General features: G+C 56.6%; 8 protein-coding genes and 1 pseudogene across 17 annotated transcripts; 4 read left to right on the top strand and 5 right to left on the bottom strand.

Moving 5' to 3' along the window:
* Window positions 1–937: 937 nt before the first annotated feature.
* Window positions 938–5,357, bottom strand: LOC125628691 (protein mono-ADP-ribosyltransferase TIPARP-like; annotated as a pseudogene).
* Window positions 5,358–32,467: 27,110 nt separating this feature from the next.
* LOC125628544 (histone H2A.J-like) lies at window positions 32,468–33,312 on the top strand. The gene has a single exon (XM_048833578.2). It carries the CDS (start codon window positions 32,507–32,509, stop codon window positions 33,062–33,064), a length of 558 nt encoding a protein of 185 aa, XP_048689535.2. The 5' UTR covers window positions 32,468–32,506; the 3' UTR covers window positions 33,065–33,312.
* A 2,610-nt stretch (window positions 33,313–35,922) lies between these two features.
* Window positions 35,923–38,347, bottom strand: RNF227 (ring finger protein 227). Its single transcript, XM_048833953.2, has 2 exons — window positions 37,778–38,347; window positions 35,923–36,996 (listed from the first exon to the last, which is right to left on the bottom strand). The coding sequence occupies exons 1-2, from the start codon at window positions 38,274–38,276 to the stop codon at window positions 36,944–36,946; spliced, it is 552 nt and encodes a 183-aa protein (XP_048689910.2). The 5' UTR covers window positions 38,277–38,347; the 3' UTR covers window positions 35,923–36,943.
* Window positions 38,348–44,958: 6,611 nt separating this feature from the next.
* Window positions 44,959–53,918, bottom strand: KCNAB3 (potassium voltage-gated channel subfamily A regulatory beta subunit 3). 3 transcript variants are annotated; one of them, XM_048833888.2, is made up of 15 exons: window positions 53,429–53,912; window positions 52,055–52,098; window positions 51,846–51,883; window positions 51,644–51,723; window positions 51,314–51,358; window positions 51,130–51,174; window positions 50,574–50,617; window positions 50,142–50,228; window positions 49,906–49,941; window positions 48,442–48,527; window positions 48,101–48,221; window positions 47,765–47,859; window positions 47,412–47,532; window positions 47,112–47,200; window positions 44,959–46,635 (listed from the first exon to the last, which is right to left on the bottom strand). In XM_048833888.2, exons 1-15 carry the CDS (start codon window positions 53,668–53,670, stop codon window positions 46,546–46,548), a joined length of 1,263 nt encoding a protein of 420 aa, XP_048689845.2. In that variant the 5' UTR covers window positions 53,671–53,912; the 3' UTR covers window positions 44,959–46,545. The 3 variants fall into 3 exon arrangements, with proteins under 3 accessions (XP_048689845.2, XP_074980182.1, XP_074980181.1); XM_075124081.1 differs by lacking the exon at window positions 47,112–47,200 and having other exon boundaries at window positions 53,429–53,918; XM_075124080.1 differs by lacking the exon at window positions 49,906–49,941 and having other exon boundaries at window positions 44,960–46,635; window positions 53,429–53,909.
* Window positions 53,919–65,095: 11,177 nt separating this feature from the next.
* Window positions 65,096–68,808, bottom strand: TRAPPC1 (trafficking protein particle complex subunit 1). Its single transcript, XM_048833959.2, has 5 exons — window positions 68,724–68,808; window positions 67,213–67,311; window positions 66,927–66,997; window positions 66,464–66,602; window positions 65,096–65,977 (listed from the first exon to the last, which is right to left on the bottom strand). Exons 2-5 carry the CDS (start codon window positions 67,309–67,311, stop codon window positions 65,849–65,851), a joined length of 438 nt encoding a protein of 145 aa, XP_048689916.2. The 5' UTR covers window positions 68,724–68,808; the 3' UTR covers window positions 65,096–65,848.
* CNTROB (centrobin, centriole duplication and spindle assembly protein) lies at window positions 68,761–83,513 on the top strand. Of its 7 annotated transcripts, none has more exons than XM_075124075.1 (21): window positions 68,761–68,846; window positions 69,890–69,977; window positions 70,565–70,915; window positions 70,998–71,088; window positions 71,921–72,005; window positions 72,258–72,423; window positions 73,771–73,887; window positions 74,014–74,130; window positions 74,216–74,314; window positions 74,782–74,997; window positions 77,788–77,934; window positions 78,637–78,770; window positions 78,882–79,007; window positions 79,160–79,337; window positions 79,655–79,991; window positions 80,440–80,597; window positions 80,738–80,837; window positions 81,143–81,307; window positions 82,174–82,309; window positions 82,777–82,864; window positions 83,138–83,513. In XM_075124075.1, the coding sequence occupies exons 3-21, from the start codon at window positions 70,643–70,645 to the stop codon at window positions 83,264–83,266; spliced, it is 2,862 nt and encodes a 953-aa protein (XP_074980176.1). In that variant the 5' UTR covers window positions 68,761–68,846; window positions 69,890–69,977; window positions 70,565–70,642; the 3' UTR covers window positions 83,267–83,513. The 7 variants fall into 7 exon arrangements, with proteins under 7 accessions (XP_074980176.1, XP_074980175.1, XP_074980178.1 ...); XM_075124074.1 differs by having other exon boundaries at window positions 70,578–70,915; XM_075124077.1 differs by having other exon boundaries at window positions 70,578–70,915; window positions 71,924–72,005.
* A 3,655-nt stretch (window positions 83,514–87,168) lies between these two features.
* On the top strand, window positions 87,169–161,761 carry GUCY2D (guanylate cyclase 2D, retinal). 2 transcript variants are annotated; one of them, XM_048833694.2, is made up of 21 exons: window positions 87,169–87,469; window positions 128,351–129,228; window positions 130,476–130,777; window positions 130,993–131,347; window positions 136,551–136,635; window positions 137,786–137,882; window positions 138,415–138,522; window positions 139,343–139,426; window positions 147,778–147,858; window positions 150,106–150,282; window positions 155,563–155,719; window positions 155,830–155,979; window positions 156,317–156,465; window positions 156,689–156,852; window positions 157,722–157,914; window positions 158,240–158,414; window positions 158,895–158,993; window positions 159,163–159,257; window positions 159,475–159,560; window positions 159,998–160,118; window positions 160,968–161,761. In XM_048833694.2, exons 2-20 carry the CDS (start codon window positions 128,520–128,522, stop codon window positions 160,077–160,079), a joined length of 3,348 nt encoding a protein of 1,115 aa, XP_048689651.2. In that variant the 5' UTR covers window positions 87,169–87,469; window positions 128,351–128,519; the 3' UTR covers window positions 160,080–160,118; window positions 160,968–161,761. The 2 variants fall into 2 exon arrangements, with proteins under 2 accessions (XP_048689651.2, XP_048689653.2); XM_048833696.2 differs by lacking the exon at window positions 139,343–139,426.
* Window positions 161,762–167,614: 5,853 nt separating this feature from the next.
* Window positions 167,615–188,740, bottom strand: LOC125628546 (hydroperoxide isomerase ALOXE3). Its single transcript, XM_048833579.2, has 14 exons — window positions 188,594–188,740; window positions 180,802–181,006; window positions 178,563–178,647; window positions 178,263–178,385; window positions 177,673–177,776; window positions 176,923–177,095; window positions 176,516–176,659; window positions 175,799–176,002; window positions 174,220–174,306; window positions 172,383–172,552; window positions 170,303–170,424; window positions 169,186–169,286; window positions 168,572–168,742; window positions 167,615–167,874 (listed from the first exon to the last, which is right to left on the bottom strand). The coding sequence occupies exons 1-14, from the start codon at window positions 188,738–188,740 to the stop codon at window positions 167,695–167,697; spliced, it is 2,016 nt and encodes a 671-aa protein (XP_048689536.1). The 3' UTR covers window positions 167,615–167,694.
* Window positions 188,741–230,940: 42,200 nt separating this feature from the next.
* Window positions 230,941–233,196, top strand: LOC125628698 (hydroperoxide isomerase ALOXE3). The gene is made up of 3 exons (XM_048833962.2): window positions 230,941–231,001; window positions 231,538–231,708; window positions 232,919–233,196. The coding sequence occupies exons 1-3, from the start codon at window positions 230,951–230,953 to the stop codon at window positions 233,096–233,098; spliced, it is 402 nt and encodes a 133-aa protein (XP_048689919.1). The 5' UTR covers window positions 230,941–230,950; the 3' UTR covers window positions 233,099–233,196.
* The last annotated feature ends 1,440 nt before the right edge of the window (window positions 233,197–234,636 follow it).

The following is a 234,636-nucleotide window of genomic DNA, read 5'->3' on the forward strand; positions in this document are numbered from 1 at the left end:
CCGTCTACCTGTTGTCTATCAGTCCCCACAGAACCCTCACACGGCCCCGTCTCTCCCTGCACCCCCCCCCAATCTGTCCAGCCCCCCCCCCGCCACTCCTCCACACCCATTTCTCTCCCCTGCCCCACATCACCGGTCTCTCTGTGGCACCCAGTGACCATTTCCTGCTGCGGCCTGTCCTGGCAAACCCGGCTGGTCCGAACTGATCCCACAGTAGCCAAGAAGGGCCAGTGACGGGGCAGCAGCCGCAGTCCCCAACGTGGCAAACCGGGCAGGACTCAAAGCGGTCACAGGGGGAGTCCGGGACTACGGGGCTGCTCTCACCCAGCATGCCTGAGGCCCCCAAGTCGAGGGGGGCGTTGCAGGGGTCTCAGTGAGGCACCGGTATAAAGTCTGCAGCAGGGGCGAGCCCCAGACCGGGCCCTGCCGCCAGCCCTGAGGAAACGGGGCAGCCACGAGCCCCCCCAGCCCGGCGGTGAGGGGACGGGGGTACAGGTGTGAGGGTCTTACTGGAGAGGAAACCCTGGGTGTAAACTGGAGCAGAAAGGCAGGACCACCTCGCCAAAAGCAGGGGGTCCTGGGAGCCAGGACCCCTGGGTTCTCTCCCTGGCTCTGGGAGGGGAGTGGGGGGCGGGCTGGTGGGTTAGAGCACGGGGGCTGGCTGTGGCCCCATGCCAGGCAGACCTGGGGGAAATGAAGGGAAGCAGCCCCCTGGGTGCTGGATTTGGGGGGGGCCTCATTCCCTTGGGGAAGGGGGGCCCCTGCTAGGAACCTGAGTTGCTAGCGGGGTGGGAAGAACCCCCCCAGCCCCACATCTCTGCTCCAGGGGGGCTCGGCTGGAAAGAAAGAGCCAGGTGGGGAAACTGAGGCAAGGTTCGTTCCGGCCCATTCCCGGGGGAGCGACCCCCGCCCCACAGAGAACACGGACGTCATGGCCTCGGCTCCGCGCCTGGTTTATTGCTGGGGGGCAATGGGGCCAGGTCCCAGCCTGGGCCCTACAACAGCCCCACCCCCCCCTTATTAAAGCAACAGCAGGAGATGCCCGCAGGCAGGCCCCGGGTTCGAGCCCAGCGCCGCTGCCCTCTCTGCCAATTGGGAGCTGGTTTGGCAAAGTGGGAGGGGCTCCTGCTGGCCATGCTTTGTTGACTCAGTTTACGCCCAATCAGAATCCGGTTTGTAAGAGTGGGCGGGGCCTCCCAGGGTCAAACGAGGCAACTCCCAGTCGCTGTGCCCCATTGGTTGGCTCTGTAATGACATCATGGCCAGGTGTAGCCTTCATACATGATGTCAAGGCCTGCAAGCCCATTGGTGGACGTCACTTCCTGCTGGGGCCCGTAGCATGACATCACTTCCTGCTTGGCCCTGCATGGCTAGGTTGGGTCCAGTGACATCACTGCCTGCTGTAGAATGACATCACTTCCTGCTGGACCCAGCCCAGACCAATCACACCTGAGCTGGCCCCTTCCACGGGACGTCCCTGTGTCCACCCCCACCCTCCCCTCCTGGGGGGCACAGTCCCGTCCCCCCTTGAGCACAGAGCCAGAAAATCTAGGGGGCAGTTGCAGGACTCCTGGGTTCTTTCCCCCTCACTCTGCAGCCAGGAGAATCCGGGGGGGGGGGGGGGGAGCAGGGTTCTTTCTCCCTCACTCCACAGCCGGGCTGGGGGGCAGCCGCAGGACTCCTGGGTTCTTTCCCCCTCACTCCGCAGCCAGGAGAATCTGGGGGGGGGGGGCCCACAGCTGGACGCCTGGGTTCCTCCCCCGGCTCAGCCCACCTTCACCACCTCCTCCAGCTGGCGGTACTGGAGCAGGAAGTAGGGGTAGCACGGGTCGCCGTCGAAGACCACGTAGATCTGGGGGTCGCTCAGGCTGTCCACGCACGAGTCGTACAGGTCGCTGGCCGGGTCGCCGGCGTCCAGGGGCGGGGGCCGGCTGCCCCAGGCCCGAGCGCCCCACCAGCACCTTGCAGAGGGAGCCGTGGCGCAGGCCGGCCTCGGCGGGGGGCGCGTAGCGGTGGGAGTAGCTGGCGCGGCGGGCAAAGTAGCTGCCCTGCCCGTAGAGGGCGGCGTGTTCCCCCGGCAGCCGGGGGTCCAGGTTGTGTTTGCAGAAGGCCGGCACCGCGCCCGCCGACGTGCCGTGGAAGAGATGGCGCTCGTTCCGCAGCCGCTGCTCCGGGGATGTCTGCCGGCTCATGTGGCTCTGCTTCCTGCAGGGGGACACACCGGACTCCTGGGTTCTCGCCCCGGCGCCGGGAGGGGAGCGGGGACTGGTGGGTCAGAGCAGGGTGGGGCTGGAAGCCAGGACTCCTGGGTTCTCGCCCCGGCGCCAGGAGGGGAGCGGGGACTGGTGGGTCAGAGCAGGGTGGGGCTGGGAGTCAGGACTCCTGGGTTCTTGCCCCGGCGCTGGGAGGGGAGCGGGCGGGGCTGGGAGCCAGGACTCCTGGGTTCTCGCCCCGGCACCGGGAGGGGAGCGGGGGCTGGTGGGTCAGAGCACGGGGGGCTGGGAGCCAGGACTCCTGGACTCTCGCCCCGGCGCCAGGAGGGGAGCGGGGACTGGTGGGTCAGAGCAGGGTGGGGCTGGGAGCCAGGACTCCTGGGTTCTCGCCCCGGCGCCGGGAGGAGAGCGGGGGCTGGTGGGTCAGAGCAGGGTGGGGCTGGAAGCCAGGACTCCTGGGTTCTCGCCCCGGCGCCAGGAGGGGAGCGGGGACTGGTGGGTCAGAGCAGGGTGGGGCTGGGAGTCAGGACTCCTGGGTTCTCGCCCCGGCACTGGGAGGGGAGCGGGCGGGGCTGGGAGTCAGGACTCCTGGGTTCTCGCCCCGGCTCCGGGAGGGGAGTGGTGGTTAGAGCCGGGCACCCTTCCATTTGTCCCTGTCGCACAGGAAGGGGCTCTGCACCCAGGAAATGCCCAGGGGGAGGGGTTAGGGGGTGCTGGGGGGCTGTGGAGGGGCAGGTGCTGGGGTGTGTGGCCGGGGATGCAGGGTGAGAGGGACAGGGCAAGGAAAGAGGGGGGGGCAGGGTTTGGGGGGCGTGGCCAGGGGGGCAGGGCTGGGAGGAGTGGGGGGGCAGGGCTGGAGGGGCACAGGGTGTGGGTGGGCGCAGGGTGGGTGGGACGCGGGGGACAGGGGTAAGGGGAATGGGGGGCGCAGGGCTAGGGGGGAGCATGGCAGGGGGCACAGTGCAGACAGGGCTAGGAGAGAGGGTGGGCGCAGGCCTTGTGGGGGCTCAGCGGGGGCAGGGCAAGGGGGCGCGGCAGGGAGCAGAGGGTGCGGGGGGGCGCGACAGGGGAAAGGCTGGGGGTTGCGACGGGCGCAGGGCATGGGGGGCAGGGCTGGGGGGCGCGGGGGGGGCACTCACCGCTTGTACTTGTCCCACAGGAAGGGGCTCTGCACCCGCCGTGCCCGCTCCAGGCGGCACCGGGCCTCGGGCAGGCTCTTGTGGAGGAGCCCGTAGATGAGCCGGAAGCCGCGCTCCTCCACCGCCACGGGCACCTGCTGCCAGTCCTGCCCGGGGGCCAGCGGTGCCCAGGTCTCGGGGGGGGCCCCGGGGCCGGCGGGGGGCCCGGGTGCAGGTTGCCGGAGAGCGTCCTGCGGGGGCGAGGCAGGGGGTGAGGGGGCCGTGAGCCCGGCTCGGGGGGGGCGCGGCGGGGGGGCGGTTACCGTAGCTCCGGCAGCAGCAGGGCGGGGGCGCGGAAGGCAGGCGGGAGGCTGGTGCTCCGCCAGAGCTGCCAGAGGTAGGGCAGCAGGGTGCGGTGCGGGGGGCAGCGGGCCCCGGAGAAGCAGCAGCCCAGGAGGAAGTGGGGGCAGATGCGGACCCCGTCCTCGGGGCGGGTGTGGTACTCCAGCTGGGCCACGATCTCCAGCAGGTGGTCCAAGGTCAGCTCCTCGCACCCGGGCCCGGCCTCGGGGCTCGGCTCCGGAGCCGCCTCCCGCAGGGCCAGTTCCACCCTCTCCCCGTAGGGGTCGCCGGCGGGGGCCGCGGAGGGGGGGCGGGGGGCCTGGGGCGGCCCCGCCCGGTTCCAGGGGCCGGCGGGGGAGCAGCCGTGCCTGGGCCTTGAGCCGCAGTGCGACGGGGGGGCGGAACGGCGGGCGGCGGGGCTACGGGGGCATCACTGCCGGCCGCCATGGGGCGCCTGGACACGGCCCGATCCTCCCGGGGAGAGCTGGAAAAAGGGAGACAGAGAATGAGCAAGGGTTAGTGTTGGGGGACAGAACCCAACCCCCCCACTCTAATTCACCAGCCCCCATTCCCCTCCCAGAGCCGGGGATGGAACCCAGGAGTCCTGGCTCCCAGGCCCCCTGCTCTGACCCATCAGCCCCCATTCCCCTCCCAGAGACGGGGATGGAACCCAGGAGTCCTGGCTCCCAGGCCCCCTGCTCTGACCCACCAGCCCCCGTTCCCCTCCCAGAGACGGGGATGGAACCCAGGAGTCCTGGCTCCCAGGCCCCCTGCTCTGACCCACCAGCCCCCATTCCCCTCCCAGAGACGGGGATGGAACCCAGGAGTCCTGGCTCCCAGCCCCCCCCTGCTCTGACCCATCAGCCCCCATTCCCCTCCCAGAGACGGGGATGGAACCCAGGAGTCCTGGCTCCCAGCCCCCCTTGCTCTAACCCACCAGCCCCCGCTCCCCTCCCAGAGCTGGGGAGAGAACCCAGGAGTCCTGGCTCCTAGCTACAATTCAGTCAGTGCCGGTCGGCGGCAGAGCCGGGACGCCAAGCAAGGTGGGCCTGATCCGGTGTGACGACTCCCCCCCCCCCCCCCCCCACCAGCTCCAGGGCTAATGAGGGTCTGTCTGGGGTGCTTGAGGGGGTGGGATTCGGGACTGATGTCTAGAGCAGGGGTAAATCCCGTGTTTTAGGAAGAGATCTGAGAGACCCCGAGCAAAGATTTCCAAGATCTCTTCATGCAAAATTCTCCATCTGAAACCTCCCACACCCTGGAAGAAAAAGGGGACAGCGAAATGGGTTGCAAATTTGTGGCAGTTTCACCCCATTGTTTGTCTTGGGGGGGGGGGTTGTTTTGACATTTTCCCAAACAAAACCGTCCCGGCTTGAAGCCAGTTTGGGTCGGCTTCTCGAAAAGGCCGGCGCGGTGGAAATCCCAAAAAAGCCGAGCCGTCCCGTGTGTCCGATCCACGGTGATCCCGTCACCTGCCGGCGTCTGCTCGCTCCGTTAAAGAGGGCGGATCAGTTTTGCCGCGATCTTTTGAAACCCTCGACGCTCTTCCCACATATCTGGCTGACTCGATGGGCACTTCAAGCCTGGCCGTGTCGGTCAAGCGTACGAAAACCGACAGCAACACGGCTCTGCCGAGCAAAACCCCAGCGTAGACGCGGCGAAGCCGAGAGAAGAGAAACGGCATCTGTGCGTCGGCCTGGGCTGGGCCCTCTCTACCGGACCGAGAGCGGTGGGTTTTGCAGCTCACAGGCAGGGGACAAAATGGTTTTTGACGGCGTTTGGAGCGAAACAAAACTTTTGCGGGGACTTTTTGGAGAAACACAGAGCCGTAAAAAGGCCAAACTGCGGCGCGAGTGAAAACTGTTTCAATTTTGACGGGTTACAACCAAACGTTTCGGCAAAATTTCCAAAAATTCCGTGCCCGGAAACGCCCAAAACCCAGAGCAGTTTCGAATAGATCTTCATGTTGTCTTTAACGTCTGGGCAATTTTTCAGCCGACGCAAACCAAAAGTCGGGCGGGATAAATTTCAACGCAACAAAAGGCCAAGGCGAACCGAACGCCGGGTTTCAACGGTTCTTCGAAGGCTTTGGTGATTTTTAAAACCCCGTCCCGTGGAAGGAAATTTGAAGTGTCCTTTCGATCCTTTCCACCTCCCCCGAAAAAAAAATATCAAGCCACTTTTGACTTTTTTGAGAAGCTTTTTGCCCCCAGCGGGACAGTTTGGCAAAACCACCGCCAACCAGCGAGACGCGTAGCCGTGTTTTTGCGCTGCAGGGGGGAGCTGGGAGTTTCGCCCCAGAACGGAGACACGGTTTCCCCGACACATCAGGGCCAAATCCAGAGGTAAAAAATCACCTCTCTGTTCCTCCTCCAGACGTATCGTTTTCCTTCATTGAGAACCGAGCCCTGGCAGTTTGTTCCCCCGGCCCGGCCCAGAATCAGTAACCCTGAGGGCCACAGGACGGGGGTCACTGATCCATCGCATCTCCCGGCCCCCCATGCGGAGGGAGGAGCTGGGATATGAACTACGGCCCCGGGTCAGCCCCGAGAGAACAGGCCCCGTCCCCCAACACCTCCAGGCCAGGAGCTGGAAGTGTCCCAGCAAACGGGTCTTGTGATTCGGCACTTGCCAGCTATTGCCCGGCAGGGCTGGGAATGGCTGGAATGGAACCCAGGAGTCCTGGCTCCAAGCCTCCACCCTCTACTCTAACCTCTAGCCCCCCTCCTCTCCTTGAGCCAGGGATAGAACCCAGGAGTCCTGGCTCTCAGTTCCCCCTGCTCTAACGCACCAGACCCCACTCCCCTCCCAGAGCTGGGAAAGAACCCAGGAGTCCTGGCTCCCAGCCCCCCCTGCTCTAACGCACCAGACCCCACTCCCCTCCCAGTGCTGCAGAGAGAACCCAGGAGTCCTGGCTCTCAGTTCCCCCTGCTCTAACGCACCAGACCCCACTCCCCTCCCAGCGCTGGGGAGAGAACCCAGGAGTCCTGGCTCCCAGCCCCCCTGCTCTAACTCCCCAGCCCCCATTCCCCTCCCAGAGCCGGGGAGAGAACCCAGGAGTCCTGGCTCCCAGCCTCCCCTGCTCTAACCCACCAGACTCTGCTCCTCTCCTCCACCCAGGGCATTTCTTATTGTAGGGTCTCCCCCTGGCTCCCATGGGCCACCCCCAGAGCAGGCCAATGGGCCCAGGACTGACATCAGACACACCCCGCCCCTCCCCCCTCCAACAAGACGATATGGGGTGTGTGTGTGTACAGATATCACCCCCCCAAGGCCATTCCACTACTTAGGGAGATGGCTCCGTAGTGGGGGTATTTTAGGGGGCTGGGGAAAGCAATATAGGACCTGTTGGGCGGGGCACTGGGAGCCAGGACTCCTGGGTTCTCTCCCCGGCTCTGGGAGGGGAGTGGGGGCTAGTGGTTAGAGCAGGGTGGCTGGGAGCCAGGACTCCTGGGTTCTCTCCCTGGCTCTGGGAGGGGAGTGGGGGCTAGTGGTTAGAGCGGGGGGTGGGGCTGGGAGCCAGGATTCCTGGGTTCTCTCCCCGGCTCTGGGAGGGGAGTGGGGGCTAGTGGTTAGAGCGGGGGGTGGGGCTGGGAGCCAGGACTCCTGGGTTCTCTCCCCGGCTCTGGGAGGGGAGTGGGGGCTACTGGTTAGAGCGGGGGGGTGGGGCTGGGAGCCAGGACTCCTGGGTTCTCTCCCCGGCTCTGGGAGGGGAGTGGGGGCTGGTGGTCAGAGCGGGGGGGCTGGGAACACAGGCTACTGATTCAAACAGTCTGGAAGCTGCCAATACCTCCCATCTCTGGACAGAGGGGAAACGAATCACCTCCCGGGGCCTGGTCCCGTGAACACGCCTCGGTTCCGCTCGCAAGAAGCGGGGGGGGGGGGGGCTGGGGGGTTTAAAGGGTCAAAACCGGAAACCAATCTCTGTACCGGAGCGTTCTTCCGAGATGTGAGCCCCCCTGCCCTGATGCAAGTCTCTCCTCTGCCCTCCCCCCCGCTGTGCCTCAGTTTCCTCCCCCAGCCAGGAGAGGCCAGCCTCACCCCCTCCCCGAGCTCTGCGGATGAAAAGCGGGGCTCCAGCTAGGGTTTCGCGACACGGGGGGCGGATCAAATGGGGGAAAGGTGGAGCGGGTAATTCAGTGACCCCCCCCCCTTTTCTTCTGGGTTTGCACAGCTGCAGGGAGAGGGAGGGGCTCAGCCAGCAGGAGACACCTAATTTTGGCAAGGTCTGGAAAGATCACCCCACCCACGGCTTGATCAGCAACCCAGCCGGGGGGGATGGGCGAGGGGGGGGAGCAGATCTCGGAAGAAAGCAGCTGGGTTTTTACAGAAAGACAGACGGACGGTAGGGAAGAGGAAACAGTGGTGAAGAGAGGTCAGAGTGCATGGGGAGGGGAAAGAACCCAGGAGTCCTAGTACCTAACCCCCCCCCCTTCCCTCCGCTCCAACCAACCAGCCCCCCCTCCCCTCCCCTCCCAGAGCTGGGGAGAGAACCCAGGAGTCCTGGCTCCCCGCCCCCCCGCTCTGACCCACCAGCCCCCGCTCTCCTCCCAGAGCCAGGGAGAGAACCCAGGCGTCCTGGCTGCCAGCGCCCCCTGCTCTAACCTACCAGCCCCCACTCCCCTCCCGGAGCCGGGGAGAGAACCCAGGCGTCCTGGCTGCCAGCCCCCCCTGCTCCAACCCACCAGCCCCCACTCCCCTCCCGGGGCATTGGGAGAGAACCCAGGAGTCCTGGCTCCCAGCTTTCCGATGCAACCATCCACTCACCTCATCGCATCCGTTCTCAGCCCAGACCCGCCCCAATACCTCAGCTCCCGGCAGCCAAGGAGAGCAGGGAACCGCCCCCCCACCCCAGCCACTGGGGGTGCCCCCCACTCACCCCCTCTGCAGCCAGCTCCGCCTTCAGAGCAGCCGGGTCTCCGCACCCCACCTGCCTGCGATCCGCTTCCAACAGCAAGGGGGGGGGCTGTTGCTTGTATTTCCCCCCCTCTTCTCTTCTTTTTTTTTTGGGAGGGGGGGCCGCTGCCCAGCCTGGCCCCGCGTGGGTGGGGGGGCTCGGGCGTTGGGAGAAGCCCAGGGCAGCCGCGATCCCACCCCAAACCCAGCGACCCAAACAACAACAAGGTCTAGTCAAAGTTTCACTTCTTCCCAGTCCCCCCCGGAGCCAACTCCCCCCCCCCCGGCCCTTCCCGGTCTCCTCCCCCGGCGCTGGGCCCGAGTCACGGTGAGGAACCCGCCCTGGCGCCTCCCCCGGGAGGCTATGGGACCCGGGGGGGCCGGCTCCGGTTTCGCTTTCCTTTTCTCAGCCCCTGGGGAGGAGACGGGAGAAGAGGCCTGGCTTTAAATGAAAAAGAAATGGAGACAATGGCTGTTTTTTTGGGGGGGTGGGGGGGTGTCAATTTCACCGATTTTGGGGACAGAGGGTCAATTTAACTTCAAATGGAGTTTTCCTGGGAAGAGTGTTATTTGGTAATTTTTTTGCAGTTTTGATTGGGGGGGGAAATCTATTTTTACAGTGAAATAATTTTTAAAATGTGAGTTCATCCCAACCCCTTTCCTGGGGGACCGCGGAGCAATTTGGGACAAAATAGGTTGTCTGTAACTAGATCCCAGCAGCAGGCCTGGGAATAGGACCCAGGAGTCTGGGCCCAGTCCAGCTGCTGGGTCAGGCTTCATAGGAAACCGCTCCAAAATATTTTCTCCCCGGCTCTGATAATATTTCAAGCGCAGTCCCCCCAGTGATACTGATTACAGGAAGGATGAATGAGAGAGGAGTGGGTTTTGAATGATCCATGTTCTTAAACTATTTGTATTGACATCTCCGTACATGGCTAGCAGCCCCCATCATGGCCCCCCTGTGCTAGGGGCTGTACAAACAGAACGAGACTTACGACCTCTGTGATATTCATCTCAGACGAAGATAAGACACTTTCCACTTCTTCGGTGCCGATCTTGCCACCACGGTTTAGACTTCACAGAAACATAACAGCACCTCGCTCTCATCAACAGCTCTCCAGGTGCTTTCCCACATTCTCTCTCTGTAGCAGATGGGGAAACTGAGGCAGAGATCAGTGGAGCAGCTTTACCCAAGGTCACCCAGTGGCCAAGCCAGGAATAGAACCCAGGTTGGTCCTGACTCACCTCAACAGGCCTCCATAAGTATGTAACACATCAAAATCCCAGTGGCTTCAAATACTCCGCCGACTGATCTTCCTGTCTGGTGTCCTGCTGTGGCCATCCTCTGAGGCTGCAGAGGAAGATAAAAAAAAATCCCAGCTATATCTGGCCAATTGTGCGTTGGGGAAACATTCCTTCCTGACCACTGCTGGTGTCCAGCTGAAGGCCTGAAGCATGACATTGGATTGGAGTTATTTTCTTAATGCACCAGTTTAACCGTATAAAACGGATGGCACAACCCAACTGCCTAAAGTCAAGCACTTGTGTGAAGATTCGGGGCATTTTTTGGAGGCCCAGCACAAACTGAAACGAATCAGTGTCCCTTTCTCCGCGGCATTGGCAGGGGGAATGGATGTTGCCATCCTGCAAATATTTTCAAGAGGCTGAAATTTCCCCTCAGCTTGAATACGGACAAAATAGTCAAGAGCACAAAAAATATTTGCAGACCAAAAAAGATTTCTTTTTTTCCATTTCAGACCAGCTGGAGTGTTTTGTTCCAAAACTTTTAAAAGGGTCAATTTGGATTTTAAAGTTCTTCTCGTCTTTATGCTTTTGTCATTCGCGTAGCTCATGTAAATTGGGTAATGAAAAACTCACTTCAAATGGGAAACCATCTGGATTTTTTTTGCTTGTTCTGAAAAAAATGTCGAAACAAAACATTTGGACAATTCTTCCTCTACACTTTTTTGGAGCAGGAAATTCTTTGAACCTGTCCCCGTTGTGTGAACAGTTTGGAAATCGAGAAATCAGTATTTTTGGACCCCCCAAACCCCCTGATGCGTTGAACAATTCCTAAGCAGATCTATCTACCCCTCGTAGACTTCAGCCTTGTTCCCAAAGTGTCGAAGGATAAGTGTTGAAGGACGAGCAACAGATCTCCACAATGTTCTTCAGTCACTGTGTGATTTCGTTTTTGCGTCTTGATAACCAGTGTGTGGGACCAGGAAAAAAAAAAATCAGGTCTCCAGATGTTATAGTTATTGTGACAAAGTGGGGTTTTAGTCACCTTGTTATGTTGCATGTGAGTCTTATGGTCCTGTATTAATATGGTGTGTGCCTCAGTTTCCCTGTGTATTACACCAATGCCTAGGTGGTGGGAATTGGGTGTGATTTAGACTGAGGCCCTCGGGGGCAGGTGAGACTGCTTAGCTGTCTGCACATATGTAACCTGAGACCCAGGAGGGGGATGTGACCAGGTGACACCTTTTGCCCAGGAAACAGGACAAAGACCAGGAGGAGGAGCAATGGGGCTGTTGGGGGTTGGGTCGCTGGAAGCTGGGCAGTCTGCGGCTTGGGGCTGGAAGAGAGGGAGGCCAGGGCAGTCTGGGCCAGGACTCCCCAAGATGGATGTGGCTGAAAGTCACTGATTTCTGTGCTAACAAGTTCTGTTCTACACTGTGTTCCTGTCGCCTAATAAACCTTCTGTTTTCCTGGCTGGCTGAGAGTCACATCTGACTGTGGAATTGGGGGTCAGGACCCACTGGCTTCCCCAGGACCCCGCCTGGGCAGACTCGTGGGAAGCGCATGGAGGGGCAGAGGATGCTGAATGCTCCGAGGTCAGACCCAGGAAGGTGGAAGCTGGGTGAGCTTCTTGCCCTGGTGACAGTCTGCTCAGAGAGGAGGCTCCCCCAGAGTCCTGCCTGGCTTCGTAGGGAGCAGTTCCAGAGCCCCGGTGACTCTGTGACCGTTACAGAGAAAACCTTTAAATTCTGCCCTGAGCATCAGCAACGCTGCCTGAGTCTGCTCAGAGCCTGAGCCCATTGCTGTGACAGTGTGGAGCTGCCTCAAATGTAACCCGTGCAGAGACCGTGACGCTGTACGACGGAATCTGGGGGACGCTTGAGGATATTATGAATATTAATATTGTAAAATTGCAATGAGTTGTGCCAGATATGCCATATAGGGCATCTGCAAATATGTTATGATTTGCCAAATATGATCATCTCATTTATGTGTTTGTATCACCTCTGTATTATGACAGGTTGCAGAGTAGCAGCCGTGTTAGTCTGTATCCGCAAAAAGAAAAGGAGGACTTGTGGCACCTTAGAGACTAACAAATTTATTTGAGCATAAGCTTTCGTGGGCTACAGCTCACTTCATCGGATGCATAAAGTGGAAAATACAGTGAGGAGATTTATATACACAGAGAACATGAAACAATGGGTGTTACCATACACACTGTAACCAGAGTGATCAGGAAAGGTGAGTGATTACCAGCAGGAGAGCGGGGAGAAAAACCCTTTTGTAGTGATAATCAAGGTGGGACATTTCCAGCAGTTGACAAGAACGTCTGAGGAACAGTGGGGGGGGATAAACATGGGGAAATAGTTTTACTTTGTGTAATGACCCATCCACTCCCAGTCTCTATTCAAGCTGAAGTTAATTGTATCCAGTTTGCAAATTAATTCCAATTCAGCAGTCTCTCGTCGGAGTCTGTTTCTGAAGTTTTTTTGTTGGAGAATTGCCACTTTTAGGTCTGTAATCGAGTGACCAGGGAGATCGAAGTGTTCTCCGACTGGTTTTTGAATGTTATGATTCTTGACGTCTGATTTGTGTCCATTTATCCTTTTGCGTAGAGACTGTCCAGTTTGCCCAATGCACATGGCAGAGGGGCATTGCTGGCACATGATGGCATAGATCACATTGGTAGATGTGCAGGTGAACGAGCCCCTGATGGTGTGGCTGATGTGATTAGGCCCGATGACGGTGTCCCCTGAATAGATATGCGGACACAGTTGGCAACGGGCTTTGTTGCAAGGATTATGAGTTATAGATATGTCTGTATTTCAAAACATGTGCTATACTTCTGGGTGACACCCCCAGACAGTTTGGCCCACTAAGGACCATCAGCGATACAATTGTCCCATTGAGAGAAGGCAAGGGATACACCTTATGACATGCCTATGGAGAGAAAAGGCTTCCAAGCCATGTGCCGGGCAGCTTGTGCTGGAAACAAAGGAAACACAGGCCGCGTGGCAACAGACTATAAAAGGCAACTGCATCTTCTCCATTTTGTCTTCAGTCCTGCTTCTTAGCTCTGGACGAATCTTTCTACAAACTCTCTCCAATGTGTCCACATCCCTTCTGTAGTGGGGGGCCCAAAACTGGACGCAATACTCCAGGTGTGGCCTAACCAGTGATGAGTAGAGGGGAATAATTACGTCCCTCCATCTGCTGGCCATGCTCCTACTCATGCAGCCCAAGATGCCATTGGCCTTCTTGGCAACAAGGGCACACTGCTGACTCCTAGCCAGCTTCTCCTCCACGGTAATCCCCAGGTCCCTTTCTGCAGAACTGCTGCATGACCCATCCAAGCTGTGGATATGCTCCAGAGGGACTTTCAAGCCAGCAAACTCACCAATACTGCTAGGAACCTGATCTGTGGACTTTAAGTCTTGTTTGTATGTGACTGTTTTACCATTTGACATCTCTCTGCTTATCTTTTCTTGTTTCTTTATAATAAACTTTTCGTTTTAGACACTAAAGGATTGGCTGACAGCTTGGTATTTTGGGTAAGATCCCAACCTCTACTGACCTGGCGACGTGGCTGGCCCTTTGGGGTGAGAAGAACATTTTGTATACGTGAGCAGAGTTTTTTTTAATAACTTCTCACTGTACTGGACCTAGGTGCTGACTGGGAGCCAGAGAACTGGAATGCAATAAGATCACTGTGTGATTTCGTTTTTGCGTCTTGATAACCAGCGTGGGGGACCAGGAGCACACTCTGTGACTGGTTGGGAAATTTAACTTCAGTGTTACCCAGCTGTCGTGGGAGTATCTGCGCTCCATTTTGCAGCCTGCCCTGACGGTGGCTTTTCCAGTGAGAGCTGCCCTGGGCACCCCGGATCACACAGACCTGGATCCCACCAGGCAGGGGGGTAGGGGCCAGGAGTGTGAATACCAGTGCCCCTCACCCGCAGCCCCCTGCTAGCCCAGGCCTGAGCTCCCTCCCCAGCTCTGCCGGTGCCCCTCACTCGTGACCCACAACCCCCTGCTAGCCCTGCCCTGGCCCTTGATGCCAGATTGGGACCGGTCCCCCATAGAGGGGAAAGGCCCCATCTCCCATTCCCCACTTCCCCAGGCTGGCTGGTCTCTGTTCTTCCTGTCGAGGAAAATCCACTGGGAAATTCCTGAGTTTTATTTCAGGAGAAAAGGAAGCAGGAAAGGGGAAATTCCTCTCCGGCTGGGCTTTGGCTCCGCTCCGCAGCATGATCGGCCATCCCCAGCTCTGAGAGAGGCGATTTCCCAGCAACAGGAAGAAAAAGAAGCGTGCAGACCTGGAACCGGCCTGAAGGAAGAGGCTGTACCCGCCCCCAATCCCATCTCCTCCGTAAGTTGCAGTCATCACAGCTGTGATACAGAGAGGGGAATGGAACCCAGGTGTCCTGGCTCCCAGCCCTCCCTGCTCTATCCACTAGACCCCTTTTCCCTCCCTGAGCTGGGGAGAGAACCCAGGCATCCTGGCTCCCAGCCCTCCCCCCCGCTCTATCCACTAGACCCCACTCCCTTCCCAGAGCCGGGGAGAGAACCCAGGAGCCCTGGCCCGGCCTGCATAGCACTGCCTGGGAACCAGTCCCTGGGGCTACAGACCCGTGCCCTGTCCGGCCCCAGGCCCTGGCTCAGCAATTGAAAACGAAAACTCGCCTCTGGAGGAGGTTGTGGGGTCTGGGGGGATTAGAGTGAGGGGGAGGGGCAGCAGGCAAGGGGATGGAGTGACTGGCCCCACACAGAGACCCACAGTCACAAACACACAGAGATGTCACACACACCGACACACAGACCCACAAACACACACAGACAGTGCAGACATCCCCCCACCCCCCCAACACACCCCACACCCGGAGACTCACAAACACAACACAAATTGCACACACCAACACAGACACATAAAGACCCACAAACACACAGCTCTTTCTCACACAGACACACACCCACAGGGCTCAGAGGACCCACAGATCTCACACACACGATTGCACCCCCCTTCCCGCTTGGAGTTATCCGCAGATTTTCTAAGTCTATGCCCCACTCTATTATCCAAGTCAGTCATGAAAATAGTCACCCTGGATCCAGGACTGACCCCTGCAAGATCCCACTAGATTTGCCCTCCCAGTCCGACAGCGATCAATTGATAACTGCTTTTCAAGTCTGGTCTTTCAGCCGGTCATGCACCCACCTTGTATTGATTTCATCCCTCTTGTGTTCCCCGGGTTTGCTTCTGACAATATCCCATGGGACTGCGTTGACAGCCCACCTAAAATCAAAATCTCTCACGTCTACTGCTCCCCATCTACTACGCTGGTGGCCCTGTCAAAGGATCACCCGCGGATCTCAGTCAACCTCTTGCCCACAGCGTCCTCACAGTCAGCTAATTATCCCCCCGTGCTCCCCCAAATCCTTTTCCGAGTACCTGCTTCTCTGGAGAGAGTCCACCCGGCAAGTCTGGCCTGCATTCGTCTTGAGGACGGCTGGGCTGGGTTGAGACAAGACCACGACCAATTGCGCTGACCACTATCGATTCATTTGTTGTCTGGTACTTCGATCGGAAGCGGTCTGGGGCAGGTTTATACAGCCAAGCGCAGGGGCCCCACAGTAACAGAAATAATCCAGAATAATCCATTATCCAGAGTGGTTTGATGCTTCTTCAAGAACTGCACATGGGAAGCGTCCTGCTAGATTATAACACCCACGCAGGTGCTGTAAATGGGTTACCTTTGTAATGCCAGTGTTGAGGGAGGGAATGGGGTAACGCTATGGGCTAGTGGCTAGGGACCCAGGAGTCCGGGTTTAGAATCATAGAAGATCAGGGTTGGATAGTCCAACCCCCTGCTCAAAGCAGGACCAGCCACAACTAAATTATCCTAGCCAGGAGTCAAGCTGGGCCTTAAAAGCCTCTAAGGAGGAGATTCCACCACCTCCCTAGGGAACCCATTCCAGTGCTTCACCCCCGTCCTCGTGAAATAGTGTTTCCTAATATCCAACCTAGACCTTCCCCACGGCAACGTGAGACCACTGCTCCTTGTTCTGTCATCTGCCACCGCTGAGACCAGCCGAGCTCCATCCTCTTTGGGACCCCCCTTCAGGTAGTTGAAGGCTCCTATCAAATCCCCCCTCCCTCTTCTCTTCTGCAGACTAAATAACCCCAGTTCCCTCAGCCTCTCCTCATAAGTCATGTGCCCCAGCCCCCTAATTATTTTTGTTGCCCTCCGCTGGACTCTCTCCAATTTGTCCACATCCCTTCTGTAGTGGGGGGCCCAAAACTGGACGCAATGCTCCAGATGTGGCCTAACCAGTGCCGAGTAGAGGGGAATAATCACTTCCCTCCATCTGCTGGCCATGCTCCTACTAATACAGCCCAATATGCCGTTGGCCTTCTTGGCAACAAGGGCACGCTGGTGACTCATAGCCAGCTTCTCCTCCACTGTAATCCCCAGGTCCTTTTCTGCAGAACTGCCGCCTAGCCAGTCGGTCCCCAGCCCTAATTCCAGCCCTGCCCCGAGCCTGCTGTGAGATCCCAGGCTAATCTCTGCCTCACTGTTCACTCTGGTGTAGCGCACGTCACTCCTGGGAAACTGGAATGAGAAGAGCAGGAAATTCTCCCGCTACTGATATTCAGTTGCTCTTTCCTCTCGGCCCGGATTCACCTCTCACACCGCTTCAGCGGAGTCCTGACTCCAGATTTAGATTGGGTTTACTGGCCTGGTTGGCACCCGACTAAAAGCGGGGGGCCCTCTGGCAGCTGTGGTTCAGTTACTAAAATATGGACCTCCTTCCTTTCTTCCTCCTCGACCAGTAATTCAAAAGCACTGGTTGCAAAGTCGAATGGCTTAGAGCAGGGTTTTTGACATTTTCCCATCAAAGTGTGGCATTTGCAAAACATGCCTTTTGGATTCTGACCTCTTTATCCCATGGGGAAGAGCTGGATTTTCTTCTCGGCAACGCCGTTATAAAATCGGATATTTCCAACCTTCCGAGTATTGAACCCCAGAGTTACGAACTGACCAGTCAAGCACACACCTCATTTGGAACCGGAATCGGGCAGCAGAAGAGACCAAAAAAAAAAAAAAAAAAGAGCAAATACAGGACTAAAAAATCCAAGGAAAGCCGCATTTTTCTTCTGCATAGCAAAGTTTCAAAGCTGTATTAAGTCACTGTTCGGCTGTCAACTTTTGAAAGAACCGTCGTAAGGTTTCGTTCAGAGTTACTCACATTTCGGTTATGAACAACCTCCATTCCGGAGGGGTTTGTAACTCTGAGGTTCCCTTGTATTAAAAAGAAAAGGAGTACTTGTGGCACCTTAGAGACTAACCAATTTATTTGAGCATGAGCTTTCGTGAGCTACAGCTCACTTCATCAGATGTTTAGGCTTAAATAGAGACTGGGAGTGGCTAAGTCATTATGCAAGGTAGCCTGTTTCCTCTTGTTTTTTCCTACCCCCCCCCCCCAGATGTTCTGGTTTAACTTGGATTTAAACTTGGAGAGTGGTCAGTTTAGATGAGCTATTAGCAGCAGGAGAGTGAGTTTGTGTGTGTATGGGGGTGGGGGGGATGTGAGAAAACCTGGATCTATGCAGGAAATAGCCCACTTGACTATGTAAAGAGTTGTCACTTTGGATGGGCTAGCACCAGCAGGAGAGTGAATTTGTGTGGGGGGGTGGAGGGTGAGAAAACCTGGATTTGTGCTGGAAATGGCCCACCTGTTGATCACTTTAGATAAGCTATTACCAGCAGGACAGTGGGGTGGGAGGAGGTATTGTTTCATATTCTCTGTGTGTATATAAAGTCTGCTGCAGTTTCCACGGTAAACATCTGATGAAGTGAGCTGTAGCTCACGAAAGCTCATGCTCAAATAAATTGGTTAGTCTCTAAGGTGCCACAAGTACTCCTTTTCTTTTTGCGAATACAGACTAACACGGCTGTTCCTCTGAAACCTGTCATTATGCAAGGCACTGCATTTAGCCGTATGGAGTGGAAATCTATCAACTGCATGAAAAAACTTGTACAGATACAGACAGACATCATCTTCCTTTCCAAATGCAAACAGATGGACATCGTACCAAAAGGACTGAAGGTCAAAAATCCATTACAATCTACATACCACACAGACTATGCTGACAGCTTGTGCCTCACGCTCTCAAAGAAACTGCGGAATCACCTGATCAAGATCCTCTACAGCAAACAGGGAAAGATTAAGAATGAGCTCTCAAAAATGGATACTCTCATAAAGAACCAACCTTCCACACAAACTTCCTCGTGGCTGGATTTTACTAAAACTAGACAAGCCATTTACAACGCACACTTTGCTTCTCTACAAAAGAAAAAAGACACTAAACTTTCTAAACTACTACATGCTACAAGGGGCCACAGCAATGGTTCCCTCACCCCACCTAGCAATATTGTTAACCTATCCAACTATACTCTCAGCCCAGCAGAAGCAGCTGTTCTATCTTGGGGCCTCTCCTTCTGCCCCTCCACCCCCACGAACATGATACAGTTCTGTGGTGACCTAGAATCCTATTTTCGACGTCTCCGTCTCAAGGAATATTTCCAAAATACCTCTGAACAACATACTAATCCACAGAGGTCTCCCTGCCAACACTACAGAAAGAGGGATTCTAGATGGACTCCTCCTGAAGGTCGAAACAGCAGACTGGACTTCTACATAGAGTGCTTCCGCCGACGTGCACGGGCTGAAATTGTGGAAAAGCAGCATCACTTGCCCCATAACCTCAGCCATGCGGAACGCAATGCCATCCACAGCCTCAGAAACAACTCTGACATCATAATCAAAAAGGCTGACAAAGGAGGTGCTGTTGTCATCATGAATAGGTCGGAATATGAACAAGAGGCTGCTCGGCAGCTCTCCAACACGAGTTTCTACAAGCCATTACGCTATGATCCCACTGAGAGTTACCAAAAGCAACTACAGCATTTGCTCAAGAAACTTCCTGAAAAAGCACAAGATCAAATCCGCACAGACACACCCCTGGAACCCCGACCTGGGATATTCTATCTACTACCCAAGATCCATAAACCTGGAAATCCTGGGCGCCCCATCATCTCAGGCATTGGCACCCTGACAGCAGGATTGTCTGGCTATGTAGACTCCCTCCTCAGGCCCTACGCTACCAGCACTCCCAGCTACCTTCGAGACACCACTGACTTCCTGAGGAAACTTCAATCCATCGGTGATCTTCCTGATAACACCATCCTGGCCACTATGGATGTAGAAGCCCTCTACACCAACATTCCACACAAAGATGGACTACAAGCCGTCAAGAACACTATCCCCGATAATGTCACGGCTAACCTGGTGGCTGAACTTTGTGACTTTGTCCTTACCCATAACTATTTCACATTTGGGGACAATGTATACCTTCAAATCAGCGGCACTGCTATGGGTACCCGCATGGCCCCACAGTATGCCAACATTTTTATGGCTGATTTAGAACAACGCTTCCTCAGCTCTCGTCCCCTAAAGCCCCTACTCTACTTGCGCTATATTGATGACATCTTCATCATCTGGACCCATGGAAAAGAAGCCCTTGAGGAATTCCACCATGATTTCAACAATTTCCATCCCACCACCAACCTCAGCCTGGTCCAGTCCACACAAGAGATCCACTTCCTGGACACTACAGTGCTAATAAACGATGGCCACATAAACACCACCCTATACCGGAAACCTACTGACCGCTATTCCTACCTACATGCCTCCAGCTTTCACCCTGACCACACCACACGATCCATCGTCTACAGCCAAGCTCTGCGATACAACCGCATTTGCTCCAACCCCTCAGACAGAGACAAACACCTACAAGATCTCTGTCAAGCTTTCTTACAACTACAATACCCACCTGCAGAAGTAAAGAAACAGATTGATAGAGCCAGAAGAGTTCCCAGAAGTTACCTACTACAGGACAGGCCTAACAAAGAAAATAACAGAACGCCACTAGCCGTCACCTTCAGCCCCCAACTAAAACCCCTCCAACGCATTATTAAGGATCTACAACCTATCCTAAAGGATGACCCAACACTCTCACAAGTCTTGGGAGACAGGCCAGTCCTTGCCTACAGACAGCCCCGCAATCTGAAGCAAATACTCACCAACAACCACATACCACACAACAGAACCACTAACCCAGGAACTTATCCTTGCAACAAAGCCCGTTGCCAATTGTGCCCACATATCTATTCAGGGGACACCATCACAGGGCCTAATAACATCAGCCACACTATCAGAGGCTCGTTCACCTGCACATCCACCAATGTGATATATGCCATCATGTGCCAGCAATGCCCCTCTGCCATGTACATTGGTCAAACTGGACAGTCTCTACGTAAAAGAATAAATGGACACAAATCAGATGTCAAGAATTATAACATTCATAAACCAGTCGGAGAACACTTCAATCTCTCTGGTCACACAATCACAGACATGAAGGTCGCTATCTTAAAACAAAAAAACTTCAAATCCAGACTCCAGCGAGAAACTGCTGAATTGGAATTCATTTGCAAATTGGATACTATTAATTTAGGCTTAAATAGAGACTGGGAGTGGCTAAGTCATTATGCAAGGTAGCCTGTTTCCTCTTGTTTTTTCCTACCCCCCCCCCCAGATGTTCTGGTTTAACTTGGATTTAAACTTGGAGAGTGGTCAGTTTAGATGAGCTATTAGCAGCAGGAGAGTGAGTTTGTGTGGGGGGGTGGAGGGTGAGAAAACCTGGATTTGTGCTGGAAATGGCCCAACTTGATGATCACTTTAGATAAGATATTACCAGCAGGAGAGTGGGGTGGGAGGAGGTATTGTTTCATGGTCTCTGTGTATATAATGTCTTCTGCAGTTTCCACAGTATGCATCTGATGAAGTGAGCTGTAGCTCACGAAAGCTCATGCTCAAATAAATTGGTTAGTCTCTAAGGTGCCACAAGTACTCCTTTTCTTTTTGCGAATACAGACTAACACGGCTGTTCCTCTGAAACCTTGTATTAAAAATATGCTTATCTGTCCACTAGATGGCAACAAACCCCAACAGATATAACCTGTAGTAGCATTATCGGCTGCGGGGCCCGGACTCCTGGGTTCTATCCTGGCTCTGGGAAGGGAGTGGGGTCTGGTGGGTCAGAGCAGGGGGGCTGGGAGCCAGGACTCCTGGGTTCTATCCTGGCTCTGGGAAGGGAGTGGGGTCTAATGCCTTAGCGCAGGGGTTTCAACATTTTTTCCATCAAAAGTTGGCAAAGCAAAACGTTTCGCTCTGAAAATGAGTCAAAACAGGATTTAAAAAAAAATTTTTTTTTACATATTTGTTGTTGTTGTTGCAAAGAAGAAATTATCGTGTCTGCCCCCTTGTGGTGGAAGTTTGGGTATTGGCCAACTGGCATTTTCTGAGGAAAATAAAGTTCCATGCCAAAAATTCCTGACCAAATCAAGTCAAAAACACTTTGCTAGTGGTAGCCGTGGGATTTTGAAGGAGATCCCCTGTCACGGATCCTCAGGATCTATGCTTAAGCAGACACTTGGGAAGATCTCTTTAGTGTGCCAGACCCACAAGGGGTTCCAGTCCTTCCAAGACCATCCACACAGCCTCAACACCTCCGAGACGAAGCCTCTGGGCGCCCTCACTTCTGCTTGGCCCCGTGAGCTCTGCCCAGCGAGTCCAAGGCTTTTACGCTCCTCGGGGACACGCACCTCCGCAAGCATTTGCGGTGACACCCGACAGACTTTCAGAACAGGGTCGGATTTGTCAGTCAGCTGGCACATGGCATCAGGAAGTCCTTAGGTTCACACAAAAGAGCAGAAGATAAGACCAAGTCCGTCCTGCCCAGTGCCAGGGCTCTGTTGATCTGTGCTGCTGTGGAATGATCTTTGCATCCTTCCTCTGTTTCTGGTCCTGCGTCTCAGTCTGGGGACAGAGCTGTGGCTACTTCATGTGCCTTTCCCAGAGCTCTGTGGAGCTCGAAAGCTTGTCTCTTGCACCCACATAAATGACATGACCTTCCCCACCTTGTCTTTCTCTTATCCTGGGACCAACAGGGCTACAACAGTGCTGCAAACATCCGAAAACCAATGGAAATTAGACGCCTATTACCACTGGCCTTAGAATCTGAGCTCTCTCCTAGGTCACGGGGCAGGAGGCTGCGTTCGGAGCAGTGGATAAGAGTGGACATGCTAGAGCTTTTTACCTAGCTTAAACGGCCGTAATATTGCCTGGATTGAGGGCGCGTCGCGCGCTTCGAGCTACTTGATGCGGTGTTCAGGACTTCAGACATCAGAGGCTTGAGCAGCTGAAATCATGGTCAAAACCTTCTGTCAGGGTTCCCTCCCCACTCTGGGGTACAGCTGTGGGGACCAACATGAAAGACCCCCCTACGCTTATTTCTACTAGCTTAGGTTAAAATTTCCCCAAGGCACAAATCCTTTCCTTGTCCTTGGATGGTACTGCTGCCACCACCAAGTGAGTTAGACCAAGATTCAGGAAAAGGACCACTTGGAGTTCCTGTTTCCCCAAAATATCCCTCCAAACCCCTTCACCCCCCTTCCTGGGGAGGCTTGAGAATAATATACCAATCAATAGGTTAACCAGGTGAGCACAGACCAGACCCTTGGGTTTTTAGGACACTAAAAACCAATCAGGTTCTTAAAAGAAGAACTTTATTATAAAGAAAAAAGTAAAAACAGCACCTCTGTAAAATTAGGATGGAAAGTAATTTTACAGGGTAATGAAAAGATTTAAAACACAGAGGATTTCCCTCTAGGCTCAAATTCAAAGTTACAAAAAACAGGAATAAACCTCCCTCTTAGCATAGGGAAAATTCACAAGCTAAAACAAAAGATAATCTAACGCATTTCCTTGCTTTACTTACAATTTTTGTAACCTTAGATGCTTATTTCAGGTAGGGTTTTAGGAGATTTTTTTTCCTGCCCTGGTCCCTCTCTGTCAGAGAGAACAACAAAGAGAGCACAAACAAAACCTCCCCCCAAGATTTGAAAGTATCTTCTTCCCTTATTGGTCCTTTTGGTCAGGTGCCAACCAGGTTATTTGAGCTTCTTAACCCCTTACAGGTAAAAGAGAGATTTTATGCTACCCTGAGCTGTATGTTTATGACACCGACCATCAGATGGACGAAGGTGTTCTAGACCTTGGAAGTGCTGGAAGAAGGAGATCTGGGATGGACCTAAGAAAGGAGGGGGCCCCTGGTGTGTTACTCTGGATGTAAACCCTCCATCTCCAGCAGAGATCAGAATCAGCCCCATGAACTCCAGGAGTAACTCCACTGGTCGACATCGACGTGAGAGGGGAATGGGCCCCAATCGACTCCGGTGGAGTTACTCCTGATCAACACTGGTGTGTGAGTGCATGAGGAATCCGCCCCAGTGACCCAGCCGGAGGAAGACACCGAAGGGACTGACAAAGAATGCCTCCATCAAACGGTAGAGAAAATGCCCGGGGCTTAACGAGAGAGAGAGGATACGCAAAGAGGATAGACAGGGCTGACGAAGTCCTAAGCGAGGTCCAATGGTGCAGGAAGAATTCAGATAAGAATGTCTACATGGGGAATTATCTCAGCATAGCTATGCTCGTCAGCTTCCTCTGGTGGACATGATCCAAGGCTCAGACCAGCTGATCGCTCCAGGCGCAGACTACGGAGAACGTGGGAAGGCCATTTGTCCAATAAAAGATATTCCCTCCCCCACCTTGCCTCTCTGCCATGTTTGTGAACAGAACGGACCAGCTAAGCATTTCCTGGAAGGCCAACGGAGGAGCCTTGGAGCGCAAGAGCAAAGAATTCTTAGCGGGAACCACCATCAACGGGAAAAATATGTTCTTGGAAGACAAAGGTTCAGGCAACTTGGGAGAGCAGCTGAGAAACTCTATGGCACGGTGTATTGAAATCTGTGGTATATCACTTCAAATTCTCAGGTGTTTTCCTGGTCCTGCAGGCTGGCTGGCGGGAAGCATGCACGCTAGGTCTAGCAGCAGGCAGTCTGCAGCCGGCCAGCCTAGAAAGGTGAGATGAGTTTTCTCTATTTTGGCAGGGGGAGCAACCTGTTTTGTCCCTCTCTGGTTTCGGTTCTTGTGTTCGGGTTCTGCATTGTAAGCAACAAAGTCATGGTGTGTTGTGGTCTCCAGCAAGTCTCCAGAATGTTATTGTTTTTTTTTCCTCTCTAACTTCTCTGCTTGTATGCCCTGAACATATTGTCCATAGACCAGCGAGAAGGAGTAATAATATTTTTATGAGAAAGATATGTGACTCAGTTTCCCCCATCTCACTTAGTACTGCTAGCCACGGGTGGGAAGGGGTTAGTTTCTTCCTTGGGGTGGGGGAATGGGGTCAGAGTCCCATGAGGCAGGGCTGCGTCGGTACGAATGACGTGTTCACAACTGTCGAAGCAGAAAGGCAGCAAGAGGTGAAACCCAGAAGGCTGCAGGCAGGGGATTCCATCAGCAAGGACTCAGAGTGAAGACTAACCAAAGGCTTCTTAGATCCTGGATTTCAGGAGACTAATAAATGCCAGCTTCTTTTGGAAGCCTGCCCTGAGTCTCTGCAAATCCCTAAAGGATGAAGTCATAGAATCACAGAATATCAGGGTTGGAAGGGACCTCAGGAGGTATCTAGTCCAACCCCCTGCTCAAAGCAGGACCAACACCAACTAAATCATCCCAGCCAGGGCTTTGTCAAGCCTGACCTTAAAAATATCTAAGGAAGGAGATTCCACCACCTCCCTAGGTAACGCATTCCAGTCTTTCACCACCCTCCTAGTGAAAAAGTTTTTCTTAATATCCAACCTAAACCTCCCCCTCTGCAACGTGAGACCATTACTCCTTGTTCTGCCATCTGCTACCACTGAGAAAAGTCTAGATCCATCCTCTTTGGAACCCCCTTTCAGGTAGTTGAAAGCAGCTATCAAATCCCCCCTCATTCTTCTCTTCTGCAGGCTAAACAATCCCAGTTTCCTCAGCCTCTCCTCATAAGTCGTGTTCCAGTCCCCTAATCATTTTTGTTGCCCTCTGCTGGACATTTTCCAATTTTTCCACATCCTTCTTGTAGTGTGAGGCCCAAAACTGGACACAGTACTCCAGATGAGGCCTCACCAATGTCGAATAGAGGGGAACGATCACGTCCCTCGATCTGCTGGCAGTGCCCCTACTTATACATCCCAAAATGCCATTGGTCTTCTTCATAGAATCATAGAATATCAGGGTTGGAAGGGAGCTCAGGAGGTCATCTAGCCCAACCCCCTGTTCAAAGCAGGACCAATCCCCAATTTTTGCCCCAGATCCCTCAATGGTCCCCTCAAGGACTGAACTCACAACCCTGGGTTTAGCAGGCCAATGCTCAAACCACTAAGCTATCCCTCCCCCACCCTTCTTGGCAACAAGGGCACACTGTTGACTCATATCTAGTTTCTCGTCCACCGTAACCCCTAGGTCCTTTTCTGCAGCACTGCTGCCGAGCCATTCGGTCCCTAGTCTGTAGCAGTGCATGGGATTCTTCCGTCCTAAGTGCAGGACTCTGCACTTGTCCTTGCTGAACCTCATCACATTTCTTTTGGCCCAATCCTCCAATTTGTCTAGGTCCCTCTGTATCCTATCCCTACCCTCCAGTGTATCTACCACTCCTCCCAGTTTAGTGTCATCTGCAAACTTGCTGAGGGTGCAATCCACACCATCCTCCAGATCATTAATGAAGATATTGAACAAAACTGGCCCCAGGACCGACCCTTGGGGCAGTCTGCTTAATACCAGCTGCCAACTAGACATGAAGCCATTGATCACTACCTGTAGTCCATTCATCCAGCCCATACTTCTTTAACTTGCTGGCAAGAATACTGTGGGAGACCGTGTCAAAAGCTTTGCTAAAGTCAAGGAACAATAAGTCCACTGCTTTCTCTCATCCACAGAGCCAGTTATCTCATCATAGAAGGCGATTAGATTCGTCAGGCATGACTTGCCCTTGGTGAATCCATGCTGACTGTTCCTGATCACTTTCCTCTCCTCTAAGTCCTTCAGAATTGATTCCTTGAGGACTTGCTCCATGATTTTTCCAGGGACTGAGGTGAGGCTGACTGGCCTGTAGTTCCCAGGATCCTCCTCCTTCCCTTTTTTAAAGATGGGCACTACATTAGCCTTTTTCCAGTCGTCCGGAACTTCCCCCGATCGCCATGAGTTTTCAAAGATAATGGCCAATGGCTCTGCAATCACATCCGCCAACTCCTTTAGCACTCTCGGATGCAGCGCATCCGGCCCCATGGACTTGTGCTCATCCAGCTTTTCTAAATAGTCCCGAACCACTTCTTTCTTCACAGAGGGCTGGTCACCTCCTCCCCATGCTGTGCTGCCCAGTGCAGTAGTCGGGGAGCTGACCTTGTTCGTGAAGACAGAGGCAAAAAAAGCATTGAGTACATTAGGTTTTTTCACATCCTCTGTCACTCGATTGCCTCCCTCATTCAGTAAGGGCCCACACTTTCCTTGACTTTCTTCTTATTGCTAACATACCTGAAGAAACCCTTCTTGTTACTCTTAACATCTCTTGCTAGCTGCAACTCCAAGTGTGATTTGGCCCTCCTGATTTCATTCCTGGATGCCCGAGCAATATTTTTATACTTCTCCTGGTCATTTGTCCAATCTTTCACTTCTTGTAAGCTTCTTTTTTGTGTTTAAGATCAGCAAGGATTTCACTGTTAAGCCAAGCTGCTCGCCTGCCATATTTACTATTCTTTCTACACATCGGGATGGTTTGTCCCTGTAACCTCAATAAGGATTCTTTCAAATACAGCCAGCTCTCCTGGACTCCTTTCCCCCTCATGTTATTCTCCCAGGGGATCCTGCCCATCAGTTCCTGGAGGGAGTCAAAGTCTGCTTTTCTGAAGTCCAGGTCCGTATTCTGCTGCTCTCCTTTCTTCCCTGTGTCAGGATCCTGAACTCAACCATCTCATGGTCACTGCCTCCCAGGTTCCCATCCACTTTTGCTTCCTCTACTAATTCTTCCCGGTTTGTAAGCAGCAGGTCAAGAAGAGCTCTGCCCCTAGTCGGTTCCTCCAGCACTTGCACCAGGAAATTGTCCCCTACCCTTTCCAAAAACTTCCTGGATTGTCTGTGCACTGCTGTATTGCTCTCCCAGCAGATATCAGGGTGATTGAAGTCTCCCATGAGAACCAGGGCCTGTGATCTAATAACTTCCGTTAGTTGCCGGAAGAAAGCCTCGTCCACCTCATCCCCCTGGTCCGGTGGTCGACAGCAGACTCCCATCACGACATCACCCTTGTTCCTCAGACTTCTAAACTAAATCCAGAGACTCTCAGGTTTTTCTGCAGTTTCATACCGGAGCTCTGAGCAGTCATACTGCTCCCTTACATACAATGCAACTCCCCCACCTTTTCTGCCCTGCCTGTCCTTCCTGAACAGTTTATATCCATCCATGACAGTGCTCCAGTCATGTGAGTTATCCCATCCAGTTTCTGTTATTCCAATCACATCATAATTCCTTGGCTGTGCCAGGACTTCCAGTTCTCCCTGCTTGTTTCCCAGGCTTCCTGCATTTGTGTATAGTCACTTGAGATAACTTGCTGATCGTCCCTCTTTCTCAGTATGAGGCAGGAGCCCTCCCCTTTCGTGCTCTCCTGCTTGTGCTTCCTCCCGGTATCCCACGTCCCCACTTACCTCAGGGCTTTGGTCTCCTTCCCCTGGTGAACCTAGTTTAAAGCCCTCCTCACTATGTTAGCCAGCCTGCTTGCGAAGATGCTCTTCCCTTTCTTTGTTAGATCGAGCCCGTCTCTGCCCAGCACTCCTTCTTGGAACACCATAGAATCATAGAATATCAGAGTTGGAAGGGACCTCAGGAAGTCATCTAGTCCAACCCCCTGCTCAAAGCAGGACCAATCCCCAACTAAATCATTCCAGCCAGGGCTTTGTCAAGCCTGACCTTAAAAACTTCTAAGGAAGGAGATCATCAGTCTAGATCCATCCTCTTTGGAACCCCCTTTCAGGTAGTTGAAAGCAGCTATCAAATCCCCCCTCATTCTTCTCTTCCATAGACTAAACAATCCCAGTTCCCTCAGCCTCTCCTCAGAAGTCATGTGTTCCAGACCCCTAATCATTTTTGTTGCCCTTCGCTGGACTCTCTCCAATTTTTCCACATCCTTCTTGTAGTGTGGGGCTCAAAACTGGACACAGTACTCCAGATGAGGTCTCACCAATGTCGAATAGAGGGGAACGAGCACGTCCCTCCATCTGCTGGCAATGCCCCTACATATACATCCCAAAATGCCATTGGCCTTCTTGGCAACAAGGGCACACTGTTGACTCATATCCAGCTTCTCGTCCACTGTCACCCCTAGGTCCTTTTCTGCAGAACTGCTGCCGAGCCATTCGGTCCCTAGTCTGTAGCAATGCATGGGATTCTTCTGTTCTAAGTGCAGGACTCTGCACTTGTCCTTGTTGAACCTCCTCAAATTTCTTTTGGCCCAATCCTCCAATTTGTCTAGGTCCCTCTGTATCCTATCCCTACCCTCCAGCATGTCTACCTCTCCTCCCAGTTTAGTGTCAGATTGGATGTTTCTCTGAAAGATCTGCTCTAGTTCAGCCAGGAAACAATTCAGGGCAGCTTTATGTCTGTGTTATAGGAGGTCAGACTGGATGATCTGGCTTAGGATCTATGAAATACAAAAATAATAAAGCAAATAAAAAAACACTCAAAATAAATCTTCTTAACAATTAACGTGTCCACTTACCCACTAGGTGGCAGAGATGAACTGAGGGAAGAGATATACTGATTTGATTCTGTTGCTCAGTACGTTGAAATAGAATGAGGTAAGTGCCAAGATCCCTTAAAATACTCCAGTGTTTACCCATATAGATACATCAAATGTTTAGACACATGCCCAACTCTGCTAAGCCACCGATTTCGCCCGATCCATCGCTAACACAGATTTTATTATATAATTCTGAGCTTGCTAGTCTTCAAATACGTCTAATGAAGTAAGCTCGAAACAGTGAAGGAATCCGTTCTATTGCACAAAAGTAAAACTTTAAGCAAATATTTGGGGTGCTTATATAGACAGCGAAATAAGATTCAAAATAGAAATGTGTGCGTATTCCAAAAAATACACACATACATAAGAACGGTCAGACTGGGTCAGATCAATTGTCCATCTAGCTCAGTATCCTGTCTTCCAACAGTGACCAACAGCAGATGCTTCAGAGGGATTGCTACTGGGAAATCATCATGCTTGAGAAATATGACTGGTATGGCTTAAAGGAGTTTATTTTTGAGTTTGAGATTCACTGAGTTTTGAGGAAACTCAGCCAAAGTTATCAAGTTACAAGTCGTTTAAGAGCTGGGTGGGAAATGGCTTTTTTGTCCTGTGAACATCTGGGAAAGTTTGGAAATTTTTCCAGTCCCAAATCAGGAGGAAAACACAAAAATTTGAATATTTTCACAAACTGAAAATTCCCCCCCATCCCCCAAATTTAGTTAAGGTCAATCAAAACATTTTGTGTCAGTCATTTTCAAATGTTTCATGTCTATTCAACCATACTGGGTGTTTTAAATATTTGCTTTCTAATTAGCTAAACATTTCAAAATAAAAAAAAATCATTTCAAAGTGGAAAAAACACAATTTTTGGTTTTGAAACATTCAGAATTTTTCAAAAATGTTTCACATCGAGAAATGTGTCCAAACCGAGCCTTTCCCACAAAATTTTGGTTCTGACATTTTTCAACAAAGAAACATCACGTGGAAACATTTCTCACTGGCTCTCATGGTTTTGCTTGGAAACCATGCAAAAAACCCTGAGTGTTGTAGTTTCCACCCTAAATTGTAAGTATCCCCAAACTCTGGGGGTAATTGATATGAATGGGAAAGTTCCCCCATCTCAGAGCAATTGGCTCAGGCTCTCTGCAGACTCAGGAAGCATTGCTGCATCGATTACACTCAGGGCCGCTCCCCCCTTCTAAAACTTTAGCACTAAACTCCCTGAAATCTTGGCTCTGATACTAACTGAGCCCAGAAACACAGCACGATTCAAGAAAGGATTGGACATTCATATAGATATGAATATCCAGAGTTCCAAAGTTGATTAGCATTCACTATTGTAAGGGATCTTACTCCTCATGCTTCCAGATTTAAACCAATCTCTCCCTAAAGGGATCAGAAGGGGACGTGAGGGACAGATTATGTCACTTCTGTCTACGCTGGGGTTCTTCCACCTTCCTCACAAGAACCTGAGGTGACATGCTGGTCTAGATCCAGTATGGCATAGTCTATGCTTTCCTAGTTAACCCTTGCATTGCAGCTCCCAGGTACCTCCATATTACAGATGGGGAAATCTGAAACCGAGGCAAAAGGTCAACATTTTGGGTGCCCAAAACCAGGCACACATGTGCACAACTAGCCCCATAGACAACTGGTCTGGTGTTCAGAGGCCGGTAGCTTCCATAGACTTCTGCTTACCGGGCCTAAATATGGATTTGAGGGTCTATCTTTAGACACGAAAATTTGGGCCTAAAGGCTACAGAGAGATAGCAAGAGCTGGGAGTTGCTGTGTTGATGGAAAGAGGCCATAAAGACGACCCTTACCAAAATACCTTCCACTTACCATAGAATCATAGAATATCAGGCTTGGAAGGGATCTCAGGAGGTATCTAGTCCAACTCCCTGCTCAAAGCAGGACCTAATCCCCAGCTAAATCATCCCAGCCAGGGCTTTGTCAAGCCTGACCGTAAAAACCTCAAAGGAAGGAGATTCCACCACCTCCCTAGGTAACGCATTCCAGTGCTTCACCACCCTCCTAGTGAAAAAGTTTTTCTAATATCCAACCTAAACCTCCCAGCTACATGCTACCCTCCAGGCAGCCCCTGATGAAAGGGGTAGGAGCGGGCACACCTGGCTATTCTTAGATACTAGGCAGGTGGGAGAAGTTTGTTAAATCTGTCATTCCTCTCCCTTTGAAACATCCTTCACACTCATTAACACACAGCGTTTCTATTTATCTGCCTGTGCTCAAATACTTATTTACTCCTGGTTCAAAGGCTGCCCAAGATGATCTGAAATAGCCCAAATAACGCGACTCTCCGGGTATGCTGAAAACGACCTTTGTTGGACAGGCTCTCTAGAGATGGCTTCCTAGACGAAGGGTAGCTGGCCAGCCGAGATCCTGTGAAGCAATGATTTTAACACCGCTCAGATTTAATTTAATTATATGATTAATGATGCTAGGGTGCATCAGAGCGTCAGAAAGGCATCTTTCTGATTTGAAATCTAAAAAAATAAATATAGCCCAGAAACTGGGCTGGGGGCTTCCCACCCAGCGTGTTATACAAGATAGGACTACAAGGGTCCCTCTTGGTGTTATAATCTATGCATCCATGTTAGAACGACAAGGGACCCGAGAGATGGAATTATTGTGGCTGGCTCGCAGCTCCGTTTCCCTCTGCTTAGCCTCGGAGAGCTGAAATCCAACCACATCTGACCTAGTTACACTGCTCTTTTATGCACGTACCTCTTTTATGCCTGTCACACAGCACTGCACGGGAGGATTTTAATAGCTTCGCTGAGGCTGTTCTTTCTGCTCAACTCCCATCCCTTCTAACACCTCTCTCTCAACCAGGGACAGCTGGCCAAACTTTGAGCACAAGGCACTTTTGAACACCTTAGAAGCGACTTTTCAGAAACCTAAGTCTCACTGAAAGTCAGTGAAATGTAGGCTCAAATCTTTAAAGCGATTTAAATTCCTAACTCATCAGTGGAAGTTAGAACACCGAATCTTGATTTAAAAAATGGTCAGTGAGAGAATCCTCCACGGCCCCTGGTAAGTTGCTCCTATGGTTAACTGCTCTGTTAAAATGTTATGCCTTATTTCCACTCTGAATTTGTCTAGCTTCAATTTCCAGTCATAGGAACATGTTGTTCGACCTTTCTCTACTAGATTGAAGAACCCATTATTAAATATTGGTTCCCCAACTGATCAAGTCACCCCTAGTCCTTCTCTTTCTTAAATTACCTCGATTGAGCTCCTTGAATCTCTCACTCTAAGGCAGGTTTTTGAATCCTGTAATCATTCTCATGGGTCTTCTCTGAACTTCTCCAATTTATCAACATCCCTTCCTGAATTGTGGACACCAGACCTGGACTCAGCATTCCAGCAGCAGTCACACCCATGCCAAATGCAGAGGTAAAACCATCTCTCTGCTCCTACTCATGCTTCTCCTGTTTATGCATCCAAGCACTGCATTAGCCCTTCTGGTCACAGAGTTGCATTGGGAACTCATGGTTCACCTGATTATATACCACACGCCCCATATATATATATTTTTTCTCCTCAGTCATTGCTTTCCAAAATAGTCCCCCCCCTCATGTAAATATATAGCCTCCATACTTTGTTCAGAAAACAGCCTCCTCTGTTAGGAACATGGGCGAAATGCAGCCAACCGGCCTGAGGCCCTTCTGTAGGAGACGTCACCTTACGAAGCAAGCAGGTCCAGGCATGAAAAATCTCCAAGAGAAGCTAGAGAAGCAGTGGTTTCTTCCCTTGAGCTGGAAGGCAAAGGCCAGAGAGGGTGACATTTCAAGGGACTCTCCCTGGTTTGGAGCCTTTATGACAAGATAGCTTTGTGTGCTGTTTGGATGGTTTTTGTGGTCCCAGCTGGTCTTGGAGTCTATGAATCTAACCTCATGCTTCAGGGCTTTAGCCTGTCACCTGCAAGGGCCAAGAAGGGACTTTTTCCCCCACCCAATGTGTGTTTCCAATCTCCCCTGCCCACCAAGTAGTGTTATTGTGCATTTGATCACTGCAGTGCCAGTAGTCAGGTGCTCGGGAATCCCTGTCATATCTGACCATGGAAAGCAAGGAGTGACAGTGCGGGCCAAGGCCAAGTCTCACTCTTCTCGTGTCGGACTGCAGTTCCCAGTCGGGTGGGTGCACCGGCTGCTGCGCAAGGGGAACTATGAGGAGCGAGTGGGAGCTGGAGCCCCGGTGTACCTGGCCGCTGTGATGGAGTATCTGACCGCTGAGATCTTGCAGCTGGCTGGCAACGCTGCCTGGGATAACAAGAAAACCCGCATCATCCCTCGGCACTTGCACTTGGCCGTGCAGAACGACAAGGAGCTGAACAAGTTGCTGAGGGGAGTCACCATTGCACAGGGTGAGGTCCTGCCCAACATCCAGGCAGTGCTGCTGCCCAAGAAAACCAAGAGCCACAAAGCGAAGGGCAAGTGAGAGCGGATGCCACCCCCCCCCCCCAAGACCACCACCTTCCTCTGAAAGATCAACAATTGGCCACAGCAGGAGACGGGACAGTGCTCTGAGCTTGTCCGTAGAATCCTCTCTCTGGATGCCTGGCTGCTGTGTCTTGCTCACATGTGGGTCCGATTAATAAACAGATTTGGGGATGGGAAGGCATTTCCTTACAGATCAAATAGGCAGGGACTTTGTATGTGTGTGGGGGGGTTGGGGGGACACAGGGAATTTATCTTCCTCTGCAGCATGGGGCATGCATCACCTACTCAATTCCCTGCCATTGCAGGGGACCTAGGCGTGGCACCTGGCTTTCTCCTGTTCTCTGCCAGTTTAGCATCCTGAGGGCGGATGTGCTTTGGTCTAACTGAAATCATCGGGCTCAACATAGCACTATCTGGGTGAAACTGACTAGCCCGTGCTTCACAGAAGGTCAGACGAGATGATCTGACAGCCCCTTATAACATTCATAAACCAGTTGGAGAACACTTCAATCTCTCTGGTCACGCAATCACAGACATGAAGGTCGCTATCTTAAAACAAAAAAACTTCAAATCCAGACTCCAGCGAGAAACTGCTGAATTGGAATTCATTTGCAAATTGGACACTATTAATTTAGGCTTAAATAGAGACTGGGAGTGGCTAAGTCATTATGCAAGGTAGCCTATGTCCCCTTGTTTTTTCCTACCCCCCCCCCCCCCCCAGACATTCTGGTTAAACTTGGATTTAAACTTGGAGAGTGGTCAGTTTGGATGAGCTATTGCCAGCAGGAGAGTGAGTTTGTGTGTGTGTGTGTGTGTGTGTCCTCGGGGGCAGGGGGGGGGAAGGGTGAGAGAGCCTGGATTTGTGCTGGACATGGCCCACCTTGATTACCATGCACATTGTAGGGAGAGTGGTCACTTTGGATGAGCTATTACCAGCAGGAGAGTGAGTTTGTGTGTGTATGGGGGTGGGGGGGATGTGAGAAAACCTGGATTTGTGCTGGAAATGGCCCACCTTGATTATCATGCACATTGTAGGGAGAGTGGTCACTTTGGATGAGCTATTACCAGCAGGATAGTGAGTTTATGTGTGTGGTTTTTGGGAGGGGGGTGAGGGGGTGAGAACCTGGATTTGTGCAGGAAATGGCCCAACTTGATTATCATGCACATTGTGTAAAGAGTTGTCACTTTGGATGGGCTATCACCAGCAGGAGAGTGAGTTTGTGGGGCGGGGCGGAGGGTGAGAAAACCTGGATTTCTGCTGGAAATGGCCCAACCTGATGATCACTTTAGATAAGCTATTACCAGCAGGACAGTGGGGTGGGAGGAGGTATTGTTTCATATTCTCTGTGTGTATATAAAGTCTGCTGCAGTTTCCACGGCATGCATCCGATGAAGTGAGCTGTAGCTCACGAAAGCTCATGCTCAAATAAATTGGTTAGTCTCTAAGGTGCCACAAGTACTCCTTTTCTTTTTGCGAATACAGACTAACACAGCTGTTACTCTGAAACCTTCTTTGGAGAAGAGCACAGATGGAAAAAATCCACTTCACTAGCTCCCCAAACTGGGTCATTCTTAAAAAAAGGAAATTCCACCCACCTCTGTTTATTTTTACTCTAGATTTGTTTCCTTTCAGGCACAAAGCGCAAACAATCACAGTCAATTAAGAGCCACAGAGTCCCATTAGCCAGACAGGGAGTCTCCAGGGACTGGCCATGTTCCAATCTGCCTGGCTGGTGTGCCTCATTTTCTCCTTATTTACTGCCACCAAAGAAACTCTACTCAAGGCTCAGTGTCACACCCTAGGTGACAAAGGACAAGAGCACGTCTGGGAGGGTGTAGGTGAGTGAGGCAAGGGCTTCTTCGTGATCTGAAAGTCACATGCCATGAGATCATTTTAAGATCAGAGTAAGCACGAGTCAGCAGAGCTGCTAGGTAGGAAGGAGGTCAAGATGAACTGGGTTTGCCCGGGATTATGTATGGCTAGTTACTGTAGATGCCAAACAAATCAAGGTTGGATGTTTTTCTAAGAGATTCTTCTCTAGTTTAAACAGGAGATAATTCAGGGAAGTTCTCTGGCCTGTGTTATGCAGATCAGACTAGATGATCACAGGGAGCTTAGAATCTATTAAATTTTAAATAATAAACAGCTGGTGCTTAATGAGAATTGTTAGTCACCAAAGTCTTAGTCATATCCTCTCCCCTAGGCCAGGCACAGATACGTAGTTCCAGCGTGTGGCTCTAATCTCAGGTGATGGTGCAGCCAAATCCACGTGGAGTTTACAGGGCCCATTTTAAAGAGCTGTCAGTGGTGGGAAATGAAAACCTGAAGTCCTGAGTAGGGGATAAAATTGAGACACACCGTCAGAACATGGGTGCAGAGAACAATCAGATGGGCTCAAGGAGTGGGGAAGAAAGAGCAGAGGCAGCTGTGAGTGCTAAAGACAGTTTCTGAGCCACCTAGATAAGAGTGTTGGGTCTATGGAGTGAAGAGAAGCTGCACACAGTGTCTTAAGACTACACAGAAATAGGAGCAGGCCACATGGTAACTAGAATGACTCTTCTAGGAGGTTGTTTTAACAGGGGCTAGTGGCAGAGACATGCCACAAACCAGTGACAGCATCCTTCACATTTGAGGTTATGCACTATTCAGGATAAGGAAGGACCCTCGCTCTGCAACAGGGCTTAAAAAATAACCCCCTCGTGCTCTAAGCATTAGAGACCGTTCTCTAAGCCAGTCCTGACTCCCTGTCCTGATTATTGGACCTCCCTCCCTCCCAAGTAACAGCAATGGGTCTTACTGATGATACTGTCCCCAGGCACCACCTTCCTGTTGGAAAGGAGATCAAGGCAACCAAATAAGCGTTGACATTTCAGGTTTTATTAAAATTAAATATAAGTTACAATAGTTAAATATTAAAGACAACAGATACACACATTCCCTATTTCAAACTCTTCAATATTTAAATTCATTTCACAGAAATGCTACAATAGCAGAGAGCACCAAGAAGCCAGCCTCTTCAGCGAGAAATGCATGGGGACGTCTGAAACCTTCGCCTCATGCAACAGTTTCACATGCAGCGCTCCGAAACTGGGGCCAGACAGGAATTCTGCCTCCAGATTGGGCTGCTAACTTGCCCAATGGTAAAGGATAAGGGTTGGCAGATAATTTGGCAACACCACCACAGCAATAGGCTTTTCATTGGGATTCGCAGAGAAAGAGGTCATGGGTTTGAGGGGTATTTTTAACTAGTTCGTTAGCACACAGACTTAATCTTGCGGTCTGAATCAGTTAATACTCGAGGCTCAGAGTTTGCCCATATGGGACTTTCCACCAGATATTTACCGTATCTGCTGGTAGGTGGGTCAGTGGCATCGCTGGCATTTTATACGGCAGAGAGGGGTGGAGAGTGGGAGAGCCGGACACACAAGGCATTTCAGGGGCTGTAGATGTCAGGACCAGACAAGTTGTTGGGATGCCAGCCTCCAAACTGATCAGCCGCCAGGCCTCATGGCGACAGACAGTCAGATTTCTGCGGCTGATTTGACCCAACAGCCCCCGTCAAGTCTCCCTGCTTGCAACAGAGATGAGCAGTGACAGGTCAATGCCGCAAGCAATCGCGCCAGTCGCTGGTGCCTCGGGAATCTCTCTCCGCAGGTTAATGAGAACCAGGAACTCTAGCTCCAGTGCTATGGTTGAGTCCCATAGAGCTGATGGAGTCTAATGAGATCAGACAGTTTGTCAGTAACTACCTGCCTGGAGGAGAAGCTAGCCAGCACTGCTGGGGGAGGGGGAGAGAAAGAGCTGGTTTCTCCCAAGAGTCTTCTAAGCCTTTTGACGAGCAGCCAGCCCCAACTCTTGTGGCTAGCCCTTGGAGCCTCACATGATGTAGCAGTTCATGAGGGCGAGATCCTTCATCTCTGGACAATAGGCTGCGGGAGAGAGTCACAGAGCCGTGAGTGCAGGCAGAGACCTAACCACACAAGTGATAACGCTCCCCGGCCCACGCAACCCAGCCTGGCAAATATTTACCACTGAAACGCCTCTGCTCGAGGATTTCCTGCCCCCATGTTAGAGAGCGGGAACTGAGCAGAAAGGCGGGACGGGTACTGATGATGCCCGACCTCCTGCCCCACCTACCTCCCAGAGCGTGCCGCCGCCCCCCCCCACTCTAACCTACCAGACCCCAGTTCCCCCCCAGAGTGAGAGATGGAACCCAGGAGTCCCGGCTCCCAGCCCCCACCCCATTCTAATCACTAGACCCTACTCTCCCCATGGCCAGGGGGTGACGTCACCCCCCATAAGAGATGACATCACCAAGGAGGGGGATGACATCACCCACCCACCTAGGGGTGAGGGGGCACGTGCCACGGTGGGGGTGAGTTTACATCACCCCCCCCCATGGTGGGCACGCTAAGGGGGGAGGGAGGGAGTGACTTGACAGCACCCCCCCCAGACCCCTAGGGGTGGAGCGCTAGCTGAAGGGGGGAGTTGACTTGACCTCCTCCCCCCCTCCCATTGGCCACGTTGAGGCCAGGCTCCGACCCCTCAGAGCCAAAGTGGGAAGGACCCGGATGTACGTGGCCCTGGCTCTGCGCCCTCCTCAGGCACGTGCGGCCCCGCCCTTCGGGCGGGCAGCGCGCGCCCGAACCGTTGACGGGGAACGGGGAGGGGTGCGGGGGGGAAGGAGCGGGCGCGAGGGCAGATACTTACGGTTGATTGGCTGCCGCTCCCGCGCGCTACTGCGGCTGCCGCCCCCTCGCAGGAGCTTCATCAGCGCCCGCCACAGCCGCGATTGGCCCGCCTCCTCCGGCACGTCATTGCCAGGCACCGCCTCCTCCTCCTCCCCCGCCTCCTCTTCCCGCCGGCCAATCCGCTTCCAGAGCTCGGGGTCGACGGGGGGCAGGGCCAGGCGGCGCCGGCTGCTGCTGCTGCTCCTGCTCCGCCTCCTCGTCCCCGCCTCCCAGCCCCTGCCGCGCACGCGCAGCGAGGTGGGGGTGCGGCAGAAGGGGCACGTGACCGCCTCCCAGCTCTGGTCGCGCGCCAGGCGGCAGAGGCAAGCGGTGCAGAGCGCGTGGTGGCAGGGGGCGGGGCGGCGCCAAGCGCCGTGCGCGGGCCCGAGGCGGCGCGGGGCGCGCGCCCGGCGGTCGTAGGGCAGGTAGCAGATGCCGCACTCCAGCTCGGCGGCGCCGCTCTCCGCGTTCGCGTCCATGGCTCGCGTGTCCGCTGGCGGCCGCCGTACCCGAGGGCGGAAGGGGCCGCGCGCACGCGCACAAACTTGTTCTCTCGCCTAACGGCTTCCTCCCCCGCGGGCCGGCGGCGGATATATAGCCGGCCTGGCCACGCCCCCGGCCTGGGGGGCGGGGCGCGCCCGCGGCCAAACCCCGCCCCTTCCCGGACCCGCAGCGCGGGGGAGCCCCGGACTCCTGGGTTCTCGGGCGGGGGGGGAATGGGAGCCCCGGACTCCTGGGTTCTCTGCGTGGGGGGATGGGAGCCCCGGACTCCTGGGTTCTCGGGCGGGGGGGGATGGGAGCCCCGGACTCCTGGGTTCTCGGGGGGGGGGGAATGAGAGCCCCGGACTCCTGGGTTCTCTGCGTGGGGGGATGGGAGCCCCGGACTCCTGGGTTCTCGGGGGAGCCTGGATTCCTGGGTTCTCTGTGTGGGGAGGAGCAGGTGGAAGCCCCGGACTCCTGGGTTCTCTATGGGACCCCCCCCGGACTCCTGGGTTCTCTATGGGACCCCCCCCCCGCCCCCGGAGTTCTGTGCATTGGGGGATAGGAGCTTCGGACTCCTGGGTTCTCGGGGAGCCCCGGACTCCTGGGTTCTCTGCGTGGGGGGGATGGGAGCCCCGGACTCCTGGGTTCTCTGCGTGGGGGGATGGGAGCCCCGGACTCCTGGGTTCTCTGCGTAGGGGGATGGGAGCCCCGGATTCCTGGGTTCTGTCCCCATCACTGCGTCATTTTCTCCCGCTGTAAAAGGAGGTTCCGACCAGGGCCCCCGGCCGAGGGGTTTCCCTAACCCTGGTTCCCTGGCTGAGCCCCGACCGCTCTGTGCCCCCCATCCCCCTGCCTATCGGCCTGTTTCCGTCCGTCCAAAACCCGTCGCTTCCCCTCACGCCTCTGCCGGCCTCCTGTGCGCGCCTGGCGCAGCCCTGAACCAGGCTTGGGTGCCTGGGCGCCCGCCAGGGAGAAATCAGAAATAATCCCCCTCCGAGGGGACCGGCTCTCCGGCGGGTCTCGGGGTCTCCGCGCCGGCTAGTTAACACCGCCACGCCTGTCTGTCTAGAGGGGGAAACTGAGGCACAGACAGGGTGGAGGTGATCGCCCAAGGTGGGGATAGCCTCGGGTGTCCACGCCCAGAGCCCCAGCCACTAGACTGCACTCTCCCCTCAGCCTCCAGTCCCGCTGAGGGCCTGTCCTGGGCCCATTTGGCCGTGCCCTGACCCTCCGTGTTTTACAGGGCTGGGCATGTGGGTGACAGGATCCCGTGGCTTACGGCCTCCCCCTGCCCCGGCCACCTGTTCCAGCTTCCTAACATGGTTCTTGCGCATCCTCTCCTAAACGATCGTGTCGTGGTGCTCTGCAGCTGTTAAACCTCGGCTGTGCTTTGCTCCAGAGGTGGCTGCATTCCGGTCCCGGGCCAGCGATCCCTATGCAGCATCGCTCAGGGATTGTTACCCAGCTGCTGCGTCCCACCCCAGAGGTGGCTGCATTGCAGTGCTAGGTGAGTGATCCCTGTGCACTGTTTCTCCGGGGCTGTTACCCAGCTGCCGCGTCCCACCCCAGAGGTGGCTGCATTCCTCGACGGGCCCTTGGTGTGCTGCACCGGAAAGGGGCTGAGGAGAAGCCGTGGCAGGATACCCCCGGGGGTAGGATGAGGTCACCGCCAGCTGCTGGTCCAAACGTGCGTCATTCGCTCTTCCTGCAGGTGATGAGCCCGGGCCTGGATCCAAGCGGAGTTGGCTTTGGAGATGACGGGCCCAGCCCTGGGGCAGCTGGAGCCGCAGGGGCTGGAGTCATTAGCAAATAGCTGGGCTCCCTGGCTCCCTTGTCAGCAGCAGGCTGGGGGGGGGGGCACTGGGAGCCAGGACTCCTGGGTTCTTTCCCCCACTCTAGCTGGGGAGTGGGGTCTGGGAGCCAGGACTCCTGGGTTCTCTCCCCAGCTGTGGAAGGAGAGTGGGACTAAATCCATTAGTGTCAGGCACTCGTTGCCCTACCCAGAGGAGGACGCCCATGGGTGCCGGGACTGTGCCCACTCCAGGCAGGTTGGGGTAGTTGGGGGGCTGGGGAAGCCCATTCCTCTAGTGTCCAGTTTGCCTGAGGGCTGGATCCTACCCCATCCCCACCCCCAAAGGCCCAGGGCTCCCTACCGGGGCCAGGTCTCCCCATGGCCGAACACCCCCCAGTCTGGCTGGGGGCTTGCAATTGGCCACGGGGTCAGCACATTGTGCGGGCCACGGGGTCAGCGCATTCTCCGTCGTGTTGCCTGCGGGTGGGGGTACGGTCGTACCCATGACCGCGGTTGCCTATGGCGGTGCGGCCGTCTCCGGGCCGACCGCCCTGGTGGTGGTACATTTGTGGTGTCCCCCGCGGGTTGTGTGCGAGCGATTGATAGATCATGTGTGTTTATGTCCCAAACACCCCCTCACCCGCTTTCCTCTCCAGCACCCATATGCCCCAAATCTATCCCCTGTCTGCCTGTCTTCCCTCCATCCTACAACCAGCCTGATTTCCCGTCCCCAGACCACAGCTGGTGCAGGGGCGTTTCCTGGTGTCTGCCTGGCTCGGGGTGCAACAGCTTTCGGACAGCCCCAGACCGGCAGGGACCTCGGCGTGTCCTGTTCGCTGCCGGCAGACCTTGGTGTAACTGGACGCTCTGGGCTGGGCCTGGGGGTGTCGGGGGGAATCGGGGGGCCTGGGAGCTACAGAGAGGATCTAGGGACCCATGTGACCCCCCCAGGCAAATAGCTTCTGGGAAGGGGGAGATGACCCGGCGGCCTGTGCCCTGCCACATGGCCGATTTCCCAACCTCTGACTCACGCCCGCCAGCCACAAAGCGTGAGTCAGTCCCAGCGGGTAAATAAATACACCAGGTGCCTACATGCCACACGGCCAGAAAGCTGCGGGCGTGTCCCCGCGCCCCTCCTCTCTGGGACTGGGTACGGACATGGGGCCTTTCCCCCCCAGGCTCCCAGATGGCCCCGGGCGGGGACTGGCTGGCTCAGGGGGGCAGGGGATGGGATTCGGGGACGCTGGCTCTGCAGGGCTGGGAGTGGGGGTGGGCAGAGAGGTGCGTTCGGGGGGTTGGGTCCTAGCCTGGTTTCCCTGCTGCGGGCACCGTGCCAGCTTCCACTGGGATTTGCTTAATCCCAGGAGCCGGTTTTCCCAGGATTGCTCAACCCAGCGAACCCGGAAAGGGGGCTGAGGCACCCTGCCCTACAGCAAACTGACTCCCAGCCCTGAGCTCCCCCCACCTGCCCCAGCCCTGCCAGTGCCCCTCACCCCCGACCCGCAGCCCCCTGCTATCCCCGCCACCCCCCTCCCAGCCCTGTGAAATAATCACACAGTCTTAAGGAAGCTGTAAGACCATTCAAACCAGATCTGGGCCCCTCATTGTGCCAGGTGCTGCACAGACCCATGGGGAGCAACGGGCTCTGCCCCAAAGACTAGCCAAAGAGGTGGGGAAACTGAGGCACACCTGCCTGTCTCTGGTAATTGAAGCTGCCATGTGCCTGGCCAGCCTCCCTTGGTCACGGGAGGCGCATTATCCCCACGCGCCTGGCTCAGGGAGCATGAAATTTGTTGGCTAATTACTGTGGGCCTGGCGGCTGGCTGGGCCTGTCCAGCCACCTTCCCGGCAGGGCTGTAACTGGGGTGTCACCTCCCCAACGGGCAGTGCCCGGGGGGTGAAGAGGAAGAGGCAAATTAGCGAAAAGGATGTGATCAGGTGGGTTTGGGACGTGGCACATGGGGCCGCCCAGCCGGGCGCAAGATGGTGGAACGGCAGGGACGGCCCATGGGAGTTGGGTGCCGATATGCAGCATGGCACAATGTGCCAGCCCCTCCCTGTTCTTGCGCTGGGTGGCCCAGCGGCACGTAGAGAAAGGGGGTTACAGCCAAGATGTGGAATGACTCCTGATTGACTCCGGAATGAGTGTGTGTGCGGGGGGAGGGTGATTGTCCCAGTGACTCCAGTGGAGTGACTCCTGATTGACTCTGGAGTGAGGGAGGGGAGAGATCGGTCCATTGACTCCCGTGGAGTGACTCCGGATTGACTCCGGAGCAAATAACAGGCTAACTGGGTTTATGGTCAAATATTTTGTCCCCTCCGTTATTCTCCGCCGGGATTAGCGAGATGTTGGCCCAAGCCAAACTCAATTATGTAGCAGACAAACGGCCGGCGCGTCGGATGGACATGGGCGTGCTGGGGTTTGTTTCGGGGGGCTAGCCCCCACTCCCCTCCCAGAGCTGGGAGAGAACCCAGGAGTCCTGGCTCCCAGCCACTCACTCTTTGCCCCCGGAGCCGGGAAGCCTGTGGAAACGCACGGCCCGTGTGCTCTGGCCCGTTGCCACTGCCCCGTGTGACTCTAGTACTGATGAGTCAGCAGCTCTCCGGGGACTCTCCCAGCTGCCGAAGCCCCTGCCAGCACCCGCCCTGGCCACACGTCGGCCCCGTCCAACCCCGCGCGCGCCAGGCTCCCCCCTTGTGCCCGGCTGGGCACCGTGGCTGATTCAGGCCCCCTGTGTGGGGGGACGTGCCATCTAGGCCCCATCTCAGCCACGCTCCCCCCTCCCCGGACTCAGCCCCGTTCTCTACACGCCGAGGGGTCCAGGGGACGAGGTGGGACCGGCCAGTCTCTGTGGGGGGGTGGGGGGGCTACGCTCAGCTGGGGGATCGGGCTGAAACAAGCCTGAGGAAGGGGAAAAATTAGCAGCCACTAAGTCGGGACGCACGGGCCCAGGCAGCAGGATGGTGGGAAAGGATCCAGGGGGGTTACACCAGAGCCCCACTTCAGGATGATGCTGTGGGGGGAAGAGGTGGGGCGGCTGGTGACCCAGGGACTCCGTGGCCGGCGCCGAGATGCAGCCACCTCTGGAGCGGGGCGACTGGTGACCCAGGGACTCCATGCCCGGCGCTGAGATACAGCCACCTCTGGAGCAGGGCGGCTGGTTACCCGGGGACCCCTCGCCCGGCGCTGAGATGCGGCCACCTCTGGGGCGGGGCGGCTGGTGACCCAGCGACCCCTTGCCCGGTGCCAAGATGCGGCCACCTCTGGGGTGGGGCAGCTGGTGACCCAGCGACCCCTTGCCCGGCGCCAAGATGCGGCCACCTCTGGGGCGGGGCGGCTGGTTACCCGGGGACCCCTCTCCTGGCTGTGTGGCCCAGTCCCCTCAGCGTCGCTGCCCCCTGCTGGTGCTCAGGAAGAAGGCAGGCACCACCAGGTTGGTTACTGGTTTATTATTTTCTTTTTTACATTTCAACCTTCTGAAAAGAGAGCGAAGCGTCCACACCCAAACCCCAGAGATCTCGGGGGGCGGGGGGTCCGTGTGGGGTGAGGCTACAGGGCAGGGGGGCCCCAACTGGAGGGCACAACAGAACGACCTGCAATGCACCACATCAGGTGGGTGGGGAGGCGTAACCCTGAGATAGACCCACACCTGCGCCCCCCACACCCCAGCCCTGCCGGTGCCCCTCACTCCTGACCCGCAGCCCCCTGCTAGCCCGGCCCTGGGCTCCCCCCAGCCCTGCTGGTGCCCCCCACTCCCGCCCCGCAGCCCCCTGCTAGCCCGGCCCTGGGCTCCCCCCAGCCCTGCTGGTGCCCCCCACTCCCGCCCCGCAGCCTCCTGCCAGCCCAGCCCTGCTGGTGCCCCCCACTCCTGCCCCGCAGCCCCTGCCAGCCCAGCCCTGCCGGTGCCCCTCACTTCCGACCCACAGCCTCTGCCCCCCCAGCCCTGCCAGTACCCCCCACTCCTACCCTGCAGCCCCCTGCCAGCCCAGCCCTGGCCCCCCAGCCCTGCTGGTGCCCGTCACTCCCGCCCCGCAGCACGGCAGCTATTTCAGGCCTTGGGCTATTCTCCTTTCACGCCCTACTGCGGAGAAAGGGGACAAACATCCCGTCCGCCGCAGAACCGCTCATTGAAGCGGCTCATTATGAACAGTGGAGAAGGTCACAGACTGCGTCAGCTCGGCATAGAACCCAGGAGTCCTGGCTCCCAGCTCCCCCCCACCGCTCTAACCCACCAGCCCCCACTCCCCTCCCAGAGCCGGGGAGAGAACCCAGGAGTCCTGGCTCCGAGCCCCCCCTGCTCTAAATCACCAGCCCCCACTCCCCTCCCAGAGCCGGGGAGAGAACCCAGGCGTCCTGGCTGCCAGCACCCCCTGCTCTAACTCACCAGGCCCCACTCCCCTCCCAGAGCTGGGGAGAGAACCCAGGCGTCCTGGCTGCCAGCCCCCCCTGCTCTAACTCACCAGGCCCCACTCCCCTCCCAGAGCTGGGGAGAGAACCCAGGAGTCCTGGCTCCGAGCCCCCCCTGCTCTAAATCACCAGCCCCCACTCCCCTCCCAGAGCCAGGGAGAGAACCCAGGAGTCCAGGCTCCCACCCCCCTGCTCTAACCACTAGCCCCCACTCCCCTCCCAGAGCTGGGGTGAGAACCCAGGAGTCCTGGCTCCCAGTCCCCCCCTGCTCTAACCCACCAGCCCCCACTCCCCTCCCAGAGCCAGGGAGAGGACCCAGGAGTCCTGGCTCCCAGTCCCCCCCTGCTCTAACCCACCAGCCCCCACTCCCCTCCCAGAGCCAAGGAGAGGACCCAGGAGTCCAGGCTCCCACCCCCCCCCCCGCTCTAACCACTAGCCCCCACTCCCCTCCCAGAGCTGGGGTGAGAACCCAGGAGTCCTGGCTCTCAGCCCCCCCCCCCCCGGCTCTAACGCACCCCGGCATTTAATTCCCCTCCCAAGTCTGAAACCCATCTGGTGGGATCTAAGAAAAACGCGCCCCCTACTGGCTCTTGAGGTGCAGTGCAGGTTCACACAGGGTCTGCGGGAAAGAGCCCAGTTCAGGGTGGGGGGGGGGGGGCCTGCTCTAACCCACCAGCCCCCACTCCCCGCCCCAGAGCCCGGCTCAGAGCGGGGGCCACCTGCCTGCCTGCCAGCCCAGCTGGAGCAGCCCCGCGGGAGCCAGTGCCAGGCCACTCAGGGACCCCTGGCCCGATGAGGAGATGCGGCCACCTCTGGGGCAAGTCATGGCAGCCGCATGCCACGTAGGCCAGGAAGCAAAGGAAAAGGATGGTTCAGGGGAGCGGAGACTTTGTCCCGGACGCCTGGGTCCTGCCCCCATCGCTTTCCTCTGGGTTTCTGTCAGCAGCAGGGCCTGTCGCCCCCTCCTGGGGAGAATGGGAAGCGCCGCTCTCGTGTTGGTACAGAGTCCACCTTCCCCCGAGAGGACGGGGCCCGTCTGTCCAGCCCCCGTCTGTCCGACCGGAAGCCAGGATTGTGCGAAAGCAGGAGGGGGAGGGGCGGTCCTGGATGGGGAGGCTCGTAGGCCCCCCCCGCGCCCCCCCTCGCTGGAGCATTATTGCTATAGGAACAGCTGGCTCTGGATGATCCATGGGTTTTGTTTTGTTTTTTCCATTTAAAGCAGAGAAAGAAACTCAAGTGGACAGAAAAATGCCCTGGGGTGGGTGGATTGGATCAATATCCTTCCGCCACCGGGGGGGGGGGCAGGGAGAGGAAAAATAGGCCCCTAGAGGGAATTCCCCAAGGCCCCAGCAGGGGGCAGCCAGCTGGGGAGGGGGGGGAAGAGTCCCAGAGCCACACAGGAGCCAACGGGGGGGGGGGGCCGCAAGGAAAGTGCCCCCATGTTCCCCCCCCCCCGTTCTCCACGTCAGCTGCCGGGCTGCGCACTTGGGATCCATCCCTGATTTCCCCCCACCTCTGTCCGATTACTGGGGTTCCCCCCGGCCCGTGCAGCCCACGCTCCTGGCTCCCCCGGGGGTCCTCACGGCCCCTCCCCAAATCTCTCGGACAGATGGACCAAAAAAAATAAAAATAAAAATCGGGAAACCGGCTCAACTAGCAGAGGCCGCCAGCAAATTAACGAGGGTTCGTTCGATCGATCAATGAATCCCTCGCCTGTCCCCCAGGACGAGGCGGGGGCCCGTCCCTTTAAAAACGGGAGCATGGATCTGGCGGGAGGTGAAGCGGCCGGCGAGATCTGGCGCGAAAGCTGGCGGGGAGGGCGGGGCCTCTCGCCCACCAATCCCCTGGCTCATGCCGGCAGTGGGGATAGGTCGAAGCAGCGGCCAGGAGGGACGGGGGGGGGGGGGGGCGGAGGGATCCGGCTCTGCCCCCGCCACGGAAAGATACGGGGGGGGGGTCTGGGGTCATGCGCGAAGCGGCTCCTCCTCTCCACCAGAGAGCCAGGCGGAGGGATACACAGTCCGATGGGACACGGTCGTGCATAGGCCCGGGCGCCGACGTGTCCCTAAGCCCGGGACTCTTTTTTTGTATTGGGCTTGTTGCCCAGGAGGGCGTCAATTTCCTGAATGACGGGCGGGGTCAGCTGGGCCAGCACCTGCCGAGAGACGGGGGATGGAGGGGGGGGGGGTGAGATTCTCCCATGCCCATGCCCCTCCCCCTGCCAGGAGAGAACCCAGGAATCCTGGCTCCCAGCCCCCCCTGCTCTAACCACCAGCCCCCACTCCCCACCCAGAGCCAGGGAAAGAACCCAGGAGTCCTGGCTCCCAGCCCCCCCTGCTCTAACCCACCAGCCCCAACTCCCCTCCCAGAGCCAGGGAGAGAACCCAGGAGTCCTGGCTGCCAGCACCCCCTGCTCTAACCCCTCAGCCCCCACTCCCCTCCCAGAGCCAGGGAGAGAACCCAGGAGTCCTGGCTGCCAGCACCCCCTGCTCTAACCACCAGCCCCCACTCCTTTCCCAGAGCCAGGGAGAGAACCCAGGAGTCCTGGCTCCCAGCCCCCCCTGCTCGAACCCACCAGCCCCTGTCCCCTCCAGTGCCGGGGGGGGAGCACAGCAGGGGCGGGGCGCTCACCTGGATGGCTCCGAGGTTCTCAATCAGCTGTTCTGCGCTCGACACCCCGAGCAGGACGGAGCTGACGCCCTCCGAGCGCAGGCACCAGGCTGTGGGGCAGAGATGGGGAGGTGGGAAGGGTCCGGGGGGGTGGGTCAGTCCCCACTGCCCCCCAGGGGAGAGTGCCCACCGCTGAGCCCCCTGCCCTGCTCCCTGCCCCACAGCACCACTGAGCCAGCCCGGCCCCCCAGGGGAGAGCGCCACCTGCTGAGCCCCCACAGCGCCCCCTAGCCCCACCCTGGGGCGGGGCCTGTCCCTCACCAATCGCCAGCTGAGCAACGGTGCAGCCCAGACGCTCGGCGATGGGCTGCAGCTCCTTGATCTTGGCCTGTTGCTTCCGTCCATCGTCGCTCTGGAGCTTGTCCTTCAGCCACTGGTAGCCCTGGGGGGGATGGGGACAGGGCATCAGGGGGGCCGGGGAGCAGGTTAGGGGACACGAGGCAGAGGGAGCCCAGATGGGGGTGCAGGGCCACCAGGGGCACCGCAGGCGTAGAGGCAGGACAAGGGTGAGGGGGTCATGGCAGGGTGTGTGTGTGGGCGTCCGGGCAAGGCATGGGGGGTGGACAGGGAGGGGGGACATGGGGGAAATGGGGGGGGGTTGGGGGCCCCCGTACCTTGATGGCGGCTCGGCAGTTCTCAGGGACCCGCTCCTCATACTTGCCGGTGATGAGGCCGCAGGCCAGGGGGGACCAGGTCATGGCGCCCACACCTGGGGCGGGGGGGGGGGGGGGGAACAGAGGGATTAGCGCCCCCTAGCGACTCCCCCCGCCCCTCCCCATTTGCCCCACAGATCCTCCTGTCCTCATCCCCTCCCCCTCTGCACCCTGCCCCATGGACCCTCCTCCACCCACCCCACAGATCCCCTCCAACCCCAGCTCCCGATTCCACCCCCCAACGCCCTGCCCCATGGACCCCCCTCCCCTCCCCTCCCGCCCAGCGCGGGCACCCACCGATCTTGTGGTAGATCTCGGGGAGCTGCGACTCCACCTTGTCACGCTGGAACATGTGGTACTCAGCCTGGTCGCACACCGGCGGCACCAGGTTGAACTGTCGCGCCACCGAATATGCCTCCTGCGGGCACGGGGGGGGGGGGGGGAGGTCAGACTGGCGTGGCCGGGGGGGCGCCCCCCAAAGTCCCTCCCACCTCCTGGCATCGTCCTCCCAGGCATGGGGCCCTGAAAGTCTCTCCCTGCCTGGAGGCCACGTCCCCTCCCCTCTGCCCCGCTCCCCCCCCAGAAACCGGGGGTGCCCTCCGCAGCCCCCCCATTCCCGATGCGGGCGGGTCACTCACCATGATCTCCATGGCGCTCCAGCGCGAGGTGCCCCAGTACATGGCCATGCCCTGGTTGATGACGTAAGTCATGGCCCGCACGATCTCTGGGCCCGGGGGGTTGGTGGGGAGAAAGAGGGAAGACAGGTCAGCCGAGGACCCCCGCTTCCCTCCCCCCCCCCCGAGGGAGCCCCGCTTTCTACCCCCAGCCGCTCAAAGCTGCGGGACCTGTGCCCCACTTGGGTGCCGTGTTCACTCTGAACCCTACCAACAGCACATTTTAGCCTGAGCTGTGGAACAATGGCTCTGTCAGAGCTACAAGCTGCTGGCAGACACCAATGGGGGTGTTAATCCTGGCCCCTACTGATGGGCAAGTATATAGCCCTGACGGATATGGGGGCCGCTATAATTTAGCTCAATGGACCATTGACTCTGAAACCGACTGATGGCAGGGTTTCCGGCCCACTCTGCGGACAGATGTGTGACCTGACCCAATTTACCTCAGTGACTGGGTTATTTCTGGAGACCTAAGGGTGATGAATTCACTCCTGGCTGGCCACAGGGGAGACATGACCCGGCCCCATTTAGCTCAATGGGGTGTTGTCTCTGAAACCTACTGAGGGCAGTTTTTCACACCCAGACTACAGAGCCAGAGCAGACAGAGGTGGGACCTGGGCCGAGCCATGGGCCTGTTAGGATCTGTGTCGGTCTGTCCACAGGCAGGGCTCACCCCATCTCCACCCCCCTGCCCAAACATTACAGTACGAGCAGACACCCCTCTGCATTGACACGTACGCATAGAGCCTGACCTATAGGGTAGAGTCCCGTGAACCCCACAGCAACCCAGCATGGGGTCTCTATCCTACACTGCTGGGTCAATGAGGGTCGGGGTGCTATAGGGTTCTAGGGGGCTTTGGGGCAGGTCTCTATGGGGCTGGGTCTATGAGGGATTGGGGGGGTCCACCCTATGGGAGAGGTCTATGGGGTTTGGAGAGCAAGGGGGATTAATGGGGTTCCAGGCGGTTCAGGGATCTCTGCCCTACAGGGCCGGGTCCATCGGGGCGGGGGGGGCGAGGAGGTTTCTGGGGCATTCAGGTTCTATTAGTTTTAAGGGGCAACTATGGGGTTTCGGGGATCTCTATCCTACAGGGCCAGTTCTATGGAGTTTGGGGGGTCAATGGGCATTCCAGGGGATCTCTGCCCTATGGGGCCAGATCTATGGAGTTTGGGGGGGGATCTATGGAGGTTCAGGAGGGTCTCTGCCCTATGGGGTCAGGTGTATGGGGTAGTACAGGGATTCAGGGGTCTATGGGGTTTGGGGGTATCAATGCGAGTTCAGGGGGCTCTTTAGCTCACAAGCCTGGGCCTATTGGGTTCGATAGGTTCTGGGGGGTTCTATAGGAGTTTGGGGGGTCTATGGGGCTGTAGAGGTTTCCATGGGGTGGGGGTCTACGGGGAGGTCGGGGGGGGGTGTCTCTCCAGTACCTTCCAGTAGCAGTAGGCGGAAGTTGGGGTCATACTCTGCGGGGGGAAGCAGACAGAGGTGAGGGGGGGATATGGGGGGCCCATCCCCCCACAGCCCCCCCATGAGATCTCCCGGGGGACACACACATGCGAGGGCTCTCGGTGCCGGGGTGGGGGCTCCCCGGAGGGGCAATGCTGAAGGGACGGGGGGAGGGGAGACGGAGCCAGCGGGGGCGGTGTGAGGGGGCAGGACCCACCTTCCATGGGGCTGTTGGCATCCATGCGGTTGGCGAAGACGATATCGACATAGTCCAGCTGCAGCCGCTCCAGTGACCCCCTCAGCCCTGGGGGGGGGGGGGGAAGGAGCATGGCGGGGTCAGTTGGGGGGCACAGGGACCCCCCCACCTTGCCTTGGCTCCTGAATCCTGCCACCCCCCCAACTCCTCCCCCCTGGGATGGACACTCCCATGCTGCTCCCTCCCCACAGCCCCCCAATCCTGCTAGCCCCCACCCCATCCCCTACTCCATCTCCCCTGAGGCTCCCCAAATCCTGCCCCACCCCCTCCTGCTGCCCCCCTTCCTTCAGCTCCACCCCCATAAGCCCAAAGCCTGTCCCACCGCTCCCCCTGCCCTTCCCCCAGTTCCACCCCACCCCTGTGCTGACCCCCATCTGCCCCCACACATCTCACCCTCAATGATGTGCTTCCGGGAGAGGCCCCGCTCCGTCTCCGCCCTGGAGGGGGAGAGATTAAGAGATGGGGGTGGGGGAATCCCCTAAGCCACCCCATAGGGACCTGCCCCCAGGGGGCACTGGGGGCCTCAGGGCCAGCTCAGCCTTAGCACACACCCCACACCCCCTGCTGGGCTGAGACCCGGCAAATTCCTTTCATTGATAAACGTGGGCTGGATGGGAGCCGGCGCCCCCTAGAGGGGACAGGCCCCTACCCCATTCCCCTGCCCCCCTCAGCCAGCCAGTCCCTGCTGTGGGGCTGGATGGGAGTCGGCGCCCCCTAGAGGGGACAGGCCCCGTGCCCCATTCCCTGCACCCCTGAGCCAGCCAGTCCCCGCTCTGGGGCCGGAGGGCAGCCGGCGCACCCTGGAGGAGACAGGCCCTGTGCCCCATTCCCCGCCCCCCTGAGCCAGCCAGTCCCCCCCTGGGGCCTGATGGGAGCCAGCGCCCCTAGAGGGGACTGGCCTCTGCCCCATTCCCCGCCCCCCCAGCCCCATGGCATTCTGGGTACTCACTGGCCACCCCAGTAGATCTTGGTGGTGACAACATAGCTGGATCGCCTGGGGGAAGAAAGGGAGGCAGGTTAGACAGGCAATGGGGGGGGACCCCCAGCCCAGCCCTACTGGCTCGGCCCCCTAGTAGGGGCTGAGCCCCCTCCCGGTCCCTGCTCCACAGAAGGGAGGTTGGGGGGTGGGTTACCTCCAGCCTTTGCTCTGCAGGATGTTGCCCAGAGTTTTTTCTGCCCTGAAGAAGGGGAAAAAAACAGATGAAAGAAAAATCGAGAAATGAAGGAGTCCCCCCAGCCGAACAGCACAGCGCTTCCTAGCCAGGACTCCTGGGTTCTCTCCCCGGCTCTGGGAGGGGAGCGGGGGCTGGTGGGTGAGAGCAGGGGGGGCTGGCAGCCAGGACTCCTGGGTTCTCTCTCCAGCTGTGGGAGAGGAGTGGTGTAGAATGGTTAGAGCAGGGTGGGGGCGGGGAACTGGGAGCCCGAACTCCTGGGTTCCCCCCTGCCCGGGGAGGGACACCTACTTGCCGGAAGCGTAGACCTCGGCAGTGTCGAAGAGATTGACCCCGTTCTCGTAGGCGATGGTCATCACCTTCTCCGCCGTCTGGGGGTGCAGAGAGCGGAGTCAGGTGAGGGACCCACGGCTCCATGTCCCCCCCACCCCCATGCTGGGCCCCCTCAGGATCTCACAGGGACCCACAGCTCCCCGGCTGACCCAGGACTCACCTCGTCTGAGATCTGGGAGCCAAACGTCACCCAGGTGCCTGTGGGGAGAGAATCGGTGATATGAGCCAGAGCCAGGAGAGGGGGAAGATGTGGGGAGGTCTTGGGGGGGGGGCAGATACCCTTCTACCCCCCCATCTGTGCCCTCCCAGCGAGCCCCAAGCCCCGCCGGGATCCCCCCAGCCTGCGCTCCCCACGCCACGAGAACTCACCAAGCCCAAGGCAGGACACACGGAGCCCGGATTTACCCAGATTTCTGCGGGAGAAAAAGCAGAATTGGGGGGGGTTTACAGAGGCCACCCCCCAAGGACAGAGAGTCCTGGTGCCCCTCATTCCTGACCCACAGCCCCCTGCCAACCCTGTCCAGGGCACCCTCCACCCCACTTTGCTAATGCTCTTGGATTACCTTGAGCCCCACCAGGCTCAGCGCCGGGCGAGGGGTCCCTGTGTAACCAGCCGCCCCACCCCAGAGGTGGCTGCATCTCAGCGCCGGGCGAGGGGTCCCTGTGTCACCAGCCGCCCCACCCCAGAGGTGGCTGATTTACGAGGGGCCCCGTATACGAGGCAGATACCCTCCGATGTCCCATCTCCCCCCCGGCGGTGCAGAGGCCTGGGGTCAGCCCCGATCTTGGAGCTATTTATAGTAACTTCTCGCTCACTGCGGCTGCTCCGGCTGGCACAGGAGCTGGGCATCTCCGTCCGGAGCAGAGAGGGGAAACCGAGGCACCAACCACAGGCCATGCCAGAGATCACACAGCTACAACAAACCCAGGACTCCTGAGTCCCAGCCCCCCCCCCACTCTGACCACTAGCCCCCACTCCCCTCCCGGAGCGGGGGAGAGAACCCAGGAGTCCTGCAGCCACAGGACTGCCCCCACCTTAAGAGGGATTCGCACCCACGGCAGGAGGGAGAGGGGCATTATTTTAAAGCAATTTAAAGGGTCAAATAGGACAGAGAATTAATTGGCCCCTGCCAGGGGTGGGAAGGGGGTACAGAGCCCAGCTACCCCATCACAGCTCCCTGTACCGCCAGAGACCCTACAAAAACACCCTCAGAGACCCTACAATAACACACCCACACATGGAGGTCCCTCTGCCCCCAGAGACCCCACAATAACACACCAGTGGAAACTAAACTGGTAGGACTTGGAGTATCTGATTGGAAGTTGAATGATGTGTGCCCAATTGTCTCCAGTCCCTGCCCCCTCCCAACCCACCAGACCCCCCACTCCAATCCCAGAGCCAGGGAGAGAACCCAGGAGTCCTGGCTGCCAGCTCCCCCTGCTCTAACCCACCAGCCCCAACTCCCATCCCAGAGCCGGGGCGAGAATCCAGGAGTCCTGGCTGTCAGCCCCCCACCCCGCGGCTCTAACCCACCAGCCCCCACTCCCTTCCCAGAGCCAGGGAGAGAACCCAGGAGTCCTGGCTCCCAGCCCCCTCTCTTCTAACCACTGAGGCAGGAGCTCTTATCTTTCTCGATGTTCCCGTCAGCAGACCCCTACGCCCCATGGGTGCCCCCAACTCCCCCTCTCTGTCCCCGGCCCCCCCTCCAGAGCCCCCCCAACTCCCCGTCCCTGCCCCCCTACCTGTATTTCATGCCGGTGGCCAGCCCGGTGGACTCCCGCAGCAGGAACGCGATGTGGGGCAGGTGCTGGCCGGGAGCCCGCAGCCCCGCCACCGCCGCCAGCCCCCGAGCGCCCCTGGGGGGCTGGTGCCCCCCATTCCCCGTGCTCCCCGGGGCCGGCGCCCCGCGCCCCCCCGTGCAGAGCCGCTCCTCGGTGCTGCGGCTCCGCAAGTTCTGCTCGGTGCAGGCGATCGAGACCTGCATGGCTCAGGTGCGGGGGGCCAGGACCCCCCCGGGGTGTTCGCTCTTAACCTTACGGTGACTGCAGCCCCCCCCCCCCGTCCTCTCCCCCGGATGGGGGCTGCCGGTAATCTGGGGTGGCCGTGGGGGAGGGGCCGAGGCCGTGCTGGGGATGGGGGCGTGCGGGGTCCGGGGAGTGGGGTTGGGCGGGGGGGAAGTGGGGGAGGGGCAGAGAGAGTCCCCCCGCTCCCGGAGGGATCGCTGCACAATGCAGAGCAGCCTCGGCCTCATTAGCATAACAGGCTCCACCCACTGGTCCAGGGCAAGGGATGGCGGGAGGGAAGCAGATGGGAGGGGAGTGCGGGCTGGTGGTTAGAGCGGGGGGGGGGGCTGGGAGCCAGGACTCCTGGGTTCTCTCCCTGGCTCTAGGAGGGGAGTGGGGGCTGATGGTTAGAGCAGGGGGTGCTGGGAGCCAGGACTCCTGGGTTCTCTCCCCGGCTCTGGGAGGGGAGTGGGGGCTGGGAGCCAGGACTCCTGGGTTCTCTCCCCACCCCAGTCCCGGGGCCTCTCCCTCCTGCAGTCTGAACCCCCCCCCCCAAGCTGGAGGGGGAGGGGCGCTGCGCTCATCGCCGCAGTGACTCTTAAAGGGCCCCCACCCCTGGGGTGCCCCCCCCGTTAATCTCCGAGCGCTAGGAGTGTGAGGCTCTGCTGGGGGGGGGTGCGGCTGTTGCTATGTAGGACAGTTTCCCCCCCTCCCCCGTCCCGCTCCAGTGTGTATAGGGGAGTTGTGGACTGGACCCCTCGCAGCCGGACGCCTGGGTCCGGCCAAGAGTTTCTGAGATAAAGTATAAGAATTGGGGGGGGGTGATTAATGGGGGGAGCGCGGGAAGAGCTGGGGAGGGGGACCGAAGCCCAGGCCCGCCCCGCCCCCCCAGAAAAAAGGCAAGGGTCCGGGAGAAGCGAGCTCAGCGCTCCCCCTGCTGGGAGTGGTCGGCAGCGCAGCTGGGAGGTACCGACACAGACCAGACCAGACCCCCCCATCAGACCCCCTCCCTTGGCGCTGCACAGACACCCTCCCCCCCCCCCCGATATCTGGGGAGCGGAGGGGATGGGATGTACGGGGTGAGGTCCAGTGGGGGAGGGGCTGGGAGCCAGGACTCCTGGGTTCTCTCCCTAGCTCTAGGAGGGGAGTGAGGGCTGGTGGGTGAGAGCCTGGGGGGGGGGAGGGGGGCTGGACTCCTGGGTTCTCTCCCGAGCTCTTGGAGGGGAGTGGATGCTGGTGGGTTAGAGCAGTGGGGGTGGGGGCCAGGACTCCTGGGTTCTCTCCCCAGCTCTGGGAGGGGGGCTGGTGGTCAGAGCAGGGGGGGCTGTTGCAGGGGGTCCCTGTTGGATACAAGGGTTGGGGGAGGGGCGGGAGTTCGAACTCAGGGCCCTGCACGGACAGCGCGTGGCCTGGGGGGGCTGAAATCCCAGCCCCGGGGCTGCCTTCTCCCCGCAGCACCCAGGCTGCAGCTGCTCCTACAGCCACATGGTGGCGTCATTTCCCAATCAGTGGGAAAAGGCTGGAAGCCCCCCAGCCCCCACTCCCCTCCCAGAGCCAGGAGAGAACCCAGGCGTCCTGGCTCCCAGCTCCCTCTGCTCTAACCACCAGCCCACATTCCCCTCCCAGAGCCGAGAGAGAACCCAGGCGTCCTGGCTCCCAGCTCCCTCTGCTCTAACCACCAGCCCCCACTCCCCTCCCAGAGCCGAGAGAGAGCGGAGGGAGGCAGCCTGCCCTGGTGTGTTATTGTAGGGTCTCTCAGGGTAAGCGGGGCAGAGGCCCCGATGCGGGTCTGGCCTCACTGAAGCATCTGCCTCACCCCCACTCCCTATACCAGGGCTGTGCCAGACCCCCATTGCCCCTTATCCCCCGCTCTCCTGGTAGTGGGGGGGGAGGGGCAGAGGGAGCCCAGGGCACCTGTCTACACCCATCTGTGCCCAGCCATGGCACAGACCTGGCCTGGGCGCCACCTGCACTGTTTGGGGGGGCTGGGCAGGCTACCAGGGAGAGGAGGGGGAGCTGAAAACGGGGGAGGGGATAACGGGGGGAGGGGAAGGCAGCACCCAGCGTTAGCTCTGGACAAGTGTTTGTGTTACTGTAGGGTCTCTGGGGGATCTGGGGCTGTGTGTGCAGGTGTGTTATTGTCAGTTGCCTGGGGTCGCCGGGGCTGTGTGTACGGGTGTGTTATCGTAGGGTCTCTGGGGGATCTGGGGCTGTGTGTGCAGGTGTGTTATTGTCAGTTGCCTGGGGTCGCCGGGGCTGTGTGTACGGGTGTGTTATCATAGGGTCTCTGGGGGTTCTGGGGCTGTGAGTGCGGGTGTGTTATTGGAGGGTCTCTGGGGGTGCTGGGCCTACGCGTCTGGGTGTGTTATTGTAGGGTGTCTGGGGTGCATGTGTCCTGTCTCCAGGGGATGCTGGGGCTGTGTGTACAGGTGTGTTATCGTAGGGTCTGTGGGGGTACTGGGGCTGTGTGTGCAGGTGTGTTATTGTCAGTTGTCTGGGGTCGCCGGGGCTGTGTGTGCGGGTGTGTTATCGTCAGTTGTCTGGGGCGCCGGGGCTGTGTGTACGGGTGTGTTATCGTAGGGTCTCTGGGGGTTCTGGGGCTGCGTGTGCGGGTGTGTTGTTGTCAGTTGTCTGGGGTCGCCGGGGCTGTGTGTGCGGGTGTGTTATCGTAGGGTCTCTGGGGGTTCTGGGGCTGTGTGTACGGGTGTGTTATCGTAGGGTCTCTGGGGGTTCTGGGGCTGTGTGTACAGGTGTGTTATTGTCAGTTGTCTGGGGGCGCTGGGGCTGTGTGTGCGGGTGTGTTATTGTTGGGTCTCTGGGGGTTCTGGGGCTGTGTGTACAGGTGTGTTATTGTCAGTTGTCTGGGGGCGCAGGGGCTGTGTGTACGGGTGTGTTATTGTTGGGTCTCTGGGGGTTCTGGGGCTGTGTGTGCGGATGTGTTATCGTAGGGTCTCCGGGGGTTCTGGGGCTGTGTGTGCGGGTGTGTTATTGTCAGTTGTCTGGGGTCGCCGGGGCTGTGTGTACGGGTGTGTTATCGTAGGGTCTCTGGGGGTTCTGGGGCTGTGTGTGCGGGTGTGTTGTTGTCAGTTGTCTGGGGTCGCCGGGGCTGTGTGTGCGGGTGTGTTATCGTAGGGTCTCTGGGGGTTCTGGGGCTGTGTGTGCGGGTGTGTTATTGTCAGTTGTCTGGGGGCGCCGGGGCTGTGTGTACGGGTGTGTTATCATAGGGTCTCTGGGGGTGCTGAGGCTGTGTGTGCAGGTGTGTTATTGTCAGTTGTCTGGGGGCGCTGGGGCTGTGTGTACGGGTGTGTTATTGTTGGGTCTCCGGGGGTTCTGGGGCTGTGTGTGCGGGTGTGTTATCGTAGGGTCTCTGGGGGTTCTGGGGCTGTGTGTGCGGGTGTGTTATTGTTGGGTCTCTGGGGGTTCTGGGGCTGTGTGTACAGGTGTGTTATTGTCAGTTGTCTGGGGGCGCTGGGGCTGTGTGTACGGGTGTGTTATCGTAGGGTCTCTGGGGGTTCTGGGGCTGTGTGTACGGGTGTGTTATTGTCAGTTGTCTGGGGGCGCCGGGGCTGTGTGTACGGGTGTGTTATCATAGGGTCTCTGGGGGTGCTGAGGCTGTGTGTGCAGGTGTGTTATTGTCAGTTGTCTGGGGGCGCTGGGGCTGTGTGTACGGGTGTGTTATTGTTGGGTCTCCGGGGGTTCTGGGGCTGTGTGTATAGATGTGTTATCGTAGGGTCTCTGGGGGTTCTGGGGCTGTGTGTACGGGTGTGTTATTGTCAGTTGTCTGGGGGCGCCGGGGCTGTGTGTACGGGTGTGTTATCGTAGGGTCTCCGGGGGTTCTGGGGCTGTGTGTGCAGGTGTGTTATTGTCAGTTGTCTGGGGTCGCCGGGGCTGTGTGTACGGGTGTGTTATCGTAGGGTCTCTGGGGGTTCTGGGGCTGTGTGTGCAGGTGTGTTATTGTCAGTTGTCTGGGGGCGCCGGGGCTGTGTGTATGGGTGTGTTATCGTAGGGTCTCTGGGGGTTCTGGGGCTGTGTGTACGGGTGTGTTATTGTCAGTTGTCTGGGGGCGCCGGGGCTGTGTGTACGGGTGTGTTATCATAGGGTCTCTGGGGGTGCTGAGGCTGTGTGTGCAGGTGTGTTATTGTCAGTTGTCTGGGGGCGCTGGGGCTGTGTGTACGGGTGTGTTATTGTTGGGTCTCCGGGGGTTCTGGGGCTGTGTGTATAGATGTGTTATCGTAGGGTCTCTGGGGGTTCTGGGGCTGTGTGTACGGGTGTGTTATTGTCAGTTGTCTGGGGGCGCCGGGGCTGTGTGTACGGGTGTGTTATCGTAGGGTCTCTGGGGGTTCTGGGGCTGTGTGTGCGGGTGTGTTGTTGTCAGTTGTCTGGGGCGCTGGGGCTGTGTGTATGGGTGTGTTATCGTAGGGTCTCTGGGGGTTCTGGGGCTGTGTGTGCGGGTGTGTTGTTGTCAGTTGTCTGGGGTCGCCGGGGCTGTGTGTGCGGGTGTGTTATCGTAGGGTCTCTGGGGGTTCTGGGGCTGTGTGTGCGGGTGTGTTATTGTTGGGTCTCTGGGGGTTCTGGGGCTGTGTGTACAGGTGTGTTATTGTCAGTTGTCTGGGGGCGCTGGGGCTGTGTGTACGGGTGTGTTATTGTTGGGTCTCTGGGGGTTCTGGGGCTGTGTGTATAGATGTGTTATCGTAGGGTCTCTGGGGGTTCTGGGGCTGTGTGTACGGGTGTGTTATTGTCAGTTGTCTGGGGGCGCCGGGGCTGTGTGTACGGGTGTGTTATCATAGGGTCTCTGGGGGTGCTGAGGCTGTGTGTGCAGGTGTGTTATTGTCAGTTGTCTGGGGGCGCTGGGGCTGTGTGTACGGGTGTGTTATTGTTGGGTCTCCGGGGGTTCTGGGGCTGTGTGTATAGATGTGTTATCGTAGGGTCTCTGGGGGTTCTGGGGCTGTGTGTACGGGTGTGTTATTGTCAGTTGTCTGGGGGCGCCGGGGCTGTGTGTACGGGTGTGTTATCGTAGGGTCTCCGGGGGTTCTGGGGCTGTGTGTGCAGGTGTGTTATTGTCAGTTGTCTGGGGTCGCCGGGGCTGTGTGTACGGGTGTGTTATCGTAGGGTCTCTGGGGGTTCTGGGGCTGTGTGTACGGGTGTGTTATTGTCAGTTGTCTGGGGTCGCCGGGGCTGTGTGTACGGGTGTGTTATCATAGGGTCTCTGGGGGTGCTGAGGCTGTGTGTGCAGGTGTGTTATTGTCAGTTGTCTGGGGTCGCCGGGGCTGTGTGTACGGGTGTGTTATCGTAGGGTCTCTGGGGGTTCTGGGGCTGTGTGTGCAGGTGTGTTACTGTCAGTTGTCTGGGGCGCCGGGGCTGTGTGTATAGATGTGTTACTGTAGGGTCTCTGGGGGTTCTGGGGCTGTGTGTGCAGGTGTGTTATTGTCAGTTGTCTGGGGGCGCCGGGGCTGTGTGTACGGGTGTGTTATCGTAGGGTCTCTGGGGGTTCTGGGGCTGTGTGTGCAGGTGTGTTATTGTTAGTTGTCTGGGGTCGCCGGGGCTGTGTGTACGGGTGTGTTATCGTAGGGTCTCTGGGGGTTCTGGGGCTGTGTGTGCAGGTGTGTTATTGTCAGTTGTCTGGGGCGCCGGGGCTGTGTGTACGGGTGTGTTATTGTCGGGTCTCCGGGGGTTCTGGGGCTGTGTGTGCGGATGTGTTACTGTAGGGTCTCTGGGGGTTCTGGGGCTGTGTGTGCGGGTGGGATCCTGTTGGCTGCCAGGAGGTGGGGGGAAGGCAGGAGGGCAGAATGGGCCCCAGCGCCCCCCCACTTCCACCTGATGCAGCCTGGGCACATGTCTGCACCCCCATCCCCCTCACAGGGAGCCTGGGGCTGCGAGTCAGGAGTGGGGGGAACCGGCACCAGCAGAGCTGGGGGGAGCTGAGGCTGGGGCTAAGCGGGGGCTGGAGGTTGGGAGTGAGGGGCTCCGGCAGACCTGGGGGGCTCAGGGCTGGGCTAGCTGGGGGCTCTAGGTCAGGTGGCCACAGGGGTCCCCCAGCCCTGACTCCCAGTGGTAGGGATCAGAGACCCGGCACTCCCCAGCTCAGCCAGGTCTCCTGTGACACTCTGGGCCCGTGGGACACGGGGCCGCTCACACGCTTTGCGGAACCCTAGGAATCTTGCACACGCTTGCACGTTGGCTGCGGGTGCTGACGTGCGAAGGCTGCAGGAGGGGCTGGGTGAGGTGGGGGGAAGAGACCCCAATACGGGGCATGTGCCTAGGGTGGATACAATAAACCTGTGTCTATTTGTGGGGTGCGGGTGTCCAGCTGCGTCTGAACTAAATGCGTTATGGTCTCCCCACAATCCCTTTCCCCCAAATCTCTTTCCGAGCCCCCAGCCCAGCACCCCGGTCTGCGTTCCGTGTTCCCCGATGTCTGTGCTCGCATTGGGCCGTGTGTGGGCACCCAGCTCCCCGAGTGATCCCGCCCGCCCCGAAGCAGCCACCTGGCCTCAGCCTTTCCCTGCCCCCCTCCCGGTTTTCTCTGCGTTTGCCCCGCATGCTGCCTGGAGACTTTGTCCCAGGGCAGCCAGCTCGGTGGCTTGGGAAATGCAGGGTTCAAACCGAGACGGGGGATGGTGACGTCCTGCCCTGAGGCCTGCAGGCTTGGTGGCGATGTCCGCAGCCAAGGGTAGGGAGGCAGAGAACAGGTCAAGCGTGTGTGTGTGTCAGTCCCCCGCCCCAGCTCTAACCACTAGCCTCCAGAACCCAGGAGTCCTGACTCCCAGCCTCCCCGAACCCCAGCCCATTTGGAACTATTTTGGTGGGTGGTCACAGCTGGGAGGCGGGGGTGGGGGAGGGGGCCCTGCCAGCTGTGGGGGCTGGTGCCAGCATCTGTCTCCCCTGATTAGGCTCCGTGGCAGAAAGCAGAGGACACCAGCTGGCGGGGCCACGCTCATCTCGGCTCAGCCCAGGGACAGATTGCGAGGGATTAGCATGAGGGGTATGTGTGTGTGGGGATGTTGGGGGCACATGGGGTCTCACACAGCAGTGACCAGGAAGGGTGCTTCCCCTGACTCCCAGCCCCCGTTCTGTACACCCACTAGGCCTCACTCCCCTCCCTAAGCTGGTGATGGAATCCAGGAGTCCTGGCTAAATGCACCCTGCTCCTCTAAGCACCAGCCCCCACACCTCTTCTAGAGCCAGGAAGAGAACCCAGGAGTCCTGGCTCCCAGCCCCCCCTGCTCTCACCACTAGACCCCACTCCCCTCCCAGAGCGGAGGCTGAGAACCCAGTCGTCCAGATTCCTGACATTCCAGGGCCGACTCACAAACACATGCTGCCCCGGGGTGTCTGCCGCAGGGCTGGGGTCTGCGTAGGGGATAATAACCTACTATTGTGACCCACCCCCTTGCAAGCTCATGAGACATGAGTCTGTGCTGGGATTCTAGAGGCTCAAACCTAGGCGACAAGCGTCTGTAGCCAAATGCATAGGAGGGGGCAGAGTTAAGGTGAAATAGACATCCTTAACGCCCGAACTTTGCCCCCCTTCGGGGTGTATGCAGGAGAAAGAGCTGGAGGTCCCTCATCGATTCACTGGTGGCCCCTGGGAATGTGCTGGTCACTGCCCCTCAACCCCCCGAATCTGGTTGCCAGGTCAAGGGAGCACAGGTCAGAGGCCTGTGGACATTTTGCTCCTTCCCCGGTGGTGCTGTCTTATGCAAATCACCCCAGCTCCTTTGCATAGGGGAACCACCCAGCGTGGTTTTTGCGAGGGCCCCGACGGGGACATGGATCATGGCTGCCCCCGGGGGGCGCTACTGAACCCTCGCAGCCTGAAGAATGGGGGTCCAGGTATGGTGGGAGAGGGAATGGGGGGTGCACAGAGCCCCTGGCATGGAGGGAGGGGGTGGGGGAGCTGCAGGGTGCCCCCCTGTAGCCTGCTTGGGTACCTGCCCCCGATGCCCCCTGTACCCTGTGCTGGCACCTCCCCCAGGTACCCCGTGTCTGCAGCCTGCTCTGGGGGTCCCCTACCAGGACCCCCCTCCCCATGCCCGTCTCCGCTGCCCCCACCCCGGTGGCGCCCCCTACCTGTAACCCATGGCGGTGCGGTTGCTCTGCAGCTCCTCGGCCGGCAGCCCGGCCTCCAGCAGGTAGCTCTCCAGCCGCCTGCCCTCCAGCAGCCGCCGCGCCGCCTCCAGCAGCTGGCCCGGGGTGAGAGCCGGGTCCCGGCCCGCCGCGCTCCCGCCCTGGCTGCGCCGCCGCCCGCCCTCGCCCCGCCCGCCTTTGCCCTTCTTGGCGGTCGGCAGCCCGTACAGCTCGTCCACGCTCAGCTTGGCCCCCGCCGCGCCGCGCCCCGCCGGGCCCGGGGCCCCCCGCGAGGAGCTGGCGAACATGGCCCGGCGCGCCCTGGTCTCGGTGCGTCCTGCGCCTTCTCCTCCGTGCGCCCGGTCTCCCTGTGCCTTGGTCTCGCTGCGCCCTGCGCCTTCTCCTCCGTGCGCCCTGCCCCTGCGCCGACCCCCGTGCGCCTTCTCCTCGGTGCGCCCCGGTCTCCGTGCTCCCTCTCCTCCGCGCGCCCTACGCCGACCCCTGTGCTCCCTGGCCTCGGTGCGTCCTGCGCCGACCCCTGTGCGCCTTCTCCTCGGTGCGCCCTGGGTGCGCTGCGCTCCCGACGCCGGGACACTCTCCCCTCTACTCCCCTCCCCGGGGAGCCACGTGGAGCCGGCTTAGCCGGGCAGCTGCCATGCTGTGCCCCTCTGCCCCCTCCCCATCCCGCCTGTGACCCGTCTCCAGTCCCCTCTCCTTGCGCCCCCTTCCCCACCCCGTGTCTGCAGCTCATTAACCGCAGCTCCCCTCCCCACGGGGCACTTACCCCCCGCCCTACACCCCCCTGGAGAGCTACTCCCTTGGTGAACCCCCACAGCAGGGGGACCCCCGTAAAGTGATCTCCTCTCCCTACCTACTCCACAGGCATTTCCCCTCCCCAACCCGTGCCCCCATCTCCTGCCCCCACCCCACCCTGGGCTATAGGGACCATGCCATGTGAACTTGTCTGCCCAATGCCCCTCTCCCAGCCTGGGCATGTCTCTAACCCACCCACCCTGCCCCCAATGTAGGGGGCATGGACAGACAGGGACCACAGCACCCTTCCCCCAGGCAGTGGATTCTCACCAGCCGTGTTCTCACAAGGACTGGTTCTCACAAGAGCCTGGAGATTTTCCCAAGAGGCCCGTGGTTTTCACAAGCAGTCCCCCATTCTCACAAGAGGCCTGTGATTTTCACGAGTGGTCCCTGATTCTCCCCAGAGACCTGTGATTCTCACAAGAGCCCAGGGATTTTCACAACGATTTTTCACAAGCAGTCCCTGCAGCTCACAAGAGGCCTAAGATTTTCACGAGACCAATGATTTTTCACGAAGGGTCCCTAATTTTCCACAGGAGGCTGGTGATTTTTTTGGACTGTCTGAGGCACCCAGTTGTAGACACCCTAAGGGGCCGCCCCTTTCAGCCAGCACGGGGCAAGCCCCCAAGCCCCTCCCCCCAAAGATGAGTCACCTGCATCACAAGCCTATTGTGAACCTCACCTGTGTGACCCAGTGCTGGGAGCGGGGCTCCATCCCAGGGACCCTAGGAAGAAGGAGACCCCCCCTTCTGCAAGCCCAGCCCCCCTGTATCACCATGACTGCAGCTTCCTGGAGTGACCAGATTAGCTAAGCTGCTTAAGGGAACAGGAGGCCAGCAGCCTGGGTTGGCTCAGAGCTGGGGGAAGGGGGCGGGAGGGGCAGGGGCATCTGCCAGGGGGGCGGGGAAGGGCCCTTACACAGTGGGGCTGGGGGGCGAGATCATCCTGCGGTGTCCAGGCATCCCCCACGCGGTGGGTTCACCGAAGGAATCACTCTCCAGGAGCCTGACAAGCAGGGGGCCAGCTGGGAGCCAGGACTCCTGGGTTCTTTCCCTGCTCTGGGAGGGGAGTGGGGTCGGGTGGTTAGAGCAGGGGGGCTGGGAGCCAGGACGCCTGGGTTCTCTCCCCGGCGCTGGGAGGTAAGTGGGGGCTAGCACGCGGGGAAGTCAGTGACAGGGCACCTGCTTTCTATCCCCACACAGGGCCTGTGAGGGCATTTATGGGGGAGCAGGGTACCCAGGACTCATCCCTTGCTTGCCAGCTGCATGCCCACGGAGTGCCAGCCTGGCCGGGTCCAGCTCCGGGAGCGGGTGCCATGCCAGGCTGAACCACGGTCTCCGAAGGGTTAATGCAGCCGCCCCAGCTGCTGACGGCGCTGCTCAGATCCCGGTATTTGGGGCTGTCAGGGAATTAAAGCACCGGCATCGTGCAAAAAACGAATGCCCAACGTGCCACCTGGCACCGGATTACCCCCCCCCCCACGGCAGCACAGCTCCGCTCCCACTGGGTGCCCTCTGGAGACCAGCAATGCAGCCCACAGAGCCAGGCAGGGGACCCAGGAGTCCTGGCTCCCAGCCCCCCTACTCTAACCCCTAGACCCCCACTCAGACTCAATTTCCTTCTGTGTTTTGCATTGCTACCCCATGGAAGGGGGGGGAAGGGTTACACCTGTTTCGGGGCAGGTGTGGCTGTCACCTTGGGGTCTGGGCCACGGCTCATTCAGGGAGGGCTTGTGAGCCCCCCCCGTCAAGGCAGCCTGCAGCCAGCCGGTGGGCTAACTCCGACAACTCAGCACTCCGCTCCGGCCCGCAGCGGCAGCCCTGGGGAGCCGTGAGGGGGCCCCACGCACAACCATGGCCGCCCTCCCAGCCTGTCACATGCCGAGTACAGGGACACCCCCCCCTCCAATTCTGCCCCCTCCTCTGTCCAGGACTCCTGGGTTCCGCACAGGCGGGAACCAGCTGCAGCCCTTCCCCGGTGCTGGTACCTGAGCGCCCTGGCAGGGGATTAGAGGAATTATCTCCGGCAGACACTTCCCCGACCGGGCAGCATGCGCTGCCTTTTAGCACCGGGTGCCGCATGGCGCCCCCAGCATGGCGCCCCCTAGAGGGGACAGACCCCCATCCCCCGGAGCCAGCCAGTCCCTGCCCTGGGGCCGGATGCGAGCCGGCGCCCCCTAGAGGGGACAGACCCCCATCCCCCGGAGCCAGCCAGTCCCTGCCCTGGGGCCGGATGCGAGCCGGCGCCCCCTAGAGGGGACAGACCCCCATCCCCCGGAGCCAGCCAGTCCCTGCCCTGGGGCCGGATGCGAGCCGGCGCCCCCTAGAGGGGAAAGGGCCCAAGGCAAGACACTTGCTGGCTGTGCCACCCCCCCTCTGTCCAGCAGCAGCGGGTGCCCCCCGCCCCCAATTGCTGGACAAGAGCCGGCGCCCCAGGGCGTTCGGCCTGCCTGTGGCTGCGCCCTTTGACCCCGGCCAGCTCCCCGGAGGGCCAGAGGCGCCGGCAGGGAAGGGAAGGCTGCTGGAATGGGAGAGCAACATTTTAATTCACCAAGGAGCCTCCACCATAGAACTGGGATCGGCCCAGTGCCACCGGGACAACCCCGGTGCCCGCCCAGCTCAGGGAAGGTCCGAACACGCCCACTAATGCCGCACTGAACAGGAGACGCACATCCCGCTTGGCAAAGGGCTGGGAGCCAGGACTCCTGGGTTCTCTCCCCAGCACTGGGAGGGGAGTAGGGGCTAGCGGTTAAAGTAGGGGGGTGCTGGGACCCAGGACTCCTGGGCTCTGTCCCCACCGCTGGGGTGTGGTCTAGGGGGGCTAAAGCGGGGAGGGGGGCTGGTAGCAAGGACTCTGGGGTTCTATTCCTATGGCTGGATGGGGATTGGGGTCTAGAGCAGAGGAGGATGCAAGTCAGGAAGCCTCACTCCTGACCTCCTGCTCTAACCCACTAGATCCCCTCTCAGAGGCAGAACCCAGGAGTCCTGGCTCCCAGCCCACACATCCCTGCTCTATTCACTAGACCTCACTCCCCTCCCAGACCGAGCGAGCCCCCCCAGCTAGTCCCCTGGGTGGGGAAGGGGTGCACCAGCCTGCAGGGAATTGTGGGATGCGGGCTCACCCAGAGGGCCAGGCCATCTGATCTGTGAAGGGGGTGGGAGGGTGGGGCTGAGCCGGGGGCAGCCCCCGTGTCTTGGGCTGGATGTTGCGCAGGCTGCGGGGAGGTGGTTTGCCTGGTAGAGAGGCGCGGCGGGGGCCAGCCGCAGGGGGGCGGGGGGCTCAGCCGGCCCGGGCCGAAAAGAAGGGCAGGCCACGGATGAAGCCGTCCAGCTTGGCGCGGAAGAGCTCGCTCTGGATGGGTTCGCTCATGCTGCACAGCGGGTTCTTCACCACGAACTCCACGTAGATCTGCGGGGGGGGGGGGGGGGGAGAGCGAGCATGTGGGGCGGGAAGAGAACCCAGGAGTCCTGGTTCCAGCTCTAACCCACCAGCCCCTAATCCTCTCCCAGAGCTGGGGAGAGAACCCAGGAATCCTGGCTCCCAGCCCCCCTGCTCTAACCCACCAACCTCCACTCCCCTCCCAGAGCTGGGGAGAGAACCTAGGAGTCCTGGATCCAACGCCCCCCCCCCCACTCTAACCCAGCAATCCCCACTCCCCTCCCAGAGCTGGGGGGAGAACCCAGGAGTCCTGGTTCTGGCTCTAACCCACCAGCCTCCACTCCTCTCCTAGAACTGGGGAGAGAACCCAGGAGTCCTGGCTCCGAGTCCGCCCTCCTCTAACCCATCAGCCCCCGCTCCCCTCCCGGAGCTGGGGAGAGAACCCAGGAGTCCTGGCTCCCAGCCCCCCACTCCCTGTGCAGGGCCTAGGTGCCGTGGGGTCGGGCCCAGACTCACGTTGCTGTAGATCTGGTGGAGCACGTCTCGGATGTTGCCCACGCCCAGGTCCGTGTTCATGACGACCTTCAGCCCGCTGGGGGTCTCGTAGTAATGCAGCTTGTACTTGCTGGTCTGAAAGGCCAGGAACCCGTCCTTCCTGCGCCCGCGCGGCTAAGGAGTGTGATGGGGCCTGGCCCCCCCCAGAGAGACACCCCCCAAAACTCCCCACCCCCAGCTCGGTCCACAGGCTGATAATGTGGACTGGGAACCTCCCCCACTCCACACAGCCCATCACATGGGCAGAGCCCCCCCAGTCTCTACACAGCCCCCAGCAGGGGCCCCTGCCCATCCCATGGATTGAGAGCGCCCCCCAGCCCCTACACAGTCCCCTGCTGGGCCTCCCAGCCCATCCCATGGCTACGGACCCCCCTCTGGCCCTGCACAGCCCCTGCCCCCCAGTGGAGCCGGGGCGGAAGGATACATGTCGACGGGGCTCATCTTGCCCACGAAGGAGCGCATGGAGAAGAGCATGCCGTACATGAGTTTGAACTCCTGGGGGGGCAGTGAGAGAGAGAGGGCAGCGTGAGACTCCCCCCCACGCCACAGCGGGGCTGGGGTGGGTAGGAAGACGTGCGCCCTCGCCCCACCGGGGTGGCTGCCGCCATGGCTAACTAAGGGCCCCCGTGTCTCTCCTGGCGCCCCATGGGCTCAGCCCCCCGGGAAGCAAGGGCCTGGGCCCGGCCGGCTGAGGTGCGGGGGGGTCTCACCTCCTCCTTGGAGATGCCGGCCTGTTTCTTGCGGTGCCACTCGCTGTAGTGCAGGCAGACCCCGTTGCGGTCGAAGAGATACAGGTTGTGCACCGTCATCTGTGGGGAGGGACGGGCAAGGGGGCAGGGCACGGGGGGGAGGGCAAACAAGGGGGCAGGGGGGAGAGACCTTAGTTACTGGCCTCATTAATTTCCTTCTGCTTTTCTCCCTCTCCCCTACCTAGGGTGCCCAGATGTCCCGATTTTTGCAGGGACAGTCCCGATTTTGGGGGCTTTGTCTTATACAGGCGCCTATTGCCCCCCCGTCCCGACGTTTTACACTTGCTGTCTGGTCACCCTACCCCTTCCCTGCAGCCCTGCCCAAGCCCCCCACATTGAGCCCCACGTCCCTCCCAGCCCCACCCCACAACCCACCCCAGCCCTGGCCTTTTCACCCTGAACCAGCCCCAGCCCCAGCCCCCAAACTGCCCTCTGCCCCAGCCCCGCCCCAACCTTGCCCCCAAACCATCCCCAGCCCAGCCCAGCCCAGCGTTCTGCCCCTGCCCCCAAACTGCCCCCAGCACAGCCCCCAAACCGCCCCCAGCCCCAACTTTGCCCTCAAACCACCCCAGCCCTGCCTCCTGCCCCAGCCCGGCCCGGCCCCCAAACCATCCCCCAGCCCTGCCCCAACCTTGCCCCCAAACCACCCCCAGCCCTGTCTCCTGCCCCAGCACCGCCCCAAACCACCTCCAGCCCCGCCCCCTAACCCAGCCCTGCCCCCTAACCACCCCTAGCCCAGCCCCGCCCCCTGCCCCAGCCCCGCCCCATAACCCAGCTCAGCCCGCCCCCTGCCCCAGCCCCCAAACCACCCACAGCCCCGCTCCCAACCCCCAAACCGCCACCGGCCCCAGCCCCGCCCCCTAACCACCCCCCCAAACCACCTCCAGCCCCGTCCCCAGTCCCCTAACCATCCCCAGCCCTGCCCCTAACCCAGCCCTGCCCCCTAACCACCCCCAGCCCAGCCCCGCCCCGCCCCCTGCCCCAGCCCCCAAACCACCCACAGCCCCGCTCCCAACCCCCAAACCGCCACCGGCCCCAGCCCCGCCCCCTAACCACCCCCCCAAACCACCTCCAGCCCCGCCCCCAGTCCCCAAACCATCCCCAGCCCCGCCCCTAACCCAGCCCTGCCCCCTAACCACCCCCAGCCCAGAAACCACCCCCAGCCCCGCTCCCAACCCCCAAACCGCCACCGGCCCCAGCCCCGCCCCCTAACCACCCCCAGCCCCCAAACCGCCCCCCAGCCCCGCCTCCTGCGCCAGCCCTGCCCCCTAACCACCTCCAGCCCCGCCCCCTAACCCAGCCCTGCCCCCTAACCACCTCCAGCTCAGCCCGCCCCCTGCCCCAGCCCCCAAACCACCCCCAGCCCCAGCCCCAGCCCCAGCCCCGCACCTTCCAGTCCAGCCCCGCCCGCCCGCCCCCGCGGCTTTTTCCCCCGAACCGGCCCCGCCCTCTCAGACCCCCCAGTCCCGCACCTCGGCCCGGCCGCTCCGCCGCTGCTGGCCCCGCCCCCGCCGGAGGCTTCTTCCGCTTCCGCCCCGCCCCGCCTGCCGGCCCCTTGCCCCGCACCAAGATGGCGGCGGCCGCCTCGCGCCCAGGTGCCCGGTGGGCGGGGGGCAAGGGAGGGGCGCGCGGGGATGGTGGCGGGGCGTCGGTTGGGGGGGCTGGGGCGGGGGATGTGGCGGGGCGGGGCTGGCGCGCCGCGAGGCAGGGGGCGGGGCTGGCGCGCTGGGGGCGGGGCTGGCGGAGCAGTTGAGGGGGGTGAGGTTGGGCAGCCCTGTGGGGGGAGGGGGGATCTGGGGAGGGTTTTTCCCCAAGGGGGAGAAATAGAAGCCCTGTGGGGAGTCCTGTGGGGCTGGGTTGGGGGGTGATCCCTGTGGGGCTGGGGGGTGATCCCTGTGGGGGTGGAGGGGGGGCTGGGCTGGGGGGTGACCCCTGTGGGTTGGGGGGTGACCCCTGTGGGGAGTCCTGTGGGGCTGGGCTGGCGGGTGACCCCTGTGGGTTGGGGGGTGACCCCTGTGGGGGTGGAGGGGGGGCTGGGCTGGGGGGTGACCCCTGTGGGGGTGGAGGGGGGGCTGGGCTGGGGGTGACCCCTTTGGGTTGGGGGGTGACCCCTGTGGGGGTGGAGGGGGGGCTGGGCTGGGGGGTGACCCCTGTGGGGTTGGGGGGTGATCCCTGCGGGGTTGGGGGGTGACCCCTGTTGGCTGGGGGGTGACCCCTGTGGGTTGGGGGGTGACCCCTGTGGGGGTGGAGGGGGGGCTGGGTTGGGGGGTGACCCCTGTGGGGGTGGAGGGGGGGCTGGGCTGGGGGGTGACCCCTGTGGGTTGGGGGGTGACCCCTGTGGGGGTGGAGGGGGGGCTGGGCTGGGGGGTGACCCCTGTGGGGTTGGGGGGTGATCCCTGTGGGGGTGGAGGGGGGGCTGGGCTGGGGGGTGACCCCTGTGGGTTGGGGGGTGATCCCTGTGGGGGTGGAGGGGGGGCTGGTTTGGGGGGTGACCCCTGTGGGGGTGGAGGGGGGGCTGGGCTGGGCTGGGGGTGACCCCTTTGGGAGGAGGGGATAAGGGAAACCTGGGGGGATGGGGGAGACCCTGGTGGTGCTGGGGGGCCCCCCCCGACTGCTCTGTTCCCCCACCTCCCTACAGGGTCCGTGCGGAGCCAGAGCCTGGAGCGCCCCCCGGCGGCAGCTGCCCTGGCGTGAGGGGCCCAGCACCTTCCCCCCACCTCGGGCAGGTGAGAGCCGCTGGGCTGCCCCATAGCAGGGTCCCCCCTTCCCTGGGAATTGCCCCACTGCTTGACACCCCCCGGGGGGGGCTGGAGCAGTCTCTACTCCAGCTCCTGCCCCCTGGCTGGGCCTGAGCCACAGGGCCAAGGGAGCCTGGGGTGTGGGGGTGACCTCCAGCTGCCCAGGGTGATAAAACATTGGGGGGTCCAATATGGTCAGGACTCCTGGGTTCTCTCCCCAGCTCTGGGTGGGGGTGGGGGCTAGCGGTTAGAGAAGAGGGGGCTGGGAGCCAGGACTCCTGGGTTCTCTCCCCGGCTCTGGCAGGGGAATGGGGGGGCTAGTCATTAGAATGTGGGGGGGTTAGAAGCCAGGACTCCTGGCTTCTATCCTGGCTCTGTGTGTGTGTGTGTGTCAGAGCCCCTCTACTGCTCTGAGCTGGGGGGATTCCTGTCCGTGTATGGGTCTATGGCTGTCTGTGTGTGTCAAAGCTTCTCTACCGCTCTCAGCTGGGGGGATTCCTCGCAGTGAATATGTGTGTGTGTGGCTATAGTGTGTGTGTGTGTGTGTCAGAGCCCCTCTACTGCTCACAACCAAGGGGGATTCCCCAGGCGACAAGCCGGCAGTTCCCAGTCCTTTTGGCCGTGCTCTTCCCCAGCGAGGGCGTGGCCGCCCCATGGCGGAGAAGGGCCCCTGCCCTGGGCTGGATGCCTCCCTGCGCAGCGAGGACCTGCTCAGCGACATGGAGCCGCTGCCCCTCTCGGCCCCGGCCACTCCAGCCCAGCCCTTCGGCTCTGAGGTGACGGCCCAGCTCTACGCCTCCCTGCACCGCAGCCGTCAGGCCGAGCTGGACGCCTGCTCCCAGCTGCAGCCGCCCGACCTGGAGGCCCTGGCCGAGGAGCTGAGCCGCACGCTCTCAGCCGGGGTGGAGGCTAGCGCCCGCAGGAAGGTGAGGAGGAGGGATGTGGGGCGGGGTGGCGGGGCCGGCCATGGGGCCGGGCGGCGTTGACGGCGGTGTCTGACTCCTCCAGCAGGGCGGGGAGTCGCGGCATGTGGCCGAGATGGAGACCGTGAGGTCGCGCCTGCGGACCATGCTGCAGGATTCCCGCGAGCTGCCCCCTGGTGAGTGGGGTGGGGGGCACTCTCCCCTGGCAGTCAGGGCTGGAGTCAGAACAGCCGCCCCGCCCCAGAGGTGGCCGCATCTCAGCGAGGGGTCCCCGTGTCACCAGCCGCCCCGCCCCAGAGGTGGCTGCATCTCGGCGCCGGGCGAGGGGTCCCCGTGTCACCAGCCGTCCTGCCCCAGAGGTGGCTGCATCTCGGTGCCGGGCGAGGGGTCCCCGTGTCACCAGCCGCCCCGCCCCAGAGGTGGCCGCATCTCAGCGCCGGGCGAGGGGTCCCTGCACGTGCAGTAGGTTGGGGGTGGCTTATGGTTACAAGACTCACTAGGTTACCTTGGGCCATCACAGGTTCCCTTTCATTCCCCTTCCGCTCCACAGCTTGGGGGGTTCTCCCCAAGAATCCCTTGTGCCCTCTCCAGCCCCCCCACTCTTTTTCTCTCCGCTTGCAAAGTGCGGCAGGGCCTGCAGGGGGCCGCTGGGCCTGCTCCCTGTGTGTGACAGGGAACAGTGCTGCCCTGCCTGGGCCCTTGGCTAGGCCACCAGCCCCCACTCCCCTCCCAGAGCCAGGGAGAGAACCCAGGAGTCCTGGCTCCCAGCCCCCCTGCTCTAACCACCAGGCCCCACTCCCCTCCCAGAGCCAGGGAGAGAACCCAGGAGTCCTGGCTCCCAGCTTCCCCCTGCTCTAACCACTAGACCCCACTCCCCTCCCAGAGCCAGGGAGAGAACCCAGGAGTCCTGGCTCCCAGCCCCCCTGCTCTAACCCACCAGCCCCCACCCCCCTCCCAGAGCCCATCCTGCAGAGAGGGTGTCACTGAGCAGAGGGCCCCTTTCTCCAGCAGGGGGCACCCTTGGCCTGGGGATGGTGGAGCGGAAGGATGATGACGACTCCTTTGAGAGTGACAGCACCACCGCTCTCCTCGCGTGAGTGCCGTGCCGGGGCAGGTTAAAGTCAGGCTGTGATTGAGCTGCCCCGCCCCAAAGGTGGCCGCATCTCGGCGCTGGGCGAGGGGTCCCTGGGTCACCAGTCGCCCCGCCCCAGAGGTGGCCGCATCTCTGCTCCGGGCGAGGGGTCCTGTATAAGCAGCCGCCCTGTAGGGAGCTGAGGAGGGGGCGGTGGGTGCCGAGCTGTGCCGGCATCTCTGGGAGCCCCCCAACCCCTTTGCCCTGTTTCAGCGCCAGGCCCCTGCAGGAGCTGTCCCCGCCCGGCTCGGCGTGTGGCCTGGAGGAGCTGTTTCCCCGCTACGCCAGCCTGCGCCTTGGCACACCCCGGGAGCCCGTGCCCGCCACGGAGCCCCTGCTGCTGAAGGAGGCGCTGGCCAAGGAACGGGCCCGCAGGAAGGTGAGGGGCCGGGGGCCGGGCTGGTCTCCCAGGATCCTTTGTGCCCAGCTCCCACGGTGAATGTATTTCCGGGGAGCGGTGTACCCAGTCTGTGTGTGTACCAGCGGTGTGCACACATGGAGTGGAGGGTGTGTGTTGATGTGTACCTGGGGGAGGGTGTGCCCTGTGTGTGCTGACCTGGTGTGTGCTGACCTGTGAAGGGGTGTACACCTGGGGAGGGACGTACCCAGAGCGTGTGTATGGGTGTGTAAACGCGTGCCGGAGGGGTTGTGGGTGTGTACCCGGGGTGGTGGTGGGTGTTTACCCGTACCGGGGCTGGTTGGGCGGGTGTACCTGTGAGGGGTGTATCCGGGGTGCTGTGTGTGTTTACGCGTGCTGGGTCTACCCAGGCTGTGTACCTGCTGTGTGTGTTTGTGTGTGTGTACGTTTGTGTGTGTTTGTGTTTGTGTGCGTGGGGCTGGCTAAGGAGATGGGGTGGGATGCTGGGCTAGAAGGGCACATTGGTCTGATCTGGGGTGGGGCTAGGGTGAGAGGGACCCCCAGCTGGACGGGCCCATTGCTCTGCCCGTGGGGGGCTCAGGATCAGGACTCCTGGGTTCTCCCCCCAGCTCTGGGAGGGGAGTGTGGGGGCTAGTGGTTAGAGCAGGGCGGGGTGAGAGAGTGGCTTGGAGCCAGGACTCCTGGGTTCTCTCCATGGCTCTGGGAGAAGACTGGGGTCTGGTGGGTCAGAGTGGTTTGTCTGGGAGCCAGGACTCCTGGGTTCTCTCCCCGGCTCCTGGGTTCTCTCTCCCGGCTCTAGGAGGGGAGTGGGGGCTAGTGGTTAGAGTGGGGGGGCTGGGAGCCAGGACTCCTGGGTTCTCTCCCGGCTCTAGGAGGGGAGTGGGGGCTAGTGGTTAGAGTGGGGCTGGGGCAGTGGCAGGCTGGGAACCAGGACTCCTGGGTTCTCTCTCAGATCCTCCAGGGGTCCGTGGCTTTTCCATGTGTTTCTTTGCTACTCTATGAATCCAGACGGGATGGATTTAAAGATCTCCTCGTTAATTTTAAAAGCTGTGATTAGATCTCAGGAGTCCTGGCTCTCACCCTTCCCCACCATGGGGGCGGGGAGAGAGGGGTGCTTTATGGCCCTCGCTACCCTGAAGTGCTGTCTCTGGGGAATGCTCGGCTGCATTTTGGGCGCGTGTCACATGCCCCATACTGCTAGTGGCTTGGGGGATTCCCCGGGCACTGGTGGGTTTGGTGCGGTGGGTCTCGGCTGAGCCGACAGCTCTGGCTGAACCTGTGGCATGGCCCGCAGGGAGCTGGGGGGTGATCCCCCCCCCCCGATACTGACCCCTACTTTCCTTGCAGCACTGTGAGCGGCACGTGCAGGGCCTGCAGAGCCGAGCCCTGGACCTGCAGCAGCAGCTGGCCGCAGCCATCTCCGCTGACATGAAGAAGGACAGTATGATCGAGCAGCTGGACAAGGTGAGCAGGGGCTGAGGGTCGGGAGTGAGGGGCACTGGCCGGGCTGGCGGGGGGCAGCGGGTCGGGAGTGAGGGGCACCGGCAGGGCTGCCCCCAATGGCGCACTCCTTTGCCCTCTCCCTGGCAGACGCTGGCCAAGGTGGTGGAGGGCTGGAACCGGCAGGAGGCGGAGCGGACGGAGCTGCTGCGGGGGCTGCAGGGGGAGAAGGAGGCGGCGCAGCGGGCGCTGAGCGAGCAGCGGGAGGTGAGTGGCGGGCGGCGCTGGGGAGCGGTGGGGGCCGAGCTGCCCGCCCGGCGCCACCCTGAGCCCCGGTGCGTCTCCCCCGCAGAGGGTGTCGCAGCTGGAGGCGCGGCTGGAGCAGGCGCTGGAGGACCTGAGCCGGGAGCAGCAGGCGGCGAGCCAGCAACGCGAGGAGGCAGCAGCGCTGGTAAGGGTCACCTGCCCGAGCTGGAGACCCGCGGCCGGGGGCGCGGAAAGGGGCCCCTGGAGCTGGTGCCGGAGCCCATGGTGACCGCAGCTCCCGGCGTGCCCTGCTCCCCCTAGAGCCGGGCGCCGGAGCCCCCGGGGACCGCAGCTCCCGGCGTGCCCTGCTCCCCCTAGAGCCGGGCGCCGGAGCCCCCGGGGACCGCAGCTCCCGGCGTGCCCTGCTCCCCCTAGAGCCGGGCGCCGGAGCCCCCGGGGACCGCAGCTCCCGGCGTGCCCTGCTCCCCCTAGAGCCGGGCGCCGGAGCCCCCGGGGACCGCAGCTCCCGGCGTGCCCTGCTCCCCCTAGAGCCGGGCGCCGGAGCCCCCGGGGACCGCAGCTCCCGGCGTGCCCTGCTCCCCCTAGAGCCGGGCGCCGGAGCATGCTGGGCCAGGTGGCCCCTCTCACCCTTGCGTCCCCCCCACCCCGCAGGAGGAGGAGAAGGCGGGGCTGCTGCGGAGCCTGGAGGCGGAGCACCAGCGGGGGCGGGGGCTGCAGGCGGAGCGGGAGCAGGGGCAGCACCAGCTGGAGGCGCTGCGGGCCACGCTGGAGGAGCAGCAGGCGGGCTGGGCGCAGCGGGAGCGCCAGCTGGAGCAGCGGTGCCAGGCCCTGCGGGACGAGAGCGCCGGGCAGCTGGAGCGAGAGAAGGTGAGACCCCCCCCCGGGAACTGGGAGCCGTGCCCTCTGCCCCCCTCCGCTCTGCCCCTGCCTGCTGGGTGCCCTGCCGCTCTGCCCTCCCGCCCCCGGCGCCCTCTGTCCTCGCCCGGCGCCCCTTCTCCTCTGCCCCCCTGCTGCCCAGGGAACTCCCCTGATGCCCCTCACCAGGCCCTCCCTCTGTGCCCCCTGCCCTGGGTGACCCCGTCTTCTAGATGCCCGGTTCCGTTGCCGTGACCCCCCACCCGTGCCCTCTGGCTCCTCCGTCCTGCCCCCACTGCCTTCTGTGCCACAAACCCCACCTGTCTCCCCCACACATCTGGAGTCCAGCTCTTCCTCCACCCCACCACTCCCTCAGCCCCCTCTGGGGGAGTGGGGGCTGGGGGGTTAGAGCAAGGGGCGCTGGGATCTGGGTGTCACGGAGTCCCTGGGCGATGCTCTGGAACTGCTCCCTACGAAGCCAGGCAGGACTCTGGGGAAGTCGCCTTTCTGTGAGCAGCCTGTCTGCAGGACACACAGCTCACACAGCTTCCACCTTCTTGGGTCTGACCTCGGAGCATTCAGCATCCTCTGCCCCTCCGTGCGCTTCCCCCAGCGAGTCCGCCCAGGCGGGGTCCTGGGGAAGCCAGAGGGTCCTGCACCCCAACTTCGCAGTCAGACGTGACTCTCAGCCAGCCAGTAAAACAGAAGGTTTATTAGACGACAGGAACATGGTCTAAAACAGAGCTTGCAGGTGCAGAGAATGGGACCTCTCGGCTGGGTCCATTTTGGGGGGCAGTGAGTCAGACAACCACGTCTGCCCTTCACTCCATGTCCCAGCCAGCCCCAAACTGAAACTCCCCCCAGCCCCTCCTCCTCTGGGCTTTGTTCCTTTCCCGGGCCAGGTGGTCACCTGATTCCTTTGTTCTCCAACCCTTCAGCTCTCACCTTGCAGGGGGGATGGGCCCAGGCCATCAGTTGCCAGGAAACAGGGTGTCGGCCATTGTCTGTGTCCAGACCCCTGCGCACACCTGCCCTGTAGGGCTCTGCAATGATCATACACCCTTACCCCACCCCCTAGATACTTAAGAACTGCATAGGGGAAACTGAGGCACCCCACAATATTCGGAGGAAACATTAAGAACAGTCCCACTTCGTCACACTGGGACTCCTGGATTCTCTCCCCTGGCGCTAGGAGGGGAGTGGGGTCTATTGGTTAGAGCAGGGTTTGGGAGCCAGGACTCCTGGGTTCTCTCCCTGGCTCTGGGAGGGGAGTGGGGGCTGGTGGGTTAGTCGGGGGGGCTGGGAGCCAGGACTCTTGGGTTCTCTCCCTGCTGGAGCTGGACAGCATGGGGCAGTGGTTACGGGGGTGTCAAGATTCCTTCCCCACTCTGAACTCTAGGGTACAGATGTGGGAACAGGCATGAAAACCCCCCTACGCTTATTTTTACCAGCTTAGGTTAAAACTTCCCCAAGGTACAAACTATTTTACCTCTTGCCCTTGGACCTTATCTCTGCCACCACCAAGCCTCTGACAAATATATAACCAGGAAAGAGGCCGCTTGGAGACGTCTTTCCCCCCAAATCCTCCCCAAACCCTACCCCCCCTTTCCTGGGGAAGGCCTGATAAAAATCCTCACACATTGGCATAGGCGACCACAGACCCAAACCCTTGGATCTTAAGAACAATGAAAAAGCAATCAGGTCCTTAAACGAAGACTTTTCATTGAAGAAAAAGTAAAAGAATCACCTCTGTAAAATCCGGGTGGTAAATACCTTACAGGGTAATCCGATTCAGAACAGAGAGAATCCCTCGAGGCAAAACCTTACGTTACAAAAACAGGAATCTCCATTCCCTCCGGCACAACTTACTTTCTCAACCATTTAAAGAAACAATTGAATGCGTCTCTAGCTAGATTATTTCCTAAGTTCTCAGACTCCATTCCTGGTCTGTCCCCGGCAAAAGCATCCCACAGACTGACCCAGACCCTTTGTTTCTCCCCCCTCCAGCTTTGAAAGTATCTTGTCCCCTCATGGGTCATTTGGGTCAGGTGCCAGCCAGGTTACCTGAGCTTCTCAACCCTTTACAGGTGAAAGGGTTTTTCCTCTGGCCAGGAGGGATTTTTAAGGGGTTTAGCCTTCCCTTGATATTTATGACAGGGGGGGCTGGGAGCCAGGACTCCTGGGTTCTCTCCCTGCTGCAGCCGGGCCGCGCAGGGCAGTGGTTACGGGGGGAACTGCGGGTGAGGACTCCTGGGTTCGCTCCCTGCTGGAGCCGGGCCGCACGGGGCAGTGGTTACAGGGGAACTGGGGGCCAGGACTCCTGGGTTCGCTCCCTGCTGGAGCCGGGCCGCACGGGGCAGTGGTTATGGGGGGCTGGGAGCCAGGATTCCTGGGTTTTCCCCCTGCTGGAGCCGGGCAGCGCAGGGCAGTGGTTACGGAGGGGGGCTGGGAGCCAGGACTCCTGGGTTTTCCCTGCTGGAGCCGGGCAGCGCAGGGCAGTGGTTACAGGGGGGCTGGGAGCCAGGACTCCTGGGTTCGCTGCCTGCTGGAGGCGGGCCGCCCGGGGCAGTGGTTACGGGGGGCTGGGAACCAGGACTCCTGGGTTCGCTGCCTGCTGGAGGCGGGCCGCCCGGGGCAGTGGTTACAGGGGGGCTGGGAGCCAGGATTCCTGGGTTTTCCCCCTGCTGGAGCGGGCAGCGCAGGGCAGTGGTTACAGGGGGGCTGGGAGCCAGGACTCCTGGGTTTTCCCCCTGCTGGAGCGGGCAGCGCGGGGCAGTGGTTATGGGGGTGTCCTGTTGCCAGGCGGCCGTGCAGCGGGAGGCCCAGCGCGCTGCAGACGCCCAGCAGGTCCTGGCCTCAGCGCAGGCCGACTCCCAGCGCCTGGAGAGCGAGCTGGAGGTGGTGCGGAGCGAGCGGGACGGGCTGCAGATGGAGATCAGCCTGGTGAAGGTACTGGGGGTCTGTCCCCTCTAGGGGGCGCCCGCTCCCCTCTGGCCCCAGGGCGGGCACTGGCTGGCTCAGGGGGGTGGGGAATGGGGCAGGGGCCTGTCCCCTCTAGGGGGCGCCGGCTCCCCTCCGGCCCCAGGGCGGGGACTGGCTGGCTCGGGGGGGCGGGGAATGGGGCAGGGGCCTGTCCCCTCTAGGGGGCGCCGGCTCCCCTCCGGCCCCAAGGCGGGCACTGGCTGGCTCGGGGGGGTGGGGAATGGGGCAGGGGCCTCTCCCCTCTAGGGGGCGCCCGCTCCCCTCCGGCCCCAGGGCGGGCACTGGCTGGCTCAGGGGGGTGGGGAATGGGGCAGGGGCCTGTCCCCTCTAGGGGGCGCCGGCTCCCCTCCGGCCCCAAGGCGGGCACTGGCTGGCTCAGGGGGGCGGGGAATGGGCACGGGGCCTGTCCCCTCTAGGGGGCGCCGGCTCCCACCCGGCCCCAAGGCGGGCACTGGTTGGCTCGGGGGGGTGGGGAATGGGGCAGGGGCCTGTCCCCTCTAGGGGGCGCCGGCTCCCCTCCGGCCCCAAGGCGGGCACTGGTTGGCTCGGGGGGGTGGGGAATGGGCACGGGGCCTGTCCCCTCTAGGGGGCGCTGGCTCCCCTCTGGCCCCAGGGGGGGACTGGCTGGCTCGGGGGGCTCCCTGGCTGCCAGCCCCCCTGTGCCCCCAGGCGCGGTGCGAGGCCCAGAAGGCGAAGCTGGAGGCGGAGCTGAAGGTGGCCCTGGAGCAGCAGGTGACGGAGCGGCTGGCGCGGGTGCATGAAGACAGCCTGCGCCAGACTGGCGCCATGCGGGAGCAGCACAGGTACCCGCCCAATTCCTTGCCCCACGGCCGCCCCCCCTTGGTCCCAGCTCCCCTGTGGGTGGGGGGGGGCCGTGCCCGCTGCTAAGCCCGGCTCCTCCTCCCCCCCCGCAGGAAGCAGCTCCTGGAGCTCAGCGGGCACCACGAGCGGGAGCTGGGCAGTCAGCTGGCACAGTTCCGGGCCGAGCTGGCCGAGCGCGAGGAGCGTCAGCGGCGCCTGGTCGAGGACTACGAGCTGAGGTACCGGGTGGGCACGGGGGGCTGGTGACCCAGGGACCCCTCGCCCGGTGCCGAGATGCGGCCACCTCTGGGGCGGGGCGGCTGCTTACCCAGGCCAGGCTGGGCCCATGGGGTGCCCCGCAGTAGAGCCCCGACGGCCCCATTCTCTGCAGGCTGGCCCGGCAAGAGGAGGCGGCGCGGGAGCTGCAGGCCGGGAAGTGGCGGCTGGAAGCCCAGCGAGCTGACATGGTGGCCCGGCTCCAGGCCATGATGCAGTCGCACTGGAACGAGGCCCTGCGCGTGCTGACCGGAGATCCCTCCTCGCAGTCCCCCGCCAAGGGCCCCCGCCAGGTGAGTGCCGGGGGACCCAGGAGTCCTCCTCTGCTCTAACCAATAGACCCCACTCCCCTCCCAGAGCCAGGGAGAGAACCCAGGAGTCCTGGCTCCCTGCCCCCCCTGCTCTAACCACTAGCCCCCACCCCACTCCCAGATTCAGGGAGAGAACCCAGGAGTCCTGACTTTCAGCCTGCCCTGCTCAAACTCTTCAGCCCCCACTCCCCTCCCAGAGCCAGGGAGAGAACCCAGGAGTCCTGCTCTGATCCCCAACCCTTAGCCTGTGGCCCTCTGGCTGGTCTCTAACCCCCCCCATCTCTTTGCCCCCCCAACAGCCTCCTGTCTCCGATGCCGCCTCCCTGTCGGAGCCGGAGCGCCTGGGCCAGCCCCCCAGTCCCGCCCTGCCCGGGAAGCTGGAGAGCTGGCAGGGGGACCCTTGCGGCGGTGCCGGGGACGGCGAAGCGGGGGGCTGGGCCTTCGCCCAAGCGGTGCCCCTGCAGCCCGTCTCCCAGCGCAGCTCCCTGCCGGCGGCGCAGGGCCCCGAGCGCTTCCTGCCCCTGGCGCCCAGCGGGTGCGTCTCCGCCGAGCTGGCACAGCTCCTGAACCAGAGCCTCCGGAGCCAGCCGGGCTTCCAGCCACTGGAGCCGCAGCTCGACGACTCCGCAGGGCCAGGTACGGAGCCGGAGGGCGCCCCCCAGCCCGCCGCCAGCTCCTGGGAAGCACCACCAGCGCCCCAGCCGGGCCGGGGGGGCTGGGAGCGGCTCCCCTTGGCCTCCCTCGCCCGGCCGCTGGCTGAGATGCAGCTGGCTCTGGGGTGGAGCGCTGGGCTGTTGGTACAGGGATCCCCTGCCCAGCATGAGAGGGGTCCTCCCACCCTGCGCCACAGCGCCCCCTAGTGCCACCGTGGGGCCAGCCCTGCCTGCCAGGGGAGAGCGCCCCCTGCTCCGCTCCCTGCCCCCTAGCACCGCCCTGAGGCCAGCCCTGCCTGCCAGGGGAGAGCGCCCCCTGCTGAGCCCCCTGCCCCACAGCACCCCCTAGCGCCGCCCTGGGGCCTTGGGACTGGCATCTGAGGTTGGGTGGCCACTGGGTTGTGCTGCTGTGACCCCTTCTTCCCGCCCAGGGCTAAGCTTGCACCCCCCTCACCTGGCGGAGCACCCCTACCTTGAGGACGAGGGGGGGCCCAGCGATGGCGAGACCCCCCCGAACAGCAGCCTGGAGAGCGGGGGGCAGGTGCCCCCCGGCCAGCTGCACCCGGAGCTGCAGTACTATATGGCACTGGTAGGAGGCTGGCCATGGGGGGTTCTGGCCAGGGAGGGGTGGGCAGAGCCGGGGGGTGGGGCTGGGGGCTGGCTGGGTGTGTGGGTCAGGTGGGAGTACCCAGCTGCTCACTTCTTCCCTCACCCCCATCTTTCTCTCAGCTGCTGGAGCAGATGCCGAGTGACCCCCACAGTCAGGAGAGGCCGGGGGGTAAGAGCCCCCCCCGCCCCACAGGCCAGGCCCAGCCCCAAGGCCAGCCAGGTAAGGGTGAGGGAGGGAAGGGGGTGGGACATGCTGCTCCTCTAGGGCTGCGGGGGAGTGGAGATCCTGGCTCAGCCTGCCCCACGTGGGAGCCTGCCCCCCAGCAGCCCCAGGCCTGCCCCACCCAGTTCCTGCCCCATGCAGGTCCCGCCCCTCCAGCGGCTTGGGTCCCGTCCCACGAGGGTCCAGCAGCCCAGGGCCGGCCCGGGTCCTGCCCCCTGTCCCAGCAGCCCAGGGCCTGCCCCACGCAGAGGCATGGCTCAGCCCCCATGTGACCCCCCCGCCCCCATCTCCTCTGCCTGCAGGCTTGGCCCGGGAGGACCATCCCTCTCTGTGGGAGACACTCCGGCCCCACGGCCCCCAGCGCGCCCCCCCCACCGCCGCCGTGCAGAAGACCAAGGTGCCGCTCGCCAAAGCCAGCTACGGGCAGCGGAACCTGGAGCCGCCGAGCCCCCCGCAGCGCCCAGCTGGTGAGCCCCCTGCCCCGATCCTCCCCCATGGTGCCCGGCTGGGGAGTCCTCCCTCCCCAAGGCAGTCTGCCCCACCGCGTCCCCTGGGGCCACCCTGGTGCCAGCCCTGCCTATCAGGGGAGAGCGCCCCCTGCTGAGCCCCCACCCCGCTCCCTGCCCCACAGCACCCTCTAGCACTGCCCTGGGGCCAGTCCTGCCTGCCCAGGGAGAGCGCCCCCTGCTGAGCCCCCTGCCCTACAGCGCCCCCTGGCGCTGCCCTGGAGCCAGCCCTGCCTGCCTGGGGAGAGCGCCCCCTGCTGATCCCCCTGCCCCACAGTGCCCCCTAGCCCTGCCCTGGGGCCAGCCCTGCCTGCCCGGGGAGAGCGCCCCCTGCTGATCCCCCTGCCCCACAGTGCCCCCTAGCCCTGCCCTGGGGCCAGCCCTGCCTGCCCGGGGAGAGCGCCCCCTGCTGATCCCCCTGCCCCACAGTGCCCCCTAGCCCTGCCCTGGGGCCAGCCCTGCCTGCCCGGGGAGAGTGCCCCCTGCTGATCCCCCTGCCCCACAGTGCCCCCTAGCCCTGCCCTGGGGCCAGCCCTGCCTGCCTGGGGAGAGTGCCCCCTGCTGATCCCCCTGCCCCACAGGGCCCCCTAGCCCTGCCCTGAGGCCAGCCCTGCCTATCGGGGAGAGCGCCCCCTGCTGATCCCCCTGCCCCACAGCGTCCCCTAGCGCCTCCCTGGAGTCAGCTCTGCCTGCCTGGGGAGAGCGCCCCTTGCTCTAGACCCCCGCCCCGCTCCCTGCCCCACAGCGCCCTCTAGCCCCGCCCTGAGGCCAGCCCTGCCTGCCAGGGGAGAGCACCCAGCCCTGGCTCACCCCGTCTCTCTCGGCAGGGGGCGAGGGGGGCGTCCTGTCTCCCCGGCAGGTGGCCGAGGTCTCCCGCCTGCTGCGGCTGTACCAGGCCAAGGGCCGCGTGGCCCCCTCCTCCGAGGAGCTGTTCGCGTACCTACGCTCCGGCGACAGCAGCGGGTAAGGCTGGCGCCGTGCCCGCCCCAGGGCTTCCGGGCTCCACCCTGCTCCGAGGGACCCATGGGGGTGGGACATACGCCCCCAAGGGCGGCCAGAGGGAACTACAACTCCCAGCGTGCACTGGGAGGTGTAGTCGTTCACCCGCCCATTGACACAAGGATACGAACCTTGGGATATGGGTCCAGGCGTGGGAGGATCCCCCCATCTACTCCCCTGTCAGCTGGGTTTAGGGCTTGGCTGGGGGAGGGCTGGGAGCCAGGACTCCTGGGTTCGATTCCTGGCTCTCGGAGAGGTGTGGGGTCTAGTGGTTAGAGCAGGGGCGGGGGCTGGGAGCCAGGACTCCTGGGTTCGATTCCTGGCTTTCGGAGAGGTGTGGGGTCTAGTGGTTAGAGCAGGGGCGGGGGCTGGGAGCCAGGACTCCTGGGTTCTCCTGGCCCAGAGTTCCATTCCTGTCTGTTGCTCCCAAGGCCCGACGTGAAGGGCGACGGGGGCCATGTGAACCTGGCTGCCCGCAGGAACCTTGACCCCAGGCTGCCTGAGGCCGGCAGGAGGGAGGTGAGTGCCGGGGGAGGTGGGGGGGTTAGGGGGCAGGGTGCTGTCACTGTTGGATGCCATGGGGGGCTCTGTGGGTGCTGGGCACAGTGTCGGGGCTGTGAGACTGGGCTCTGTGGGTGATGGGCTCTGGGTGCCGTGGAGATTCCTATGGGGCAGGGTGCTGACGGGGACGGGCGCTGGGCACCCCGAGGAGTCGCGCCCTTCCCCCACCCCCTGGGGCTCTGCTGCCGAGGCCCCGTTCCCGGCCGCTCACTCTCCCCCCCTCTCCCGCAGGTGGGTCCCCACCGGCGCCCGTCCAGCGGCCGGCCCGGCCCCGAGAAGACGCACGGTCCCGGCAAGGGCGGGCGGAAGGCGGCCCAGCTTGGCCCCCGCGCTGGCAGGGGGGGTGGTGTGTGGAGATGAAGCAGGGTCCCCGTGGGTGTCCTGATGCCTTCACACCCTGCACCCCTGGGTAAAGCACCCCCTGGGCCCAGGGGTCTCCCCATTCTCACCCCCAGTTCACAGGTTATGTTGGTACCAGGCTGGCACATGGGGCAGCGGGGCGGGGCTGCCCCCCATCCGCACTGTGTTGCGTTGCTCTAAGTTATTGCCCCCCTGTTAGGGCGCAGTTGGTTATTTTTCTAAATAAAGAAGAGTTGGTTTTGCAGCACATCCGGTGCCGTGACTGAGGGGCCCTGCCCGCCAACCCTTCGCTGCTGCGCCGCCCTCTGGGCGGGGCAGGAGCATGGGCCCAACTACCCCAGCATTTCGCCTCCTCCCTGCCGCCTGGCTCAGACCACAGGCCCATCGAACCCAGGCCTCCTCCCTGCCACCCGGCTCAGACCGCGGGCCCATCTACCCTGGCATCCTGCCTCCTCCCTGCCGCCTGGCTCAGACCATGGGCCCATCTACCCTGGCATCCTGCCTCCTCCCTGCTGCTCCACATCAGCTACATGGGGCCCATCTACCCTGGCATCCTGCCTCCTGCCTGCCACCCGGCTCAGACCACGGTCCCATCTATCCCAGCCTCCTGCCTCCTCCCTGCTGCCTGGCTCAGACCATGGGTCCATCCACCCCAGCATCCCGCCTCCTCCCTGCTGCCCGGCTCAGACCACGGGCCCATGTACCCTGGCCTCCCGCCTCCTCCGTGCTGCTCCGCATCGGCCCTAAGGACCCATCTACCCCAGCCTCCCGCCTCCTCCCTGCTGCCTGACTTAGACCATGGGCCCATCTACCCCGGCATCCCGCCTCCTCCCTGCCCAGGCCCGAGTAGCGGAGCCTGTGCAGCGAGCGGCAGAGCTGGCTTTGTCGGGGAGAGGGCGTCCCCCCACACCCAGCCCATCCCCCAGGCTGGGCACTGCCATCTGCTGCCCCCGGGCAGCGCAGGGCGATCAGGCCGCCGTGATTAGCTCTAATCTGCTTTTGTGCGAACGCGGCTTACACAGCCCTGCGGGGCCCCCCTGGGGGCACGTCCACACAGGGAGAAAAGACCCGCAGCCGGCCCGGGTCAAGGGCTCCGTCTCCCGGGGCTCGGCCGGTGGGGCTAAAAAACTGGCGATTTTTCGGCCCCACGGCCTGGGTCAGGTGCAGGTTTCTGTTGTCCCGGTGCGGACGCCTGGGGCCGGACGCGGGGCCTTTGCAACCGCCCGACCTGTCCCCCAAGTCGCTCCCGGCGCAGACCTGGCCGAAATCCCGCCCCTCGCGGCGTACCGGTTCACGCCTCTGATCGGGGAAAACGCCGGCGTCTTTCCGGTGCGAGCGCGTCTTCAGCCCCCAGCCGCCGGGTTGCGTCGGCCCGTTTGTCTGCTGAGCCGCCAACAACACCGATTTCAGGGTCCTGGCTTCCCGGAGACCCCCCCAGCCCCGGCCTGGAGCACCAATCCGCCGCCTTTGCTCCCGGATGGCTGTGTTTACACGGAGCCGGGTTAAAATGAATTGTTGCTCGGTCAACCGGATGGGCGACCCGGCTTCTTTTATTTCCCACTCCCGCCCGCTGCCAACTTTCTCGGGACCAAATGAGCTGGGGTGGGGGCGTCCACCCAGATAATGCCCGTGCCCACCCCGGCGTTCCTTTGCCTTGTGCCGCTGGAGTGGCTGCCAGCAGTAGTAGCTTGTTATCCCCTTGGTGGAGGGGGATGGCTGGTGCCAGTCACTCCCCTTCTGCTCCCCGGGCTCCTCCACCAGTCTCTGCTCTCCTGTCCCCTCGGTTCCCAGTCCCGCTCCCCTGCCCCCCAGGCTGTGTTCCTCCTGCATCCACTCTGCCCCACAGCCCCCCCCCCCCCCCCGCTCACCTGGGCACCCTTGCCCAGTGGGAACCCGCGCCTGCCTCGCCTCACGGCCTCGTGTGGGGCTAGTGCCAGGGGCTCCTCCCTGGGGCTGCTCAGCCCGCACCCGGGGTCCTCCGAGCTCCCTCCCAGCCAGCTGGGGTCAACATGCCCCCCCCACTTTCCCTGTCAACGGGGCTGGGTGGTGGAAGGGAACAGCCAATCCATGGAGACACCCCTCTCTCCCTCCCTGACACCCCCCCAAACACACAACCCCCCCACCTCACACAACCTCTCACACCTCCTTGCAACCCAATGCACAGACCGCACCCCCCCCACACCCTGTCCCACGCATGCCTACCCCCCCATCCCTGCTTGTCTCCCCATACAGCAGGTATCTGCATAGCCCCCCCCGACCACAGACAGCCCCCCCAGCACAGGTACACCCCCCCCATTGTACTCCCTCCGCGCACAACTCCACAGGTGCACGCACCCTCCCCCTTGCAACACCCCCGAGCTCTGGACCCTGCCCCCCCCCCCCGACGTGCGCATGGACACTAGGCCTCTACGCATGCTAACAACTGCCCTCCTACCCACCACTCAGCCTCTCCACACAATCTCTACACGCAACACCCCCCCATACAACCTCCACACACACAACTTCCACGCACAAATCCCGACACACAACCGCTACACCCCCATACAACCCCAACCTACACACACACCCCTTCACCTCCCCAACACCCCCCCACACACACACAAATCCCGACACACAACCTCTACATACACCCTATACCCACACACCTTCCACAGACACCCCCACACAACCAATACATAACCTCCACACACGCATCCCAACATACAACCCACACACACATTCCCTCCTACAGCCCCCATGGCCTCTGTGCACCGCCATTGCCCCATAGATGCTGGCACCTCCAACACAAAACCTCTGCACACACCCCCTCTACACACACACACAACCTCCACATACAAATCCCAACACACAACCTCTACATGCGTCCCTACACACGCCCTCCACAGACACACACATTCACCCTCCGTGCACATCCCAACATACAACCTCTCCACAACCGCCACACACAAATCCCAACACACACACCCCCTCCACCCCCAGACACACACACAACCTCTGCACAAAACACACACCCCGTACAACCTCCGTGCACACCCACACCGAACCTCCACCCCCCCCACAGCCTCCACGTACAGATCCCAGCGCGCAATCTCTACACATAATCTACATGCACACACCATCCAGACACCCCAACATACAACCTCCATGCACAAATCCCAACACACACGCCCCCACGCCTCCCACGTGCCTTACGCACACGCCCTCCATGCACAAATCCCAACACACACCCTCTACACCCCTCACCCCCTCAACACACGACCTCTACGCACACACCACACAATCTTCACGCATGCCCCCACACAAAACACACACAACCTCTACACCCACCCGCACATCCACCCACCGCCTGCTCTCCACCCCCCCCGCCATGCACAGCTTGCTCTAACACACACCAACACACAACCTGGTCTCCCCACACACAGACCCACACCCAACCTGCCCAGTGCGTGCACCCCCACGTCCCCCACAGCCTGCAAGTGCGGCCAGCTGCACGGCTCCCGGCTAGCACCCTCTGCGTGTGCCCCCGTGATCCCCCATCACCCCGTGCGCTGCCATTGCCCCATAGTCACCGGCACCCCCACATACCCTCGGCACCCCATCTCCCTCCTGCAACCCCTCTGCCCCCCCATCTCACCCCCACGGCCCCTGGCAACCCATTAGTCACCATCTTCCCCCTAGCACTCCCCCCCCCCCCCGGCACTCCCATCTGCTTGCGCTGCTTCCCCGGCACCGTCTGCCTGGCTCAGCCGGGAACCGGCCACCCCCGTGCTCCTGCCCCCCCCCCCAGCCCGTCCCAGCTCCCCCCACCCCCAGGACCCATAAGCTGATTAGCTCGGCAAAGACACAGGGTGAGGATTATGGGTGTTAACCGCCCCCCCTGGCCCCATCCCCAGGTGCTGGCAGCCCCGTCCACACAAGCCGCACAGACCTGCCGCTCTCGGGGGGCCCAGCCGGTGCAGGGGGACCCCACGGCCAGAGACCAGCTCTGCAGGACCTGGGGCTCTGTGGCGTGGGCACCCCCTTTAACCCGGGGACCTCCCAAGGACAAGCAGTGCCCCCCAGGATTGGACGGGGATTTCCACCCCCACCCCCACGCTGCTATTTCTTTGCTCACCCCCATTTTGGGATTCTCCCCCAACAGCCCCGTCCGGGGCCTGGAATATTTCGGACAGCGTCCGTGAGTCGCCCGGACCACAGAGCCAGGTAAGGGACTGGGGTGAGGACTCTGGGGTGTGTTGGGTTGGAGTGGGGTGGGGCTGGGAGCCAGGACTCCTGGGTTCTCTCCCTGGCTCTGGGAGGGCATTGGGGTCTAGTGGTAAGAGCGGGGCAGGGGGCTGGGAGCCAGGACTCCTGGGTCCTTTTCAGTAACTTGCTGGGTGAATTCTGGTTATTCGCTGGTTTTGCCAGTTTCCCCCGGTAGAAAACAAGATTTGGAGAGGGGGGCATCCCTGCTTCTTGTGCCTGTCGAGTGCTCTGGGTGCCAGCCTGGGCGGAGAGCCCCCCAACACACTTCAAGGGGGGGGCACAGTCTAACTTCCCAGAGGGGGGGCAGCAGAGAAGGGGCTTGGAGCTAGGAGACACAGGGGGTGCAGTGGGGAGCTGTCTGCCCCAGGGGGAGGGCACAGAGTTTGTGGGGGGGCGGGGGATAGAGGACAGGGGCCGATCCTGCCCTGCCAGTGGGTGGAGGGAGCTGGCTGCCAGCGGTGGGGGGATTAGGCCGGCTCACACCTGTCCGTCTCGATAAGCGGCTCTGCTGGGCCCCTGGGGGGTGTGGGTGAGTGTGGCCTGGGAAGCGCAGGGTTAAATGTTAAAGCCAATTAATAACACAGCCGGCCTGCCCACTGGTGGAGAGAGCTGGGGGCCTGCCCCGGCCTGGGCAGGATGGAGTGTATGGGGGGGATGCAGATAGGGGTGAAAGAGGAGGGATGGGGTATATGGGGGGGATGGCTGGAGGGATGGGGGGATGGGATGTATGGGGGGTGTTATTGTAGGGTCTCTGGGGTTGCTGGGGCTGTGTGAGCTGGTGTGTGTGTTGTGGGGTCTCCGGGGGCGTGGTGGCTGCGTCTGCGGGTGTGTTATTGTAGGGTCTCTGGGGGTCCTGGGCCTGCGTGTGCGGCTGTGTTACTGTAGGGTCTCTGGGCCTGCGTGTGCGGCTGTGTTATTGTAGGGTCTCTGGGCCTGCGTGTGTGTGTGTGTGTGTGTTGTTGTTGTTGTTGTTGTTTTTGTAGGGTCTCTGGTGGCGCTGGTCCCCTCAGTATGTTATTGTAGGGTCTCTGGGCCTGCCCCACAAGCCTGCATTGCTCCGGCCCTTGGGGTGGGGGGAGGGTATGCTAGCCATGGGCCCCAGACCAGAGATACCCCCTATGTATCCCACTCTCCCATTTGCTTTCAGAGTAACGTTGTGTGTGTGTGTGTGTGTGTGTGTGTGTGTGTGTGTGGAGGAGCAGCATCAGCCAATCGGCTACCGGAGCACTGGGGGGATTGTACGCCGGGGGAAGGGGGGATGGTCCCCTGCATGGGATGTAGGCTGCTCTGTGTGTGTGCGTGTGTATCTCTAGGCCAGTCTGGTACCGGTCCCTAATCCTGTGAACTGGAACTGGGTGGATTTTTTTTTTTTTTTTGCGGGCGAACACCACTATTTACCTCTCTCCATTCAGAAAACTGACCATTTATTCCCACCCTTTGTTTCCTGTCTTTTAACCAGTTACCGATCCATGAGAGGACCTTCCCTCTTATCGCACGACAGCTTACTTTGCGTAAGAGCCTTTGGTGAGGCACCTTGTTGACGGCTTTCTGAAAATCTAAACACACTATAACCACTGGGTCCCCCCCGACATGCGTGTCGACCCCCTCAAAGAATTCTAGTAGATTGGCGAGGTGTGATTTTCCTTTACAAAAACCACGTTGACTCTTCCCCCGCAACAAATCGTGTTCATTTCTGCATCTGATCATTCGGCTCTTTACTAGAGTTTTACCAATTTCCCTGGTACTGAAATTAGGCTGAAATCCCTGCTTGTAATTGCCAGGCGCCATCCTGGCTGACCTCTTTGATCTATTTCTGGGCGGATCATGTCCGGTAGACATCACAGCCCTTCAAATACGTGGGGGTGATCTTTTAGCCGCTTTGCGGCAGGAGGCCACGGTGCCTCGTCGGCTCTGGAGGCGTCTTTTGGTCTTGCTTGTGGGTCTGTTGTGTGAATTGTTTGGCCCGGGTGTTGTGCCAGGAGCTGTGAGCGGTGGCGTCTGTACTATTGGCAGTTTCCGCCAGGAAACGTTTCCGTGCAATCCGCACTGTCGCAGCGGCGTTCGGGTCATGCCAGCGTTCGGTTTTCGTTTAGCTTTGGCTGCGATTTTGCTTTCTCCCCTTGCGTAAAGCCGAGGGAGTCCTTGCAACCTCGTGTCATGGCTGGGGCAGATAGAGGGGGCCGGGATCAATCAGGGGCTGCGAGGAAAGCTGTCAGTCTGGACTTCCGAGGCGGGACTTCCTGTGGCTCCACAAGAACTATGCGGTGATGCGTTTGGCCCTACTGTGGCTGCCTGGTCCCATGCCCTGAATGCCCAATAGATAGCGGCGCATCAGCCAGTTGGGTTCTGTGCGTCTGTCTCATCTCGGTCCCCGGCGTTCGCCTGAGCGTTTCTTTTTGCTGCATTGGTATCACGCGTCCGCCCTTTGGGCAGGATTGACAGGGGCTTGGGCGCTAATTTTGCGTTCATCTGCAGCCAGGCTTCCTGAGCGTGCTCGCCTCTTTCCTCTCCATTATTCACCCAGCGCGAGTTAGTTCCTCTCTGGGAGAAGAGTCGTTCAGGAGGGCCAGGCGGAGCCGAGCTGGGGGGTGAATTGGTGCTGGGAGACGTTAATGGCGGCCATCGACCGGTGCTTTGGGCTGTAGACAACTGTAGAGGTGTCGGAAGTCGGGGCTGCCCTAACCGGCTTTCAGTGGCTTGGCATGTCCCCCGTTTTCCCACCATTCCCCCTTCCAATTTTCCCCCCAAATGAATAGGATTAAGAACATAAGAACAGCCATACTGGGTCAGACCAAGGTCCATCTAGCCCAATGTCCTGTCTACCAACAGTGGCCAATGTGAGGTGCTTCAGATGGAATGAACAGAACAGGTCATCATCAAGTGATCCATCCCCTATCATCCATTCCCAGCTTCTGGCAAACAGAGCTAGGGTCACCATCCCTGCCCAGCCCGGCTAATAGCCACTGATGGACCCATCCTCCATGAAAGTATCTAGTTCTTTTTTGAACCCTGTTATAGTCTTGGCCTTCACAACATCCTCTGGCAAGGAGTTCCACAGGTTGACTGTGTGTTGTGTGAAGAAATACTTCCTTTTGCTTGTTTTAAACCTGCTGCCCATTAATTTCATTGGGTGACCCCTAGTTCTTGTGTTATGAGAAGGAATAAATAACACTTCCTTATTTACTTTCTCCACACCAGTCATGACTTTATAGATTTCTGTCATATCTCCCTCCCCCCCCCCCGTAGTCACCTCTTTTCCAAGATGGAAAGTTCTAGTCTTATTCATCTCTCCTCATACAGAAGAGGACCCCTAATCATTTTTGTTGCACTTCTCTGAACCTTTTCCAATTCCAATATATCTTTTTTTGAGATGGGGTGACCACATCTGCACGCAGTATTCAAGGTGTGGACGTACCATGGATTTACATAGAGGCAACATGATATTTTCTGCCTTATTATCTATCCCTTTCCTAATGATTCCCAACGTTCGGCTGGCTTCTTTGACTGCTGCTGCACATTGAGTGGATGATCTCAGAGAACTATCCACAATGACTCCAAGATCTCTTCCTTGAGTGTTATCAGCTAATTTAGACCCCATCATTTTATCAGTATAGTTGGGATTATGTTTTCCAATTTGCATTGATCAACATTAATTCTGCCCAGGGAAGCCTGGAAGAGTCCCTGAAATTTTGGAGGAGGTTGGGTGCGGCGTTCAAAAGCGGTCGCATCCCACCCCTAATGGAGAAATGCCGTCCCGTTGAGCGCAAGGCCTGTGGTTGACCAAGATGCTTGAGTCAGATGCCTCGGCAGCCTGGCAACACGCTGGTCTGTCACTTCTCCGGATATTTCGCCTCACTGGCAGAAGAGTGACCCGTTGCTCGTCGACTTCAACCCTTGAATCATTCTCGTGGAACTTCTTTGATCCCCTCCGCAAATTAGCCACTTCGTCCTTGAATTGGGGCCACCAGATCCGGACACAGGATCCCGGCGGTGGCCGCACCAGGGCCAAATCCAGATGTAAAGTCACCTCTCTGCTCCTACTCCAGATTCCCCAGTTTATACACCCCAGGGTCACGTTAGCTCTTTGGGCCGCAGCGTCGCACCGGGAGCTCGCATTCAGCCGATTCTCCGCCACCAACCCCTGAATGTTTTCCCGAGTCCCTGCTCCCCAGGAGGGAGTCCCCCAGCCTGGAGATCTGGCCAGCATTCTCTGTTCCTAGCTATAGTTACACTAAGCTCCTTTCATGTAGGGCATTTTTTTTGGGGGGGTGGGTTGAGACAGTCTTCTCCCGCTCGGCTTATGACCTGGCTGATGCTGTCGGAACAGCTGGGCGCCTGTACCCAGAACAGCTCGCCATTCGGCCCGCTCCTTTCCCTGTCAACTGAGAGCCTCCGGGTGGGCTAATCGCTTCGATGGGTTAAGGGTTGACTCGCATGGCGTATTAGTACCGGGGGCTGTACAGAGCCACAGTCAGTGTGTTGCTGGCCGAGGTCCGAGCTGCCACGGGACGAGAACACCTCGCTGTTGGCAATCTCCCTCCCCTTAACCCCTGGGGGTGCCTCTGGACCTCCCCTGGCCCCACTGCAGGGTGGGGGCAGCCCAGCCCCTATGCGCTCCACGGTAATTTCGGGCAGCCCCCCCCGCACACACTGCCTGGACCCACGGGACCCTGCTGGGGGGCAGCCAGTGGGAGTGAGGGGGCCTGCGATCAGTGCTGCCCAAGGCTGGGGATGGGCATGGCAGCTGAACGGGGCAGTGGGGGAGGGAGGCAGCTGGGGAAGGGGCTCTCCTCTTTGTCTGTGGCAGGGAGCACCCCGGGGGCTGGTTCTGCACAGGCCCAGCTGTGAGCAGGGGTCAGATAGAAGGAGCTGGGGGTGACTCGGGGGGTGGGGGGTGGGCTGCGTGCCCCAGTGGGTCCCGTCCATCCCCATCCATCACCCTGTAGCTGTACAGCTGTCTTTTCTCCATCTGTATGTCTGTCCATCCATCCATTCATTCATCCCCTTCACGCCCCTTTCTCCGTCCATCAGTCCATCCATTCATCCCCCTCATGTCCCTTTCTCCATCCATCCATCCATTCCCCTCACTCATCTTTCTCCATCCGTCCATCCATCCCCCTCACTCCCCCTTCTCCTTCTGTCTGTCCATCCGCCCGACCCCCTTACTCCCCCTTTTCCATCCGCCCGTCCCCCTCATGCCCCTTTCTCCCTCTGTCCACAGTGGGGTGAAGCATGATATTTAAAAGAGCTGTTTCTCTGGGGCCCCACCCAAGCAAAGTCTCCCCCAAGGAGTGGTGGCCCATGTTTTTAACTGTAGCTGCCAACCTAGAGATCTCCCAGTTGTGGTGTTGAATCTCGAGTTTGCCTTTTCTCTCCCAAAGTTCTGAGCCTTTGCAGCTCAGCTTGTAAAGAGGGATGAGTTAATCATCCGTGAATGGCTGTGAGACCCATTCCCAGTGAAATGGGGGAACCCCCTTGGGGAGCTCAGGATAGGCTTTCAAATGTTGAACAGTCCATGTAGGCACAGGAAATTTAACATCACAACTAACAATGGTGTTACAGAAACAGTGATTAACGTACGGCCCCGTGGGTTGATTACAGTGTCCGTTAATTGATCCAATATTGCGTCTCGTTCTTACTCACACACAAGCTTTACCCACTAGACAATAACAGACCCCTCTTCCTGGATACCATCGAAGGAGCCGTGAGACTTATTCCCAGGTTGTGGGAAGAAGCATTTGTCCTGTTCCTCCAATGCTTGGTTTTCACAGATAGAGCCCAAACCTTCTTTTCTCCACCACCCCTTTACATTTACTGTGTTCCACACATTATTCTGTCTGCCAGGCCCACGTGCTAGGATCTCTGGAGTCCATTGCTGAGTTATCATTCATCTGTAATCCCAGTGGGCCTACTGGGTGGATTACTCTAATTTCTTTGCCTGCCCCAGTTATCAGGAATAACTGCAAGCTTTGCTGGTGGTGATTGTACGAAGCGTTAACTAGTCTTCCCCCCGGGCCGGAGGACTAATTCTTCCTCCGTCACATGGGGCCGAATCAAGTTGATTGCCTCCAAGGGAATTTGTCCTGCTATGGCTTGCCGAATCATTCCCATGACTACGTTTTGGGTGAAAACCTGAGCTTGTCCCATGCTGAGGTCAATGAGACATTATTCTGGAGGGACTGTACACCAGACATCATTAACTCTTCATCTTTTTCTATGCGTCTTTCCCACCCGGGAAATACCTTACTGATTAACTGCTCTTCCTTACTTAACTGTTTCAAAGATGCTGTTAATGGAGTTCCCATCTTCTCTATATTTTCGGTGGCATATGATAGTTTATTAGCCAGAACTTCTATGTGGCATCAACCAAAGAGATTCCTGTTCCTACAGGTGCAATCCAATCACTTGATTCCCTTTTTTACTCTGTTTACATGGTCGGCCCCTTGCCACATTCTTACCCATTCATCCCAACCCTTATGGCTAGTTCCAGTCAAGGGAGCGCATACAGGTGCTATGTGAGAGATATTCATGCCTTCAAAGTGGATTTGAACCTCCTTCAGAGAAGTCTGAGGTTGAAGAACCAAATCTTCTTGTTGATCCAGTTTCAACACACGGGGTCCTGAAATTGGGGCTCTTAAACATCGGAGGGGAGCGAGGTTTGTGATCAGAGAATCAAAATTTAAAACTGTTTTTTGTTGCTGGCCCAGTTCCATTCTGTACAATCTGGGCTCATGGAATCCCTCCGAAATGGCAACGTGCCCATAGAATTTAAACCAAATTGTTAGCTTGAGCTTGTCGCAATGTATGCCCTTTAATGGAACTACCCAGTCTGGGGGACCTTGCTGAATCAAGTCCTGTCCAGCTAAAGTCCAGTTCGGCGGCTCCCAGTTTACGAAGAACCGTGTGATATTCTTGCCTGCTGGCGTGATCAGAGACAGCTACAGTTCATCTCCGGGTAACGGAGGTGTCTGGGTTCCGACGCTAATGACGACACGTAGGGACATGGTTGCTCTTGTGACGTTGCACTCCATAATGTTTTATGGAAATATGCTTATGAGTGTGAATATGATGTAACTGGAATATGCTTTAAGCAAAAGGTCTCTTGTAAGGTATCATTGCAAAGTTTATCTACTGAGCGTGTTCATCCTGTTTGTATGAATGTATCACTCTTGTATTTGAAACTAGGAATATGAAGTATTACTCTGCGGTCCTATTGTAATTATGCAAAGTGTGGGCCATTAATGGTGGTGTGGAATCTTGATGGCTCCCACTGACTAGGACAATTGGTTGTAAATAGCTCTGTTTACTTGCAAACCTTCCTGGGTAGGAAGAATGAGGTGTTAGTGACATGTCCAGCACTTGCATGAGAGGAAAGTGATCAGGAACAGCCAGCATGGATTCACCAAGGGAAGGTCATGCCTGACTAATCTAATCGCCTTCTATGATGAGATTACTGGTTCTGTGGATGAAGGGAAAGCAGTGGATGTATTGTTTCTTGACTTTAGCAAAGCTTTTGACAGGGTCTCCCACAGTATTCTTGTCAGCAAGTTAAGGAAGTATGGGCTGGATGAATGCACTATAAGGTGGGTAGAAAGCTGGCTAGATTGTCGGGCTCAACGGGTAGGGATCAATGGCTCCATGTCTAGTTGGCAGCCGGTATCAAGTGGAGTGCCCCAAGGGTCGGTCCTGGGGCCGGTTTTGTTCAATATCTTCATAAATGATCTGGAGGATGGCGTGGATTGCACTCTCAGCAAATTTGCGGATGATAGTAAACTGGGAGGAGTGGTAGATACGCTGGAGGGGAGGGATAGGATACAGAAGGACCTAGACAAATTGGAGGATTGGGCCAAAAGAAATCTGATGAGGTTCAATAAGGATAAGTGCAGGGTCCTGCACTTAGGACGGAAGAACCCAATGCACAGCTACAGACTGGGGACCGAATGGCTAGGCAGCAGTTCTGTGGAAAAGGACCTAGGGGTGACAGTGGACGAGAAGCTGGATATGAGTCAGCAGTGTGCCCTTGTTGCCAAGAAGGCCAATGGCATTTTGGGACGTATAAGTAGGGGCATAGCGAGCAGATCGAGGGACGTGATCGTTCCCCTCTATTCGACATTGGTGAGGCCTCATCTGGAGTACTGTGTCCAGTTTTGGGCCCCACACTTCAAGAAGGATGTGGATAAATTGGAGAGAGTCCAGCGAAGGGCAACAAAAATGATTAGGGGTCTGGAACACATGAGTTATGAGGAGAGGCTGAGGGAGCTGGGATTGTTTAGGCTGCAGAAGAGAAGAATGAGGGGGGATTTGATAGCTGCTTTCAACTACCTGAAAGGGGGTTCCAAAGAGGATGGCTCTAGACTGTTCTCAATGGTAGCAGATGACAGAACGAGGAGTAATGGTCTCAAGCTGCAGTGGGGGAGGTTTAGATTGGATACTAGGAAAAACTTTTTCACTAAGAGGGTGGTGAAACACTGGAATGCGTTACCTAGGGAGGTGGTAGAATCTCCTTCCTTAGAGGTTTTTAAGGTCAGGCTTGACAAAGCCCTGGCTGGGATGATTTAACTGGGAATTGGTCCTGCTTCGAGCAGGGGGTTGGACTAGATGATCTTCTGGGGTCCCTTCCAACCCTTATATTCTATGATTCTATGTGACCATGTCATGTGATACTGCAATCCATCTTAAACCTGGTGCTTTTCCATTTAGAAGTAGGGGGTGGGAACCTAGAGAGAGATAAAAAATTCCCACCTTGTGCCAAAGATACTAAAGGGGGTGGAAAAATACGGGCGGGGTCCCAGTCATGAGAACACCCCTGCTTTCCACCTAAGATACCTGCTGGAACTAACAAGGACGGTACCAGGGGAAAGGATTGGGTCCAGACTCGGAAGGAGTCTAGTCTGTGAAAGAAGCTTATTGGAAGATCTCTGAGGGTGAGATTTTACCTGTAAACAGTTTCTTAACGTATTAGGCTTAGACTTGCATGTTTTTGCTTTATTTTGCTTGGTGACTGACTTTGTTCTGTTAGTACTTGAAACCACTTAAATCCTACTTTTTATGCTTAATAAAATCGCTTTTGTTTATTAATGAACCCAGAGTAAGTGATTAATACCTGGGGGAGCAAACAGCTGTGCAGATCTCTCTCTCTCTCTCTCTCTCTCTCTCTCTCTGTGTGTTATAGAGGGCGAACAGTTTGAGTTTACCCTGTATACGCTTTGTACTGAGTAAAACAGATTTATTTGGGGTTTGGATCCCATTGGGAACTGGGTGTCTGGGTGCTGGAGACAGGTGACCTGCTGAGCTGTTTTTAGGTAAAGTCTGCAGCTCTGGAGGTGTGGACCAAACCCTGGGTCTGGGTTGCAGCAGGCTGGCGTGTCTGGCTCAACAAGGCAGGGTTCTGGAGTCCTGAGCTGGCAGGGAAAACGGGCTCTGAGGTAATTCCAGTATGTCAGGTGACAGTCCCAAGCGGGTCTCTGTGACCGAACCCATCACAGCTGCCCAAACAGTGGAGGAAACCAGGACTATCCTGCACCTTCTGTCACCCGGGAGGCTGTCACTGGTTGCGTTTAATGGTGACCACACCGGCTTAGAGAAGAATGGGATGGAGTCTGGCGTGGTCTTGGTTTCCTAACAAAACTTGAGCGATTCTGCGTGCAATTGGCAACGCTTTCCCGGGGACAACCCGAGGAGTTGCCGACAGCTTAGAACTGGTAGCGATGCTGCAGGGCCAGGGGGTTGTTCCCATTTCCACAGAATCCATGAATGTGGCCCAGCAATTCTACATCCTGGGCTCCAGTTGGCAAGCACCTCCGGAGGTTCAGCGGGATCACAGGCTCAGCAGAGAGCCGGGACAACGTTTCCCCCGGGTAGTTACTGCCTCTGGTTTAGACCTGGTCTGTGGCTCTGGTGTGGTTTTTAGCTGGGTGCTGGAGACAGGTGACCTGCTGAGCTGTTTTTAGGTAAAGTCTGCAGCTCTGGAGGCGTGGACCAAACCCTGGGTCTGGGTTGCAGCAGGCTGGCGTGTCTGGCTCAACAAGGCAGGGTTCTGGAGTCCCGAGCTGGCAGGGAAAACGGGCTCTGAGGTAATTCCAGTATGTCAGGTGACAGTCCCAAGCGGGTCTCTGTGACCGAACCCATCACAGCTGCCCAAACAGTGGAGGAAACCAGGACTATCCTGCACCTTCTGTCACCCGGGAGGCTGTCACTGGTTGCGTTTAATGGTGACCACACCGGCTTAGAGAAGAATGGGATGGAGTCTGGCGTGGTCTTGGTTTCCTAACAAAACTTGAGCGATTCTGCGTGCAATTGGCAACGCTTTCCCGGGGACAACCCGAGGAGTTGCCGACAGCTTAGAACTGGTAGCGATGCTGCAGGGCCAGGGGGTTGTTCCCATTTCCACAGAATCCATGAATGTGGCCCAGCAATTCTACATCCTGGGCTCCAGTTGGCAAGCACCTCCGGAGGTTCAGCGGGATCACAGGCTCAGCAGAGAGCCGGGACAACGTTTCCCCCGGGTAGTTACTGCCTCTGGTTTAGACCTGGTCTGTGGCTCTGGTGTGGTTTTTAGCAGCAGCAGCGGCTTTGGCTAAAGCCATCAGCTTGGTTGTTCCATTTGCTTCCTCTGAGTGATTTTTCTGATGCCCCTTTGTGTGAGTCACCCAGGTGTCCCCGGTTTTTTCCTTTATCCGGGGTCTCCCTCTGGAGAGCCACCAAGGACTTCGAATGTTTACGGATGCTCCGGTGTCCACTAGCACTTGGGCAAATATCCCCGTAGCCCTCACCGTGGGTCTGCCCCGCACGTCGCAGTGAAGTCTTGCGAACAGCTGAGGAGGCTCGCAGGGACCTGGGCACCCCTCCTGCTCCGCCGACTCCCTCGAGAGTCTCCACTCAGAAGAGGGGGCAGGGATGTGGCTTTAGACAGGGAGTGGGCGTGGGGGATGCACTCCGTACTGGGGCAGTGGGTCGAATGGCAGAGTGAGGACCATCATTCGCAAATGTGATAGCCTGTACTGGCTCTGAGGTAGTCTTTTTGCTGATTTATCTTTTTAAGACGCCCGCCTCTCCCCTGTCTGTTTGATTTGCTGATGGGGAAAGAGGACAGTCCTCTGTGGAGATAGAGGTGGTTAGGGACTATTTAGAAAAGCTGGACGTGCACAAGTCCATGGGGCCGGACGAGTTGCATCCGAGAGTGCTGAAGGAACTGGCGGCTGTGTTTGCAGAGCCATTGGCCATTATCTTTGAAAACTCGTGGTGAACCGGGGAAGTCCCGGATGACTGGAAAAAGGCTAATGTAGTGCCAATCTTTAAAAAAGGGAAGAAGGAGGATCCTGGGAACTACAGGCCAGTCAGCCTCACTTCAGTCCCCGGAAAAATCATGGAGCAGGTCCTCAAAGAATCAATCCTGAAGCACTTGCATGAGAGGAAAGTGATCAGGAACAGCCAGCATGGATTCACCAAGGGAAGGTCATGCCTGACTAATCTAATCGCCTTCTATGATGAGATTACTGGTTCTGTGGATGAAGGGAAAGCAGTGGATGTATTGTTTCTTGACTTTAGCAAAGCTTTTGACACGGTCTCCCACAGTATTCTTGTCAGCAAGTTAAGGAAGTATGGGCTGGATGAATGCACTACAAGGTGGGTAGAAAGCTGGCTAGATTGTCGGGCTCAACGGGTAGTTATCAATGGCTCCATGTCTAGTTGGCAGCCGGTATCAAGTGGAGTGCCCCAAGGGTCGGTCCTGGGGCCGGTTTTGTTCAATATCTTCATAAATGATCTGGAGGATGGTGTGGATTGCACTCTCAGCAAATTTGCGGATGATACTAAACTGGGAGGAGTGGTAGATACGCTGGAGGGGAGGGATAGGATACAGAAGGACCTAGACAAATTGGAGGATTGGGCCAAAAGAAATCTGATGAGGTTCAATAAGGATAAGTGCAGGGTCCTGCACTTAGGACGGAAGAACCCAATGCACAGCTACAGACTAGGGACCGAATGGCTCGGCAGCAGTTCTGCGGAAAAGGACCTAGGGGTGACAGTGGACGAGAAGCTGGATATGAGTCAGCAGTGTGCCCTTGTTGCCAAGAAGGCCAATGGCATTTTGGGATGTATAAGTAGGGGCATAGCGAGCAGATCGAGGGACGTGATCGTTCCCCTCTATTCGACATTAGTGAGGCCTCATCTGGAGTACTGTGTCCAGTTTTGGGCCCCACACTTCAAGAAGGATGTGGATAAATTGGAGAGAGTCCAGCGAAGGGCAACAAAAATGATTAGGGGTCTGGAACAGATGAGTTATGAGGAGAGGCTGAGGGAACTGGGCTTGTTTAGCCTGCAGAAGAGAAGAATGAGGGGGGGATTTGATAGCTGCTTTCAACTACCTGAAAGGGGGTTCCAAAGAGGATGGCTCTAGACTGTTCTCAATGGTAGCAGATGACAGAACGAGGAGTAATGGTCTCAAGCTGCAGTCGGGGAGGTTTAGATTGGATATTAGGAAAAACTTTTTCACTAAGAGGGTGGTGAAACACTGGAATGCGTTACCTAGGGAGGTGGTAGAATCTCCTTCCTTAGAGGTTTTTAAGGTCAGGCTTGACAAAGCCCTGGCTGGGATGATTTAACTGGGAATTGGTCCTGCTTCGAGCAGGGGGTTGGACTAGATGACCTTCTGGGGTCCCTTCCAACCCTTATATTCTATGATTCTATGATTTTTGCCACTAGTTCATTCCAGGTTAAGTGTTCTAGACCCACAGCCCCCATGGTCCTTTTTGTCTCAGAATTTAGTCCTGAGTAAGTGCTCTGTACTAGTTTGGGTCCCTGATAATGGGAAGTGATAATCCCATTCTCTTCTGGCTGGGATAATGAATTCGAGAGAGCTGCCAGCATCTTCTTTCAAATTAGGTAAGCTGCAGGGGCCTCTCCTGGCTTCTGCTCTTTATAGAATATCAGGGTCGGAAGGGACCTCAGGAGGTGTCTAGTCCAACCCCCTGCTCAAAGCGGGACCAACCCCAACTAAATCATCCCAGCCAGGGCTTTGTCTAAGGATGGAGATTCCACCACCTCCCTGGAGAACCCATTCCAGTGCTTCACCACCCTCCTAGTGAAATAGTGTTTCCTAATATCCAACCTAGACCTCCCCCACTGCAACTTGAGACCATTGCTCCTTGTTCTGTCATCTGCCACCACTGAGAACAGCCGAGCTCCATCCTCTTTGGGACCCCCCTTCAGGTAGCTGAAGGCTGCTATCAAATCCCCCCTCCCTCTTCTCTTCTGCAAACTAAACAAGCCCAGTTCCCTCAGCCTCTCCTCGTAAGTCATGTGCCCCGGCCCCCTAATCATTTTTGTTGCCCTCCACTGGACTCTTTCCAATTTATCCACATCCCTTCTGTAGTGGGGGGACCAAAACTGGACGCAATACTCCAGGTGTGGCCTCACCAGTGCCGAATAGAGGGGAATAATCACTTCCCTCAATCTGCTGGCAATGGTCCTGCTAATACAGCCCAATATGCCGTTGGGTCTTCTTGGCAACAAGGGCATATTGCTGACTCCTAGCCAGCTTCTCGTCTGGTGTAACCCCCAGGTCCTCTTCTGCAGAACTGCCGCTTATCCAGTCGGTCCCCAGCCTGTAGCGGTGCCTGGGATTCTTCCGTCCTAAGTGCAGGACTCTGCACTTGTCCTTGTTGAACCTCATCACATTTCTTTTGGCCCAATCCTCTAATTTGTCTAGGTCCCTCAGGACCCTATCCCTACCCTCCAGAATATCTACCTCTCCTCCCAGCTTAGTGTCGTCTGTGAATTTGTTGAGGGTGCAATCCACACCATGTCCAGATCATTTTTGAAGATATTGAACGAAACCGGCCCCAGGACCGACCCCTGGGGCACTCGGCTTGATACTGGCTGCCAACTAGACGTTGAGCCCGACGATCTAGCCAGCTTTCTATCCACCTTGTAGTCCATTCATCCAGCCCATACTTCTTTAACTTGCTGGCAAGAATACTGTGGGAGACTGTATCAAAAGCTTTGCTAAAGTCAAGGTATATCACGTCCACCCCTTTCCCCATATCCACAGAGCCAGTTATCTCATAGAATCATAGAATATCAGGGTTGGAAGGGACCTCAGGAGGTCATCTAGTCCAACCCCCTGCTCAAAGCAGGACCAATCCCCAATTAAATCATCCCAGCCAGGACTTTGTCAAGCCTCATCATAGAAGGCAATCAGGTTGGTGAGGCATGACTTGCCCTTGGTGAATCCATGTTGACTGTTCCTGATCACCTTCCTCTCCTCCAAGTGCTTCAGAATGGATTCCTTGAGGACCTGCTCCATGGTTTCGCCGGGGACTGAGTTGCGGCTGACCAGTCTGTAGTTCCCCAGATTCTCTTTCTTCCCTTTTTTAAAGATGGACACTACATTTGCCTTTTTCCAGTCATCCGGGACCTCCCTCAATTGCCACAAATTTTCAAAGATAATAGCCAGTGGCTCTGCAATTAAATCAGCCAACTCCCTCAGCACCCTCGGATGCATTAGATCTGGACCCATGAACTTGTGCACGTCCAGCTTTTCTAAATAGTCCTTAACTTATTCTTTCTCCACTGAGGACTGCTCACCCCTCCCCATACTGCGCTGCCCAGTGCCGCAGTCTGGGAGCTGACCATAAACTGAATTTATGGCCACTAAATTGGGCACGCAATTTACTAATCTCTGCCTCACATTCCTGATGGCCTGCTGCTGCCTTATTCTCATCTACAAGGAAGCAAGCTGCTGCTCTCGCCTCTTCTAACAAAATTTTTGTGTGTGTGTTAACTCTTTCCTATACTTTTCTGCGTTCCTGTTCACCTTGTCTCCCTCGTCTTGCATATTTCTAACTACAGTCACCATTTTAAGCTTTTCTGTTATAAATTCACACCCGTCTGTCTCACATTTGTTCAAACACTGTTGTAACTGCTTGTTCTCCAGCTCCAGTTCCTGCCTTCCCTTTACCATTTCCACCCTGTCCAGACATGCGTAAAATAATGCCCATGCAGACACTGCATCCTTTGCACTACCCCATCGCTTAAAGGTTGTTCAAAGCTCAGAAGCACTTTGGTCAGGGGATTCTCACCCTTAAAGCACCCCCTTTCCCAGGGGCATTTCCCCTTCTTCATTACCCATCTCTCCAACCTGTTTCTCCTGACTCAAACGAGGAGCCAAGCGGTTTTTTTTCCAGCCATCTCTACTTCCCTTATCTTAATGATCCCTACCAAAAGCCCTGTCATGCAGTCAGAGTATTGCTCTAAAATCTTTACTTTTAAGGCACAACTCTTTAACTCCTTATTGCACGGTCCTCCAGTTATTCTAAGCATGATTCTTAACTTAAAAGTTACAGGACGTTACAGAATATTCTATGAGAGAGAAAGAGAGACCTCGCTAAAGGAGCGTAGTCTGAAAAAGGAAGAGAGAGTTTGCGCAGGTCTGTGCCTCGGTTTCCCCACTCTACAGCAATTACTCAACAAGTAACACGTGATTAGGGTCATGGCCTGCCCGCATTCTCCACCAATTTATTACCAGTTTTGCCTGTTACTTTGGGGTATGCTCATTTATTAGGGTTACTCTTCTGGGGGGTGGGGGGCATTTCTGTACTTCTATCAATGTCCTGCTTGTGTCACTTATGTTCTCATAGGGAGCTCTACTTCTCCCTGCTGAAAATACCCTCCCAATGGAGCTATCCTGCAGGACCTAGGTTTCCCAGGACTGGGTTCTTCCAGCCCCAGAATTAGATGAACACACATTAACAGAGTGCCTCTGAGAGGACCGGGTTAATCAGCACTCCCAAGCTGACCCCTGGACTCAGCCGGCTGGCTTGAACAGTACCGCCAAGCTGTCACCCTCATAGGCCCCTGGCTCAGCATGTCCTTATCCCCATTTTCGCGTTCTGGAACCCACTTGATGAGCAAACTCCACAGGATTTTTGGGCGCTGCAGGGACCTTTTAGCTTAGGTATGAGGAGTGTTGCTGCAGAGCGAATGAGGAAACCGAAAAACACCCATGGCGGGGGGGGGGGAAGAGAGAGAGAGAGATGGATTCTCACCACTCTGTGAAGCTTGAATTGATGGAGGGTCCCAGGTGGTGGAGGGTAGCTGAGGGTCTGGACTGCTGGAGTCAGGCAGAGCCCCCAGCACGATCAGTCAGCAGAAGATGAAGTCCCAATGGAACGGCCACAGATTTTGGATCCAGGCATCAGAGCACTTACTGGAGTGTGGGTCGGGGTTTTTGTAGGGAAACAACAATGGTTCGAGGGAGAACACTAGATTTGTTCGTGGGTAAACTGATGGCTCAAGGGAGGATCCCAAAGTTGTTTTGTTCAGGCTAGACCGCGGGAGCTGATCGTTCCTGGCTGTGGGCAGTGTTCCTTGGAGGGAGCGCACAATGCAGTTAGGGAGCTTCACTATTTTGGATATCTATAAAGGATTTATTACTAGAATTGGTCTGATAACTACTGAGCTGGGGGTGTGAAGGCATGGGCTTATTCGCATCTGGAGCAGAGATCCCCCATCCTGCAGTGCTTCCCTGCTTTTCTGGTCCCAGAGTTCCCTGCGGTTCTTGCCTTGGAATCTCTGTTCTCCATTCTGTAAGCTAATGGGGATGCCTCCTTGTCCCATCTTCCATGCAAATGAGGCGAGGGGAGTTGCCTTAATCCTGTCACCCTTATCCCAGCGCTTTAGGTAGGTCTCCCACCGCCTTTTCGTTGCTTTTTGTATGTCTTTCTTCTGATTGGTTTTGGTTTAAGCAGAGGCTGGTGGGAGATAGTGGGGGAAAGGTCTTTGGTGAGTCAGACAGGCTGGGTACTGCTCCCTGGTTCCCCAAGAACACAGAGCTGATAGGTAACAATCCCCCTCACTCCCCTTTTTCCATCTGTCCATCCAACCCTCCCACCCCTTTCTCCGTCCATCTGTCCATCCATCCCTCCGTCCATCCAACCCCCTCAGTCCTCTTTGTCTGTCCATCCCCCTCGCTCCCCTTTCTGTGTCCATCCATCAGTTCCCCTGTGACGTTCCCCTTTGGTGTTATCTGGACCCGTGATCTGCTGGGCCTCTCCAAACCTTGACTCTGGGAGCCAGCCTGACCCTGCTCTGCTGTGAGAACCCCCACTCCTGGTCACACACGGCCTCTGGCATGTCAGCTGCTCCTTGGACTGTGCAACCAAATGACATTAGCCAATCTCTCCAGTCCCAGACACAACCCTGGGAACCTCCGTCTTGCAGCGTCCAGTTATGCCCACTGGACTCTGCAAGCTTATATGAGTTCATTAATTTAACAAAGAAATTGATATGTACCTAGCTTGTTATCCCAAGGGGAGTCTCTGACATGCTTCAAACCAAACACACTGCTTCAGGTAGAATAAACAAACAGATTTATTAACTCCAAAAAAATAGATTTTAAGTGATTATAAGTCAAAGCATAAGAAGTCAGATCTGGTCAAATGAAATAAAAGCAAAACACCTTCTAAGCTGATCTTACAACTTTCAGCGCCCTTACAAACTTAGAAGCTTCTCACCACAAGCTGGCTGGTTGCTCTTCAGCCAGGCTCTCCCCTTTGATCAGCGCTTCAGTCACTTGGTGGTGATGTCTGTAGATGTAGGTCGAAGACAGAGAGCATGGCAAACATCTCTCCCTTTTCTCATTTTCTTTCTTCCCTCTTGGTTTTGCTGCCCCCCTGCCCCCTTCAGAGTCAGGTGAGCATTACCTCATCGCAGTCTCAAACTGCCCAAAGGAAGGGGGGTAACTCACTTGAGAGTCCAAGAGATCCTTTGTTGTTGCCTAGGCCAGTGTCCTTTGTTCCTGTGAGGCTGGGCTGGGTTTGTCCCATACCTGCCCTGATGAGGTGTGAACTTCCCCTCTGCTCTTGGTGAGTTTTTGCCTGGGTTTATTTTAAGCCACAAAGACACACTTTCAGCCTCATAATTATATACATGAAATTATAACCTATAACATTAGTTTAACATTACTGTAACAACAATTACTGTAACATCACTATGACCACAGTGCTCAGTGCATCCTGAGCCTTCTGAAGACACCTGCCATGACCAACTTTGCAGTGGATACCACACAATCATTTTACAAGGATGAACATGGGTTTGCTGGGTGTTCCCCCAAAGTACAGAGCATCACACCTCCCCTCCTGGTTTACTGCAAGAGGGTTAGTCACTGACTATCTCAAAGTCAGTTTGTTATAGTTCTCTTGGCATCCAGCCATTAAGGCCATGAGGCAGTGTGCCTCAGTTTCCCCATTCTCACACAGCAAACCAGGTTTTTTATGGTTCCTCTCCTGTGATAAGCTTTAAACCTGTTTACAGGTATTCATTGAAAAGTAGCATTATCATAAGGTTTATCATCTGTGTCAAAATTCTTATCCCCAAAACTTAACATTAATACCAAAATTTTTATCACAGATGGGCATTTACAAGTATCTTTATGATACCACGCCCTGTGTTCAGATAGTATAGTTTGAGCTTAGTTTGTTCATTACCCACGGTGTCCTTTGACTCTCTCCCATGTAATCAGTCACTGGCTTGTCAGTGTTCCCCTCTCTGTGGGCTCTTAATTTAATCATGTTTCAGGCATTTTGATGCCTCAGGGTCTGGCAAGATAGGTGTTCAGGGGGATCCTGCACATTGGCTGGCCCTTTGGGGAGCGATTTCCCAACCCCAGGACTGTACATATACAGAAGATCCAGCTCCCTTTTTGGGGTTACCCTGTGTTTCCCACTCCCAGCACTGAGTCCTCCCCTGCCCCCTAGAGGGCTGTGATCGGTGCTCTCTGGGCTAGGTGTATTTGCTCTTTGATCAGATGCACCTTTTCCCAGAAGCTCTCCCATAACTGCTCCCTGTCTCTCACCAGCCTGGGGGAAAACACCCCCTTCTCTGTCAGTTGGGCTATTTGCATTCTCACAAACTACCACCTGACAATTTGCAGCTGTCACAGGCGTTGGAGCTGCACGTAGATGTAAAGAGACAGTTACTTTCCAAAAACTTATCAGAAATAACATCCCGAAAAACTGGGACCTGGATTGGGGTACCCTCCGCCACCCCTTTCTCTGTCCCTGAGAAGTCAGCGGTGTGACTGCTCCCCTCCAGGAGGTCAGTGACACAGTTCCCTCTCCAACCCTAGGTCACAGGCTGAGTGCCTGGGTGCACAGACGCTGACCCAGCCTCCTCCTAGTGTCCTGGGCATCCTGCCCTAAGTGACTAGTGAGGAGACATTCCTGTACCCCCACTATTCCTTCCCCCATTTCCTCCTCTGGGCCCCCTCCTAGGATGCATTTCTCTGTGCTCCGTAAGAAGAGATCTATCTCTTGTTCAGCTGCAATACTCTGCCAGCTAGCAACTGGGACAGTTTCCTTAATTACAGACCACGCCTCTCCTGCCCCTGCGCCTGAGGGCATGTCGCCTTCTGCTGAAAAGGAGCTCGTCTCAGCCCCTCCCATACTTGGAAGCACCCTGCTTCCCTGTGTTACAGAGTCACAGGAATCCTCACCCATCTTGGTGGTTTCTGAGATCCCCTGCTCCTTCTCTGGGCTCTCCTCTGGCAGGCATTACACCCCCATCCCTTCCTGATGTGGTGCAGGAGTTGGTCTCAACCGCCCTCCCACCTGGAAGCATGTGGCTTCCCCCGGTTGCAGAAGAATCAAGGAGACTCTCTCCCATTCTCTCTGAGACCTTCCCCTTTCCCTCGGGGGTCCCACTCCCTCCTGCTGCAGGCAAATAATTTATCCTGAGCTACATGGAAAAAATCATTACCAAGGAGCAGGTTGACTAGAAGGTGTTCTATTACCCCCACAGTCAAAACACTTTCCAAACCTTCCCACACCACATGGATTTTAGCTAGTGGTACAAGAAATCTGCTTTCGCCCACCCCCACAATCTCTGCCATTTGGCCAGGCAACGTACTGGCCTTTGGGACCACACTCTGCTTAACCAGAGAGATCTGGGACCGTGTATCCCTGTGCCCAAGTATTCCCTGCCATCAATTTGGACAGCCGTAACATGCTCCATATCTGGTTCTGCAGAGGCTAACCTCCCAGAGCCAATACGGTCGGTTTCAATTGCTTGGGGGGGTTTCTGTGCTGAGGACAACAGAACTAACATGAGCTATTGGTTGCCTGCTTCCCCCTAACCCAGGGCGTTTATTCCCCAGGGGATCAGTGGAATTACACTGATCGCACCTCCTGGGCTCGTCTGCTTTTTGGGATGAGGGTTAGAGGAATGTTTAGGCTCCCAACCCCCTTCTCTTTTCCCAGGGGCAAAATGGGATCCTCCCTCCCCACCAGTTTTAAACCCCTCTTTCTGTGGCCTGCCCTCAATAGATGCTGGAGTCTGTTCCAAGGCATGAGATAAAAAAGCCAAATCCTCCACAGACTCGACACCTTTGTCCCACAGACACTGCTTCGCATCAGGCTGACGCGTGCCTAGGAAATGCTCTTGAGCAACAAGATCCAACGTTCCCTCAAAACTTGCCACCTCTTTACCCCTCACCCATTTTCCCAACAAATCTTTCGTTTTGTTCACATATTCCTCATTACTCATCCCAATGTCTCTCTTAAGATTCCTAGATTTAACTCTATATGTGTCAGGGGTGATCTGAAAACTTCCTAAAACAGTATCTTTAAATTTACAATAGTCTAAAGCATCTTCAACAGACACTCCATTGAACACACTTCGAGCTTTATCAGTTAATTTCACAGTCAGGGTAGGAACTCTCTTATCAGGGATTTCACAGCCTTTCGAAGGTAGTCAGATATTCAGCAATATCATCCTCTTCACAGTACGTAGGACATAAGTGTTCCCACTTGTGGATTTTTGGAGTGATGGGAGTTGTTGGGGTCGGGGGGGTTCTGGTTCTGCAGGTCCAGCGGGTGTTTTCTCTCTCTTTCTCTTTCCTCTCTCTCTCTCTCTCTCTTTTATCTCTAGTTCTTTCAGTTGCAATAATCTCTGGTGCTCCCTCTCCTTTTCTGCGGCCTGCAGCCGAAAAAGCTCCAACTTCGCAATTGCTTCACTGCTTTCACTCATTTTCCTGCTTTTCTGTTCTTACTTCCCTTTCCTGAAATCAGCAAACAGGAAATAACAAAACTGTGACCTCCTCCTGGCTGCTTTTAGCCACTGCACTTAAGACTCACTTAAAATCACAAATATCAGTGCTTAAAGTGTGAACTTCACTTGGAGTAACAAACTGCACATACAGCCTGCTCGATGCGCCACTGTGACACTCCCCTCTGGTGTTATCCGGACTGGTGATCTGCTAGGTCACGCCAATCCTTGACTCTGGGAGCCGGCCTGACCCTGCTGTGCTGTGAGAACCCTCCCCACTCCTGGGCTGTTCACGCACAGCCTCTGGCATGTAAGCTGCTCCTTGGATTGTGCAACCGAATGACACTAGCCAATATCTCCAGTCCCAGACACAACCCTGGGAATCTCCGTCTTGCAGTGTCCAGTTATGTCCGCTGGACGCTGCAAATTTGAGTTCATAATTTAACAAAGAAATTTATATGCACCAGGCTTGTTATCCTAAGGGGAGTCTCTGACACGCTTCAAACCAAACACACTGCTTCAGGTAGAATAAACAAACAGATTTTAAATGATTATAAGCCAAAGTGGAACAAGTCAGATTTGGTCAAATGAAATAAAACCAAAACGCCTTCTAAGCGTATCTTAACACTTTCAGTGCCCTTACAAACTTCGATGCTTCTCATCACAGGCTGGCTGGTTGCCCTTCAGCCAGGCTCTCCCCTTTGATCAGCGCTTCAGTCACTTGGTGGTGATGTCTGCAGATGTAGGTGGAAGAGAGAGGAAGGGTATGGCAAACATCTCTCCCTTTTATCATGTCATTTCTTCCCTTTTGGCTTTGCCCCCCACCTTCAGGGTCAGGTGAACATTACCTCATCGCAGTCCCAAACTGACCATGGCTCCCTCGAGAGTCCAACAGATCCTTTTGCTGCTGCCTAGGCCAGCGTCCTGTGTTCCTGTGAGGCTGGAGTGGGTTTGTTTCATACATGCCCTGGTGATCTAGGGATGGGATGAATTAGTTGGGGATTGGTCCTGCTTTGAGCAGGGGGTTGGACTAGATGACCTCCTGAGGTCCCTTCCAACCCTGATATTCTATGATTCTACGAGTTGTGAACTGCTCCTCTGTTCCCAGAGAGTTTTTTCCTGGGCTTATTTTAAGCCATGAGGACACACTTTCAGCCTCATAATTATATACATGAAATTACAACCTATAACATCACTAAAACAACAATGCTCAGTGCATCATGAGCCTTTCGAAGACACCCGACATGACCAACTTTGCATTGGATACCACACAATCATATTATAAGGATGAATATGGGGGTGCAGGGTGTTCCCCCGAGGTACAGAGTGTCACACCCTCACTCCACTTTCTCCGTCCGTCCATCCCCCTCACTCCCTGTTCTTCATCCGTCCATCATAGAATCATAGAAGACTAGGGTTGGAAGGGACCTCAGGAGGTATCTAGTCCAACCCCCTGCTCAAAGCAGGACCAATCCTCAACTAAACCATCCCAGCCAGGGCTTTGTCAAGCTGGACCTTAAAAACCTCTAAGGATGGAGATTCCACCACCTCTCTAGGGAACCCATTCCAGTGCTTTACCACCCTCCTAGTGAAGTAGTGTTTCCTAATATCCAACCTAAACCTCCCCCACTGCAACTTGAGACCATTGCTCCTTGTTCTGTCATCTGCCACCACTGAGAACAGCCGAGCTCCATCCTCTTTGGAACCCCCTTCAGGTAGTTGAAGGCTGCTACCAAATCCCCCCTCAGTCTTCTCTTCTGCAGACTAAACAAGCCCAGTTCCCTCAGCCTCTCCTTGTAAGTCATGTGCCCCAGCCCCCTAATAATTTTCGTTGCCCTCCACTGGACTCTCTCCAATTTATCCACATCCCTTCTGTAGCGTGGGGCCCAAAACTGGACGCAATGCTCCAGATGTGGCCTCACCAGTGCCGAATAGAAGGGAATAACCACTTTCCTCGATCTGCTGGCCATGCTCCTACTAATACAGCCCAATATGCCATTGGTCTTCTTGGCAACAAGGGCACACTGCTGACTCATAGCCAGCTTCTCATCTACTGTAACCCCAGGTCCTTTTCTGCAGAACTGCTGCTTAGCCAGTCGGTCCCCAGCCTGTAGCGGTGCATTGGATTCTTCCGTCCTAAGTGCAGGACTCTGCACTTGTCCTTGTTGAACCTCATCACATTTCTTTTGGCTCAATCCTCCAATTTGTCTAGGTCCTTCTGGACCCTATCCCTACCCTCCAGCATATCTACCTCTCCTCCCAACTTAGTGTCATCTGCAAACTTGCTGAGGGTGCAATCCATCCCATCATCCACATCATTAATAAATATGTTGAAAAAAACTGGCCCCAGGACCGACCCCTGGGGCACTCCACTTGATACCAGCTGCCAACTAGACATTGAGCTGTTGATCACTCCCCGTTGAGCCTGATGATCTATCCAGATTTTGACAATCACATCAGTCAACTCCCTCAGCACCCTTGGATGCAGCGCATCCAGCCGCATGGACTTGTGCACGTCCAGCTTTTCTAAATAGCCCTTAACCTGTTCTTTCACCACTGAGGGCTGCTCACCCCCTCCCCATACTGTGCTGCCCAGTGCAGCAGTCTGGGAGCTGACCTTCACAGGAAGACCGAGACAAAAAAACCATTGAGTACTTCAGCTTTTTCTACATCCTCTGTCACTAGGTTGCCTCCCCCATTCAGTAAGGGGCCCACACTTTCCCTGACCACCTTGTTGCTAACATACCTGTAGAAACCCTTCTTGTTACCCTTCACATCCCTTGCTAGCTGTTGGCCTTCCTGATCACATCCCTGCATGCTCGAGCAAGATTTTTATACTCCTCCCTAGTCATCTGTCCAAGTTTCCACTTCTTGTAAGCTTCCTTTTTGTGTTTAAGCTCACTGAAGATTTAGCTGTTAAGCCAAGCTGGTTGCCTGCCATATTTATTATTCTTTCTCCACATTGGGATGGTTTGTTCCTGCGCCCTCAATGACGCTTCTTTAAAATACAGCCAGCTCTCCTGGACTCCTTTTCCCCTCATATTAGCCTCCCAGGGGATCCTGCCCTTCAGTCCCCATGTTGTACCAATAAAATAAAAACCAGCAGGATCTTATTAAAGGGAAAAAGGCAAAATACCACATTTATTGTGAATACAGAAAGAATCATAGAAAGCAGTTCTAGTTATAACATTCCATTCAATCTCATATTTATTCACACATTCATTCATACACACACACACACACACACACACACACAGGTTCTGCAAGGTTGTTATCATAGTTACCAGCCTTAGAGTTGCTCATGCCAAGCCACTGGCCAGGTGGCCTGGACATGAGGAGGGAGCAGGGCCTTGTCAGATGCTCATCTGATGCTCCTGGAAGTTGGTTTGCAGAATCAGACCCCCCCATAGTTCTCACTTTTTAGAGTCTATTTTTATAGGAATTTCTTCCTATGCCAGTCTATGGGAATTGCTTCATCATGCTGTTGCTGAATCAATCAGCAGATAGCACATTCCTGACGGCTCCAAGATGTTATCTTGTTCTTTGGTTCTCCCATTCTTGAGGCTGTTGGGTGGATTCCAGTCTGCCCTCCGGGGGGTCCTCTGGTTATTTCCACTTGACGCCTTCTTCAGCCGATGGACACTGGATTCTTAGGCTGGCACCTCCCTGATCATTCAGTTATTATCCACACCAAGCATCCATCCACATACATCCTCTATCTCTATTTTAATCACAATTGTTAATACAACAAAAGGGTGGGGAGTCTCTGGGTGTTGTTTCTGTTGTTAGAGTATTGCTTTGAGTCTCTCTCTCTGTGAATTGCTTTGAGAACAGACTCTGTCTTAGAATGTACTAACACAATTAGCAGCTTGCAAGTTTCACACATAGAGGGAGAGAAACAGTACCAAAAACCAAGAGACTTCTTAATTAGTAATACCCTGGAATTTAAACTATGGGGAATCAAACTCATTTGTGATTTTAATACAGAACTTCTTTAATATGATCCAACACCCAGAGGGAGTCCAAATCTGCTTTCTAAAGTCCAGGGTCCGTATTTTGCTACTCTCCTTTCTTCCTTTTGTCAGGATCCTGAACTCGACCATCTCATGGTCACTGTTTCCTGGGTTGCCACCCACTTCTACTTCCCCCACCAATTCTTCCCTGTTTGTGAGCAGCCCATCAAGAGGAGCAGGGCCCCTAGTTGGTTCCTCCAGCACTTGCCCCAGGAAGTTGTCCCCAACACTCCCCAAAAACTTCCTGGATTGTCCGTGCACCGCTGTATTGCTCTCCCAGCAGATGTCAGGGGGATTGAAGTCCCCCATGAGAACCAGGGCCTGTGATCTGGAAACTTCTGTTAGTTGTCCGAAGAAAGCCTCGTCCACCTCATCCTCCTGGTCCGGTGGTCTATAGCAGTCGCCCACCATGACATCGCCCTGGTTGCTCTCGCCTCTAAACTTAACCCAAAGACTCTCAACGGGCTTTTCTCCAGTTTCATACTGGAGCTCTGAGCAATCCTACAGTGCAACTCCTCCACCTTTCCTCCCCTGCCTGTTCTTCCTGAACAGTTTCTACCCGTCCATGACAGTGCTCCAGTCATGTGAGCTACCCCACGAATTCTGTTATTCCAATCACATCAGAGTTCCTTGACTCTGCCAGGTCTTCCAATTCTTCCCGCTTGTTTCCCAGGCTCCTTGCAGTCGTGTACAGGCACCAAAGATAACTATCCGATTGCCCTGCTTCCTCAGTATGAATCAGGAGGCCTCCCGTCTTGTACCCTGCTCCCCCCACTCCCCTCTCTCTGTCCATCCGTCTGCCCCCTCACTCTCCTTTCTTTCCATCCGTCCATCCCCCTGTCACGGACTCCCAGGTTGTGCCCACTCTTGGCCCCGTGCGGTCCCTGGGGGGAACCCTCTTCAGTGCGACAGCCCTTCTCGGGGGCCTCTCTCAGGCGTTCAGCCCCTCTGCTTCCTAGAACCGCATCTCTCTGAGTCTTAGCACACCTGTCTCTCGCTGTGGGCCCCTTCAGGGAGTCCACTTGCTCTGGACCCCTGGGGCCTGCACTCCCAAAGGGAATAATGCCCCCCTGATCTCTAGCCCGGAGCGACTCTCAGCCAGTGTAAAACAGGAGGGTTTATTGAGCGTCTGAACCCAGCACAGGAAACTCTCCAGGCCCTCAGGCCTGGCCTCCCTCAGCACTGCACATCCCAGTCTCCTGCATCCAGGTGGGCTCTGTCTGCTTCCTCTCTCCAGTCCCGCGACCCCCTGCTTCCTAGCTGGGCATCGGGTATCACTGGACCCAACAGCTCCTCCACGTCCTTTGTCTTCCGTCCCAGGTAAACAGGTCACCGGGGTCCTTTCTCCTCAGTCCATTGTCCTCTCACTGGCCAGAACCGGCTGACGGCCAAGCTGACGTGGGCATCCTAGTCACCAGTTGTTTGGGTTCCCCATCTCTAGGCTGTTGTCCGGGGGTCCCGGCTGCCAGACGAGGTCACGCCTGGTTCTCTGCACCAACAAACCCTCTCCCACCACCTTGCAGCACACAGGGAAACTGAGGCGCTCACACACTAATCATGTAAAACACTACAAAAATCCCCAACTTCCTCACATCTCTCCCCCGTTTGAGTCTGAACTGAGTGGGGTCACTTCAGGCGGTGACCTGGGGAAGTTCAGGTCCCCGCTGTCCGGAACACAGCATCAGCTATAACATCTGCACTCCTCTTAACATGGACCACCCCCAGAGGATCATCTGGTGGATCAGGCTCCACCCTAGGAGTTTGGCATTGGCCCCTTTCATCTGGTGCAGCCACGTCAGGGGCGAGTGGTCAGTGTACACCGTAAAGCGCCCCTCAAATAGGCAGCTTTTTAAGAGCCCATCCCAGGGCCAGGCACTCCTCTATGGCTGCATAGTTCTGCTTCAAGAAGAGCAGCTTCTTGCTCAGGTACGCGATGGGGTGTATCTTCCCCTTCGGATTGGCCTGCGTCAGCACCGTGCCCAGCCCTGTGTCTGAGGCGTGTCAGTGAACACCCTAAAGGGTTTGTCCAAGTCTGGGTTTACCAGCCCCAGCCCCTGGGTTACAGCCTCCTTCAGCACACAGAGTGCCACCCTGGCATTGCTCGATCCAGACCCCCTTGCTAGTCCAATGTACCAATCTTTGTAATGGGAGCTAAAGTGGGGTACAAACCTTCAATGGTACCCTGCCATCCCATTAGAGTCCTGGGCCTGTCTCTTGGTTTGAGGAACTGGCCAATCTCTTATTACCTTCCCCTTGGCTTGCTCTGGCTTTAGGCAGCTGCTTCCCACCTTGTGGCCCAGGTACGACACCTCTGCCACCCTCATCTTACCCTTTCCAGCCTCTATCATCCTATCCTGCATCCTGGAGGTGTCCCAGCTCCCTCTTCACTGGGACACACGGTTCTCCCAGCTCGGGCCGAAGACACAGATATCATAATGTAGCCAGGCACAGTCCTCCACCCCCCTCAGTAACTGATCCCCCCCGGCCCTGTAGGGTGGCAGGCACCCCTTTGAGACCAAAAGGTAGGACCAGGTGTGATGTTTCCCTCTGGTGTTATCTGGACCGGTGATCTGCTAGGTCACTCCAATCCTTGACTCTGGGAGCCAGCCTGACCCTGCTCTGCTGTGAGAACCCCCACTCCTGGGCTGGTCACGCACAGCCTCTGGCATGTAAGTTGCTTGGATTGTGCAACCGAATGACACTCGCCAACTTTTTCACTAGGAGGGTAGTGAAGCACTGGAATGGGTTCCCTATGGAGGTGATGGAATCTCCTTCCTTAGAGGTTTTCAAGGCCCAGCTTGACAAAGCCCTGGCTGGGATGATTTAGTTGGGATTGGTCCTGCTTTGAGCAGGGGATTGGACTAGATACCTCCTGAGGTCCCTTCCAACCCTGATATTCTAATATCTGCGGTCCCAGACACAGCCCTAGGAACCTCCTTCTTGCAGTGTCCAGTTATGCCTGCTGGATGCTGCAAACTTATATGAGTTTGTCAATCTAACAAAGAAATTGATATGCACCAGGCTCGTTATCCCAAGGGGAGACTCTGACATGCTTCAAACCAAACACGCTTCTTCAGGTAGAACAAACAAACAGATTTATTTACTATAAAGATAGATTTTAAGTGATTGTAAGTCAAAGCATAACAAGTCAGATCTGGGCAAATGAAATAAAAGCAAAACGCCTTCTAAGCTGATCTTAGCACTTTCAGTGTCCTTACAAACTTAGATGCTTCTCACCATGGGCTGGCTGGTTGCCCTTCAGCCAGACTCTCTCCTTTGATCAGCGTTTCAGTCGCTTGCTGGTGGTGTCTGTAGATGGAGGCAGAAGAGAGAGGAAGAGCATGGCAAACATCTCTCCCTTTTATCATGTCATTTCCTCCCTCTTGACTTTGCCCCCCCTGTTCAGAGTCAGGTGAGCATTACCTCATCGCAGTCCCAGACTGACCAAAGGAAGGGGGGTGACTCCTTCGAGAGTCCAACAGATTCTTTTGTTGTTGCCTAGGCCAGCGTCCTTTGTTCCTGAAAGGCTGGGGTGGGTTTGTCCCATACCTGCCCTGATGAGGTGAGAACTGCCTTTCTGCTCTTTGGGAGTTTTTTCCTGGGCTTGCTTTAAGCCATGAGGACACATTTTCAGCCTCATAACTACATACATGAAATTACAACCTATAACATTAGTATAACCTCACTATAACAACCATGCTCAGTGCATCATGAGAACTTCCGAAGACACTTGACATGACCAACTTTGCATTGGATACCACACAATCATAAGGATGAACATGGGGGGTAGGGTGTTCCCATGAGGTACAGAATGTCACACCAGGATCTCAGAGCCCTATACGGGTGGTGGGAGCAGATTTCAACCCAGAAACTGGGTCCAAAGGCATGTGCCAGTAGCCCCTGGTGAGATTCACAGTAGTGAGATAACACCCCCACCCCCTGCCCCCCGTCTAGGATTTTGTTATTCCTAAGCCTGGGGCAGGTATCAAACATGGTGACGGCCTTGAGCTTCCAACTGTGCACCCCGGGTCTGATTGACCTGTCTTGCTTGGGGTCCAGCCCCATGGGTGAGTCCCGGCGGCTGGTGGGCAGCTGGATCACCCCTAATGCCAGCACGTCACTGACCTCTCTTTCCAGATCCTGGGCTGCTTTCCCGGTGACTGTGAATGGGGAACACCTCCCCTCCCCCCAGGCACAGCTAGATAGTGAGCCCAGGCCAGCTGGTGCCCGGCTGTGGGTACAAATGCAGCCCCTCTGATCTCAGCCGGCGGGCAGGGGTTAGCTGGCCAGAGAGGGGAAGTTATTCCAGAAGGGAGGTCGGCTCCTGGTTTAGGAGAGAGATTCCCTTTCCCCTCTTCTGGTCCCTGATCAGGCACATTGTCGTACCAGCCCTTTCGCCGTTCCTGGGGCCCGGCTAGGTTCTTCCTGGCCAAACCCATGAGCTCAGTGAGCTTTCCCCAGAATCCACCACCCATTCCCCATTTGTTTCTCATCAAGTCCAGGGGTCCCCTCTTTCTCCTTCCATACCCCAACTCAAAAGGGGGGGACCCCTGTGAATTCCCGGGGCAGTAAACGTTCTGCAGCAGCTCTCGCTGGGTGCACTGAACTGCCTGATGTTTAGAAAGGAGGGACATCCTCCTGGTGGTACTTCTGGGGGACCACCAGACACCCTCTGACCCCCCACATTCAGTTTTCCCTCAGGGAGCCCTTTTTGGTCCCGGGTCGCTTCTCTCACCTGGATTCTTCCCCAGGATCTCGCAACACCCCACAAGGCCCCCGCTTCTTCCAGGAAGGATCCTTCTGCGGCTAGGTCTTGAATTCAGCTGCTGGGTTTGGGGCCAGCCCACAAGGGCTGTGCCTCAGTTTCCCCACCTTGGGACAAGGCCTTGGTCTCAGCCCTGTCCCTGGCAACTCACTTCCCCCCATTGGTGGTTCCACGTCCCCCTGCTGGGTAGATTGCCAGTGCCAGGCCAAGTGGCTCTTCTTGACCTTAGCCACAGGCAAGGACCGGGGCACCGTCTGGCCAGTTCTTCAGTCCATCCCCCATCAGTACCTCTGCAGGCAGCTGATCATGCACCCCAACCTCTTTGGGGCCCCCATTCAGATGCGTCCTCGCTACAGGACCTTAACTGGGGGTCCGACCACCCCCAGCACCTGTGTCCCAGTGAGGGTAGGGAGTGGGCCCACTGCTTTGGTTGCCAGTGGGAGCCACCTCTCCCCTGTGCAGGGCTGTTGTCCCACTCAGCTCCAGGGGCTGGCTACAGATGGGCAGGAAACCGGAGCTCCGCAGTTCTTCCCCTGTGCTACTAGCCAGGGGGGAAAGGACCCCCGTCCCTGCCAGCCCCATTTACGGGTTATTCACATGCTCACTGGCTCCTGCCCTGTCCGCCTGACAATCTCTGGGTTCAGCTCTTTGGCCGTTCCTGGCATGGGGTTTGGATCCTGTCTTAAAGAGACGTAGTCACTTCCCATGAGTACATCAAGGCTGACGTGCTGAAGGACCCCAGCTAAGAGCCCTGTGTCTGCACAGGAACCCCGGGTGGATGGCAGCTGGCCGGGAGCCTCCCCCCAACTTACACGCCCCCCCCCCCCGCAGCTGGTGAGGTTGCATCACACCCACAAGAGTCTCGGTCCCAGAAGCGCGTCGCTCTGTGAATGTCTCCCCACCTGCCGCTCCCCCTCGGGATCAGAGGGGCCTGAGCCCAGGACTCACAAGCAGGCCTATCTGCTGGGCTTGGAGGGGAAGCCTGTCTGCCTTCCCCCTTCCCCTGGCCAGCTCTGCCCCAGGAGCTGGCTGGGTGACCCGTTCCCAGCTCGCTCTCTCAGTCTGGGTTACAGGCTGTCTTCCCTTCACCTGTTAACCCTTCGACGGTTCTCTTGGGCGAAAATGTCCTGTCTCTTTGGGCGTGACACCACCTTGAGTCCTTTTGGGCCACAGTAATTACAGTTCAGGTCCCTCAAGTCCCACGAGGTGGGTCGGCCCTCCCCAGCCTTCACGGGCACCCCTGAGTTGGGCTTCCTGGAGTCCCACCTTTGAGAGGTCTCTGGGGGACTCCCCTTCTGAGTCCCCGATGTGGGTCTCCCTCCTGCCCCCGATCTGCTGTCCACAAGCTCATCCACTACAATGCAGATCTATGGGCTTCTGGTCCACTAACTAGACTGACCAGACATCGCAATAAGATTGGGACTGTCCCGATATTTAGTTGTTTGTCCTGTGTCCCGACCGATGTACGGTCGGGATGGCATTTGTCCCCATATTTTGCTTCGACAGCACTTCGGCTTTTTTGTTGTTGCTTGGAGCGGCAAAAAACCTAGAGCTGGCCCTGGTCGTGGGGTGAGTCTATGGCTGCCCCGCCATGTGTCCCGATATTTTGTTCTGGTCACCCTACCACTAACCACACCTTAAGGTCTGGAGGGCAGATGTCATACAGCTGCTCCAACCCCACCAGGTTATACAAGTCCTCTGCGGTAGTGGCCCCCACTTACGAAGATATTCCCCCAGCAGGTTGGCGACCTTCTTGTAAATGACCCCTGAGGTCTTGCGTACACTCTGGAATTGTTTCCTATACGCCTCGGTGGTCCGTTCAAACTTCAGCAGCAAAGCCTGTTTGACCAGGTCATAGTCCTCCGTCTCAATACCATCCCTTTGGCTGAACGCCTCTATGGCCTTGGGACCCAGCACTGGGGTCACACAGCGAAGCCTGTCTGCGGGGTCAATCTAGTTCAGCTCACAAGCCTTCTCAAAGTCTGTGAGATAGCATCAATATCCCCCCCACTCCTTAAACCGGGGCAGCAGTTTGGTGTCTAGATTCCCCACAACACTGGTGTCTCGGGGCCCTTCCCCACTTACCCCCTTGGAGGACCTCTTGGCCCCCTGCTCCTCCAACTCTGACTTGTGCTTCCGCTGTTCTGCACGGTCCACCAGCCTCCGCTCCTCCATCTCCATCTCCTTCGCTTCCAGCTCCAGTCTCCACAGCTCCTCCAGGGAGAAACCTGACTGGGGTCCCCCTGGGCTGACTGGAGAGTTGGGTCTGAGAGACTCCCGGTTGTTACTCCGACCTCCCCCACGACTCCTTCCCAGCTCTCCGGGCACCCTGGGCTCTGGAGCCTGTTCCTCAGACTGGTTGTTCTCCACAAGCTGAGCCATCAGCTGCTCCTTCGTGAGCTTCCCCATGCTCAGCCCTCTCTCCTTGCCCAGACGTGCCAGGTTCCTCTTACGGAGCTGGTTCTAGGCCATTTCCGCCCTGGTTCCTTCAATTCCCTCGTTTTATCGCTGGCAGCCACTCACTGCAAAGCCACTCACACAGGGTGCAGGCACCAACCATCCTCTGCTACCACGTTGTCACGGACCCACAGGTCAGGCCCACTCCTGGCCCCGTGCGGTCCCTGGGGGGAACCCCCTTCAGTGCAACAGCCCTTCTTGGGGGTCCACTCTCTCTCGGAGGTTAAGCCTCTCTGCCTCCTGGAGCTGCACCTCTCTGAGTCTTAGCACGTCTGTTTCTTGCCATGGGCCCCCTCAGGGAGTCCACTGGCTCTGGACCCCCGGAGCCTCCACGCCCAGAGGGAATAATGCCCCCCTGTTCTCCAGATTGGAGCAACTCTCCACCTGCATAAAACAGGAGGGTTTATTGAGCGTCTGAGCCCAGCACAGGAAACTCTCCGGGCCCTCAAGCCTGGCCTCCCTCAGCACTGCACATCCCAGTCTCCCCTGCATCCAGGTGGGCTCTGCCTGCTCCCTCTCTCCAGTTCCAAGACCCCCTGCTTCCCACCCGGGCATCTGATCTCACCGGCCCCAAATCCCGCCTCTGTCCTTTGTCTTCTGTCCAGGTAAACAGGGTCGCCTGGGCCTCCTCTCCTCTCAGCCATCCTTTGTTTCTCCTCTGGCTGGAACCTGCTGGTCAGGTCACTGGGGTCCTCTCTTCGCAGCCCATTGTCCTCCTACTGGCTGGAACTGGCTTGTGAGTGCCGAGCTGGGCCTCCCGGTCACCAGGTCACCAGTCACTGGGGTCTCCATTCTCCAGGCCATTCACTGACCCTCTGTAACAACAAACTCCCTCTCCCATCACCTTGTTCAACCAGTAACACCCAGGGAAGCTGAGTCCAACGCCCTCTGCGTGCAAACCATTGGAAACAACAAGAAAACCCTTTGCTTCATCACAACTGCTAAAATAGACCCCATCTCTTTGCATGCACTGTTGGGATTGTGGTTTCCCATGTGCATTACTTTGCATTTATTGATGAGCCAACAAAAAATACTCATATCCCCGAAGAAGGATCCGGAATTTTTATTCTCACACCTAACTCCCAATTCCTTGGTTGTGGATGGCGTTAATGACCTTGGGAGGTGGCACCATGCCAAGGTTACTCCCTATACCAAAGATCAGAAGTGTCTTGATCTTGTTGGTTGCCAAAGGTCTCAAGTTGGTCCCAAGCAATGGTCTCACGTTGCAGTGGGGAAGGTCTAGTTTGGATATTAGGAAACACTATTTCACTAGGAGGGTGGTGAAGCACTGGAATGGGCTCCCTAGGGAGGTGGTGGAATCTCCTTCCTTAGAGGTTTTTAAGGCCTGGCTTGACAAAGCCCTGGCTGGGATGATTTAGTTGGGGATTGGTCCTGCTTTGAGCAGGGGGTTGGACTAGATACCTCCTGAGGTCCCTTCCAATCCTGATCTTCGATGAGTCTATGGAAAGCTACTCCTCTGTGACATTATCATCCCGGAGAGCGAATCAGGCGCTTGTGTCAAAATGCAACTCTGAATTTAATACCTTTACTAATGATTTGCCACCAAAGCACCAGGCCCGATTTTAAGGCCCATCCCGGGTGAAGGTCAACTCTTGGCACAGACGTCTTCGCAGGGCTTCGTAGATGCTGCCTGAACTCCAGCCTGGTCCATTTTCACCATGATTGTGATGGAATGAGCATCTTGGCTCCGGCTCTCTGGCTTTGCTAGAGATCGCAAATGATCTTCAGACTCTACGGACGATTCCCTTCACCCGCCGAAGGAGTCGCAGGCAAAGACCTCGCCCACCTCACTCGGCTACTTTCTGTGGCCGACTGGAGCCTCCGACCCAGAGATGCCAAAAAGAAGCTGGCTTACTGCCACATCTACTTCATCCCAGCTGTCCACATCCCCTCAGTGCCCGTGCTGATGGCTTGGTTGGGAGTCTGAACCTGCTGCCGTAGTCTCAAAGCCTTTGGATGTCACCTTTTCCAGTTCCAGCCTCATTCACCAAGTAGGTTTTGGAAGTCATAATCTCTCGGTTATGCCATCCATTTCACCCCCATCCCTCCCAACCGCCTTCCTTCCCCATCCCTTCCCAGGGACCCATCTCATGACCAATTCATAGAATCATAGAATCCTAGAAGATCAGGGTTGGAAGGGACCTCAGGAGGTATCTCGTCCAACCCCCTGCTCAAAGCAGGACCAATCCCCAACTAAATCATCCCAGCCAGGGCTTTGTCAAGCCTGACCGTAAAAATATCTAAGAAAGGAGATTCCACCACTTCCCTAGGTAACGCATTCCAGTGTTTTACCACCCTCCTCGTGAAAAAGTTTTTCCTACTATCCAACCTAAATCTCCCCCACTGCAACTTGAGACCATTACTCCTCGTTCTGTCATCTGCTACCTCTGAGAACAGTCTAGATCCATCCTCTTTGGAACCCCCTTTCAGGTAGTTGAAAGCAGCTATCAAATCCCCCCTCAGTCTTCTCTTCTGCAGACTAAACAATCCCAGTTCCCTCAGCCTCTCCTCATAAGTCATGTGTTCCAGTCCCCTAATCATTTTTGTTGCCCTCCGCTGGACTCTTTCCAATTTTTCCGCATCCTTTTTGTAGTGTGGGGCCCAAAACTGGACACAGTACTCCAGATGAGGTCTCACCAATGTCGAATAGAGGGGAACGATCAAGTGCCTCGATCTGCTGGCAGTGCCCCTACTTATACATCCCAAAATGCCATTGGCCTTCTTGGCAACAAGGGCACACTGTTGACTCATCTCCAGCTTCTCGTCCACTGTCACCCCTAGGTCCTTTTCTGCAGAACTGCTGCCGAGCCATTCGGTTCATAGTCTGTAGCGGTGCATGGGATTCTTCCGTCCTAAGTGCAGGACTCTGCACTTGTCCTTGTTGAACCTCATCCGATTTCTTTTGGCCCAATCCTCCAATTTGTCTAGGTCCCTCTGTATCCTATACCTACCCTCCAACTTATCTACCTCTCCTCCCAGTTTAGTGTCATCTGCAAACTTGCTGAGGGTGCAATCCACACCATCCTCCAGATCATTTATGAAGATATTGAACAAAACCGGCCCCAGGACCGACCCTTGGGGCACTCCACTTGATACTAGCTGCCAACTAGACATGGAGCCATTGATCAGTTACTTCATGAACTAACCCGCCCCCCTCGTGGCTCTTCCCAGACTCCATCTCCAATTGACTCGCCTCCTCCTGGAACCGTGGGCACCAGAACTGGGCACAGGATTCCAGCAGCGATCGCGCTGGGAATGGAAGCACGGTGGACCCTTGGCGATTTGTCAACATCTGTCTTGAATGGGCAGATGCTCGGAAACGTGGAGCCTTGAGGGAGATTTGAACCCCTGTCCCCAAAGACAGAAGTGACGCGTGTGGGGGGCACATGTGGGGGCCTTCCCCCTCCCCCAGATTTCTGCCAGATTTTTGCTGGCTGGGCCCTCACTTTGTGCGGCAGCTTCAGGAGCTGGCGAGATGCAAGCTGCGGCCATGGGGACAGGCAGCAGGAAACAGCTGTGTGACGTAACGCGTGTAATAAGGGGACAGGGCCAGAAAGAGTTAATTAACTCTCAGACTGACCTGACCCATGGCCGAACTTTAAAGCCTGGTTAGGAAGAGATGTAAATAAATAGAGCTTTGCAATGCAGCCGGCATTGTTAGAGATAGAAGGGGAGATGTTCGCTCAGGTCTTGTAATGTCAGCAAACAAGTCTTGTCTATTGCTAAGCTTTGGTTCAAAGATCAAAAAAGGAATATTAACATTTAGGAAGACACTTGAGTGAAATAGGTTTATTGTCTATATGTCTCTTTGAAGGTTGTGGTAACCTGTATCTGAACTGTTGAATGGATAAATTACCCTGTGCTAATTGCCATGATGTTTGGGAGAAGGAAAGTTAAGCCGATTGTTTTCTCAGGCCAAAAGGCTGCAGAAAATGTCTAAAAACCTTGGGACCAGGATCCTCCTTCATCTCAGATCTGCTTTGGGTTTCAAGAGGGGGAAACCTTAATCCATAAGGATGGAGATCCCCAGTCACTGACTGGAGTCACCCTGAACATGGACATTGGACTATAACCTCTGGACTATTTCTAAAAGGTCTTTTGGCAACTACAAGCTCATCTCTGCTCTGTGTCTGAACCTCAAGAATTGAACTCAAGTCTGTCTGTACATTGATCTTTCAACCAACTCTCTCTCTTTTCCTTTTTAATAAATTTTAGCTTAGATAACAATTGACTAAAAGCGCGTATTTTGGGTAAGATCTGAGTTACCATTTGACCTGGGTCTGGGGCTTGGTCCTTTGGGGTCAGGAGAACCTTCTCTTCTATATGATGAGACAAGATTTTCAGAATTTATCATCCTATGTTTGACGTGTGTGTCTGGATGGAGGCCGGAGGCTGGATCACTTTAAGGGAACTGCATTGTTTGGACATCTGAGTAACCCAGGAGGTGCTACAGAAGCTGTTTTGGGCTGGCTGGGTAAATCTAAGTCCTGGAATATCCACCAGCATTCGGGGTTGGTCTGCCCCGTTTTGTTTGCATTTCACCCTGATTGAGTGACCTCAGCTGGCTCCCACGGGCAGCACCCTCACAAGCCAGGAGTGGCAGAGGGGGGCCGCTGAGGGTAAGAGGGGGGCACCTGCCTGGCGGGGAGAGACTCAAGCTGTTCAGGGGCAACCTTTAAATTGTGCTCCTCCCCGCCCCCCCCCCCCGCACTCTTAGCAGGTACCAGCCGTCTCTGCCCCGAGAGACTGAACCAGTCGGCAATGCTACGAGCTGCTTTGAGGTTGGGAGACAGGGCCAATGGCTGGATTTAAAAAAAAAATGTATTTGTTTTATAACCAGGCTGAATTGGATGCAACTGTGTCACCAGGAGAGGGACTCCGAACGCCTGGACTCTGCTGGCTGCCCGTGGGAAGCTGCTTCCCCCTGCGCTGTGCCTCGGTTTCACCCCCAAAGTACCGGGAGAGCTGCGGCTGAGCAGTGGTTTAGGGATTAGTAAAACAAGGCCCTTTTTGTTTTATTAGATGAAAAGATGAGTGAAAGAGATGCAAGGGACAAGAGGGAACAAAAATGGCGGAGGGAAAAGTTCAAGAAAAGAGACTTTTTAGGTGAAAAACATTTATGACAAGCGCAGCTCTCGCTGAGCAATGCATGCTGGGAAATCTGGTGAATTCTCCCAAAATGCATCAGCCGGTATGAAGCCCACAGTGAGCAATGCATGCTGGGAAAATCCAGGCAATTCTCCCAGAATACATCAGCCGGCATGTAACCCACAGTGAGCAATGCATGCTGGGAAAATCCAGGTGGGTCTCCCAGAGCAGAGCAATGCATTGTGAGATGCACAGAGAGCCGAGAGGGCTGCATGCAGAACGTCTCCGGCTGTGGCAAAAACCACAGCTGGCCTCCTGGCGAGGACTGGCTGTGTGGCCATGGGGCTGGGGGCTCGCCAGCTGGGAATGACTTGGGGCAGGGGGGAGGGTGAAAGACGCATGAGCATACCCAGGGGACCAGAGAGCCTGTCTCGCTGAGCATGCCTTGTCAGCCAGAGATGCAGTCAGTGAGGGGGGCGTGGTGGCTGTACCTAAATCCATCGGTGGGAGTCCAGCCCCAGGGCAATGTTGGCACCAGAACGAATGGGGATCAGTGGGCCAGGGATCAGTGGATGCCGGAGAACAGAAGTTTCTACCCACTGGAGATGGGTGGGCATGGGACAGCCTCCCATGAGGTGCTGTGGGGGCCAAATGGCTTAATTCGTTTTGCGAAAGAGCTGGAGAAATATCTGAAGGGGGTTGAGCGAGGGTGTTGCTCATGAGGATCGGGGGCAGGGCTGGCCAGGCTCTGGGTCCCCCCTTTTCCCCCCGGTTTAGATCTCACATTCCTAATAGTCATGCTTCAGGGCCCCAGTTGGTCCCCTGCAAGGGTCAGGAAGGGTACTTGCCCCGGTGGCTCCTGGCCCTGTTCATGCATTGGCGTGCCTGCTTCCTCTGAGGCAGCCGCACTTGGGCACAGCTGGGACATGGGGCGGGGTTCGGAGCATCCTCTCGCCAGCAGCCTGGCTGGTGGGTCTCGCTCACGGGTTCAGGATCCAGCCAATCGCTTGATTTGGGCCGGGAAGGAATTTGCCCCCCTGGGTCAGAGTGGCAGGGACCATGGCGGGGGGGGGGTTATGGCTTCCTCTGTAGCATAGGGCGCAGCTCCCCCGTGGGGCTCATCTGGGCCCGTCTCATGTAGTCAGTTCCCTGCGGGCACGGGGGGCACCTTGCTCCCGCCTGTTCTCGGCCAGTTGAGTCACCTGTGGGCTGGGATCCCGCGGTTTAATGTCGGGGGGTTGGGTGCGCTGGGTAGTTAGCGCTATGGAGGAGGTCACCCTAGACGATCGTGTGGTCTCCTCCAGCCTCAAACTCTCAGTGCCGGGGAGAGCGCCCCCTGCCGAGCCCCCTGCCCCGCTCCCTGTCCCCCTAGCGCCGCCTTGGGGCCAGCCCTGCCAGCCAGGGGAGAGCACCCCCTGCCGAGCCCCCACCCCGCTCCCTGCCTGCCCCAGCGCCCCCTAGCGCCGCCCTGGGGCCAGCCCTGCCAGCCAGGGGAGAGCACCCCCTGCCGAGCCCCCCACCCCGCTCCCTGCCCGCCCTGGGGCCAGCCCTGCCAGCCAGGGGAGAGCGCCCCCTGCCGAGCCCCCTGCCCCGCTCCCTGTCCCCCTAGCGCCGCCTTGGGGCCAGCCCTGCCAGCCAGGGGAGAGCGCCCCCTGCCGAGCCCCCTGCCCCGCTCCCTGGCTCTCTTCCCTGCTTAGCCCGAGAACCGTCTGAGGACCAAGGTCACCACTGACTTCCCCTGGCCACCCATCCATTCCCTCCATCCTGCCCCACCTTGCCCATGGCCTCTTCTAGCCCCCCCCCGCCCCGCTCCGGCCCATCCACGTGGGGCAGGCGACATGTAGGCTGGGGCCGCCGGAGCTGCGCTCACACGTGGCTGCCCTGGGCCATTGGGCTGCTTCACACCTAATGCGACGGGGCAGCTGGGGCCAAAGGGTTAATCCCCGTTTAGCTCAGCTGGGGGATTAGGATTGGGGTTGGGGAGGGGAGCGGGCAGGTTTATGGACGTGCCAGGCGCCACGTGTCGCCGTGATTTGGCTAATACCAGCCGAGGCTGATGAGATCAGGTGGATTTAGGCCAGGACAGCTGTCCTCGCCCGCCGCGACCCCTCCCGCTTGGCCTGCCGTGGAAATGGGCCATGCAAGGCCCCATGCGTGTGGGGCGGGAGGGACGAGGGGCCAGGGGTTGCCTGCTGTCAAGGCAAGGGTCATGGCGGGCTGGTACAGGCTGTGGGGTCATGCCCTGGAAAGATGGTTGCCATTGTTAGCATTATAGTCACCGCTGGTGGCCATGTATGGCCGCTGTTATTCACAAATATGGCTGCCGTTAACAGTAGGTCTACAGTTCACAATATGGCCACCGTTGTTAGCAATACGGCCACTGTTAGTGACCATGTGGCTGGCATATTGGCAATATGGCTGTTGTTAACAATTTGTCTACTGTTATTCGCCATATGGCCGCCACTGTTCGCAATATGGCCGCCACTGTTTGCAATATGGCTGCCATTCGCAATATGGCTGCCTCTGTTTGCAGTATGGCTGCCCTTCGCAATATGGCCACCACTGTTTGCAACATGGCCACCACTGTTCGCAACATGGCCGCTGCAGTTAACAGTTTGGCGGCCGTTGTTGGTGACAGGGTCACCATTAGCGAACATATTGCTGGCATGGTGACCATATGGCCACCATTGCGGGGGGGAGGGCAGGGCTGGCCCTAATTGACGCAACACGCTTTCCTGGTGATTTTCAAGAGCCGCCCGCCCCTTGTAACGCTTTGCGATGCCGAAACAAACCTGCGCAAGTCAGGACCCACCCACTAAATATTGTGTAATTTATGCACAGTCCCTTGGCAATTGGCCACCGCCATAGTTAGCATTATGACTGCCGTTTGTGACAATACGGCTGGTGGCCACCGTCGTTAAGAATATGGCTGCCGTTGTGGGCAATACAGCCACCGTAGTTGGCGTTGTGGTCACTGTTGACATCGAGATGGTTTCCATCAGCCGTGAGATGGATGGTCCTAGCCGCAAGACGTCCACCCTTGGAAGTAGGGTGGTTGCCGCTGGCAACAAGAGGGCTGCCCCTGGCAGTAAGATGGCTGCCGTTGGGTAGCAAGACAGTACAGTACACCTCACTCCCCTCCCCAGAGCCAGGGGGAGAATTCTGGCTCCCAGCCTCCCTGCGCGAACCACTAGCCCCCACTCCACCACCCCCCAAGCTGGGGAGAGAACCCAGGAGTTCTGGCTCCCAGCCCCCCCTGCTCTAACCCACCAGCCCCCACTCCCCTCCCAGAGCCGGGGAGAGAACCCAGGAGTTCTGGCTCCCAGCCCCCCCTGCTCTAACCCACCAGCCCCCACTCCCCTCCCAGAGCTGGGGAGAGAACCCAGGAGTCCTGGCTCCCATCTCCCCCACTCTCTGCCTCCCATTCTGACACCTGTCTCCTCTCTCTTCCAGGTGCACCGTTCCCCGTAGCTCCGGCGGCAGTGACCTCCCCTCCCATGATGTCGGGCGTGGCGGCCAGACCTCTTTACACCCGAGCCTCCGGGGCCTGGCCCCCACAGGGCTAAAGAGCCCGGCGACCTCTCCTCCCCTTGCACCCGTCCCCTCCAGGCTCCCTTGAACCATGCCTCCCGCCTGGTTCGGTGTCCACAGCTTTCTGCTGCGCCTCTCCAACCACCCCAGGTGGGGACGCCGGCGGCCCCAGGCCCCCCTGCTCTGGCTCCTGCTCCTGGGCTGGCCCGCCTGGGTCCAGCCTGCCACCTTCAAGGTGGGGGTGATGGGGCCCTGGACCTGCGACCCCATCTTCGCCCAGGCCTTGCCCGAGTTGGCCGCCAAGCTGGCCGTGGGGCGGCTCAACAAGGACCCCACCATGAACCAGGGCTACTGGTTCGACTACGTGTTGCTGAACGAGGAGTGCCAGACCAGCCAGGCGCTGGTGGCCTTGGTCAAGGCCGAGCGCTATGCCTCGGGCTTCGTGGGGCCGCTCAACCCGGGGTCCTGCGGGGCGGCCGGACCGCTGGGCCGGGCCTGGAACAAGCCCGTCTTCTCCTGGGCCTGCCTGAACGGGGACGCCGAGGTCGAGCGGTGGGGCACCTTCGCCCGGCCCCTGCCCCGGGCCTCGGCCGTCCTCTACGCTGTCCTCCAGTTCTTCCGCTGGGCCCACGTGGCTGTGGTCACCTCCCGGCAGGACCTGTGGGTGGAGGTGGGGCAGGGCCTGGCCAGCTCCCTGCGCGAGTTCGGCTTGCCCGTGGGCGTGGTGACCACCATGGAGCCCGGGGCCGACGGGGCCCGGAATGCCCTGCGGAGGGTGCAGAGAGCCGACAACGTCAGAGGTACGCCAGTGGGAGAGGGGCAGGACTCCTGGGTTCTCTCCCCACCTCTGGGAGGTTAGGGGAAGAGGGGTCTAGTGGGTTAGAGCAGGGGGGGCTGGGAGCCAGGACTCCTGGGTTCTCTCCTGTTTCCAGGAAGGGAGTGGGGTCTAGTGGTTAGAGCAGAGGAGCCAGGATTTCTGAGTCAGGAATATCTGGGAGCTGAAACCGGACAAATTCAGACAGGAAATAAGGGGTCCATGTTGCCCCGGGAGGGGGATCAGCCGCCAAAGGAGGGAGAATGCCCCATCACTGGGAGACTTTCACAGCCAAGGGGGCACGCTGGTTGAGCTGGAAGCTGCGGGTTCGATGGTGGGAGGGCTCAGCGAGGTCCCCTGGGCTCTGGCCAGCCCTGCTGGCCTGGAGACGTGTGCATTTACCAGGGGCTGGGTGCCTAGATAGAGAAGATGGGTGTGGGTATAGGGGGATGGATGGGCAGAGAGATGTAGGGGGAATGGGTAGATAAATAAAGGCATAAGAATGTTTGTATGGGGGTGGATGGACAGAGAGGTGTGGGGGATGGATGGATGGACAGACAGAGAGGTGTGGGGGGTGGTTGAATGGACAGACGGACAGAGAGAGGTGTGGGGGGTGGATGGATGATTGGGCCTGTGGGGGATGGATGGACACATGGAGACGTGTGTGTGTGGGGGGTAGATGGATGGATGGAGAGCTGTGTGTGAGGGATGGATGGATGGATAGAGAGGTGTGCGGGGGATGGATGGATGGACAGACAGAGAGGTGTGCGGATGGATGGGCAGATGGAGGGGTGTGTGGGATAGATGGATGAATGGACAGATGGAAAGGTATGTGTGGGGGATGGATGGATTGAGGATGGAGAGGTGTGTGGGATGGATGGGCGGACAGACGGAGAGGTGTGTGGGGTGGATTAATGGACAGACGGAGAGGTGTGTGGGGGATGGATGGATGGACAGACAGAAGTGCTTGAGGATGGATGGAGAGACAGAGGCGTGGGGGGAATAGAGGGTGTGCGGGGATGGGAAGTCAGAGGACTCTTGGGGTGATGGGTGGAACACCGAAGTCCTGGTGCAAGGGGGAAGCCCGATCCCAAGCCGTGGGGGGCTGGGGGACAGAGGGGGGGCCAGCTCTGCCCACCGCTCTAACTTGTCGGGCACTTTTCAGCCTTCTGGTGCGTCTTCCTCCCCTCCCCCCTTATGTCCCCTTGCCCCCCATGTCCCCGCCCCCCGCAGTGGTGGTGATGTGCATGCACTCGGTGCTGCTGGGCGGGGAGGAGCAGCGTCTCCTGCTGGAGAAGGCCGAGGACCTGCGCATGACGGACGGCACCTTCATCTTCATCCCCTACGATGCGCTGACATACAGCCTGCCCTACCGCCGGACCCCCTACCCCGTGCTGGGCAATAACACCAAGCTGCGGCTGGCCTACGACGCCGTGCTCACCGTCACCATCGATGCCCCCGAGCGCGGCTTCCGTGAGGCTTTCCAGGACGCCCAGCGGGCGCAAGAGTTGCCGGCTCACCTGGACCCCGCACAGGTGGGCACCAGACACGGAGGGCACAGGCCGTAGGATGCTGGTCTTGACCCTGGGACGGGCAGAGAGGTAGGGGTGTTGGGACCAGGGCCAAGGGGGAGGCAGGTTGGAGGTGCACAGATGTGACCAGTGAGGAGACAGCACCCTTGGGCAGCTGGAGGGGGTGTGCCAGAACCCACCACCCGCTGCCCCTGACCCCGTCCCCCCGCTGCCCCCAGGTGCACCCGCTCTTCGGCACCATCTACAACTCCATCTACTACCTGGCCAAGGCGGTGGAGCGCACGCAGCAGGCCGGCCGCTGGGTGATGGGCTCCAGCGTCGCCGAGCATGCCCGGGACTTCCAACTGGACGGCTTCTGCCAGCCGCTGGCAGCCGACGAGGATGGCGACCCCATTGTGAGCTACATCATCCTTGACACGGACGGCAAAGGGAACCACCTCTGGCCCACCTACAGTGTGGCCACGGGGCCCGAGGGGCTGCGCTACGTGGGGCACGCCATCCACTGGCCCCACAGTGCCAGCCCCGGCACCGACTCGAGCTGCTGGTTCGACCCAACATCTGTCTGTTCTGGGGGTGAGCGCTCGCTGTCTGTCCGTCTGTCCTCTGGCCTCCCAATGTGTCCCTCCCTGCACACGTCTGGTCTGTCGGTCTAGCTGGACATTCACCCCTGTGCATGCCCACCCGTCTGTCTCTCTGTTCAGCCATCTGTCCCCAAGCGCAGCCATCCACCCGTCCGTCCATCTCTACAAGCACCCATCCACTCGTCCATCCAGCGATCCGTCCCAACATGTATCCATCTACCTGTCCATCTATTTATCCGTCCCCGTGCTCACCCACCCTCCTGTCTGTCCATCTAACTGTCCCCATGCATACACATCTGCCTGTCCGTCTAGCCATCTGTCCACACACGCACCCATCTGCCCGGCCACCCATCCATCCCCATGTGCACCCATTCGCTCATTCATCCATTCATTCCCAAGCACACCCATCTGCCCATCCATCTATCCATGCATCCCCACGTGCACCTGCCCGTCCATCTCTCTGTTCCTATGTGCACCACCCCCTCGTCCGTCCAGCCATCTGTCCCCATGCGCACCCGTCCGCCCGTCTGTCCGTCCATCCATCCCCACATAAACCCATCCGCCTATTTGTCCAACTGTCCATCCCCATGAGCACCCATCCAAGCATCCATTTATCTATCTGTCTGCAAGAGCACCCATCCACCTGTTGATCTATCCATCCATCCCCATGAGCACCCATCAGGCCATCCATCCAGCCATCCATCCCCACGAGCACCCCTCTGGTCAACCATCCATCCCTATGCACCCATCCACCCGTCCATCTTTCCGTCTGTCCCCACACGCACCAGTCTGCCCGTCCATCCAGCCATCCATTCCCACGTGCACCAACCCACCTATCTGTCCAGCCAGTCTTCCCTACGTGCGCCCGTCTGCCCGTCCAGCCATCTGTCCCCACATGCACGCATCTGCCTGTCTGTCCAGCCATGCATTCCCAAGTGCACCAACCACCTGTCCGTCCAGCCAATGTTCCCTACACGCACCCTTCCGCCGTCCCTCCAGCCGTCTGTCCACATGGGCACCCATCCGCTCGTCCATCCAGCCATCTGTTCCTACGCACACCCATTTGTCCGTTCGTTCAGCCATCCGTTCCCACGCGCATCCATCCGCCTGTCCGTCCATCCAGCCATTCATTCCCACGCATGCCCGCTTGTCCAGCCATCCGTCCCCATGCGCACTCATCCCCCTGTCCGTTTATCCATCTGCCCCACACACACCCACCCACCCATCTGTCTATCCATCCGTCCCCATGTGCACTCATCCGCCTATCTGTCCAGCCATCCGTCCCCATGTGCACCCATCCACCTGTCCATCTATCCATCCGTCCCCATGTGCACCTGCCTGTCCATCTATCTATCTGTTCCTATGCCCGCCACCCCCTCATCCATTCAGCCATCCGTTCCCATGTGTACCAACCCATCTGTCCCCACTCACCCCCTTCCACCCGTTCATCCAGCCATCCGTCCCCATGCGCCCTGTAATGATGCTGGCTTTGGTGGGACCCAACTGAGAATACCAATTCAGGACAAATTGCTTAAAGCAGGGCAGTTACAGCCCAAGGCTGGGGTCTCTGTGCACACCAAGGCAAACCAAACCAGCCAAACAGAGCAGACTTTGGTTTTGTCCCACTGGCTAACCACAAGTCACACAAGCAATTCCCTTAGACACGCCGGTTTCCCAGTATCCCCACCAGTGCCACTCATTATGGGGATAGATGGTCATGAAAACCAATACCCCAGTAAAAGAAAAAAGGTTCCCTCGATCTCAAAGGACCAAGCCCCAGACCCAGGTCAATATACAAATCAGATCTTACCCACAAATCACGCCATTGCCAACCCTTTAGAATCTAAAGGTTTATTCGTAAAAGGAAAAAGAGAGAGATGAGAGCTAGAGCTGGTTAAATGGAATCAATTTAATATGGATATGAGTTAACAGTGTGCCCTTGTTGCCAAGAAGGCCAATGGCGTTTTGGGATGTATATGCCAGCAGATCGAGGGACGTGACCGTTCCCCTCTATTCAACATTGGTGAGGCCTCATCTGGAGTACTGTGTCCAGTTTTGGGCCCCACACTACAAGAAGGATGTGGAAAAATTGGAAAGAGTCCAGCGAAGGGCAACAAAAATTATTAGGGGTCTGGAACACATGACTTATGAGGAGAGGCTGAGGGAACTGGGATTGTTTAGTCTGCGGAAGAGAAGAATGAGGGGGGATTTGATAGCTGCTTTCAACTACCTGAAAGGGGGTTCCAAAGAGCATGGATCTACATTATTCTCCGTGATAGCAGATGACAGGACAAGGAGTAATGGTCTCAAGTTGCAGTGAGGGAGGTTTAGGTTGGATATTAGGAAAAACTTTTTCACTAGGAGGGTGGTGAAACACTGGAATGCGTTACCTAGGGAGGTGGTGGAATCTCCTTCCTTAGATACTTTTAAGGTCAGGCTTGACAAAGCCCTGGCTGGGATGATTTAGTTGGGGATTGGTCCTGCTTTGAGAAGGGGGTTGGACTAGATGACCTCCTGAGGTCCCTTCCAACCCTGATATTCTATGATTCTATGATTCTAATTCCATAGAGTAATGGCCAAGTTCTTGGTTCAGGCTTGTAGCAGGGATGGAATAAACTGCAGGTTCAAATCCAATCTCTAGAGAACATCCCCAGCTGGGATGGGGCTTTCAGTCCCTGGTTCAGACCTTCAGTTTGTAGCCAAGTCCCTCCAGAGGCAAGAAGCAGGACTGAAGACAAGATGGAGGAGCTGCAGCTGTTTTTTATATCCTCTGCCCTGTGGACGATCACAGCAGCAAGATGGAGTCTGGCATCAGTATAAGTATAAGTATAAGTAGACTGTTCTCAGTGGTATCTGATGACAGAACAAGGAGTAATGGTCTCAAGTTGCAGTGGGGGAGGTTTAGGTTGGATATTAGGAAAAACTTTTTCACTAGGAGGGTGGTGAAACACTGGAATGTGTTACCTAGGGAGGTGGTGGAATCTCCTTCCTTAGATACTTTTAAGGTCAGGCTTGACAAAGCCCTGGCTGGGATGATTTAACTGGGAATTGGTCCTGCTTCGAGCAGGGGGTTGGACTAGATGACCTTCTGGGGTCCCTTCCAACCCTTATATTCTATGATTCTATGATTCTCTGATCACATGGGCAAGTCACATGTGCCCTCATGACTCAGTCTGCTAGGCCGACGCCATTGTTTACATGTTAGTTTGAATGTTCCCAGGAAAGCTCAGATATGGATTGGCATCTCCCAAAGTCCATTGTCCGTTAAGCGTTTCTTGACTGGGCACTTACTGAAAATAGTCCCTTCTCAAGAAGCTGAACAAATGCTTCGCTGAGGCTACTTAGAATCAAAACACACTGAGATACAAGTCCATAGCCAATATTCATAACTTCAAGTACAAGAATGATACACACCCAGAGACAGCATAACTATAATCAGCAAATCATAAACTTCCCATAGACACCTTACACGACCACCTTTGTACAATATTTGCTGCAAATATATAACAGTGGTTGCAACAATGATCTACATGATCACAGGTTATGTCAATAATGTCACACGCCCCTGTCCGCCTGTCCGTCCAACTGTCTGTCCCCTCATGCACCCATATGCCCATTCATCTGTCCATCTGTTCCCACATGCACCCATACGCCCATCTGTCCGTCCATCTGTCCCCACACGCCCCCACCCACCTATCTGTCCACCCATCTGTCTGTCCCCATATGCACCCATCTGTCTGTCCATCCAGCCATCTGTCCCCATGTGTGTCCATCCCTCATCTGTCCAGCCATCTGTCCCCACACACACCTTCCCAACCATCTCTGCACCCACCTGTCCTTTTATCCATTGATTCTCGAGTGCGTCCACCCATCCGTCTGTCCATCTATCTCTCTGCATGCACATCCATCCACTCATCCATCCATCTTCACACACATCCAACTGTCCATCCACCCATCCCCATGCCCAGCCACCCATCCGTCCTCACGTATACCCACCCACCCGTCTGTCCGTCCATCCACCTGTCTATCCATCTATCCCCAAGTGCACCCTCCCAACAACCTCCCATCCATCTCCCGCGCACCCACCCATCCACCCACCTCCCTCCCCACATAAACCCACCTGTCTGTCTGTCCATCCATCCCTCCCTCCACCCCTTTGCATGCAAACGCATCCATCCATCCATCCATCCTTCTGTCCACCCATCCCACCCCATGCACAACCCCCCATCTGTCCATCCATCCATCCGTCCCATGCACATCTACCCATCTGTCTGTCTATGCGCCCACCTATCTGTCCATCCATTCACCCACCCACCCACCCATCCATCTGTCTGTCCATCCATCCATTTGTCTGTCCCACCCTCCTCACACCCACCCATCTGTCCGTCCATCCACTCACCTCTCCGTCCAATCATGCATCCCCTTGCACATCCATCCATTTCCATACATGCCTCAGACTGTCTGTCTCTGTCCAGTTCCTGTTCATGGTGAAGGACTTTAGTGGTGGCCATGTTGGATCCTGGCACTTCCCGCTGTGCGCTAAGAATGCACTGGGCTGGCTATTTTATTTTGAGCTGACCTTTATTGGCTGGGCCCAGAGCCTCTCCCCTGTGTGTCATAGACCCCATACTGCTCCTATTCCTGGAGAATTTCCTTTGGCTGGAGCCTGTGTTTTCGGAGCAGGCGACTCATGACTCTGCACCGGCCGGGAATTCCTCAGCTGGCCACGGATTTGCCCAGTTTGATGCTTGACGGTTGCCCTGGGACCTCCTGGCTTGGTTCTGGAGCCTTCATTATCCCATGACCACTTGAGCTGTGGCCAATAGTCAGAGAATCCCCTTCCCCTGCCCTCTTTCCATCCGTGGGGTGGCAGGGAGTGAGGGGGGGGGTCCTTTTGGGATGGAGGATGGGAAAGAGGAGGAGTTCTGCTGAGCAGAAATGGGGAAAGAGGAGGGGTCCATATGGGTGAGATTGGGGGAGACGAGGGGAGTCCTTTTTGGGGTATTGGAACGGGGAGAAGAAGAGGGTCGGACCCCGGAAACCCCTTGTAAGGGATAGCGGAGGGCAGAGGAAATGGGGGCATTCCTGTGTGAGTTTCAAGGGGAGAGGGAGGGCTGAACCTGAGTGGGGCTGGGGGACCTGGAGGTCTTCCCCACCCTCCATCGCTAACCCCCCCTGCTGTCCCTCCCCTGTAGGGGTGGACCCCAGCTTCATCCTGCTGCTCTTCATCCTGGTTTCCAGCTTGATGGTTGGGGGAACGGTTCTTGCTTATTACATCAGGTGAGAGCTGTGGTGGGCAACTTCCTGCTATGGGCTCATGGCGTCATTGGCGGCTAAATTGGATCCCAGCCCATTCCGTTGTGGGCTCATGGTGTCATTGGCGGCCATGTTGGGTCCTGGCCCATCTCGTTGTGGGCTCATGGCGTCATTGGCGGCCACGTGGGGTCCCGGGCCATCCCGTTGTGGGCTCATGGCGTCATTGGCGGCCATGTGGGGTCCCAGCCCATCCCGTTGTGGGCTCGTGGCGTCATTGGCAGCCACGTGGGGTCCCGGCCCATCTCGTTGTGTGCTCATGGTGTCATTGGCGACCATGTGGAGTCCCGGCCCATCCCGTTGTGGGCTCGTGGTGTCATTGGCAGCCACGTGGGGTCCCGGCCCATCTCGTTGTGTGCTCATGGTGTCATTGGCGACCATGTGGAGTCCCGGCCCATCCCGTTGTGGGCTCGTGGCGTCATTGGCGGCCACGTGGGGTCCCGGCCCATCCCGTTGTGGGCTCATGGCGTCATTGGCGGACACGTGGGGTCCCGGCCCATCTTGTTGTGGGCTCGTGGCGTCATTGGCGGACACATGGGGTCCTGGCCCATCCCGTTGTGGGCTTGTGGCATCATTGGCGGCCACGTGGGGTCCCGGCCCATCCCGTTGTGGGCTCGTGGCATCATTGGCGGCCACGTGGGGTCCCGGCCCATCTCGTTGTGTGCTCATGGTGTCATTGGCAGCCATGTGGGGTCCCAGCACATCTCGTTGTGGGCTCATGGCGTCATTGGCGGCCATGTGGGGTCCCAGCCCGTCCATATTGGATCCTTGTTCCTTATCGCTAGCTGTGGGCTAACAATTGTATTGACAACCATGCCGTCTCCTGGCTTTTCCTGGGACTGGCAGGCAGAGGTTGCCAGGGGAGGCCCCACATGCATGCCTGCTGCCCTACTATCTCCATAGACTCCCCCTTTTAATTAATCCTGGGGGGCAGGGGGTCATCTGGTGTTTCCATGTTCCAGTGCCCAGCAGGGGAGGTAGCCCAAGCAAGGTTCCCCCCTCCCATTTCCCAAGCTGGGCTCCCCACATCCTTTCCCAGCAGTCAGGGGGGAGGTGCAATGCCCCACACACACTTCGGGGCTTGCACCCCATGCATCTGTGTTTCCACACCCTGCAGGCGCCGGATCCTGCACGCCCAGCTGATGAAGGGGCCCAACAAGATCATTCTGACCATGGACGACTTGACCTTCATCCACACCCAGAGCAGCAACAAAGTAAGAAGCAGAGTGTGGGGGGCAAAGGACGGCGGGGGGGGACCCCACTGGGGCCAAGGGGCGGGGGCTGTCCAGGGTGATGGGTGGGGTGGAGCTGGGGAAGTGGGTCTTCGGAAGGGGTAGGGAGTCCTTGGGGTCAGGGGTTCGGGACGGTGGGGTGAAGCGGGAGGAGGGTCGGAGGTCAGGTAGGACGGCCATGGTGATGGCATTAGGGGGAGAGGGGCCAGAGGGATCAGACGTGTTTCCTGGGGTCACAGACATGCCTCAGGGTCAGGGACATTGGGCAGTTGCGCCCCCGGGGTCAGAGGGAGAGACACCCCCAGGGCCGGGGGATTGGGGTCAGAGATGCCAACTGGGGGTCATGCTCCCTGGGGGGGGGCAGAGGGGCCCACCCTAGAGGTCAGGGGTCAGAGATGCCCACCCTAGAGGTCGGGGTCAGAGATGCCAAAGGGAGTTCAGTGGGTGGAAGGGATCTGGGGGTCAGAGGCCCCCTCCCAGAGCCAGGCTGATGCTCTGCCCTTGGCCCCGGCAGAAGATGGACGAGAGCCGCACCAGCCTGGCGGGGAAGAGTGTCTCTGACATGAGGAGCTTCAAGAGCCTGGCAGCTGCCCCTGACAACACCAACATGGCTGTCGCCGAGGTAACCTTCCCCCGGCCCCCCCCCCGGTGCCCCCCCGGTACCCCCTCCCTCTGCACCGGCTCCAGGGCACAGAGCCCCCCACCGGGTAAATACCCCCTGGGCACAGCCCCCAGGGCACAGACCCCCCTCTCACTGGCTAAATACCCCCTGGGCACAGCCCCCAGGGCACAGACCCCCCTCTCACTGGCTAAATACCCCCTGGGCACTGCCCCCAGGGTACAGACCCCCCCTCACTGGGTAAATACCCCCTGGGCACTGCCCTCAGGGCACAGGCCCCCCACTGGGTAAATACCCCCTGGGCACTGCCCCTAGGTGCCCCCTCCAGGTTAATACCCCTGGGCACTGCCCCCATGTGCCCCCACCAGATAATTGCCCCTTGTGCACAGTCCCTGAGTGCTCCCACCAGGTAAATACCCCCGGGGCAGTGTCCTGCAGGTGCACCCATGAGGTAAATACCCCCTGGGCATTGTCCCACACTGGGTATTTACCCCAGGACACCCTCTGCCAGGTAAATATCCCTTGCTGGGAAAATACCCCCTGCGTAAGTATCCACCTGGGTTTCACTCCCTCCGTGTCTCCCTGGGATGGCTCTTCCCACCACCCCTGGCCGTGCCATCCCTCCTGGGACACCTGTGCTTCCCACCCTGCCCGCCAGCACCATCCATCCCCTCCTCCGTCTGAACAGGATCCCCCCTTGCTCCTCCACCTCCATCCCCTTTCCCGACCCCGCCGGCATTCGGGGTGTCCCCCCTCGCCCCCGCTTCTCTCTCCCCCACCCCGCCAGGCCACATGATTGACAGCTGCTTCCTGCCATCCTTAGGGAGATGAGAAGCAAAAATGCAACAGCCACGTCCCCTTCCTCCTCCTTTTGTTTAACAACCAAGGGCTAGTGGCAGCCGTGCAGGTAAGCGGCCAAAGGCTCCAGGCACTGCCTTTGGGCTCCCGCATCCTCCCCCTCAGCTTCTTCCCTTCCTGCCCCCCGGGTTTCGCTCCTCTCCCAAGGACAGGAGGGAAAGCAGCGGCTATGGCACCTGGTAGCCGCCCCCCACTTCCCTGTCACCTGGCATTCAGTCAGTAAGACCACTGCTGGGCCTGGGTCCAATCTCCTCATCAGCCGCATCACCCGCCTGTCGGATCTGCCTGTCCCTGGAGGGAGAGGGGGATCCCTCTTGCCGGGGGAGGGTATTTTGATTTTTTTTTAATGGTGCGAGAAGTGAGAATTTCTCCCCGCGATGCACACGGCACGCAGTAGGGGGCACCCCGGGGAAGGGGGAGTGGTTCTTACTATTGGTGTTACGGGGCCAGCTACTGCTCACCGGGGCCCCATTGTGCCGGGCGCTGCCCAGACCCCGATCGAGGGCCGGGCTCTCTCATGCCGGGCGCTGCCTGGACTCAGACCCAGATCTGGGCCTTGTTGGGCCAGGTGCTGCCCAGACTCCGACCCAGATCTGGGCTGTGTTCCTCTTGTAATGATCCCCAACTCCAGGAGCTGCGTGCCACCAACATCGCAATCCTCCTGAGCCCACGTTCAGCAGCTGACCCATCGGCCAGTGGGGTCTCCTCGAGGCTGAGACTCAATTTCCTCTCGCCTGGCAGCGGGGTTCGGGCGGGGATGTGTGACAATGTGAAGTCCCACTGGGGACTCTCCCAACACCAGGGGTGACTCTTTGTTGCCACTAGTGGCCAGTCCGGGTATGGCAATGGGTGAATTTTTGACGGCCGCTGTCCGAATTGCCCTGTTCTTTCTGTGCCAAGCGGGACAGCCTGGAATTTTATCTCTGTTCTTTGACACGAGGCCTCAGATCAACCCCAGCTGGCATCCTTGGCAGAATAACCCTGCGTGTGGAGGACACCCCATCCCGCTTTGCAGCTCCAGGCGAAAGTTCAGGGGGTTGGAAGCCAGATGCGTTCAAACTCTTGCGTGGGACACAATTTCTCCCTGTGCTAAACCGAATGGCATGTTTCTTAGCCATAAAGAAAGGGAGGGTTTTGTAACCCTGCCATGAGTCCCCCCCCCGTGACCCTTGAACCCTGGCTCTAAAATTTTGGGCTTTGTTACCAAAAATACCCCAGGTTTTTTTGTTTCTCCTGCTTTGTTTGAGTTGTGTCAAGCAGAATCTGTTAGCAAAGAGGCAGGACGCCTGGGTTCTATTCTTGGTTCGGTGGTGAGCCCTTGGGGAAAGGGCTGAGTTACTCCATGCCTCAGTTTCCCCCGACTCACACACCCCTGGAAAATTGGGTAAATGGTGCCCACTGCCTCTCTGAAGTGCTGGAAAATGGGGTTTGAATCCATCAGGTTGACCACAGTAGTATACAGTTCGATAGCATTCATCACCATATATTTTTGGACAGGTTTCCAAGCCCCATTTAGGGTTTATATCCCACCCTCCATCCCCGTTTCCGTTGGCGTTGAAGTTCGGCGCCATTGGCCATTTTGAAAAAAAACATAATCAACAGGGTTTTATGTTTGAATGGGGGGGGGTGTTGCATGCTTCTGCTTTGATACATTTGATTGTTTGTTTAGAGAAATAGGTTGAAAGAATAGCGTGAGAGAGCTTAAAGATTAAATAATCAATTTTTTTTTTCCAAATGGCCGATGGCGCCGAACTTCGACACCAACGGAAACGGGGACGGAGGGTGGGATATAAGCCCTGAATGGGGCATGGAAACCTGTCAAAAAAGACATGGTGATGAATGCTATTCAGCTGTATACTACTGACCACCCTTCCCCCCGCCGAAAACAGCTCTGGTCTTTCGGGTCCCGAGGCCCCGATCCTATCAATGAATCTGTCCCACGCAGGATTGGTGTTTTCCACTCCGATTTTGGCTACGCGTCCATCTGAGTGGGACTCTCGGAACTCAATCTGTGCGGAAGTGCGCTGATGAATCGGGGAGTTTTGAATCGCGTTGGTCAGAAATGGATTTTCTATCTTGCAATTTTTTAATTTTTTTTTTAGATTTTTTTTGGGGGGGGGGGAATCAAACACAATTTTTTTGAGGGAGGTACATTTTCCACCTTCAAAATTTCAGAATTTGAAGGGCAAAACCCAATTTGAAATAGATTTCGTTTCAGCTGGAAGTCTCTTGTCTCGAGGAATTCCAATGTTTCCTTCAGCTCAGTCCGAACTTTTTCCATGGTTGGTTTGAATTCTCTTTGACGATCGAGTAATGAAAAGTCATTTCACAATGGGAAAAAACCCACCCAAATGTTTCGCCCCCAAATCAGATGTTTTTCACCCTTTTGAAATTGCCCTCTCCCCGCTTGCTCCTTCCCCGATTTTTTGAACAAAATTGATGCCAAAAATTTTGGCGTGGCCCAAACAGCATCTGCCAATGGGAAACTGTTTTGCTGAAAATTTTCCTACTGCCTCTACTGGGGAGAGATTGACAAAGACCTGTGAAATGGGGTTTTGAGAAGGAAACCTTAGCCTGGCGCAAACCTTGCTCCCCTCCCCCCCCCCGAATCATAGTCCCCATAGCGACTGGTGGGACGGTGCCATAGCTGGCTGAGCGGCTGCCTGCTCACGCCGGGTTTGTTCTTTTTCTGGCTGGGGTGGGTGATCGTGGGCCTGGCTTTCCCCAGCTGAGGACGAAGGCATGAGGCCAAAGCTGCAGGATGCAACAATTTTGATGGTGGGTCTTAGCCAGCTGGGAGGGGCAACTAACAACTCAACCCCCCTCTGCCATCCCCAGACCCACCCCCACACACACCCAGGCCAGATGCCAACTCTGTTCAGGGCATGGGGGGGTGGAGCTGGGGGGGTGGAAAAGGAGGGTTGCATTTTTTAAAGCTCTAGCACTAAACACTGAGCAGCCCTGTGCCTGGTGGTTAGAAGGGGAAGGGCTGGGAGCCAGGACTCCTGGGTTCTCTCTCTGGCTCTGGGATGGGAGTGGGGTCTAGTGGTCAGAGTAGGGGGGAGGGCTGGACATCAGGGACTGGCCCCAGAGCCTGGTGCAGTGAGGGATAAAGAACCGAAGCACCTGGTGCTGAAAATGCAGGGGGCAGCCTATCACAGAGTGTGGGGGAGTCTGGGCCCTGCACCCCCCTCTTCCTGGGATTCACTGTGACTCTCAACCAGCCAGTAAAATGGAAGGTTTATTGGACAATAGGAACACAGTCTAAAACAGAGCTTGTGGGTAGAACCAGGACCCCTCGGTAAAGTCCTTCTCGGGGGCAGGGAGCTTGGACCCCAGCCTTGGGGTTCCCTGCGTTCGACCACCCAGCCCAAAACTGAAACCAAAAAATCCCCCTCTGCCAGTCTCACTCCTCCTCCCCCCGGCTCCTCCTCCAGCCTTTGTCCAGTTTCCGGGGCCAAGGTGTCACCTGGGTCCAACCCCCTCCCGGCTCAGGTGACAGGCTCAGGTCTCCTCACTCCAGTGGAGTCACCTCCGGCTCTCCCATCCACCGTGCAGACAATCCCAGCAGATGTAGATGACATTCCCCAGTCAGTCCACCCCACTCCCTGCTCCCTCACATCTCTCCCCCCTTCGAGACTGAACTGAGGTGGGGTCACTCTGACCAGTGACCTGGGGAAGTTTGGGGCCCCCTCTCCGGGACAGCGCATCTGCTATCAGGTTGGCACTTCCCTTCACGTGGACCATGTCCATGTCCTAATCCTGCAGGGGCAGGCTCCACCTCAGGAGTTGGGCGTTGGCTCCTTTCATCTGGTGCAGCCAGGTCAGGGGAGAGTGGTCGGTGTATACAGTGAAGTGTCACCCAAATAGATAGGGCTCTAGTTTCTTGAGGGCCCACACCATAGCCAGGCACTCCTTCTCAATGGCCGCGTAGTGTTGCTCCCGGGGTAGCAGCTTCTTGCTCAGGTACATGATGGGGTGTCTCTTCCCCTTTTCATCCTCCTGCATTAACACCACCCCCAGTCCCGTGTCTGAGGCATCGGTGAACACCACAAAGGGCTCGTCAAAGTCTGGGTTTGCCAGAACTGGGCCACTGACCTGAGCCTCCTTCAGCGACCGGAAAGCCTCCTGGCACTGCTCGGTCCAGACCACCTTGTCTGGCTTCCCCTTCTTGCATAGCTCAGTGATGGGGGTGGCTATGGCGCTAAAGTGGGGCACAAATCTTCGGTAGTATCCTGCCATCCCAATAAAGGCTTGGACCTGCTTTTTGGTGTGGGGAGCGGGTCAGTCTCTGATCACCTCCACCTTGGCTGATTGGCCGCTCCCCACCTGATGGCCCAGGTAAGATACTTCAGCCATCCCCACCTTGCACTTCTCTGCTTTTACAGTCAGCCCAGCCCCCAGGAGTCGGTCCAGCACTTGTCTGACCTGGGACACGTGGTCCTCCCAGGTCTGGCTACAGACACAGCTGTCATCAATATACGCCACGGCAAAACTCTCCATCCCCCTCAGGAGCTGGTCCACCAGGCGCTGGAAGGTGGCCGGCGCTCCCTTGAGGCCGAAAGGCAGGGTCAGGAACTCATAGAGCCCCAGAGGGGTGATAAAGGCCGATTTCAGTCGGGCATCTGCATCCAGCGGCACTTGCCAGTAGCCCTTTGTAAGGTCCATGGTGGTAAGGTACCGAGCTCCTCCCAGCTTGTCTAGGAGCTCGTCAGGCCTGGGCATGGGGTAGGCATCAGATACAGTGATGGCATTGAGCTTCCGATAGTCCACACAGAACCGGACCGACCCGTCCTTTTTGGGGACCAGCACCACCGGCGAGGCCCAAGGGCTGGCCGATGGCTGGATCACCCCCAAAGCCAGCATGTCCCTGACCTCTCTTTCCAGGTCCTGAGCAGTTTTCCCTGTGACTCGGAAGGGGGAGCATCTTATCGGCGGGTGCGACCCTGTCTGCACCTGGTGGACAGTCAGATTAGTGCGTCCAGGCTGGTTGGAAAATAGCTGTCGGGACGTATGCAGCACGCCCCTGACCTCAGCTTGCTGGGCAGGGGTTAGCCGATCGGAGAGGGGAATTGTTTCCAGGGGGGAACCAGCTCTCGTCCCAGGGCATAGACCTACTAAAGGGTCATCTCCTTGCTCCTCCCAATGTCCACACACGGCCACCACCACATTCCCCCTGGCATAATATGGCTTCATCATATTCACAGGGTACACCCGGCGGTGGTGCGCCCAGTTCGACAGCTCCACCACATAGTTTACCTTATTTAGCTGCTTGACAGCCTTTGAAGGGACCTTCCCAGGCGGCCTGTAGTTTGTTCTTTCTCACGGGGATGAGGACCATCACCTGATCCCTGGTGGCGTAAGCACGGGCCCGCGCCGTGCGATCATACCAGACCTTCTGTTTCCTCTGGGCTCTGGCCAGATTCTCCCTGGCCAGGCCCATGAACTCAGCAAGTCTCTCTCGGAAGATCAGGACATACTCCACCACTGACTCTCCATTGGGAGTGGCCTTCCCCTCCCACTCGTCTCTCATCAGGTCTAGGGGCCCCCTTACCCTCCTGCCATATAACAGTTCAAAAGGCGAAAATCCGGTAGACTCCTGGGGTACCTCCCTGTACACGAACAACAGGTGAGGTAAGTACTTGTCCCAATCCTGCGGGTGCTGGTTCATAACGGTTTTCAGCATCATCTTTAGTGTCCCATTGAACCTCTCCCCCAGCCCAGTGGACTGGGGGTGATAACCTGAGGCCCAGTTGTGCCAGACACCACATTTCTCCCACAAGCACCAGAGCAGGGCCGACATGAAGTTGGATCCCTGGGCCTTCCTCCCATCCACCTCCAGGGGAACAAGGCATTCGCTCCACAGGGACAGCCCCTACCCACCCTGTAAATGGAGACCCTTGAGTCTGGGGCATCCAACCCCCCAGAGGAGTTGGCCTGGGGCCCTCCCCCTCCTGAGCAGTTGATAAGCTGCCAGCCCCCCTTGCCTGGGAAGCCTGCCCCTCATCCAGCTGGGTCCCTACCCAGTTAACCCTGGGTGAGTTTGGTCTGCTCAGTCTGTCATTGAGCTTTGGGCATTGGGTCCGTAGGTGGCCTCTCTGGCCACAGTAATAGCAGCCCATGTCCCATTGGTCCCCTTGAGCCAGTTGGTTGGCCCTGATGCTGGATGTTCCCCTTGGGAAGAGGTTCTCCATATTTCCACGCTGGGAGGTCCCATGGTGACTCTCTCTCTGCATTGTGCGGGGCCTGTTCCTTTGGGGCTCCTCCCTGCCAGCCCCTGTCCGGCTTTTCACAAACTTATCGGCCAGCCACCCTGCATGTTGCAGGTTCTCTGGCTTTTTGTCCACCAACCATAGCCTCAGGTCAGATAGGCACTGCTCATACAGTTGCTCTAGTATGATCAGTTTAACCAGGTCCTCCTTCATCTGGGCCCCTTCTGCCCACTTGGTGGCATATCCCTCCATGTGGGCAGCTAGTTGCAGATATGAGGCCTCGGGTTTTTACGCTGACTCTGGAACCCTTCCCGATACATCTCAGGAGTCCGCCCAAACTCGCGGAGCAGGGCCTTTTTGAATAGTTCGTAGTCCCCTTTCTCCACCTCTTCCAGTCAGCGTACAATGCCATGGCCTTGGGGTCCAGTAAGGGGGTGAGAAACGGGAGCCTGTCCACAGGATCAACCTGGTGCAGCTTGCAGGCCATCTCAGAGGCATCCAGGAAGTCATCCATGTCCTCCCCCTCCTTACGCTGGGCCAGGATGCACTTATCAAAGCTCCGTGCCATCCAGGGTCCCGCATCACTCACCACAGCTAGGGGCTCACTGCTCCTCAGCTTGGCCAACTCCAGCTCATGCTGTCTCTGCTTCTCTTCCTGCTGTCTTTGTTTCTCCTTCTCCTCCAGCTCATGCTGTCGCTGCTTTTCCTGCTCTTCCCACTCGTCCTGCAGTTCCCACTGTCTGAGCTTCAACTCTCTCAGTTTTAGCTCCTTCTCCCAGTGCAGCCACCTCAGCTTCAGGGATGGGGAGCTCTGCCGGGAGGATCACAGTGCCCTCAGTATTTGCTGGGCTCCTCCCGGCCCTTCCCCTAGGCATAGGTAGAAGGGGTCTTGGGAAGCCCTCAGCAGCCTCCTGTTCACTCCCCACTGGGACAGACACCGGTGCCTGCACTGCATTTGCCAGGCTGCTTCCCTCCGAGACAGGGATCAGTTCAGCGATCTCCCTCCTCCAGCTGGGCAATCAGCTGTTCTTTGGTGGGCCTCCCAATGTGCAGCCCCCTCTGCCTGCACAGCTCCACCAGGTCGCTCTTAAGGTGTTTGCTGTACATCTCCTTGCTGGCCACTCGCAGGCCTGTGCGCTCGCCGCTTCCCACGGTTTCCAGGGAGAACCCCTAGGGTGCCAGCCTTTCTTGAGGTCACCACCTCTTTGCCAGGGTCGAGATGCAGAGTCCTCCGCCCCTGGGACTGCTCGCTGCAATCCCCAGTGGGACTCTGTTACTGCAAAAGTCCTTCTCGCTGGTCACACACTCCCAGGGGTAACCGCCGCCCCTGAAACTGCTCCTCTCTGAGCCTTCAGCATGCCTGGTCCTCGTCAATCCCCCTTCATCTTACTGCTCCCCAGTCACTTACTGCAGGAAGTGCCATCCACGGGGTGCAGTACATCCCACCGCTGCCACCAGTTGTCACGGAGCGTGGGGGAGTCCGGGCTCTGCACCCCCCTCTTCCTGGGATTCACCTTGACTCTCAGCCAGCCAGTAAAGCAGAAGGTTTATTGGACAACAGGAACACAGTCTAAAACAGAGCTAGTGGGTACAACCAGGACCCCTCAGTCAAGTCCTTCTGGGGGGCAGGGAGCTTAGACCCCAGCCTTGGGGTTCCCTGCATTCGACTACCCAAACTGAAACCAAAAAACCACCCTCCCCCAGTCTCACACCTCCTCCCCCTGGCTCCTCCTCCAGCCTTTGTCCAGTTTCCGGGGCCAAGGTGTCACCTGGATCCAACCCCCTCCCGGCTCAGGTGACAGGCTCAGGTCTCCTCACTCCAGTGGAGTCACCCCCTGCTCTCCCATCCCCCGTGCAGACAGTCCCAGAAGATGTAGACGACATTCCCCAGTCAGTCCTCCCCACTCCCTGCTCCGTCACACAGCCCCCATCCCTCCTCATGTTTGCAGCATCTCTGCTGCCCTCTCCTCACTGTTGGGAAGACCAGCTTCTGCTGCTCTTCCCACTGGATACCTCCGGAGGGCGTGCTGGGGCCAGGTTGGCCGCATGAGATGGGGCAGGGTGTCTCTGGCTTGGTTTGTTGCAAACCTGGCTGGTTCTGATTCCTGCCCTGGTGTGACTGGCTGTGGGAATCCGCCGCTCTCCCAGCTCTGGGGTTACCGGGCTGCCCTTCTGTCTCCTCCCCTAGGGTGACTGGGTTTGGCTCAAGAAGTTCCCAGGGGAAAAGCACACGGAGATCAAGCCAGCCACCAAAACCAGCTTCTGCAAGGTGAGTGTGAACAGCAGTGGGGGTCTCAGTGTAATGGCCATGCTGAGACACAGGGAGCATTCCCCTCCCTGGCCACTGGGTGTCACCGCTGCTCCGGGGGGGCTGGATACACCCTGTGCATTCCCCTCCCTGGCCACTGGGTGTCACCGCTGCTCCGGGGGGGCTGGATACACCCTGTGCATTCCCCTCCCTGGCCACTGGGTGTCACCGCTGCTCTGGGGGGGGGGCTGGATACACCCTGTGCATTCCCCTCCCTGGCCACTGGGTGTCACCGCTGCTCGGGGGGGGGGCTGGATACACCCTGTGCATTCCCCTCCCTGGCCACTGGGTGTCACCGCTGCTCTGGGGGGGGGGGGCTGGATACATCCTGTGCATTCCCCTCCCTGGCCACTGGGTGTCACCGCTGCTCTGGGGGGGGGGGGCTGGATACACCCTGTGCATTCCCCTCCCTGGCCACTGGGTGTAACCGCTGCTCTGGGGGGGGGGGGGGGCTGGATACACCCTGTGCATTCCCCTCCCTGGCCACTGGGTGTAACCGCTGCTCTGGGGGGGGGGGGGGGCTGGATACACCCTGTGCATTCCCCTCCCTGGCCACTGGGTGTCACCGCTGCTCTGGGGGGGGGGGCTGGATACACCCTGTGCATTCCCCTCCCTGGCCACTGGGTGTCACCGCTGCTCTGGGGGGGGGGGCTGGATACACCCTGTGCATTCCCCTCCCTGGCCACTGGGTGTCACCACTGCTCGGGGGGGGGGGGCTGGATACACCCTGTGCATTCCCCTCCCTGGCCACTGGGTGTCACCGCTGCTCTGGGGGGGGGGGCTGGATACACCCTGTGCATTCCCCTCCCTGGCCACTGGGTGTCACCGCTGCTCTGGGGGGGGGGGGGCTGGATACACCCTGTGCATTCCCCTCCCTGGCCACTGGGTGTCACCGCTGCTCGGGGGGGGGGGCTGGATACACCCTGTGCATTCCCCTCCCTGGCCACTGGGTGTCACCGCTGCTCTGGGGGGGGGGGCTGGATACACCCTGTGCATTCCCCTCCCTGGCCACTGGGTGTCACCGCTGCTCGGGGGGGGGCATGATACACCCTATGCATTCCCCTCCCTGGCCACTGGGTGTCACCGCTGCTCGGGGGGGGGGGCTGGATACACCCTGTGCATTCCCCTCCCTGGCCACTGGGTGTCACCGCTGCTCGGGGGGGGGGGCTGGATACATCCTGTGCATTCCCCTCCCTGGCCACTGGGTGTCACCGCTGCTCTGGGGGGGGGGGGGGGGCTGGATACACCCTGTGCATTCCCCTCCCTGGCCACTGGGTGTCACCGCTGCTCTGGGGGGGGGGCTGGATACACCCTGTGCATTCCCCTGCCTGGCCACTGGGTGTCACCGCTGCTCGGGGGGGGGGGGCTGGATACACCCTGTCCATTCCCCTCCCTGGCCACTGGGTGTCACCGCTGCTCTGGGGGGGGCTGGATACACCCTGTGCATTCCCCTCCCTGGCCACTGGGTGTCACCGCTGCTCGGGGGGGGGGGCTGGATACACCCTGTGCATTCCCCTCCCTGGCCACTGGGTGTCACCGCTGCTCTGGGAGGGGGGCTGGATACACCCTGTGCATTCCCCTCCCTGGCCACTGGGTGTCACCGCTGCTCTGGGGGGGGGGGGGGCTGGATACACCCTGTGCATTCCCCTGCCTGGCCACTGGGTGTCACCGCTGCTCGGGGGGGGGGCGGCTGGATACATCCTGTGCATTCCCCTCCCTGGCCACTGGGTGTCACCGCTGCTCTGGGAGGGGGGCTGGATACACCCTGTGCATTCCCCTCCCTGGCCACTGGGTGTCACCGCTGCTCTGGGGGGGGGGGGGGGGGGCTGGATACACCCTGTGCATTCCCCTCCCTGGCCACTGGGTGTCACCGCTGCTCGGGGGGGGGGGCTGGATACATCCTGTGCATTCCCCTCCCTGGCCACTGGGTGTCACCGCTGCTCTGGGAGGGGGGCTGGATACACCCTGTGCATTCCCCTCCCTGGCCACTGGGTGTCACCGCTGCTCTGGGGGGGGGGGGCTGGATACACCCTGTGCATTCCCCTCCCTGGCCACTGGGTGTCACCGCTGCTCGGGGGGGGGCTGGATACACCCTGTGCATTCCCCTCCCTGGCCACTGGGTGTCACCGCTGCTCTGGGGGGGGCTGGATACACCCTATGCATTCCCCTGCCTGGCCACTGGGATTCCCCCGTTTCCCCCGTCTCCAGCTCCGGGACCTCCGGCACGAGAACGTGAACCTGTTCCTGGGGTTCTTCTACGACTGTGGGGTGTTCGCCATCGTCTCGGAGCACTGCTCCCGCGGCAGCCTGGAGGACCTCATCCGCAACCAGGACATGAAGCTCGACTGGATGTTCAAGTCCTCCCTGCTCATCGACCTCATCAAGGTACAGCCGGGAAGACGGGGGCAGGACAGGGCAGGGATCCTGCCTTGGGGGCTGGGGCTGGGGCGGGAATCGCACCTGGTGGGGGAGGATCCCCGGGGATCCACTGGTGAGTGAATTTAAGGACATGGGGCATCAGCTAGGAGCAGAAGTGTGCGTGTGCAGGGGGGAAGGGATCCACTTTGAAATCACCACACAGAGGGGATCCCGTTCAGATGACCGATCTGCGGAGAGGCCCAGGATATCCACTTGCAGGGATTGCAAAGCCATCCGGGATCCACGGATACATGGCAGATCTGATGGGGGTGGGCAGGGGAATCCAGCTGTCTGAATTGCCAGCCAGGATCTACTGTTCGCTGGGCATGGGGGGATCCACTTGCTGGATGGCTAGCCAATGGGGATCCCATGACAGCAAGTATCTGCTGGGAGCTCAGGGATCCACTGCCAGAAATCAGCTAAGTGGATCTGTTCACACAGGGAAGGTCTGCTGGCAGGGCGGGGATCCAGCTCTGTTTGGAGGGGATCGATTTCCAGGTGATGCTGCCTTGAAGGTTGCTGGAAGATCCATTTGAGGAGTGAGCCTGCTGTCACTTCAGGAAGGGATCCCTCTCACACAGAGCGCTAAGCAGAGGGGATCTGCTGGGATGCTGCAGGATCCTGGCAGGGGGATCCATTCACCTGCAGCCCCGGCTTCAGGAAGGGATCCTGATGCCCAAAGCACTAGGTGGAGGAGATCTTCTGGAAGGGGAATCCACTCACAGCAGGGGAAGGGGATCTACTCCAGGGGCTGGGAGGCTGGATAGGATCCACTCCTAGATTGTGCTCCTTGGTAGGACTGGGGGATCCACTGGGCTAACCAACCACTGGCCAGAGTGGTCTACTCAGTGAGAGGATAGAAGGGATCCAGTGGATCGATCTGCTGGCTGGGGATCCACTGGTACTGTGACGGAGCAGGGAGCGGGGCGGACTGACTGGGGAATGTCGTCTACATCTGCTGGGACTGTCTGCACGGGGGATGGGAGAGCCGGGGGTGACTCCACTGGAGTGAGGAGACCTGAGCCTGTCACCTGAGCCGGGAGGGGGTTGGACCCAGGTGACACCTTGGCCCCGGAAACTGGACAAAGGCTGGAGGAGGAGCTGGGGGGAGGAGGAGTGAGACTGGGGGAGGGGGGTTTTTTGATTTCAGTTTTGGGCTGGTCGAACGCAGGGAACCCCAGGCCTGGGGTCTAAGTTCCCTGACCCCCAGAAGGACTCGACTGAGGGGTCCTGGCTATACCCACAAGCTGAGCTTTAGACTGTGTTCCTATTGTCCAATAAACCTTCCATTTTACTGGCTGGCTGAGAGTCACGGTGAATCCCAGGAAGAGGGGGGTGCAGGACCCGTACGCCCCCACGCTCCGTGACAACTGGTGGCAGCGGTGGGATGTACTGCACCCCGTGGATGGCGCTTCCTGCAGTAAGTGACTGGGGAGCAGTAAGATGAAGGGGGATTGACGAGGACCCGGCGTGCTGAAGGCTCAGAGAGGAGCGGTTTCGGGGGGCACGGTTACCCCTGGGAGTGTGTGACCAGCGAGAAGGACTTTTGCAGTAACAGCGTCCCCCGGGGGATTGCAGCGAGTGGTCCCAGGGGCGGAGGAGTCTGCAGCTCGACCCTGGCAAAGAGGTGGTGACCTCGAGAAAGGCTGGCACCCTAGGGGTTCTCCCTGGAAACCGTGGGGAGCGGCGAGCGCACAGGCTGCGAGCGGCCAGCAGGGAGATGTACAGCAAACACCTTAAGAGCGACCTGGTGGAGCTGTGCAGGCAGCGGGGGCTGCGCATTGGGAGGCCCACCAAAGAACAGCTGATTGCCCAGCTGGAGGAGGGAGATCGCTGGAACGAACCGATCCCTGTCTCGGAGGGAAGCAGCCTGGCAGATGCAGTGCAAACACCGGTGTCTGTCCCAGCGGGGAGTGACAGGCGGCTGCTTATGGCTTCCCGAGACCCCTTCCACCTATGCCTAGGGGAAGGGCCGGGAGGAGCCCAGCGAATACTGAGGGCACCGTGACCCCTGCGGCCAGCGGGGGATCCTCCCGGCAGAGCTCCCCATTGCTGGATCTGAGGTGGCCGCAATGGGAGAAGGAGCTAAAAGTGCGAGAGTTGGAGCTCAGGGAGTGGGAACTGCAGCAGGAGCGGGAAGAGTATGTCCTGATCTTCCAAGAGAGACTGGCTGAGTTCATGGGCCTGGCCAGGGAGAATCTGGCCAGAGCCCAGAGGAAGCAGAAGGTCTGGTATGACCGCACGGCGCGGGCCCGCACCTACGCCACCGGGGATCCGGTGATGGTTCTCATCCCTGTGAGAAAGAACAAACTACAGACCGCCTGGGAGGGCCCTTTCAAGGTCGTCAAGCAGCTCAATGAGGTAAACTATGTGGTGGAGCTGTCGAACCGGGCGCACCACCGCCGGGTGTACCATGTGAATATGATGAAGCCATATTATGCCAGGGGGAATGTGGTGTTGGCCGTGTGTGGACAGTGGGAGGAGCAGGGAGATGACCCTTTAGTAGATCTATTCCCTGGGACCAGAGCTGGTTCCTCCCTGGAAACAATTCCCCTCTCGAATCAGCCCACCCCTGTCCAGCAAGCTGAGGTCAGGGGGGTGCTGCATCCGTCCCGACAGCTGTTTTCCAACCAGCCTGGACGCACTAATCTGACTGTCCACCGGGTGCAGACCGGGTCGCACCCGCCGATAAGATGCTCCCCCTTCCGAGTCACAGGGAAAACTGCTCAGGACCTGGAAAGAGAGGTCAGGGACATGCTGGCTTTGGGGGTGATCCAGCCATCGGCCAGCCCTTGGGCCTCGCCGGTGGTGCTGGTCCCCAAAAAGGATGGGTCGGCCCGGTTCTGTGTGGACTATCGGAAGCACAGTGCCATCCCTGTATCTGATGCCTACCCCATGCCCAGGCCTGACGAGCTCCTAGACAAGCTGGGAGGAGCTCGGTACCTTACCACCATGGACCTTACAAAGGGCTACTGGCAAGTGCCGCTGGATGCAGATGCCCGGCTGAAATCGGCCTTTATCACCCCTCTGGGGCTCTATGAGTTCCTGACCCTGCCTTTCGGCCTCAAGGGAGCGCCGGCCACCTTCCAGCGCCTGGTGGACCAGCTCCTGAGGGGGATGGAGAGTTTTGCCGTGGCGTATATTGATGACAGCTGTGTCTGTAGCCAGACCTGGGAGGACCACGTGTCCCAGGTCAGACAAGTGCTGGACCGACTCCTGGGGGCTGGGCTGACTGTAAAAGCAGAGAAGTGCAAGGTGGGGATGGCTGAAGTATCTTACCTGGGCCATCAGGTGGGGAGCGGCCAATCAGCCAAGGTGGAGGTGATCAGAGACTGACCCGCTCCCCACACCAAAAAGCAGGTCCAAGCCTTTATTGGGATGGCAGGATACTACCGAAGATTTGTGCCCCACTTTAGCGCCATAGCCACCCCCATCACTGAGCTATGCAAGAAGGGGAAGCCAGACAAGGTGGTCTGGACCGAGCAGTGCCAGGAGGCTTTCCGGGCGCTGAAGGAGGCTCAGGTCAGTGGCCCAGTTCTGGCAAACCCAGACTTTTGATGAGCCCTTTATGGTGTTAACCGATGCCTCAGACACGGGACTGGGGGCGGTGTTAATGCAGGAGGATGAAAAGGGGGAGAGACACCCCATCGTGTACCTGAGCAAGAAGCTGCTACCCCGGGAGCAACACTACACGGCCATTGAGAAGGAGTGCCTGGCCATGGTGTGGGCCCTCAAGAAACTAGAGCCCTATCTCTTCGGGCGGCACTTCACCGTGTACACCGACCACTCTCCCCTGACCTGGCTGCACCAGATGAAAGGAGCCAACGCCAAACTCCTGAGATGGAGCCTGCTCCTGCAGGATTACGACATGGACGTGGTCCACATGAAGGGAAGTGCCAACCTGATAGCGGATGCGCTGTCCCGGAGAGGGGGCCCCGAACTTCCTCAGGTCACTGGTCAGAGTGACCCCACCTCAGTTCACTCTCGAAGGGGGGAGAGAAATTGAGGGAGCAGGGAGGGGAGCGGATTGACCGGGGAATGCCGTCTACATCTGCTGGGACTGTCTGCACGGGGGATGGCAGAGCCGGGGGTGACTCCACTGGAGTGAGGAGACCTGAGCCTGTCACCTGAGCTGGGAGGGGGTTGGACCAAGGTGACACCTTGGCCCGGGAAACTGGACGGGAAACTGGAGGAGGAGCCGGGGGGAGGAGGAGTGAGACTGGGGGAGGGGGGGTTTTGGTTTCAGTTTGGGGCTGGGTGGTGGAACGCAGGGAACCCCAGGGCTGGGGTCTGAGCTCCCTGCCCCCCAGAAGGACTTGACTGAGGGGTCCTGGTTGTACCCACAAGCTCTGTTTTAGACTGTGTTCCTGTTGTCCAATAAACCTTCTGCTTTACTGGCTGGCTGAGAGTCACGGCTAATCCCAGGAAGAGTGGGGTGCAGGCCTCGGACTCCCCCACACTCTGTAACAGGTACAACACACTAACTGGACAGGGATCCCCATGAATAGTTGAACTGTCTGCAATGGAGGAATCCACTGGATCAAAACGGGGTCAATCTTTGATCCACTGGCACAACACACCAGGCAAGATGCCAACTGGATAGATCAACTAGCATGGTTAGAGCGATCCACTGGATCATTCAGACAGCAGGGTTGGGAATCCATTGGGATCTATTAATTAGACACCCCAGGGAAGCTAGTCAGTAGGTCTAGTGACAACAAGGATCTACTGGATCAGCCTGGTGCTGGTCAGGGACCCACTGGGATACACTGGCCAAAAAATCTGGTCAGAAGATCCACTGGATAGATCAACTGGCTGGGGCAGATGGATTTATTGAACCAATCAGGAGGCAGTTGGACCTACTGATTCAATGCATCGATCAGAGAGCAAACTCACCGTATCAATTAATCGATCAAGCTGATGGATCCACTGGATCGATTAGGCACCGGAGCCCGACCATCCTCAAAGAACATAAGATCCACTCAATCCTGGGTCAGCCAGAGGGATCCACTCGCTCGACCAGGCTTCAGGACCAGAGATCCCCTGGGACCTATTGATGCAAATAAACCAAGGAGCAAACTCCCCGGCTGAGTTGGAGGGATCCACTGGATCCCCCACACGGCCAATTGGGGCTGTCGCAAAGTCAGAGTAGATCCCAGTGCTGCCGGCGGCCCTGGGGACCAGCCGGGGATGGGGGAGGTTGATCTCACCCCCCGTCTCTCTCCCCCCGCCCCGCCCCCCCTGCAGGGGATGAAGTATCTCCATCACCGGGAGGTGGTCCACGGGCGGCTGAAGTCACGGAACTGCGTGGTGGATGGGCGCTTCGTGCTGAAGGTGACGGACCACGGCTACAACGAGCTGCTGGAGGCCCAGAAGGTCCCGCACGACCCGCCCAGGCCCGAAGGTGACGCCCCGGGGGAGTGTCCGGGGGGGGCGGCTGGAGGGGTCGCGGTGTCTGGGGGCGGGGAGGGGGCTACAGGCGACTGAGCCGGCCCTGCTTGTTGTTGGCCCCAGATCGGTTCTGGACGGCGCCGGAGCTGCTGCGGGACCCGTCGCTGGAGCGCAAGGGCACCTTCCGCGGGGACGTCTACAGCATCTCCATCATCATGCAGGAGGTGATCTGCCGCAGCGCCCCCTACTGCATGCTGGACATGCCGGCCGACGGTACGGGGGGGAGGGACTGTGCCCCCATCTCCTCCGGCTCCCGCCTCCCCACCCTGCCAGGGGCCCTCACTCCCGACCTGCAGCCCCCTGTCCCCCCAGCCCTGCCGGTGCCCCTCACTCCTGGCCCGTAGCCCCCTGCTAGCCCAGCCCTGCCCCTCCCCGCCCTGCCGGTGCCCCTCACTCCCGTCCCGCAGCCCCGCCGGTGCCCCTCACTCCCGACCCACAGCCCCCCGCTAGCCTAGCTCCGGGCTGCCCCCCAGCTCCGGCGGGGCAGTAGGTGGGGGCAGAGCGGGGCGGCAGGCGCCCGCGGTGACCGTGGGTCTCCTCTCGTGGGCAGAGATCATCCGGAAGGTGGAGAAGCCCCCCCCGCTCTGCCGGCCCTCGGTCTCGGTGGACCAGGCCCCGCTGGAGTGCATCCAGCTGATGAAACAATGCTGGAGCGAGCAGCCCGAGCGGCGGCCCACCGTCGACCAGATCTTCGACCAGGTAGCGGGGGGGCCCATGGGGGATGGGGCACAGGGGGGCGCCGGAGCCGGTGGGGATGTTGGAGCCAGTGCCCAGGAGGGGCCGGGATGTCGGAGCCAGAGTCAATAGGGAGCGGGGATGCCGAGGCAGGGAGCAGAGACGCCGGAGCCATTGGGGGGGGGGGGGCGCCGGAGCCAGGCGGGAGCCGTCTCTCTCACGCCTCCCCCCCCACCCCCCGCCACAGTTCAAGAGCATCAACAAGGGCCGGAAGACCAACATCATCGACTCCATGCTGCGCATGCTGGAGCAGTACTCCAGCAACCTGGAGGACCTGATCCGGGAGCGGACGGAGGAGCTGGAGATCGAGAAGCAGAAGACGGACAAGCTGCTCACCCAGATGCTGCCGCCGTGAGTCCCAGCCGGGGGCGGGAGCCCGGAGCCATACAGGGCAGACTCACGAGGCCGGCATAGCCGTGCCACTGGGGGGGCCTGTACACCAGCCAGCCCCCCAAGTCCTCGCAGGGGCCGGGCTGCACCTGACCAGACACTCCCCGCATCCCCAAGCCGGCGGTACCCAGAGAAACAACGTGCGGCCCGGCTGCCAGGTCCCACCTGAGACTGGGGCCTGGGGTAGAGGCTCCGGGGAGGCCGGGGGGTCGGGGTCCGTCCCAGCCCCACTGACACCCCCCGGTGGTGCAGGTCGGTGAGGCTCCGGGGAGGACCGGGGAGGGGCCGTCCCAGCCCCACTGACGCCCCCCGGTGGCGCAGGTTGGTGGCACAGGCTCTGGGGAGGCGGTGGGGGGCCGGGGAGGGGTCGTCCCAGCCCCACTGATGCCCCCCGGTGGCGCAGGCTCCGGGGAGGCGGTGGGGGGCCGGGGAGGAGTCGTCCCAGCCCCACTGATGCCCCCCGGTGGCGCAGGCTCCGGGGAGGCGGTGGGGGGCCGGGGAGGGGCCGTCCCAGCCCCACTGATGCCCCCCAGTGGCGCAGGCTCCGGGGAGGCAGTGGGGGGCCGGGGAGGGGCCGTCCCAGCCCCACTGACGCCCCCTGGTGGCGCAGGTCGGTGGTGCAGGCTCTGGGGAGGCGGTGGGGGGCCGGGGAGGGGTCGTCCCAGCCCCACTGATGCCCCCCGGTGGCGCAAGCTCCGGGGAGGCGGTGGGGGGCCGGGGAGGGGCCGTCCCAGCCCCACTGATGCCCCCCGGTGGTGCAGGCTCCGGGGAGGCGGTGGGGGGCCGGGGAGGGGCCGTCCCAGCCCCACTGATGCCCCCTGGTGGCGCAGGTCAGTGGCACAGGCTCTGAAGATGGGGACTCCGGTGGAGCCCGAGTACTTCGAGGAGGTGACGCTCTACTTCAGCGACATCGTGGGCTTCACCACCATCTCGGCCATGAGCGAGCCCATCGAGGTGGTCGACCTGCTCAACGACCTCTACACCCTCTTCGATGCCATCATTGGCTCCCACGATGTCTACAAGGTGCTGCCCCAATCCCCGGTCCTGTGGGGTGGGGCCAGGCCTGGGGGATGGGGCCTGGCCTGGGCGGGAGGCAGGGCATTGATACGGGGGAAGATCTTGACACAGGGGAATTGGGGACCCCGGAGATGGGGGGCAGTGCCTGGTGGCACAGGGGAGCAGGATTGTAGGGGCAAGGTTGGGGGGCCCAGCCAGGGGCAGGTGGAGGTTGGGGGGCGGAGGAGCAGAGATTTGGGTGGCAGGGACTGGGGAGTTGGGGGTCTCTGGGTGGGGCACCCCGGAGGGTGAGGACAGAGCTCCCCCTCTGACCCCCACCCCTCCCCGGCAGGTGGAGACCATCGGAGATGCCTACATGGTGGCCTCGGGGCTGCCCCATCGGAATGGGAACCGGCACGCGGGCGAAATCGCCAACATGTCGCTGGACATCCTGAGCGCCGTCGGCTCCTTCCGCATGCGCCACATGCCCGACGTGCCGATCCGCATCCGCATTGGCCTGCACTCCGGTATGGCGCGGGCACAATGCCATCGCCTCTGTGGGCCTCCGCTCATTCATGATGGCCGTGCCCCTTTTCCTCTGCCCTCCCCAGCTTACCGGATCCCCTTCTGGAGTGGTACCATAATGGGGTTCTTCATTGCCCTTCACCGGGGAACTCTTTCCACCCCTACCCCTGGAGAGGTTTTGGTGTCAGCAGTGGGATCCCGGTATTTTCCCTGGGGTTTACTTCACCGAGTGGTGGTGGGGAATGAGGGCTGCTCCCTCCCCCCAACATCCCTGTTGCCTTGGGGCTGGCTGGGCCCCCCCAGAGCAGTGTGGTTTGGAGATAACTCCCCACTGAGATTCAGGGGGCACCTCCCCCTGTCAGAACAATGGGTTCAGGCTCTCTGCAATCTCAGGCCATTGCTGTGTCGGTCCCGCCCAGGCCAGCGCCCTGTCACCCTGTCCGTCCCCACTGTAACCCGTCTCCTCTCCTGTCTCCCCACAGGGCCCTGCGTGGCTGGCGTGGTGGGGCTCACCATGCCCCGGTACTGCCTCTTCGGGGACACCGTCAACACCGCCTCCCGCATGGAGTCCACCGGCCTGCGTGAGTCCCCCCTCGTCCCCGGGGCAGCGCTGGGGTGGGCGGGAGAGACTCTCCTGGGCTGGTGCCCAGGGGTGTTTGTATGTGGGGGGTGAGGGGGGTGGACAGAGCAGAGGGTGGCGATTTTATTATGCTCACCCCCCATGTTCTTGGTGCCCCCCGCCCCCCACAGCTTACCGGATCCACGTGAACATCCGCACGGTCACCATCCTGCACTCGCTAAAGGAGGGATTCAAATTGGACGTTCGGGGCAAGACGGAGCTCAAGGTAACGGCGCCCCTCACTCCCAACCCACAGCTCCTGCTGGCCCAGCCCTGCCCCCCCCCCAGCTCTGCCGGTGCCCCTCACTCCTGACCCGCAGCCCCTGCTAGCTCAGCACTCCCACCGCCCCAGCCCTGCTGGTGCCCCCCACTCCTGACCCGCAGCCCCCCCCGCCACTCCAGCCCTGGGCTCACAATCTCTCTCTCTCTCTGCCTTGCCATAGGGCAAAGGTGTAGAAGACACATACTGGCTGGTGGGACGAGACGGATTCAACAAACCCATCCCTACGCCCCCCGACCTGCAGCCGGGGTAAGAGCATCATGGGCCTGGAGCCCCCTCTGACCTCCATGGGGGGATGGGAGGGGCAGGACGGGAGGGGGTGGGTGGCCACTGTCTGTGCCCAGGCCCTGAGGCCACCCTGAGAGGGGAGAGGGCCTTGAGGGAGATGGGAGGGGACGCCTGGAAAGAAGCAAAGTGGGATGGGGCTGGGAGCCAGGACTCCTGGGTTCTCTCCCTGGCTCTGGGAGGGGAGTGGGCTGGTGGTTAGAGCAGGGGGGGCTGGGAGCCCGGACTCCTGGGTTCTCTCCCTGGCTCTGGGAGGGGAGTGGGGCCTGGTGGTTAGAGCAGGGGGGCTGGGAGCCAGGATTCCTGGGTTCTCTCCCTGGCTCTGGGAGGGGAGTGGGGGCTAGTGGTTTGAGCAGGGGAGCGGCCTGGGCACCAGGCTTCACTCTGCCCCCCTCCTTCAGGGCGAGTAACCACGGCATCAGCCTGGACGAGATCCCCGAGGACCGGCGGAAGAAGCTGGAGAAAGCCCGGCAGAACAAGTAGTGAGGGAGACCAGCGAGCGGAAGGCCAGGCTGGGCCGAGGTGAGGCCAGGGCTGGGGGACAGGGGAGCTGCGATAACCGCCCCCCTGTGGATAAAGGAGCCCCCAGGAGCAACTCGGCAAGGCCAAGCCATGCTGGGAGACAGAGGCACCTGCCACGCCCCTCCTGGCCCCACTTCCTGGAAGGTGGGGCTACCCTGGGCTCCTCCCCCTTAGACACTCCATCAGCGGCCACCGGCAGCTCTTAGCTTCTCCTCTTTCCCTGGGAACAAATCCCTAATCCGCCCCCAACCAGAGCCAGGTCCAGAAACCACAGGTCTATGCAAATGAGCACTGCTCTCATTTACATATTTGATTAATAGGTACCGGATCATTTGCATAACTCCACCATATCGTTCCCCTTCACCCTCCCTCCGAATTTCCCCTCCAACAACCTCCCACCCCGCCCTGATCACAGAGCGCCCTCCAGGAGCCTGGTTCCATCCCCACTCCTATGGACTGACCCATAACCATAGAGACGGGGCTAGAATGCCTGGGACGGTAGGACCGCTCTAGCCATGAGCTCTATGGTCATGGGTGGCCTACGGGTTGCCCCCACTGAGGTCACCCCAATGCTCCATTCCATTTGGAGTCCTCCAACTCTCCTGAACCATAGAGGTGGGGCCCGGAGCAGCCACCTACATAGAGCCACTCTGCCCACTCTATTGCCCTGGCCCACACCCTATGGTCATGGACAGGCCCAACTCTATTGCATTTAGAGTCCTCCAGCTCTCCCTAGCCATAGAGATGTGGCCTAGAGTGCCTCCCCAATAAAAGCGGGAGCGGGGGGGGAACTGGGGGAGACCGAGTGGCTCTGACGTGACTAATTCTGCCTCCACCCCCCTTATCCAGATCTGCGGCCAAGACCACCTGACACTTTCCGGCCAGTCTCTGTGGGCCTTTCTGCCGCAGGGCAGACTCAGATTGCTCCCCCGCCTCGACCCCATCACACCCTGCGGAAGGAGAATGGGCCGGGGCAGGCGGGCAACTGGTGCCGGTCACCAGAAATGGACTCGTCTTTGTGTGCGCTGGTCCCGCCTCCCCAGGTGCATTGTGGGACTGTGGCCCTGACCTAGGAATCGCTGTTTGCTTTGCAGCCGAAGAGCCAGGTGCATTATGGGACTTTGGCCAACCTGGGAAATTCCATGCACCTCCTACTACAAAGCCAGATGCATTATGGGACTTCGGCCAACCTGGAATTTGCCGTTCACCTCCAATCAAGGTCCCCAGGTGCATTATGGGACTTCAGCCAACCTGAGAATTCATATTCATTCCTGTAATGGGCAGTGTCCCCTGGGACCAGCCGTTCTCCCCCCTTTCTTCAGGGGTTCAGACTGTACCACTGTGAGGAGATGGGGGTGGCTGGGTGGTTTGTTCAGACCCTAATTGCTTTCTGCAGAGAACCCCGGACAGACACGATGGGGGAATGGAGCGACGCCCCCATGGGGTTACTGTAGTTTGCCGGCTGAGTGCCGGGGGATTAGCTCCCTCTAGGGGCAGCAAAGGGAACAAAGTTTTGCTCCCTCTCTGCTAACAGATGTTTTGTGGGGCTGGAGGTCCTGGGTTCAGTTCCCGCCCATGGCCATGCTGGCTGTATGCACGAGGCTTCCCTATCCAGCACTGTAGTATCTGGGCTCTCATATGACTCCAGGGGGCAGGGACTGGAGCATGGGGGCGGGGGGGAATGGGGCACTGGGCTTTTCTCCTCTAGGGGGCGCCAGCTCCCATCTGGCCCAGGGTGGGGACTGGGGCATGGGGTGGATGGGAATGTGGCACGGGGCCTTTCCCCTCTAGAGGGCATTGGCTCCCGTCCGGCCTCAGAGCCAAGACTGCCCGGCTCAGGGGGCAGGGAATGGGACACAGGCCTTTTCCCCTCTAGGGGGCACCAGCTCCCATCCGGACCAAGGGCCGGGACTGGGACATTGGGGGGTGGGAATGGGGCACGGGGCTTGTCCCCTCTAGGGGGCGCCAGCTCCCATCCGGCCCCAGAGCAGGGACTGGCTGGCTCAGGGGGGCAGGGAATGGGACAAGTGGGCTTTTCCACATCTTCAGGATGGGAGAAGGCGATTGACTCAAGTGGGCTGAGAGTGAATCCGTCGGGGGCCAGGGCTGGATCCACCTGGTAACAATGAAATCTACCGTCTCCTCGCGGATTGCGTTTCCGTCACCGGCCGAGGTCTGGGCTGCGCTCTTTCTCCCGCGGGGGGTTAAAACCACAGACCTTGCCCCCGGACATGCCCATCGGACCCACCCAGGATTGTCTCCTCATGCACCACGCGAACGGTGCCCAAGAGGAATGTGGGGGGGGCACGGCAGAGCGGCTGACCTGGGGGATGTGGGCCGACCCCCAACTGGACTTTTCTTTACCCACCTGGCGTTTCAGGGGTTAAAAAAAGGAAAAAAAAAAATCTCACGCACATGCAGTACACACAGCTGGCCGCTAGATGGCAGTCAGACCCCCCCCATCATCATAGAATCATCGAAGATCAGGGTTGGAAGGGACCCCAGGGGGTATCTAGTCCCACCCCCTGCTCAAAGCAGGACCTAATCCCCAGCTAAATCATCCCAGCCAGGGGTCAAGCCGGGCCTTAAAAACCTCTAAGGAAGGAGATTCCACCACCTCCCTGGGGAACCACCCTCCTCGTGAAATAGTGTTTCCTAATATCCAACCTAAACCTCCCCCACTGCAACGTGAGACCATTGCTCCTCGTTCTGTCATCTGCCACCACTGAGAACAGCCGAGCTCCATCTTCTTTGGGACCCCCCTTCAGGCAATTGAAGGCTGCGATCAAATCCCCCCTCATTCTTCTCTTCAGGAGACTAAACAACCCCAGTTCCCTCAGCCTCTCCTCGTAAATCATGTGCCCCAACCCTTGATCATTTTCGTTGCCCTCCGCTGGACTCTCTCCAATGTGTCCACATCCCTTCTGTAGTGGGGGCCCCAAAACTGGACGCAATACTCCAGCTGTGGCCTCACCAGTGATGAGTAGAGGGGAATAATCACGTCCCTTGATCTGCTGGCCATGCTCCTACTCACACAGCCCAATAGGCCGTTGGCCTTCTTGGCAACAAGGCCACGCTGCTGATTCCTAGCCAGCTTCTCCTTCATGGTAATTCCCAGGTCCTTACTATCCCATTGCTCTTAAAGGTGGCGGTGTGACTTTAAAGGGCACAATCTGTTGGGACAAGTTACCGAGTGGCGTGGGGTGAATACTCCATCCTGGGCAAGATTTCAGTCAAGATGGGGTGTGTTTTTTTGTTTTTAAAGAGCTTCTCTAGCACAAAAAGGGATTATTTTGGGGCAGGTCTTTGGCCTGTGGTCTCCAGAAGGTCAAACTACCTGAGCAAAATGTCCTGGCTGGCCTTGGAAGCCACGAACAAATATTTTTTTGCTCGTTTTTTGCTTCTTTGGGATGGGTAAAGAGGGCCTTCAAGGTTTGTTTTCTAATATATATATATATATGAGTCTGGGTGCTGGGGGATTAGCTCCCTCTTGTGGGAGTGATGGGAACAACGTTCTGCTCACTCCCTGCCAACAGAAAAGGAGGACTTGTGGCACCTTAGAGACTAACCAATTTATTTGAGCATGAGCTTTCGTGAGCTACAGCTCACTTCATCAGATGTATACCGTGGAAACTGCAGCAGACTTTATATATACACAGAGAATATGAAACAATACCTCCTCCCACCCCACTGTCCTGCTGGTAATAGCTTATCTAAAGTGATCATCAGGTGGGCCATTTCCAGCACAAATCCAGGTTTTCTCACCCTCCACCCCCCCACACAAATTCACTCTCCTGCTGGTGCTAGCCCATCCAAAGTGACAACTCTTTACATAATCAAGTCGGGCTATTTCCTGCACAAATCCAGGTTTTCTCACATCCCCCCCCCCCACCCCCATACACACACAAACTCACTCTCCTGCTGGTAATAGCTCATCTAACTGACCACTCTCCAAGTTTAACAAGAGGAAACAGGCTACCTTGCATAATGACTTAGCCATTATTATTTTTATTATTATTATTAGCCAAGAATAAATGGACACAAATCAGATGTCAAGAATTATAACATTCATAAACCAGTCGGAGAACACTTCAATCTCTGTGGTCACGCAATCACAGACATGAAGGTCGCTATCTTAAAACAAAAAAACTTCAAATCCAGACTCCAGTGAGAAACTGCTGAATTGGAATTCATTTGCAAATTGGATACTATTAATTTAGGCTTAAATAGAGACTGGGAGTGGCTAAGTCATTATGCAAGGTAGCCTGTTTCCTCTTGTTTTTTCCTACCCCCCCCCCCCAGATGTTCTGGTTTAACTTGGATTTAAACTTGGAGAGTGGTCAGTTAGATGAGCTATTACCAGCAGGAGAGTGAGTTTGTGTGTGTATGGGGGTGGGGGGGGGGGGATGTGAGAAAACCTGGATTTGTGCAGGAAATAGCCCGACTTGATTATGTAAAGAGTTGTCACTTTGGATGGGCTAGCACCAGCAGGAGAGTGAATTTGTGTGGGGGGGTGGAGGGTGAGAAAACCTGGATTTGTGCTGGAAATGGCCCACCTGATGATCACTTTAGATAAGCTATTACCAGCAGGACAGTGGGGTGGGAGGAGGTATTGTTTCATATTCTCTGTGTGTATATAAAGTCTGCTGCAGTTTCCACGGCATGCATCTGATGAAGTGAGCTGTAGCTCACGAAAGCTCATGCTCAAATAAATTGGTTAGTCTCTAAGGTGCCACAAGTCCTCCTTTTCTTTTTGCAAATACAGACTAACACGGCTGTTACTCTGATCCCTGCCAACAGCTGCTTTGTGGGGCTGGAGGTCCTGCAATTGGTTCCTGCCTCCAGCCGTGGGGGGCTGAACGAATGTGGCTCCGTGCCCCCCCCCCACTTGTTTTTTGCCTGGAATGGCTTGGAATAGTAGATACGCTGGAGGGCAGGGATAGGATACAGAGGGCCCTAGACAAATTGGAGGATTGGGCCAAAAGAAATCGGATGAGGTTCAACAAGGACAAGTGCAGAGTCCTGCACTTAGGACGGAAGAATCCCATGCACTGCTACAGACTAGGGACCGAATGGCTCGGCAGCAGCTCTACAGAGAAGGACCTAGGGGTGACAGTGGACGAGAAGCGGGATATGAGTCAGCAGTGTGCCCTTGTTGCCAAGAAGGCCAATGGCATTTTGGGATGTATAAGTAGGGGCATTGCCAGCAGATCGAGGGACGTGATCGTTCCCCTCTATTTGACATTGGTGAGGCCTCATCTGGAGTACTGTGTCCAGTTTTGGGCCCCACACTACAAGAAGGATGTGGAAAAATTGGAAAGAGTCCAGCGAAGGGCAACAAAAATGATTAGGGGTCTGGAACACATGAGTTATGAGGAGAGGCTGAGGGAACTGGGATTGTTTAGTCTGCGGAAGAGAAGAATGAGGGGGGATTTGATAGCTGCTTTCAACTACCTGAGAGGGGGTTCCAAAGAGGATGGATCTACATTATTCTCCGTGATAGCAGATGACAGGACAAGGAGTAATGGTCTCAAGTTGCAGTGGGGGAGGTTTAGGTTGGATATTAGGAAAAACTTTTTCACTGGGAGGGTGGTGAAACACTGGAATGTGTTACCTAGGGAGGTGGTGGAATCTCCTTCCTTAGAGGTTTTTAAGGTCAGGCTTGACAAAGCCCTGGCTGGGATGATTTAGTTGGGGTTGGTCCTGCTTTGAGCAGGGGGTTGGACTAGATACCTCCTGAGGTCCCTTCCAACCCTGATATTCTATGATTCTATGATTCTAAGTCTTTGGCGTTCTCGGCTGTGCCGAATCTTTAGCCGGGATGACTTTTCTCCCCGCGGTTTGTTGGTTGAATGAGTGAAATAGCTGCCCCCCACAGTTGTTATGAAATGGTTGGAAATGCCCTCGCCTCGTGATCAGGTTTCCCCTTGGCGGGGGCCTCACCCGCCCAGATCATCAGTCAGCTACAGTGGCCTGTGAAAAACTGGGCCAAAAATAATCGTAATATGCCCGACCTTGCGGTCCAAGGATCCAGTGACCTGTCTGGAAAATTATCGCAATGCCAGCCCGGGTGCACTTGGTTAATATTTGTCTGTGGACAAAAAATATAGTCATAAAGGGCTTGAGGCTGATTGGCTAGGTTCTGCCACATGGGTTTTTGTCATTGCTCGACAGACTTGGTCAATAGTGATCTGCAAACAAACACCCCCCCCCCCAACCCAACACGAAACTCCCCTCCCGTAAAACCCACCCAGAGGTGGAGGCCAAGGGGTCACTGTACTCGATCAATATTTCGGTGTAGTGGGAATGCAGTGGGAATGCACCTGGTTGGGATGTGTCTGTGGCGGGGAGGGGACGGGGGGGGAACATATTTCTTAAAGGGATGGTCATTTTTTAATCTGTAGATTTGTTTTTCCTTAAAGGGGTGGCCACTTTTGTCTATGCTGCGTTTTTTCATGGTGGTTCGATTTACTTGGAAGATATTTGTCTGCAGACAAAAATAACTTTCCGGGGGGGGCTGTGAGTGTCTGTCTCTTAAAGGGGTGACCTGTGAATGGCCATCTTTCTCTACCCTGCATTTCTGATGACACTCAATGTGCTTGGTAAATATTTGTCTGCAGATGAAAAAAAATTTTCTTAAAGGGGTGGCATGTAATCATCCATCTCTTAAAGGGGTGGCCTGTGAATGGTCATCTTTCTCTACCCTGCATTTCTGATGACACTCAATGTGCTTGGTAAATATTTGTCTGCAGATCAAAAAAAAATTTTCTTAAAGGGGTGGCCTGTGATCGGCCGTGTTTTAAAGGCCCAGGAGGCTCACAGCTTTGAGGGAGGAGCCGGCCACCCAGTCTGGGGATCTGGTTGTCTATCATTTTTCATAGACTCGTGTACAAATTGTACTTTTTTTTTTTTGCAACGACTTTTGGGTGTATCTTGGGGGGAGGGAAGCGGCCAGGGTGGCGGGGGAAGGGCAGGGGACTATATCTATATTTATAACGTGTCGGGGTGGGCGGAGGAGATGAACTAGACACCTCACGACTGGGGTCGTTAACGACTGTATGTGACCATGTAAATAAAGGGTCAGGCTAGAGATTTCAAGGCGTGTCCTTCCCTGGGGGGAGTCATTCTTGCCACTCGGGGCTGACCCCGAGTCTGACCTGGCCCTGCCCCAGGCTAATCTTAGTTCCCCCTGTGGTGGAGCTTGGGAACATCCTCTCCTTTTGATGAGGGGTAAACTGAGGCACAGTGAGCACAGGAGACTTATGCCTATTGCCTATGGACAATAGAAGCCAGGAGTCCTGGCTCCCCACCAGCCCCCACTCCCCTCCCAGAGCCAGGGAGACAACCCAGGAGTCCTGGCTGTCAGCCCCCCCTGCTCTAACCACCCTCACCCTGCCCAGAGCCGGGGAGAGAACCCAGGAGTCCTGGCTGCCAGCCCCCCGCGCAGTACCCCACGAGAGAGAATCAGCCATTCAGAGTGGAACCAGGCTGTGGTTTATTGCTCCCGGGACAGGATCGCAGGGACAGCGGTGCCAGCGGCCACATGGGGCCCATCCCTGGGGCTCTCCGGCCGGGCTCAGATGGACGTGCTGTTCTCGATTTGGTGGGGATCCAGGTAGCGGTAGGGGATGGGCAGGGACTTGTTCCTCTCTTGGATCTCCTGGGAGATCTGGGCCAGGCGCCCCTGGAAGGCTGCGATCAGCTGCTTGGGCTCCTCCTCTGTGAAGTGCTCGTCGGGGTACGTGCCCAGGGATCTCTGCAAGGGAACGGGAGAGCAGTGAGGGACAGCCCGGAAGGGACCCCTCGCCCGGTGCAGAGACACGGCCACCTCTGGGGCGGGGCTGCCGGTGACCCAGGGACCCCTCGCCCGGCGCTGAGATGCGGCCACCTCTGGGGCGGGGTGGCCGGTGACACAGGAGCCCCTCGCCCGGTGCTGAGATGCGGCCACCTCTGGGGCGGGGCGACTGGTGGCACAAGGATCCCTCAGGCCCTGGGCCGAGAGCACAGGGCAGGTGTTTACCAGCTGTGTAGCAATACTGGGAAGAGTTCAGGCCAGGGAGGGAAGGAGAATCCTGCGGCCGGTTGAAACAACAGGGGGGCATTTGTGGGTGTCCCCCAGTGTGCAACTGGGCCAGGACACCCTGGTTCACCCCCCGGCTCGTGTGAAATGTCAGCGGGTCCTTTACTGCTACCACAAGGGAGGGGACGGAGAACTCAGTGGAACGGGTCATGCAAGAGACACCCGCTGCCTAGCGCCCCCTAGCGTCACCCTGGGGCCAGCCCTGCCTGCCGGGGGAGAGCGCCCCCCTGCTGAGCCCCCCCCCCGCTCCCTGCCCCACAGCACCCCCTAGCGCCGCCCTGGGGCCAGCCCTGCCAGCCAGGGGAGAGCGCCCCCTGCTGAACCCCTGCCCCGCTCCCTGCCCCACAGCGCCCCCTGGCACCCGTGTCCTCACCGAGTCCCCCGGCTCGCAGCAGAGGATCCAGAGGATGTAGATAGCGAGGCTGGTGCTGTTGACCTCCGGGATGGTGTCCAGGTAGCTCTCCAGCGAGGTGGTGCCCTTGGCCTGGGGCGGGGGGTTCCTCATGGTGGCCGGGAAGTTGGGCATCCAAGCGCCAAGGTCATACTGCAGCCCAGAGAGACCCCCGCAGTCAGAGCAGCCGGGGACCCCCCAGCCCAGCCAGGAACCTCCCCAAGCCCAGCCAGGGATCCCCTCCTCACCCCGCCCAGGGGGCACCAAGAGACCAGGGCACCCGGGGCTTGGTCACAGTCTCATCCATGGGCAACGGGTAGGAAAGTCAAGGCGGGGGTCGGGGGTGTGAGCGTGGTGGTGGGGGAGGGTCCCGAGGTGTCCGGGGTCTCATTGGGGTTGGGTTCTGGTTGGGGGATTGGCTGCTAGAGCAGGGTCCTGGGGATTGAGGTGTCAGTGGGGTGCGGTGCAGGGTGGGGATGTTGGTGGCGGGATCCCAGAGCCCCATGTGGGGTGCGGGGATGTTGGTGGCTGGACCCCAGGGCCCTGTGGGGGGGCAGGAAATGGGGCTCCGAGCGCCCCGGCTGGCCTCTCCCTACCTGCCCGTTATTGAGGGCGGCGTGCCGGGCCGAGCAGCAGTAGATCCACATGGTCAGGTACTTGATGAGCTCAGGGATGCTCTGCAGGGACGAGGGGAAGCCTGTGGGACGGAGAACGGGCATCACTGACCTGGCCCTGCCCTGCTCAGCGGCCTCGGCACTGGGACCCCTAGAGCCGGGTTCGATGCCTCCCTCAGCCGGAGCCTGCCCCAGTGAGACGCTCCCCTGCTCCAGGCCTCAGCTCAGCCACGCGTCAGGTCCCCACCCTGCCCTTTCCCAGGGCGGGGCCATTCCCAGTCTCCCACGGTCCCGTCCCACTGCTATGACCCAGACCACCCTGTCCCTATGGGGTCAGAGATCTTGCTCCCTGTCCCCTGCAGGGCCACTTGATATGAGCTGGAATCTGGCCCCATTGACTGCAATGGAGAGACGCCCATTGACACCGGCCGGGATCTGGCCCCGTTGACTGCAATGGAGAGAGGCTCATTGACACCGGCCGGGATCTGGCCCCGTTGACTGCAATGGAGAGAGGCCCATTGACACCGGCCGGGATCTGGCCCCGTTGACTGCAATGGAGAGAGGCCCATTGACACCGGCCGGGATCTGGCCCCGTTGACTGCAATGGAGAGAGGCCCATTGACACCGGCCGGGATCTGGCCCCGTTGACTGCAATGGAGAGAGGCCCATTGACACCGGCCGGGATCTGGCCCCGTTGACTGCAATGGAGAGAGGCCCATTGACACCGGCCGGGATCTGGCCCCGTTGACTGCAATGGAGAGACGCCCATTGACACCGGCCGGGATCTGGCCCCGTTGACTGCAATGGAGAGACGCCCATTGACACCGGCCGGGATCTGGCCCCGTTGACTGCAATGGAGAGACGCCCATTGACACCAGCCGGGATCTGGCCCCATTGACTGCAATGGAGAGACGCCCATTGACACCGGCCGGGATCTGGCCCCGTTGACTGCAATGGAGAGACGCCCATTGATACCGGCCGAGATCTGGCTGACAGTCGTTCAGTCTCCTGAGACACACAGTCCGGAGACGCTCCGCATGACCCCGCATGGAGCCCGGTGACTGGCGGCTGCAGAGCTCTGGGTTCCCGTGGCCCCTACCGGATGCCTCGTTCCCCAGGAAACCTTGATTGAAGATCTCGTCTGCCCAGGCCTGCAGCTCGCAGTCGGCCAGGACATGGGCATCACTGGGGTAATAGTATCTGACGATGCCGGAGACGAAGCTGGAGAGAGCAGAGATGTGTCAGCTTGATGGGTCAATGCAGGCCGCATTGCTCCCCAGTGCGCCAGCCACACTCAGCCAGCGACTGCAAAGGGCCCAGTGCTACCATGCATCCTTGCCAGCACCTACTGTCACCTCCACTTTGCCCTTTTCTAGGTGTGGGAGCATGGCCTGGTGGCCAAGCCTCTGGCCTGACCTCCAGGTGATCTTGGATCTCATCTACAGTCTACTGCAGAGTTGAACTTTTCATTTCAAATTGGACTTGCTCTTGTGGAAGTTAACACGTTAAACAAGAGTTGCCATTGACACAAAACGTCCTGGCTTGACAGAAACAAAGTGTTTCCATTCACCCCCAACAAGACCTTTCCCCGGAATTTGCTTTTGGGAAAAAATTCCCAAACATTTGACTTTTCCTCTCCATTTTTGTGTATTTATAAGTTTTCATTCCTTTTCCAAAGCCAACCAATCTACCACACAAAGTAAGTAAAGGGGGTTAGGATAAAGGCAGGGGAGGGAATGTGATCTATCTTCAGTGTCTATATTGATCATAGACTTCTAAAAAGTCAGCCGAAATTGCTTTGAATTTTTCAGGCATTCCCTTTCTCTGATTGCCAGTGATTCGTTAGCTGCGTGATCAGCCAGATCACCAAGCCAGGCATCAATATTTATGGTGGTTGACTTTTCCATTGTGGTAGGGTTAATTTTTTAGTGCCCAAAGCTGCCTGTTGGCACCACGCCGCCTTGTTACCAGGGAACCTCCAGGTATCAGGAATATAATCTGTGACACACCGTACCTCAAAATAGCTCCCTGTAAAATCCATATGTGTCATTCACGTGTGGTTGTGATATTTCATACAAAGCATGCCATGTAAGATATCATATGAAAGGTCACGATCTTCTGAAACCTGTTGCTCTTTCCCAATGTGTATATCATTAGTGTGTATGAAGTTATGAGATTTTGCTGGGTGGTTGTTACTGAAATATGCTGTAAATTTGCTAGTGACAGTTAAAGAACTTCCCCCCACCCAGGAGGATGTTGAATGATCATTAATAAGCAGGAGAGTTGTAATCAAGGGATTTACAATTCAGTGAGGGCTTCCCAAGCACCACACAATGGGGACTGTTCCACTTTCTGACTCAGTTGCACAAGACCCACCAGAGGGATTGCTCAACCCAGTGACTCAGCAAAGCCCACCAGGATGTGTCTGGGCAAGTGTCTTCTAGGCACACGGACTGAGGGTATAGAATAAGAGACAGCAGCATTGTTCCTTGGCCTCTCTCCTCCCTCACCTACGCCGAAAGCAACAAGAATGCTGGGAAGATGAAAACTTTGACTGAGGAGACTGGTCCCAGGCTTCAGGGAGAAGCCTGTGTATTAAGAACTGTAACATCCGGTGGGATGAGAAAAATTGCTTGATCTAAATGCTGCCTAGTGTAATAAGGTTTGAGATTTAGACTGTGTGCTTACCTTTTATTTTCTTTGGTAACTATCGCTCACCTCTAAAAATCTATCTTTCTATAGTTAATAAACCTGTTTTATATTTTACCTAAAACAATTTGGTTTGGTTGAAGTGCTCAGGAAATCTCAGCTCAGGTACAAAGACTGGTGTATGTCCTCTCCACATTGAGCGCGGGGTGGAGTAGGTAATAAACTTAAACTGGGCAGGCTTCTGAGCAGGACAAAATGGGATAGATCTGGTGTGCAAGGCTGGGGAGAATTGGCTGGTGCTCTTCTCTGTGTGATTCATGAGTGGCTCAAGGAGCATTCATGCAATCTAGCTTGGTGTGTGGGGGCCGGTGTGTTTGAAAAAGTTCCTTTTGGGGAATTGCAGGGTTTTCTTAACTCAGAATTCTTTACGTGGTAGGAAAGCCGTGTTTCCAAGCAACTCTGGGCTGGTGGGAATTTTCCACATGCCATCTGCTTCCTCGCTAGCCTCTGCCCCTGCTCCTGCTCCTTACCTCTCAATGGCCGACCAGATCTTCAGCCCATCATCCCTGTAGTAGTAATTGGGGATGCAGTCAACCCCGCGCTCTTGGATGTCATCAGGGAAGCAGAGGGAGGCATAAGTCAGGCAGGACATGCCCTTGGCCATCAGCACCTTCGTCCCCTTGAGCCCCGAGCCCATGCCCTGGGAAGACACCAGAGAGAGAGAGCCTTCAACCTCCGAGCCACCGGGCCGAGGGGCAGGTTAGAATGAAACACCGCCGCGTTCTATTTCAGCACAAAACATCAATGCACAATACGCCCCGTGACAAATGTGCCGATGTTTTGCTCTGTGTTGTACCCCAGAAATGACCTATCACTCCCAACACCCGTGTTTTCACAGAACCGTAGAATCGTGGGGCTGGAAGGGACCTTGAGAGGTCACCGAGTCCAGCCCCACCGCGCCAAGGCAGGACCAAGTCAACCTAGACCACGCCTGACCGGTGTTTGTCCAACCGGTTCTTAGAAACCGCCAATGATGGAGATTCCACAACCTCCATGCTTGCTCCAGAGTTAAGTATCTTTAGAGAGAGAAAGCTTTTCCTAATATCTAACCTAAATCTCCCGTGTTGCAGATTAAGCCCATTACTTCTTGTCCTGCCTTCAGCAGGACCAGAGAACAATTGATCACCGTCCTCTTTGTAACGTATTTGAAGATGCTCAGGTCCCCCTCTTGGTCTTCTTCTCTCAGGACTCCTTGTGCCCAGTTCTTTTTAACCTGGCCTCATAGATCAGGGTTTCGAAACCTTTTATCATGTTTGTTCCACTTTTCCGGACTCTCTCCAATTTGGCCACATCCCCCGTTCTCCAGCTGAGGTCTCACCAGGGCCAGACAATAACCTCTCGGGTTTTACACACAATGCTCCCGTTAATACAGCCTAGAATGATATTACCCTTTTTCCGAACCATAACTGCCTGAACTTTTTGAGCAGTACGAACTCCCCACCCCCACCCCTGGCTGCCAGTTATGTCCCATTGTGGACTTGGCACTGGATTTTTCCTTCCTCAGTGGCGCACTTTGCTCTTGTCTTCATTGAATTTCAGCTTGTCGATTTCAGCCCAATTTTCCGGGCTGTCGCAGTTGCTTTGAGTTCTCATCCTGCCCGTTCCAGGTGAGGCTGGTAGCTCGGGCGACAGGCACGTTTTATTCCCAAGTTAGTGGCTCTAGGAGGGGAGTGGGGACTAGTGGTTAGAGCAGGAGGAGCTGGGGGCCAGGACTCCTGGGTTCTCTCCCCGGCTCTGGGAGGGGAGTGGGGGCTGGTGGGTTAGAGCAGGGGGGCTGGGAGCCAGGACTCCTGGGTTCTCTCCCTGGCTCTGAGAGGGGAGTGGGGGCTGGTGGGTTAGAGCAGGGGGGCTGGGGGCCAGGACTCCTGGGTTCTCTCCCCGGCTCTGGGAGGGGAGTGGGGGCTGGTGGGTTAGAGCAGAGGGGCTGGGAGCCAGGACTCCTGGGTTCTCTCCCTGGCTCTGGGAGGGGAGTGGGGACTAGTGGTTAGAGCAGAGGAGCTGGGGGCCAGGACTCCTGGGTTCTCTCCCTGGCTCTGGGAGGGGAGTGGGGGCTGGTGGGTTGGAGCAGGGGGGGCTGGGGGCCAGGACTCCTGGGTTCTCTCCCCGGCTCTGGGAGGGGAGTGGGGGCTGGTAGGTTAGAGCAGAGGGGCTGGAGGCCAGGACTCCTGGGTTCTCTCCCCGGCTCTGGGAGCGGAGTGGGGGCTGGTGGGTTAGAGCAGGGGGGCTGGGGGCCAGGACTCCTGGGTTCTCTCCCCGGCTCTGGGAGGGGAGCGGGGGCCAATGCCCCTGACCATGGCATCCTCTCACCTTATCAATGTGCCCTCCGCGTCTGAGTAGCAGGGTCCTGGCCAGGATGTTGACATGCAGCGTGTAGCGGGTGTGGGGCAGCAGCAGCTAGGGCGGAGAGGAGACAGAGGGGTGGGTGAGAGCAAGCAGGCAGCCACCCCCCACCCCCATCCCCGCATGTATCCGGGGAGGGGCAAAGACCCGGCCCCACCGAGAAGCCAGCAGCGGCTCCTTCTCCCCCATCATCCACGAGGTGGGGGAGGTGCTGGTGTGGGGCATGCCCAGCCTGGCACACCGGGCACCCGCACCCTGCCGGGCACACGCACGGGCGGCTGGGCACAGCTGGATGCCGGGGGCAGGGCCCCTTCCGGCACGCTTCCCCAGCTGGGCTCTTCCCTCCCGCACATAGAATCATAGAATATCAGGGTTGGAAGGGACCCCAGAAGGTCATCTAGTCCAACCCCCTGCTCGAAGCAGGACCAATTCCCAGTTAAATCATCCCAGCCAGGGCTTTGTCAAGCCTGACCTTAAAAACCTCTAAGGAAGGAGATTCTACCACCTCCCTAGGTAACGCATTCCAGTGTTTCACCACCCTCTTAGTGAAAAAGTTTTTCCTAATATCCAACCTAAACCTCCCCCACTGCAACTTGAGACCATTACTCCTCGTTCTGTCATCTGATACCATTGAGAACAGTCTAGAGCCATCCTCTTTGGAACCCCCTTTCAGGTAGTTGAAAGCAGCTATCAAATCCCCCCCTCATTCTTCTCTTCTGCAGGCTAAACAAGCCCAGCTCCCTCAGCCTCTCCTCATAACTCATGTGTTCCAGACCCCTAATCATTTTTGTTGCCCTTCGCTGGACTCTCTCCAATTTATCCACATCCTTCTTGAAGTGTGGGGCCCAAAACTGGACACAGTACTCCAGATGAGGCCTCACCAATGTCGAATAGAGGGGGACGATCACGTCCCTCGATCTGCTCGCTATGCCCCTACTTATACGTCCCAAAATGCCATTGGCCTTCTTGGCAACAAGGGCACACTGCTGACTCATATCCAGCTTCTCGTCCACTGTCACCCCTAGGTCCTTTTCCGCAGAACTGCTGCCTAGCCATTCGGTCCCTAGTCTGTAGCTGTGCTTTGGGTTCTTCCGTCCTAAGTGCAGGACCCTGCACTTATCCTTATTGAACCTCATCAGATTTCTTTTGGCCCAATCCTCCAATTTGTCTAGGTCCTTCTGTATCCTATCCCTGCCCTCCAGCGTATCTACCACTCCTCCCAGTTTAGTATCATCCGCAAATTTGCTGAGAGTGCAATCCACACCATCCTCCAGATCATTTATGAAGATATTGAACAAAACCGGCCCCAGGACCGACCCTTGGGGCACTCCACTTGATACCGGCTGCCAACTAGACATGGAGCCATTGATCACTACCCGTTGAGCCCGACAATCTAGCCAGCTTTCTACCCACCTTATAGTGCATTCATCCAGCCCATACTTCCTTAACTTGCTGACAAGAATACTGTGGGAGACCGTGTCAAAAGCTTTGCTAAAGTCAAGAAACAATACATCTGGGCACAGCTGGCCCCCAGCCCCTCTCTCACCTTGAAGAGTGGGTGGCACAGGGGCAGGTGGCGTAGGGTGGCCAGGATGAAGGTCTCGTTGATCAGGTGGGTGAGCAGCAGGTTGCTGACGGCCTCGTGCACCAGGAATTCGGCATAGCGCACCCAGGTCTTGGCCAGGGTCCAGTCCCACTCAGAGTCGCTGGGCAGGAAGATGGGGCTGTCGGGGCCCGGGCACTGGCTGAGCTGCGGGGGGGAGAGACACAGGAGGGCGGGGGGGGGCAGGTTGGCACAAACCAGGTGTGTGAATCCTGCTGCTTCCCCCGGGGGGCCCAGGGGCTGGGAGCTGGCTGCCAGGGTGCGGGGACATGACGGTGCAGCAAATCCAGTGTTAGGAAGAGGAGACTCACAGAGTTGGGGTGTGCATAGACACACAACTGGGCACACGCAGGCACACAGAAGAGTGTGGGGGGATTAGGGAGCCAGGACTCCTGGGTTCTCTCCCCGGCTCTGGGAGGGGAGTGGGAGCTGGTGGGTTAGAGCAGGTCGGGGCTGGGAGCCAGGACTCCTGGGTTCTCTCCCCGGCTCTGGGAGGGGAGTGGGGTCTAGTGCTTAGAACACAGGGGGCTGGGAGCCAGGACTCCTGGGTTCTCTCCCTGGGCCGGTCTCTTAGACACAAGGCCCAGCTCTGGGACTGTGCAGAGGTTGGGGCTGTGAGGGGGTCCCGCTGGGCAGTGTGGGGGGGCCGGGGACCGTTACCTGGATGGCTATGGGGATGAGCTCCCCGGAGGGCTGTAGGAGCAGCAGGCAGAGGGGGGCGGCGATATACTGCTGGTAGCCGTTGATCGTGTTGGCCGGGATGCCCTCCAGGATTTGATAGTCAGCGAGGAAGATGTTCCCCTTCTGCAAGGCACAGGGGGAGCAGAGCGGAGTGTGAGGGCTGGGGGAAAGCTGAGACCCCAGCGCTGCGAGCTTCCCTGCAGCAGTGCCCTGGGACTAGCCCCTGGAGCTGAGTGGCCAGTGTGAGTGCGGCCCCTGGCTCTGGAGTTGGGCTAGCTGGACACCTCTGACCCGTGGCTGCTCGTGCCCAGAGCGACGCTGGAGAGGGAGCCGAGAGCCCAGACTGCGGCCGAGTCCCCCAGGGGTGTCCCCAGTGCCCCACTTACCTCCAGCTCGTCCTGCAGGCTGGTGCTCTCCCCCAGGGAGGAGGCCACCATGGCCGGCGTGACAGGGAAGTTGCAGGGCAGCTCCGTGCAGCGCCGGATCATCACCGGGTGGACCCCGTTCAGGAACTGGTACCCGAAGAACGTGTCCTCTCTCCAGTGCGCCCGTACGTACTCTGGGGGGACATGGGCAGGGCAGCCGTGGGGTTAACATGCCGGGCCGGGACTCAGGGGAGACGGGTCCAGCATGAGGGGGGTCTGATCTCAGGGGGGGTCTGGGCAGCACCAGGGACAAGGGGGTCCCTGATTGCTGTCGGGGGGGGGGGGTCTGGGCAGCGTCTGGCACATGGGGATCCCCAGTCAGGGGAGGGGGGGTCTGGTTAGTGCCTGGCACAAGGGGGTCCCTGATCACAGTCGGGGGGGTCTGGGCAGCACCTGGCACAAGGGGGACCCTGGTCGCAGTCGGGGGGGGGGTCTGGGCAGTGCCCGGCACACAGGGGTCCCTGATTACAGTCGGAGGGGTCTGGCACAAGGGGGTCCCTGATTGCGGTCGGGGGGGGTCTGGGCAGTGCCTGGCACTAGGGGGTCCCTGATCGCGGCCGGGGGGGGTGGTCTGGCCAGTGCCTGGCACAATCATCACTGGGGTCTCTAGCCGCTTGCATCACACCCATCCCAATCATCCTGCTCTGTGCATGGGGGCTCCCGAGGGCCCAGGCGAGCGGGGCTCGGGGTGGGGGTGGGAGGGTCACCCACCTGTGATCGGGGTCTTCTTGAAGCAGAAAACCTTGTTGATGTCGTCCAGCTTTGCCCAGGAGTTGGTGCAGCTCAGGAAACCCTTCAGACGCAGCTCCACCTGCCTGGGGGGCAGAGGGAGTGTGTGGGGCCTGGCCGGGGGTTCAGGCCGCTGCCCGGGAATGGGGCGGAGATGGACGGGGAGGGGGGCAGGGCAAGCGTGGGGGAGCAGGCCGGAGGTTCTGGCCCGTCCCTGGGAAGGATGCGGAGCTGGACGGGGCGGGACGTTCCTCGCCTGCAGCAGGCAAGTGCGGGCCTGGGTGAAGGTTTAGGGTCAGGCTGCAGTGTATGGGGTGGGGTTAGGGAGCTCGGATTAAGGTTGAGGTTAGTATATTGGGTCAGGGGTTAGCTTAGTCCCTGGGAAGGGGTCTGGGCTGTGGGGCAGCAGCACTGATGTGGTTCACCGCAAGCAGGAGTTTACAGGCTTAGGGTTACTGTACAGGGTTGTGTACAGGATTGCAGTTACTGTTCAGGGTTAGGGGTAATTTCTAAGGGCAGGCCTAGGGGCTCGGCGCTGGGAACGGGTCTGGCCGTGGGGAAGCCGCACTCACGCGTTCCCCCCGCGCAGCAGGAAGTTGGTGCTCTTGGTGAAGGAGTACATGGTGTTGCAGTCCAGCTCAATGATGCTCTCCACCGCCAGGCACCGGGGCAGGCCGGGGGCGTACTCCTTCCACCTGGGCAGGGAGAGACCGCCGGGGACGTTAGCCCTGGCCTGCCGCTGCCCCATCTAACCCTCAGCCAGAGTCCCGGGCCTACCTGTCCTGCGGTTCCTACCACCCCTCCATCCCCGGGACCCCGCGCTGGTCTGAGCCCCGGAGAGCTCCCCCAAACCCCACCTGGGTCTCACTCACCCATAGCACTCGCGTCGGTGCTTGAGCTCGGCCTGCCGCTGCTCCAGCAGCCAAGGGGAATCGGCATCATCGCAAACCGTCTGGCCTGGGCGAGAGGAGAGAAGGTGGTAGAGAGAGAGACAGGGGTGTTTATGGGATAGATAGATAGATAGATAGATTAGATAGGAGGGGTGTACAGGGATGGATAGACAGAGGCGGGTTGTCATATACATACAGATACGGGTAGCATAAAATCCCTCCTGGGTAGCTGTACTGAATCTTTACCTGTAAGGGGTTAAGAAGCTCAAATAACCTGGTTGGCACCTGACCAAAGGGACCAATAAGGAAAAAAGATGCTTTCAAATCTGGCGGGGAGTTTTTTGTTTGTGCTTTCTTTGTTTGTTCCCCCTCTCTACGGAGAGAGAGACCAGGCAGGTAAAACATCTCCTGAAAACATACCTGAAATGATTCATCTAAGATTCAAAAATTGTAAGTAAGGGCAAGGAAATGCATTAGATTATCTTTTGTTTTAGCTTGTGAATTTTCCCTGTGCTAAGAGGTAATTTCATTCCTGTTTTGTAACAGCATCAGAGGGGAATCCTCTGTGTTTAAAATCTTTTTATTTACCCTGTAAAGTTACCTTCCATCCTGATTTTGCAGATGTGATTCTCTTACTTTTTTTATAAATAAAATTCTTCTTTTAAGAACCTGATTAATTTTCAGTGTCCTAAAAACCAAGGGGTTTGGTCTGTGCTAAATTGGTTAGAATGTGGGATTTGGGATCCATGTGTGGTACCGCGTTAACATGGGAACTCTCTTATAGCGGGGACCGCATTAAAATGAACTGCAATTAAAGTAATTAAATTTGGGATCCATTGCTGCGACCGGATTATATGCGAATTTCCGCTATATAGACGCGCGTTCTAGCTAGTGTCCAGTGTATATTATTCTCAAGCCTCCCCAGGAAAGTGGGTGAAGGGACTTGGGGGGATATTTTGGGGGAATAAGGACTCCAAGTGAACCTTTTCCTGAACTTTTGTCTAAATCACTTGGTGGTGGCAGCAGTACCCATCCAAGGACAAGGAAGGATTTGTGCTTTGGAGAAATTTTTAACCTAAGCTGGTGGAAAGAAGCTTAGGGGGTCTTTCATGTGGGTACCCACATCTGTACCTCAGAGTTCAGAGTGGGGAGGGAACCCTGGCAGAGGTGTACGGGGATGGATAGACAGAGGGGAGTGTACGGGGATGGATAGACAGAGGGGTGTACAGGGATGGATAGACAGAGGGGTGTGTATGGGGATGGATACACAGAGGGGCGTGTATGGAGATGGATAGACTGAGGGGCATGTACGGGGATGGATAGACAGAGGGGCGTGTATGGGGATGGATACACAGAGGGGCGTGTATGGAGATGGATAGGGGGTGTACGGGGATGGATAGACTGAGGGGTGTGTATGGGGATGGATAGAGGGGTGTACAGGGATGGATAGACAGAGGGGCGTGTATGGGGATGGATAGACAGAGGGGCGTGTATGGAGATGGATAGGGGTGTACGGGGATGGATAGACTGAGGGGTGTGTATGGGGATGGATAGACAGAGGGGCATGTACGGGGATGGATAGACAGAGGGGTGTGTATGGGGATGGATAGACAGAGGGGCGTGTATGGAGATGGATAGGGGGTGTACGGGGATGGATAGACTGAGGGGAGTGTACGGGGATGGATAGATAGAGGGGTGTACAGGGATGGATAGACAGAGGGGTGTGTATGGGGATGGATACACAGAGGGGCGTGTATGGAGATGGATAGAGGGGTATACGGGGATGGATAGACTGAGGGGCATGTACGGGGATGGATAGACAGAGGGGCGTGTATGGGGATGGATACACAGAGGGGCGTGTATGGAGATGGATAGGGGGTGTACGGGGATGGATAGACTGAGGGGTGTGTATGGGGATGGATACACAGAGGGGCGTGTATGGGGATGGATAGAGGGGTGTACAGGGATGGATAGACAGAGGGGCGTGTATGGGGATGGATAGACAGAGGGGCGTGTACGGGGATGGATACACAGAGGGGTGTGTATGGGGATGGATACACAGAGGGGCGTGTATGGGGATGGATAGAGGGGTGTACGGGGATGGATAGACTGAGGGGCGTGTACGGGGATGGATACACAGAGGGGTCGTGTACGGGGATAGCTAGTTTGCTATGACCCCAAGCGGCCCCCCAGGCCCTGCCCCCAGCCCGCAGCCCCCTACCTTTGCCCTCCCGCAGCTCCAGGGTGCGGTAGCCCTCGATCCACTGGTAGCAGGGGAAGCGGTAGCACTGGCCGTGGGGGGAGACGACCTCCACGAAGCTGCAGTACCAGTTGTCGCTGGGGTAGAAGGAGTAGGGCTCCTTGTGTAGCCGCACCAGGATGATGTCCCCCAGCCAGCGCCGGCAGCACAGCTTGAACTCCTCCACCTGCAGCGGGGGGCAGGGAGGGGGGCCAGAGCATGAGGGTGTGAGTCAGGGATTAATCCAGCAACTCAGGGGTTAACTGGCAGCATCTGTCTCCACCCCCCCCACCCAAAATAAAACACTTGCTGGCCTCCTGTGCCCCCATTGTGTGGAAGTCTCCAAGAAAACACAGATCAGCCCGGTCACTGTTGCAACTAGTGTTCTACTTGGCACCTGCCTTTCATTCGCCCGGAGGTAGAGGCCAAGCTTTACCGGTTTGGCTACAGCTTGAGGTACCTCAGCGGAGCCTAGCAGTGTCTAGGAGACGGGCGCAATCCCTTTCAAGCCTTGGTGAGCCCTCTGTTGGTGCCCCCCACGTTTCAGAAGCTGCCACAAATGGGTCAGAGCAGCCGGGTGCGTCTGAGCTTGGCCTCAGTTAAAGCAGAGGCCGACGTCCTGCTGTCAGCTAATGTTGGCAGCCACGTCCCCAGCGGCGGCCGTTTGGCACAGGCGCCCAGGGGAGCAGATCCGCCGCTGGCGGTGAACAGATCCGGGGTGCTTCACTGCGCCGGCAGATCCACGGACTCCAGTGGAGATTACGGTCCCCACAGGTCACACACCCCGATGGCGCTCGGGGCCCGGGCTAGCTCTCTCTGTCACTACCCACGCTCAGAAGGGGCCCCGGTGCCCAGACTGGGGCCCCGCCCCCGCTCTGCCTGCGCTCCCCCCTGAGGCCCCGTCCTCCGCTTGCTCCTCTCCACCCTTCCCCCACCCGCTGCTGGCCGCTGCCCCTCCCCCCGCTTGCCCCCTCCCCCCACTTGCTCCTCTCTGCCCCTCCCCCAGCACCCACGGCTCGCTCCTCTCTGCCGCTCTCTCCTCTCTGCCCCTCCCCCAGCACCCACGGCTCGCTTCTCTCTGCCCCTCCCCCCCTCTCCTCTCTCCCCCTCCCCCAGCACCCACGGCTCGCTTCTCTCTGCCCCTCCCCCCTCTCTCCTCTCTGCCCCTCCCCCAGCACCCACGGCTCGCTCCTCTCTGCCCCTCCCCCCTCTCCTCTCTGCCCCTCCCCCAGCACCCACGGCTCGCTCCTCTCTGCCTCTCTCTCCTCTCTGCCCCTCCCCCAGCACCCACGGCTCGCTTCTCTCTGCCCCTCCCCCCCTCTCCTCTCTCCCCCTCCCCCAGCACCCACGGCTCGCTCCTCTCTGCCCCTCCCCCCTCTCCTCTCTGCCCCTCCCCCAGCACCCACGGCTCGCTCCTCTCCACTCCTCCCCCCACTCGCTTCTCTCTCCCCCTCCCCCAGCACCCACGGCTCGCTTCTCTCTGCCCCTCCCTCCTCTCTGCCCCTCCCCCAGCACCCACGGCTCGCTTCTCTCTGCCCCTCCCCCCTCTCTCCTCTCTGCCCCTCCCCCAGCACGCACGGCTCGCTCCTCTCTGCCCCTCCCCCCCTCTCCTCTCTGCCCCTCCCCCAGCACCCACGGCTCGCTCCTCTCCACTCCTCCCCCCACTCGCTTCTCTCTCCCCCTCCCCCAGCACCCACGGCTCGCTCCTCTCCACTCCTCCCCCCACTCTCCTCTCTGCCCCTCCCCCCCTCTCCTCTCTGCCCCTCCCCCAGCACGCACGGCTCGCTCCTCTCCACTCCTCCCCCCACTCTCCTCTCTGCCCCTCCCCCAGCACCCACGGCTCGCTCCTCTCTGCCCCTCCCCCCTCTCCTCTCTGCCCCTCCCCCAGCACGCACGGCTCGCTCCTCTCCACTCCTCCCCCCACTCTCCTCTCTGCCCCCTCACTCGCTCCTCTTCCCCCCTGCCCCCTCACTGACTGTTCTCTGCCCCTCCCCCCAGGAGTGGGGGGAAGGCGGCGGGGGTGGGGCCACGGTCTGGGCGCCGGGGCCCCCGAAGGGTTAATCCGGCCCTGGGGCCGACGTCGGCAAGAGAGACCCGAAACCGAGCTCCGTGTCCGCTCGAGAGTGCCTCTCTGTCACCAGCTCAAGCTGGGCCGATGAAAGGCTTCACCTGCCCTGACGTGTCTCGCTCCTACCCTGGGCCCAACCCGGCTACCCCAGCGCGGCAAACCACACGGGCCGGCCATGTACATGGGACCGACGAGGTGGAGACCTGTGTCTAGAAGATAAAATGACAACGGGATCATCTGGATTGATTTTGCTCGGCCTTGCACCCGGTGTTCAAAGGATTGTCCCGCCTCTCGGACAAAAAAAGCCAAGGAAAGTGTGGGCCCCTTACTGAATGAGGGAGGCAACCGAGTGACAGAGGATGTGGAAAAAGCTAATGTACTCAATGCTTTTTTTGCCTCTGTCTTCACGAACAAGCTCAGCTCCCAGACTGCTGCACGGGGCAGCACAGCATGGGGAGGAGGTGACCAGCCCTCTGTGGAGAAAGAAGTGGTTTGGGACTATTTAGAAAAGCTGGACGAGCACAAGTCCATGGGGCCGGACGAGTTGCATCCGAGAGAGCTAAAGGAATTGGCGGATGTGATTGCAGAGCCATTGGCCATTATCTTTGAAAACTCACGGCAATCGGGGAAGGTCCCGGACGACCGGAAAAAGGCTAATGTAGTGCCCATCTTTAAAAAAGGGAAGAAGGAGGATCCTGGGAACTACAGGCCAGTCAGCCTCACCTCAGTCCCTGGAAAAATCATGGAGCAGGTCCTCAAGAAATCAATTCTGAAGCATTTAGAGGAGAGGAAAATGATCAGGAACAGTCAGCATGGATTCACCAAGGGCAAGTCATGCCTGACGAATCTAATTGCCTTCTATGACGAGATAACTGGCTCTGTGGATGAGGGGAAAGCGGTGGACGTGTTGTTCCTTGACTTTAGCATAGCTTTTGACACGGTCTCCCACAGTATTCTTGCCAGCAAGTTAAGGAAGTATGGGCTGGATGAATGGACTATAAGGTGGGTAGAAAGTTGGCTAGATTGTCAGGCTCAACGGGTAGTGATCAATGGCTCCATGTCTAGTTGGCAGCCGGTATCAAGTGGAGTGCCCCAAGGGTCAGTCCTGGGGCCGGTTTTGTTCAATATCTTCATAAATGATCTGGAGGATGGTGTGGATTGCACCCTCAGCAAGTTTGCAGATGACACTAAACTGGGAGGAGAGGTAGATACGCTGGAGGGCAGGGATAGGATACAGAGGGCCCTAGACAAATTGGAGGATTGGGCCAAAAGAAATCTGATGAGGTTCAACAAGGACAAGTGCAGAGTTCTGCACTTAGGACGGAAGAATCCCATGCACCGCTACAGACTAGGGACCGAATGGCTCGGCAGCCGTTCTGCAGAGAAGGACCTAGGGGTTACAGTGGATGAGAAGCTGGATATGAGTCAGCAGTGTGCCCTTGTTGCCAAAAAGGCCAATGGCATTTTGGGATGTATACATAGGGGCATTGCCGGCAGATCGAGGGACTTGATCGTTCCCCTCTACTCGACATTGGTGAGGCCTCATCTGGAGTACTGTGTCCAGTTTTGGGCCCCACACTACAAGAAGGATGTGGAAAAATTGGAAAGAGTCCAGCGGAGGGCAACAAAAATGATTAGGGGATTGGAACACATGACTTATGAAGAGAGGCTGAGGGACCTGGGATTGTTTAGTCTGCGGAAGAGAAGAATGAGGGGGGATTTGATAGCTGCTTTCAACTACTTGAAACGGGGTTCCAAAGAGGATGGTTCTAGACTATTCTCAGTGGTAGAAGAGGACAGGACAAGGAGTAATAGTCTCACATTGCAGTGGGGGAGATTTAGGTTGGATATTAGGAAAAAAATTTTCACTAGGAGGGTGGTGAAACACTGGAATGCGTTACCTAGGGAGGTGGTGGAATCTCCTTCCTTAGAAGTTTTTAAGGCCTGGCTTGACAAAGCCCTGGCTGGGATGATTTAATTGGGGATCGGTCCTGCTTTGAGCAGGGGGTTGGACTAGACACCTCCTGAGGTCCTTCCAACCCTGATCTTCTATGATTCTATGTGTGCCAGCAATGCCCCTCTGCCATGTACATTGGTCAAACTGGACAGTCTCTACGTAAAAGAATAAATGGACACAAATCAGACGTCAAGAATTATAACATTCAAAAACCAGTCAGAGAACACTTCAATCTCTCTGGTCACTCGCTTACAGACCTAAAAGTTGCGGGAGAAAGCAGGTGGCTGGGAACCAGGACTCCTGGGTTCTATCCCTGGCTCTGGGAGGGGAGTGGGGGTCGAAGGGAGTTGGACCCCGGACTCCTGGGTTGTGTCTGACAGACTCACTGTGTCACATTTGGCAAATTTCCTGCCTCTTACAATGACTCAGTTTCCCTGTCTTTGAAACAGGTTCTGTAATTTGTACCTGCATCACGCCAGGCGTGTGACCCGCAATTAATACTCCATTTTTCCTCCCCACCTTATTTCTCTTGTTTATTTGCGCTGTGAGTTTGTCAGCTGAGGGAGTGACTCACACTCTGTGTTGGTGCAGTGGGCTCTGGGCAGCGCCCAGCATGGCGGGGCCCCAATCTCGGTCGGGGGGTCTGGGCAGCGCCTGGCAGTGCTCGGCACAATGCGGTCCTATGGGCAGTCTCTCTTATCCTGCTGGACACGGGTTGTTTTTCAGAAGTCAGCCTATGAATCCACCAAGAGATATTGGAACTGCTGCAGTGGATCAGACCCATGGGCCCATCTACCCTGGCATCCTGCCTTCTCCTTGCTGCCCTGGATTGGGCCCATCTAATCCAGTATCCTGTCTCCCACAGTGTCCAGTCCCAGCTGCTTGAAAGCAAGAAACCCCATCAAGGAGCAAGCCCGTAAATGCCATTTGTCCCTCAGCCCCGGGCGCTTAGGAACTGGCAGGAGAGCAGGGATCTGAGGGCAAACAACCCTCGCCTGTGTTTATTGCAGCAGGTGGAAAGCTGGATGCTGTTCTGGTTGTTCATAGACGTATTTAATCCTCTTGCAAAAGCACCTCTCCACTCAGTAGCCACGAATCCTGGACCAGGGCGGGTGGGGAATGTAAAGTCCTTGCATCCAATTATATTTTGCCGCTTTCGTTGACTGTCCCGTTTTTGTTTTTTTTCATCATGATGATGGTTATTCCATTGGGGCAGCAGCGGTCCCGGTCATGGACCGGCAGCCAGTTATGCATGGGGCTGTACCTCTTGAGAAAGCGGCACTGAATTCATCCCCGGTTGAGGGCAGTGGGGGATACTCCATCACTGGTCATTTTGCAACGGAGATTGTCTGGTTCACTGTAAGTTCCTCTGGCAAATTACACTCCCTGTGAACAAACTGTCTTATTTGCCCAGTTTCAGCTTCCCAATATTGGATTTTCTTAGACCTGTCTCCGCTAGATGGAAGGATCCTCTGTGATCACATTTCTGCTCCCCCACGGAGGTATTTACAGCGAGGGACCAAGTCACCCCTCGCCCTTCTCTTTGTGAAGCTACACGGGCCAAGCTCCTGGCGTCTCTCCCTCGAAGGCAGGTTTTCCAGGTCCTTGATCATTCTTGTGGCTCTTCGCTGACCTCTCTCCAATTTATCCACATCCCTCTTGAACTGGGGGGGGGGGACCTCAGAACCGGACTCAGGACCCCAGCAGCAGCCGCCCCAGGGCCAAATCCAGAGGTAAAAAATCCCCTTTCCTTACTCTTGTTTGAGATTCCCTGAGCTGCTTCTTTGCTGGATTGTCAGATTTCTTTGCAAGACAAGAACAGAAGTTTCCCCCCATCAAATTCCTCCGCTTCGCCCATTCTTAAACTCTGTGCATCTATGACAGCCTTTGGTCTGGATCTGACGCTGCCAAGAGGCCGACAATCTGCCTCGTCCCTTGGCAGTTTGGTGCAGTGGTTAGTTCCCCCGGAATGTTAATTTCCGCCTTGTTTCTAACTTGTGTTTCGCTGGCTTTAACTTCCAGCTGTTGGGGCCTGTTGTGTCTTTCTCTGCTAAGTCCCCGGGAATGTTCTCCCCATGCAAGTCCTGACACCCCGGAGTCAAGTCACCGCTCTGTCTCCCATTTGAGAAGTGAAAGAAATCAGGATCTTTTAGTCTCTCACTTTCTTCCCAGCTCTCGGACCGTTCCAGTGGCTTTTCTCCGCCCCCCTCTCCAATCAATTTGTTTGATTTGATTCCTGGTTTCGTTAGCAGCAGTCACATTTTCAAACTAGTCTATGCCACTGTGAAGACTAGGCACTGGCTCCCCTCTCACACACACACACAAAAGCTGAGATTCTCACATGACTCCAGGCGCTTTACATTTTCCGTGCGTTGGAGATGGGTTTTTTTTGAGACATCTGTAATACTTATCTGCTACCCATCACCATCTCACACTCTGTAATTTATTTAGCCTCACCACACCTTCTAAGGCAGGGCTACGCTATTATCTTCATTGTACAGATGGGGAAACGGAGGCAGAGAAGGTCTAAGTAACTTGCTCAAGGTCATGCAGTAAGGCTGTGGCAGGACAGCCGACTGCTCTAACCACTGGACCAGGGGTAGTCAATAAGCCAATCACAGGCCAAATTTGGACCACCAGATCATAGAATCATAGAATATCAGAGTTGGAAGGGACCTCAGGAGGTCATCTAGTCCAACCCCCTGCTCAAAGCAGGACCAATCCCCAATTTTTGCCCCAGATCCCTAAATGGCCCCCTCAAGGATTGAACTCACAACCCTGGGTTTAGCAGGCCAATGCTCAAACCACTGAGCTATCCCTCCCCCCAAGATGCTTTTGAATGGACCTGAAAATCTTTTTATTTACTTTGTATCATTACTGGGGTTTTTTATTATTAATTTCTCTGGAGGCTGGACCTTAACTAGACCTTGACCAAGAAATTTGGACCTTAAGAAAAAATTGGCTACCCCTGCCTGGACCCATCCACCGAGTACAACTGTGTAAATAATGGATTTTTCAGTCTGAGGCATTCTGAGGAACAAAAATCAAACAATGCCATTTTTGAGTGAAAGCAAAAACTGAAATCTTTGGGAATGAAACAGGAAGGGGAAAAAAATAATTGAAGGGCGAAGTGCCCAAAGCGAAAAGTTTCGTTTTGATTTGGGGCATATGAAAAAAGTTTGTTTTGACTTTCTTAAAAATAAAATTCAAGGAAACATCATTTTGAAATGAAAACAAAAGCAAAGGTTTTGGGGGGGGGCATTTTTTCGGGCCCCCCTCCTAACCAAAACAATTTGGTAAAACTGACACAAATTAGCAAAAAAAAAAAAAAAAAAAAAAAACCATTTCAGGGACATGGAATCTTCATTTTGCATTAAAAAAAAAAGTTTCCATTGAAAATTTTCACAGCAAAGTTTGGAAGCTTTTCTCCACACTACCGAGGACTAAAAGCGTATTTTGTAAAACTAAAGCTGCAATTCTTCCTAGCATGATCCTTTGATTCCAGGAGCTGGAGCTTTAAGAAAAATGTAAGGTATCTCCAGACCCTTTTACCTTCTCCATGTTCATGTTTTTAGGCTTTTCTATCCACCCACGAGGACTAGAGACAGAATTTTTTTTTTAACAAAAAAGGGAGCATCTCCCGTCATGATCCCATGACTCCAGAAGCTGGGGATTGATGATCAAACACCCCGCCATGTCGACGGGGTGGATCTGTCCACAGAGCCTGGCCCCGTTCTACTAGTACTCACCGCCCCAGGGTTGAAGTCCTTCCCGTAGTTGTCGAGGGGCTTCTTGTCACTCTCCTCGTGGGTCCCCACCAGGGTGATGGAGATGGAGCTGAATGTCCCGGCTAGCAGGAAGTTCCCGGTGGCGACACGAACTTTATAGACGCCCATCTTAGTTGGGGAGGCACAGAGGAGCGTATCTGGCAGGATTCCTTGTCCTGCTGTCTGTCCGTCCTGGAGATCCGGCGTTGTTGTCTCCGGCTCCTGGCCACGCTGTAGTTTTTATATTCGCTGCTCACCCTCAGTGATGCAGCCGGTGACTTGGCTGTGGGTTCTTTGATGGTTCAGTCACTCCCCAGCCCTGAGGGGAGAACAAGGGCGAGGCAAATGGAGGCTGGCTCAGCTAATTAGTACCTCCAGAAACCTGCATGCTGAGTTCCCCTCCTGCCAGACAGGGCTCTCTATCCGGGGATGGCATCAGGGTGGGAACAAAAATCTGGGGAAACCAGGATACCACAGCAAGGGGTGCCTTCAGCACCCATCTCTCCCTGGGGCTTGTCTCTTCCAGGCTCAGTCGTCTCCAGTCTGGACTCCTGTTGCCTTCCCAGAGCCTCCATCGGTATGGGTCAGTTTCAACCTTTCCCGACCCATTCTTGCCACCCCAGACATGGGTGTCGACTTTCTTCTTTCCGGGTGGGTGCTCCACCCAAAGGCCCTGCCCTTGCTCCGCCTCTTCCTGCTCCCGGCCTGGTGTACACTAAACTACACTGAAGTCCTCTGCTATGATGATCAACTTACCTTTCAAGATCCATGGGTCCTACAGATGCTTATCACGACATGTGGGCATCAAATGCCCAATAACACCTATGGGGGTGAAACCAGACAATCCGTGGGCTCTCGAACAAACTCACATGGAAAAAAAAGGATGAAAGACAAAACCACCCTGTTACCGTGGGCGAACACTTCCCACAAAACCATCGCTCCACCTCTGACCTCTCAGTCTTCAAAGGCGCCCAAAACCTGCCAAAGACGAGCTGAAATTCATGACTTGGCAGGACGCTAAACATCATGGACTGGATAAAGACACTGGATTTCTGGCTTCTTACAACAATCTGGAATTTGTCCTGTGACTGCAGAGGTGTTGATGGGTCATTTTGCCTCAAACTGGCCCTTAAAATATTTATTATTATTTGGCATGTGCAAAAAAAGAAAATGCCGGATGTGAAAATAACCTGTGTCTAGAAAATCATCATCTGGAACCTGGCTGGCCGGAAGACCAAGATTCATCCGATGAAGTGGGCTGCAGCTCACGAAAGATTATGCTCAAATAAATTGGTTAGTCTCTAAGGTGCCACAAGTCCTAGACAAATTGGAGGATTGGGCCAAAAGAAATCTGATGAGGTTCAACAAGGACAAGTGCAGAGTCCTGCATTTAGGACCGAAGAATCCTTTGCACCGCTACAGACTAGGGACCGAATGGCTCGGCAGCAGTTCTGCAGAAAAGGACCTAGGGGTTACGGTGAACGAGAAGCTGGATATGGGTCAACAGTGTGCCCTTGTTGCCAAGAAGGCCAATGGCATTTTAGGATGTATATGTAGGGGCATTGCCAGCAGATCGAGGGACGTGATCGTTCCCCTCTATTCGATACTGGTGAGGCCTCATCTGGAGTACTGGGTCCAGTTTTGGGCCCCACACTACAAGAAGGATGTGGAAAAATTGGAGAGAGTCCAGCGGAGGGCAACAAAAATGATTAGGGGAGTTACGAGGAGAGGCTGAGGGAACTGGGATTGTTTAGTCTGCGGAAGAGAAGAATGAGGTGGGATTTGATAGCTGCTTTCAACTACCTGAAAGGGGGTTCCAAAGAGGATGGCTCTTGTCATAAATATAAAAGGAAGGGTAAACCCCCTTAAAATCCCTCCTAGCCAGAGGAAAAATCCTCTCACCTGTAAAGGGTTAAGGAGCTAAAGGTAACCTCGCTGGCACCTGACCAAAATGACCAATGAGGAGACAAGATACTTTCAAAAGCTGGGAGGAGGGAGAAAAACAAAGGGTCTGTGTCTGTCTGTATGCTGCTTTTGCCTGGGACAGAACAGGAATGGAGTCTTAGAACTTAGTAAGTAATCTAGCTAGGTATGTGTTAGATTATGGTTTCTTTAAATGGCTGAGAAAATAGCTGTGCTGAATAGAATGACTATTCCTGTCTGTGTGTCTTTTTTGTAACTTAAGGTTTTGCCGAGAGGGATTCTCTATGTTTTGAATCTAATTACCCTGTAAGGTATTCACCATCTTGATTTTACAGAGGTGATTTTTTTTTCTTCTATTAAAAGTCTTCTTGTAAGGAAACTGATTGCTTTTTCATTGTTCTGAGATCCAAGGGTTTGGGTCTGTGGTCACCTATGCAAATTGGTGAGGATTTTTACCAAACCTTCCCCAGGAAGTGGGGTGCAAGGGTTGGGAGGATTTTGGGGGGAAAGATGTTGCCAAACTACATTTTTTCAGGAACCCAGATAAAGTTTGGTGGTGGCAGTGGAAGTCCAAGGGTAAAATAGTTTGTACCTTAGGGAAGTTTTAACCTAAGCTGGTAAAACTAAGCTTAGGAGGTTTTCATGCAGGTCCCCACATCTGTACCCTAGAGTTCAGAGTGGGGAAGGAACGTTGACATGGTGGCAGAGTGGTGGGATTAACCTGAAATCCTTTTGAGATCAATTTGAGATTTTTTTGAACCAGAAAAACAGATTTTAAAAAGGAATTTTTTTTTTCCTTTGGGGCTGCTGGAAAGGAGATCCAACTGAAAGCAGCTATTTTTTTCTCTGCTTTGTGAATTCCAGGTTTTCTTTGCCTGGAGGCAGAGTAGTTAACCTCCTGCAGGGAAATTCACACTCTTCACAAACCTGAAGAACAACCTTTTTTTCCCCTAAAAGTAAATAGGGGGGTGTTCTACCTATTTGCCTGGAGACAAAAGTGGTAGGGGTTTGGTTTTTTTTAGGATTTTGATTTTTTTTTTTTTTGCAAGGAGCATAGATTTGAAAAGGAATATTTTTTCCTTTGGGCTGCTGGAAAGCAGGTTTCCAAGTAGCTGGATGTTTTTTGCTTTGATTTGGGGCCACAGCAGAGACAAAAGGGAATTGTCTTTTTCTGTAGGTTGACAATCACTATCAGAGAATAGGTATCCTATTCCAGCACAACAAAATTTTACAAGTCAAGTTTTGTTTGTTTTATTTCTAAACCTCGGATGTAAAGTTAGTTAAAAACAGAGAGGTTAGGATGACAGACTCCACGGCTCAACAAAAGCTGGAATTAGCCAGATTTCAGGCTGATGAAAAACAAAAGGAACATGAAAGACAGATAGAACACATGCAGATGGAGAAAGACGTACAGGAGGCTGCCTACAGGAGGGAAATGGAGGCAAGGAAGCATGTGGAGGAGGAGAAGGAAAAAGAGAGGAAGCATGAACTGGAGATGGAGAAGGTAAAGGCTCAGCAGAATATACCAACAAACCCTAGCAATCCTTCTCCAGGTACCACTTCCCATCCCAGAAAGTTCCCCACCTACAAGGCAGGCAATGATACTGAGGCCTTCTTAGAAAACTTTGAAAGGGCCTGCCTTGGGTACAGCATCTCTACCGACCAATTCATGGTAGAGCTGAGGCCGCAGCTCAGTGGACCCTTAGCTGAGGTGGCGGCTGAAATGCCTAAAGAACACATAAACAAGTATGAACTGTTTAAATCCAAGGCAAGAGTCAGAATGGGGATAACACCCGAGCAATCTCGTCGGAGGTTCAGGGCCCTAAGGTGGAAACCAGACGTGTCATTTACCCGACATGCCTACCACATTGTGAAACATTGGGATGCCTGGATATCAGGAGCAAGTGTTGAATCTCCAGTAAATTTGCCCTTCCTAATGCAAATGGAACAATTCTTAGAGGGTGTTCCTGAGGAAATAGAAAGATACATCCTAGATGGGAAGCCCAAAACTGTAATCGAGGCAGGAGAGATTGGAGCCGAATGGGTGGAGGTGGCAGAGAAGAAGAAAACCGGTCGCAGTTGGAGCGGAGACCAGAAGGGACAACCCCAGACCACACCCTATTACCAGGGGCCGCCCAAAGCCCCACCTACCTCCCAAAGAACCCTCCAGACACCATATCGTCCCACCACCCCGTTCTCCAGCAACCCACCACGCCCCCGTGACCCGTCAGCTGGACGATGTTTTAAATGTAATGAGCTGGGGCATGTAAAGGCTAACTGCCCCAAGAACCCCAACAGATTACAGTTCATTGCACCGGAATTACACCAGAGGTCCGCAGGCCCAGATACCTCCCAGATACCCTTGGAGCGGAGGGAAACTGTGAGTGTGGGGGGGAAGAAGGTCACCGCGTGGAGGGACACCGGAGCACAAGTGTCAGCTATCCATGCTTCCTTAGTGGACCCCAATTTAATCAACCCAGAGATCCAAGTGACAATTCAACCCTTCAATCCAACTCTTTCGATTTACCTACAGCCAAGTTGCCTGTCCAATACCAGGGCTGGTCTGGAACGTGGACTTTTGCAGTCTATGATGATTATCCCATCCCCATGCTGTTGGGGGAAGACTTGGCCAATCATGTGAAGCCGGCCAAGAGGGTGGGAATGGTCACCCGCAGCCAGGCTAAACAAGCCGTGAGGCCTAGCTCTGTTCCGGAAACTTCTATCAGGACCCGGTCAGAGGTGATGGACCCGGACCTCAGGCCAATGTCTGCAACAGCAGTAGTGGATCCAGTCCCAGAGACCCAGACGGAACCAGTCCCAGAACTGGAACCAGCCGAAGAACCAACGCCAGACCCATTGCCAGCACTGAATCCAGTACTTGCAACCCCAACACCAGAGGGCCCCACCGAACCTGAACCGGCAGCAGCCCATAACCCTACACAAGAGGCTCAGCCGGAGCCTGAACCCCAACATAGTGTCCCAGCGGAGAGCGGTTCACAGTCAACAGAAACAGCCCCATCCCCTATATCGCTTCCAGAGGGACCAAGCCTAGGTCCACAATCCCATGAGGAACTGATGTCTCCAGCATCAAGGGAACAGTTCCAGACCGAACAGGAAGCAGATGAAAGCCTCCAGAGAGCTTGGACGGTGGCACAGAGCAACCCACCGCCTCTCAGCTCTTCTAATCAATCCAGGTTTGTTGTAGAAAGAGGACTTTTATACAAGGAAACTCTTTCTGGTGGACACCAGAAGACTGGCATTCTCAGAGACAGTTGGTAGTTCCAACTAAATACCGGGCCAAGCTCTTGAGCTTAGCCCACGATCATCCTAGTGGCCATGCTGGGGTGAACAGGACCAAAGACCGTTTGCGGGGGTCATTCCACTGGGAGGGAATGGGCAAGGATGTTTCTACCTATGTATGGTCTTGTGAAGTATGCCAAAGAGTGGGAAAACCCCAAGACCATGTCAAAGCCCCTTTCCAGCCACCCCCCATCATTGAAGTTCCATTTCAGCAAGTAGCTGTGGATATTCTGGGTCCTTTTCCGAAAAAGACACCCAGAGGAAAGAAGTACATACTGACTTCAATGGATTTTGCCACCCGATGGCCGGAAGCAGTAGCTCTAAGCAACACCAGGGCTAAAAGTGTGAGCCAGGCACTAGCAGACATTTTTGCCAGGGTAGGTTGGCCCTCGGACATCCTCACAGATGCAGGGACTAATTTCCTGGCAGGAACTATGGAAAACCTCTGGGAAGCTCATGGGGTAAATCACTTGGTTGCCACTCCTTACCACCATCAAACAAATGGCCTGGTGGAGAAGTTTAATGGAACTTTGGGGGCCATGATACGTAAATTCGTAAATGAGCACTCCAATGATTGGGACCTAGTGTTGCAGCAGTTGCTCTTTGCCTACAGAGCTGTACCACATCCCAGTTTAGGGTTTTCCTCATTTGAACTTGCATATGGCCGTGAGGTTAAGGGGCCATTACAGTGAGTGAAGCAGCAATGGGAGGGATTTACACCTTCTCCAGGAACTAACATTCTGGACTTTGTAACCAACCTACAAAACACCCTCCGAACCTCTTTAGCCCTCGCTAAAGAAAACTTACAGGATGCTCAAAAAGAGCAAAAAGCCTGGTATGATAAACATGCCAGAGAGCATTCCTTCAAAGTAGGGGACCCGGTCATGGTCTTAAAGGCACTCCAGGCCCATAAAATGGAAGCATTGTGGGAAGGGCCATTCACGGTCCAGGAGTGCCTGGGAGCTGTTAATTATCTCATAGCATTCCCCACCTCCAACCGAAAGCCTAAGGTGTACCATATTAATTCTCTAAAGCCCTTTTATTCCAGAGAATTAAAGGTTTGTCAGTTTACAGCCCAGGGAGGAGACGACGCTGAGTGGCCTGAAGGTGTCTACTACGAAGGGAAAAGTGCTGGTGGTGTGGAAGAGGTGAACCTCTCCATGACCCTTGGGCGTACGCAGCGACAGCAGATCCAGGAGCTGTGCACTAGCTACGCGCCAACGTTCTCAGCCACCCCAGGACTGACTGAACGGGCATACCACTCCATTGACACAGGTAATGCTCACCCAATTAGGGTCCAACCTTACCGGGTGTCTCCTCAAGCTAAAACTGCTATAGACCGGGAGATCCAGGATATGTTACAGATGGGGGTAATCCGCCCCTCTGAAAGTGCATGGGCATCTCCAGGGGTTCTAGTTCCCAAACCAGATGGGGAGATACGTTTTTGCGTGGACGACCGTAAGCTAAATGCTGTAACTCGCCCAGACAACTATCCAATGCCACGCACAGATGAACTATTAGAGAAACTGGGACGGGCCCAGTTCATCTCTACCTTGGACTTAACCAAGGGGTACTGGCAGGTACCACTAGATGAATCCGCCAAGGAAAGGTCAGCCTTCACCACGCATCTCGGGCTGTATGAATTTAATGTACTCCCTTTTGGGCTGCGAAATGCACCCGCCACCTTCCAAGACTTGTAGATGGTCTCCTAGCGGGAATGAAAGAATATGCAGTCGCCTACCTTGACGATGTGGCCATATTTTCGGATTCCTGGGCAGAACACCTGTAACATCTACAAAAAGTCTTTGAGCGCATAAGGGAGGCAGGACTAACTGTTAAGGCTAAGAAGTGTCAAATAGGCCTAAACAGAGTGACTTACCTTGGACACCAGGTGGGTCAAGGAACTATCAGCCTCCTACAGGCCAAAGTGGATGCTATCCAAAAGTGGCCTGTCCCAAAGTCAAAGAAACAGTTTCAATCCTTCTTAGGCTTGGCCGGTTATTACAGACGATTTGTACCGCAATACAGCCAAATCGCCTCCTCACTGACAAACCTAACTAAAAAGAAACAGCTAAATGCCGTTCAGTGGACCAAAGAGTGTCAGAAGGCCTTTAACCAGCTTAAAGCGACACTCATGTCTGACCCTGTACTAAGGGCCCCAGACTTTGACAAACCGTTCCTAGTAACCACAGATGCGTCCGAGCGTGGTGTGGGAGCAGTTTTAATGCAGAAAGGACCTGATCAAGAATTCCACCCTGTAGTGTTTCTCAGCAAAAAACTGTCTGAGAGGGAAAGCAACTGGTCAGTCAGTGAAAAAGCATGTTACACCATTGTCTACGCCCTGGAAAAGCTACACCCATATGTTTGGGGATGGCGTTTCCACCTGCAAACCGACCATGCTGCGCTACAGTGGCTTCATACCGCCATGGGAAATAACAAAAAACTTATTCGGTGGAGTTTAGCTCTCCAAGATTTTGATTTCGACATCCAACACATCTCAGGAGCTTCTAACAAAGTGGCTGATGCACTCTCCTGTGAAAGTTTCCCAGAACCGACCGGTTAAAATCGTCCTTGAGATTTGGAAAATATTGTTAGTCTTTATGTACTTGGTAGTATATTTAGAGGTACATGTGTCTTATTAACTCTGTTTTTCCTAAAGCTCCAGGAAGAAATCCCAGCCAGCGTTTCACCCTAACAGTGATTTGGGGGGCCTGTCATAAATATCAAGGGAAGGGTGAACCCCTTTAAAATCCCTCCTGGCCAGAGGAAAAGCCCTCTCACCTGTAAAGGGTTAAGAAGCTAGGATAACCTCGCTGGCACCTGACCAAAATGACCCATGAGGAGACAAGATACTTTCAAAGCTGGAGGGGGGGAGAAACAAAGGGTCTGGGTCTGTCTGTGGGATGCTTTTGCCGGGGACAGAACAGGAATGGAGTCTGAGAATTTAGTAAGTAATGTAGCTAGAGATGCGTTAGATCATGATTTCTTTAAATGGCTGAGAATATAAGTTGTGCTGAATGGAATGTAGATTCCTGTCTGTGTGTCTTTTTGTAACTTAAGGTTTTGCCGAGAGGGATTCTCTATGTTTTGAATCTAATTACCCTGTAAGGTATTTACCATCCTGTTTTTACAGAGGTGATTCTTTTTACTTTTTCTTCTATTAAAAGTCTTCTTGTAAGGAAACTGAATGCTTTTTCATTGTTCTAAGATTGAAGGGTTTGGGTCTGTGGTCACGTATGCAAATTGGTGAGGATTTTTACCAAACCTTCCCCAGGAAGGGGGGTGCAATGTTTTGGTGAGGATTTTGGGGGGAAAGACGTTTCCAAACGGCTCTTTCCTAATAAAAAACCCAGTTAGACTTTTGGTGGTAGCAGCGAAAGTCCAAGGCCAAAAGGTAAAATAATTTGTACCTTGGGGAAGTTTTAACCTAAGCTGGTAAAAGTAAGCTTAGGAGGTTTTCATGCAGGTCCCCACATCTGTACCCTAGAGTTCAGAATGGGGAAGGAACCTTGACAAATATAAGTATTAATTAATGTTGTAGCACAGGGCCTACGGGCCTCAGGCCCGGACGATGGCTATCTTAGCCAAATCAGGCATTCGGCTTTAAGACCGATCAGCACAATACACCCGCTGCACTTGTGTCTACGTTTACAACGTGCTGATGGTTTGAAAACGACGGCCACATTTGGACAAGAAGGTCTCCGAAAGCCGGGGGACCCCGCCAGACGTGCGTCGGTCGCCAGGGGGAAATCTCGGAGCCGTCCTGAAGGCGAGGAAACCTGTCGCTACAGCGACAAGGTGATGTGAATCGGTGCCAGGCGCCCGGAGAACGAACGAGCTGGCCTGTGAAAAGGCAAGGCACCCCCAAAGTGCACGTTCAAATAAGACAAAGGGGACTAAAACCTTCATCGGTGGGTATGAACTCGGGCCGGCTTCAGTGTAACACTGTAAACACTCTACCCCGACCTGCGTGCGCTGGGGGAGACGCGAGGGTGAGGATGAAGATGAATGCTAACATTTTGGGCTTTGCCACTGTGTGAGCCATTCATTCTCAACCAGGGGGGACACATACCCCTGGGGGTACACTAAAGTCTTCCGGGGGGGCCATCAACTCATCTAGAGATTTGCCTGGTTTTACCACCTGCTACATAAAAAGTGCGAGCGAAGTCGTGCAAACCAAAATTTAATACCATGACTCATTTAGACTGCTCTATAGACTATACAGTGAAATGGAAGGACAAGATTTATATTCTGATCCATGTATTTTATAATGATCTGGTAACAAGGAGAAAGTCAGCCATTTTTCAGTCACCGCTTAATGTGAGACTTCTGTATTTTGCTGTCTGATTTTGTAAGCGAGTCGTTTTTAAGGGAGGTGAAACTTGGGGCTACGAGAGACAAATCAGCCTCCCAAAAGGGGGACAGTCGTCTGGAAAGGTTGAGAGCCGCTGGTCTAGAAGATCCAACCCCACCGCAAGTTCTGGGCTCTGTGCAGAAATCTATTAATCGAATGCGGATGGGGAAAGCAATCATTAAGGCTGTGTTTAAGCTAGAGAGACTATAACGACACAGATGTAGTGTAGACACACCCTACACCTGTGGAAAGGGGGTATCCGTAGGTGGGGGGGACAACACTTCCCTTGAGAGAGCTGTGTCTACACTGGGGGTGTATGTTGGCAGAGCTAGGTAGGTCAGGAGTTTGTTTAGTTCACACCCCTGACCGATATAGCTACGTCAACCTAACTTTGAAGCGTGGACCACACCTTGGTGAGTCATCTTGAAAGGTGGCCTGCCGAAGGGAAGTCCAGGTGGGGTTTGTTTCACGGGCCATGTGCCAGGTAATGACAGGAGAGGACGCCGTGATTGTGCAAAACTGCACCAGCTGTTTATTAAGAGAGCTATTTATAGAGGTGATGCAATGGCGGCGCCATTCCAGCCACGGGCACACAGACTGACTTCCTGGTGATTCCTCCAAATGCTTCCCTCCTGCAACCTGTGCAACTCCCTCCGAGTTCCACGCAGTGATTTGTGACGCGGGGTTGTTACATTTTTTAAAGGCAACCGGCAACTGACTATATTTTCTGTGTCTTTATGGTGGAGAAAGAAGGTTTGTCTTTTTAAAAGTTGGTTCCGTGGTATTTTTTTTTTAACTTTGGAAATATCAGGGCTGTAAAATCTGCTTTCGAACTTTTTGCAACATCACTGAAGCTGCAAGCGACGTCAGATCTTTCACGCTGACTTCCTTTCTCCAAACTGTTAGTTACTCATTGTTATATTGTAAAGCAGCCACCTGCTGAAAGGATCCCTGCCTATCACACGACTGGTCTATATGAGGAAAAGGAAGATGAGACCATGGGTAGTCACACGGGAGGAATATGTGTCCTCTTTTCCCCTGGCAAACTGAAGTTTGTATTGCTCAGTTCCTTTGCAAATACGAAAGGAACACTCTTGGCTTGTGAATAAGATTTTATCTTTTTTGCTGATTGAAAACAAGCTCTCTCTTTGCAACTGTCTATTATCTGAAGAACTGGGAAGTGAGGGAAACGGATTTTTTCAGTTCTTTGCCAAGTCTGAAATATTAGAAGACAATCTGGTTTGGAATGAAACAATTTTCCAGATTTCCTGTGAATCAAAAAGCTCAAAACCAAATCTAGCGAGGGGGCAGCGGCGAATAAAATGTTTTGTTTCAACAAAATGAAACGTTTCGTTTTGATTGCAAGCTTTTAAAAAGGACAGGGTGGGTTTTTTTTGTCATCCAATGAAAGGGCATTTTGAAATGAATCTTTTCGAGCCAAACCACTGAAACGTTCCATGTTTTCATGGGAAACATTCCATGTAAATCGTGTGCCCTTTTTTTCTTTTTTTTTTAAAGAATTTTCAGAAATAAAATGAAAGTCAATTTTGAAACAGGTCGTTTCAAATGGAGAATTGGAAACCCCTTTGTTTGGCCATTTCAAATGATGCAGTATTTGAAAAAGGTGCAGATTTAAATGAACAATTTGGCGAAACTGATATGACTGCATGACGCATTGCCGTGTCACTGAATCTGCATTTTTCACCGAAAAATGGTTTCAGGTGGAAAATTTCACTTGGCTCTAATTATAAGGTGACTTGGTCCTGCATCAATGCCGGGGGCTTGACTCGGTGACGTCTTGGGGTCCCTTTCAGACAGGAGCAGTGGAAGCTTCCTAAAAGTGGAGGGGCTACCGGCACCTGAGCCGAGGTCCTGCCCCCTGCACCGCCCCTTCCCTCCATTTGGCTGTTTGAGCTCTGAAGGGCCAGAGATCCCCAGAGTTGCCTCCCGGGGCCGCCCTGACAGACGCTTCGAACCGACGGGTCACTACAACGTTCCTTGGACAGATTCCTCATGTGACGTCATCTTTATGCAAGGGGACTTTTGCCCCCTTACTAACATTCAGTGTGGGGTGTTTTAATTGCTAGCTCCCAGTACTAAAAAGGGGGAAGGGTCGACGCAGATTCAGGACCCTGAGACTGTCAGGCCCAGGAACAATGGGGAGAGGCCAATGCTCCAGGTCAGCCTGAATGACAGGGCGGGCAGGCTAATCAGGGAGTCAGCAGGCCAGGGAGGTCCCATCCTCCCTGTGAGCTGGAATTGCCTGGGTCAGACAGAGTGGGGCCCAGCTAAGGAGAGAGCAGGGGCCCGAGCTGAGCTGCAGGACAGAGCTGGGCCCGAGCCAGAGGGGCCAGAGAAGCAGCCCAGGGAGCAGGTCAGAGATGGGAGCAGAGTCTCAGAAGCAGCCTGCAGAGCAGACCTGTCCTGGGAGCAGAGCTGCAGCAACCGGAGCCAGAGGGGCCAGAGAAGCAGCCCAGGGAGCTGGAGGCCGAGCAGCAGAGACCGAGTGGTGGGGCTGGGGCTGGGGCTGGAGCAGTCCGGAGCTGGGTGCGGTGAGCAGCTGGGGGGACCGAGGGGGATCCAGGGCAGCGGGCCCAGCACAGGGAGACGCCTCAGCCAAGGGGCTCTGCAGGCCAGGCTTGGATCATAACCCCGACAGGGCGGGGGCGACACTGGGAAGAAGGGTCCTGCCACCTAGAGCCTGAGAGCGTGTGGCCACCGCCAGAGCAAGTGTCCAACCCGCAGCATCCCTGCAGCACGGCCAGGGCTGGAGAAGGGGCCTGGGACTTACAAGGAACAGACTGTGAACGGCCCTGACGTTCCAGAGACGCTGTTTGTGATGCTCCCTGCCACAGAGCGGGGTGATGTGTTTCCTTTAACCTTTCCCATTTCCCCTTATCCTTTTTCAAATTAATTGTTGATTAAATAACTTGCATTTGCTTTAACTTGTACGTAATGGTCAGTGGGTCAGAGAAGTGCCCAGTGCAGAGAGAGTACCCCGGAATGGGGACACCCTAGCCCCTGTCCTAGGTGACCGCAGCAGGGTTGGGGGTCGAGCCGCCCAGGAATCCTGGGCCCAGCCTTGTTGGGGTTACGAGGACTCTGCCAGACAAGAGAGGGGAAGGGGAGTCCTCAAGGGCAGGGAGGCCACTGGGTAAAGGAAGTGGGAGCGAGGACTCAGATCCTTTTGCTAGCCCATTTCACTGGGGTCGTGCAGAAGCCAGGAGAGTTCCCCACAATAGCGGGACCATTCCCCCACTTGCATTTAATTAAAGGTTCATCTCATTGGAGAGAGTCCAGTGGAGGACAACGAAAATGATCAGGGGGCTGCGGCACATGACTTACGAGGAGAGGCTGAGGGAACTGGGGTTATTTAGTCTGCAGAAGAGAAGAGGGAGGGGGGATTTGATAGGAGCCTTCAACTGCCTGAAGGGGGGTCCCAAAGAGGATGGAGGCTGGTCTCAGTGGTAGCAGATGACAGAACAAGGAGAAATGGTCTCACGTTGCAGTGGGGGAGGTTTAGGTTGGATATTAGGAAACACTATTTCACCAGGAGGGTGGTGAAACACTGGAATGGGTTCGCTAGGGAGGTGGTGGAATCTCCATCCTTAGAGGTTTTTAAGGCCCAGCTTGACAAAGCCCTGGCTGGGATGATTTAGTTGGGGTTGGTCCTGCTTTGAGCAGGGGGTTGGACTAGACACCTCCTGAGGTCTCTTCCAACCCTAATTGTCTATGATTTCGCTGGCAGCTCATTGGTCTGTAGCTGTTTGCTGGCTTTCGCCTGTAAATAACTCTCCGATCCCTTTGTCCTTGTAAATGAACCTTCAGAAAGTTTATTTCGGGATTGGCTACAGGCGAGACCTAGGGGAACCAGTTGATCTGGGGTAAGGGACTGGTCTCTTGGGACAGGAAGCAATTTGAACGTGGGGCCTAGGCGCTGGCTTTGATTTTTCCCCGTGGATGCTCCGCCCCAAGGCCACACCCCCCACTCCACCCACTCCCCCTAAGCCCCGCCCTCTCTCTCTCTCTCTTCCCGCCCCCTGCCCCAAGCACCTCCTACCACCCACTAAACAGCTGATTGGCGGCTCGGGCTGAGAGCTGTTAAAGTGCTTTGGTTGTTGCCCTGTTCATAACAATTTATGCCACCGCTTTAATCTCCCGCCAGGGAGCCATCAGGCCCAAGGCGCTGAAATAAATGGGTTCTGTCTTTATTAAAACGTGCCCAAGCCAGGAGTTTATGGGCGGATGGGTCCTGAGAAGATGCGAGGCAGGTGGAGTTGCTACAGACACCGATTTTGGCCGGCGAGCGGTGATTTCCCCAAAATCAAAGGAAGGAGGGCAGAGAAGGAAGATGCAGGCCAGGAGCTTTGGCGGTTCGGGACTGAACGCGGGCAATTCGGGCTGGCACGTTCCGCCGAGCTCACAACAAAATGGATGGGGATCAAAAGGAAACGGATGCAAAATGGGAACGGATGCAAAAAAGGATCAGGATCGAAAGAAAACAGAATTGGGGGGCCCAATTTTGGCCAGGCTCTGCACTGCGCCTGGCACAATGGGGGTGCCCCGATCTCAGCTGGGGTCTAGCCCGGCACCCCAATCTCAGCTGGGGCCATCCCTGCAGCACCCAGCTTTAATGAGGCCCTGATCTTCGGGCCGCTAATAAATGGGTCTGCAGCGTGTGAGGGTGTTTGGAGTTCAGCAGGAAACCCAGAGGAGAACCCAGGGAGAGGTGGATACGGGGCAAAAGGAGGTACACAGGGCCCCTGGTATGGAAGGGAGAATAGGGTACCTGGCGTGGGGGGCAGGGGCAAATGCAAGGCAGTCAGAGTCCCTGCCAGGGGGAGTTGGGGCGAGTCCGTGAAATAGTGGGGGATGGGAAGGGGCACCCAGGGAGGTGTGGGGGGAGAACGAATACAAGGCTCATTCCAGGTTCTCCTCAAGCCCTTGTCCATGCGAGGGGGCTGAGCAGCGACGCATCCTGTCGCAACGCCCCCTATTGCGGGCACTTCTCGCAGTGTGTGTAGGGTCCTCCTGACCCTAGTGCCCCCTCTGCCCTGGACCCCAGCCCCCAGCCAGCCCCTTCCCTCGAGGCCCCACCCCTGCCTGCCTCTTCCCACCCCACCCCACCTCCACTCTGCCCCCGCCCCGCCCCGCCCCTGCCCCACCCCCTCCCCACCTCTTCCTACCCCCGCTCTGCCCCGGATCTTGCCCCCACTTGACCCCTTCCCTCGAGGCCCCACCCCCGCCCTGCCTCTTCCCACCCCTGCCTCTTCCGGGCCCCGCTCTGCCCCAGACCCCACCCCTCAACCCACCCCTTCCCTTGAGGCCCCACCCATACCCTGCCTCTTCCCACCCCTGCTCTGCACCGGCCCCACCTCCACCCTGTCTCTTCCCGCCCCCACCCCCATGACTTCTTAGGTCCATCCCTTCTGGCTGAGAACCACAGGGGGGGTTTTTTATCCCCTCCTTGCCTCCGCTGCTCTTGGGTCACATCAGGACCCCGTTGAAATGCGGGCCCGAAGCCAGGGCCAATCCACTTGCTGCTTGACTGCAGCAGTGTGTTATAGAATAAAGAAGTTCCCGTCTCCTAGGCCTCCTCCCTCTTTTCCATCCAAGAATATTAAAGGCACTGGCATGTGAAATTGCAAACCCGACAGCAATCCGTGAATGCAGCATCGCCGCACCCTATGACTGGGGAACTGCTAATGTATTACCTATTTTTCAGAAAGGGGTGGAAAAAGTGATCAGGGAAACTGCCGGCCTGTTCGTTTGACCTCAGTTGTACACCAGGACTTGGAACAAAAGTTTGAGGAGAGAAAGCAGTCAAGGACACAGAGGTTAAAGGTAACTGGTAAAAAGTACAAGACGGTTTTACCAAAAGCGGATTGTGCCAGACCCACCTGATCTCTGTCTTTGAGACGAGAACTGATTTTTTAGACAAAGAAAATGCAACAGATCTAATCCACCTGGATTTCAGTGAGGCATTTGATACCGTTCCATGTGGGAAATTATTCGTTCAACTGGAGACGACGGGGATTGAAAGGAGGATTGAAAAGTGGGACACTGGATGGGGAGGGCTCTGAGTTACTACAGATAATTCTTTCCCCAGTGCCTGGCTGATGGGTCTTGCCCACACGCTCAGAGTCTAACTGATCACCAGATTTGGGATTGGGAAGGAATTTTCCCCTGAGACAGATTGGTAGAGACCCGGGGTGGAGGTGTGGTGTTTCGCCTTCCTCTGCAGCATGGGGCATGCGTCAGCTGCAGGTTTAAGCTAGAGTGAACGGCGGAGAATGAGTGGGCGAGGTTCTGCGGCCAGCAACATGCGGGATATCAGACTAGAAGATCGCAATGTGTCTGAGTCTCAGTGAAGGTGAGGCAACCGTACAAAAACCACAAAGTGTGTAATTATAGACCTGTCTGCCTGGCTCTGCTCCCAGGCAAGATAATGGAACAGCTGACATAGGTAATATCTATAATGCCAATCAACAAAGGTTTATGGAAACTAGATCCCGTCAAACTAACTTGATACCTTTTGATTTTATAATGAGATTACGAGTTCTGTTTGCCAGAAGCTGGGAATGAGCGACAGGGGATGGATCACTTGGTGATTGCCTGTTCTGTTCATTCCCTCTGGGGCACCTGGCCTTGGAAGACAGGACACTGGGCTAGATGGACCTTTGGTCTGACCCCGTCTGACTGTTCTTATGATAAAGGTCACGGAGTTGATGTAATCGGCCTGGACTTCTGTGCAGCATTTGGAGTAGTGCCACCTGACGTCCCGATTAACAAATTAGAAAGTAAGACGGGGCGTGTTCGATGGATTCAAAATTGTCACCAGGGAGCCACCATCGAGCGAGGAATTAGCCGAGTTACCTCGAAATAAAACTGATTCCGTCCACACGACCAAACCAGTTTTTTCGATGTAAAGGGCTCTTTACTCCGATTTCTGTACTCCACCTCGGCAAGTGCAGCAACGCTAAAATCGAGATCGCAGTTCCGGGTTACAGGTACTGTGGACGCAATTCGACGATATTGGCCTCTGGGAGCTATCCCAGGATGCTCCCTTGTGACCGCTCTGGACAACACTCTGAACTCCGATGCACTAGCCAGGTAGGCAGTAAAAGCCCTGAGAACTTTTGAATTTCCTGTTTGGTCACCATCAGCACAGGTGACCATCAGCACGGTCCACCATCACAGGCGACCATGCAGAGTCCACCATCTCAGGAGACCACGCAGTCCCAGATTCGCAGACGAGCTCCAGCATGGTCCGAATGGGAGGTACTGGATCCCATCGCATGCTGGGGAGACGAATCTGTTATTTCAGAACTACGTTCCAAAAAAAGGTTTCAGAGTAGTAGCCGTGTTAGTCTGTATTCGCAAAAAGAAAAGGAGGACTTGTGGCACCTTAGAGACGAACACATTTATTTGAGCATGAGCTTTCGTGAGCTACAGCTCAAATGAAGTGGGCTGTAGCTCACGAAAGCTTATGCTCAAATAAATTGGTTAGTCTCTAAGGTGCCACAAGTCCTCCTTTTCTTGTTCCAAAAAAAGAAACGCAAATACATACGCTAAAGTCTCCCGGGCTATGACGGAAAGAGGCTACTCCAGGGACACAGAACAGTGTCGTACAAAAGTCAAGGAGCTCAGACAAGTGTACTAAAAAATCAGGGAGGCGAATGGGCGCTCTGGGTCACAGCCCCATACACGCCGCTTCTACCGTGAGCTGCATGCAATTATGGGGGGTGACGACGCCACTACCCCACCACTGTCCATGGACACCTGCCAGTGGGGAGTAGCACGGAGCGAGGAGGATGGGTTTTTGGAGGATGAAGAGGAGGAGGACAGTGCACAGGTGGCAAGTGGGGAATCTGTTTCCCCCCCTAGCCAGGAACTATTCTTAACGCTGGAACCAATAGCCTCCCCACACTTCCAAAGCATGCTCCCGGACCATGACCCTGGAGAAGGCACTTCTGGTGAGTGAGAGCTTGATCGATGCAATGCCATGGGGGTGGGGGGAAACCCAGCCACGCTGGGCTGTTCGCGTTTCATTTAAAGGGCCTATTCCTGCTCAGAGTCTCATTGGAGCCCCATGGTGTGTGTGGGGTGTGTGTGTGGGGAGGGAGGGTGTTTTCTGAAGCGATCATCCCAGAGAGCCCGCAGGCTGCCTGCAAGCTGAATTCTGTAGCCCGGCCACATGTGATGGCTTACTCACACCAAAGTGGCAGGCACTTCAGTATAAGAGGCAAAATGCGACCTTGTACAGAAAGAACATGTGCTGTGTACTATGAATTGCCTGTTTCACTGAGAAAGAGTGTCCCCTTTCTTCTCTAAAATGTATCTTTTAAAATACGACCCTTCCTTTTCTCCTCCCGCAGCAGGTTCAAATGTTTCAACGTGGCTCCTATCTACTCCGTCCCAGAGGCTGGTCCAGATTAGAAGGCGGAAAAAACGAACTCGGGACGACATGTTTGCCGAGCTCACGCAGCCCTCCCGCACTGATAGGGCCCAGCTGAATGCGTGGAGGCAAACAATTGCGGAGTCGCGTAAAGCGTTACATGAACACGAAGAGAGGGGGGATGCGCGCGACGAGAGCAGGCAGGATGCTAGGGTCAAGCTCATCAGGGAGCAAACTGATATGCTCCGCTGTATGGTGGCTCTAATGTGGGAAAGACAGCAAGACCAGAGGCTGCCGCTGCAGCCCCTGAATAACCGCCCTCCCTCCTCCCCAAGTTCCATAGCCTCCTCACCCAGACGCCCAAGAACATGGGCGGGGAGGCTACGGGGACCCACACAGTCAACCCCAGAGGATTGCACAAGCAGCAGAAAGCTGGCATATCCTAAATTTTGATTTGGTTTCTGGACTTGTCCTTCCCTCCTCCTCCACCCCCCTAACCCAATACCCCCCCGCCCACCCGTCTGGCTTCTGATTTCTCTCAGTGTTTTGTGCAACAAATAATAAAGAATGGTTTTTAAACAACTGTGAATTTATTTCCTTTCATACTGTAAGCAGTGTCAGGATGAGCTCCACCCTGACATCTGGTGGTGAGGTGTGGCAAGTTGTGGAAAAGAACTTCAGGGGCCGATCTCATTTGCATAGGCACACCCACCCTGCCTAGAATGAGGCCATAGCTGCCCAAATGGTCACTTTGGCTGCTGTGGGATCCCCAGTGTCTCTGTTATTGGGGCAGGAAGAATAAATTGTTATTACCCTGATTATGGGAACTGTGCTTGGAACTGTACTTGGCCTTTTGTTATGTTGGAGGGACTCACCATCAACTAAGTAGCACTCGCTAGGCAAGGGTCATGGGTTCCAAAACTCTGTGAATTGAGAGGGGTTGGGGACAAGTATTAATACTTAGTGATATGGGCCCCTTGGTGAGGGCTTTACATGCTAATTGCACTTTCTCCTCTCTCCACTGTAGAATATCAGAACTAATTTTGATTTCATTAGAAGTCTAGTTACAAGCTGCTGAGCTCACTTCGGGCTAATAGTGTACCAGCACTGAGGCTCCCCTACTACAAGCTGAATTCACCTAAGAGCTGAAATCACTGAGCTTTGTGTTAAGTAGTGGGGGAGCCTGAAGATATATTGTGGAGCAGTTTGTGGGACAGCTGGAGTACCTTGTGGACAGGCTGGTGGAGCAGTTCATAGGACAGCGGGAGCAGCTGGTGGGACGCGGAGCAGTTTGTGGATTGGCTGGATGGCGGGAGCTGCGTGTGGGCCATGGAGCTGAGCGAAGCAGTTCGTGGGGCAGCTGGCGGAGCGAAGGCCTATGGAGCTGTGGGGCGGTCAGCTTCAGATCATGTAAGGTGCCTCTTACCTCCGCCCCCATCTCCACCCAGGTTGGGAGGTAAAGCTCTGCAGATAAACTTTCGAACTCTGGGGCTGCCCTGACTAGGGACAGAGACTTTTGGGTCATTGGACTTTTGGGACTTTGGGTGATTTGGGTTTGCTGGACTCAAGAACCAAAGGGAAAGGGCATGCCCCAATTTGCTTGGGGTGGGTTTTTTTGCTCATGGGTTGTGTTATGAATCCTGTTGGTGATGTTTCCCCAACCTAATGCCACATTGTTTCTCTCTGTTATTAAAAGGCTTTTTGCTACACTCAGACTATGTGCTTGCGAGAGGGGAAGTACTGCCTCTTGGAGGCGCCCAGTGGGGGTGGTATATATTTGTCCCAGGTCACTGGGTGGGGGCTCGAGCTGGTTTGCATTGTGCTATTGGAATGGATCCCCTAGATATTGAACCCAGCCCTTGTTGCTGCCAACTCTGATGGGCAGAAGGGTTACAATATATATATAGGGGGCTGGTAACTTTAAGAGAAACAAACACAACTCTCACACTGTACCCTGGCCAGTCATGAAACTGGCTTTCAAAGCTTCTCTGATGTGCTCTTCTAATTGCCCTGTTGTCTGGCTGTGCGAAACTGGCCACCAGGCAAGTTGTCTCAACCTCCCACCCCGCCATAAATGTCTCCCCCTTACTCTCACAGATATTGTGGAGCACACAACAAGCAGCAATTACAATTGGAATATTGGTTGTGCTGAGGTCTAACCAAGTCAGTAAACTGCACCAGCGCGCTTTCAAACATCCAAACACACATTCTACCACCATTCTGCACTTGCTCAGCCTATAGTTGAACTGCTCCTTATTACTGTCTAGGGTGCCTGTGTACCGCTTCATGAGCCATGGCATTAAGGGGTAGGCTGGGTCCCCAAGGATAACTATAGGCATTTCAACAACCCCAATGGTAATATTCTGGTCTGGGAAGTAAAAGGTTCAAACAGACCAGAGTTCCTGAAGATGCGAGCGTCATACACCTTTCCCAGCCATCCCATACTGATGTCAGTGAAACGTCCCTTGTGATCTACCAGTGCTTGCAGCACCATGGAAAAGTACCCCTTGCGGTTCACGTACTGGCCGCCCCGGTGTTCCAGGACCAAGATAGGGATATGGGTTTCATCTATCGCCCCGCCACCGTCAGGGAACCCCAGTGCATTAAAGCCATCCACAATGGTCGGCACATTTCCCAAAGTCACTACCCTTGATAGCAGCTGGTCAAAGATTGCATTGGCTATTTGCAGCACAGCAGCCCCCACAGTAGATTTGCCTGCTCCAAACTGATTCCCGACTGACCAGTAGCTGTTGGGCCTTGCAAGCTTCCACAGGGCTATGGCCACTCGCTTCTCAACTGTGAGGGCGGCTCTCATTTTGGTGTCTTTGCGCTTCAGGGCAGGGGACAGCAAGTCACAAAGTTCCATGAAAGTGGCCCTACGCATACGAAAGTTTCTCAGCCACTGGGAATCATCCCACACCTGCAACGCGATGAGGCCCCAGCAGTCTGTGCTTGTTTCCCGGGCCCAGAATCGGCGTTCCGCGGCATGAACCTGGGCCAACACCACCATGCTCTCCCAATCGCCATATGCCGGGCCGTCTGTATCCATGTCCTCATCAGTATAGTAATCGCGCTGTCGCTGCTTCCTCGCCTGGTTTTGCGGGGACTGTACATACTGCTGGATAATGCGCGAGGTATTTACAATGGTCAAAACTGCAGCAGAGATCTGCTATGGCACCTGCACGGCTAATCCTGAAAAAAGGGCGCGAAACGGAGGAGAGCAGAGTGGCAGAGGAAGAGGTGCTGTTCGGTTCACGGTAGCCGAAAAAAGGCGGGAAATGGTTGTCTTCTGTGGCGTTCACGGAGGTGGGAGCCCAGGACAGACAACGTGGAGAATCCTAGAATATCAGGGTCGGAAGGGACCTCAGGAGGTCATCTAGTCCAACCCCCTGCTCAAAGCAGGACCAATTCCCAATTTTTGCCCCAATCCCTAAATGGCCCCCTCAAGGATTGAACTCACAACCCTGGGTTTAGCCCTGAGTTTAGCAGGCCAATGCTCAAACCACTGAGCTATCCCTCCCCCCTTGAAGCTCGGAAGCGTGGCAATAGCGGGAGAGCAGAGTTGGCGGTGGAAGCGTTCGATGAGGAAGAGAAAGAGCAGATAGTAGAGATTACATAGGAAGAGGAGAGAAAATGAGAGGTGGATTCATAGTAGCAGGAGAGAAGCGGTGCACCGTCTGCTGAGAGCAGTATGGCGTCTGTATGCCAAAAAAGGCGCGAAACGATTGTCCGCCAGAGCTTCCCGATGACACACACCCAGAAACACCCGCGACAATGTTTTTGCTCCATCAGGCATTGGGAACTTAACCCAGAATTCCAATGGGCGGCGGGGACTGCGGGAACTGTGGGATTGCTACCCACAGTGCACCGCTCCGACATTCGGTGTTAGCCTTGGTCCTGTGGATGCAATCTGCCGAATTCACGCTCTTTAGTGAATTCACAGAAGACCGAATGTATAAAATAGCTTCCAAAAATTCGAATAGAATAATTTCGAAATAATTTCGTACTGTAGACATACCCTTAGTCTTATGCTACTTAATGGTTTTAATCCATGAGCTGGAAGGAAGCATAAAACCAGCCCCGATACGGTGTGCAAAGGACATCCAAAATTTGGGGAGTGCTAAATAAGGAAGAGGATGGGACACTGATACAGAGCAAGGGGCTCCCACGCCCATCCCCACCCCCAGGGTCTTCTCCAGCACATACCGCCTGATGCTACCGCTCCTGCCCCTGGAATCACAGCATCTCTGCCAGCCCCTGCTCCATGGAAAAGGTCCTGGTTGCACGCCCCCTGCCGACCCAGGGAGAAGCACCCCCCAGTTTGAAAACCCAAGCACCAGGGGAAAGCAGATTTTATATCCTTGATATTTCCACAAAACCATCTTGGTTCAGGCTTGTAGCAGTGATGGATTAAACTGCAGGTTCAAATCAAGTCTCTGGAGAACATCCACAGCAGGGATGGGTCATTCAGTCCTTTGTTCAGAGCTTCCGTTTGTAGCAAAGTTCCTCTAGAGGCAAGAAGCAGGATTGAAGACAAGATGGAGGAGCTTCCAGGGCCTTTTATATTCTCTCTCTTGTAGGTGGAAACCCCTTGATGTATCTGATCAAGTGAGCTGTAGCTCACGAAAGTTTATGCTCAAATAAATTTATTAGTCTCTAAGGTGCCACAAGTACTCCTTTTCTTTTTGCAAATACAGACTAACACGGCTGCTACTCTGAAACTTGGTTCTCCTGTGCAAGATCACAGCAAGATGGAGTTTGGAGTCACCTGGGCAAGTCACATGTCCATGCATGACTCAGTTCTTTACAGGCCGACGCCATTGTGTACATGTTAGTTTGAACGTTCCCAGGAAAGCTCAGATGTGGATTGGCATCTCCCAAAGTCCATTGGCTGTTAAGTGTTTCTTGACTGGGCACTTACTGAGAATAGTCCCTTCTGAAGAAGCTGACCAAATGCTTAGCTGAGGCTACTTAGAATCAAAACACATTGAGATACAAGTCCATAGCCAATATTCATAACTTCAACTACAAAAATGGTACACACATACAGACAGCATAACCATAATCAGCAAATCATAACCTTTTCATAGACGCCTCACACGACAACCTTTGTACAAGATTTGCTGCAAATATATAACAGTGGTTGCAACAATAATCTATATGGTCACAGTTTATGTCAATAACGTCACAGTGCTCTCCTTGGAGAAGCTATGGAAGTGGATTGGGACCAAGAATTTTTTTAGAGGCGAGCAGCAAAGCCGGGAATCAACCCCCTACTCCCCAGTGCTGCATCCACTGAGCCACACTTCCCATTTGACAGGCAGGAAATAAATCGCTTTTGGAAATTTTTTCAGGTCTCTTAAAAGGGCACAAACCCTGCAGCCACCTGCGTGGAACTCGGAGGGAGGGGCACAGGCTGCAGGAGGGAAGCATTTGGAGGAGGCATCTGGAAGTCGGTCTGTGTGCCTGTGGCTGGAATGGCGCTGCCCGAGGAGCGTCTCTAGAAATAGCTCTCTTAATAAAGAGCCGATGTACTTATACCAATGCAGTGTCCTCTCCTGTCATTACCTGGCATGTGGCCCAGGAAACAAATTCCAGCTGGTCTTTCCTTTGGCAGGTCACCTTTCAAGATGATTCATGAGTGACCACCAGGATCTTCCAGACTGAACTGTGGCATGGCATGGGCCAGGGAGTTATTTCTGTACAGGGCCCAGAACTTGTACTCGATCTCCTAGAGCAGTGGTTTTCAAACTTTTTTTCTGGGGACCCAGTTGAAGAAAACTGTTGATGTCCACGACTCAGTAGAGCTGGGGCTGAGGGGTTTGAGGTGTGGGAGGGGCTCAGGGCTAGGGCAGAGGGTTGAGGTGCAGGGCTGCGGGATGTGGCCGGGAATGAGGGGTTCAGGGTTTGGGGCAGCTCAGGGCTGGGGCAGGGGGTTGGGGTACAGGAGGGGGTCAGGGCTCTGGGCTGGTGGTGCAGGCTCTGGGGTACAGCCGGGGATGAGGGGTCTGGGGTGCAGGAAGGGGTTCTGGGTTTGAGGGGGCTCAGGGCTGGGGTAGGGGTTTGGGGTGCAGAGGTACCTCGGGTGGCTCCCGGTCTGTGGCGCAATGGGGGTGCTAAGGCAGGCTGCCTGCCTGTCCTGGCTCCGCGGACCACGATGCACCAGAAGTGGCCAGTAGCAGGTCCGGCTCCTAGGCGGAGGTACACAAGCGGCTCCCCGTGGCTCTCGCCTGGTGGCACTGTCCCCTCTCCAGTACGGAGCCAGTGCTCAGGTCAGGGGCAGCGCACGGAGCCCCGTGGACCCTCTGCCTAGAAAACGGACCTGCAGCTGGCCACTCTGTAACCTTTCTCTGCATACCTTACAAGGCATGCTTTATATGTAAGATCACGATTATATGAAAATGAGGCATATGGGGGTTACAGTACGCTCCCCCAAGGTATAGAATATCACAGACAGGTGCCCCAGAGGGAATGAACAGGGCCGGGCAATTAGTGAGTGATCCATCCCCTGTCGTCCAGTCCCAGCGTCTGGCTAGCAAACCCCAGAGCATGATGGGGTTGCATCCCAGAAAATCTTGGCTAATGGCCATGGACAGACCTATCCTCCAGGAATTTAGCTGATCTCTAAAGTGCCATATTTCCAATTGGAATTTGCTTGGTTTAAGCGCCAGCCATTGGTTCTTGTTCTGACTTTTCCCACGAGGCTTAAAAGCCCTTTAGTTCCCGGGATTTTCTTCCTGTTATACAACACAATGATCCTCTCTGTTGTAAGCTAAACCATTCTCCCTGTCAGGCAATTTCTGCAGCCCTCAAATCACTTTTGGTGGATTAGAGATGGGGTATAGCGTTACAGTTATGGGTAGGGGTTAGTTTTAGGGTTAGGGATGGGGTATAGAGTTACAGTTATGGGTAGGGTTTAGTTTTAGGGTTAGGGATGGGGTATAGAGTTACAGTTATGGGTAGGGGTTAGTTTAGGGTTAGGGATGGGGTATAGGGTTACAGTTATGGGTAAGGGTTAATTTTAATACTTGGAGTAGTTGCTTAGGGTTAGAGATGTGATTAGGGCCAGTATGTTGCTATTTACCCCCTTTCCATAACACAAGACCAAGGTGGCATGGCACAATGGGGGAGGGGCCCTGATCTGGCTTGGGGTCTGTGCAGCACCCGGGGGCCATGGTCTCACCTGGGACCTCTAGGCACTATGGGAACGATATCAATAGTGCAACGAACTGATGTCCAGTATAAAAGGAAATACATTCCGGTGACAGATAACTCATTTGTGGAACTCCCTGCTGCAGGAAATAATTGAAATCCAAAAGCTGACGTAGCCTCAGCGCGCTAGTCGAATTATTTTCCTCATCATATGTCACTTTCCAAAGTACTGAAACCAGCTTTAACCACGCCTTCGTGCAAGCCCATGAGTCATATCCTGGCAACAAAAAGACCCTCCACTTCGGCGGACTCCTTGACATGGCATCAGAGTGAAGCAGATGGGTATGCCCTTGGATCTGGTAGCAACATTCATCCCGGCTATAAATCACAAGTTAACGAGCATTCTGAGGAGGCTGGGACCTTTTGCAACATGATTTGGGCAAGCACTTCCTGCATAGCCACGGGACAGTGTGTCAGGCAGGAAGCGGATCTGGGGAGCTGGGTAGAAGGCTGCGAGGGAGGCATGGATGCAAATAAGAGTGCAGGGGAATTCAGAGAAGAGCCACGCGAATGATGAAAGGGTTAGAAAATCGGCTTTGGAGTGACACTGAAAGAACTCGATCGATTTAGCTTAACAAAGGGGAGGTTAAGGTGTGTCTTGATCCCAGTCAGCAGATAGCAACACAGGGAACAAATACTGGATCATGGGCTCCTCAGTCCAGCAGACAAAATATAACACGATCCAGAAACTAGACGAACTGAGACTGGAACTAGTGGTGAGAGCAGTTAACCACGGGGACAATTTACCAAGGGCTGGAGTAGATTCTTGGCACCTGGCAGACCCACTCAGCTGAATTGGATCTCGCTGCTCGCCCGCCCCCATCTCACGCATTGTAAACTCCTTGGGGTGGGCTGGGATTCGCTTTCCTTTCCAGGTGGCCCCTGGCATCGTGGGGCTTTCAGAATAATCCCTGGCAGGTTTCACAAGGAGATCGCAATGGAGCCCAGTATCCTTAACCTCATTTTATAGATGGGGAAACTGAGTCATGCAACCACAGAAGGGAGTCAGCTGAGATCAGCCTGCAGGCCAGAGCTGGGAACAGAAAGCAGGTCAGATGACTGTCAGGCTACCACCCTACAATGCTATGAGACAGAGGTTTAGCTTCCCCATGCATTTGTAAAAACGAGGGGGGCATTCAGAGATTTCCCAGGCCCAAAGGGACCTCTGTGATAGTCTAGTCTGCCCTCCTATCGCAGGCCATGGGATTTCATGGGAAGAAATAGCCATCTTCGCTGCCCCTTTCACAGCCACGTGTGGGATTTGAATCCACAACGTTTGACATAAAAAAGCAGGCATCAAAATCATAGAAATGTCAGATTGGCAGGACCAAGTAAACCTAGACCATCCCTGACTGATATTTGTCCAACCTCTTCTTAAAACCCTCCAGTGATGCGGATTCCACCACCTTTCTTGGACACCTAAAATCATAGCAGATCAGGATTGGAAGGGATCTCAGGAGGTATCTAATACAACCCCCTGCTCAAAGCAGGACCAACTACCTATTCCAGAAAGTTAGAAAGTTTTTCCGAATATCTACCCTAAGTCTCCCTCGCTGCAGATTAAGCCCCTTACTTCTTGTCCTGTCTTCCGTGGACACGGGGGACAACGGATCTTTATAACAGCTCTGATCATATTTGAAGACTGGTATTGGATCCCCCCCAAGTCGGCTTTTCCCAAGACTAAACATGCCCGTTTTTTGTAACCTTTCCTCGTAGATTGGCTTTTCTAACCTGCTGATCCTTTTCGCTGCTCTCCTCTGGACGTGGTCCAATTTGCCCACCTCTTTCTGAACATGCCACACCCACAATTGGCCCTAGGCATAATTAGGACAATGACTTCCCATGTCTTGCGTATAACACTGCTGTGAATACACCCCTGAACGATATTTGCCTTTTCTGAGTTCTTTCTTCCTTTTTTAGTCCAACCAGAACAATTGAACAAAACCGACAAAAATTCACGGAATGGGTCAGTGTCCTGAACACGGCCTTTTTTTTTTTGGATGAAAAACGCTTTGATTGGAAAATTTCAACCCATTCTCTCTGTAATACACATAAGAACGGCCATACTGGATCAGACCAAAGGTCCATCTAGCCCAGTGTCCTGTCTTCCAAGAGTGGCCAATGCCAGGTGTCCCAGAGGGAATGAACAGAACAGGGAATCATCAAATGATCCATATCCTGTCTCCTATTCCCAGCTTCTGGCAAACAGAGATTAGGGACACCATCCCTGCCCATCCTGGCTAATAGCCATTGATGGACCTGTGCTCCATAAACGTATCTAGTTCTTTTTTGAACCCTGTTACAGTTTTTGCCTTCACAACATCCTCTGGCAAGGAGTTCCCCAGGTTGACTGTGCGTTGTGTGAAGAAACACTTCCTTTTGTTTGTTTTAAACCTGCTGCCTATTGATTTCATTGGGTGACCCATAGTTCTTGTGTTATGAGAAGGAGTAAACAACACTTCCTTATTTACTTTCTCCACGCCAGTCATGATTTTATAGATTTCTATCATATCCCCCTGTAGTTATCTCTTTTCCAAGCTGAAAGTCCCAATCTTATTAATCTCTTCTCATATAGAAGTTGTTCCCTTCCCCGAATCATTTTTGTTGCTCTTTACTGAACCTTTTCCAATTCCAATATATCTTTTTAGAGTTCTTCCTTCTTCCTACTCCAGGGCCTTCTGCTGGTATCTCTCTATTCACTACAGGTCGACTGCCTGAAAATCATTCCCTACTACCAACTCTGCTATAAGAAGCCCCTTGATCACCCGCTGAATTTTGTGAAGCAGCAAGAAGAACCCATAATGTGCCCCCCAAAATTGTGCAGTGGGATTTCTCCACTTTAGGGGACCCCTGAGAGTCCCTGGGCTGTCACTGCTTTGTTTTGTCACCGTGTGTGGGCAGGGGGCGGAGGCCTCCTTAATCATATATTGGAAACGAAAATTAGCCAAGTTAGCCTCACCACCCTTTGCCTGTGTCCAACCCCTGATGCTGGGGGTGGCTGATCCATGGAAGAACTCGCAGCTCACATCACTGGCTGCTTAATGAGGGCAATATAAAATCCAGCAGCGGGGCAGGGCTGGGAAATAGCACCAGCTCTCCGGCAAGGATAGACAGCCAGACAAGGGATCCTGCCAGATACGCTCCTCCCTGCCTCACCAACTACGATGGGCAACTACAAAGTCCGCGTCACCACCGGGAACTTCCTGCTAGCCGGGACGTTCAGCTCCATCTCCATCACCCTGGTGGGGACCCACGAGGAGAGTGACAAGAAGCCCCTCGACAACTGCGGGAAGGACTTCAACCCTGGGGCAGTGAGTACTAGTAGAACGGGGCCAGGCTCAGTGGATAGAACCTCCCAGTAGAAAGTGCAGGGGTTGCTGAGACGATGCTGCCCGTGGGAGCCAGCTGAGGTCACTTAATTAGGGTAAACTGCAAACAAAACGGGGCAGACAAACCCCAGAAGCTGGTGGATATTTTAATACTTAGATTTACCCAGCCAGCCCAAAACAGCTTCTGTAGCACCTCCCGGGTTACTGAGAAGTCCAAACAACGCAGTTCCCTTAAAGTACCCAGGCTCCGGCCTCCATCCAGACACACATGTCAAACATAGGATGATAAATTCTGAAAATCTTCTCTCATCATATAGAAGAAAAGGTTCTTCTGACCCCAAAGGACCAAGGCCCAGAGCCAGGTCAAATGGTAACTTTACCCAAAATACATGGTTAGAGTCAATTCTTGTTAACTAAACTAACATTTATTAAAAAAGAAAAGAGAGAGATAGAGAGAGTTGGTTAAAAGATCAATGTACAGACAGTCTTGAGTTCAATGTCTAGAGGTTCAGACACAGAGCAGAGATGAGTTTGTAGTTGCCAAAGGTTCTTTTAGAAATAGTCCAGAGGTTATAGTCCAATGTCCATGCTCAGGGTGACTCCAGTCAGTGACTGGGGATCTCAATTCTTATGGCTTAAGGTTTTCCTCTCTTTAAACTGTGACACAGCATGGCCAGAGGGCAGCAGGAGAGTGTTAGAAGGGAGCCTTATTCCCTGTAGAAGGAAGAAAGTTTGCTATAGATTAATTAAATCACCTGAAGCCAATTAGAACACCTGAAGCCAGTCACCTGATAAACCCCCCCTGCTTCAATCAGAAAAGGGAAGGAGTTCAAGCAGAGTGAATAGGCACGGGAGCAGAGAGCAGTTTGGAGAAGTTGAAGCAGAGCGGACTGGTGCTGGAGCAGAGAGCAGTTTGGAGGAGTTGAAACAGAGTGGATCGGCGTGGGAGCAGAGAGCACTTTGGAGGAGTTGAAGCAGAGCGGATCGGCGTGGGAGCAGAGAGCACTTTGGAGGAGTTGAAGCAGAGCGGATCGGCGTGGGAGCAGAGAGCAGTTTGGAGGAGTTGAAGAAGGGTGGATTGGTGCTGGAGCAGAGAGCAGTTTGGAGGAGTTGAAGCAGAGCGGATCGGCGTGGGAGCAGAGAGCAGTTTGGAGGAGTTAAAGCTGAGCGGATTGGCGTGGGAGCAGAGAGCAGTTTGGAGGAGTTGAAGCAGGGTGGATTGGTGCTGGAGCAGAGAGCAGTTTGGAGGAGTTGAAGCAGAGTGGATCGGCGTGGGAGCAGAGAGCACTTTGGAGGAGTTGAAGCAGAGCGGATCGGCGTGGGAGCAGAGAGCACTTTGGAGGAGTTGAAGCAGAGCGGATCGGCGTGGGAGCAGAGAGCAGTTTGGAGGAATTGAAGCAGAGCGGATCGGCGTGGGAGCAGAGAGCAGTTTGGAGGAATTGAAGCAGAGTGGATCGGCGCTGGAGCAGAGAGCAGTTTGGAGGAGTTAAAGCAGAGCAGATTGGCATCGGAGCAGAGAGCAGTTTGAAGGAGTTGAAGCAGGGTGGATTGGTGCTGGAGCAGAGAGCGGTTTGGAGGAGTTGAAGCAGAGTGGATCAGTGCGGGAGCAGAGAGCAGTTTGGAGGAGTTGAAGCAGAGTGGATTGGTGTGGGAGCAGAGAGCAGTTTGGAGGAGTTGAAGCAGAGTGGATCAGCGCTGGAGCAGAGAGCAGTTTGGAGGAGTTGAAACAGAGTGGATCGGCGTTTGAGCAGAGAGCAGTTTGGAGGAGTTGAAGTGGAGTGGATCGGCACGGAAGCAGAGAGTAGTTTGGAGGAGTTGAAGCAGAGCAGATCGGCGTGGGAGCAGAGAGCAGTATGGAGGAATTGAAACAGAGTGGATCGGCATTTGAGCAGAGAGCAGTTTGGAGGAGTTGAAGTGGAGTGGATCGGCACGGAAGCAGAGAGCAGTTTGGAGGAGTTGAAGCGGAGTGGATCGGCGTGGGAGCAGAGAGCATTTTGGAGGGAAGCAGAGCGGATTGGCGTGGGAGCAGAGAGCAGTTTGGAGGAGTTGAAGCAGAGTGGATTGGCGTGGGAGCAGAGAGCAGTTTGGAGGAGTTGAAGCAGAGCAGATCGGCGTGGGAGCAGAGAGCAGTTTGGAGGAGTTGAAGCAGAGTGGATTGGTGTGGGAGCAGAGAGCAGTTTGGAGGGAAGCAGAGCGGATCAGCGTGGGAGCAGAGAGCAGTTTGGAGGAGGTGAAGCAGAGTGGATTGGCATTGGAGCAGAGAGCAGTTTGAAGGAGTTGAAGCAGAGTGGATCAGCGCTGGAGCAGAGAGCAGTTTGGAGGAGTTGAAGCAGGGTGGATCGGCCCTGGAGCAGAGAGCAGTTTGGAGGAGTTGAAGCAGGGTGGATTGGCGTGGGAGCAGAGAGCAGTTTGGAGGAGTTGAAGCAGAGCAGATCGGCGTGGAAGCAGAGAGCAGTTTGGAGGAGTTGAAACAGAGTGGATCGGCGTGGGAGCAGAGAGCAGTTTGGAGGAGTTGAAGCAGAGTGGATTGGCGTGGGAGCAGAGAGCAGTTTGGAGGAGTTGAAACAGAGTGGATCGGCGTTTGAGCAGAGAGCAGTTTGGAGGGAAGCAGAGCGGATCGGCGTGGGAGCAGAGAGCAGTTTGGAGGAGGTGAAGCAGAGTGGATCGGCGTGGGAGCAGAGAGCATTCTGGAGGGAAGCAGAGTGGATCGGCGTGGGAGCAGAGAGCAGTTTGGAGGAGTTGAAGCAGGGTGGATCGGCGTGGGAGCAGAGAGCAGTTTGGAGGAGTTGAAGCGGAGTGGATTGGCGTTTGAGCAGAGAGCAGTTTGGAGGAGTTGAAGCGGAGTGGATCGGCGTGGGAGCAGAGAGCAGTTTGGAGTAGTTGAAGCAGAGTGGATTGGCGTGGGAGCAGAGAGCAGTTTGGAGGAGTTGAAGCAGAGCGGATCGGCGTGGGAGCAGAGAGCAGTTTGGAGGGAAGCAGAGCGGATTGGCGTGGGAGCAGAGAGTAGTTCGGAGGAGTTGAAGCAGAGCGGATTGGTGCTGGAGCAGAGAGCAGTTTGGAGGGAAGCAGAGGAGAGTTTGGAGAAGTGCTGCGGTGGGCTAAGAAGACCAAGACCCTACATAAAGGGACACCTGGTTTGTACAGAGGGAGGGCAGGAAGCCCCACAAGCTGAAGGGCAGGAGAGGGAAGTAGTCCAGGGGAAGGAACCGCTAGTTCAAGAGGTTTACCGCTATCCCTAGGGCCCCTGGGTGGGACCCGGAGTACAGGGCGGGCCCAGGTCCCTCCGTCTCCACTCCCCTCCTCTAGGACGCTAGTGGGGCAGTTAATACCCCAATTCAGGGGCGAGAAACGGTGCCCTGGACCCTCCCCAAGAAGAGACAGCGTGAGACCCATCATAGTAGTGCTGGCCATTTGCCACAAAGCCCAAAGCAGATCTGAGATGAAGAAGGATTGTGTCCCAAGGTTTTTAGACATTTTCTGCAGCCTTTTGGCCTGAGAAAACAATCGGCTTATAGAATCATAGAATCATAGAATATCAGGGTTGGAAGGGACCTCAGGAGGTCATCTAGTCCAACCCCCTGCTCAAAAGCAGGACCAATCCCCAACTAAATCATCCCAGCCAGGGCTTTGTCAAGCCTGACCTTAAAAACTTCAAAAGAAGGAGATTCCACCACCTCCCTAGGTAACGCATTCCAGTGTTTCACCACCCTCCTAGTGAAAAAGTTTTTCCTAATATCCAACCTAAACCTCCCCCACTTCAACTTGAGACCATTACTCCTTGTTCTGTCATCTGCTACCACTGAGAACAGTCTAGATCCATCCTCTTTGGAACCCCCTTCAGGTAGTTGAAAGCAGCTATCAAATCCCCCCTCATTCATAGAATCATAGAATCATAGAATATCAGGGTTGGAAGGGACCCCAGAAGGTCATCTAGTCCAACCCCCTGCTCGAAGCAGGACCAATTCCCAGTTAAATCATCCCAGCCAGGGCTTTGTCAAGCCTCACCTTAAAAACTTCTAAGGAAGGAGATTCCACCACCTCCCTAGGTAATGCATTCCAGTGTTTCACCACCCTCCTAGTGAAAAAGTTTTTCCTAATATCCAATCTAAACCTCCCCCACTGCAACTTGAGACCATTACTCCTCGTTCTGTCATCTGCTACCATTGAGAACAGTCTAGAGCCATCCTCTTTGGAACCCCCTTTCAGGTAGTTGAAAGCAGCTATCAAATCCCCCCTCATTCTTCTCTTCTGCAGGCTAAACAATCCCAGCTCCCTCAGCCTCTCCTCATAAGTCATGTGTTCTAGACCCCTAATCATTTTTGTTGCCCTTCGCTGGACTCTCTCCAATTTATCCACATCCTTCTTGTAGTGTGGGGCCCAAAACTGGACACAGTACTCCAGATGAGGCCTCACCAATGTCGAATAGAGGGGAACGATCACGTCCCTCGATCTGCTCGCTATGCCCCTACTTATACATCCCAAAATGCCATTGGACTTCTTGGCAACAAGGGCACACTGCTGACTCATATCCAGCTTCTCGTCCACTGTCACCCCTAGGTCCTTTTCCGCAGAACTGCTGCCTAGCCATTTGGTCCCTAGTCTGTAGCGGTGCATTGGATTCTTCCATCCTAAGTGCAGGACCCTGCACTTATCCTTGTTGAACCTCATCCGATTTCTTTTGGCCCAATCCTCCAATTTGTCTAGGTCCTTCTGTATCCTATCCCTGCCCTCCAGCGTATCTATCACTCCTCCCAGTTTAGTATCATCCGCAAATTTGCTGAGAGTGCAATCCACACCATCCTCCAGATCATTTATAAAGATATTGAACAAAACCGGCCCCAGGACCGACCCTTGGGGCACTCCACTTGATACCGGCTGCCAACTAGACATGGAGCCATTGATCACTACCCGCAGACTAAATAATCCCAGTGTCCTCAGCCTCTCCTCATAAGTCATGTGCTCCAGCCCCCTAATAGTTTTTGTTACCCTCCGATGGACATTTTCCAATTTGTCCACATCCTTCTTGTAGTGTGGGGCTGAAAACTGGACACAGTACTCCAGATGAGGCCTCACCAGTGTCGAATAGAGGGGAACGATCACGTCCCTCGATCTCTTGGCAATGCCCCTACGTATACATCCCAAAATGCCATGGGCCTTCTTGGCAACAAGGGCACACTGTTGACTCATAGCCAGCTTCTCGTCCACTGTCACCCCTAGGTCCTTCTCTGCAGAACTGCTGCCGAGCCATTCGGTCCCTAGTCTGTAGCGGTGCCTGGGATTCTTCTGTCCTAAATGCAGGACTCTGCATTTGTCCTTGTTGAACCTCATCCGATTTCTTTTGGCCCAATCCTCCAATTTGTCTAGGGTCCTCTGTATCCTATCCCTACCCTCCAGCGTATCTACCTCTCCTCCCAGTTTAGTGTCGTCTGCAAACTTGCTGAGGGTGCAATCCACACCATCCTCCAGATCATTTATGAAGATATTGAACAAAACCGGCCCCAGGACCGACCCTTGGGGCACTCCGCTTGATACCGACTGCCAACTAGACATGGAGCCATTGATCACTACCCGTTAACTTTCCTTCTCCAAAACATCATGGCAATTAGCACAGGGTAATTTATCCATTCAACAGTTCAGATACAGGTTACCACAATCTTCAAAGAGACATATAGACAATAACCCTATTTCACTCAAGTGTCTTCCTAAATGTTAAGATTCCTTTTTTGATCTTTGAACCAAAGCTTAGCAATAGACAAGACTTGTTTGCTGACATTACAAGACCTGAGCGAACATCTCCCCTTCTATCTCTAACAATGCCGGCTGCATTGCAAAGCTCTATTTATTTACATCTCTTCCTAACCAGGCTTTAAAGTTCGGCCATGGGTCAGGTCAGTCTGAGAGTTAATTAACTCTTTCTGGCCCTGTAACCTTTCAATGAGATACTATATTACACGCATAACGTCACAGTTACCAAGGCTCGTGACTTGGGGCTGTTTGATCATCAAACCCCAGCTTCTGGAGTCATGGGGTTATGCTGGGCTACTCTGCATTCATTTGAAAAAATATTGAAGTTTCTAGTCCTTGTGGTTGCATAGAAAACCTGGACTAAGTGCAGCTTAAAAGATCTCCTAATAGTTGGTGGTTTTTTTTTCTTAAATCTCTAGTGCCTGGAGTCATGTGATTATGACAGGAGACTGGCAGCTTTTATTGTGAGAATATTACTGCTGATCCTAGAGAGGAGAAAGGGGTGCAAATTTTCAACTGTAATTTTTTTTTGTGGTGAAAAATGGCTATTTGGCACAACCTTTCACAAATGTGCACTGATTCCGGTGAACTGTTTGAGCGCCAAAATAAAAAAAGCAGAATCTTTTGGTCTTCTCATTTTCAGAATGAAAACGTTCAATTTTTCTAGGCAAGGAGCATTTCCTTTTATCTATCCTTTTGTTTAAAACATTTAAAAAATTAATGCTGGAGATCAAAAACAAAACATTTTGTTTCAGGTCGAATGAAATATTTTGTTCCACCTGAAATGATGTCTCTTGACTTTTTTCTGGTTTGACCAGAAGTGAATTTCCCCCCCCAATTTTGTTGCATTGCTAGAACTGAAAAATCCATTCTATACCCCGTGGGGAGGATGGTCCAGAGATTAGAGTAGTTGCCAGGGCTATGACAGATCCTGGTTCTATTCCCTATGCTACCACAGTTCACTGTGGGAAAGCCTTTCTGTGACTCAGTTTCCCCACTTGTGTAATGGGGATAACAGCACTGTACTATTTCACAAAGTGAGGGTAAATGCATTAAAGATTCAAGGTGCCTCCGTACAGCAGTGGTGGGTGCCAGATAAGTACCGAAAATAGACCAGATGTAGAAATGCCTCAAGAATACAAAGCGCACCGGTTACCGCTTTTTAAAAAAATCTCATGATTTGTAAACCAAACTCATGATGGTTTGGGAGGGACGCTAAGGGATGGTGCGCGTTAGGGGGCTTTCCCTTCACGCTAAGGGATGGTGCGCGTTAGGGGGCTTTCCCTTCACCCCCTCCCCTGGTTCTTGCCATGCGGACAGAAAGCAGAAGACCAGAAGTCCAAAGTGCAGGCAATCTGATGTTTATTGGGGTTAGTGCCAAGCAAACATTCATCACTCTACACGCCGGCAGTGTCTATGTCTTAGGGTTCTGTTCCCAGCTCTGATACTGCAGAGCCTGGCCTGTGTCCCCATTTCCCCCCTCCTCAGCAGCCCCAAATATACCAGCCGTGCACGCCCCGGGTCCCACCCCTTATGGTCATGTTCCGTTTTGGAGGCGCGTAGGTCTGGGGGTCTTTGTCCCACCGCTTTTGTACCCCGTAGGAGCGTGTAAGGGCGCCTCCTGCTGGCTGCCCCGGGAATGAGCTCAGTCCAGCTCCGGGGCGCCCTCTGCAGGTGGGGTCTTGCGCGTTGTTTGCTCTACTCCCCTGTTTCGGACCCACTTTGCTCCCCCATTTGGCGGTGTCCTCTTTAGGACGCTGCCCTCTGGCAGTGCCCACTACTTCTTCCTCACCCGTCTTCCGGGGGGGTCACGGCAGTCCCCTTCCCTCGGACGGACATCCATATTCCAATGAGTGTGCCAGACACCCCATAATGGTGTTCCCGAGAAGGTGGGGTCTCCGAGTTATCTGTCACATTGTGGTGGAGGGCCTCTTCCATGGCAATTAGCCCTTGTACCTTGTGGGTCTGTGCCCCGCTTAACCACCGCAAAATTAGCATACTTAACAATAGGCCAATAGCCACAATAATCCACAGTAACATCGGGAGCCCTGATCGTTGTAACATGGTTCAACATCCGGGTCACCACCCAAACTGCTTCTCCTCCTCGGACAGGGTCGAGGCCTTTTAACACCCTTCTGGAGTGTATATTTTAAATCTGTCTAGTTGGCAGTGCAGGTTTTGTGTGCTGTTGTCCGTATTATAAGTCCACTGGATAGTCACAGACAAGGGGGTATGGTCCACAGTGGCTTGAGCACTTGGTATGGAACCAGGGAGCGTGCGCTGGTCCGATTGCAAACAGCAATGAGTTCCACAGATCCATTCGTGCACCGTAGTCCCGATGGGAGAGTGTAGATATGCCTTCACCCTCTCCCCTGGTTCTTGCCATGCAGACAGAAAGCAGGCTGCCAGGAGGCCGTAGTGCAGGCAATGTGATGTTTATTGGGGTCAGTTCCAAGCAAGCATGGCCATCGCTCTAGACGCCGGCAGTGTCTGGTCCCCCGTGTCCCTCTTCCTAGCTCTGACGCTGCAAAGCCCGGCCTGTGTCCCCCTTCCCTATTCCCCCCCCCCCTTTAGCAGGCCCAAATATACCTGCCGAGCTTGCCCCTAGTCTTTGTCTTTTGTTTACACATATTAGTATAAGATTTAAGAGTATCAAAAAGAATTTGGGATGTGACTATCTCAGGCCTAAGCAAGGCTATACACTGATGGTGGGGGAACACTTGCGGATGGCACTGAAATAGTTAACAGCACTGGCATTTCTACCGCCCTGCTAACTTGCCTAACTTTTTTGCGCATCATGCGATTTTTGGGGTAAAGGCCCAAGCACCTGGAGTCATGTGAATCTGAGAATCTAGGTTCAGGTTTTTTTGGGGTTTGTTTTTTTTTAAACTCCATTTCTACCCTTTGCAGGGCAGAAAAAATGTGAAAATGGAAAATGTGACCTCTTCTTATATTAATAATAATTGATAAATAAATAACGGGACATTAAACAAAAGCAGCAAAAACTTTAATTGGATTAAAGGTTACATTCACAGTAGCATTCACTGCTATTAACTGGAAGAGCGAAGCAGGGTTGAGCAGAGAGATTAAATCATTCTATAAATCATTGTAATATCATCCAGACTTCCACCTGCTGCAATAAACAAGGGTTGTCTGCCCTGCGGTTCCTGGTCCCCAGCCAGCTCCCAAGTGCCTTGAGCAAGGGAGAGTGTCACTTGTGGGAAGGTTATTGCAAAATGTTTCTCCGTGGGTGGGCGACGGGATACCGGGCTAGATGGGCCCATTGGTTCCATCCAAGTGCAGCAGTTCCTGTATTCCTTTGTGGAGTCAGTGTAAAGAGACAGAAGAGAAGCTGCCAAACTGGCTTTGGTTGTTTCACGGTAGGGCCTAGAGGCCAACCCCCTGACTCATGATCTGCGTCTACTCGGACAACTAATTCAGTCTCCTTTTTGCTAGCACTAGATTAAGAACATAAGAACAGCCGTACTGGGTCAGACCAAAGGTCTATCCAGCCCAGTATCCTGTCTACCGACAGGGGCCAATGCCAGGTGCCCCAGAGGCAGTGAACCTAACAGGTAATCATCAAGTGATCTATCTCCTGCCATCCATCTCCACCCTCTGACCAACAGAGGCTAGGGACACCATTCCTTACCCATCCTGGCTAACAGCCATTAGTGGACTTAACCTCCATGAATTTATCCAGTTCTCTTTTAAACCCTGCTATAGTCGTAGCCTTCACCACCTCCTCAGGCAAGGAGTTCCACAGATTTATATAAGGGCAAGAAGATATTCTCCGTCTTATTCTCTATCCCTTTTTTAATGATTCCTAACATCCCGTTTGCTTTTTTGACTGCCGCTCCGCACTGCGTGGACGTCTTCAGAGAACTGTCCATGATGACTCCAAGATCTTTCTCCTGATTAGTTGTAGCTAAATTAGACCCCAACATATTGTATGTACAGTTGGGGTTATTTTTCCCAATGTGCATTACTTTACATTTATCCACATTAAATTTCATTTGCCATTTTGTTGCCCAATCACTTTGTTTTGTGATTTCACCGCAGCGGTGTTAAGTGCCCTGCCAGCCCCGAGCTGCTGCCCCTTTGAGATGGCAGGCCTGGTGCTTTTGTGAGTCACCAGCGCCAGGGGCTGGAGATCACAGGGGAATGGTTGGTGGGGACCATAATGTCTGGGGGATGGGGCGGGCTAAGGGGGGCCGGTCTAGAGCAAGACTCAAGGGGTCGGATAGGGGCCGGAAGATCCGGTGCATGGGGCCAGGTCAGTGGATTGAGGGGGGAGGAGATCAGGTGAGGCAGTAGGGCAGGGCCGGGTGAGGCAAAAGGCATGGGTCTGTCGCTCAGCCAGTTTCCTCTGGCCCTTGGGGTCTTTATATAGTCTGGGTACCCACGGAGAGTGTGGCAAGCCCAGCCCATCGGGGGGCCTAGCCCGCGGCTGCCCCAGGGCTGCAGGTTCAAGGAGGGGCAGCGGCTCAGGACCTGGCAGGCTTGGGGTTCAATACTGGGGCCCTGGGGAGTGCGCTGCGCCTCTCATTGACCCGCAAAGCATGGATGGGTCGGGCCGAGCCCACGGCAGCAGGCTTGGATGGGCAGGGGGGCAGGACTTTGGCCCCTCCCTTAACTGAGGCCGATGCACATGGCTGCTTTGACCCATTTGTGGCAGCTTCTGAAACATGGAGGGAACCAACAGAGGGCTCACCAAGACTTGAAAGGGATTGCGCCCGTCTCCTAGGCACTGCTAGGCTCCGCTGAGGTACCTCAAGCTGTAGCCAAACCGGTAAAGCTTGGCCTCTACCTCCGGGCGAATGAAAGGCAGGTGCCAAGTAGAACACTAGTTGCAACAGTGACCGGGCTGATCTGTGTTTTCTTGGAGACTTCCACACAATGGGGGCACAGGAGGCCAGCAAGTGTTTTATTTTGGGTGGGGGGGGGGTGGAGACAGATGCTGCCAGTTAACCCCTGAGTTGCTGGATTAATCCCTGACCCACACCCTCATGCTCTGGCCCCCCTCCCTGCCCCCCGCTGCAGGTGGAGGAGTTCAAGCTGTGCTGCCGGCGCTGGCTGGGGGACATCATCCTGGTGCGGCTACACAAGGAGCCCTACTCCTTCTACCCCAGCGACAACTGGTACTGCAGCTTCGTGGAGGTCGTCTCCCCCCACGGCCAGTGCTACCGCTTCCCCTGCTACCAGTGGATCGAGGGCTACCGCACCCTGGAGCTGCGGGAGGGCAAAGGTAGGGGGCTGCGGGCTGGGGGCAGGGCCTGGGGGGCCGCTTGGGGTCATAGCGAGCTAGCTATCCCCGTACACGACCCCTCTGTGTATCCATCCCCGTACACGCCCCTCAGTCTATCCATCCCCGTACACCCCCTATCCATCTCCATACACACCCCTCAGTCTATCCATCCCCGTACACCCCTCTATCCATCCCCATACACGCCCCTCTGTGTATCCATCCCCATACACACCCCTCTGTCTATCCATCCCCGTACATGCCCCTCTATCCATCCCCATACACGCCCCTCTGTGTATCCATCCCCATACACACCCCTCAGTCTATCCATCCCCGTACACCCCCTATCCATCTCCATACACGCCCCTCTGTCTATCCATCCCCATACACACCCCTCTGTCTATCCATCCCCGTACATGCCCCTCAGTCTATCCATCCCCGTACATGCCCCTCAGTCTATCCATCTCCATACACGCCCCTCAGTCTATCCATCCCCGTACACGCCCCTCTGTGTATCCATCCCCGTACACGCCCTATCCATCTCCATACACACCCCTCTGTCTATCCATCCCTGTACACGCCCCTGAGCCTATCCATCCCCATACACCCCTCTATCCATCTCCATACACGCCCCTCAGTCTATCCATCCCCGTACATGACCCCTCAGTCTATCCATCCCCGTACACCCCTCTATCCATCTCCATACACACCCTGCAGTCTATCCATCCCTGTACACACCCCTCTGTCTATCCATCCCCATACACACCCCTCTTTCTATCCATCCCTGTACACTCCCCTCTGTCTATCCATCTCCATGCACACCCCTCAGTCTATCCATCCCCATACATGCCCCTCTATCCAACCCCATCCACCCATAGAATCATAGAATCATAGAATATCAGGGGTGGAAGGGACCTCAGGAGGTCATCTAGTCCAACCCCCTGCTCAAAGCAGGACCAATCCCCAATTAAATCATCCCAGCCAGGGCTTTGTCAAGCCTCACCTTAAAAACTTCCAATGAAGGAGATTCTACCACCTCCCTAGGAAATGCATTCCAGTGTTTCACCACCCTCCTAGTGAAGAAGTTTTTCCTAATATCCAACCTAAACCTCCCTCACTGCAACTTGAGACCATTACTCCTTGTCCTGTCCTCTTCTACCACTGAGAATGGTCTAGAACCATCTTCTAGATGGTAGTTGAAAGCAGCTACCAAATCCCCCCTCATTCTTCTCTTCTGCAGACTAAACAATCCCAGTTCCCTCAGCCTCTCCTCATAAGTCAAGTGTTCCAGACCCCTAATCATTTTGTTGCCCTTCGCTGGACTCTTTCCAATTTATCCACATCCTTCTTGTAGTGTCGGGCCCAAAACTGGACACAGTACTCCAGATGAGGCCTCACCAATGTCCAATAGAGGGGGACGATCACGTCCCTCGATCTGCTCGCTATGCCCCTACTTATACATCCCAAAATGCCATTGGCCTTCTTGGCAACAAGGGCACACTGTTGACTCATAGCCAGCTTCTCGTCCACTGTAACCCCTAGGTCCTTTTCCGCAGAACTGCTGCCGAGCCATTCGGTCCCTAGTCTGTAGCGGTGCCTGGGATTCTTCCGTCCTAAGTGCAGGACTCTGCACTTATCCTTATTGAACCTCATCAGATTTCTTTTGGCCCAATCCTCCAATTTGTCTAGGTCCTTCTGTATCCTATCCCTCCCCTCCAGCGTATCTACCACTCCTCCCAGTTTAGTATCATCCGCAAATTTGCTGAGAGAGCAATCCACACCATCCTCCAGATCATTTATGAAGATATTGAACAAAACCGGCTCCAGGACTGACCCCTGGGGCACTCCACTTGACACCGGCTGCCAACTAGACATGGAGCCATTGATCCCTACCCGTTGAGGCCGACAATCTAGCCAACTTTCTACCCACCTTATAGTCCATTCATCCAGCCCATACTTCTTTAACTTGCTGACAAGAATACTGTAGGAGACCGTGTCAAAAGCTTTGCTAAGGTCAAGAAACAATACATCCACTGCTTTCCCTTCATCCACAGAACCAGTAATCTCATCATAGAAGGCGATTAGATTACTCAGGCATGACCTTCCCTTGGTTAATCCATGCTGACTGTTCCTGATCACTTTCCTCTCATGTAAGTGCTTCAGGATTGATTCCTTGAGGACCTGCTCCATGATTTTTCCGGGGACTGAGGTGAGGCTGAGGCATTGTAGGGGCATAAGTAGGGGCATTGCCAGCAGATCGAGGGACGTGATCGTCCCCCTCTATTCGACATTGGTGAGGTGTCATCTGGAGTACTGTGTCCAGTTTTGGGCCCCACACTACAAGAAGGATGTGGAAAAATTGGAAAGAGTCCAGCGAAGGGCAACAAAAATGATTAGGGGTCTGGAACACATGACTTATGAGGAGAGGCTGAGGGAACTGGGATTGTTTAGTCTGTGGAAGAGAAGAATGAGGGGGGATTTGATAGCTGCTTTCAACTACCTGAGAGGTGGTTCCAGAGAGGATGGTTCTAACTATTCTCCGTGATAGCAGATGACAGGACAAGGAGTAATGGTCTCAAGTTGCAGTGGGGGAGGTTTAGGTTGGATATTAGGAAAAACTTTTTCACTAGGAGGGTGGTGAAACACTGGAATGCGTTACCTAGGGAGGTGGTGGAATCTCCTTCCTTAGAAGTTTTTAAGGTCAGGCTTGACAAAGCCCTGGCTGGGATGATTTAATTGGGGATTGGTCCTGCTTTGAGCAGGGGGTTGGACTAGATGACTTCCTGAGGTCCCTTCCAACCCTGATATTCTATGATTCATCAAGTACCTGACCATGTGGATCTACTGCTGCTCGGCCCGGCACGCCGCCCTCAATAACGGGCAGGTAGGGAGAGGCCAGCCGAGGCGCTCGGAGCCCCATTTCCTGCCCCCCCACAGGGCCCTGGGGTCCAGCCACCGACACCCCCACCCTGCCCCCCACACAGGGCCCTGGGGTCTGGCTACGGACACCCCCACCCTGCCCCCCAAGGGGCCCTGGGGTCCAGCCACCAACATCCCCGCACCCCACATGGGGCTCTGGGATCCCGCCACCAACATCCCCACCCTGCACCGCACCCCACTGACACCTCAATCCCCAGGACCCTGCTCTAGCAGCCAATCCCCCAACCAGAACCCAACCCCAATGAGACCCCGGACACCTCGAGACCCTCCCCCACCACCACGCTCAGCACTCCCGACCCCCGCCTTGACTTTCCTACCCGTTGCCCATGGGTGAGACTGTGACCAAGCCCCGGGTGCCCTGGTCTCTTGGTGCCCCCTGGGCGGGGTGAGGAGGGGATCCCTGGCTGGGCTTGGGGAGGTTCCTGGCTGGGCTGAGGGGTCCCCGGCTGCTCTGACTACGGGGGTCTCTCTGGGCTGCAGTATGACCTTGGCGCTTGGATGCCCAACTTCCCGGCCACCATGAGGAACCCCCCGCCCCAGGCCAAGGGCACCACCTCGCTGGAGAGCTACCTGGACACCATCCCGGAGGTCAACAGCACCAGCCTCGCTATCTACATCCTCTGGGTCCTCTGCTGCGAGCCGGGGGACTCAGTGAGGACACGGGTGCCAGGGGGCGCTGTGGGGCAGGGAGCGGGGCGGGGGGCTCAGCAGGGGGCGCTCTCCCCTGGCTGGCAGGGCTGGCCCCAGGGTGGCGCTAGGGGACGCTGTGGGGCAGGGAGCAGGGTGTGGGGGCTCAGCAGGGGGCGCTCTCCCCGGCAGGCAGGGCTGGCCCCAGGGCTGCGCTAGGGGACGCTGTGGGGCAGGGAGTGGGGCAGGGGCTCAGCAGGGGGCGCTCTCCCCTGGCTGGCAGGGCTGGCCCCAGGGTGGCGCTAGGGGACGCTGTGGGGCAGGGAGTGGGGCGGGGCCTCAGCAGGGCGCGCTCTCTCCTGGCAGGCAGGGCTGGCTCCAGGGCAGTGCTAGGGGGCACTGTGGGGCAGGGAGCAGGGTGTGGGGGCTCAGCAGGGGGCACTCTCCCCTGGCTGGCAGGGCTGGCCCCAGGGCGGTGCTAGGGGGCGCTGTGGGGCAGGGAGTGGGGCGGGGCCTCAGCAGGGCGCGCTCTCTCGTGGCAGGCAGGGCTGGCTCCAGGGCAGTGCTAGGGGGCACTGTGGGGCAGGGAGCAGGGTGTGGGGGCTCAGCAGGGGGCGCTCTCCCCTGGCAGGCAGGGCTGACCCCAGGGCGGTGCTAGAGGGCTCTCGGCTGCAGCTGGGGGTGTCTTTTAATGAGCCGTTCAGCTGAGTTCTTTGCCCCCTTGTGGTAAGAAAAAAGGACCCGCTGACGTTTCACATGAGCCGGGGCATGAAGCCAGGTGTCCCGGCCCAGCTGCAATTTGGGGGATTTCCATTCAAATGCCCATAAATTCCACCATGTTGTTTCAACCAGCCGCAGGATTCTCCTTTCCTCCCTGGCCTGAACTCTTCCCAGTGTTGCTACACAGCTGGTAAACACCTGCCCTGTGCTCTCGGCCCAGGGCCTGAGGGATCCTTGTGTCACCATCTGCCCCGCCCCAGAGGTGGCCGCATCTCAGCGCCGGGCGAGGGGTCCCTGGGTCACCGGCAGCCCCGCCCCAGAGGTGGCCGCATCTCAGCGCTGGGCGAGGGGTCCCTGGGTCACCGGCAGCCCCGCCCCAGAGGTGGCCGCATCTCAGCGCCGGGTGAGGGGTCCCTGGGTCACCGGCAGCCCCGCCCCAGAGGTGGCCGCGTCTTGGCACCGGGCGAGGGGTCCCTTCCGGGCTGTCCCTCACCGCTCTCCCGTTCCCTTGCAGAGATCCCTGGGCACGTACCCCGACGAGCACTTCACAGAGGAGGAGCCCAAGCAGCTGATCGCAGCCTTCCAGGGGCGCCTGGCCCAGATCTCCCAGGAGATCCAAGAGAGGAACAAGTCCCTGCCCATCCCCTACCGCTACCTGGATCCCCACCAAATCGAGAACAGCACGTCCACCTGAGCCTGGCCGGAGAGCCCCAGGGACGGGCCCCATGTGGCCGCTGGCACCGCTGTCCCTGCGATCCTGTCCCGGGAGCAATAAACCACAGCCTGGTTCCACTCTGAATGGCTGATTCTCTCTCGTGGGGTACTGCGCGGGGGGCTGGCAGCCAGGACTCCTGGGTTCTCTCCCCGGCTCTGGGAGGGGTGAGGGGGCTAGTGGGTTAGAGCAGGGAGGCACGAGAGGCTCAAGTGAAATGATCCAGCCAACACCAAGCCATGTGTTCATGGGTAGCAGAATACCTGTGTGTCCAAACCCTGCACTGACAGGAAGGGGTTAAAGGACAGCTGTGGCTTTAATTAACCGTAATTGGCTATTAAAAGGACATGACACCAAAGAGCGTGATTAGCAGGACGCTCGACTGCAGAGTGGAACCATCCAAAATGGAAGGTACAGATGCAGCTCAGCCCTACATCCCAAGGTCTTGTGACAGGGAGAACAGAACTGGAAGAGTTTCTACAGCTGGAGGCCAACAGGTCTTGAAGTGACTTTGCAAAGCGTGCCGTGACAGACTGTCATAAGAACATAAGAACGGTCATACTGGGTCAGACCAAAGGTCCATCTAGCCCAGTGTCCTGTCTTCCAACAGCGGCCAATGCCAGGTGTCCCAGAATAGAACAGGTAATCATCAAGTGATCCATCCCGTCACCCATTCCCAGCTTCTGGCAAACAGAGGCTAGGAACACCATCCCTGCCCTCCCTGGCTAATAGCCATTGATGGACCTATCCTCCATGAATTTATCTAGTTCTACAGCTCACGAAAGCTCATGCTCAAATAAATTGGTTAGTCTCTAAGGTGCCACAAGTACTCCCTTTCTTTTTGCGAATACAGACTAACACGGCTGTTACTCTGAAACCTATGATTCTATGGACCACTCAGAACGTGACACCCTCCCACCTTCAGCATATTTGCTTCCAGAAAATCTGAATTCACCTGGAAGGATGTAGACTGAGGTCTTGGGTTGGCCACCCTGGGAGCGCTTGTGGTGACCCCAAGTACCTACAGCTGTCTCTATTTTCCAGCAACATAGATGGCCTGCTGGCGTTCCAGGGAAGGACACTGGTGGCATCTGTCCTTCGCTCGCCTTGCGTTGGCAATGTCAACTCCTGCTGTGGACAGCAACTGAGCAAAGAGCTGGGGATCAGTAATGCCCGGACGTTCTCTCGGGTGACGACCAATATCGATCTGCTGACCCCTTCCTGAAACGAGGACCTAGTTAGTTTGTGTGTGGGTACGTCAAAGCTACGAGGTGTGTCTTTGTTCAGTAACAGGTTCTGTCAAGGTTCCTTCCCCACTCTGACCTCTAGGGTACAGGTGTGGGGACCTGCATGAAAAGCTCCTCAGCTTACTTAACCTAAGCTGGTAAAAAACTTCCCCAAGGTAGAAACTATTTTACCTTTTGCCCTTGGACTTATCACTGCCATCACCAAACGTCTAACAGGGATATAATTTGGAAAAAGCCCATTTGGAAACTTCTTTCCCCCCAAATCCTCCCAAA

The sequence above is a fragment of the Caretta caretta genome, chromosome 28, assembly GCF_965140235.1.
Source record: "Caretta caretta isolate rCarCar2 chromosome 28, rCarCar1.hap1, whole genome shotgun sequence".
In the NCBI taxonomy this organism is placed as follows: Eukaryota; Metazoa; Chordata; order Testudines; family Cheloniidae; genus Caretta; species Caretta caretta.

Coding starts and splice junctions, on each gene's coding strand:
- KCNAB3 (XM_048833888.2), bottom strand. CDS start 53,670: ATGCAGGTCTCGATCGCCTGCACCGAGCAGAACTTGCGGAGCCGCAGC. Junction 50,229..50,573: donor CCGGAAGCACATCATTGAGG/GTGAGATGTGTG, acceptor CCCCCCCCCCAG/GGCTGAGGGGGTCACTGGAG. Junction 47,860..48,100: donor CGAGATCTACCACAAGATCG/GTGGGTGCCCGC, acceptor CCCCCGCCCCAG/GTGTGGGCGCCATGACCTGG.
- RNF227 (XM_048833953.2), bottom strand. CDS start 38,276: ATGGACGCGAACGCGGAGAGCGGCGCCGCCGAGCTGGAGTGCGGCATC. Junction 36,997..37,777: donor GGAGCGGCAGCCAATCAACC/GTAAGTATCTGC, acceptor TCTCTCCCGCAG/CCTATTGTCCAGAGATGAAG.
- CNTROB (XM_075124075.1), top strand. CDS start 70,643: ATGGCGGAGAAGGGCCCCTGCCCTGGGCTGGATGCCTCCCTGCGCAGC. Junction 79,338..79,654: donor CCGCCAAGGGCCCCCGCCAG/GTGAGTGCCGGG, acceptor CCCCCCCAACAG/CCTCCTGTCTCCGATGCCGC. Junction 82,865..83,137: donor CTGAGGCCGGCAGGAGGGAG/GTGAGTGCCGGG, acceptor CCTCTCCCGCAG/GTGGGTCCCCACCGGCGCCC.
- LOC125628546 (XM_048833579.2), bottom strand. CDS start 188,740: ATGGGCGTCTATAAAGTTCGTGTCGCCACCGGGAACTTCCTGCTAGCC. Junction 181,007..188,593: donor AGGACTTCAACCCTGGGGCG/GTGAGTACTAGT, acceptor CCCCCGCTGCAG/GTGGAGGAGTTCAAGCTGTG. Junction 168,743..169,185: donor CCGCCCTCAATAACGGGCAG/GTAGGGAGAGGC, acceptor TCTGGGCTGCAG/TATGACCTTGGCGCTTGGAT.
- GUCY2D (XM_048833694.2), top strand. CDS start 128,520: ATGCCTCCCGCCTGGTTCGGTGTCCACAGCTTTCTGCTGCGCCTCTCC. Junction 131,348..136,550: donor AACATCTGTCTGTTCTGGGG/GTGAGCGCTCGC, acceptor CCTCCCCTGTAG/GGGTGGACCCCAGCTTCATC. Junction 138,523..139,342: donor CCAACATGGCTGTCGCCGAG/GTAACCTTCCCC, acceptor TGCCATCCTTAG/GGAGATGAGAAGCAAAAATG.
- LOC125628698 (XM_048833962.2), top strand. CDS start 230,951: ATGTGGATCTACTGCTGCTCGGCCCGGCACGCCGCCCTCAATAACGGG. Junction 231,002..231,537: donor CCGCCCTCAATAACGGGCAG/GTAGGGAGAGGC, acceptor TCTGGGCTGCAG/TATGACCTTGGCGCTTGGAT. Junction 231,709..232,918: donor GCTGCGAGCCGGGGGACTCA/GTGAGGACACGG, acceptor GTTCCCTTGCAG/AGATCCCTGGGCACGTACCC.
- TRAPPC1 (XM_048833959.2), bottom strand. CDS start 67,311: ATGACGGTGCACAACCTGTATCTCTTCGACCGCAACGGGGTCTGCCTG. Junction 66,998..67,212: donor CCGGCATCTCCAAGGAGGAG/GTGAGACCCCCC, acceptor CTGCCCCCCCAG/GAGTTCAAACTCATGTACGG. Junction 66,603..66,926: donor AAGATGAGCCCCGTCGACAT/GTATCCTTCCGC, acceptor GCGCGGGCGCAG/GAAGGACGGGTTCCTGGCCT.
- LOC125628544 (XM_048833578.2), top strand. CDS start 32,507: ATGAATCTAACCTCATGCTTCAGGGCTTTAGCCTGTCACCTGCAAGGG.